Source organism: Erythrolamprus reginae, assembly GCF_031021105.1.
Source record: "Erythrolamprus reginae isolate rEryReg1 chromosome 13 unlocalized genomic scaffold, rEryReg1.hap1 SUPER_13_unloc_6, whole genome shotgun sequence".
In the NCBI taxonomy this organism is placed as follows: domain Eukaryota; kingdom Metazoa; phylum Chordata; class Lepidosauria; order Squamata; family Dipsadidae; genus Erythrolamprus; species Erythrolamprus reginae.
Genome location: NW_027248450.1, coordinates 31,772 through 320,129, shown reverse-complemented (window position 1 = coordinate 320,129; position 288,358 = coordinate 31,772). Strand labels below are relative to the sequence as shown.

Sequence of the window (288,358 nt, the reverse complement as noted above, 5' to 3'; positions counted from 1 at the left end):
CATTGTGTTATATGTTTTGTTTGTTGTGTTTGTTACTTTGAAAAAACTAATAAAAATATTATTAAAAAAAGAAAAAAAAGAACATATGTCATTGCTCACGTCATGACTTATGGGAGTGTTCAGTATACTGGGAGTCACGTATGAATTATCGATTTGGTATAAAAATGGAGGTGTGAAGATGTCAATTGCCTTCTTCAGGGCTGATTCTCTACCTGAGTTGGCCTCTCCTTGATTAAGGAGATAGTAAACCTGTGTTCCTGTTCACCTGGCTCCCGTGTCATTATTTTTCCTTTTCTCACAGTGACCTAATAACAGTGTGCAATATTTCAGGGGCCGCCCCAAAGAATAGGGGGGATGGGTTCACCTATTTTCCAAAAACTCCACAACAAGACGAGAAACAATGGATTGAAACTAATCAATGAGAGAAACAACCTAGAACTAAGGAGAACTTTCCTGACACTTAGAGCAATTAATCAGTGGAATAACTTGTCTCCAGAAGTTGTATGTGCTCCAACACTGGAGATTTTTAAAAAGAGACCACACAGCTACTTGTCTGGAAGAGTATACGGTCCCCTGATTGAGGAGGAGGTTAGACTAGAAGACCTCCAAGGTCCCTTCCAATTCTTTTATTCTGTTTTAAGGTCTGTTATAGGAACACATGTTGAGCATGCTAAATACCTATTGGAACTCACTAATTTCCACTAACAAAATGATATTAACATACTTACACATTGGATTGTATACTCTGTGAACAAGACTTGGATTCTTTTGTCATAATAATTATCTGATAATTAATCAATCCAGTTCAAAAATTACGGTCTTTGGGAAAGCACATGGTAGCCACAGTTGGTCAGTTAATAGAGGATGTAACACCTTTTCTTACCTGGGGTTGTTTTCTCTGAGACTGAATCTGGGACCCTCATCATCAAAGGAGCTCAGTCAGAGAAAGGACATGAGTGAGAGTAGTGCTTAAATGGAAACCTTGTAATTCTCCAGGTACCTCAACCCCAACTATAAAAGCATAAGAGGCCAAGGTTTCCCCCATGTTCTTACATCCATCTGATGTTTGGGGCTTCAGAGAGAAATCACTAGCAGAACCAACCCCATCATGGCCTCTGAGGAGTATCTTGGGGTGAGTAAAAGGACTTCAGCTGCTGCCCTCAGTGTATTGGGAATTGTATTGAGAATTTATACAATTTCTGCTATGTCTAAATTCAGAAAATATGGATATCGGCATAAATTTTAATCTACGAAAACTGACAGACTCCCAAAACAGACAAAAGTTCAATTAAAGAGAAATATTGCATCATAAAACTGACAAATCGTATTAGGAACTGAGGTCTGCCTGTTTCTTGTATAACTGGAGAAGAAGCTAAAAAAAGTCCTTCAGAAAAAATCTGGGATACAGAAACAGAAAAAGATGCACCAATCCTCAAAAATTATAATAAGCTCTTTATTGGAATATGATACTTCAGTCAGCATTTCAATATGTTAATCTAATTGTGGTAAATTGTAAAGGTGGTGCAGTAATATTATTCACAATTTTTATAGTTTTTAAAATTTATTCTTTTTCATTTTTATTATACAATCTTGCTAATATTCTGTCTTTAATATTTCAAACAATGTCTAACTACAAATTGTTCTAATACATTCATGAGAAGCAGGTTGGATTTATTAAAATCTAATATTTTGGATTTGATCTGACCCCAAATATGACACAGCATTTTCATTGCTTTTTCAGATCAAGCAAGGAATTGCTTCAGAGGCTCTGAGTGATAAAAGCAAATTCCCCTTTTTCCACCAGACGGAATCAAAAGAAGGGATCCTCTACCCAGCCATTGTCCAACTGCTCCTCCATTTCAGATGGACCCTGATTGGCCTCTTTGCTTCAGACACAGAGAAGGGAGAGAATTTCATGAGGATTTTCCCTCCTGTGCTTGCCAGGAATGGAATCTGTGTGGTTCTATCACAACAATTCTCACTAACAGGATATACAGCCTATCTCAGGAATGCCCTCTCTAAGTGGAGACATGTCAGTGTCTATGTTCACTTCATGGAACGTGATGTCATTTGGGTCAGAATTCTTCCTTTCCATTTAACATTTCTGCGCTTGCCAGGACTCATTGAAGAGAAAGTCTGGATCCTCACAACTTTTACAGGGTATTCAATGAAGAAGCGCAGACTTTTCAAATACATCCACAGTATTGTGAACTTGGTTTATCTGCCCAAAAGAAGGCCAAAAGATGAAGCCTTTGAACCCCTTTTCTTTGTGGAAGGAAACTTTCAAGTTCTTTATTTTCTCTGTTCTCTTTCAAAGAACGTCTTTTCTGTCAAGGGCCGCAGAAGATGCACCCAGAAAGCCCCACTGGAGACCCAGGAGAAAAGGAACAGAATACGGATCAGAAATTCCTATGACTTTTACATCCTCATGAAGACTCTGGCCCATGTCTTGAATGACGCCTATTCCCCCAGATTGAGGAAGAGAAGGAAGGAGGGAGAAAAGAGGTCGGGGTCTCCAAGGCTGCAGCCATGGCAGGTAGGGGGTCCCGATAGGGATCCATGAATCTCAGATCCTTTGGACAAGGAATCCCAAGGAGAAGGAGGGGAACCACCTCAACAGATCTGCCCCATTGAATTACTCAGGGAATAATGATTCCAAAGCTCTGTGTGTGTGTGTGTGTGTGTTTCCCAAGTATTTTACTACCACTCTGTGGGTGTGGCTTATTATGTGGCTATGGCTTGATGGTCATGTGATTGGGTGGGAGGGGCTTACTAGCCATGTGACTGGGTGTGTGTGGATTGATGGTCATGTGATTGGGTGGTAGAGGCTTACTAGCCATGTGACCAGGTGGGGGACGGCTTCATGGTCATGTGATTCAGCAGATGATGCTTGGTGGTCATGACATGGAACAATTAAAAATAATAGGATTTTTCTCTTTCTCTCTCCTTCCTCCCTCCCTCCCTCCTTTTTTTCTTTCTCTTTCTCTTTCTTTCCCTCCCTCCCACGCATCCAACTTCCTCTATCCATCCTTCCTTCCTTCCCCACTCCCTCCCTCTTGCTTCCCTCCTACCCTCCTTGCCTTCTTCCTTCCTTTCTCTCTCTCTTTCTCTTTCCTTCTTTCTCACTTTTCCTCCCTCCCACCCACCCACCCAACTTTCCCCTTCCTTCCTTCCTCCCTCCCTCAATTCATTCATTCATTCATTCCTCCTTTCTTTCTCTTTCCCTCTCTTACTTTCCCTCCCTCCCATCCAACTTCTTCCCTCCTTTCGCCCTTCCTTCCTTCGTTCGTCCAACCCTCCCTCACTTCTCTCTCTTTCATTCCTTTCTCTTTCTTTCTTTCTCCCTCTCTTTCTTTCTTTTTTCTCTTTCTCTCCCCCTTTCTTTCTTTCCCTCCCTCACACCGACCCACCCAAACTTCCTCCTCAGTCCTCTCTCCCTCCACTACCTCCCTCCTCCTCCCTCCCTCCCATTTCTTTCATTCTTTCTTTCCCTTTCTTTCTTTCTTTTCTCCCACCCACCCACCCACACAAACTTCCTCCTCAGTCCTCTCTCCCTCCACTCCCTCCCTCCTCCTCCCTCCCTCCCATTTCTTTCTTTCATTCTTTCTTTCCTTCTCTTTCTCTCCCCCTCTCTTTCTTTCTCTCCATTCCTTCCACCCACCCACTCAACTTCTCCTTCCTTCCTTCCTCCTTCCCTCCCTCCCTGCCTCCTTCCCTCTCCCTCATTCCCTCTCTCTTTATCTCTCTTTCTTTCCTTCTCTTTCTCTCCCCCTCTCTTTCTTTCTCTCCATTCCTTCCACCCATCCACTCAACTTCTCCTTCCTTCCTTCCTCCTTCCCTCCCTCCCTGCCTCCTTCCCTCTCCCTCCTTCCCTCTCTCTTTATCTCTCTTTGTTCCTTCCTTCCTTTCTCTTTCTCTCCCCCCCTTTCTTTTTTCCCTCCCTCACTGCCACCCACCCAAACTTCTTCCCCACTCCTTCCGCCCTCCACTCCCTCACTCTCCCTCCCCTTCTTTCTTTCTTTCTTTCTTTCTTTCTCTTTCTTTCTTTCTTTTCTCTCTCCTTTCTTTCTTTCCCTCCTTCTTTCCCACCCACCCACACAAACTTCCTCCTCAGTCCTCCCTTCCTTCCTTCTTATCTCTCCTCTTTCTTTCTTTCTTTCTTTCTTTCTTTCTTTCTTTTCTTCACTCCTGACTACCCATCCAACTTTCCTCTTCCTTCCTTCCTTTCTCCCTCCCTCCTTTCTTTCTTTTTTCTTTTTCTCTCCCCCTCTGTTTCTTTCTCTCCATTCCTTCCACCCACCCACTCAACTTCTCCTTCCTTTGTTCCTCCTTCCCTCCCTCCCTGCCTCCTTCCCCCTTTCTTTCTCTCCCTCCGTTCCTTCCTTCCTTTCTTTCTTTCCCCCTCTTTCTTTTTCCCCTCCCTCACTGCCACCCACCCAAACTTCCTTCTCACTCTTTCCTTCCTTGATTCCTCCCTCCCTCTTTCTTTCTTCTTTCTTTCTTTCCTTCTCTTTCTCTCCCCCTCTCTTTCTTTCTCTCCATTCCTTCTACCCACCCACTCAATATCTCCTTCCTTTGTTCCTCCTTCCCTCCCTCCCTGCCTCCTTCCCCCCTTTCTTTCTCTCTCTCCGTTCCTTCCTTTCTTTTTCTTTCCCCCTCTTTCTTTTTTCCCTCCCTCACTGCCACCCACCCAAACTTCCTTCTCAGAGCTTCTGCCCTCCACTCCCTCCCTCCCCGTCCCCTTTCTTTCTTTCTTTCTCTTTCTCTCCCCCTCTTTCTTTCTTTCCCTCCTTTTTTTAAAGCCACCAAAATCAAAGTGGTGACACATGTGCAGTGCTGAAAACCTGGCTTCTGTGCATGCACAGAAGAAGATAAAAATAAAGAAATCCCAAAATCAAAAAGACATTCAAAAACATGTGGGGGGAAATGGCAGCCCCTGGGGACCAGTACGAGGCCAGTACGAGGCTACCGTTGTGCCTGGACTGGACTGGAAGGAACCCGTCCCTGTTCCAAAGACTAGATACCATGGCATTTCAATATTAAACACTGTTAATTTGAAAATGCTGTATAGGTGTGTGATCAGCATTGTGGAATTTGACCTTTATGAATTTGGAGGAGACCCCTGAGACCATCTAGCCCAACCCCTCCTCTCTGCAGGAATCCCAGTTAAAGCTTCTCTGACTGATGGCGGCTCCGTCTTTGCATTGAGAGAATCCACGAAGGGGAGACTGAACTTCTCTGCTTTCCTGGCTCAGCTCTAAAAGAACTCATCCTTTTAGGATATTTCTCTCTCGAGTTCATTACTCCATGTGTGGCACCCTGGAGTAACAGTGAGCAGATCTTAGGCTGGTGTATGATGTGTGTCAGTGATCGGAAGAGGGCTGCATCCTCCCCTCCTCAATCGAGAGATGGTGTCTATTGGAAAAGGGGCTCCCAGACTCCTCCCGAACTTCAGCTCTCCTCCTTCTTGTCTTTCCTCAAGGCTGCGAGCGGCTCCTTTGATCTCTTCCTTGCCTTACCGTATTTTTCGGAGTATAAGGTGAACTCTCCCCCATCCGGGGCGGATTCCCATTCTGCACAGAAACAAGCAAAATCTCGCTGGGACACACACACACAGCTCAACTTATGCTACCAATGCGCCACCCTTTTCCATACTGATAACAACCCAATATTGCTCCACTCCAAAAAGAGGGTGAGTCTTACACACCCAATGTAGATCCACCAACCCACCGGCCCCCAACCTTTGGCCTCTGCCTCCCAGCAATTTGCCTCCTTGCAGCAAACGGTAAACAGCCTGTTTCAGTTTCAGCACAGGTTGATTAACACAAGTATCCACATGACCCTCAGCTGTTTCGGGCTGAGAGATTCATATTGCTGCCTCCATGTGCCCCCTTTTCCACACATTCTGATCCCCACAACCCAGAAAATGGAGCGTGCAGAGGCGGCAATAGCCTATGGCAATCCTTGCAGCCTGAAACAGCTGATGAGGCCGATCCAACCCACAATTCTCTGCTTGTGCTAATCAGGCTGTGCTGAAGCTGAAACGGGCTGCAAGGAGTCAAATTGTTGGGAGGCTGATTTTTTCCCCTTGTTTTCCTCCCCAAAAAAGGTAGGTGCATTTGATAATCCGGAGCGTCTTATACTCTGAAAATAATAATAATAATAATAATAATAATAATAATAATAATAATAATAATAATAATTATTATTATTATTATTATTATTATTATTATTATTATTATTATTATTATTATTAATTAGATTTGTATGCCGCCCCTCTACGCAGACTTGGAAATACTGTATTTGTCCTTCCTGAACTTGATGTAGATTTTTTGCAAATTCTCCACCAAGCTTGGTGCCTGCAAAAGGGGACCAGGTCCTTGAGTTGATGACTCCCCAAGCCAGAACATTCACTTCCTGGGATTCTTATGGCTGCCTTTGCCTCCTTTCCAAGAACATCTCCCTGCTGATTCATATTCAATTTCCAGTTTTTGAGGTCATTTTCACAAACATGCATATCAAGTTTGGTGTCCCTCATCTTTCTTCCAGTCCACCATTAATGTTCTTATATGAGACTCTATTGTTAGTCAAGTCCTATGTGCTAGAAAAAACCCTAGATAATTTTTCTACTGCTTTTTACTCCTACACCCTTCTCTCTGTGGAAATCATGCATATTTTTTCTGCAAACTTGATATTCCACTCATTAAATTTTCTCTTCTTTAAAAAGGTAAAAAAACAAGCCTCCAAAAATTGAACTATTACAAAGACAAAACAAAAGTAGATGAAACATATTTTAAAAACTGTATATTTAAAAACAGACAAACCCACATACATATACTGTATATTGTCCCCCAGTTGAATACTATAACAGGGGTCCTCAAACATAGGTGGGCGATTCACAGTCCTTCAGATGGCTGGGGGGCGGGACCAGGTGAGTGGTCATGTGACTGGATGGGCGTGGCCAATGTAACAGTCCAATTTTTTTCTCTTTCTCCTTCATGAGCTGTAGTTGCTCACCCCGAGGAATCTATTTACTTAATAAGTCTTCGGAGAGGGGCGGCATACAAATCTAATTAATAATAATAATAATAATAATAATAATAATAATAATAATTATTATTATTATTATTATTATTATTATTATTATTATTATTATTATTATTATTAATAAGACCCACCCCCAAAGGGAAAAAGAGCCCAAACTTTCTTGCCACTTGCCTAACTTCATTACAACAGCAGCTTCAGGCTCTTCAAAAAAGGCCATTAAAAAAGAATGAAAGAAACACAATTTCCTTCAAAATAACTTCTGATCACAGAGCACAGAAGTCACGAGAGGCTGAGAGAAGCTGTCAATCAAGCCCGTGCTTCTTCTCTCTAGGGGCCCACGTGGGTCCTTCCCCTTTGGTTCCAGCCAAAGGCTTCTGGCTTTGCAGAGTTTTGAGTGCCTGCCAGCAGGAGAGGGGGCCAGGGGAGGGAGGGGAGAACAGCCTTCTTCTTTTAGTTATTTGGGATTTTAAGGTGGAAGGAGAATTCAAACTGATTTGCTTCTTGCCACACTTGTGCATATGTATCCACACACAGGAAAGCTACAAAAATTGTCCAGCAACCAATGTACTGTACTTTATATGTGGCAAGAACCAAAGCCGTGGGTGAATTCTCCTTCAGGCCTTACACTGTGGTTGCACTTGAATGAGTGTTAGCCAACTCCAGCTGATTTTGAAAAAGCTATGAGACATGGAGATATGTCCCCCACCCACCCACCCACTTTTAAAGGGCTACTTTTCAAAGCAGCCCCTCCCCCACTCACCCATCGGCAGCAGCTGTGTCATCAGAAGGGCAGCTCAACCACTGGAGTAGATGCTCGCGGCAAAGATAAGGCCAATGGTGAGAGGTGGGGCAAGGGGTGGAACTTCATTCCACCACTCTATGTGCCAGATACCTTGCATTGGTGGGCCATATCCAGCCCACGGGCCATAGGTTGAAGATCCCTGTATTAGAAACATAGACTAGGGATGTTTAAGGTCTTCTAGTCCAACCCGCTTCTTAGGCAGGAAACCCTTCACTACTTCACACAAATGCTTATTTATTTATTTATTTATTTATTTATTTATTTATTTATTTATTTATTTATTACTTAGATTTGTATGCCGCCCCTCTCCGAAGACTCGGGGCGGCTCACAACACGTGGAACAAATCATAAATAATCTGACAATTTAAAATACTGTATTAAAGATTTAAAACGACCCCATATACTAGCTTATGCAACATCTTTAAAATTTCCAGGATTGGAGCATCGCACCTTCTGGTGGCAAGTTGTTCTACTAACCAATTGTTCTGTCAGGAATATACTCCTTAGCTCTAAGCTTAGTTTCCACACATTGCTCCTTGTCCTACCCTCAGGTGCTTTGGAGAATGTTCTGCCGGGCTCTGGTAGGAGCCTCCTGAAAATTCAAGGGTACAAATTTCAGACACACACACGTTTGAAAATTCAAGACAATGTTCTTTATCACAAAATTCAAAATAAACTAAGCACTCTTTTTGTATTGCAAAGAGCACTCGTCCCAAAACAACCTGGTAGTTTGTACAAGTCCCTTATCAGTCCTTAAGTCCTCTGCTTTGGTGTCAAAGTTGTGAAAAATCAACAAAGTCCGGAGTCAGCAAGGCAGTCCTGAAACACAACGATCAGATAATCTTCCACAATGGCCAAACCCACACACTGCTATTTATAGCAGCAGCCCTAATTACTGGAGCTCCACCCAAACACAGGTGGCCTCTCTTATCTCCTGTAATATGTTCTCAATTGGTTTCTTCTACGCATAACTCTGTGCCTGTGTGGGTCCAAGAGTTCTGCAGATAATGGAGATTGACTGCCTGGGCTGTGTGCCAAGCCCCCCTCTTCTAAATCCCACCCACCTTCTTCTTCCTCCAAGGAAACTGAACTACCTGACTCTGTCGGCAATAAAACAGCCCTATGACATGTTGAAGTTTCCCCTGCATCCACCTCCACATTCCCTGGGGCAGGAGCTGGGCCAGAGCCAACCACAACAGAGAATAGCTTGACTCCTTCACTTTTGTGGGAACTGCTGGCTCATGTTTAAATGGTTGTCCACTAGGACTCCAAGATCCTAGAGATAACAGAGATGTGCATGGTTTTTAAAAACTGTTTTAAATTGCTTGGAACTGTTTTTAGGGGATTTTACATTGTACATTGAATTTACAGGAGTTTCTTATCTGCCACAGGCCACAATCATTATCTCTGATCCATCCAATGGTCTTTGTTCAAGTCTTAATAATAATACATGCCCTTCAGATTTTAATTAGGATCTTTTCCAACAACTGTATACCATTCCCGAAAGTCATAGGACTAGGGGTGGGCTGCTGCTCAGATTGGGGGTGGGGAACGCAGTGGGGTAGCGAAAATGGAGCCCCACCCCAGAGCACCCAATTTGTAGTGAAAGTTGGAAGAAAATTCCGGGCATCCTGCATAAGCCACGCCCACAGTGTGGTAGTAAAATTTTTTGGTAGCCTTTCACTGCATAGGACCTCCTGAAAATTGAAACATGACGACTCTTAAGATTTGTTTTCCAGTTAAATATGAGAAGTCCATCCCGTCCATCTCCCTCAATCTTCTTGAAAAGGTTCATTTCATTGGTCATCAGTTCTCTCCACCTTGAGTCTTCAGGATCCATAGCTTCTCTAGATATCTCCCAGCATCCTGCCTTCAAAGCAGACTCCTTCTTCAGGGATGCCAACAGCAAATTAAGTTCCAGTCCATTCGGCTGTCCATCCATCCATCCCTCCACCCACCCACCCATCCATCCATCCATCCGCCCATCCATCCATCAATCCATCTTTCCATCCATCAATCCACCCACCCATCCTTCCATCCATCCATCCATCCATCCATCAATCCACCCACCCATCCATCCATCCATCCATCCTCCCATCCATCCATCCATCCATCCTCCCATCCATCCATCAATCCACCCACCCACCCACCCATCGATCCATCCATCCATCCACCCACCCATCCATCCATCCATCCATCCTCCCATCCATCCATCAATCAATCCATCCATCCTTCCATCCATCCATCCATCCATCAATCCACCCACCCACCCACCCACCCACCCTTCCTTCCATCCATCCATCCATCCATCCATCCACCCATCCACCCATCCACCCATCCACCCATCCACCCATCCATCCATCCATCAATCCACCCACCCACCCACCCACCCACCGACCCATCCATCCATCCTTCCATCCATCCATCCATCCATCCATCCATCCATCAATCCACCCACCCACCCACCCATCCATCCCATTCAACATTTGTTACTTGCTTCTAATTATATCTCTAAGTTGATTTTAAACCATTGAAACGAAGTTTCAAATAAGGCTTGTAAATCGAGAGACTTATATTTTTAAATCACACAAAATTAGCTTACTCTAAGATCATATTAATTACCATATTAATGACAATGGCAAATTGTTATTCATAACCTTCAGCTTTCATAGGAAAAATTAAGAAAGATTAAAAATTATTTCAGTATTATTTTGAAGGCAATATTTGTCCACTTAGTTATCATACGATCCATCCCTGAGGTTTCTAATCACATCACACAATTGTTTGTGAGCCCTTCACTGAAATCCAGTTCTATCACCAGAGTTCCCATAATCTGGTGTATTTTTCAGACTATAAGACGCACCAAGATTTCGAAGAGGTAATTAAGAAAAAAAGGTTTTGCCCTCTACTAGCCCCCAGGAGCCCTCTGCAGACCTCCAAAACTCTCTCCACACCTGTTTTCACATGGGGTGGGGCTTTGGGAGGCCAAAAGTGGCATTATTAAGTGTATAAGATGCACCAATATTTCCACCCTCTTTTGGGGGGGGAGAGGAAGTTCATCTTATACTCCAAAACATGGTATTTAGGAAGTCTAATCATAGCTGAGAATGACTTTAGGGTTGAGGAGAAGAGAGGCTGCCTAGGGAAGGATCAGATCAGAGGGGAGAATCCTGCAGCTGCATAATGGGAGAGAAAGAAACTCAGAAAGGATCTTCCCTAACTATTCAGTCTGAGAAAAGAGTTGGTGGGAGATTTGTTCTTTCAGATTTGAAACATTTGATTAATGTCGCATTACCATCAAGTAGAATTAGCACATCTGGAGGTGTTTTCCATCAGGATGACCAGGGAGAAGATTCGCCTGATACCTTTCTTCTTGATAAACCCCCATGCTTTCTGGGAATCTACCTGTGGTTTCTAAAGAGTTTATGAATCATTTTTCCCCCTCTCTATTCATTTTATTTCTCATCTGCTCTAGAATGTTCCCTATAATTGACCAATTGTGTCAATTATATTTTCTCTATATTTTGTCAATATACAATTGACAAATTTTTCTCAAACCTTTTCATTCACTTTGGAAGATAATGGCAGTATTATTTAACCATATTTGGAGATTAGACAATTGTAGAAGAAAGATTCAATGTGGGATGAGAAACAATTATTTCTCTATTTCAAATTCCTGGATGTTTCCATTCTAGTTTCATCCCTTTCTGGACAAGAATCAACACTGGAACATTTCTCAGAAAAAACAGTACTTGGACCAAAATGGAGAGATAAAAGCAGATCTGTTCATTGCCAGCGACTTGGTTCTCCCCAAGGGGGATCTCAAGAGAGAGAATCTGGCGTATTTTATAAGACAGAGACTTTCTATCGCCCAAGATGCTCTTTCACGGCTAAAGTTGCTCAATAAGGTGGGAGAAATTTTGCTGTCTTTTCTCTGTTTTCCAAAGCCTGAGGTCCCATTTCAAGTGGGGAAAGCCCAGAGTCTCCAGGGTGGTTGACCTTCCATGCCAGTTGGTGTCATTTAATGGAAGTTCTTCAATAGATAGGACCTAGTTGGAAGCAGCTTTGCCATGTTTTATGGAAATCTTTCATGATCTTACTGGTCAGAGGTTTCTTTCTTCATCATAGTTTTATTCTACATTAAAAAAATACTGAATGAAATAAAAGTTTCCTAAACCTTTTACTGTAAACTTTATTCTCAGATTTAATATGAATATATCCTCATATTTAAATCTTTTTTCTGCAATTCCATCCCATCAGACTTTATTAAATAGAAAAGTACTTTATCGTAATGTTCAATTCCAAAAGCAAAAGGGAGGAATTAAATGAAGAATCTGCCACTTGTTATACCTCCTACATCTGTTTAGAAGAAGTCAGAGATTTCATGTTTACTTCAGTGAAGACCAGAGGCTAATGGTCTCCTTCCATTTTTACCTACATTTTCTATAGATGGAGAGTCCTAACGTATTTCCTAACACTTTCTCTTTTTTCTGCTCAGTCTCTGCCTGAGTCCAAATGTGTGGAAAGTTGTCATCCTGGATTTGTCAAGAGGGCTCGAGAAGGAGAGCCAGTTTGCTGCTACGACTGCATTCCTTGTCCGGAGGGGACCTTCTCCACTCAGGAAGGTGGGTGACACTGAGGAAAATGGGAGGCTGGGTGGAACTGGATCCATCCAGAACATCTTCATGAAAGTGCAAGTTAAAAGGCAGTTTGGAGCAAACCTGTTTTTTTTCTTTATTTGTAACCTACACAATTTCTTATCTAAAAGGAAGTAAATCAAAAAGACTTTGAAGGAGGGCTGGGAAGAGATGGGAGGAGGAGGTGGCAAACTGGGCAAGCGTTACTAACAGCAGAAGAAATATCTCTTCTGCTTTTTATTTGGAGAAGTGCTGCTAAGTTTCCCTTTCTAGGAACATCTGAGATCTTTGAAACTTGATGAATTCCTTCAGGTCCACCTTCTGAAAAACCTTGCAATTCACTGTATATTGGCCTCCCCTTGAGCATCACTGAGAAGGTCCATCATGTGGTGTTGTGGATAGTTTTGGGGGGAACTCCTTACACTAGCGGTCCCCAAACTAAGGCCCGAGGGCTGGATGCGGCCTGCTGAGGCAATTTATCCGGCCCGCGGCAGCACACGAGATTTTACATGGAGTCGGGCATTGGAGTTGGGGGCGGGGAGCGCCGAAAGTTTTTCTTTTTTTGAATGGCGAAGGTTTTTCTTATTCTGAATGTTGCAGCCCAGCCAGGCGGCCGTAGAAAGTGCAGAGATTATTAGAAAGTGGCAGAACCCGCCTGAGGAACTTGCGGCGACTGCTGACGGCTTGGCTGGAGGTGACGGCGGTAGACATAGGCAGTGGGAGAAGGGAGACATGGCTGCCCCCACCCCTGCCCGTTGCGGATATGCCGGTGCCATGCCTCCCCACCCTGGGCCTCCACAGAGAGGTAAGGAAGAGAGAAAGAGAGAACAAGAGAGAGAGAGAAAGAGAGTGTTTGAGAGAGAGATCAACAGACAGAGAGCGAGATAGAAAGAAAGGAGAGAGAAAGTGAGAAAAAGAGAGAGCAAGAGAGGGGGGAGAGAAATAGAGATAGCAAGAGAGAGAAGGAAAGCAAGAGAGAAAGAGATAGTGAGAGAGAGAGAAAGAAAACAAGGGAAAGAGTGAGAGAGAAAGCAAGAGAGAGAGGGACAGAGAGAGAGAGAGAAAGAAAGAAAGGGAAAGATAGAGAGGGAGAGAGGATGAGGGAGAGATAGAGTGAGTGAGAGAGTGGAAGAAATCAATAGAGAGAGAGAGAGAGAAAGCAAAAGAGAAAGAGGGACAGAGAAAGAAAGCAAGAGAGAGAGAGAAAGGAAGTGGGAGATATAGAAAGAGAATGTGTAAGAGAAAGAAAGTAAGAGAGAGAAAAGGGGACAGAGAGAGAGAAAGAAAGGAATAGAGGGAGAGAAAGGAAGAGGGAGAGATAAAAAGAAAGTGAGTGAGAGAGAGAGAAAGAGAGAGAGTGAGAGAGAAAGAAAGAGAGAGAAAAAAGGAGAGGAAGGAAGAGAGAGAGAAAGAAAAACTCAGCAAGGAGTTGGGGATTTGCTCCACTTCACCTCCTCCTCCTCCCTCAAGGCGGTGGCATTAAGAAAACCGCAGGGTTTTTTTAATAGTTCAGCCCTCCAACAGTCTGAGGGACAGTGAACTGGCCCCCTGTATAAAACGTTTGGTGACCCCTGCCTTACACAAATATTCTGCCCATCATATCGATCCGTCGATCAATGAAAATAGAGCTGGAAGGAACCTTGGAGGTCTTCTAGTCCAGCCTCCTGTTCAAACAGGAGAACTTATACCAGTGATGGTGAACCTTTTTGGCACTGAGCGCCCAAACCGGAACATGCAGATACACATGCTGCAGCATTGGAAACTCAAAGACTAGCTAGCCAGAGTGAACACACCTTTTTTGGCCATTTTTCGGGCCATTTTCTGGCTGCTTCTTGCTGTTTTTCCATGTCATTTTTGGTCCAAAAAACAGCATGAAAACTGTCTCTCTTTTGGCTGTTTTCTAGACCATTTTCCAGGCTGTTTCTAGGCTGTTTCTCAGTGCTCCACTGCCTGCACTGGAAATCAGAAGATCAGCTGGCAATGGCACAGATTCCCAGAGTGAGGGCTCTGCGTGCCACCTCTGACACCCGTGCCGTAGTTTCCCTTCATGGATCTATATCATTTCAGACAAGTGACTGTCCAATATCTTCTTTAAAACCTCCAATATTGAAGAACACAAAACCTCTGGAGGGCAGCTGTTCCACTGGTTAATTATTCTCACTGTTAGGAAGTTTCTCCTTAATTGCATATTGTTTCCAGATGTTATAGGATACTCTAGGCATCGTCCAAATTCCTTTAACTTCCATGGGGCTGGACTCAGGATGTTTGGCTAAAAGATTATATGATTCATTATTAACCTCTAATAATGTAGGTTCCTATGAAGATTCTACACACTACACAGAAAATAATTAATATCGTACGAGTCCCCTCAACTTCATATACCTAGCTACATTTTTAAAAATATCCTTCTTAGCTCTTTTGAATGAAATAGTTCAGAAATAGTTCTCAGAAAATATTCCTGAAATTAAGTGTTGTCCAAAAATGATTTTTCTTGTAATGTAAAAAATATATAAAAGAAATATTGCTTTTTATTTTTTAGATACTAAAAATTGCACCAAGTGTCCAGATGATAAATATCCTAATGAGCGCAGAGTCCAATGTATCCCCAAAGTTATAACCTTCCTGTCTTATGAAGACTTTCTGGGCATAATCCTGGTCTCTTTTGCCCTACTGTTGTTCTTAATCACAGGCCTTGTTTTAATCATCTTCATTAAATACCGAGAAACCCCCATTGTCAAAGCCAACAACCGGGACCTCTCCTACATCCTCCTGGTCTCCCTCCTGCTTTGCTTCTTGTCTTCTTCTCTCTTCATTGGTCATCCAAGGAAAGCCACCTGCCTTCTCCGACAGACAGTTTTCAGCATCATCTTCTCAGTTGCCATTTCTTCTCTCTTGGCCAAAACCATCACAGTGGTGCTGGCTTTTCTGGCCACAAAGCCAGGAAACCAAATGAAGAGATGGTTGGGGAAGAGCTTGGCCAACTCCATCATCCTTTCTTCTTCTGCTGTCCAAATTGTCATCTGCTCTATCTGGCTAGGAGTTTCTCCCCCCTTCCCTGAATCTGATCTCCACTCCCAGCATGGAGAGATCATCCTGCAATGCAACGAAGGGGCTGTTGTCATGTTCTACGTCACCCTCAGCTACATGGGCTTCCTGGCTGCCATCTGCTTCACGGTGGCTTTCCTGGCCAGGAATCTGCCTGGGGCCTTCAATGAAGCCAAGCTGATCACCTTCAGCATGCTGGTCTTCTGCAGTGTCTGGGTGACTTTTGTCCCCACCTACCTGAGCACCAAAGCGAAATACATGGTGGCTGTTCAGATCTTTTCCATCCTGGCCTCCAGTGCTGGTCTTCTGGGCTGCATCTTCATCCCTAAGTGCTACATTATCCTTCTAAGGCCAGACCTGAACACAAAGGAGCATCTCACAGCCAGAACAAATGTAAAAACATGATATATAACACCATTGTGATATTGGAAAAATTATTAATGTGATGTTCATTTGATTTCCATTTAGATAGTATGCAGGAGTCAAAGAAAAACATATCTATATGTTTCAAAGTGGGAAATTGTTGAACAATTCGAATTCTTGCAGCTCCGTCCCCTTTCAATAAATCTTGCTCTGTAAAATTCAGAGGAATTCAGCTGTTCAGCAACAGCTACTGAATGTGAAAGCTTATAGAAAAAAATGTGGGCACTTGTTACTATTGACAACAGCTAAAAGTGTTTGTGAGAGAGAATGAGCAGGAAAAGAGATCAGGATGAAGCTGTTGGCACCAAGTACCAGTCTGGTTGCCTGATCCTCTCCATGAAAATGTTAGAATTGTGTGAAATTCCAGGTTTGATCAGTTCTCAGCTTGGAAAGGAAATCTTGATTCCTCTTATATAATTCTTTCCTTTTAAAACGGTTTTTTATTTTATATAATTCTTCCATGATTTCCTGATAAAACCTCCATTGCAGAAAGTGTTCAGCAGAACAGCTCTTTGGGATTTCAGTTTGAGATTCTTATTTTTATGTTTCTGTACTTTGCACCAAAATAAAAAAAAATAAAGTAAATTTTAAAAAAAGTTTTGTAATTAATTTTCCACTTTTTTTCTTTCAAGCAGAGAAATAAAATAGCAGTTTTCAGATCCTTCAATTTTTCACTCTACAATATCTGCCTAAAGCATTTTCTCTGCTCCTCTTCCAAGCTTGTCTTGTTGGTGAAGGACAGGAGAAGATTTCCAGAGAAAGGAGACCTTGAGACTCTCCCCAGGAGGAGGTTGAAGGGATTCTCTCTAAAAGTAGGTCACAAAAATTAAATGCTGCATAATATTCATCCAGGTCCAAGAAGGGGTTGAATAAGGGGGGGAACCAGGGGGGGAGGATTCAAGTAATTTAACAACCTGTTCTCTGCCCTAATGATTTCTTCCAACAACCAGTTTGCCAAACTGCTCAGAAAGTTAACAACTGGTTCTCCTGAATTGGTGTGATCTGGCTGAATCTCACCACTGGTGGGAACATATAGATTTATGGAAGAGGCTCCCATGGAAACCGTTCTGCTCTCCAACCACACAGATTGCTGATCAATTGGGAATCAATGTTTAGGTCTCAAAATGGCTCTGAATAGCGAATGGAAACCATTTGCAACGTCCATTTTAAGGAGATAAGAAAAGCTGTGATGGATCAGATGAAGGTCAGTCCAAGATGCACAGTGACCACACAAATACCTCTGGCTCTCCCATGAGCAGAAGGTGGAGACCTATGGCTTTTCTCAACATGGAACAGGCATTTCCCCTCAATTTCACTTTCCTCCATCTCACCACACAGGATTGGACACCAAGACATCTTACACAATAGGAATCCCCAATTCTGGTATTCCACATAAATCTAATAAATTTTTTGCAAGTTTCATACTCCCAATCAAAAAGCACTTAGGCTGGAATGGAACTCAGGAGTCTCCTGGTGATTGGCCCAAAGTCATCCAGGATGTTGACATGCTAAGGGAGGATTAGAACTCTGAGCCACATGATTTCCATGCCTAAGTGAGGGTTAGAGTCTGTGGAGAGGGACGGCATACAAATCCAATAAATAAATAAAATCAAGGTAGACTTTGGCTGAATTGGAAAACATAGAGTGAAAACGCACAAACTTTTCAATATGTACCAAGCTTTACATCCACAATATGACATTGGCAAGTTGTACTTGCTAAGAAGAATAAGAGGCAGAGGGCTCTTGCAAATCCATCAAACTGTAGAAGAAGAAAAACGAAGTTTGAATGATTATGTGAATCAAAGTACAGAAAAAATACTGCAAGCTGTGAAAACAGAGAACATTATAAAAACAACAGAAACAAAGGCAGAATATAAGGAAAAACTGCTGGTTGTCAGATTAAATAGATGGAAAACCAAAGCTTTGCATGGACAACACTTGAAAACACATTGAAGGAAAATGTGATGACAACCTTACATGGGAATGGCTTAAGTTGGGAACCATCAAGTAAGAAACAGAAGGTTTAATATTCGCTGCTCAAGAATTTGCCATGAAGGAAAAGATACAGAAATCCACTGACAATCCAAACTGCCCAGTTTGCAATGACAAAGTTGAAATGATTTCACACTTAATATGTGACTGCAGCAATATCATCCAAACTGATTAAGTAAGAAAGATTAGAAGTAACATGAGAAAATATTATTTTACTGAAAGAGTAGTAGATGCTTGGAACAAACTTCCAGCAGACGTGATTGGTAAATCCACAGGAACTGAATTTAAACATGCCTGGGATAAACATATATCCATCCTAAGATAAAATACAGGAAATAGTATAAGGGCAGACTCAATGTCGGATGGATAGCTGGCGGAGAGGGGCAGCATACAAGTCTAATGAATTGAATTGAATTGAATTAATGAGTAAAAGGAATAATAATAATGATAATGATAATAATGATGATGATGATTAATAATAATAATGATTAATAATAATAATAATAATAATAATAATAATAATAATAATAATAATAATAATAATAATATTTCAGGACATGTGTTGAAATAAGCCCTCCCCCAAATAGGCCCCTTTCCCCAACAACCTACATGAATCCCCTGTCCCATCTGCCACCCTCAAATTGTGCCGGAACATCTCACCAGAGTCTGGCAGCTCTCTGCTTCTCTTTCTCGGCCGGTCTTTGCTGCCACTCAGGAGAAGGAGAGAGAGGGGAGGGGCTGCGAGAGAGCCCATGTCTCATGTTCTTCTCTTCCTGGGTGGTGGCAGCGCATCCAGCTCCCCGAATCTGGCCTGCCGATCTCGGCCGGTGAAAGGGAGTGACAGGTGGGGAGGGGAGGGACAGCGGAGAAAGGAGACACAAGGAATCTTTCTCTCTTCCAAACTCTGCCAGAAATGAGCCTTCATGAGACTCATGGCACCTGCGCAGCCTCTTGGGCTGAAAGGGGGGAAAGATTTCTCGCATGCAGCCAAAAGGTTCCTTGTCCTGGTGCTGTGTCTCACCTGCGCTCTCCCCACCACCACCACCCGAAAGGTTTGCTCGCTGGTTGCTTCTGCTGCTGCGCCCGGCTAGAAGTTTGGCTGTCAGCTCAGCTTTGGTCGCCGGTTGCTTCTGCTCGGTGGGGATGGCTGAGGTGCTGCAGGTGTTGCTGCTGCCTTTGCTGCCCCTGTGTAGAAACATAAAAACATAGGAGATTGACAGCAGAAAAAGACCTCATGGTCCCTCTAGTCTGCCCTTATACTATTTCCTGTGTTTTATCTTAGGATGGATATATGTTTATCCCATTCAGTTACTGTGGATTTACCAACCATGTCTGCTGGAAGTTTGTTCCAAACATCTACTAGTCTTTCAGTAAAATAATATTTTCTCACGTTGCTTTTGATCTTTCCCCCAACTAACCTCAGATTGTGCCCCCTTGTTCTTGTGTTCGCTTTCCTATTAAAAACACTTCTCTCCTGAACCTTATTTAACCCTTTAACGTATTTAAATGTTTCGATCATGTCCCCCCTTTTCCTTCTGTTCTCCAGACTATACAGATTGAGTTCATGAAGTCTTTCCTGATACATTTTATGCTTAAGACCTTCCACCATTCTTGTAGCCCGTCTTTGGACCCGTTCAATTTTGTCAATCTCTTTTTGTAGGTGACGTCTCCAGAACTGGACACAGTATTCCAAATGTGGTCTTGCCAGTGCTATATATAAAGGAATCACAATCTCCCTCTTCCTGCTTGTTATACCTCTAGCTACGCAGCCAAGCATCCTACTTGCTTTCCCTACCGCCTGACTGCACTGTTCACCCATTTTGAGACTGGCAGAAGTCACTACCCCTAAATCCTTCTCTTCTGAAGTTTTTGCTAACACAGAACTGCCAATACAATACTCAGATGGAGGATTCCTTTTCCCCAAATGGAGGCCCCACCTGGCCCCCTGCAGGGCAAGCTCAGCTGCAGGTGGGGAGCCATGGCCATGGTCGAGTCAGCTCAGCTGTGACTGTCAGGGCTGCCCGGTGTCTCCCTGCTGGGCGCCTGGGAAGAGTAAGAGGGGCCTGCGGGGTCTGGCTCCATCGCCATCCCAAGATGGAGGGGCTTCCTGGGCTGGCTGGCGGGGGCTCTGGTCAGTCAGTGCTGTTAAGGAGTTTCCAGAGTGACCTCTGCTGGTCAAAGGTAGAAGGACACAGAGGAAACATGGAGTAGTAGATATCCAGCTGACAGCCCAGAGGTAATGATTCAGTCATACAATTCAGTTCCATTCAGTGTATAAAATATTTTTTATTTTTGCAACTATCTTAAGTCAAGAACAATGCTAGTCATACACAATTACAGTACATCAGTCAACAACTCTCAATGCATATATTGTATGTTTATCCCAGGCATTGAAGTTTGTTCCAAGCATCTACGACTCTTTCAGTGAGATAATATTTTCTCATGTTAGAAACATAGAAGACTGACGGCAGAAAAAGACCTCATGGTCCATCTCGTCTGCCCTTATATTATTTCCTGTATTTTATCTTAGGATGGATATGTTTATCCCAGGCATGGAAGTTTGTTCAAAGCATCTACGACTCTCTCAGTGAAATAATATTTTCTCATGTTAGAAACATAGAAGCCTGACGGCAGAAAAAGACCTCATGGTCCATCTCGTCTTCCTTCCACTATTTCCTGTATTTTATCTTAGGATGGATATATGTTTCTCCCAGGCATGGAAGTTTGTTCCAAGCATCTACAACTCTTTCAGTGAAATAATATTTTCTCATGTTAGAAACATAGGAGGCTAGCGGCAGAAAAAGACCTCCTGGTCCATCTCGTCTGCCCTTATCCTGTTTCCTGTATTTTATATTAGGATGGATCTGTGTTTATCCCAGGCATGGAAGTTTGTTCCAAGCATCTACGACTCTTTCAGTGAGATAATATTTTCTCATGTTAGAAACATAGAAGGCTGACGGCAGAAAAAGACCTCATGGTCCATCTCGTCTGCCCTTTTACTATTTCCTGTATTTTATCTTAGGATGGATATATGTTTATCCCAGGCATGGAAGTTTGTTATAAGCATCTACGACTCTTTCAGTGAGATAATATTTTCTCATTTTAGAAACATTGAAGACTGACAGCAGAAAAAGACCTCATGGTCCATCTCGTCTGCCCTTCCACTATTTCCTGTATTTTATCTTAGGATGGGTATATGTTTATCCCAGGCATGTAAGTTTGTTCCAAGCATCTACTACTTTCAGTGAAATAATATTTTCTCATGTTAGAAACATAGAAGACTGACGGCTGAAAAAGACCTCATGGTCTATCTCGTCTGCCCTTATACTATTTTCTGTATTTTATCTTAGGATGGATATATGTTTATCCCAGGCATGGAAGTTTGTTCCAAGCATCGACTACTCTTTCAGTGAAATAATATTTTCTCATGTTAGAAACATAGAAGACTGACGGCAGAAAAAGACCTCCTGGTCCATCTTATCTGCCCTTATACTATTTTCTGTATTATATCTTAGGATGGATATATGTTTATCCCAGGCATGGAAGTTTGTGCAAAAATTTACTACACTTTCAGTGAAATAATATTTTCTTATGTTAGAAACATAGAAGGCTGACGGCAGAAAAAGACCTCTTGATCCATCTCATCTGCCCTTCCACTATTTCCTGTATTTTATCTTAGGATGGATATATGTTTATCCCAGGCATGGAAGTTTGTTCCAAGCATCTACTTCTCTTTCAGTGAAATAATATTTTCTCATGTTAGAAACATATGAGACTGACGGCAGAAAAAGACCTCATGTTCCATCTTATCTGCCCTTATACTATTTTCTGTATTTTATCTTAGGATGGATCTATGTTTATCCCAGGCATGGAAGTTTGTTCCAAGCATCTACTGCTCTTTCAGTGAGATAATATTTTCTCATGTTAGAAAAATAGAAGGCTGGCAGCAGAAAAAGACCTCATGGTCCATCTCGTCTGCCCTTATCCTGTTTCCTGTATTTTATATTAGGATGGATCTGTGTTTATCCCAGGCATGGAAGTTTGTTCCAAGCATCTACGACTCTTTCAGTGAGATAATATTTTCTCATGTTAGAAACATAGAAGGCTGACGGCAGAAAAAGACCTCATGGTCCATCTCGTCTGCCCTTTTACTATTTCCTGTATTTTATCTTAGGATGGATATATGTTTATCCCAGGCATGGAAGTTTCTTATAAGCATCTACGACTCTTTCAGTGAGATAATATTTTCTCATTTTAGAAACATTGAAGAATGACAGCAGAAAAAGACCTCATGGTCCATCTCGTCTGCCCTTCCACTATTTCCTGTATTTTATCTTAGGATGGGTATATGTTTATCCCAGGCATGTAAGTTTGTTCCAAGCATCTACTACTTTCAGTGAAATAATATTTTCTCATGTTAGAAACATAGAAGACTGACGGCAGAAAAAGACCTCCTGGTCCATCTTATCTGCCCTTATACTATTTTCTGTATTATATCTTAGGATGGATATATGTTTATCCCAGGCATGGAAGTTTGTGCAAAAATTTACTACACTTTCAGTGAAATAATATTTTCTTATGTTAGAAACATAGAAGGCTGACGGCAGAAAAAGACCTCTTGATCCATCTCATCTGCCCTTCCACTATTTCCTGTATTTTATCTTAGGATGGATATATGTTTATCCCAGGCATGGAAGTTTGTTCCAAGCATCTACTTCTCTTTCAGTGAAATAATATTTTCTCATATTAGAAACATATGAGACTGACGGCAGAAAAAGACCTCATGTTCCATCTTATCTGCCCTTATACTATTTTCTGAATTTTATCTTAGGATGGATCTATGTTTATCCCAGGCATGGAAGTTTGTTCCAAGCATCTACTGCTCTTTCAGTGAGATAATATTTTCTCATGTTAGAAAAATAGAAGGCTGGCAGCAGAAAAAGACCTCATGGTCCATCTCGTCTTCCCTTCCACTATTTCCTGTATTTTATCTTAGGATGGGTATATGTTTCTCCCAGGCATGGAAGTTTGTTCCAAGCATCTACTACTTTCAGTGAAATAATATTTTCTCATGTTAGAAACATAGAAGACTGACAGCTGAAAATGACCTCATGGTCTATCTCGTCTGCCCTTATACTATTTTCTGTATTTTAACTTAGGATGGATATATGTTTATCCCAGGCATGGAAGTTTGTTCCAAGCATCTACTACTATTTCAGTGAAATAATATTTTCTCATGTTAGAAACATAGAAGGCTGGCGGCAGAAAAAGACCTTGTGGTCCATCTCGTCTTTCCTTCCACTATTTCCTGTATTTTATCTTAGGATGGATATATGTTTATCCCAGGCATGGAAGTTTGTTCCAAGCATCTACTACTCTTTCAGTGAGATAATATTTTCTCATGTTAGAAACATATGAGACTGACGGCAGAAAAAGACCTCATGTTCCATCTTATCTGCCCTTATACTATTTTCTGTATTTTATCTTAGGATGGATCTATGTTTATCCCAGGCATGGAAGTTTGTTCCAAGCATCTACTACTCTTTCAGTGAAATAATATTTTCTCATGTTAGAAACATAGAAGACAGACAGCAGAAAAAGACCTCATGGTCCATCTCGTCTGCCCTTCCACTATTTCCTGTATTTTATCTTAGGATGGATATATGTTTATCCCAGGCATGGAAGTTTGTTCCAAGCATCTACGACTCTTTCAGTGAGATAATATTTTCTCATTTTAGAAACATAGAAGACTGACGGCAGAAAAAGACCTCATGGTCCATCTCGTCTGCCCTTCCACTATTTACTGAATTTTATCTTAGGATGGGTATATGTTTATCCCAGGCATGGAAGTTTGTTCCAAGCATCTACTACTTTCAGTGAAATAATATTTTCTCATGTTAGAAACATAGAAGACTGACGGCAGAAAAAGACCTCATGGTCCATCTCGTCTGCCCTTCCACTATTTCCTGTATTTTATCTTAGGATGGATCTATGTTTATCCCAGGCATGGAAGTTTGTTCCAAGCATCTAAGACTCTTTCAGTGAGATAATATTTTCTCATGTTAGAAACATAGAAGACTGACGGCAGAAAAAGACCTCATGGTCCATCTCGTCTGCCCTTCCACTATTTACTGAATTTTATCTTAGGATGGGTATATGTTTATCCCAGGCATGGAAGTTTGTTCCAAGCATCTACTACTTTCAGTGAAATAATATTTTCTCATGTTAGAAACATAGAAGACTGACAGCTGAAAAAGACCTCATGGTCTATCTCGTCTGCCCTTATACTATTTTCTGTATTTTAACTTAGGATGGATATATGTTTATCCCAGGCATGGAAGTTTGTTCCAACCATCTACTACTCTTTCAGTGAAATAATATTTAATCATGTTAGAAACATAGAAGGCTGGCGGCAGAAAAAGACCTTGTGGTCCATCTCGTCTTCCCTTCCACTATTTCCTGTATTTTATCTTAGGATGGATATATGTTTATCCCAGGCATGGAAGTTTGTTCCAAGCATCTACTACTCTTTCAGTGAGATAATATTTTCTCATGTTAGAAACATATGAGGCTGGCGGCAGAAAAAGACCTCCTGGTCCATCTCGTCTGCCCTTATCCTGTTTCCTGTATTTTATCTGAGGATGGATCTGTGTTTATCCTAGGCATGGAAGTTTGTTTCAAGCATCTACGACTCTTTCAGTGAGATAATATTTTCTCATGTTAGAAACATAGAAGGCTGACGGCAGAAAAAGACCTCATGGTCCATCTCGTCTTCCCTTCCACTATTTCCAGTATTTTATCTTAGGATGGATATGTGTTTATCCCAGGCATGGAAGTTTGTTCCAAGCATCTTCGGCTCTTCCAGTGAGATAATATTTTCTCATGTTAGAAACATAGAAGGCTGACGGCAGAAAAAGACCTCATGGTCCATCTAGTCTGCCCTTATACTATTTCTTGTATTTTATCTTAGGATGGATATATGTTTATCCCAGGCATGGAAGTTTCTTCCAAGCCTCTACAACTCTTTCAGTGAGATAATATTTTCTCATGTTAGAAACATAGAAGACTGACGGCAGAAAAAGACCTCATGTTACATCTTGTCTGCCCTTATACTATTTTCTGTATTTTATCTTCGGATGGATCTATGTTTATCCCAGGCATGGAAGTTTGTTCCAAGCATCTACTACTCTTTCAGTGAAATAATATTTTCTCATGTTAGAAAAATAGAAGACTGACGGCAGAAAAAGACCTCATAGTCCATCTCGTCTACCCTTATACTGTTTCCTGTATTTTATCTTAGGATGGATCTATGTTTATCCCAGGCATGGAAGTTTGTTCCAAGGATCTACTGCTCTTTCAGTGAGATAATATTTTCTCATGTTAGAAACATAGAAGGCTGACGGCAGAAAAAGTTCTCCTGGTCCATCTCGTCTGCCCTTATACTATTTTCTGTATTTTATCTTCGGATGGATCTATGTTTATCCCAGGCATGGAAGTTTGTTCCAAGCATCTACTACTCTTTCAGTGAGATAATATTTTCTCATGTTAGAAACATAGAAGGCTGACGGCAGAAAAAGACCTCATGGTCCATTTCGTCTTCCCTTCCACTATTTCCTGTATTTTATCTTAGGATGGTTAGATGTTTATCCCAGGCATGGAAGTTTGTTCCAAGCATCTACTACTCTTTCAGTGAAATATTTTCTCATGTCAGAAACATAGAAGGCTGGCGGCAGAAAAAGTTCTCCTGGTCCATCTCGTCTGCCCTTATACTGTTTCCTGTATTTTATCTTAGGATGGATCTATGTTTATCCCAGGCATGGAAGTTTGTTCCAAGCATCTAAGACTCTTTCAGTGAGATAATATTTTCTCATGTTAGAAACATAGAAGACTGACGGCAGAAAAAGACCTCATGGTCCATCTCGTCTGCCCTTCCACTATTTACTGAATTTTATCTTAGGATGGGTATATGTTTATCCCAGGCATGGAAGTTTGTTCCAAGCATCTACTACTTTCAGTGAAATAATATTTTCTCATGTTAGAAACATAGAAGACTGACAGCTGAAAAAGACCTCATGGTCTATCTCGTCTGCCTTTATACTATTTTCTGTATTTTATCTTAGGATGGATATATGTTTATCCCAGGCATGGAAGTTTGTTCCAAGCATCTACTACTCTTTCAGTGAAATAATATTTTCTCATGTTGGAAACATAGAAGGCTGGCGGCAGAAAAAGACCTCGTGGTCCATCTCGTCTTCCCTTCCACTATTTCCTGTATTTTATCTTAGGATGGATATATGTTTATCCCAGGCATGGAAGTTTGTTCCAAGCATCTACTACTTTCAGTGAAATAATATTTTCTCATGTTAGAAACATAGAAGACTGACAGCTGAAAAAGACCTCATGGTCTATCTCGTCTGCCTTTATACTGTTTCCTGTATTTTATCTTAGGATGGATCTATGTTTATCCCATGCATGGAAATTTGTTCCAAGCATCTAAGACTCTTTCAGTGAGATAATATTTTCTCATGTTAGAAACATAGAAGGCTGACGGCAGAAAAAGACCTCATGGTCCATTTCGTCTTCCCTTCCACTATTTCCTGTATTTTATCTTAGGATGGTTAAATGTTTATCCCAGGCATGGAAGTTTGTGAAAAATTTACTACACTTTCAGTGAAATAATATTTTCTCATGTTAGAAACATAGGAGGCTGGCAGCAGAAAAAGACCTCCTGGTTCATCTCGTCTTCCCTTCCACTATTTCCTGTATTTTATCTTAGGATGGATATGTGTTTATCCCAGGCATGGAAGTTTGTTCCAAGCATCTTCGGCTCTTCCAGTGAGATAATATTTTCTCATGTTAGAAACATAGAAGGCTGACGGCAGAAAAAGACCTCGTGGTCCATCTAGTCTGCCCTTATACTATTTCTTGTATTTTATCTTAGGATGGATATATGTTTATCCCAGGCATGGAAGTTTCTTCCAAGCCTCTACAACTCTTTCAGTGAGATAATATTTTCTCATGTTAGAAACATAGAAGACTGACGGCAGAAAAAGACCTCATGTTACATCTTGTCTGCCCTTATACTATTTTCTGTATTTTATCTTCGGATGGATCTATGTTTATCCCAGGCATGGAAGTTTGTTCCAAGCATCTACTACTCTTTCAGTGAAATAATATTTTCTCATGTTAGAAAAATAGAAGACTGACCGCAGAAAAAGACCTCATAGTCCATCTCGTCTACCCTTATACTGTTTCCTGTATTTTATCTTAGGATGGATCTATGTTTATCCCAGGCATGGAAGTTTGTTCCAAGGATCTACTGCTCTTTCAGTGAGATAATATTTTCTCATGTTAGAAACATAGAAGGCTGACGGCAGAAAAAGACCTCGTGGTCCATCTTTTCTGCCCTTATACTATTTCCTGTATTTTATCTTAGGATGGATATATGTTTATCCCAGGTATGGAAGTTTGTTCCAAGCATCTAAGACTCTTTCAGTGAGATAATATTTTCTCATGTTAGAAACATAGAAGACTGACGGCAGAAAAAGACCTCATGTTACATCTTGTCTGCCCTTATACTATTTTCTGTATTTTATCTTCGGATGGATCTAGGTTTATCCCAGGCATGGAAGTTTGTTCCAAGCATCTACTACTCTTTCAGTGAAATAATATTTTCTCATGTTAGAAAAATAGAAGACTGACGGCAGAAAAAGACCTCATAGTCCATCTCGTCTACCCTTATACTGTTTCCTGTATTTTATCTTAGGATGGATCTATGTTTATCCCAGGCATGGAAGTTTGTTCCAATCATCTACTGCTCTTTCAGTGAGATAATATTTTCTCATGTTAGAAATATAGAAGGCTGACGGCAGAAAAAGACCTCGTGGTCCATCTAGTCTGCCCTCATACTATTTCCTGTATTTTATCTTAGGATGTATACAGTATATGTTTATCCCAGGCATGCAAGTTTGTTCCAAGCATCTACGACTCTTTCAGTGAGATAATATTTTCTCATGTTAGAAAAATAGAAGACTGACCGCAGAAAAAGACCTCATAGTCCATCTCGTCTACCCTTATACTGTTTCCTGTATTTTATCTTAGGATGGATCTATGTTTATCCCAGGCATGGAAGTTTGTTCCAAGGATCTACTGCTCTTTCAGTGAGATAATATTTTCTCATGTTAGAAACATAGAAGGCTGACGGCAGAAAAAGACCTCGTGGTCCATCTTTTCTGCCCTTATACTATTTCCTGTATTTTATCTTAGGATGGATATATGTTTATCCCAGGTATGGAAGTTTGTTCCAAGCATCTAAGACTCTTTCAGTGAGATAATATTTTCTCATGTTAGAAACATAGAAGACTGACGGCAGAAAAAGACCTCATGTTACATCTTGTCTGCCCTTATACTATTTTCTGTATTTTATCTTCGGATGGATCTAGGTTTATCCCAGGCATGGAAGTTTGTTCCAAGCATCTACTACTCTTTCAGTGAAATAATATTTTCTCATGTTAGAAAAATAGAAGACTGACGGCAGAAAAAGACCTCATAGTCCATCTCGTCTACCCTTATACTGTTTCCTGTATTTTATCTTAGGATGGATCTATGTTTATCCCAGGCATGGAAGTTTGTTCCAATCATCTACTGCTCTTTCAGTGAGATAATATTTTCTCATGTTAGAAATATAGAAGGCTGACGGCAGAAAAAGACCTCGTGGTCCATCTAGTCTGCCCTCATACTATTTCCTGTATTTTATCTTAGGATGTATACAGTATATGTTTATCCCAGGCATGCAAGTTTGTTCCAAGCATCTACGACTCTTTCAGTGAGATAATATTTTCTCATGTTAGAAACATAGAAGGCTGACGGCAGAAAAAGACCTCATGGTCCATTTCGTCTTCCCTTCCACTATTTCCTGTATTTTATCTTAGGATGGTTAGATGTTTATCCCAGGCATGGAAGTTTGTTCCAAGCATCTACTACTCTTTCAGTGAAATATTTTCTCATGTCACAAACATAGAAGGCTGGCGGCAGAAAAAGTTCTCCTGGTCCATCTCGTCTGCCCTTATACTGTTTCCTGTATTTTATCTTAGGATGGATCTATGTTTATCCCAGGCATGGAAGTTTGTTCCAAGCATCTACTACTCTTTCAGTGAAATAATATTTTCTCATGTTAGAAAAATAGAAGACTGACGGCAGAAAAAGACCTCATAGTCCATCTCGTCTACCCTTATACTGTTTCCTGTATTTTATCTTAGGATGGATCTATGTTTATCCCAGGCATGGAAGTTTGTTCCAAGGATCTACTGCTCTTTCAGTGAGATAATATTTTCTCATGTTAGAAACATAGAAGGCTGACGGCAGAAAAAGACCTCGTGGTCCATCTTTTCTGCCCTTATACTATTTCCTGTATTTTATCTTAGGATGGATATATGTTTATCCCAGGTATGGAAGTTTGTTCCAAGCATCTAAGACTCTTTCAGTGAGATAATATTTTCTCATGTTAGAAACATAGAAGACTGACGGCAGAAAAAGACCTCATGTTACATCTTGTCTGCCCTTATACTATTTTCTGTATTTTATCTTCGGATGGATCTAGGTTTATCCCAGGCATGGAAGTTTGTTCCAAGCATCTACTACTCTTTTAGTGAAATAATATTTTCTCATGTTAGAAAAATAGAAGACTGACGGCAGAAAAAGACCTCATAGTCCATCTCGTCTACCCTTATACTGTTTCCTGTATTTTATCTTAGGATGGATCTATGTTTATCCCAGGCATTGAAGTTTGTTCCAATCATCTACTGCTCTTTCAGTGAGATAATATTTTCTCATGTTAGAAATATAGAAGGCTGACGGCAGAAAAAGACCTCGTGGTCCATCTAGTCTGCCCTCATACTATTTCCTGTATTTTATCTTAGGATGTATACAGTATATGTTTATCCCAGGCATGCAAGTTTGTTCCAAGCATCTACGACTCTTTCAGTGAGATAATATTTTCTCATGTTAGAAACATAGAAGGCTGACGGCAGAAAAAGACCTCATGGTCCATTTCGTCTTCCCTTCCACTATTTCCTGTATTTTATCTTAGGATGGTTAGATGTTTATCCCAGGCATGGAAGTTTGTTCCAAGCATCTACTACTCTTTCAGTGAAATATTTTCTCATGTCACAAACATAGAAGGCTGGCGGCAGAAAAAGTTCTCCTGGTCCATCTCGTCTGCCCTTATACTGTTTCCTGTATTTTATCTTAGGATGGATCTATGTTTATCCCAGGCATGGAAGTTTGTTCCAAGCATCTAAGACTCTTTCAGTGAGATAATATTTTCTCATGTTAGAAACATAGAAGACTGACGGCAGAAAAAGACCTCATGGTCCATCTTGTCTGCCCTTCCACTATTTACTGAATTTTATCTTAGGATGGGTATATGTTTATCCCAGGCATGGAAGTTTGTTCCAATCATCTACTACTTTCAGTGAAATAATATTTTCTCATGTTAGAAACATAGAAGACTGACAGCTGAAAAAGACCTCATGGTCCATCTCGTCTGCCTTTATACTATTTTCTGTATTTTATCTTAGGATGGATATATGTTTATCCCAGGCATGGAAGTTTGTTCCAAGCATCTACTACTCTTTCAGTGAAATAATATTTTCTCATGTTGGAAACATAGAAGGCTGGCGGCAGAAAAAGACCTCGTGGTCCATCTCGTCTTCCCTTCCACTATTTCCTGTATTTTATCTTAGGATGGATATATGTTTATCCCAGGCATGGAAGTTTGTTCCAAGCATCTACTACTTTCAGTGAAATAATATTTTCTCATGTTAGAAACATAGAAGACTGACAGCTGAAAAAGACCTCATGGTCTATCTCGTCTGCCTTTATACTGTTTCCTGTATTTTATCTTAGGATGGATCTATGTTTATCCCATGCATGGAAGTTTGTTCCAAGCATCTAAGACTCTTTCAGTGAGATAATATTTTCTCAAGTTAGAAACATAGAAGGCTGACGGCAGAAAAAGACCTCATGGTCCATTTCGTCTTCCCTTCCACTATTTCCTGTATTTTATCTTAGGATGGTTAAATGTTTATCCCAGGCATGGAAGTTTGTGAAAAACTTACTACAGTTTCAGTGAAATAATATTTTCTCATGTTAGAAACATAGGAGGCTGGCAGCAGAAAAAGACCTCCTGGTCCATCTCGTCTGCCCTTATCCTGTTTCCTGTATTTTATCTTAGGATGGATCTGTGTTTATCCTAGGCATGGAAGTTTGTTCCAAGCATCTACTACTCTTTCATTGAAATAATATTTTCTCATGTTAGAAACATAGAAGACTGACGGCAGAAAAAGACCTCATGGTCCATCTTGTCTGGCTTTATACTATTTTCTGTATTTTACCTTAGGATGGATATACTGTATGTTTATCCCAGGCATGGAAGTTTGTTCCAAGCATCTACTACTCTTTCAGTGAAATAATATTTTCTCATGTTAGAAACACAGAAGGCTGGCGGCAGAAAAAGTTCTCCTGGTCCATCTCATCTTCCCTTCCACTATTTCCTGTATTTTATCTTAGGATGGTTAGATGTTTATCCCAGGCATGGAAGTTTGTTCCAAGCATCTACTACTCTTTCAGTGAAATATTTTCTCATGTCAGAAACACAGAAGGCTGGCGGCAGAAAAAGTTCTCCTGGTCCATCTCGTCTGCCCTTATACTGTTTCCTGTATTTTATCTTAGGATGGATCTATGTTTATCCCAGGCATGGAAGTTTGTTCCAAGCATCTAAGACTCTTTCAGTGAGATAATATTTTCTCATGTTAGAAACATAGAAGACTGACGGCAGAAAAAGACCTCGTGGTCCATCTCGTCTGCCCTTATACTATTTCCTGTATTTTATATTAGGATGGATATATGTTTATCCCAGGCATGGAACTTTGTTCCAAGCATCTACTACTCTTTCAGTGAAATATTTTCTCATGTTAGAAACATAGAAGACTGACAGCAGAAAAAGACCTCATGGTCCATCTCGTCTGCCCTTATAGTATTTTCTGTATTTTATCTTAGGATGGATCTATGTTTATCCCAGGCATGGAAGTTTGTTCCAAGCATCTACTGCTCTTTCAGTGAGATAATATTTTCTCATGTTAGAAACATAGAAGGCTGACGGCAGAAAAAGACCTCGTGGTCCATCTCGTCTGCCCTTATACTATTTCCTGTATTTTATCTTAGGATGGATATATGTTTATCCCAGGCATGGAAGTTTGTTCCAAGCATCTACTGCTCTTCCAGTGAGATAATATTTCCTCATGTTAGAAACATAGAAGGCTGACGGCAGAAAAAGACCTCGTGGTCCATCTAGTCTGCCCTTATACTATTTCCTGTATTTTATCTTAGGATGGATATATGTTTATCCCAGGCATGGAACTTTGTTCCAAGCATCTACTACTCTTTCAGTGAAATATTTTCTCATATTAGAAACATAGAAGACTGACAGCAGAAAAAGACCTCATGGTCCATCTCGTCTGCCCTTATAGTATTTTCTGTATTTTATCTTAGGATGGATCTATGTTTATCCCAGGCATGGAAGTTTGTTCCAAGCATCTACTGCTCTTTCAGTGAGATAATATTTTCTCATGTTAGAAACATAGAAGGCTGACGGCAGAAAAAGACCTCGTGGTCCATCTCGTCTGCCCTTATACTATTTCCTGTATTTTATCTTAGGATGGATATATGTTTATCCCAGGCATGGAAGTTTGTTCCAAGCATCTACTGCTCTTCCAGTGAGATAATATTTCCTCATGTTAGAAACATAGAAGGCTGACGGCAGAAAAAGACCTCGTGGTCCATCTAGTCTGCCCTTATACTATTTCCTGTATTTTATCTTAGGATGGATATATGTTTATCCCAGGCATGGAAGTTTGTTCCAAGCATCTACTACTCTTTCAGTGAAATAATATTTTCTCATGTTAGAAACATAGAAGGCTGGCGGCAGAAAAAGTTCTCCTGGTCCATCTCGTCGGCCCTTATACTGTTTCCTGTATTTTATCTAAGGATGGATCTTTGTTTATCCCAGGCATGGAAGTTTGTTCCAAACATCTAAGACTCTTTCAGTGAGATAATATTTTCTCATGTTAGAAACATAGAAGACTGACGGCAGAAAAAGACCTCATGGTCCATCTAGTCTGCCCTTATAGTATTTTCTGTATTTTATCTTAGGATGGATCTACAGTATGTTTATCCCAGGCATGGAAGTTTGTTCCAAGCATCTAAGACTCTTTCAGTGAGATAATATTTTCTCATGTTAGAAACATAGAAGACTGACGGCAGAAAAAGACCTCATGGTCCATCTCGTCTGCCCTTATAGTATTTTCTGTATTTTATCTTAGGATGGATCTACAGTATGTTTATCCCAGGCATGGAAGTTTGTTCCAAGCATCTAAGACTCTTTCAGTGAGATAATATCTTCTCATGTTAGAAACATAGAAGACTGACGGCAGAAAAAGACCTCATGGTCCATCTCGTCTGCCCTTGTAGTGTTTCCTGTATTTTATCTTAGGATGGATCTACAGTATGTTTATCCCAGGCATGGAAGTTTGTTCCAAGCATCTACTGCTCTTTTAGTGAGATAATATTTTCTCATGTTAGAAACATAGAAGGCTGACGGCAGAAAAAGACCTTCTGGTCCATCTCGTCTGCCCTTATACTATTTCCTGTATTTTATCTTAAGATGGATATATGTTTATCCCAGGCATGGAAGTTTGTTCCAAGCATCTACTGCTCTTCCAGTGAGATAATATTTCCTCATGTTAGAAACATAGAAGGCTGACGGCAGAAAAAGACCTCGTGGTCCATCTAGTCTGCCCTTATACTATTTCCTGTATTTTATCTTAGGATGGATATATGTTTATCCCAGGCATGGAAGTTTGTTCCAAGCATCTACTACTCTTTCAGTGAAATAATATTTTCTCATGTTAGAAACATAGAAGGCTGGCGGCAGAAAAAGTTCTCCTGGTCCATCTCGTCGGCCCTTATACTGTTTCCTGTATTTTCTCTAAGGATGGATCTTTGTTTATCCCAGGCATGGAAGTTTGTTCCAAACATCTAAGACTCTTTCAGTGAGATAATATTTTCTCATGTTAGAAACATAGAAGACTGACGGCAGAAAAAGACCTCATGGTCCATCTCGTCTGCCCTTATAGTATTTTCTGTATTTTATCTTAGGATGGATCTACAGTATGTTTATCCCAGGCATGGAAGTTTGTTCCAAGCATCTAAGACTCTTTCAGTGAGATAATATTTTCTCATGTTAGAAACATAGAAGACTGACGGCAGAAAAAGACCTCATGGTCCATCTCGTCTGCCCTTATAGTATTTTCTGTATTTTATCTTAGGATGGATCTACAGTATGTTTATCCCAGGCATGGAAGTTTGTTCCAAGCATCTAAGACTCTTTCAGTGAGATAATATTTTCTCATGTTAGAAACATAGAAGACTGACGGCAGAAAAAGACCTCATGGTCCATCTCGTCTGCCCTTATAGTGTTTCCTGTATTTTATCTTAGGATGGATCTACAGTATGTTTATCCCAGGCATGGAAGTTTGTTCCAAGCATCTACTGCTCTTTTAGTGAGATAATATTTTCTCATGTTAGAAACATAGAAGGCTGACGGCAGAAAAAGACCTTCTGGTCCATCTCGTCTGCCCTTATACTATTTCCTGTATTTTATCTTAAGATGGATATATGTTTATCCCAGGCATGGAAGTTTGTTCCAAGCATCTACTGCTCTTCCAGTGAGATAATATTTTCTCATGTTAGAAACATAGAAGGCTGACGGCAGAAAAAGACCTTGTGGTCCATCTAGTCTGCCCTTATACTATTTCCTGTATTTTATCTTAGGATGGATATATGTTTATCCCAGGCATGGAAGTTTGTTCCAAGCCTCTACAACTCTTTCAGTGAGATAATATTTTCTCATGTTAGAAACATAGAAGACTGACGGCAGAAAAAGACCTCATGTTACATCTTGTCTGCCCTTATACTATTTTCTGTATTTTATCTTCGGATGGATATATGTTTATCCCAGGTATGGAAGTTTGTTCCAAGCACCTACGACTCTTTCAGTGAGATAATATTTTCTCATGTTAGAAACATAGAAGGCTGACGGCAGAAAAAGACCTCATGGTCCATCTCGTCTTCCCTTCCACTATTTCCTGTATTTTATCTTAGGATGGTTAGATGTTTATCCCAGGCATGGAAGTTTGTTCCAAGCATCTACTACTCTTTCAGTGAAATATTTTCTCATGTCAGAAACAAAGAAGGCTGGCGGCAGAAAAAGTTCTCCTGGTCCATCTCGTCTGTCCTTATACTGTTTCCTGTATTTTATCTTAGGATGGATCTATGTTTATCCCAGGCATGGAAGTTTGTTCCAAGCATCTAAGACTCTTTCAGTGAGATAATATTTTCTCATGGTAGAAACATAGAAGACTGACGGCAGAAAAAGACCTCATGGTCCATCTCGTCTGCCCTTATAGTATTTTCTGTATTTTATCTTAGGATGGATCTACAGTATGTTTATCCCAGGCATGGAAGTTTGTTCCAAGCATCTAAGACTCTTTCAGTGAGATAATATTTTCTCATGTTAGAAACATAGAAGACTGACGGCAGAAAAAGACCTCATGGTCCATCTCGTCTGCCCTTATAGTGTTTCCTGTATTTTATCTTAGGATGGATCTACAGTATGTTTATCCCAGGCATGGAAGTTTGTTCCAAGCATCTACTGCTCTTTTAGTGAGATAATATTTTCTCATGTTAGAAACATAGAAGGCTGACGGCAGAAAAAGACCTTCTGGTCCATCTCGTCTGCCCTTATACTATTTCCTGTATTTTATCTTAAGATGGATATATGTTTATCCCAGGCATGGAAGTTTGTTCCAAGCATCTACTGCTCTTCCAGTGAGATAATATTTTCTCATGTTAGAAACATAGAAGGCTGACGGCAGAAAAAGACCTTGTGGTCCATCTAGTCTGCCCTTATACTATTTCCTGTATTTTATCTTAGGATGGATATATGTTTATCCCAGGCATGGAAGTTTGTTCCAAGCCTCTACAACTCTTTCAGTGAGATAATATTTTCTCATGTTAGAAACATAGAAGACTGACGGCAGAAAAAGACCTCATGTTACATCTTGTCTGCCCTTATACTATTTTCTGTATTTTATCTTCGGATGGATATATGTTTATCCCAGGCATGGAAGTTTGTTCCAAGCACCTACGACTCTTTCAGTGAGATAATATTTTCTCATGTTAGAAACATAGAAGGCTGACGGCAGAAAAAGACCTCATGGTCCATCTCGTCTTCCCTTCCACTATTTCCTGTATTTTATCTTAGGATGGTTAGATGTTTATCCCAGGCATGGAAGTTTGTTCCAAGCATCTACTACTCTTTCAGTGAAATATTTTCTCATGTCAGAAACAAAGAAGGCTGGCGGCAGAAAAAGTTCTCCTGGTCCATCTCGTCTGCCCTTATACTGTTTCCTGTATTTTATCTTAGGATGGATCTATGTTTATCCCAGGCATGGAAGTTTGTTCCAAGCATCTAAGACTCTTTCAGTGAGATAATATTTTCTCATGTTAGAAACATAGAAGACTGACGGCAGAAAAAGACCTCATGGTCCATCTCGTCTGCCCTTATACTATTTCCTGTATTTTATATTAGGATGGATATATGTTTATCCCAGGCATGGAAGTTTGTTCCAAGCATCTACTACTCTTTCAGTGAGATAATATTTTCTCATGTTAGAAACATAGAAGACTGAAGGCAGAAAAAGACCTCATGGTCCATCTCGTCTGCCCTTATACTATTTCCTGTATTTTATATTAGGATGGATATATGTTTATCCCAGGCATGGAAGTTTGTTCCAAGCATCTACTACTCTTTCAGTGAAATATTTTCTCATGTTAGAAACATAGAAGACTGACAGCAGAAAAAGACCTCATGGTCCATCTCGTCTGCCCTTATAGTATTTTCTGTATTTTATCTTAGGATGGATCTATGTTTATCCCAGGCATGGAAGTTTGTTCCAAGCATCTACTACTTTCAGTGAAATAATATTTTCTCATGTTAGAAACATAGAAGACTGACAGCTGAAAAAGACCTCATGGTCTATCTCGTCTGCCTTTATACTGTTTCCTGTATTTTATCTTAGGATGGATCTATGTTTATCCCATGCATGGAAATTTGTTCCAAGCATCTAAGACTCTTTCAGTGAGATAATATTTTCTCATGTTAGAAACATAGAAGGCTGACGGCAGAAAAAGACCTCATGGTCCATTTCGTCTTCCCTTCCACTATTTCCTGTATTTTATCTTAGGATGGTTAAATGTTTATCCCAGGCATGGAAGTTTGTGAAAAATTTACTACACTTTCAGTGAAATAATATTTTCTCATGTTAGAAACATAGGAGGCTGGCAGCAGAAAAAGACCTCCTGGTTCATCTCGTCTTCCCTTCCACTATTTCCTGTATTTTATCTTAGGATGGATATGTGTTTATCCCAGGCATGGAAGTTTGTTCCAAGCATCTTCGGCTCTTCCAGTGAGATAATATTTTCTCATGTTAGAAACATAGAAGGCTGACGGCAGAAAAAGACCTCGTGGTCCATCTAGTCTGCCCTTATACTATTTCTTGTATTTTATCTTAGGATGGATATATGTTTATCCCAGGCATGGAAGTTTCTTCCAAGCCTCTACAACTCTTTCAGTGAGATAATATTTTCTCATGTTAGAAACATAGAAGACTGACGGCAGAAAAAGACCTCATGTTACATCTTGTCTGCCCTTATACTATTTTCTGTATTTTATCTTCGGATGGATCTATGTTTATCCCAGGCATGGAAGTTTGTTCCAAGCATCTACTACTCTTTCAGTGAAATAATATTTTCTCATGTTAGAAAAATAGAAGACTGACCGCAGAAAAAGACCTCATAGTCCATCTCGTCTACCCTTATACTGTTTCCTGTATTTTATCTTAGGATGGATCTATGTTTATCCCAGGCATGGAAGTTTGTTCCAAGGATCTACTGCTCTTTCAGTGAGATAATATTTTCTCATGTTAGAAACATAGAAGGCTGACGGCAGAAAAAGACCTCGTGGTCCATCTTTTCTGCCCTTATACTATTTCCTGTATTTTATCTTAGGATGGATATATGTTTATCCCAGGTATGGAAGTTTGTTCCAAGCATCTAAGACTCTTTCAGTGAGATAATATTTTCTCATGTTAGAAACATAGAAGACTGACGGCAGAAAAAGACCTCATGTTACATCTTGTCTGCCCTTATACTATTTTCTGTATTTTATCTTCGGATGGATCTAGGTTTATCCCAGGCATGGAAGTTTGTTCCAAGCATCTACTACTCTTTCAGTGAAATAATATTTTCTCATGTTAGAAAAATAGAAGACTGACGGCAGAAAAAGACCTCATAGTCCATCTCGTCTACCCTTATACTGTTTCCTGTATTTTATCTTAGGATGGATCTATGTTTATCCCAGGCATGGAAGTTTGTTCCAATCATCTACTGCTCTTTCAGTGAGATAATATTTTCTCATGTTAGAAATATAGAAGGCTGACGGCAGAAAAAGACCTCGTGGTCCATCTAGTCTGCCCTCATACTATTTCCTGTATTTTATCTTAGGATGTATACAGTATATGTTTATCCCAGGCATGCAAGTTTGTTCCAAGCATCTACGACTCTTTCAGTGAGATAATATTTTCTCATGTTAGAAAAATAGAAGACTGACCGCAGAAAAAGACCTCATAGTCCATCTCGTCTACCCTTATACTGTTTCCTGTATTTTATCTTAGGATGGATCTATGTTTATCCCAGGCATGGAAGTTTGTTCCAAGGATCTACTGCTCTTTCAGTGAGATAATATTTTCTCATGTTAGAAACATAGAAGGCTGACGGCAGAAAAAGACCTCGTGGTCCATCTTTTCTGCCCTTATACTATTTCCTGTATTTTATCTTAGGATGGATATATGTTTATCCCAGGTATGGAAGTTTGTTCCAAGCATCTAAGACTCTTTCAGTGAGATAATATTTTCTCATGTTAGAAACATAGAAGACTGACGGCAGAAAAAGACCTCATGTTACATCTTGTCTGCCCTTATACTATTTTCTGTATTTTATCTTCGGATGGATCTAGGTTTATCCCAGGCATGGAAGTTTGTTCCAAGCATCTACTACTCTTTCAGTGAAATAATATTTTCTCATGTTAGAAAAATAGAAGACTGACGGCAGAAAAAGACCTCATAGTCCATCTCGTCTACCCTTATACTGTTTCCTGTATTTTATCTTAGGATGGATCTATGTTTATCCCAGGCATGGAAGTTTGTTCCAATCATCTACTGCTCTTTCAGTGAGATAATATTTTCTCATGTTAGAAATATAGAAGGCTGACGGCAGAAAAAGACCTCGTGGTCCATCTAGTCTGCCCTCATACTATTTCCTGTATTTTATCTTAGGATGTATACAGTATATGTTTATCCCAGGCATGCAAGTTTGTTCCAAGCATCTACGACTCTTTCAGTGAGATAATATTTTCTCATGTTAGAAACATAGAAGGCTGACGGCAGAAAAAGACCTCATGGTCCATTTCGTCTTCCCTTCCACTATTTCCTGTATTTTATCTTAGGATGGTTAGATGTTTATCCCAGGCATGGAAGTTTGTTCCAAGCATCTACTACTCTTTCAGTGAAATATTTTCTCATGTCACAAACATAGAAGGCTGGCGGCAGAAAAAGTTCTCCTGGTCCATCTCGTCTGCCCTTATACTGTTTCCTGTATTTTATCTTAGGATGGATCTATGTTTATCCCAGGCATGGAAGTTTGTTCCAAGCATCTACTACTCTTTCAGTGAAATAATATTTTCTCATGTTAGAAAAATAGAAGACTGACGGCAGAAAAAGACCTCATAGTCCATCTCGTCTACCCTTATACTGTTTCCTGTATTTTATCTTAGGATGGATCTATGTTTATCCCAGGTATGGAAGTTTGTTCCAAGCATCTAAGACTCTTTCAGTGAGATAATATTTTCTCATGTTAGAAACATAGAAGACTGACGGCAGAAAAAGACCTCATGTTACATCTTGTCTGCCCTTATACTATTTTCTGTATTTTATCTTCGGATGGATCTAGGTTTATCCCAGGCATGGAAGTTTGTTCCAAGCATCTACTACTCTTTCAGTGAAATAATATTTTCTCATGTTAGAAAAATAGAAGACTGACCGCAGAAAAAGACCTCATAGTCCATCTCGTCTACCCTTATACTGTTTCCTGTATTTTATCTTAGGATGGATCTATGTTTATCCCAGGCATGGAAGTTTGTTCCAAGGATCTACTGCTCTTTCAGTGAGATAATATTTTCTCATGTTAGAAACATAGAAGGCTGACGGCAGAAAAAGACCTCGTGGTCCATCTTTTCTGCCCTTATACTATTTCCTGTATTTTATCTTAGGATGGATATATGTTTATCCCAGGTATGGAAGTTTGTTCCAAGCATCTAAGACTCTTTCAGTGAGATAATATTTTCTCATGTTAGAAACATAGAAGACTGACGGCAGAAAAAGACCTCATGTTACATCTTGTCTGCCCTTATACTATTTTCTGTATTTTATCTTCGGATGGATCTAGGTTTATCCCAGGCATGGAAGTTTGTTCCAAGCATCTACTACTCTTTCAGTGAAATAATATTTTCTCATGTTAGAAAAATAGAAGACTGACGGCAGAAAAAGACCTCATAGTCCATCTCGTCTACCCTTATACTGTTTCCTGTATTTTATCTTAGGATGGATCTATGTTTATCCCAGGCATGGAAGTTTGTTCCAATCATCTACTGCTCTTTCAGTGAGATAATATTTTCTCATGTTAGAAATATAGAAGGCTGACGGCAGAAAAAGACCTCGTGGTCCATCTAGTCTGCCCTCATACTATTTCCTGTATTTTATCTTAGGATGTATACAGTATATGTTTATCCCAGGCATGCAAGTTTGTTCCAAGCATCTACGACTCTTTCAGTGAGATAATATTTTCTCATGTTAGAAAAATAGAAGACTGACCGCAGAAAAAGACCTCATAGTCCATCTCGTCTACCCTTATACTGTTTCCTGTATTTTATCTTAGGATGGATCTATGTTTATCCCAGGCATGGAAGTTTGTTCCAAGGATCTACTGCTCTTTCAGTGAGATAATATTTTCTCATGTTAGAAACATAGAAGGCTGACGGCAGAAAAAGACCTCGTGGTCCATCTTTTCTGCCCTTATACTATTTCCTGTATTTTATCTTAGGATGGATATATGTTTATCCCAGGTATGGAAGTTTGTTCCAAGCATCTAAGACTCTTTCAGTGAGATAATATTTTCTCATGTTAGAAACATAGAAGACTGACGGCAGAAAAAGACCTCATGTTACATCTTGTCTGCCCTTATACTATTTTCTGTATTTTATCTTCGGATGGATCTAGGTTTATCCCAGGCATGGAAGTTTGTTCCAAGCATCTACTACTCTTTCAGTGAAATAATATTTTCTCATGTTAGAAAAATAGAAGACTGACGGCAGAAAAAGACCTCATAGTCCATCTCGTCTACCCTTATACTGTTTCCTGTATTTTATCTTAGGATGGATCTATGTTTATCCCAGGCATGGAAGTTTGTTCCAATCATCTACTGCTCTTTCAGTGAGATAATATTTTCTCATGTTAGAAATATAGAAGGCTGACGGCAGAAAAAGACCTCGTGGTCCATCTAGTCTGCCCTCATACTATTTCCTGTATTTTATCTTAGGATGTATACAGTATATGTTTATCCCAGGCATGCAAGTTTGTTCCAAGCATCTACGACTCTTTCAGTGAGATAATATTTTCTCATGTTAGAAACATAGAAGGCTGACGGCAGAAAAAGACCTCATGGTCCATTTCGTCTTCCCTTCCACTATTTCCTGTATTTTATCTTAGGATGGTTAGATGTTTATCCCAGGCATGGAAGTTTGTTCCAAGCATCTACTACTCTTTCAGTGAAATATTTTCTCATGTCACAAACATAGAAGGCTGGCGGCAGAAAAAGTTCTCCTGGTCCATCTCGTCTGCCCTTATACTGTTTCCTGTATTTTATCTTAGGATGGATCTATGTTTATCCCAGGCATGGAAGTTTGTTCCAAGCATCTACTACTCTTTCAGTGAAATAATATTTTCTCATGTTAGAAAAATAGAAGACTGACGGCAGAAAAAGACCTCATAGTCCATCTCGTCTACCCTTATACTGTTTCCTGTATTTTATCTTAGGATGGATCTATGTTTATCCCAGGTATGGAAGTTTGTTCCAAGCATCTAAGACTCTTTCAGTGAGATAATATTTTCTCATGTTAGAAACATAGAAGACTGACGGCAGAAAAAGACCTCATGTTACATCTTGTCTGCCCTTATACTATTTTCTGTATTTTATCTTCGGATGGATCTAGGTTTATCCCAGGCATGGAAGTTTGTTCCAAGCATCTACTACTCTTTCAGTGAAATAATATTTTCTCATGTTAGAAAAATAGAAGACTGACGGCAGAAAAAGACCTCATAGTCCATCTCGTCTACCCTTATACTGTTTCCTGTATTTTATCTTAGGATGGATCTATGTTTATCCCAGGCATGGAAGTTTGTTCCAATCATCTACTGCTCTTTCAGTGAGATAATATTTTCTCATGTTAGAAATATAGAAGGCTGACGGCAGAAAAAGACCTCGTGGTCCATCTAGTCTGCCCTCATACTATTTCCTGTATTTTATCTTAGGATGTATACAGTATATGTTTATCCCAGGCATGCAAGTTTGTTCCAAGCATCTACGACTCTTTCAGTGAGATAATATTTTCTCATGTTAGAAACATAGAAGGCTGACGGCAGAAAAAGACCTCATGGTCCATTTCGTCTTCCCTTCCACTATTTCCTGTATTTTATCTTAGGATGGTTAGATGTTTATCCCAGGCATGGAAGTTTGTTCCAAGCATCTACTACTCTTTCAGTGAAATATTTTCTCATGTCACAAACATAGAAGGCTGGCGGCAGAAAAAGTTCTCCTGGTCCATCTCGTCTGCCCTTATACTGTTTCCTGTATTTTATCTTAGGATGGATCTATGTTTATCCCAGGCATGGAAGTTTGTTCCAAGCATCTACTACTCTTTCAGTGAAATAATATTTTCTCATGTTAGAAAAATAGAAGACTGACGGCAGAAAAAGACCTCATAGTCCATCTCGTCTACCCTTATACTGTTTCCTGTATTTTATCTTAGGATGGATCTATGTTTATCCCAGGCATGGAAGTTTGTTCCAAGGATCTACTGCTCTTTCAGTGAGATAATATTTTCTCATGTTAGAAACATAGAAGGCTGACGGCAGAAAAAGACCTCGTGGTCCATCTTTTCTGCCCTTATACTATTTCCTGTATTTTATCTTAGGATGGATATATGTTTATCCCAGGTATGGAAGTTTGTTCCAAGCATCTAAGACTCTTTCAGTGAGATAATATTTTCTCATGTTAGAAACATAGAAGACTGACGGCAGAAAAAGACCTCATGTTACATCTTGTCTGCCCTTATACTATTTTCTGTATTTTATCTTCGGATGGATCTAGGTTTATCCCAGGCATGGAAGTTTGTTCCAAGCATCTACTACTCTTTTAGTGAAATAATATTTTCTCATGTTAGAAACATAGAAGGCTGACGGCAGAAAAAGACCTCGTGGTCCATCTAGTCTGCCCTTATACTATTTCTTGTATTTTATCTTAGGATGGATATATGTTTATCCCAGGCATGGAAGTTTCTTCCAAGCCTCTACAACTCTTTCAGTGAGATAATATTTTCTCATGTTAGAAACATAGAAGACTGACGGCAGAAAAAGACCTCATGTTACATCTTGTCTGCCCTTATACTATTTTCTGTATTTTATCTTCGGATGGATCTATGTTTATCCCAGGCATGGAAGTTTGTTCCAAGCATCTACTACTCTTTCAGTGAAATAATATTTTCTCATGTTAGAAAAATAGAAGACTGACCGCAGAAAAAGACCTCATAGTCCATCTCGTCTACCCTTATACTGTTTCCTGTATTTTATCTTAGGATGGATCTATGTTTATCCCAGGCATGGAAGTTTGTTCCAAGGATCTACTGCTCTTTCAGTGAGATAATATTTTCTCATGTTAGAAACATAGAAGGCTGACGGCAGAAAAAGACCTCGTGGTCCATCTTTTCTGCCCTTATACTATTTCCTGTATTTTATCTTAGGATGGATATATGTTTATCCCAGGTATGGAAGTTTGTTCCAAGCATCTAAGACTCTTTCAGTGAGATAATATTTTCTCATGTTAGAAACATAGAAGACTGACGGCAGAAAAAGACCTCATGTTACATCTTGTCTGCCCTTATACTATTTTCTGTATTTTATCTTCGGATGGATCTAGGTTTATCCCAGGCATGGAAGTTTGTTCCAAGCATCTACTACTCTTTCAGTGAAATAATATTTTCTCATGTTAGAAAAATAGAAGACTGACGGCAGAAAAAGACCTCATAGTCCATCTCGTCTACCCTTATACTGTTTCCTGTATTTTATCTTAGGATGGATCTATGTTTATCCCAGGCATGGAAGTTTGTTCCAATCATCTACTGCTCTTTCAGTGAGATAATATTTTCTCATGTTAGAAATATAGAAGGCTGACGGCAGAAAAAGACCTCGTGGTCCATCTAGTCTGCCCTCATACTATTTCCTGTATTTTATCTTAGGATGTATACAGTATATGTTTATCCCAGGCATGCAAGTTTGTTCCAAGCATCTACGACTCTTTCAGTGAGATAATATTTTCTCATGTTAGAAAAATAGAAGACTGACCGCAGAAAAAGACCTCATAGTCCATCTCGTCTACCCTTATACTGTTTCCTGTATTTTATCTTAGGATGGATCTATGTTTATCCCAGGCATGGAAGTTTGTTCCAAGGATCTACTGCTCTTTCAGTGAGATAATATTTTCTCATGTTAGAAACATAGAAGGCTGACGGCAGAAAAAGACCTCGTGGTCCATCTTTTCTGCCCTTATACTATTTCCTGTATTTTATCTTAGGATGGATATATGTTTATCCCAGGTATGGAAGTTTGTTCCAAGCATCTAAGACTCTTTCAGTGAGATAATATTTTCTCATGTTAGAAACATAGAAGACAGACGGCAGAAAAAGACCTCATGTTACATCTTGTCTGCCCTTATACTATTTTCTGTATTTTATCTTCGGATGGATCTAGGTTTATCCCAGGCATGGAAGTTTGTTCCAAGCATCTACTACTCTTTCAGTGAAATAATATTTTCTCATGTTAGAAAAATAGAAGACTGACGGCAGAAAAAGACCTCATAGTCCATCTCGTCTACCCTTATACTGTTTCCTGTATTTTATCTTAGGATGGATCTATGTTTATCCCAGGCATGGAAGTTTGTTCCAATCATCTACTGCTCTTTCAGTGAGATAATATTTTCTCATGTTAGAAATATAGAAGGCTGACGGCAGAAAAAGACCTCGTGGTCCATCTAGTCTGCCCTCATACTATTTCCTGTATTTTATCTTAGGATGTATACAGTATATGTTTATCCCAGGCATGCAAGTTTGTTCCAAGCATCTACGACTCTTTCAGTGAGATAATATTTTCTCATGTTAGAAACATAGAAGGCTGACGGCAGAAAAAGACCTCATGGTCCATTTCGTCTTCCCTTCCACTATTTCCTGTATTTTATCTTAGGATGGTTAGATGTTTATCCCAGGCATGGAAGTTTGTTCCAAGCATCTACTACTCTTTCAGTGAAATATTTTCTCATGTCACAAACATAGAAGGCTGGCGGCAGAAAAAGTTCTCCTGGTCCATCTCGTCTGCCCTTATACTGTTTCCTGTATTTTATCTTAGGATGGATCTATGTTTATCCCAGGCATGGAAGTTTGTTCCAAGCATCTACTACTCTTTCAGTGAAATAATATTTTCTCATGTTAGAAAAATAGAAGACTGACGGCAGAAAAAGACCTCATAGTCCATCTCGTCTACCCTTATACTGTTTCCTGTATTTTATCTTAGGATGGATCTATGTTTATCCCAGGCATGGAAGTTTGTTCCAAGGATCTACTGCTCTTTCAGTGAGATAATATTTTCTCATGTTAGAAACATAGAAGGCTGACGGCAGAAAAAGACCTCGTGGTCCATCTTTTCTGCCCTTATACTATTTCCTGTATTTTATCTTAGGATGGATATATGTTTATCCCAGGTATGGAAGTTTGTTCCAAGCATCTAAGACTCTTTCAGTGAGATAATATTTTCTCATGTTAGAAACATAGAAGACTGACGGCAGAAAAAGACCTCATGTTACATCTTGTCTGCCCTTATACTATTTTCTGTATTTTATCTTCGGATGGATCTAGGTTTATCCCAGGCATGGAAGTTTGTTCCAAGCATCTACTACTCTTTTAGTGAAATAATATTTTCTCATGTTAGAAAAATAGAAGACTGACGGCAGAAAAAGACCTCATAGTCCATCTCGTCTACCCTTATACTGTTTCCTGTATTTTATCTTAGGATGGATCTATGTTTATCCCAGGCATTGAAGTTTGTTCCAATCATCTACTGCTCTTTCAGTGAGATAATATTTTCTCATGTTAGAAATATAGAAGGCTGACGGCAGAAAAAGACCTCGTGGTCCATCTAGTCTGCCCTCATACTATTTCCTGTATTTTATCTTAGGATGTATACAGTATATGTTTATCCCAGGCATGCAAGTTTGTTCCAAGCATCTACGACTCTTTCAGTGAGATAATATTTTCTCATGTTAGAAACATAGAAGGCTGACGGCAGAAAAAGACCTCATGGTCCATTTCGTCTTCCCTTCCACTATTTCCTGTATTTTATCTTAGGATGGTTAGATGTTTATCCCAGGCATGGAAGTTTGTTCCAAGCATCTACTACTCTTTCAGTGAAATATTTTCTCATGTCACAAACATAGAAGGCTGGCGGCAGAAAAAGTTCTCCTGGTCCATCTCGTCTGCCCTTATACTGTTTCCTGTATTTTATCTTAGGATGGATCTATGTTTATCCCAGGCATGGAAGTTTGTTCCAAGCATCTAAGACTCTTTCAGTGAGATAATATTTTCTCATGTTAGAAACATAGAAGACTGACGGCAGAAAAAGACCTCATGGTCCATCTTGTCTGCCCTTCCACTATTTACTGAATTTTATCTTAGGATGGGTATATGTTTATCCCAGGCATGGAAGTTTGTTCCAATCATCTACTACTTTCAGTGAAATAATATTTTCTCATGTTAGAAACATAGAAGACTGACAGCTGAAAAAGACCTCATGGTCCATCTCGTCTGCCTTTATACTATTTTCTGTATTTTATCTTAGGATGGATATATGTTTATCCCAGGCATGGAAGTTTGTTCCAAGCATCTACTACTCTTTCAGTGAAATAATATTTTCTCATGTTGGAAACATAGAAGGCTGGCGGCAGAAAAAGACCTCGTGGTCCATCTCGTCTTCCCTTCCACTATTTCCTGTATTTTATCTTAGGATGGATATATGTTTATCCCAGGCATGGAAGTTTGTTCCAAGCATCTACTACTTTCAGTGAAATAATATTTTCTCATGTTAGAAACATAGAAGACTGACAGCTGAAAAAGACCTCATGGTCTATCTCGTCTGCCTTTATACTGTTTCCTGTATTTTATCTTAGGATGGATCTATGTTTATCCCATGCATGGAAGTTTGTTCCAAGCATCTAAGACTCTTTCAGTGAGATAATATTTTCTCAAGTTAGAAACATAGAAGGCTGACGGCAGAAAAAGACCTCATGGTCCATTTCGTCTTCCCTTCCACTATTTCCTGTATTTTATCTTAGGATGGTTAAATGTTTATCCCAGGCATGGAAGTTTGTGAAAAACTTACTACAGTTTCAGTGAAATAATATTTTCTCATGTTAGAAACATAGGAGGCTGGCAGCAGAAAAAGACCTCCTGGTCCATCTCGTCTGCCCTTATCCTGTTTCCTGTATTTTATCTTAGGATGGATCTGTGTTTATCCTAGGCATGGAAGTTTGTTCCAAGCATCTACTACTCTTTCATTGAAATAATATTTTCTCATGTTAGAAACATAGAAGACTGACGGCAGAAAAAGACCTCATGGTCCATCTTGTCTGGCTTTATACTATTTTCTGTATTTTACCTTAGGATGGATATACTGTATGTTTATCCCAGGCATGGAAGTTTGTTCCAAGCATCTACTACTCTTTCAGTGAAATAATATTTTCTCATGTTAGAAACACAGAAGGCTGGCGGCAGAAAAAGTTCTCCTGGTCCATCTCATCTTCCCTTCCACTATTTCCTGTATTTTATCTTAGGATGGTTAGATGTTTATCCCAGGCATGGAAGTTTGTTCCAAGCATCTACTACTCTTTCAGTGAAATATTTTCTCATGTCAGAAACACAGAAGGCTGGCGGCAGAAAAAGTTCTCCTGGTCCATCTCGTCTGCCCTTATACTGTTTCCTGTATTTTATCTTAGGATGGATCTATGTTTATCCCAGGCATGGAAGTTTGTTCCAAGCATCTAAGACTCTTTCAGTGAGATAATATTTTCTCATGTTAGAAACATAGAAGACTGACGGCAGAAAAAGACCTCGTGGTCCATCTCGTCTGCCCTTATACTATTTCCTGTATTTTATATTAGGATGGATATATGTTTATCCCAGGCATGGAACTTTGTTCCAAGCATCTACTACTCTTTCAGTGAAATATTTTCTCATGTTAGAAACATAGAAGACTGACAGCAGAAAAAGACCTCATGGTCCATCTCGTCTGCCCTTATAGTATTTTCTGTATTTTATCTTAGGATGGATCTATGTTTATCCCAGGCATGGAAGTTTGTTCCAAGCATCTACTGCTCTTTCAGTGAGATAATATTTTCTCATGTTAGAAACATAGAAGGCTGACGGCAGAAAAAGACCTCGTGGTCCATCTCGTCTGCCCTTATACTATTTCCTGTATTTTATCTTAGGATGGATATATGTTTATCCCAGGCATGGAAGTTTGTTCCAAGCATCTACTGCTCTTCCAGTGAGATAATATTTCCTCATGTTAGAAACATAGAAGGCTGACGGCAGAAAAAGACCTCGTGGTCCATCTAGTCTGCCCTTATACTATTTCCTGTATTTTATCTTAGGATGGATATATGTTTATCCCAGGCATGGAACTTTGTTCCAAGCATCTACTACTCTTTCAGTGAAATATTTTCTCATATTAGAAACATAGAAGACTGACAGCAGAAAAAGACCTCATGGTCCATCTCGTCTGCCCTTATAGTATTTTCTGTATTTTATCTTAGGATGGATCTATGTTTATCCCAGGCATGGAAGTTTGTTCCAAGCATCTACTGCTCTTTCAGTGAGATAATATTTTCTCATGTTAGAAACATAGAAGGCTGACGGCAGAAAAAGACCTCGTGGTCCATCTCGTCTGCCCTTATACTATTTCCTGTATTTTATCTTAGGATGGATATATGTTTATCCCAGGCATGGAAGTTTGTTCCAAGCATCTACTGCTCTTCCAGTGAGATAATATTTCCTCATGTTAGAAACATAGAAGGCTGACGGCAGAAAAAGACCTCGTGGTCCATCTAGTCTGCCCTTATACTATTTCCTGTATTTTATCTTAGGATGGATATATGTTTATCCCAGGCATGGAAGTTTGTTCCAAGCATCTACTACTCTTTCAGTGAAATAATATTTTCTCATGTTAGAAACATAGAAGGCTGGCGGCAGAAAAAGTTCTCCTGGTCCATCTCGTCGGCCCTTATACTGTTTCCTGTATTTTATCTAAGGATGGATCTTTGTTTATCCCAGGCATGGAAGTTTGTTCCAAACATCTAAGACTCTTTCAGTGAGATAATATTTTCTCATGTTAGAAACATAGAAGACTGACGGCAGAAAAAGACCTCATGGTCCATCTAGTCTGCCCTTATAGTATTTTCTGTATTTTATCTTAGGATGGATCTACAGTATGTTTATCCCAGGCATGGAAGTTTGTTCCAAGCATCTAAGACTCTTTCAGTGAGATAATATTTTCTCATGTTAGAAACATAGAAGACTGACGGCAGAAAAAGACCTCATGGTCCATCTCGTCTGCCCTTATAGTATTTTCTGTATTTTATCTTAGGATGGATCTACAGTATGTTTATCCCAGGCATGGAAGTTTGTTCCAAGCATCTAAGACTCTTTCAGTGAGATAATATCTTCTCATGTTAGAAACATAGAAGACTGACGGCAGAAAAAGACCTCATGGTCCATCTCGTCTGCCCTTGTAGTGTTTCCTGTATTTTATCTTAGGATGGATCTACAGTATGTTTATCCCAGGCATGGAAGTTTGTTCCAAGCATCTACTGCTCTTTTAGTGAGATAATATTTTCTCATGTTAGAAACATAGAAGGCTGACGGCAGAAAAAGACCTTCTGGTCCATCTCGTCTGCCCTTATACTATTTCCTGTATTTTATCTTAAGATGGATATATGTTTATCCCAGGCATGGAAGTTTGTTCCAAGCATCTACTGCTCTTCCAGTGAGATAATATTTCCTCATGTTAGAAACATAGAAGGCTGACGGCAGAAAAAGACCTCGTGGTCCATCTAGTCTGCCCTTATACTATTTCCTGTATTTTATCTTAGGATGGATATATGTTTATCCCAGGCATGGAAGTTTGTTCCAAGCATCTACTACTCTTTCAGTGAAATAATATTTTCTCATGTTAGAAACATAGAAGGCTGGCGGCAGAAAAAGTTCTCCTGGTCCATCTCGTCGGCCCTTATACTGTTTCCTGTATTTTCTCTAAGGATGGATCTTTGTTTATCCCAGGCATGGAAGTTTGTTCCAAACATCTAAGACTCTTTCAGTGAGATAATATTTTCTCATGTTAGAAACATAGAAGACTGACGGCAGAAAAAGACCTCATGGTCCATCTCGTCTGCCCTTATAGTATTTTCTGTATTTTATCTTAGGATGGATCTACAGTATGTTTATCCCAGGCATGGAAGTTTGTTCCAAGCATCTAAGACTCTTTCAGTGAGATAATATTTTCTCATGTTAGAAACATAGAAGACTGACGGCAGAAAAAGACCTCATGGTCCATCTCGTCTGCCCTTATAGTATTTTCTGTATTTTATCTTAGGATGGATCTACAGTATGTTTATCCCAGGCATGGAAGTTTGTTCCAAGCATCTAAGACTCTTTCAGTGAGATAATATTTTCTCATGTTAGAAACATAGAAGACTGACGGCAGAAAAAGACCTCATGGTCCATCTCGTCTGCCCTTATAGTGTTTCCTGTATTTTATCTTAGGATGGATCTACAGTATGTTTATCCCAGGCATGGAAGTTTGTTCCAAGCATCTACTGCTCTTTTAGTGAGATAATATTTTCTCATGTTAGAAACATAGAAGGCTGACGGCAGAAAAAGACCTTCTGGTCCATCTCGTCTGCCCTTATACTATTTCCTGTATTTTATCTTAAGATGGATATATGTTTATCCCAGGCATGGAAGTTTGTTCCAAGCATCTACTGCTCTTCCAGTGAGATAATATTTTCTCATGTTAGAAACATAGAAGGCTGACGGCAGAAAAAGACCTTGTGGTCCATCTAGTCTGCCCTTATACTATTTCCTGTATTTTATCTTAGGATGGATATATGTTTATCCCAGGCATGGAAGTTTGTTCCAAGCCTCTACAACTCTTTCAGTGAGATAATATTTTCTCATGTTAGAAACATAGAAGACTGACGGCAGAAAAAGACCTCATGTTACATCTTGTCTGCCCTTATACTATTTTCTGTATTTTATCTTCGGATGGATATATGTTTATCCCAGGTATGGAAGTTTGTTCCAAGCACCTACGACTCTTTCAGTGAGATAATATTTTCTCATGGTAGAAACATAGAAGGCTGACGGCAGAAAAAGACCTCATGGTCCATCTCGTCTTCCCTTCCACTATTTCCTGTATTTTATCTTAGGATGGTTAGATGTTTATCCCAGGCATGGAAGTTTGTTCCAAGCATCTACTACTCTTTCAGTGAAATATTTTCTCATGTCAGAAACAAAGAAGGCTGGCGGCAGAAAAAGTTCTCCTGGTCCATCTCGTCTGTCCTTATACTGTTTCCTGTATTTTATCTTAGGATGGATCTATGTTTATCCCAGGCATGGAAGTTTGTTCCAAGCATCTAAGACTCTTTCAGTGAGATAATATTTTCTCATGGTAGAAACATAGAAGACTGACGGCAGAAAAAGACCTCATGGTCCATCTCGTCTGCCCTTATAGTATTTTCTGTATTTTATCTTAGGATGGATCTACAGTATGTTTATCCCAGGCATGGAAGTTTGTTCCAAGCATCTAAGACTCTTTCAGTGAGATAATATTTTCTCATGTTAGAAACATAGAAGACTGACGGCAGAAAAAGACCTCATGGTCCATCTCGTCTGCCCTTATAGTGTTTCCTGTATTTTATCTTAGGATGGATCTACAGTATGTTTATCCCAGGCATGGAAGTTTGTTCCAAGCATCTACTGCTCTTTTAGTGAGATAATATTTTCTCATGTTAGAAACATAGAAGGCTGACGGCAGAAAAAGACCTTCTGGTCCATCTCGTCTGCCCTTATACTATTTCCTGTATTTTATCTTAAGATGGATATATGTTTATCCCAGGCATGGAAGTTTGTTCCAAGCATCTACTGCTCTTCCAGTGAGATAATATTTTCTCATGTTAGAAACATAGAAGGCTGACGGCAGAAAAAGACCTTGTGGTCCATCTAGTCTGCCCTTATACTATTTCCTGTATTTTATCTTAGGATGGATATATGTTTATCCCAGGCATGGAAGTTTGTTCCAAGCCTCTACAACTCTTTCAGTGAGATAATATTTTCTCATGTTAGAAACATAGAAGACTGACGGCAGAAAAAGACCTCATGTTACATCTTGTCTGCCCTTATACTATTTTCTGTATTTTATCTTCGGATGGATATATGTTTATCCCAGGCATGGAAGTTTGTTCCAAGCACCTACGACTCTTTCAGTGAGATAATATTTTCTCATGTTAGAAACATAGAAGGCTGACGGCAGAAAAAGACCTCATGGTCCATCTCGTCTTCCCTTCCACTATTTCCTGTATTTTATCTTAGGATGGTTAGATGTTTATCCCAGGCATGGAAGTTTGTTCCAAGCATCTACTACTCTTTCAGTGAAATATTTTCTCATGTCAGAAACAAAGAAGGCTGGCGGCAGAAAAAGTTCTCCTGGTCCATCTCGTCTGCCCTTATACTGTTTCCTGTATTTTATCTTAGGATGGATCTATGTTTATCCCAGGCATGGAAGTTTGTTCCAAGCATCTAAGACTCTTTCAGTGAGATAATATTTTCTCATGTTAGAAACATAGAAGACTGACGGCAGAAAAAGACCTCATGGTCCATCTCGTCTGCCCTTATACTATTTCCTGTATTTTATATTAGGATGGATATATGTTTATCCCAGGCATGGAAGTTTGTTCCAAGCATCTACTACTCTTTCAGTGAGATAATATTTTCTCATGTTAGAAACATAGAAGACTGAAGGCAGAAAAAGACCTCATGGTCCATCTCGTCTGCCCTTATACTATTTCCTGTATTTTATATTAGGATGGATATATGTTTATCCCAGGCATGGAAGTTTGTTCCAAGCATCTACTACTCTTTCAGTGAAATATTTTCTCATGTTAGAAACATAGAAGACTGACAGCAGAAAAAGACCTCATGGTCCATCTCGTCTGCCCTTATAGTATTTTCTGTATTTTATCTTAGGATGGATCTATGTTTATCCCAGGCATGGAAGTTTGTTCCAAGCATCTACTACTCTTTCAGTGAAATATTTTCTCATGTCAGAAACATAGAAGGCTGGCGGCAGAAAAAGTTCTCCTGGTCCATCTCGTCTGCCCTTATACTGTTTCCTATATTTTATCTTAGGATGGATCTATGTTTATCCCAGGCATGGAAGTTTGTTCCAAGCATCTAAGACTCTTTCAGTCAGATAATATTTTCTCATGTTTGAAAAATAGAAGACTGACGGCAGAAAAAGACCTCATGGTCCATCTCGTCTGCCCTTATACTATTTCCTGTATTTTATATTAGGATGGATATATGTTTATCCCAGGCATGGAAGTTTGTTCCAAGCATCTACTACTCTTTCAGTGAAATATTTTCTCATGTTAGAAACATAGAAGACTGACAGAAGAAAAAGACCTCATGGTCCATCTCGTCTGCCCTTATAGTATTTTCTGTATTTTATCTTAGGATGGATCTATGTTTATCCCAGGCATGGAAGTTTGTTCCAAGCATCTACTGCTCTTTCAGTGAGATAATATTTTCTCATGTTAGAAACATAGAAGGCTGACGGCAGAAAAAGACCTTGTGGTCCATCTCGTCTGCCCTTATACTATTTGCTGTATTTTATCTTAGGATGGATATATGTTTATCCCAGGCATGGAAGTTTGTTCCAAGCATCTACTGCTCTTTCAGTGAGATAATATTTTCTCATGTTAGAAACATAGAAGACTGACGGCAGAAAAAGACCTCATGGTCCATCTCGTCTGCCCTTATACTATTTCCTGTATTTTATATTAGGATGGATATATGTTTATCCCAGGCATGGAAGTTTGTTCCAAGCATCTACTGCTCTTCCAGTGAGATAATATTTTCTCATGTTAGAAACATAGAAGGCTGACGGCAGGAAAAGACCTCGTGGTCCATCTAGTCTGCCCTTATACTATTTTCTGTATTTTATCTTCGGATGGATCTAGGTTTATCCCAGGCATGGAAGTTTGTTCCAAGCATCTAAGACTCTTTCAATGAGATAATATTTTCTCATGTTAGAAACATAGAAGGCTGGCGGCAGAAAAAGTTCTCCTGGTCCATCTCGTCTGCCCTTATACTGTTTCCTGTATTTTATCTTAGGATGGATATATGTTTATCCCAGGCATGGAAGTGTGTTCCAAATATCTACTACTCTTTCAGTGAAATAATATTTTCTCATGTTAGAAAAATAGAAGACTGACGGCAGAAAAAGACCTCATTGTCCATCTCGTCTGGCTTTATACTATTTTCTGTATTTTACCTTAGGATGGATATATGTTTATCCCAGGCATGGAAGTTTGTTCCAAGCATCTAAGACTCTTTCAATGAGATAATATTTTCTCATGTTAGAAACATAGAAGGCTGGCGGCAGAAAAAGACCTCATGGTCCATCTTGTCTGCCCTTATACTATTTTCTGTATTTTACCTTAGGATGGATTTACTGTATATAACTTCCCCCCCCCTTGAATACAACAAGTAAGCTATTCAATTCAACTGAAAATCTATTTGAAATCTTTTAGGTGGAAAAATAACAATCAAAAAGTAGACAAATATGGCCGTTTAAACATTTCCTGATCAATTGGTTTCCCTGAGCATTTCTAATATACCTGATAAATGGTTGCACCTTTTTTTCTGTAAGGAGAAGCTTCTGATTGTCATAGCAGAAATAGCAAAATTGGATTTTTATATGCACAACTACACACAAATACATGAAATTATGTTTAATATTATTTAATCTAAGAGTTTCAAGTAAAAAAGGCCAATGAGTCTAATTTATCTCTGTCCTTCATAATTGACAGGAACACAACATAATAATCTCCAGCTAATTGTACAAAAGGAAGAGCTCTGCAAAAATTTGGAACAAAGACTGAGAATTTTAGATAGCAACCCCGCCTTTTCTTCCAGAATATGATATTAAATTCTCGACAGTTCTCCCCCCCCCCCCGAACAAATATTTTATATTGGTCATAGTTAAGGTGACCAGACACGCTTTCCAATCATTTGTCCCGCAGGGTTTCCAAAATGTCCCGATTTTGGAATGGAAGAGGGGGAGAGCCAGCGTCGGGAGGGGGGAAAGAAGCAGGAGGGAAGGAGCGTGTTTCAATTCCGCCCCTCTCCCTCCTCCTCCTCGGTAGCGAGGTCTTTTTCCTGCCCCCACCAAGCCCTACTGACCGTGACTTTGTTGGTTAAAGCAGTGTTTCCCAACCTTGGCAACTTGAAGATATTTGGACTTCAACTCCCAGAATTCCCCAGCCAGCGTTCTTCAAGTTACCAAGGTTGGGAAACACTGGGTCAAAGGCAGCACTTGGAGGTGGGGTATTCTGCAGAGCGCGAGCCCGCATGGTGCTCAGGGGCCACCGTAGCAGCCAGAGTCGCGGCGCTGAGCTCTGGAGAGGCCCTCGTGTTCAGACCCTTTACGTATGTTTTCCTGAGGTAACCAGGAAAGGGCAATTGTTTTTCTCCTTTGGCTTTTGGTCTGCCTGCGTTTCCTCCCATTCTCTCAAGGCGCGGGAGGGGAGGGGATGGACGGCCAGTGTGAGGAAACCTGGCTCCTCTTTGGCCTTTGCTCAACCTCGCCCCCCTCCCACCTCAGCCTCGGCTGTCCTGGAGAGTCTTGAAGCCCTCCCCCTTCATGGCCTCGAGCCTCTCTCCCCCCCGCCCCCGCCCCCGCCTGACGTGTTCTGCGCTTGCGCTCTGTTGCTCCGTTTGAGTGGCTCGAGTGAACTTTCCACAACGGTCGGTCTCTTGTAGCTTGTTTCTCCCCCCCTCCGCAGACTTCATTTTCAGTGAGGGAAGGAAACGTGGGGGGGAGGGGCAGTGGGAGGACGAGGGTGACGGCCACCAATTTTGTTGAGGCTGAAGGGGGTGGGGTGGGGGTGGGCGGCGCGGGACGTTTCTTTTGCAAGGAGGCGGAAGCCGAAAGGGAGCAGTTTCAGGGCCGCCAACCTCGTAGTAGCTAGAAGGGGAAGTTGTGGAAAAGTTGCAGAGAGAGAAAAAAAGAGAGGAAGGAAGATAGGAAAGGCGAGAGAGGGAGGGAGAGAGAAAGGGAGGAGGGAGAAGGAGAGAGAAATAGAAAGGGAGCGAGAAAGAGAGAGAAGTATAAAGGGAATGAGAGAGGGAAGGAGGGAGAGAGAGAGACAGAAAGGAAGAGAAGGAGAGAAAAGGAAAAGAAAGAAGGGAAAATGAGAGGGAGGGAAGGATGGGAGAGAGAGAAAGAAAGAAAAATAGGGAGAAAGACAAAAAAGGAAGGGAGAGAAAGAAAGAAAGAGGAAAGGTGGGAGGGAGAGAAAGAGAAAATAGAGAAAGGAGGGAGGAAGAGAGAAAGAAAAGAAGGGGAAGAGAGAGAAAGGGGGAGAGGGAGAGAAAGAAAAATAGGGAGGGAGAGAGAGAGAAAGAGAGCGAGAGGGAGGGAAGGAGGGAGAGAGAAAGAGATGGAGGAAGGGAAAGAGAAAAAGAGGAAGGAAAAGAGAAAGGGGGAGGGGGAGGGGGAGAGAGAGAAAAGGAGGGAGGAAGAGAGATAGAAAGAAAAAGAAAAAACATTTTTTTGCTCTGTTTACACCAAAATTTTAATCAAGATCCACCCCCACCCCGGCCAATGGTGTCCCTCGTTGCCAATGTTTAAAACTGGTCACTTTAGTCATAGTTTGACATAACATGAGTTTTTATGGATCAGCTCTTGGGTCATATCAAAATGCAAAGTTCCAGAAACAAATTATTATTAAAATTTGATAGAACAGTTGAAAATTGAATTTAATATAATACAATTTAAAATGAATTTGGAATACAAGATGATTTAAAATGAAATTGAAATACAATACGATTTAAAATGAAGTTGGAATAAAATACATTCTAAAATTAAATTTTAAAAAATACAATAATTTAGATACAGATAAAACATACAATTGTACTTTGATGTTTACATAAATAAATAGAGAACTGGTGCGACCATCCAGTGAGAGCCCATCCAAGTTCCTTGGAGACCCTGGAAAGTGACATTGTTCGTCTTTGGGGTCTGTGTCACCAGAAACACCATCTGAAGATGAGGAGGCCTCCATCACTGCGGAACCCCCATACAGCAATCCATCAATTCTCACATCACCTTAATTGATGAAAGACGATGTCAGACCTTCAGGCCTGGTCGACAATGTGATGGTTGCTGCAATTTGTCCTTGGGCAAAAGAAGCACAGATTGAAGATTTTAATAATAATGAAATAGTAAGCAAGAAACAAAACAATGGATAAAACCGAGCAACCAAATTAACATTAAAGGATTCTAGTTTTCTTTCCTGTTAGCTTCCATAGTCCAAGTGTAATATTACAGGCATGTCACAAATTGTCCAACATTTATTTTAATGTTGAGGAGTTTTTTCTGTGTGTGTTTTATTTTTTGTATTTTGTGTGTTATAGTTTATTTTTAATTAAAAAAACCAATAACAGAATATATTTTAAAAAGAAAAATAAAGAAAAATAGACAACCAAAATAGTTCAAACACTTACCAAACATTACATTGTCGTGCAAGGCAGAAGGTCTGCCATCCATCGTTCATCAGTTATGGTGATGTTGGGGTTGATGGATTCCGGGATGTAGGGTTCCACAGTGATTATCGCAGCCTCCACATCTTCAGTTCGTGACTCTGGTGACAATTGCAGACACCAATTTCTGTGGATTGAAGAAAAAAATGAATTAACTATAACTGACTTGTTTTCTTAAAAAGGCTAGTAAAGCTTATTCCTAATAGGGGCTCCATTGCTGGAGCTTTTAAAGAAAAGATTGGGGGTTGGGCTAGAAGACCTTCAAGGTCCCTTCTGTTACATTCTGTTGAATTCTGCCTACCTGAAACCGCCAGCAACCAGCCGTGGCAGGCAAAGCACAGATCCCACCCTTGCTCAGGGATGGAAGGCTAAGAATAAGCCACCTTTGGTGTTCTTGCCTGGGTCACGAAGCAGAGCCCTGAATGTGGACCCTAGGATGGCCAGGTTCTAAGGGGCTTTCCCAGAAGGGACCATCCAAACCTTGGTTCAACCCCACCTGTGTCCATGGACTCAGCCATCAAATAATATCCATCACCCACGGCACTGTTCCCTGTAAGCTGTGCACATGTGCATGCCCCAAAATACCCCACGTGCGCCCTTTTCCATGGGCGTGCGCTCCCCATCCCCCTGCCAGCTTGCGGGGGGAGGGGCGGGGAGGGGCGGCAGTAGGAGGAAAGGGAGCCGCGGCCGCCCCTGTCTCCCCATGGTGCCTCCAGCCAAATGCACCCCTGGCTTCTCGGCCCTGCCCCCCACCTGCCCAATCCGCCCCCTCTCCTCCACCACCGCCTCCTGCCTTGGGGCGCGAGAGAAAGGGGGGGAGAGAGTTAGCAAGAGAGAGAAGAGAAAGAAAGCAAGAGAGATAGAAAGAGTGAGAGAGAAAGAAAAAAGAAAACGAGAGAGAGGGAGAGAGAAAGTGAGAGAGAAAGAGAGGGAGAGAGAAAGTGAGAAAAAGAGAGAGAGAGCAAGAGGGGGAGAGAGAAAGAGAGAAAAATGACTCTTGATTTAAAGCATATAGTAAAAGGCACCCAAATAATAACAGGGAAAAAAACCCAGCGGTTATGTGTGTGTGTGTGTGAACTCTTGAACCATTTCCAATAGCTCACCTCTTATTGGAAATGGTTCAGGAGTTCACACACACACACACACACACACACACACACACACACACACACACAAGGGGGGAGTTGACAGGGATGGAAAAAGAGAAGATAATAATAGTAATAGATTTTTGTTTTGTTTTATTATTAATTTCTTTTAATAAAAAAGAAGGGATTTATTTATTTATTTATTCATTCATTCATTCTTCCATGCCGCCCAGTCCCAAAGGGACTGTCGCTCAGCCACTATACTTTTCCGCCCACACCGAAAAACAATTAGAGGGAACATTGACCCACGGCAAACCTAATACCTCCAAAACAGGCCTGGCAGGTTCACCTCCTATTTGCCAAGGGAACCTCAGGCACAAGACCCGAGGCTCTTCCACTTCATCCCGTTTCCTTGTTCAGGGACAGAAGAGACTCCGAAAGCCCCCTCCCTCTTTGCAGCATCATCAACGCAGATCCCAAAGGGGCTTTTCAAAAGACAGCCATGATTTCTTGGGGTTTTTTCCCTTGAAAACATTTCCCTTCCCATGCCAGAAGCTTCTTCAGTTCTGACTGAATGGTGGGGAATGGAAGGATTTATCCCCTTTGCAGTCGTTTGGTGGTGAGCATTGTGAAGGTCAGCCATGAGGTCTCTGAGAGGCCTTTGAGGCCCCCTGGGGGTTTATCTGCACCCTCAGGGCGAATATGGGGCAAGGGGACCTCCGGGGAACTGGGGAGACTCTCTTGGGAGACAGCAAAGTCCACCCTCTGGACAGAGGAGACCCCTGGTTGGAAAGAGGGCTCAAAGGGGCCATCTGCGTTACAAGGAACAGCCTTCTCTCAACACGGGGGGAATATGGACCCCCCCCCTCTCCTGTCTGTCACACAGACCTGAGGACAAGGGGTTTTGGGGGTCGTCCAGTCTGTGTGCAAGGAGTCGGCCGGGTCTCTGCAGGTTTCCAGAACTGAGAGGATTGATCCCAGCCTGGCCTGCTTTCTGCCTCCATCCTCCAATGCAGAACACAGGAAGACTCCTTGGTGGGAGGAGGAGGGGACCCCAGAGACCCCCTGGGCCCCTCTTTCCAGGACGAGCTTCCCATTGGGACCTTTTCACCCAATTTCTGCCATGCACAAGTGGCAGAACTCCTGGCTGACCCACAAGTACGGCCATCTGCGATGGGGAAAGGGAGGTTTTATAGGTGTTATTGCAGGAAGTCCAGATTATTCTTCCTGCAACTCTGAAAAAAATGCACTGCTTGAAAAAGAGAAACTTACTGACATCCATTAAGGACATTGATAGCCTTTGTCATGCCCCCCTCGGAGTCTGAATCTGCAGGGGAGGATGAGCTGGAAGAAGAGCCGACAAAGATGGAGAGGGGGGCTCCGTTGGCCTTGGAGGGAACTGGGGAAGGGCAGAGTCAGTCCAGGCAAGGCTGTTCAGGATTAGAAAGGCTTGCAGACAGGGAGGAGGGGGAGGAGGAGGGGGAGGAGGAAGAGAGGCAGAGCTCAGGCGAAGAGCAAGGACCACCCCCTCCTGATCCCAGAGCACGGAGAGAAGAGAGAAGGGGAGATCAACACAGACTGAGCCCTAAGTGGGAGGAGAGCCCCACCCCCCTTCACAAGGCACACCTGGGGACTGAGATGGAAGGAGGGGGCAGTGGTAGGGGCATTTTTCAGGAACAAGCCTTGAATCTGTGGAATCTCATGGACCCTAACCAGTGATAGGCTTCTACAGGAACGGTCAGGAATGCAGTTCCAGTAGCAAAATTTGGAGCTCCACCCCAAAGCACCCAATTTGCACTGAAAGTTTAATGAATTATGTGAATGTAGATAAATTAATGAACAAGTGTTACAGATACAGAGAAAATATACCAATATACAACATTGATAAATGAATATTGTTTAGTGTTTAGGTCTTGTTATGTAATGTCATGTGGTGTCTTTTGAAAGATGGTTTTGTACATATGCATATTTGTATATATATGTTTTAAAACTGTTCAATAAAATATATTTTCCTTTAAAAAAAGTATATGGAATAAAAAGCAAAAACGGGGAGTGAAAGGCCTTGGGAAGATCTGGGGCTAAATGACTTGGGGAGGGAGAGAGAAGGAGAGAGAGAGGAGGGAGGAGGGAAGGATGGAGGGAAGAGAAAAATACAGGGAACGGAGGAGTGGTGGGATTTAGCTAGTTCTCCCTGGTTCAGGAGGTTGGTATTTCGATCCTATGTAGAGACAGATGTAGGTTCCGTTGTGTGGGTGGAGGGTTGGACTAGATGACCTGCAAGGTCCCTTCCAACTCTGTTCATGTGTTCACCTGAACCAGCTGAATTGCCTGGCCCTGGCCCCTCCTTCTGGCCTCCCCTGCCTGGCCCCGCCCTGCCTCACCCCTTTCCTTCTGAGCGCCCTCCCTCCCCCCAGAAAACGACCTGTCTCAAGATCCCGTGGATCCCTTGGGCTCAGGCAGTGGGATTCCCCGCCGGTTCCCTCTCTGCGCCAAGCGAAGGAATCGAAAAAAGGCTGCTGAGCCCACGATGGAGTTTCCTCGAAATTGGGAAGTATGAGCTTCCAGAAAGGAGTAGGACCAATGGTAATTCTCCCTTCTCCAGCGTCATCGGTCTCCGGGCAAACTCTCCCTTGACTTCAGCCCCTGGAGGAGAGAGTTCCGCCCAGGGAAGCCAAAATCCCCCCTCCCCCCCACCGCTTCTCTCTCTCCTCCTTCAGGTGAAGCCACAAAGGACTCTGCCCAGAAGCCGATGACGCTCAAGCAGGGAGAATTCCCATTGGTGCTGTTCCTCGTTCTGGCCCCGCCCACCTCCAACGGCCGAGATAAACGCTTCCTCGCGACACCCGCGGCCCCCCCCATGCGGATTCTTTCTCTGGGGCTGGAAACATCTGGCTGCACACACAGAGAGAGACACACAGAGACACACACAGAGAGAGAGAGAGAGAGAGAGACGTTTTCCCTCATGGAAATTTGCATAATCCATCGTAAAACAAATTATTTTTATTATCATGGCATAAAATAGAAAATAAAAGTAGTAAAGAAACGAGGAAGGGGGAAAGAGGGGGGAGAAAAAGTGGAATAAAGAGGGGGGGAAAGAAAGGGAGAGGAAAGGAAAGAAGATAGAGTAAGGACAGAAGGAGAAAGGAAAGGAAAAGAATGTGAAGGAAAAGAAAGGAAAGAAGATAGAAGATAGAAGAAGGAGAGAATGTGCAAAAAAGAAAGGGAAAGGAAAGGAAGACAGAAGAAGAACAGAAAGGGAAAGGAAAGAGAAAGAAAGCAAAAGGAAAGGGAAAGAGAAATGAAGGGGGAGGGGGAAAGGAAAAGGAGCTAGAAGAAGGACAGAAAGGGAAAGGAAAGGAAAAGAAAGGGAAAGAATAAGGGAAAGGGAAAGGAAGGGGGAGAGGAGGGAAAGAGAAAGGAAAGAAGACAGAGGAAGGACAGAAAGGGAAAGGGGTGGAGTGGGGCGGAAGGGCTGAAGAGCCAAGTCTCAGGATCTCTGGGATCCCTTTGGATCAGGCAGTGGGTCCCGCCGGTTCCCCCTCTGCCCAAAGGGAAGGGGTCGCCGTGGGAAGAATGCATAGATTCGGGGGTTGAGAGGGGAAAGGGGGGTTTCATTTCAAAGCCTGATCTTAGCTGGCATGCCTTAGCTGGTGATGGGGGGGAGTTTAAAAAAAAAAAGAGAGAGAGAAACGGAGGAGTGGGGGTGGGCTGATGAAGAGAGAGGAGGCAACTCATATCCCCCCATGCAGGGCTGCTCCCAGTCCAGGGAAAGAGCACAATCGAGAGACGCCCTGGATCCTAAGCTCTGCGTTGCCTCCAAAGTAAAAAAACCTCCTTAGCTGCTGGCTGCAGTTTTGCTTTATGCACCTCGGGAATGCGGTGCTGATTGGCCACCGCAGCCTGCCTCATTCTCTCTCCTCGCCCTCCCTTTGCCCCATCCCGGCTAGCCTGCTGGCTAGCACAACAACGCATGCGCAAATGATTAAAAAAAATAAATTTAAAACTTTATTTTTTTTATGATGTGATCCTGCCGGTCTGCTAAAAATTTCATTACTCCCATAGCGTTCCCTCCCCCCTTGTGGGCAGCAGCCCATGACGGGGTCTCGGGTGTTGCGGGCGGGGACGGAGACGGAGGGTCACGGAAGGGGGAAGGAGGGGAAGGGGGTGGATGGGCGGCTTGCTCCGGCTGCATGCAAAGCCCCGTATGCTGCCGTGAACTCTCGGGGCGAAAGAAGCAGGGGCCCCTCCCTTCTCTTAAAGGTGCAGCCGCCGCCACCACGCGCTTGACGGGGGCAAAAAAGGGGGTGGGGAAAGAGTGAAAAAAAACCCTGTCAGGTTGTTTGAACGGGAGGGGGGGGCAGATGGTCACAGCCGGGAAGCAGCCCTTGCAAAGAAGGGAGCCCTAAAAGGAGGGAGACCCCCACCCACAAATGAGGCAGGAATGATCCCTGTACGTCCCCCTCGCAGGGCCCCCTCGCCTCAGAGACGCATTTCCTCAGGCCGCCCCATTAGCCTGCGCGCCGGGAAGAGAGTTTGGAAAGGGCGACCCTGAGGCAAACATGGCGTCACCGGCTTCCGGTTTACCATCAGCCGCCATCTTCCCAGGTCAGTTGGCCCCACAGACGGTTGGGAGCGGGTGGGTGGGTGGGGGTGGAACGGCGCACGCTTTGCCCGTGCTCAGAGGCAGCGTCGCTTGCTTCAGGAGACGGGGGGGAGGCCCGGCGTGGAAGCTTTGCATTCCCCTCTCCTGGGGGGGGGGGTATCTCCGCTCAAACCTGAGAGAGGGGTCCCGCTTAACTCTGAGGAGGGGGGGACTCCCTTCAGCGGGGTGGGGTGGGGTCTCTCGCAGGAGCGCCGGGGAGGGAGGGGGGATTTGTGGGAAGGCGCCCTCTCTTCTCCCTCACTCCTTTGTGAGGTAAATTTTTGTGACGTGTTCAAAAGTAATCAAAAATAATCAAGGCTATAATTTGAGTCTCATGTTTAGTTTATTTGATAGCTATTTTGGTAGCACCCCCAAAACTCTTCCAGATGTAAATACAACTGTGCCAGCAGTAAACCTGTGGGCGGTTTTGCTTGGTTTTTTATTTTCATTTTAAATTTTAGAACGTAAACAACTGCTTTTCAGTAATTATGGCTTATTAATGCACAGTCTTTTCAATGTGCCCTCAAATGCTTGGAGGCAGGATAATTAAGTCATAAAAATACACCTTTAAAACAAGCCCCAATTTTTACAGCTCATAGGTTTTAATCTGTTTTTTAAGTGGATGTTAGTTAACCAAAGTGAGATTTGTGTGGATGGCTACACAAATCAAACTGAATAAATAAGATACTATAACCATTATACAATGGTTCAAGTTCTACTATTAGAAGAAAGTGCAATATTTATGGACTTTTCTCAGAATGTTTTCCCCAAAATAAGACATATCCTGATAATAAGGCCAATTGGGCTTTTGAGTGCATGGCAATAAGGCCAAGTGCATATTTTAGGGTTAAAAAAAAATATAAGACAAGGTTTTATTTTCAGGGAAATACAATATGTATGTATGTATGTATGTATGTATGTATGTATGTATGTATGTATGTATGCATGCAAGCATGTTGATCTATTGGAGAACCCCATCTGATTCGGGAAAAATAAGCATTCACTTTAAAAAATGAAGGGAAAGAAAAGAAATCCATATTTAAGAAAAGAAGAATAAAATCTTTTCACCTGCCATCTTTTAATTTTTCCAAAACCTATACTTTTTATTACTACCTATAAAAACTGTGAATGAACCGGGTCATATTTCCATAATGTTATTTATATTCCTTAATATAAAATAGCCTATTGTAGAATAGGAATTTTTGGTTTTTAGCTTACACAACTATTTGCAGTAGATCAGGCTAGGGATTAGTCTGAAAGCTAATGTTATTTGGATAATTCCTGTTTATGCAAACGAAGTGTTAATACACTATATTTTGCATGCTGTGTGCAAATATGATCTTTTTGATAATGAGCTGAGAGAATGGAGGAAAACTTGAAAACTAAAATTAAGGACATAAAAGATTATAAATATTTTAAAATTTGTTTATTAAAGCAAACCTATGATGAATGAAAAGTCAGAAAACTTGGATCATACATATAAAAGTCAAGCATTTAAAAAGCAGAATTCCAGAGGAATTGAAACCTATTTAATAAGGATCTTAATAAAACAAATTATTCAAGGGACAGGGGAGAAATAGTGGACAAGGGATGAAATATAGAAAGATAAAGGAAAATCACAAAAGGAAATAGGGATATCTTTAAAAATATTAAAAGGAAGAAAGAAGAGGGAAAAATCTTAGGGTTAGGGTTTTGTCCAAATAGGGCATAAAAATGACTGGGCAGAATAAAAGTGGCTAATATTTTTCGTCTTATTTCTACTTAAGAGAAGGGAAATTCAGCTAGTCAGAAGAACAAAGTTCCACAAACCTTCAAGACTCCATATTTGAATTCTTCCTCAGATGCGTTTGTCTTTGCCAGATTAGGGCTCTTTTCTTCTAAATGTAGCTGAATTTAGAGATACCTTATAAGGAGCAATAACCAACAGGGCAGCAGCAGCAGGGGTTCACTTATTTCTCTCTTCACTGGTTCCTTGGAAAAGAGTCTTTTGATTGGCCTCAAGTTCCTGTCTCAAAAAGAACCTCAGACAAACAGGTAGGGTGTTCCTTTAAGATTGGTTACAAACCCCACAGTGACAGAGCAGCAAATCCTGAACTATGTCTGGTGGTCATTTCTGCAGCCAGTATTTTCCTCCTATTTCTTGCCTTTGTTAAGCATTTGCCTGAAAGGGGGCTGGCAGGATATAGGGAGGAAAAGCACCCCAGGGTCCAGATAGGGAAGACATTTCGGTAGGAGCTGTAGCTGATAGCACAAGTCTTGTTGAATACACACTTTGTATTCTCCTGTAAGCAAAAGAAGAAATACAATGTAAAGCTTCCTTCTCTTCTTTCCTGTGCATTTCATAGCACAAAAGATCCCGCAGGAAAGGAAAATAAAACACATCTGAGTCACCTGCCATCTAACATATGTGACCACATGTTTTAGAAAACTTCTAACAAGTTTATTTATTTTATTTATTTATTTATTTTATTTGTCATATAAATATAGTATTGTATTGTAGTATGTTTAACATAATATAAGTATAAAGTAGAGATAGAAAAGATAAAAAGACATTAGGACAGGAAAGGTAGGCACAAAGGTACACTTACGCACACTCCTTACAAACCTCTTAGGAAAGGGGAGAGGTCTATTGTAGATAATGTAAGGTTGAAGATTTTGGGATTGGGGGAAGAAACAGAGTCTGGTAGTGAATTCCAGGCGTTGACCACTCTATTGCTGAAATTGTATTTTCTGCAGTCTAGTTTGGAGTGATTTACATTTACGGTAGTTTGTATCTATTGTGTGCTCTTGTGTTGTTGTTAAAGGTGAAGTAGTTGCTAACAGGGAGTACATTGTCATGTATGATTTTATGAACAACAGTTAAATCAGTTCGGAGGTGGCGTAGCTGTAAATTTTCTAAACATAGTAATTGAAATCTGGAGGAGTAAGGTAATTTGTTGTGTGAGGAGGAGTGGAGGACTCTTCTTGTGAAGTATTTCTGGACTCCTTCAATTGTATTAATGTCTATTATGCAGTGTGGATTCCATACAGGTGAGCTGTATTCAAGAATTGGTCTGACAAATGTTTTGTATGCTCTGGTCAGTAGATTGGTGTTTCTAGAGAAGAAGCTGCATAGAATTAAGTTTGTGACTCTTAGTGCTTTTTTGGCAATGCTGTTGCAGTGGGCTCTGGCACTTAGGTCATTGGGAATGAGTACTCCAAGGTCTTTGACTGAGTGAAGATCTTCTGCAAGTTCAGTTTGTCCAAGTTGAGTTGTCTTTTATATCAAAAGACTAAAAAGTCTGCACACTTTAAGGATAATGTAGGAGTTCAAAAGGGAGGGACTTGCTGTTGTTGAAATGGATTTAACGAAGAAGGGTATCAGAATAAATCAAAACTGAACCCCTGATACTCTTGCAAAGTAAAAGGCAGTAATGGCAGGTGCTTTTTGTTCTCCAAAAATAGTTAAGCATGATGCCAGCAACTTCATGAGAGTTTAGGGATAACCCACTGTATTTTAATTCATATATTAATTATTATTTAGCATATAGCAATAGCTTTGGGGATGGCGTGGTTATCCACTGACTGAGCTGCTTTGTTAGGCAGGTATAATAGCAATTTATGGAAGCCCCACCATCTGCCTTCCTGCTATTAAGGTGATGGACAAGATCCAGGTACCAAGTTCTCAGGAAAGCTTTGAGTGTAGAAATATTATTGATAAGATAAAAGTCTTAGCAAACCGTGTAAGTTTTGGTTGAACTATGTTACTACTAAATGTATGCATTACCAGTATTAATTTTTACTGTTTAGGTCTTCTTGTGTTATGTAACGTCATGTGGTGTCTTTTGAAAGTTGCTTTTGTACATATGTATATTTGTATTTACAGTATATGTTTTTAAAACTGTTCAATAAAAATGTTTTTTTCTATTTTTTTTTTTAAATATGTGGAATCAGTTAAAAAAACGGGGAGTAAAAGGCCTTGGAAGCTCTTGGGCTAAATGAAATGGGGAGGGAGAGAGAAGAAGAAAGAGAGAGAGAGGAGGAGGAAGAAGGAAAGGAGGGAGGGAAGAGAAAATACAGGGAAGGGAGGAGTGGTGGGATTTAGTCGGTTCTCCCTTTGTCAGGAGGTTGGGAATTTGATTCTAGGTAAAGGCAGATGTAAGTTCCGTTGCATGGGCGGAGGGTTGGACTAGATGACCTGCAAGGTCCCTTCCAACTCTGTTAATGTGTTCATCTGAACCGGCTGAATTGCCTGGCCCTGCTATGCCTCCCCCCTCCCCTTCTGATGGTCCCTCCCTCCCCCCCCCCCCCCGAGAATATGACCTGTTTCAAAATGCCGTGGATCCGTTAGGCTCAGGCAGTGGGATTCCCCGCCGGTTCCCTCTCTGCGTCAAGCGAAGGGGTCGTTGAAAGGCTGCTGAGCCCAGACAGGGGCTTCCTCGAAATTAGGAATTGAGAGCGGTCTGCAAGGAGGACCAATGGGAATTCTCTCTTCTTTAGCGTCATCGGTCTCCGGGCAGACACTTCCTTGACTTTACACCCTGGAGGAGAGAGTGCCGCCCAGAGAAGAAGCCGAGATCCCCGCTCCTTCCCCCCCACCGCTTTCTCCGCTTCTCTCTCTCCTCCTTCAGGTGAAGCCACAAATGACTCTGCCCAGAAGCCGTTGACGCTCAAGCAGGCAGAATTCCCATTGGTGCTGGCCCTCGTTCTGGCCCCTCCCACCTCCAACGGCAGAAATAAATGCTTCCTCGCAACCCCCCCCGCCCCCCGCCCCATGCATAACCGCGGAATCTTCCTCTGGGGCTGGAAGCCTCTGGCTGCACACACGCGCGCGCACGGGCGCACGCGCGCACACACACAGACATTCCCCTCCAGTGAAATTTGCATAATCCATCCTAAAACAAAATGTTATTTTTATTATATTTATTATCAGTCTTCGGAGAGGGGCGGCATACAAATCGAATAAATAATAATAATAATAATAATAATAATAATAATAATAATAATAAAATGGGAAAAAAATAGTAAAGAAACGAGAAAAGGGTGAAAAAGGGGGAGAAAAGTGTGGAATAAAGATGAAAAGAAAAGAAAGAGAAAGGAAAGGAAAAAGAAAGGGAAAGAAAGGGGGAGGGAAAGGGAAAGGAAAGAAGATAGAGTAAGGACAGAAAGGGAAAGGAAAGGGAAAGGAAAAGAAGGGCAAGGAAAGGAAAGGAAAAATGAGGGCAAAGGAAAGCAAAGGAAAGAAGATAGAAGAAAGAGAGGATATGCAAAAAAAGAAAGGGAAAGAAAGAAGAAGGACAGAAAGGGAAAGGAAATAAAAAAGAAAGAGAAAGAGAAAGAAAGCGTAAGGAAAGGAGAAATTAAGGGGGAGGGGGAAAGGCAAAAGAAAAGAAGCTAGAAAAAGGATAGAAATGGAAAGGAAACAAAAAGAAAGGGAAAGGAAAAAAGGGGGAGGGGAGGAAAAGGGAAAGGGAGATAGAGGAAGGACAGAAAGAGATAAACGAAAAGTCAGAAAACTTGGATCATACATATAAAAGTCAAGCATTTGAAAAGAAGGAATTGAAAACTATTTAATAAGGATCTTAATAAAACAAATTCTTCAAGGGGTAGAGGAGAACTAGTGGACGGGGGTGAAATATAGAGATAAAGGAAAATTGCAAAAGAAAGTAGTGATATCTTTAAAAATATTAAAAGGAAGAAAGAAGGGGGGGAATCTTAGGGTTAGGGTTTTGTCCAAATAGGGCATAAAATTAACTGGACAGAATAAAAGTGGCTAATATTTTTCCTCTTATTTCTACTTAAGAGAAGGGAACTTCAAGTAGTCAGAAGAGCAAAGTTCCACAAGCCTTCAAGACTCCATATTGACATTCTTCCTCAGATGTGTTTGTCTTTGCCAGTTTAGGGCTCTTTTCTTCTAAATGTAGCTGAATTTAGAAGTACATTACAAGGAGCAATAAGCAACAGGGCAGCAGCAGCAGGGTTTCACTGATTTCTCTCTTCACTGGTTCCTTGGAAAAGAGTCTTTTGATTGGCCTCAAGTTCCTATCTCAAAAATAACCTCAGACAAGCAGGTGGGGTGTTCCTTTAAGACTGGTTACAAACCCCACAGTGACAGAGCAGCAAATCCTGAACTATGTCCGTTGGTCATTTCTGCAGCCAGTATTTTCCTCCTATTTCTTGCCTTTGTTGAGCATTTGCCTGAAAGGGGGCTGGCAGGATATAGGGAGGAAAAGCACCCCAGGGTCCAGATGGGGAAGACATTTCGGTAGGAGCTGTAGCTGATAGCACAAGTCTTGTTGAATATACCCTCAGTATTCTCCTGTAAGCAAAAGAAGGAATACAATGTAAAGCTTCCTTCTCTTCTTTCCTGTGCATTTCATAGCACAAAAGATCCCACAGGAAAGGAAAATAAAACACATCTGAGTCACCTGCCATCTAACATACATGACCACATATTTTAGGAAGCTTCTAACAAGTTTATTTATTTATTTATTTTATTTGTCATACAAATATAGTATTGTATTGTAGTATGTTTAACATAATTTAAGTATAAAGTAGAGATAGAAAAGATAAAAAGACATTAGGACAGGAAAGATAGGCACAAATGTACACTTATGCACGCCCCTTACAGACCTCTTAGAAAAGGGGAGAGGTCTAGTGTAGATAATGTAAGATTGGGATTGGGGGAGGAAACAGAGTCCGGTAGTGAATTCCAGGCCTTGACCATTGTATTGCTGAAATCGTATTTTCTGCAGTCTAGTCTGGAGTGATTTACATTTAGTTTGTATCCATTGCGTGTCCTTGTGTTGTTGTTGTTAAAGGTGAAGTAGTAGCTAAAGGAGTACGTTGTGATGTATGATTTTATGAACAACTGTTCATCAGTTCGGATAAGAGGTAGCTGTAAATTTTCTAAACATAGTAATTGAATTCTGGAGGAGTAAGGTAATTTGTTGTATGAGGAGGAGTGGAGGACTCTTCTTGTGAAGTATTTCTGGACTCCTTCAATTGTATTAATGTCAATTATGCAGTGTGGATTCCATATAGGTGAGTTGTATTCAAGAATTGGTCTGACAAATGTTTTGTATGTTCTGGTTAGTAGATTGGTGTTTCTAGAGAAGAAGCTGCATAGAATTAAGTTTGTGACTCTTAGTGCTTTTTTGGCAATGCTGTTGCAGTGGGCTCTGGCACTTAGGTCATTGGAAATGAGTACTCCAAGGTCTTTGACTGAGTGAGGGTCTTCTGCAAGTTCAGTTTGTCCAAGTTGAGTTGTCTTGTATATCAAAAGACTAAAAAGTCTACACACTTTAAGGATAATGTGGAGTTCAAAAGGGAGGGACTTGCTGCTGTTGAAATGGATTTCACCAAGAAGGGCATCAGAATAAATCAAAACTGAACCCCTGATACTCTTGCAAAGTAAAAGGCAGTAATGGCAGGTGCTTTTTGTTCTCCATACATATTTAAGCATGATGCCAGCAACTTCACAAGAGCTTAGGGATAACCCACTGTATTTTAATTCATATATTAATTGTTATTTAGCATATAGCAATAGCTTTGGGGATGGTATGTTTATCCACTGACCGAGCTGCTTTGTTACGCAGGGATAATAGCAATTGATGGAAGCCCCACCATCTGCCTTCCTGCTGAAGAATAGCTGTCTATTAAGGTGATGGACAAGATCCAGGTACCAAGTTCTCAGGAAAGCTTTGAGTGTTGAAATATTATTGATGAGATAAAAGTCTTAGCAAACCTTGTAAGCTTTGTTTGAAGTATGTTACTATTAAAATGTATGCATTGCCGGTATTATTTTTTACTGTTTAGGTCTTCTTGTGTTATGTAATGTCATATGGTGTCTTTTGAAAATTGGTTTTGTACATATGTATATTTGTATTTATATGTTTTTAAAACTGTTCAATAAAAATGTTTTTTTTAAAGTATGTGGAATCAATAGAAAAAACGGGGAGTAAAAGGCCTTGGAAAGCTCTTGGGCTAAATGAATTGGGGAGGGAGAGAGAAGAAGAAAGAGAGAGAGGAGGAGTTAGGAAGGAAAGGAGGGAGGGAAGAGAAAATGCAGAGAAGGGAGGAGTGGTGGGATTTAGTCGGTTTTCCCTTTGTCAGGAGTTTGGGAATTTGATCCTAGGCAGAGGCAGATGTAAGTTCGATTGCTTGGGCAGAGGGTTGGACTAGATGACCTGAAAGGTCCCTTCCAACTCTGTTGATGTGTTCATCTAACTGGCTGAATTGCCTGGCCCCTCCCCTTCTGATGGTCCCCCCTCCCCCGAGAAATCGACCTGTCTCAAGATTCCGTGGATCCCTTGGGCTCAGGCAGTGGGATTCCCCGCCGGTTCCCTCTCTGCGTCAAGCGAAGGGGTCGTGGAAAGGCTGCTGAGCCCAGAATGGGGCTTCCTCGAAAGTAGGAATTGGCAGCAGTCAGCAAGGAGGAGGACCAATGGGAATTCTCTCTTCTTTAGCGTCATCTGTCTCCGGGCAGACTCTCCCTTTTCTTCACCCCCTGGAGGAGAGCGTTCCGCCCAGAGAAGAAGCTAAGATCCCGCTCCCCTCACAGGGGAGGTGGGTGCGAGCGACGGCAGTCCCAGACAGAGCCGAAGATGCCGGGCGGGGAGAAACTCCGCCGTCCTTAGGATTCGTCCTTGGGAATTCTCCCTTCTGCAGCATCATCGGTCTCCGGGCAGACTCTCCCTTGATTTCACTGAAGGAGAGAGTTCCGCCCAGAGAAGAAGCACCAGTCTGTTCTTCAGGCCAAGATCCCCCCTCCGCCCCCCTCTCCGCTTCTCTCTCCTCCTTCAAGTCACAAAGGACTCTGCCCAGAAACCGGTGACGCTCAAGCAGGAAGAATTCCCATTGCTGCTGACTGCTGTCCTTCGTTCTGTCCCCTCCCACCTCCAACGGCTGAGATAAACGCTTCCTCGCGACACCACCTCCCCCCCCCGCCCCATGCAGAACCGCGGATTCTTCCTCTGGGGCTGGAAGCATCTGGCTGCACACGCGCGCGCACACACACACACACACGTTCCCCCCAGGGAAATTGACATAATCCATCCTGAAACAAAAGGCTCCTTTTTATTATTTTTATTATCATGGCATAAAGTAGAAAATAAAAATTGCAAAGAAACGAGAAAGGAGGTAAATAGAGGAGAGAATAAGGGTGGAATAAAGAGGAAAAGAAAAGAAAGGGAAATTGAAAGGGAAGAAAATAGAGTAAGGACAGAAAGGGAAAGGAAAGGGAAAAGAAAGGGAAAGGAAAGAAAATTTTGACAAGAGGGGGCGGTTAAATGGGGGGGGTGGAAGGGAAGAAAAGACTTCCTTGCTTTTCCAAAGCCTTCATTCTGGTCGCCCATCCAGGTGGGACCCTCAGCCTCCCTGCTTAGCACCTGAGACGCTCCAGGCAAAGCTGCCGGCCGAGCCCTTGAAGCCGCGCCGGGAGAATCTCCGCGGATCTTTGGCCGCTTGAACTGGTTTCTCTTGCGGCTCCTCCGCCGCCTTTCTCGGGCGCTTTGCCCGCCCCTCCCTGCTGCTCTCACGTTCCCTTTGGTTCCCTCCTGGGCTCTAGGCCCCCAGCCCTCCTCCTCCTGTTCCTCTTCCTCCACCTCCTCCTCCTCCTTCTATTCTTATTCTTCCTCCTTCTCCTCCTCTTCCTCTTCCTTCTCTTCTTCCTCCTCCTGTTCTTCCTCCCCCTCCCCTGCTCTCCTTCACCCACATAAAACGCGCAACCACAACACCGCAGCAACAATATCCCACCCACGCCTTCCTCCAACAGGGGAATCCAAGATAGACAAACACACGCACGCACGCACAAAGCCAGGAGGGGGGGTTGTATCTCTCTCCCTCCCAGGAGGGGTCCCCAAATGCCCCCCCTACCAGCCCCCTGCAGGGAACCCCCAGCAATGCCGCCAGCAGCTTCTTTCCTGAAGGGAAATCCTGGATTGGGGGGAGGGGAGACAGGGGCCACCCACCCTTTGCTTGGCGACGCTGGGGAGACCCCTTATAGAGGCGGGGTTCCTTCCTGGGGCTCCTGAAGAGCCTCCAAACGTTCCTGGCACCAAGTGGGAAAGAAGCCCCAAAGGAAAGAAATTCCCGCGCTGGCTGCAATTGTAGCTCGGGGGAGATAGGAAGCCCCCCTCCCTCCCAAGGCTGCCTACAATCTGATGGGACCCTCTTCCCGGAGATGCTCCTCAAGGCCCCCCTCCCTTCCAGACCCCCCTCAGCCTCTTGGCTAAGGGGGCGCTGTCTAGGCTGAAAGAGTGGGGGAGGGGCGGACGCCGGGGAAGCCTTTCCTCTCCTCCCCCCTCCGTGCCTTTTCATCAGGCTGGGGAGCAAGAGAAGCAGAGACGGGCAAAAGGAGTACGCGCATGCTCACCTCTGCTTTGAGGCTAACAAGCTGCCAGGGCAGCGCCGCCTGCAGAGGGAGCCCCCTGGTGGTCGGTAACGGCCATGGCAGACCCCATTGCGAGCCGAAGACAAGAGAGACGCGCCTTTGCCTCTTTGGCGCCGCAATTCCAAGCGGGGCTGAGGTCTGACGGGTGAAGGGCGTGGATGATGGGTCACCAAGAGGCTCATTTCGGCTCACGAGAAAGGCCCGACGGCCATTGACACCGGGCAGTTCATGGACAGAGTCCGCATCATCCTCGCCATATGGAAGCGTAGCGCAAGGATTAAGGCCAGAGAGGTGTGGATTCCTAGAGCGGAAAGGAGTTTTTCTCCCCCCCCATCCAGGAGCTACTGTAGGGAACGTTTTCTCATGCCTGTTCGGTTGGGCCTCTGAAGCTGCCGTTGTGCGCGTGAGGCTCGGAGGCTTCTGTCAGTCTTGGAGGGCTGGGAGTGAATACACGGAGTGGTGGGGGCGGGGCACAGGCAATCATTTTCCTTGTGCTGAAGTGCTGGACACACTTGCCATGCAGGTACTGCTGGGGGCTCTTTGCCGGGAGCTGGGGGCTGCAGGGGAATCACCAAGGGGGCTTTCTGGGTCGTCCCCCCCTTTGGCAGAGACTCTTGGCTGTGGAGTCCCGAAGGTGCTGCTAAAAGTGCCTGACTGCCCCTCCTCGCCCCTGTGGGAAAGGAGCCGTGGATTATTCCATGGAGGGGGGAGGCTGGTCTGAAGAGGGAGGGATGGGTTTTGTGGTCCAGGAGATTTCTGGGAGGCTGGAGTTGGAGCCAGCTTTTCTCTCCCCTCCACCACCCTGAAGGCCATTGGATGGCAGCCCTGATCTTCAGTGGGGAGGAGGAGAACCTTGGCCCCTCCTCCTCCCTCTCAGGTGGGATCCCTGGCTGGTTCCACGAGATTCTTTTACTCTGAGATTTTGCAGGGACAGCCTGGATTGTTTGGGGTAAAGGATTTTGCTTGTCCTATCTATCTATCTATCTATCTATCTATCTATCTATCTATCTATCTATCTATCTATTATTTGGATTTGTATGCCGCCCCTCTCCGCAAACTCAGGGCGGCTAACAACAGCAGTAAACAGTAAATAACAAAATCCAATATTAAAAAACAGTTAAAAACCCATTATATAAAAAACCAATCATACGTACAAACATACCATGCATAAAATTGTAAAGGCCTAGGGGGAGAGTGTATCTCAGTTCCCCCATGCCTGGTGGCAGAGGTGGGTTTTAAGCAGTTTACGAAAGGCAGGGAGGGTGGGGGCAATTCTAATCTCTTGGGGGAGTTGGTTCTAGAGGGTCGGGGCCGCTACAGAGAAGGCTCTTCCTCTGGGTCCCGCCAAGCGACATTGTTTGGTTGACGGGACCCGGAGAAGACCCACTCTGTGGGACCTAACTGGTCGCTGGGATTCGTGCAGCAAAAGGCGGTCCCTGAGGTAATCTGGTCCGGTGCCATGAAGGGCTTTATAGGTCATAACCAACACTTTGAATTGTGACCGGAAACTGATCGGCAACCAATGCAGACTGCGGAGTGTTGGAGTAACATGGGCATATTTAGGAAAGCCCACGATTGCTCTCGCAGCTGCATTCTGCACGATCTGAAGTTTCCGAACACTTTTCAAAGGTAGCCCCATGTAGAGAGCATTACAGTAGTCAAGCCTCGAGGTGATAAGGGCATGTGAGTAGTGACTCCCGGTCCAAATAGGGTCGCAACTGGTGCACTAGGCAAACCTGGGCAAACGCCCCCCTCGCCACAGCTGAAAGATGTTTCTCTAAAGGGAGCTGTGGATCGAGGAGGACGCCCAAGTTGCGAACCCTCTCTGAGGGGGTCAGTGATTCTCCCCCCAGGGTAATGGACGGACATATGGAATTGTCTTTGGGAGGCAGGACCCACAGCCACTCCGTCTTGTCTGTGTAGAGTTTGAGTTTGTTGACACCCATCCAGGCCCCAACAGCCTCCAGGCACCGGCACATCACTTCCACTGCTTCGTTGAGTGGACATGGGGAAAGACCCTGTAAAGGCCTTTCCTGGGGCTCACAGGGACCCTGCTCCCCACCCCATAGCCTCCCATCTGCAGGGACCCCCTTCCTTGGGATGCTGTATAGCGGTTCCTCCCAGCCAGTGAAGGGCTACCAAAAGTTTTACTACCACACTGTGGGTGTGGCTTGTGCAGGATGCCCTGCATTTTATTTCAACTTTCAGTGCAAATTAGGTGCTCTGGGGTGGAGCTCTATTTTTGCTACCCTACTGCATTCCCCACATCTGGGCAGCAGCCCAACCCAGCCATCCCTGCTGCAAGGACAGGGGTCAATGAAGCTGGGAAGCCATTGCCCCTCCCCCCTCGGAGCCTTTCCATCAGGCTGGAGAGCCAGAAAAGCAGAACAGGCAAAAGGCAGACAGGCATGCTCAGTTTCCTTTGGAGGCTAATCAGTCTGAGGCCAGGAAGGAGGAAAGAGGAAAAAAGTGAGGTGCACGCAGCAGCAGCAGCAGCAGGGGGAAAAAGGAGAGCCGTGCCAAAGAGGTCTGGGCTGCCATACCCTACAAAAATAGACTAACAATCCTGGGTCTAGAAAGCTTAGAACTACAGCGCCTAAAACACAATCTAAGTATTGCCCACAAGATCATATGCTGCAACATCCTACCGGTCAATGACTACTTCAGCTTCAACCGCAACAACACAAGAGCACGCAAGAGATTCAAACATAATATTAACCGCTCCAAACTTGACTGTAAAAAATATGACTTTAATAACCGAGTTATCAAAGCGTGGAAATCATTACTGGACTCAATAGTGTCAACCCCTAACCCCCAACATTTCTCCCTTAGACTATCCACGATTGACCTCTTCAGATTCCTAAGAGGTCAGTAAGGGGTGTACATAAGTGCACTAGTGTGCCTTTCGTCCCCTGTCCAATTGTCTTTCCTTTCTCTCATATATCATATATATTTTCTTCCTTTCATATATCTTCTCTATTTTTACATATTATCTTTATATATATTACTTCATGTCTATCCTCTTCCATATGTATTGTGTATTGGACAAATGAATGAATGAATGAATGAATGAATAAATAAATAAATAAAAAAATCTTTTCCCCCTTGCGAAGTCCTTACTCCACCCGCAGCTGAGATGAAAAGGCATCGTGCGGCAATAATAACCTTGTGACTCTCCCTTGGCTTTCCGATATTTTTAAATCTCCCCCTCCAGTTCTCTTCCTCAGAAAGCGGCAGGGAGACCAGCACTGGCAGGAGTTGCAGGGGGCCTTTTCCTCCCCCCACTTTTCTCAACTGTTGATTGGCACCTGTTCACCTAGCTACCCAGTCTGAGGTTGGGGGCAACCCAGGAAGGAGAGTGTGGGAAACGCAAAGCAAATTGTCACCCCAGCCTCCTATTTTTCTTGGCAGGTACAACTTGTCGATGTTACTTTGTGGATGTAAAGTGTGGTACATATTTAAAGGTTTGTGTGTTTTCCAGTTTAGCCAAAGTCCACTTGATGTCTAATCCTCTTCCTCCTGCCTTTAGACAGGATCCCTTCAACTCCTCCTGCGAAGAGTCTCCAGGTCCTTTTCTCTGGACATCTTCTCCAGCCCTTCACAGACAAGAAGAGCTTGGAAGAGGAGCAGAGAAAATGCTTTAGGCAGAAATCGTAGAGTGGAAAATTAAAAGGCCTGAAAACTATGGTTTTATTTTTCTGCTTGGAAAAAAAAAACACAGTGGAAATTTCATTACAATTTTTTTAAATTTACTTTATTTTTTTTTATTTTGGTGCAAAGTACAGAAACAAAAAATAATAATCTCAAACTGAAATCCCAAAGAAAGACAGAATTATATAGGATGAAGATTTCCCTTCCAAGCTGAGAACCTATCAAACCTGGCATTTCACATCATTCTGGCATTCGCACGGAGAGGATCAGGCAACCAGGCTGGTACTTGGTTCCAACAGTTTCATCCTGACATCTTTTCCTACTCATTCTCTCTCACAAACACTTTTAGCTGCTGTCAAGAAGAAGAAGTGCCCACATTATTTTCTATAAACTTTCACATTCAGTAGGTGTTGCTGAACAGATTAATTCCTCTGAATTTTACAAAGACCTCTTTAGCAAGATTTATTGAAAGAGGATGGGGCTGCAAGAATAGTCATCATTCAATAATTTCCCATTTTGAAACATATAGATTGGGTTTTCTTTGACTTCTGCATACTATCTAAATGGAAATCAAATGAACGTCACATTAACAATTTTTCCACAGTCACAATGGTGTTATATGTCATGTTTTTACATTTGTTCTGGCTGTGAGATGCTCCTTTGTGTTCAGGTCTGGCCTCAGAAGGATAATGTAGCACTTGGGGATGAAGATGCAACCTAGCAGACCAGCACTGGAGGCGAGGATGGAGAAGACCTGAACTGCCACCATGTATTTCCCTTTGGTGCTCAGGTAGGTGGGCACAAAAGTCACCCAGACACTGCAGAAGACCAGCATGCTGAAGGTGATCAGCTTGGCTTCGTTGAAGGCCCCAGGCAGATTCCTGGCCAGGAAAGCCACCGTAAAGCAGATGGCAGCCAGGAAGCCCATGTAGCTGAGGGTGATGTAGAACATGACAACAGCCCCTTCATTGCATTGCAGGATGATCTCTCCATGCTGGGAGTGGAGGTCAGATTCAGGGAAGGGGGGAGAAACTGCCAACCAGATGGAGCAGATGACAATTTGGACAGCAGCAGAAGAAAGGATGATGGAGTTGGCCAAGCTCTTCCCCAACCATCTCTTCATTTGGTTTCCTGGCTTTGTGGCCAGAAAAGCCAGCACCACCATAATGGTTTTGGCCAAGAGAGAAGAAACAGCAACTGAGAAAATGATGCTGAAAACTGTCTGTCGGAGAAGGCAGGTGGCTTTCCTTGGTTGACCAATGAAGAGAGAAGACGACAAGAAGCAAAGCAGGAGGGAGACCAGGAGGATATAGGAGAGGTCCCGGTTGTTGGCTTTGACAATGGGGGTTTCTCGATGTTTAATGAAGATGATTAAAACAAGGTCTGTGATTAAGAACAACAGTAGGGCAAAAGAGACCAGGATGATGCCCAGAAAGTCTTCATAAGACAGGAAGGTTATAACTTTGGGGATACATTGGACTCTGTGCTCATTAGGATATTTATCATCTGGACACTTGGTGCATATTTTAGTATCTAAAAAATAAAAAGCAATATTTCTTTTATAGATTTTTTACATTACAATAAATATTTTTTTGCACAACATCTAATTCTAGGAACATTTTCCAAGAACTATTTCTGAACTATTTCATTAAAAAGAGCTAAGATGGGTATTTTTAAAAATGTAGCTAGGTACATGAAGTTGAGGAGACTCATACGATATTAATTATTTTCTGTGTAGTGTGTAGAATCTTCATAGGAACCTACATTATTAGAGGTTAATAATGAATCATATAATCTTTTAGCCAAACATCCTGAATCCTGCCCCATGGAAGTTAAAGGGACTTGGTGAATGCCTAGAGTATCCTATAACATCTGGAAGCAATATGCAATAAAGGAGAAACTTCCTAACAGTGAGAACAATTAACCAGTGGAACAGCTGCCCTCCAGAGGTTTTGTGTCCTTCAATATTGGAGGTTTTAAAGAAGATATTGGACAGTCACTTGTCTGAAATGATATAGATCCATGATGGCAAACTACGGCACGGGTGGCCGAGGTGGCACGCAGAGCCCTCACTCTGGGAATCTGTGCCATTGCCATCTGATCTTCTGATTTCCAGTGCAGGCAGTGGAGCACTGAGAAACAGCTGGAAAACAGCCTGTAAAATGGTCCATAAAACAGCCAGAAGAAAGACAGTTTTCACACCGTTTTTTGGACCAAAAATGACCTGAAAAACAGCCAGAAACAGCCAGAAAATGGCCCCAAAAATGGCCAAAAAAGGCATGTTCACTCTGGTCAGCTAGTCTTTGAGTTTACAATGCTCCAACATGTGTATCTGCATGTTCTGGTTTGAGCACTCGGTGTCAAAACGGTTCACCATCACTGGTATAGGTTCTCCTATTTGAGCAGGGGGCTGGACTAGAAGACCTCCAAGGTCCCTTCCAGCTCTATTTTCATTGATCGATGGATCGATATGATGGGCGGAATATTTGTGTAAGGATTTCTCCCCAAAACTATCCACAACACCACATGATGGACCTTCTCAGTGATCCTCAAGGGGAGGCCAATATATAGTGAATTGCCAGGTCTTTCAGAAGGTGGACCTGAAAGAATTCATCAAGTTTCAAAGATCTCAGATGGTCCTAGAATGGTAAACTTAGCAGCACTTCTCCAAACTAAAAAGCAGAAGAGATATTTCCTCTGCTGTTAGTAAAGATTGACCAGTCTTCCACCGCCTCCTCCTGTCTCTTCCCAGCCCTCCTTCAAAGTCTTTTTGATTTACTTCCTTTTAGATAAGAAATTGTGCAGGTTAAAAATAAAGAAAAAAAAAACAGGTTTGCTCCAATCTGCCTTTTAACTTGCACTTTCATGAAAATGTTCTGGATGGACCCAGTTCCACCAAGCCTCCCATTTTTCTCAGTGTCACCCACCTTCCTGAGTGGAGAAGGTCCCCTCCGGACAAGGAACGCAGTTGTAGCAGCAAACTGGCTCTCCTTCTCGAGCCCTCTTGACAAATCCAGGATGACAACTTTCCACACATTTGGACTCAGGGAAAGACTGAGCAGAAAAAAGAGAATGTGTTAGGAAATATGTTAGGACTCTCCATCTATAGAAAATGTAAGTAAAAATGGCAGGAGACAATTAGCCTCTGGTCTTCATTGAGGTTAATATGAAATCTCTGACTTCTTCTAAACAGATGCAGGAGGTATAACAATGGGCAGATTCTTCATTTAATTCCTCCCTTTTGCTTTCGGAATTTAACATTACAATAAAGTACTTTTCTATTTAATAAAAGCTGGAGGGATGTAATTGCAGAAAAAAGATTTAAGTAGGAGGATATATTCATATTAAAACTGAGAATAAAGTTTACTGTAAAAGATTTAGGAAACTTTTATTTCATTCAGGTTATTTAATGTAGAATAAAACTAATGAAGAAAGAAACCTCTGACCAGTAAGATCTTGAAAGATTTCCATAAAACATGGCAGAGCTGCTCCACTTAGGTCCTGTCTACTGAAGAACGTCCATTAGATGACACCAACTGGCATGGAAGGCCAACCACCCTGGAGACTCTAGGCTTTCCCCACATGAAATGGGACCTCAGGCTTTGGGAAACAGAGAAAAGACAGCAAAATTTCTCCCACCTTATTGAGCAACTTTAGCCGTGGAAGAGCATATTGGTTGATAGAAAGTCTCTGCCTTTCAAAAGATGCAAATCCCCCTTCCACGACACCCCCCTGGGGGTGAACCAAGATGATGTTAATGCTCACATCTGCTTTTATCTCTCCGTTTTGGTCCAAGTACAGTTTCAAGTGTGTAATATTCCAATATTCATTCTTCTCCAGAAAGGGATGAAACTAGAATGGGAACATCCAGGAATTTGAAGTACAGAAAACATTATTTCTTATCCCACATTCTCTTTCTTCTATAATTGTCTAATCTCCAAATATGGTTATATAATAATACTACTCCAATTATCTTCAAAAGTGAATGAAAAGGTTTAGGAAAATTTGTCAATCATATACTGACAAAACATAGAGAAAATATAATTGACAGAATTGGTCAATTATAGGGAACATTCTAGAGCAGATGAGAAATAAAATGAACAGAGAGAGAGAAAAAGATGATTCATAAACTCTTTAGAAACCACACGTAGATTCCCAGAGAACATGGGTTTATCAAGAAGAAAGGTGTCAGGCTAATCTTCTCCCTGGTCATCCATATGGAAAACATCTCCAGATGTGCTAATTCTACTTGACTGTAATGCAACATTAACCAAATGTTGCAAATCTGAAAGAACAAATCTCCCGCCAACTCTTTTCTCAGCCTGAAGAGTTAGCCAGGATCCTTTCTGAGTTTATTTCTCTCCCATTATGCAGCTGCAGGATTCTCCCCTCTGATCTGATCCTTCCCTAGGCAGCCTCTCTTCTCCTCATCCCTAAACTCATTCTCAGATATCATTACACTTCCAAAATAATGTATTTTTGGAGTATAAGATGCCTTTCCTTCCCGAAAAGGAAGGTGGAAACGTTAGAGCATCTTATACACTAAAATACAGGGATTTCTGGCCTTCCTAAGACCAGCTCCATGTCAAAACACGTGTGTTGAGGGTTTGGAAGGGCTGTAAAGTGATCCTGGAGGCTGAGGGTGGGCAAAACCTTTTTTTTTTCTCATTTACCTCTTTGAAATCTTGGTGTCTTATGCACAGGGACCACACTGGAAGTTCTAAAGATGTTGGATAACCACTTATCTGAAGTGGTGTAGGGTTTCTTGCCTAGGCAGAGGGTTGGACTAGAAGACCTCTGAGGTCCCTTCCAACTCTGTTATTCTATATTCTAGTACAGGGATCCTCAAACTAAATCCAGTGGGGTGGATACGGCCCACCAATGCAAAGTATCAGGTTGGAATGAAGCCCCGCCCCTTGCCCCGCCCCTCACCATTGGCCTTATCTTCCCAGGAGCATCTACTCCAGCGGTGTTTCTGTCATTGGCTGAGCTCTGCCCTTCTGATGACACAGCTGCTGCCAGTGGATGGGTTGGGAAGGGGCTGCTTTGAAAAGTAGCCCTTTCAAAGTGGGTGAGTGGGTGAGGGACGTATCTCCATCTCTCCTAGCTTTTTCAAAACCAGCTGAAGTTGGCTAACACTAATTCAAGTGCAACCGCAGCATAATGCCTAAAGGAGACTTCACCCACTGCTTTGGTTCTTGCCATATATAAAGTACATTCACCCAATTGGTTGCTGGACAAATTCGTAGTTTTCATGTGTGTGAATACATATGCACAAGGGTGGCAAGAAGCAAATCAGTGTGAATTCTCCTTCTGGCTTAAAATCTCAAATAACTAAGTTAGGCAAGTGGCAAGAAAGTTTGTGCTCTTTTTCCCTTTGGGGGGGGTGTCTTATTAAGTAAATAGATTCCTCGTGGTGAACAAGTACAGCTCAGGAAGGAGAAAGAGAAAAAAATTGGACTGTTACATTGGCCACGCCCACCCAGTCACATGACCACCCACCTGGTCCCACCTGGTCCCACCCCCTGGTCCCACCCCCCAGCCATCTGAAGGACTGTGAATCACCCACCTATGTATGAATCACCCCCGTTATAGTATTCAACTGGGGGACAATATACAATATATGTATGTGGGTTTGTCTATTTTTAAATATACAATTTTTGAAATAAGTTTCATCTACTTTCCTTTTGCCTTTGTAATAGTTCAATTTTTTGAAGCTTGTTTTTTACCTTTTTAAATAAGAGAAAATCTAATGAGTGGAATATCAAGTTTGCAGAAAAAATATGCATGATTTTCACAGAGAGAAGAGTGCAGGAATAAAAGCAGTAGAAAAATCATCAAGGGTTTTTTTTTTAGCACATAGGACTTGAGTAACAATAGAGTCTCATATAAGAACATTAATGATGGACTGGAAGAAATATGAGGGACACCAAACTTGATATGCATGTTTGTGAAAATGACCTCAAAATCGTAGTTAACTGGAAACAGAATATGAATCAGCAGGGAGATGTTCTTGGAAAGGAGGCAAAGGCAGCCATAAGAATCCCAGGAAGTGGACGTTCTGGCTTGGGGAGACATCAACTCAAGGACCAGGTCCCCTTGCAGGCACCAAGCTTGGAGGAGAATTTGCAAAGAATCTACATCAAGTTCAGGGAATGACAAATACAGTATTTCCGAGTCTGCGGAGACGGTCGGCATACAAATCTAATAAATTATTATTATTATTATTATTATTATTATTATTATTATTATTATTATTATTATCATCATCGTTGTTGTTGTCACCATCATTGTTGTTTGTTGTTGTTGTTGTTGTTGTTATTATTATTATTATTCAGAGTATAAGACGCTCCGGATTATCAAATGCACCTACCTTTTTTGGGGAGGAAAACAAGGGAAAAAAATCAGCCTCCCAACAATTTGCCTCCTTGCAGCCCGGTTCAGCTTCAGCACAAACTGATTAGCACAAGCAGATAATAGTTGCTTGGATCGGCCTCATCAGCTGTTTCAGGCTGCAAGGAGTGCCATAGGCTATTGCCGCCTCTGCACGCTCCATTTTCTGGGTGGTGGGGATCAGAAGGGGTGGAAAATGGGGCACACGGAGGCAGCAATGTGAATCTCTAAGCCTGAAACAGCTGATGGTTGTGTGGATGCTGGTGTTAATCAACCTGTGCTGAAATTGAAACAGGCTGTTTACCGTTTGCTGCAAAGAGGCAAATTGCTGGGAGGCAGAGGCCAAAGGTTGGGGACCGATGGGTGGGTGGGTCCACATTTGGTGAGATGGACCCAAATTTTCACCCTCTTTTTGGAGTGGAGCAATATTGGGTTGCTACCAGTATGGAAAAGGGTGGCGCATTGGTAGCATAAGTTGAGCTGTGCGTGTGTGTCCCAGCGAGATTTTGCTTGTGTGTGTGCAGAATGGGAATCCGCCCCGGGTGGGGGAGAGTGCACCTTATACTCCGAAAAATATGGTAAGGCAAGGAAGAGATCAAAGGAGCCAATCGTATCCTTGAGGAAAGAGAAGATTGAGGAGGGGAGGATGCAGCCCTCTTCCGATCACTGACACACGTCACACACCAGCCTAAGATCTGCTCACTGTTACTCCAGGGTGTCACACAGGGAAAAATGAACTCAGTTACAGGAGAGGAGACTTTAGATGAACGCGAGAGAAAAATATCACAAAAGGATGAGCTCTTTTAGAGCTGAGCCAGGAAAGCAGAGACGTTCAGTCTCCTCTTCCTGGATTCTCTGGATTCAAAGATGGAGCCGCCATCAGTCAGAGAAGCTTTAACTGGGATTGCTGCAGAGAGGAGGGGTTGGGCTAGATCAGAGGTCCCCAACCGCCGGTCCGTGGACCGGGACCGGGCCGTTGGGGTTTTCCAGCCGGTCCGCGGCGCCGCTGCCCTCCAGGCAGAGGACATTATGCAGGACAGGGTGGGGCGTCGGGCAGGGCGGGGAGAATCAGGAGGCTCCTTTGGCGGCTGGGGTCTGCCTGACTTTGTGATTTTTGCTGGGGGGGAGTTAGGAAGGTCCTACTTCTCCCCCCCCAGCCAAAAACTCAAAGCCTATCTGCTGGATACGGGCGATGAGCGGGACAAGCGGTGCGGAAGCCTCTTGCAGCAGCTGCCACAGCCACTGGCTTCGACGCCGCTTGTCCCGCTCATTCCCCGTGTCTGGCAGAAGCTGCTGCCCGAGTGCTCTTGGCCGGCGGGATTCAAAGGGGAGAATCAGGAGGCTCCTTTGGCGGCTGGGGGCTGCCTGGCTTTGTGATTTTGGCTGGGGGGAGTTAGGAAGGTCCTACTTGTCCCCCCCCAGCCAAAAACTCAAAGCCTATCTGCTGGATACGGGCGATGAGCGGGACGAGGGAGGGAAGGAGTGGAGGGCGGAAGCTCTGAGAAGGAAGTTTGGATGGGTGGCAGTGAGGGAGAGAAAAAAGAAAGAGGGGGAAAGAAAGAAAGGAAGGAAGGAACGGAGGGAGAGAAAGAGAGGGGGGAAGGAGGGGGAAGGAGGCAGGGAGGGAGGGAAGGAGGAAGGAAGGAAGGAGAAGTTGAATGGGTGGATGGAAGGAATGGAGAGAAAGAAGAAAGAAAGAAAGAATGAGGGAGGGAGGGAGGAAGCAAGGAAGAAAAGAGTGAGCAGGAAGATTGAGTGGGAGGGAGGAAAAGAAAGAAAAAAGAGTTGAGCGAGAGGGAGGAAGAACTGAGGAGGTTTTTTTCTTTTTATGAGCATGTGCGGGAGGGAAAGAAAGAGGGGGAGAGAAAAGAAAGAATGAATAAAAGAAAGAAAGAAAGAAAGAAAGGGGGAGGGGGAGGGAGGGAGTGGAGGGCGGAAGGACAGAGGAGGAAGTTTTGGTGGGTGGCAGGGAGGGAAAAAAGAAAGGGGGGGAGAGGAAGAGAAAGGAAGGAAGGAACAAAGAGAGAGGGAATGAGGGAGGGGGAAGGAGGCAGGGAGGGAGGGAAAGAGGAAGGAAAGAAGGAGAAGTTGAGTAGGTGGGTGGAAGGAATGGAGAGAAAGAGAGGGGGAGAGAAAGAGAAGAAAGAAAGAAAGAGGGAGGGAGGGAGGAAAAGAAAGAAAAAAGAGAGGAGAGCGAGTGGGAGGAAGAACTGAAGAGGTTTTTTTCTTTTTATGAGCATGTGCAGGAGGGAAAGAAAGAGGGGGAGAGAAAAGAAAGAAAGAAAGAAAGAAAGGGGGAGGGGGAGGGAGGGAGTGGACGGCGGAAGGACAGAGGAGGAAGTTTTGGTGGGTGACAGGGAGGGAAAAAAGAAAGATGGGGAGAGGAAGAGAAAGGAAGAACAGAGGGTGAGAAAGAGAGGTGGAGGGAGGGAGGGGGAAGGAAGGAGACGTTGAGTGGGTGGGTGGAAGGAATGGGGAGAAAGAAACAGAAGGGGAGAGAAAGAGAAAAGAAAGAAAGAAAGAAAGAAAGAAAGAGGGTGAGAGGAAGAGAAAGAAAGGAACAGAGGGTGAGAAAGAGAGGGGCAGGGAGGAGGAGGGAAGGAAGGAGACGTTGAGTGGGTGGGTGGAAGGAATGGAGAGAAAGAAACAGAGGGGGAGAGAAAGAGAAAAGAAAGAAAGAAAGAAAGAAAGAAAGGGGAGGGAGGGAGGGAGGGGAGGAAGGGACGGGAGGGAGGAAGGACCGAGGAGGAAGTTTGGATGGGTGGGAGGAAAAGAAAGAAAGGGGGAGGGAAAGAGAAAAAAGAAAGAAAGGAGGGAAGGAGGGAGAAAGAGAGAAAGAATGAATGAATGAAAGAAAGAAAGGGAATAAATGAAAGAAAGAGAAGTGAGGGAGGGTTGGATGAATGAAGGAAGGAAGGGAGAAAGGAGGGAAGAAGTTGGATGGGAGGGAGGGAAAGTAAGAGAGAGAAATAGAAAGAGAAAGAAAGAAAGGAGGGAGGAATGAATGAATGAAGGAAGGAGGGAGGGAGGGAAGGAAGAAGGGAAGGAAGGAGGGAAGAGGAAAGTTGGGTGGGTAGTCAGGAGTGAAGAAAAGAAAGAAAGAAAGAAAGAGGAGAAAGAAGAAGGAAGGAAGGAAGGACTGAGGAGGAAGTTTGTGTGGGTGGGTGGGTGGGAAAGAAGGAGGGAAAGAAAGAAAAGGGAGAGAAAAGAAAGAAAGGGAAAGAAAGAATGAAAGAAAGAAAGAAAGAAAAGGGGAGGGAGAGTAAGGGAGTTGAGGGCAGAAGGAGTGAGGAGGAAGTTTGGGTGGGTGGCAGTGAGGAAGGGAAAAAAAGAAAGGGGGGGAGAGAAAGAAAAAGGAAGGAAGGAACAAAGAGAGAGGGAATGAGGGAGGGGGAAGTAGGCAGGGAGGAAGGGAAGGAGGAAGGAAAGAAGGAGAAGTTGAGTGGGTGGGTGGAAGGAATGGAGAGAAAGAAAGAGAGAGGGGAAGAGAAAGAAAGAAACAAAAAAGAAAAGAGAGAAAGAGAAAGAAGGAAGGAAAGAAAGAAAGATAGGGGAGGGAGGAGGAGGGAGGTAGTGGAGGGAGGGAGTACTGAGGAGGAAGTTTGGGTGGGTGGGAGTGAGGTAGGGAAAGAAAGAAAGGGAGAGAAAGAGAAAAAAGGAAGGGAGGGAGGGAGAAAAAAAAGAAAGAAAGAAAGAAAAGGAATGAATGAGAGAGAAGTGATGGAGAGTTGGACGAACGAAGGAAAGATGGGAGAAAGGAGGGAAGAAGTTGGATGGGAGTGAGGGAAAGTAAGAGAGAGAAAGAGAAAGAAAGGTGGGAGGAATGAATGGAGGGAGGGAGGGAGGGAGGAAGGAAGGAAGGAAGGAAGAGGAAAGTTGGATGGGTAGTCGGGAGTGAGGGAAAGAAAGAAAGGAAGGAAGAAGAGAGGAAGGAAGGAGGAAGTTGGATGGGTGGTTGGGAGGGAGGAAAAGTGAGAAAGAAGGAAAGAGAAAGAGAGAAAGAAAGGAAGGAAGGAGGCAAGGAGGGAAGGAGGGAAGCAAGAGGGAGGGAGGGGGGAAGGAAGGATGGATGGAGGAAGTTGGATGGGTGGGAGGGAGGGAAAGAAAGAGAAAGAGAGAGAAAGGAAGGAGAAAGAAAGAAAAAGAGAAACAGAATGAGAAAAATCCTATTATTTTTAATTGTTCCATGACATGACCACCAAGCATCACCTGCTAAATCACATGACCATGAAACTGTCCCCCACCTGGTCACATGGCTAATAAGCCCCTCCCACCCAATCACATGACCATCAAGCCATAGTCACATAATAAGCCACACCCACAGAGTGGTAGTAAAATACTTGTGAAACACACACAGACACACACACACACAAACACACACGCACACACACTGCTTTGGAACCATTATCCCCTGAGTAATTCAATGGGGCAGATCTGTTGAGGTGGTTCCCCTCCTTCTCCTCAGGATTCCTCCTCCAAAGGATCTGAGATTCATTGATCCCTATCGGGACCCCCTACCTGCCACGGCTGCAGCCTTGGAGACCCCGACCTCTTTTCTCCCTCCTTCCTTCTCCTCGATCTGGGGGAATAGGCGGCATTCAAGACATGGGCCAGAGTCTTCATGAGGCTGTAAACGTAATAGGGATTTCCGATCCCTCTTCTGTTCCATTTCCCCTGGGTCTCCAGTGGGGCTTTCTGGGTGCATCTTCTGCGGCCTTTGGCAGAAAAGATGTTCTTTGAAAGAGAACAGAGAAAATAAAGATCTTGAAAGTTTTCTTCCACAAAGAAATGGGGTTCAAAGGCTTCATCCATTGGCCTTCCTTTGGGAAGATAACCAAAGAGCAAAATACTGTGGATGTTTTTGAGAAGTCTGGGCTTGTTCATTTCATACTCTATAAAAGATGTGAGGATCCAGACTTTCCCTTCAATGAGTCCCGGCAAGCGCAGAAATGTGAAATGGAAAGGAAGAATTCTGTCCCAAAGGGAATCAAATTCCATGAAGTGAACAAAGACATTGACTTGTCTCCACTTAGAGAGGGCATCCCTGAGATAGGCTGTATATCCTGTTGTTGAGAATTGTTGTGATAGAACCACACAAATTCCATTCCTGACAAGCACAGGAGGGAGAGTCCTCATGAAATTCTCTCCCTTCTCTGTGTCTGAAGCAAAGAGGCCAATCAGGGTCCATCTGAAATGGAGGAGCAGTTGCACAATGGCTGGGTAGTGGAACCCTTCTTTTTGAAACATCTGGTGGAAAAATGGGAATTTGCTTTTATCACTCAGAGCCTCTGAAGCAATTCCATGTCTGATCTGAAAAAGCAATGAAAATGCTGTGTCATATTTGGGGTCAGATCAAATCCAAAATATTACATTTTAATAAACCCAACCTGCTCCTCATGAATGTATTGGAACAATTTGTAGTTAGACATTGTTTGAAATATTAAAGACAGAATATTAGCAAGATTGAATAATAAAAATGAAAAAGAATAAATTTCAAAAACTATAAACGTTGTGAATAATATTACTGTACCACCTTTACAATTTACCACAATTAGATTGACATATTGAAATGCCAACTGAAGTATTATATTCCAATAAAGGGACTATTATAATTTTTGAGGATTGGTGCATCTTTTTCTGTTTCTGTATCCCAGATTTTTTTCTGGAGGACTTTTTTTAGCTTCTTCTCCAGTTATACAAGAAACAGGGAGACCTCAGTTCCTAATACGATTTGTCAGTTGTATAATCCAAGATTTCTCTTTAATTGAACTTTTTTCTCTTTTCGGAAACTGTCAGTTTTCGTAGATTAAAATTTATGCCGATATCCATATTTTCTGAATTTAGACATAGCAGAAATTGTATAAATTCCCAATACAACTGTGAGGGCAGCAGCTGGAGTCCTTTTACTCACCCCAAGACCTCAGAGGCCATGATGGGGTTGGTTCTGCTAGATATTTCTCTCTGAGGGTTTAGGACCTTTAGCCTCCGTCAGTTGGACGAAGCTCTTTCTTCCGCCGCAGCTGATCGGCCGCTGCCTTCTCTCCCTCGCCCAAAGGCCCCTAACAATTGGCCCCAGCCCTTTGGTCACACAAATCCACATTCAGCCACAGCCTTTTGGCCACATGGGACACTTCACCACCATCCAATCAGAACGGTTCTTGCAAAATGCTACTTTTGGAAGGAAAGAATGGGACAGTTTGTTCTTTCATACAAACACACACCAGTTGAATGATAGAGAGGGAAGGGACCTCAGTGACCGTCTAGTCTGACCCCCTTCTCATTCAGGAGACTTACAGAATGATAGAGAGGGAAGGGACCTCAATGGCCATCTAGTCTGACCCCCAGCTCAAGCAGGAGAATGGGGGGGACCACAGAGGCCATCTAGTCTGACCCCCAACTCAAGCAGGAGAATGAAATAGAATGACAGAGATGGAGGGGAACTCAGAAGCCATCTAGTCTAACCCCCAGCTCAAGTAGGAGAATGGAGGGGACCTCAGTGGGTATCTAGTCTGACCCCACTTCTCATTCAGGAGATTTACAGAATGATAGAGAGGGAAGGGACCTCAGTGGCCATCTAGTCTGACCCCCAGCTCAAGCAGGAGAATGAAACAGAATGATAGAGAGGGAGGAGACCTCAGAGACCATCTAGTCCAACCCTCTTCGCAAGCAGAAGAATTGGTCTTCTGGTCAAATTCTTGGGCTGCTAAATTGGCTGGTGGAACTCCTTGCCTCACAACAAGCTAATCCTTTAAAAGCTAATTTGGGAACCCAATCTGAGCAGTCCTCTCAAAAGAGGGGTGGGAGAGAGCGCTAGGTAGCATTCTCTTAGCAAAGGACAGATGCGAAGTTACTGGTTACTGTCTGGGGCCCCTTTATGACCTGCTCCTCATGGTAATCTTTGGAATTTTTACAATGGGTGGAACACTGATGACAAAAGAAAGTGTCAAGAGAGGCAAAAACTCGGAGGCCCCATAGGTGGGGTAGGGGGCCACCCCCACCCTCCACCCATACACATTTAACAAGAGTTGGAAGGGACCTTGGTGGTCATCCAGTCCCACCCTCTCCTTCCACCCATACACATTTGTCATATTCTTTCCTGCTAAATTGGCCGGGGGAACACACTGCTACATGGTCCTCTCTCAAACTCCCTTTGCATAAGTCATGACGTGAGCAATAACATATGTTCTTGATGAGGTTTTTCCTCTTACTTAGGGACTAGCCCCAGTTTCATATCCTGTTTTTCACACAATGAGCAAAAAATACTATATGTGTACATAATACTGCTTCACATGGTATCACAATATGGCTGCACTTTGGTTCCCTTCTTTACACAAAAGAAACCATCTTTACATTTTCCTTTCAGTCACTCAAAGTCCTTTTCATTCAACTAGACATATTCAATTCCTCCAACCGTTCTTCATATGTTTAGTCTCTAGATTTTTAATCATCTGAGTCTCTACATTTTTAAAATAATATTGTGATCAAAATTGGATGCAGAATTCCAAGTATGGTCTTGCCAAGGCATTATAAAGCGATACTAATACTTCACATGATTTTATCCATGTGTTGATGCAAATGTTTTGGGCTTTTTTGGCTGGTGCCAAACATTGTTGGTCCATTTTTAAGTGATTGTCCACTAACACTCCAAGATCCCTCTCACAGTTGCTACAATTGAGGCAAATTTCACCTAATCTGTAATTGTACATTTGGTTTCTCTAGCCTAAGTGTAAAACCTTACATTTGTCTACATTGAATTTCATCTTGTTGGGGGCCCTGAGACAGGGGTTTATCCTCTGTCCTGGTGCTCCTTGACCTCTCAGCGGCTTTCGATTCCATCGACCATGGTATCCTTCTGCGCCCGCTGGAGGGGTTGGGAGTGGGAGGCACTGTTCTTCAGTGGTTCTCCTCCTACCTCTCCGGTTGGTCGCAGTCGGTGTTAGTGGGGGGTCAGAGGTCAACCTCTAGGTTGCTCCCTTGTGAGGTACCTCAGGGGTCGGTCCTCTTCCCCCTGCTATTTAATATCTACATGAAACTGCTGGGTGAGATCATCCAAGGGCATGGGGTGAGGTATCATCAGTACGCAGATGATACCCAGGTTTACATCTCCACCCCTTGTCCAGTCAGCGAAGCAGTGGAAGTGATGAGCCGCTGCCAGGAGGCTGTTGGGGTCTGGATGGGTGTCAACAGACTCAAACTCAACCCTGATAAGATGGAGTGGCTGTGGGTTTTGCCTCCCAAGGACAATTCTATCTGTCCGTCCATCATCCTGGGGGTGTCATTGCCCCTCTCAGAGAGGTTCAGCAACTTGGGCGTCCTCCTCGATCCACAGCTCCCATTAGAGAAACACCTTTCAGCTGTGGCGAGGGAGGCATTTGCCCAGGTTCGCCTGGTGCACCAGTTGCAACCCTATTTGGACTGCGAGTCACTGCTTACGGTCACTCATGCCCTCATCACCTCGAGGCTTGACTACTGTAACGCTCTCTACATGGGGCTACCTTTGAAAAGTGTTCGGAAACTTCAGATCGTGCAGAATGCAGCTGCGAGAGCAATCATGGCCTTTCCTAAATATGCCCATGTCACACCAACACTCCGCAGTCTGCATTGGTTGCCGATCAGTTTCTGGTCACAATTCAAAGTGTTGGTTATGACCTATAAAGCCCTTCATGGCACCGAACCAGATTATCTCAGGGACCGCCTTCTGCTGCACAAATCCCAGCGACCAGTTAGGTCCCATAGAGTTGGCCTTCTCTGGGTCCCGTCAACTAAACAATGTCGTTTGGCGGGACCCAGGGGAAGAGCCTTTTCTGTGGCGGCCCCGGCCCTCTGGAACCAACTCCCCCCGGAGATTATAATTGCCCCCACCCTCCTTGCCTTTCGTAAGCTCCTTAAAACCCACCTCTGCCATCAGGCATGGGGGAACTGAGATATTCTTTCCCCTTAGGCCTTTACAATTTATGCATCTTATGTTTGTTTGTATGTGTGTTTAGTTTTACAATAAGGGTTTTTTAGTTGTTTTAGTATTGGATTTACATGTTGTTTTTTATTATTGTTGTTAGTCTACGGATAGGGGCGGCATACAAATCCAATAAATGAATGAATGAATGAAAGAATGAATGAATGAATGAATGAATGAATCTATTTTTTTTTTATATTTTTATTTTATTTTATATGACTTACAAACATTTAGACATCAAACAATACAACATTAAACATTTACACTTGATATATTTACAAGATTTATTTTATAACAATTCTATTTACTATACCTTTTTCTTAATTTCCACCCAGTTGTAAATTTTTCCCCACACTTTGTAATAGTCCTTATTTTGTTGGTTTTGAATTTTGTATGTTAATTTGCTAAATTTGGCGCAGTCTAATATTTTTTTAATTACCGTTTCTTTGTTTGGAATCTTATCTTGTTTCCATACTTGTGCATATGCTAATCTTGCAGCAGTAAGTAAGTGATTTATTAAGTAGTAATTTTCTTTGCTATGTTTGCCTCTAATTATGCCTAATAAATACATTTCCGGTTTTATTTCAATTTTATAGCCCAATATTTCTTCCATCCATGCCCTAATTTGAATCCAAAATTTTTTTGCTTCGTTACATTGCCACCATATGTGGTAGTATGTTCCCACTTCTTTTTTACACTTCCAACATTTGTTACTAATGTTTACATTCATTTTGGCTAGGCGTGCTGGCGCATAATGCCATCGGAAGAACATTTTATAAAGATTTTCTTTATATGGTGTTGACAAAGTCATCTTATAATTAACTGACCATAGTGTCTATTTCATTTTGTTTATTACATATTCCAAATTTTACCAAGTCCCTTTTATATCTGCTTTGAATTTGGTAATATGGAAGCCAATCTATTGCTATGCCTTCCTCTTTAAGTCTTTCTCTAGTTTTAAGACTTCCTTTAGTATTTAATAGGACTTCGTAGGTTATTTTTTGTTCTTGGCTTATTATATTTGGATGAATTTGAGCTTCTAGAGTGGATAGCCATCTGGGTATTTCATTATAGTGTTTTTTCCTGACTTTCCGCCAGTGTGTCAATAGTGTATTCCGAATTTGGTGTTGTTTAAAGTGAGAATGTTTTGAATGTTCTTTTTCCCACAAATGTGCGTGCCATCCTTCATTTATATCGTGGCCTTCTATTGTTAGAATTCTAGGATTTTCAAGGTTGACCCATTCTTTAATCCATAGTAATTTAGTGGCTTGGTGGTATATTTCTAAGTTGGGTAAACCGAATCCTCCTCTTGTTCTTAAATCTTGTAGGGCTTTCATGTTTATTCTTGGTTTTTTATTGCACCAGATAAATTTAGAAATTATTTTATTTATTTTAGCAAAGAACGATTTGTTTAATTGTATTGGTGCTGTTTGGAAGAGATAGAGCCACCTTGGAAGTATATTAGACTTTATTGTATTGATCCTTCCCATTAAGGATAAATTTAACTTTGACCATTTTTCTAAATCTTCTTTTGTTTTTGTTAATAATTTCATATAATTTAGTTCTTTCAGTGAAGAATACCTTGTCGTAAACCAAATCCCTAGATATTTAATTTTTTTTTCTATTTGAAAACCTGTTTCTTTTATTAATAATTTGTTTAAATCTTGATTACAATTCTTGGTTAATATTTTAGTTTTATTCCTATTTATTTTTAAGCCAGCCACTTTCCCATAGTTCTCTAATTCTTTTACTAAGTATATCATTGAGCTAACTGGGTTCTCTAAGAAGAAGACCAGATCATCAGCGAAGGCCTGTGTTTTATAAATTTGTTGTTTAATTTGGGTGCCTTGTATTGATGATTCCCCTCTAATTCGGTTTAATAGTATTTCTATAGACATTATATATATTAAGGGAGATAGTGGACAGCCTTGTCTCACTCCTTTTTTAATATCGAATGTATTGGTTAAATCTCCATTTATAATTATCCTTGCCTTTTGTTTGGAGTATATTTTATTTATTGTATTTTCAAAGTTCTCTCCTAAATCCATAGTATTTATTAATTTTTTGAAAAAGTTCCAATTGAGGTTATTGAAGGCTTTCTCAGCATCTAGAAATAGCATTGCAAACTCCTTATCATTATGGCTTTCATAATATTCTAGCATATTTAATGTAATTCTTATATTATTTCTAATTTGTCTGTTAGGTAGGAAACCATTCTGATCAGAGTGTATTATTTTGTTTAATATTTTTTTTAATCTGTCTGCTATAATTGACATATAAATTTTGTAGTCTACATTTAACAGAGATATTGGTCTATAATTCTTAATATACTTTGGATCTGTGTCTTCTTTATGTATCAGCGTTATGTTAGCTTCTTGCCATGATACCGGGCATTCTCCATTCGTTAACATTTTATTATAAATTTCTAATAATAATTCTCCCGTTACATGGAATGTTGCCTTATAGAATTCAATTGGGAAGCCATCTGGGCCTGGTGTTTTATTATTATTCTGTTTCATAATTGTTCTTTCCAATTCTTCTTTTGTTATTTCTTTGTTTAATATTTCTTTATCTTCTTTACTTATTAAATTGATTTTACATGTCTCTAAATATTTTAATATGTCTTCTTCCTTAATATTTTCTTCACTATACAATTCTTTATAGTATTCTAATGCAATTTCTTTCTTTTTTTTTAACTGGTAATGTGTTGTTTCTTTTTTATCTGTTAATTGTTGGATTAATTTCTTCTCTCTTTCTTTCCTCAATTTATACGATAGCCATCTGCCAGGTTTGTTTGCGTGCTCAAATTGATTTTGTTTTACTTCTCTTAGTTTCTTAGTTACTTCTTCTATCTCTATTAATTCTAGTTTGTGTTTTATCAGCATAATTTGTTGCCTTATATTTAGGTTTCCTGGGTCTTTTTGGGATTCTTTTTCTAATTTTCCTAATTTAAATATCCACTCTTTTTGATTTTGTCTTTTTTCCTTGTTTTTTCTTGATTTATAGGCTATTGTTAAGCCTCTTTGATAGGCTTTTGCTGTATCCCATAAATTCTGGAGGGAGGTATCTGGGTTGTTATTTTCTTTTAAAAATAATTTCATTTCTCTTTCAATCCAATCTATATATTCTTGTTCTTTTAATAGTTGTAGATCTAATCTCCAACTCCTATTTTTCTTCTCCTCCTCATTCCATATAATTTTTATTGGGTTATGATCAGCCCAATCGTTTTTATCAATTTGAATTTGTTTTATTAAGTTTCCTATCTTATTATTAACCCATGCCATATCAATCCTAGACCAACTTTGGTGCGCATTGGAGTAGAATGTATATTCTTTTTTATTTTGGTTCCTTGTTCTCCAACAATCCCTCAAGTTTAATTCTTCACACATCTGATCAAACGTTTTTGGCAGTACTTTTCTTTTTTTATATCGATTTTTATTAGCACTTTTATAATCCTTAATGGGATCAATAATACCATTAAAGTCACCTATCATGCAAATGTCTTCTACTTCTAATTCAATCAGTTTCTGGTGCAAGTTATAGAAGAATTTTTTTAAATTTTTATTTGGTGCATAAATTACTACTAATGATACAAATACATTAACAATTTTAACTGTCATGATTAAAGTTCTTCCCTTTTTATCTGCATATATTTTCCTTGGATCTAATTCTTTTTTAACGTAAACTGCAATCCCTCTTTTTTTGTTATGTGATAAGGACGTAAATACTTTCCCAATTTTCTCATTTTTTAATTGCTTTTCATTTTTTTGTGGAATGTGTACTTCCTGTAGACAAACAATGTCTAAATTTTGTTTTTGTAATTTATTGAATATACTATTTCTTTTCATAAATGAGTTTAAGCCATTTACATTAATTGAGATTAATTTAATTTCTGTTCCCATCCCCCTTTAATTCCTTATTTGTCTTCTGTTTGTCCTGTTTTCTTTCTGTGCTCTTGTCAATATTCTTTCTTCCTCCTGTACTATATCTTTAGAGGTTCCTTCTTTCCCGCTATCTGAATCTACTTGGGGTTCTTCTATCTCTTTTTGACTTCCTGTTTCCACCCTCTCTTCCGCTATTAATTCATCATAAAATTCCTGAGCCATAACTTCATTATTTACTTTTATTTTTTTCCCCTTCCATGTGATAAGCATCCCCTCCGGAATTAACCATCTGAAGGTAATTTTACTTTGATTTAACAAATCTGCCAACGGTCGGTATCCCCTTCGATTGTCCCTTAATTTTTTGGGGATTTGCTTAAGAACTCTGATTTCCTTCCCATTATGAATTATTGCTTCGTCTTGCACTCTGGGTAATGTAGTTCTACATGTGACCACATCTGTGCCTTCCTGTATTTATTTATTTATCTTCAAACAAACGTGTTCAAAAGGCCTTGTGAGAATGGGCCTAAAAAAAACACAGATGGGTCTTTGCCAGCTTTAGTTATCCTACTCACTGCCTGAGGAGGCCAGTTAGGATTTAAAGGCCAGAGCACAGACTGCCCCCTACAGGCACCGAGAAAAAGCAGCTAAAGCACAAGGCCCAGTGGAGGAAGGTCCCTAAATGCTGACTGTGGAATTCTGGGAGTTGAAGACCATTCACCTTCAGGTTGCTAAGCTAGCAAGTTTTTCTTAACTTCTCTCTGTTTGTTTGGGGTGGGTGGGTTGGTGTGTTTGTGTATATCTCTCTGTGTGTATATGTGTGGGAGAGAAATACTTTTTTACCTCTGCAAAGTTCGGGCAAGTAGTTTTTCACTAAAGTTGCATCAGCCCTTTTGTGTGGAGCCTTTGAGCTTTAGCTTTCAAAATAAAGTTAAATACATGTTGGCTTTAACTCAGTAGGCAGCTATTTAAGATCTGTGAGATGCTCTGGTATTAACTGGCCCCTGGGATTTTGTCTTTATGGCAACAAATCTCAGATTTATTTGTTTCTTCAGCCACAGTTGCTGTGCATTCCCTCCGGGGTCAGTTTCAAGCATGGAGCTCCAAAACTTCTCAATTCTAGATGAGCAATTTAATTCCATCTCTGGCCCTGCCATTATGAGCCATATGGGGATTATTTCCCTTTCATTTAATTTCCCCAAAGTTGAATTATCTAGGGATTTCTCCTGAGAGGGAGAATTATGATAAAAGTTTCAGCTCTGCTCTTTGGCTGAATCCTCCAGGGGAGACTTTGGGCAGAGAAATAGGGAGTTTCGGGACAGGCAGAGTCTGTGCTCTTGCATCTACATCTCTCTCCTTTCCAGGTGAAGCTGTGTTTCAATCAGGGAAGCAACTGCATCATATTCCACTCTGTGAGAATCCTCTGAATTCTTCTAATTCTTCTTGAGGAACAGGAAGGAGATTGATTGAGCCACCCCATGAATTATGGACCTCCTGCTTCTGCTTCTGGTACTGCTTTTGTTCCATCCAGTCTCTGGGAAGCTGAGAAGGAAATGCCTGCTGAGTTTGGAGCACCGGGATGGAAATAAACCACAGAGCTTTTACAGCCCAGGAGACCATCTCATTGGTATAGTCCTCACTGCAGATGAAACATTGCATACAAAGTTGCTTTTCAACGTGGCTCCTTCTCTTCAGTTTGTTTTCCGTGATCCGTAAGTCATTCAGGGTGATGGAGTTGCACTCCCTCCTTTGCTAACACTCTCCTTATTTTCCGTTTCCCTCCCATTTATTCCTGTATTGGGGAATATGTCTAATTTCCTGAATAATTTTGATTTCCATGGCTTCTCACTTTTGTCTGTTTTTTTTAAAGAGACTCAAAAAGGGGTCTGAGAAAAAGCTGAAAGAGCTGGAGATTCTTTTCCTCTCTCTGTTCAATCCTTAATTTATCCCTTCAATAATGAATTTCATTTAAAACCCTGCTGTTCTGTTCGGGTCTGTGAGACCCGAAATCAAGGTTTGAGACCCTGTAAAAAATTTTCCCTGCATATCTGAAACTTGAAATTTCATCACTTTTCATCATTTCAGGGGTTCTCTCTATGAGAATTTTTTTTGGGGGGGTGGGAGGTTTCTTTCTTGCTGAAAAAAAAAACTCCCTAATCTTATGTTCCCGGGTCACCCTGACCCGGACCGAAAACTCTTCATTTGCAGTGCTTATGTTTGGTCTTTTTGAAAGCTTTTTTCACTTGGAAAGTAGTCTGAACATTTCTTCACACAATGGAATGAAAATTGAACTGAAAAAATTAATCCTTATTGGTTTATTTTGCCCATAAATGTGCCTCCCCCCCGTTTTTGTGAAAGTTTTTTCAATTTATGGATAGTTTTGCTTGCAAAATGCAGTCTATTTTACTGGAGTTGGTGTGGGAATGGTACCTTGAACATTTCTGAATATAAGAAAAATATAAAGGAACTGAAAAAAATGATTCTTACTGGTTTTTTAACATCAGAAATAAGGCCTCCCTCCCCCCCTCGGCTGCTTGAAACCATTTTCACTTTATATTTACGCAGGCTTCAAATCCAAAATATTTTTAATATCTTAGGCATTCATTTACTCAATTTAACAATGCTGATCATCAAAAAAATATTTGTGGGGGTGGGGAAAATTTTTTTTTTCTGGGCAAAAAAAAAGTCACGTTTAGTCTGTTCGGGTCATATAGACCCGGACCAAAATGATTTTTTTTTAGGTACTTGAATTTGGTATTTTTGAAAACTTTTTCAACTGGAAAACTAGTTTGAACATTTATGAACATAATGATATGAAAATTGAACTGGAAAAATTGAGACTTATATTTTTATTTTGATCAAAAAGCCCCTCCCCCCATCCTTTCTGAATTTCGTGTCAATTTCTATTTTTTAAGTCTACAAATCCCTAAGGAATTTCCCCCCAAAAGGTTTGATATACTAAATTGAACATTTCTGAATATAAGAAAAATATAAATGAACTGAAAAAAATGGTTCTTATTGGTTTATTTTTGCCACAAAAGGGACACCCCCCCCCCCGGCCTTGCTGTGTGCCATTATTGTCACTGTTCATACATATTTGTCTAGAAATATTTGGAATATCCTTTTGAAAATCAACCACATTGTAGCCAGATAACTAATTTTATGAAAGAAATCCATTTTACTAAAAAAAAGTATGTAAATTTGAAATTAACAGCATAAATTTTATATAAATTGAAATAACTTTATATGCAAAATAAACCAATATGCATCAATTTTTCCACTTCAATTTTCATATCATTATGTTCAGAAATGTTCAAGCTACAAATCCCACACCAACTTTAGCAAAATTGAATGTATTCTGCTAGCAAAACTATCCATAAAGTGAAGACTATGTCACAGAAACGGGGGGGGGAGGCACATTTATGTGCAAAATAAACCAATAAGGATTAATTTTCTCAGTTCAATTTTCATATCATTGTGTGCAGAAATGTTCAAGCTACCAATCCCACACCAACTTTAGTAAAATAGAATGGATTTTGCAAGCAAAACTATCCATAAATTGAAAAAACCTTCACAAAAACGGGGGGGGGGAGGCACATTTATGTGCAAAATAAACCAATAAGGATTAATTTTTTCAGTTCAATTTTCATTCCATTGTGTGCAGAAATGTTCAAACATGTTTCCAGGTGAAAAAAGATTTCAAAAAGACCAAACATAAGCACTGCAAATGAAGAGTTTTCGGTCCGGGTCAGGGTGACCCGGGAACATAACATTAGGAACTTTTTTCGAACAGAACACAAGGTTAAAGTTGTAGTGGAATCAGTTGTAGTTGCCGTACTTCAGTCGATTTCCATATTTGTGTAACTGATCATTGCTTTTGGTTCAATCCTCACTTAAGGGTCAGCAGGCTTGTGGAAGATTATATATTAAAAGAAGTATTGTTGTTGCTTTTGATCATAATAACAGTTTTGTTTTACAATAGGGATGTTTATGGTTTTTTCTTTCGCTTTTTATTCCTTTTCAACATTCAACTGATCAACAAGAATTCCCAGTTCATGCACAACCTCACACTTGGCTACAATATCCATGACAACTACATGAGCACTTTCCACACTTCAGATGCCTTGCTGGACATTCTCTCCACAGGAGAAGCCAATGTCCCCAATTACGGCTGTGGAAGGAAGGAGAACCTTCTGGCTCTTCTTGATGTAGCTTCAAGGGAAATCTCCATCCAGATGTCAACGTTAGTAGGCACCTACAAAGTCCCACAGGTTTGTGTGTGGTTTTTTCCATCTAGTAAAAAATAGATGATGGGTGATGGTGGGTGAGCAATAGATACAATCATGTCTTCTTCATGGAATTCAAGAGCTGCTTTTCTCCATATTAGCAAAAATGTCAATGTTTTACCCCATTATGTTCATGTTGAGATTAATGATAAAAGGCCTGAAATGAAAGCAATACATTCTCTGGAGAAGACATTCTACCAATATTTAACTGATCAAAAATATCCCTAGTTGTTGGGGCCTCTATTAGCATCTTTATTTTAGAAGACAAAACCTGCAATTACAGACCAAATGGACTAGCAGACATTGTGGCTAAAATTTATGCCACGATCCTCTTAGTTCAACTACAGTATTTTTTTTAATTTTTTCTCCACCTTAAGATAAAAATCATAGGGTCAATCCTCTTAGTTAAACTTGAGAAACATGCCTTCCTTGCAGAAGAACTAGAAGGCTTTAGGTAAAGTTAAAAGCTATATAGATTTCATAAGAAATAATGCAGAAATTAATAATCATATATTGGCTCAAATTGGTCTTGATATATCTAATCTATATCAGTGAGGTAAAACAAGATTTGCTGGCTTTCTAGATGTTAGTGCAGCTTTTGACACAATGAACAGAGAAATATGATGGAGAAGCTGCTTTTCTCCATATTAGCAAAAATGTCAGTGTTTTACCCCATTATGTTCATGTTGAGTTTAATCATAAAAGGCCTGAAATTAAAAAAAAATACATTCAATGAAGAAGATATTCTACCAACTATTTAACTGTTCAAAAATATCCCTAGTTGTTGGAGCCTCTATTGGCATCTTCATTTTAGAAGACAAGACCTGCCCTAGCCACTCAGGTTGAAGTTGGCAATAATAGCATCTTAGCTATCTAAAATGTGGAATAAAAAGGACTCTAGCAATTATAGACCAAATGGACTAGCAGATATTGTGGCTAAAATCTATGCCATCATCCTCTTAGTTAAATTTGAGAAAAAATGCATTCCTGGCAGAAGAACCGGAATGTTTTAGGTAGAGTTAAAAGCTATGTAGATTTTATAAGAAATAATGCATTAGTTAATAATCATATATTGCCTCAAATTGGTCTTGAAATATCTAATCTATATCAGTGATGTAAAACAAGATTTGCTGGATTCTAGATATTAGTGCAGCTTTTGACACAATGAACAGAGAAATATGGTGGAGAAAATGGATTGTCTTCAAAATGGAGCTCAGGCTGTTGGCCCTGATCCAGGCCCTTGTTTGAGAGGGAGGTTTGGGCTCAATGGGGCCACAAGAAGAAGGATCTATGCTTACCAAGGGGAGGAAGGAAAGATACATATTTGAACCGTTGCTATTCAGTATAGATATGAATGACTTACCAGGACTAACACAGGATAAAAAAACAGATCATAAATAAATGTTATTTCATTTTTTGAGAAAAAATACTGTTAGTGGACCAGTAAAATGCAGTGCGTGTAATATATAGCACTTGGATTTCAGAAAGGCTTTGACAAAGTAAACCACAACCCATTTCATGGTAAGCTAAAAATATGTGGGATAGAGAGCATCATGCCCAGGTCGAGTCAGCCTGTGGTCCTCAATGGAACTATGTCTGCGTGCAGGGACACCAGCAGTTGGGGACCCCCAAGGACTCTTCAATATCTTTATGAATGATTTGGATGTGGGGAGAAATGGGGAAATCATCAAATTTGAAAACAACACTAAAGTGGCAGCAATAGCCAACACCCCAGAAGATAGGCTGAAGACCCAGATGGATCCAGATAGACTTGAACCCTGGACCTATCTAACAAAATGAAATTCAATGTAGAGAAATGTAAGGTTTTACACTTAGGCTAGAAAAACTAAATGTACACTTACAGATTAGGTGAAACCTGCCTCAGTTGTAGTAACTGTGAGAGGGATCTTGGTGTCTTAGTGCAGTGATTTTCAACCTCTTTTGAGCCGTGGCACATTTTTTACATTTACGAAACCCTGGGGCACATTGAGTGGGGGGGGGGGGGGAGTGGTGACTAAAAAAAGTTTGGACAAAAAAATTCTCTCTCTCCCTCCCCTTCACTCTATTTATTTCTCCCTCCCTCTTTCTCTCCCTTCCTTCCTCTTTCTTTCTCTCTCCATCCCTCTTTCTTTCTCTTCCTTCCTTCCTCTTTTTTGCTCTCTTTCTTCCTCCCTCCCTCCCTCTATGTCTTTCTCTCTCCCTCCTTCCCTCCCTCTTTCTCTCTCTCTTGCTTTCTTGCTCTCTCTTGCTCTCTCTTGCTCTCTCTCTTTCTCTTGCTTGCTTTCTCTCTCTCTTGTTCTTTCTCTCTCTCTCTTGCTTTCTTTCTCTCTGAGCTTCGCGGCACACCTGACCATGTCTCGCGGCACACTGGTTGAAAAACACTGTCTTAGTGGACAATCACTTAAAAATGGACCAGCAATGTGTGGCACCAACAAAAAAAGCCAAAAAATGCTTGCATTAACAGATAAAATAACCAAGATCATGTGAAGTATTAATGCTACTTTATAATGCCTTGGCAAGACCACACTTGGAATACTGCATCCAAGTTTGATGACCATATTATAAAAAAGATGTAGAGATGTAGATGATTAAGGGTCTGGAGACTAAAACATATGAAGAACAGTTGCAGGAATTGTGTGTGTCTAGTCTAGTGAAAAGGACTGGGGGTGACTGAGAGGAAAATGTAAAGATGGTTTATTTTGTGTAAAGAAGGGAACCAAAGGGCAGCCATATTGTGATATCAAGTTGTCTTTTATACTCAAATGACATTTCCTTTCTACATATGCACAGAAGCGAAAAAACCCGGAAATGAGCAAACAAGTAAGTGCCCGTTCGCCACTGTCTGCCACCGTTTGCCCCAGCGACCCTCTTGCCACGCTCTCCTCTCGCTCTTGGGGCGAACGGCGGCAGCGCAGGCAGTGGGGCAGGGCAGGCGTTGGTACGGGAAAGCACCGGTGCTAGCCTACGCACTACATGGGCACCACTTGGGCATCCTCCTCGATCCACAGCTGACATTGGACCATCATCTTTCGGCTGTGGCGAGTGGGTATTTGCCCAGGTTTGCCTGGTCCACCAGTTGTGGCCCTATTTGGACAGGGAGTCTCTGCTCACAGTCCCTCATGCCCTCATCACCTCGAGGTTCAAGTACTGCAATGCTCTCTACATGGGGCTCCCTCTGAAGAGTGTTCAGAAACTTCAAATCGTGCAGAATGCAGCTGCGAGAGCGGTCAAGGGCCTCCCTAGGCATGCCCGTATTTCTCCAACACTCCGCGGACTGCATTGGTTGCCAATTGTTTTTCGGACACAATTCAAAGTGTTGGTAAAAGCCCTACATGGCATCAGACCAGATTACTTGTGGGACCTCCTTCTGCCGTATGAGTCCCAGCGACTGATTAGGTCCCATCAGCCAGACAATGTCGCTTGGCAGGGCCTAGGGGAAGAGCCTTCTCTGTGGGGGGCCCGGCCCTCTGGAATCAGCTCCCCCTGGAGATCTGCACTGTTCCCACCCTCCTCACCTTCTGTAAAAGTCTTAAGGCCCACGTATGTCACCAGGCTTGGGGAAATTGGGTCTCAACCCCCTGGCCAACGAAATGAGATATATGTTGTATGATTGAACTGGTATATTATTTTAAAATATTTGATTTTTAGATTGTAATTTAAAATTTAATTAGATATGCCGTTGTACTGTATTGTTATATTATATGCTTTGAGCTGCCCTGAGTCCTCAGAGAAGGGTGGCATACAAATCTAATAATTAAATACATATTCTATTTTTGGATCATTGTGTGAATAACAGGATATACAACCGGGGCTAGTCCCTAAGAGGAAAAAACACATTAAGAACATATTTAGTTTATTTTATTTATTTATTATTTTATTATTTAGATTTGTATGCTGCCCCTCTCCGCAGACTCGGGGCGGCTCACAGCAAAGTGAAAACAATTTACAACAAATCTAAATTACTATTTAAAAATATTTAAATAACCCCATTTTCTAAGCAAACATACATACAGACATACCATTCATAAATTGTAAATGCCCGGGGGAGATGTCTCAGTTCCCCCATGACTGACGACAAAGGTGGGTCTTAAAGAGCTTATGTCATTGCTCACGTCACTACTTATGGGAATGTTCAGTATACTGAGAGTCACATATGTATTGTTGATTTGGTACAAAAATGGATGTGTGAAGATGTCAATTGCCTTCATCAGGTGTGATTCTCTACCTGAGTTGGCCTCCACTTGATTAGCGAGATAGTAAACGTCTGTTCCTGTTCACCTGGATCCTGTGTCATTATTTTTCCTTTTCTCACAGTGACATGACAGTGTGCAATATTTCAGGGGCTGCCACAAAGTATAGGGGGGCTAGGTAAACCTATTTTCCAAAAACCGGAAAACAAGACAAGAAACAACGAATTGAAACTGAAGGAGAGAAACAACCTAGAACTAAGGAGAACTTTCCTGGCACTCAGAACAATTAATCAGTGGAATAACTTGTCTTCAGAAGTTGTGGATGCTCCAACACTGCAGGTTTTTTAAAAGAGACCAGACAGCTACTTGCCTGGAATAGTATACGGTCCCCTGATTGAGGAGGAGGTTAGACTAGAAGACCTCCAAGGTCCCTTCCAATTCCTGTATTCTGTTTTAAGTTCTGTTATAGGTGCACATGTTTAACATGCTAAATACCTATTGAAACACACTAGTTTACACTAACAAAATGATATTACCATACTTACACATTGGATTGTATACCCTATGAACAAAACTTGGGGTCTTTTGTCATAATACTTATCTGATAATTAATAAATCAAATGGAAAAGTTACAGTCGTTGGAAAATGACATAGTAGCCACAGTTGGTCAGCCAATAGAGCAAGTAACACCTTTCTTTACCTGGGGTTGTTTTCTCTGAGACTGAATCTGGGACCCTCATCATCAAAGGAGCTCAGTGAGAGAAAGGGGATGAGTGAAAGCGGTGCTTAAATGAAAACCTCTTAGCTCTCCAGCTTCCTCAGCCCCAATTATCAAAGTATCAGAGGCCAAGGATTCCCCCATGTTCTTACATCCGTCTGATATATGGGGCTTCAGAGAGAAATCACTAGCAGAACCAATGCAATCACAGCCTTTGAGGAGTATCTTGGGGTGGGTAAAAGGACTCCAGCTGCTGCCCTCAAAGTTGTATTAGGAATTTACACAATTTCTTTGTCTAAATCCAGTAAATATGAATATCGGCATAAAATTTAATCTCTGGAAACTGACAGACTCCAAAAACAGACACCCTACGAAACTAGATTTACGATCCTGGGTCTAGAAAGCTTAGAACTAAGACGCCTCAAACATGATCTAAGTATTGCCCACATGATCATATGCTGCAACGTCCTGCCTGCAAAGACTACTTCAGTTTAACCCACAACAACACAAGGGATCACAACAGATACAAGCTTAATATTATCTGCTCCAAACTTGACTGTAAAAAGTACGACTTTAGTAATCAAGTTGTCAAAGCGTGGAATTCACTACCGGACTCTGTGGTATCATCCCCTAACCCCCAACACTTTACCCTTAGACTATCCACGGTTGACCTCACCAAGTTCCTAAGAGGTCAGTAAGGGGCATACATAAGTGCACCAGAGTGCCTACTGTCCCCTGTCCTATTGTCTCTCCTATATCTCATATATCTTCTTTTCTATACCTATATCTTTTTCTGCTATTCTCTCATAGTTATCTTTCACTCCTTTATTTTCTCCTCTATTTCCCCTTTAATACATTCTACCTGATTATATCCTCTATAACCCTCATTGTGTATTATTGTGTATTAGACAAACAAACAAATAAATAAAAAATAAAAATCCAATTAAAGAGAAATCTTGGATTATACAACTGACAAATTGTATATGGAAGTGAGGTCATCCTGTTTATTGTATAACTAGAGAAGAAGCTAAAAAGAGTTCTCCAGAAAGAATCTGGGATACAGAAACAGAAAAAGATGCACCAATCTTCAAAAATTACAATAGGCCTTTATTGGAATATAATACTTCAGTCAGTATTTCAATGTGTTAATCTAATTGTGGTAAATTGTAGAGGTGGTACAGTAATATTATTTATTTTGTTTATAGTTTTATTTTAAATCTTTTTTCATTTTTATTATACAATCTTGTTAATATTCTGTCTTTAATATTTCAAACAATGTCTAACTAAAAATTGTTCTAGTACATTAAAGAGAACCAGGTTGGATTTATTAAAATCTAATATTTTGGATTTGATCTGACCCCAAATATAACAAAGCATACTTCCTTCCTTTTTCAGACCAGTTATTTACCAGCTTCAGAGGTTCTGAGTGATAAAAGCAAATTCCCCTTTTTCCACCAGATGCTCCAGAAAGAAGGGTCCCACTACCCAGCCATTGTCCAACTGCTCCTCCATTTCAGATGGACCCTGATTGGCCTCTTTGCTTCAGACACAGAGAAGGGAGAGAATTTCATGAGGACTTTCCCTCCTGTGCTTGTCAGGAATGGAATTTGCGTGGTTATAACACAACAATTCTCACCAACAGGATATACAGCCTCCCTCAGTGATGCCCTATCTAAGTGGAGACAAGTCAATGTCTTCGTTCACTTCATAGAAATGGATTCCCTTTTGGACAGAATTCTTCCTTTCCATGAAACATTTCTGCGCTTGCCGGGACTCATTGAAGGGAAAGTCTGGATCCCCACAACTTTTGCATGGGATAGAAGGAACATGCACAGAGTTCACAAATACATCCACAGTATTGTGAACTTTGTTTATCTGCCCAAAAGAAGGCCAAAAGATGAAGCCTTTGTACCCCATTTCTTTGTGGAAGAGAAGTTTCAAGATCTTTATTTTCTCTGTTCTCTTTCAAAGAATGTCTTTTCTGTCAAAGGCCGCAGAAGATGCACCCAGAAAGCCCCACTGGAGACCCAGAGGAAGAGGAACAGAAGATGGATTGAAAATCTCTATTATACTTACACTATCATGAAGACTCTGGCCCAGGTCTTGAATGCCGCCTATTCCTCCAGATTGAGGGGGAGAAGGAAGGAGGGAGAAAAGAGGTTGGGGTCTTTTAGGCTGCAGCCATGGCAGGTAGGGGGTCCTGTTATAGATCCATGAATCTTAGATCCTTTGGAGAAGGAATCCAGAGGAAAAGGAAGAGAATCATCTCAACAGACCTGCCCAATTTAATTACCCAGGGAATAATGGTTCCAAAGTGGTGGTGGTGGGAGGTGCCTAACTTTTTTACTACCACTCTGTGGGCGTGGCTTATTTTGTGGCTGTGGCTTGATGGCATATGATTGTCTGGGAGTGTTGTGATTCAACAGGTGATGCTGGGTGGTCATGTGATGAACAATTAAAAATAATAGTGTTTTTCTCTTCCTCTTTCTTTCTCATCTTCCTTCCTTCCTTCCTCTCAACTTTCTTTCTTCCTCACTCCTTCATTCTTTCCTTCATTCCTTTGTTCCTTCCTTCCTCCCTCTCTCCCTCCCTCCTTCCTTTCTTTCCCTCCCTCCCTCCCAACCACCCATCCAACTTCTTTCTTCCTTCTTTCCTTCCTTCCTCCCCCTCCCTTCTCTCTTTTCTTTCTCTCTCTCTCTTTCTCTCCCCCTCTTTTTCTTTCCCTTCCTTCCTTCCTTCCTGCTTTCCTCCTTCCATCCCTACTTTCTCTTTTTCTCTCTTTCCTTTTTTCTTTCTCTTTCTCTCTTTATTTTTCTTTTATTTATTTATTTTTTTCTCTTTCTCTTTCTTTCCCTTTCTCTCCCTTCTCTCTTTCTTTCTTTCAAATGTGCACTCCCCCTCTGCTACTTTCTCTCCATCCCTTTCTCTCTCTGCAAAAGTGGCTCATTACCTGAAAGATAATGACAAACTGGAAGCATAGGGGGACATTGGTGGTGGTGGAGAGAGCTACAAAACTGACGGCAGAGGATGGTAGGAATGTGTTACGAAAGGAGATACAGGTCACGCGTTCGGAGCTTCTCCTGCTCAGAATGGTGGGGGGTGAACAGGGGGCAGCAACTCTCTCTGGCTCCCTCCCACCCTGGCAGAACCATGTGCCAGCTGGAGAAGCCCTGAAAGAGCTTCAGGAGTTGCTGAACAGCAGGAAGAGGGCCTGGAAACGTTTGTAGCCATGTGGCTGCAAAGCTTGCCAAACTGCTCCCCATCTTCTCCGCCATGCCTGCAACTTTTATCCAGAGGTGCTGGCTGGCAGGGACAGGGAAACTGTTCTGGAAAACTTTGCAGGTACATACAAAGATTCCCTGACCGTCTCCCTCTCTCCCTGCCAGCCAGCACCTCCTGAAGTGCCTCCTAGGTCAGCACAGGCACCGCAAGACCCCTGTGTCTCATTTTGGGCCTAGCAAGCCTTCCTTTTTTTTTTTTAAATATTTTTTTTATTGATTTTATAGATTGACATAAAACTAACATTAAACAGTGCACAGTGCATGTGCCCATCACCTAACAACACACACACACCCATCACCCCCACCACCCCTACAGAAGGATTCAATTTTTTTTTTTGCATATTTATCTATCTATTAATCATTGGCTCTGTCTTGAACAAATATTACTAAAAGAGTGATTGTAATTTATTTTTCATATTAACATCACAGATTCTACTTAACATATAGTCTTTTACCTTGTTCCATCGCACCATCAGCCTCTCCAATTTATTCTCATCAAAATTATTTAGTTTTATTTCCATAATTTCAAAATGTTCCATAATTTCTCTGGCTCCCTCCCACCCTGGCAGAACCATGTGCCAGCTGGAGAAGCCCTGAAAGAGCTTCAGGAGTTGCTGGCCAGCAGGAAGAGGGCCCGGAAATGTTTGTAGCCATGCGGGTGCAAAGCTTCCCAAACTGCTCCCCACCTTCCCTGCAATGTCTGCAACTTTTATCCAGAGGTGCTGGCTGGCAGGGACAGGGAAACTATTCTGGAAAACTTTGCAGGTACATAGAAAGATTGCCGGACCAGCTCCCTCTCTCCCTGCCAACCAGCACCTCCTGAAGTGTCTCCTAGGTCAGCAGAGGCACCCCAAGCCCCCCTGTGTCTCATTTTGGGCCTAGGAAGCCTTCCTACATCCCCCAGGGGCCAAAAGGGGCAGGGGGGACTCTGGAAGCAGCGGTGGGTTGTGACTGACCTTGCAACCAGTTTGCTTCCTCCAGCAGAGTGTGGCAAAAAAGAAGAGATCAAAGCAAAAAACCAGATAGTAGCCACATGTACAATGCTGGAACTCGGCTTCTGCACATGCACAGAAGGAAAGACATTTTATTTTATTTTTAAAAAACCTACCCAAAACAAAATGTTGATGCATGTGCAGTGCTGAAAACCTGACCTGTGCATGCTCAGAAGAAGAAAAAATAAAGAATATTCAAAACAAATTTGGGGAAAAAAATGTTGGCCCCTGGGAATTGGTACCAGGGCAGTGATGTTACTGGTGGCCCTGACTGGATGGGACAGGTAGGAATCCGCCCCTGTTCCAAAGACTAGATACTACGGCATTTCGATACTAAACACTGTTAATTTCAAAATACTGTAGTCTTTTTAAAAATAAAGTCCTGTATGTAGAGGTTTGTGACTAGCATTGTAGAATTTGACCTTTATAAATTTGGAGGAGAGCCTGAGACCATCTAGCCCAACCCCTCCTCTCTGCAGGAATCCCAGTGAAAACTTCTCTGACTGATGGCTGCTCCGTCTTTGCATCCAGAGAATCCACGAAGGGGAGACTGAACTTCTCTGCTTTACTACCCTTTGACCTCTGCCTCCCAGCAATTTGCCTCCCTGCAGCAAAGAGTAAACAGCCAGTTTTAGTTCAGACTGATTAACACAAGCAGCTGCCCCACCATCAGCTGTTTCAGGCCTAGAGATTCGCATTGCTCCCTCCGTGTGCCCCATTTTCCACCCTTTCCGATCCCCACTGCCCAGAAAATGGAGCATGCAGAGGCGTCAATAGGCTATGGCAATCCTTGCAGCCTGAAACAGCTGATGAGGCTGATCCAACCAACAATTATCTGCTTGTGCTAATCAGGCTGTGCTGAAGCTGAAACGGCTGCTTGCTGCAAGGAGGCAAATTTCTGGAAGGCAGAGGCAGATTCCCCTCCCCCTTTTTTTCCTCCCCCAAAAAGGTAAGTGTATTTGATAGTCTTGAGCATCTTATACTATGTTTATCCTTCCCTGAAGTTGATGTAGATTTTTTGCAAATTCTCCTCCAAGCTTGTTGCTTTTCCTTAAGTTGGAGTCTCCCCAAGCCAGAACGTCCACTTTCTGGGATTCTTATGGCTGCCTTGGCCTTCTTTCCAAGAACATCTCCCTGCTGATTCATATTCTGTTTCCAGTTAACTACGATTTTGAGGCCATTTTCACAAACATGCATGTCAAGTTTGGTGTCCCTCATCTTTCTTCCAGTCCATCATTAATGTTCTTATATGAGACTCTATTGTTACTCAAGTCCTATGTGTTAAAAAAAAACCTAGATGATTTTTCTTCTGCTTTTTACTCCTGCACCCTTCTCTCTGTGGAAATCATGTATATTTTTTCTACAAACTTGATATTCCACTCATTAAATTTTCTCTTATTTAAAAAGATAAAAAACAAGCTTCAAAAAATTGAACTATTACAAAGACAAAACAAAAGTAGATGAAACATATTTTAAAAATTGTATACTTGAAAACAGACAAACCCACATACATATACTGTATATTGTCCCCCAGTTGAATACTATAACGGGGGTCTTCAAACATAGGTGGGCGATTCACAGTCCTTCAGATGGCTGGGGGGCGGGACCAGGTGGGTGGTCATGTGACTGGGTGGGCGTGGCCAATGTAACAGTCCAATTTTTTTCTCTTTCTCCTTCCTGAGCTGCTACTTGCTCACCCCGAGGAATCTATTTACTTAATAAGTCTTCGGAAAGAGGCGGCATACAAATGTAATAAATTATTAGTATTATTATTATTATTATTATTATTAATAATAATAATAATAAGACCCACCCCCAAAGGGAAAAAGAGCACAAACTTTCTCGCCACTTGCCTAACTTCATTACAACAGCAGCTTCAGGCTTTACAAAAAAGGCCATTAAAAAAAGAATGAAAGAAACAGGATTTCCTTCAAAATAACTCCTGATCACAGAGCACAGAAGTCATGAGAGGCTGAGAGAAGCTGTCAATCAAGCCCCCCCTTCTCCTCTCTAGGGGCCCACGTGGGTCCTTCCCCTTTGGTTCCAGCCAAAGGCTTCTGGCTTTGCAGAGCTGTGAGTGCCTGCCAGCAGGGGAGGGGGCCAGGGGAGGGAGGGGAGAACAGCCTCCTTCTTTTAGTTATTTGGGATTTTAAGCCGGAAGGAGAATTCAAACTGATTTGCTTCTTGCCACACTTGTGCATTTGTATCCACACACAGGAAAGCTACAAAAATTGTCCAGCAACCCATTGGGTGGATGTACTTTATATATGGCAAGAACAAAGCAGTGGGTGAGTTCTCCTCCAGGCCTTACACTGTGGTTGCACTTGAATGAGTGTTAGCCAACTTCAGCTGATTTTGAAAAAGCTACGAGACATGGAGACATGTCCCCCACCCACCCACCCACTTTGAAAGGGCTACTTTTCAAAGCAGCCCCTCCCCTACTCACCCACCGGCAGCAGCTGTGTCATCAGAAGGACAGCTCAACCAGTGACAGGAGTAGATGCTGGCGGGAAGATAAGGCCAATGACGAGGGGAGGGGCAAGGGGCGGGGCTTCATCCCACCACTCCGTGCATGGGATACTTTGTATTGGTGGGCCATATCCAGTCCACGAACCTTCGTTTGAGGATCCCTGTATTAGAACATAGGATAATAGAGTCGGAAGGGACGTTGGAGGTCTTCTAGTCCAACCCCCTGCCTAGGCAAGAAACCCTGCACCACTTCAGTCAAATGGTTATCCAACATCTTTAGAACTTCCAGTGTAGACTATAAGATGCACCTGTGCATAAGACACACCAAGATTGCAAAGAGGTAAATAAGAAAAAAAGGTTTTGCCTTCCCTCAGCCCCCAGGATCATTTTCAGACCTCCCAAACCATCTACTCACCTGTTTTCACATGGAGCTGGCCTTAGGGAGGCCAAAAATGGCTGCATTCAGTGTATAAGATGCACCAACGTTTCCATCCTCTTTTTTGGGGGAGAAGAAATAAGTCTTATACTCCAAAAATATGGTACTTAAGAAATGTAATGGTATCTGAGAATGACTTTAGAGATGAGGAGAAGAGAGGTTGCCTAGGGAAGGATCGGATCAGAAGGCAGAATCCTGCAGCTGCATAATGGGAGAGAAAGAAACTCAGAAAGGATCTTCACTAACTTTTCAGGCTGAGAAAAGAGTTGGTGGGAGATTTGTTATTTCAGACTTGCAACATTGGGTTAATGTCGCATTAACTTCAAGTAGAATTAGCACATTTGGAGGGGTTTTCCATCAGGATGACTAGGAAGAAGATTAGCCTGACACCTTTCTTGCTTTCTGGGAATCTACCTGTGGTTTCTAAAGAGTTTATGAATATTTTTTTCCTCTCTGTTCATTTTATTTCTCATCTGCTCTAGAATGTTCACTATAATCAGTGAAGGGCTACCAAACCTTTTACTACCACACTGTGGGCGTGGCTTGTGCAGGACCCCCTGAATTTTCTTTCAACATCTTTCAGTGAATATTGGGTGCTCTGGGGTGGAGCTCCATCTTCGCTACCCCACTGCCTTCCCCCCCCCTGGTCCGGGCAGTAGCCCACCCCTGCCTATAATTGACCAATTGTGTCAATTATATTTTCTCTATATTTTGTCAGTATATGATTGACAATTTTTCTCAAACTTTTTCATTCACTTTTGAAGATAATGGCAGTATTATTGAACCACATTTGGAGATTAGACAATTCTAGAAGAAAGATTCAATGTGGGATAAGAAACAATTATTTTTCTATTTCAAATTCATGGATATTCCCATTCTAGTTTCATCCCTTTCTGGAGGAGAATGAATTTTGGAATATTTCTGAGAAAAACCTGTACTTGGACCAAAATGGAGAGATAAAAGCAGATCTGGGCATTGTCTGCACCTTGGTTCTCCCCAATGGGGATCTCAAGAGAGAGGATCTGGCGTTTTTTATAAGACAGAGACTATATATCAACCAACATGCTCTTTCACAACTAAAGTTGCTCAATAAGGTGGGAGAAATTTTGCTGTCTTTTCTCTCTTTTCCAAAGCCTGAGGTCCCATTTCAAGTGGGGAAAGCCTAGAGTCTCCATGGTGGTTGGCCTTCCATGCCAGTTGGTGTCATTTAATAGAAGTTCTTCAATAGACAGCAAGTAAATGGAGATTTTTTGCCATGTTTTATGGAAAGTTTTTGAGATCTTACTGGTCAGAGGTTTCTTTCTTCATCACAGTTTTATTCTACATTAAACCTGAATGAAATAAAAGTTTCCTAAACCTTTTAAAGTAAACTTTATTCTCAGATTTAATATGAATATATCCTCATAATTAAATCATTCTTCTGCAATTCCATCCCATCAGACTTTATTAAATAGAAAAGTACTTTATTGAAATGTTAAATTCCAAAAGCAAAAGGGAGGAATTAAATGAAGAATCTGCCACTTGTTATACCTCCTGCATCTGTTTAGAAGAAGTCAGAGATTTCATGTTTACTTCAGTGAAGACCAGAGGCTAATTGTCTCCTGCCATTTTTACCTACATTTTCTATAGATGGAGAGTCCTAACGTATTTCCTAATACATTCTCTTTTTTCTGCTCAGTCCCTGCCTGAGTCCAAATGTGTGGAAAGTTGTCATCCTGGATTTGTCAAGAGGGCTCGAGAAGGAGAGCCAGTTTGCTGCTACGACTGCGTTCCTTGTCCGGAGGGGACCTTCTCCACTCAGGAAGGTGGGTGACCCTGAGGAAAATGGGAGGCTTGGTGGAACTGGATCCATCCAGAACATTTTCAAGAAAGTGCAAGTTAAAAGGCAGATTGGAGCAAACCTATTCTTTTCCCATTACTTGTAACCTGCACAATTTCTTATCTAAAAGGACTTAAGTCAAAAAGACTTTGAAGGAGGGCTGGGAAGAGACGGGAGGAGGGGTTGGCAGACTGGTCAATCTTTACTAACAGCAGAGGAAACATCTCTTCTGCTTTTTAGTTTGGAGAAGTGCTGCTAAGTTTACCTTTCTAGGAGCATCTGAGATCTTTGAAACTTGATGAATTCTTTCAGGTCCACCTTCTGAAAGACCTGGCAATTCACTGTATATTGGCCTCCCCTTGAGGATCACTGAGAAGGTCCATCATGCGGTGTTATGAATAGTTTTGGGGGAACTCCTTACACAAATATTCTGCCCGTTATATCGATCCATCAATCAATGAAAATAGAGCTGGGAGGGACCTTGGAGGTCTTCTAGTCCAGCCCCCTGCTCAAATAGGAGAACCTATATCAATGATGGTGAATGTTTTTGGCACCGAGTGCCCAAACCAGAACATGCAGATACACATGCTGGAGCATTGGAAACTCAAAGAATAGCTGGTCAGCGTGCACATGCCTGTTTTGGCCTGTTTCCCAGGTCCTTTTTGGTCTGAAAAATGGTGTGAAAACTGTCTTTCTTTTGGCTGTTTTCTGGACCATTTTCCAGGCTGTTTCCTGGCTGTTTCTCAGTGCTCCACTGCCTGCACTGGAAATCAGAAGATCAACTGGCAGTGGCACAGATTCCCAGAGTGAGGGCTCTGCGTGCCACCTGACACCCGTGCCGTAGTTTCCCTTTATGGATCTATATCATTTCAGACAGGTGACTATTCAATATCTTCCTTAAAACCTCCAATATTGAAGAAAAGAAAACCTCTGGAGTCCAGCTGTTCCACTGGTTAATTGTTCTCACAGTTAGGAAGTTTCTCCTTAATTGCATATTGCTTCCAGATGTTATAGGATACTCTAGTCATCCTCCAAGTCCCTTTAACTGCCATGGGGCAGGACTCAGGATGTTTGGCTAAAATATTTTATCATTCATTTTTAACCTCTAATAATGTAGGTTCCTATGAAGATTCTACACACTACACAGAAAATAATTAATATCATATGACTCCCCTCAACTTCATATACCTAGCTACATTTTTAAAAATACCCTTCATAGCTCTTTTTAATGAAATAGTTCAGAAATATTTATTGGAAAATGTTCCTGGAATTAGGTGTTGTCCAAAAAAATATTTATTGTAATGTAAAAAATCTATTAAAAAATATTGCTTTTTATTTTTTAGATACTAAAAATTGCACCAAGTGTCCAGATGATAAATATCCTAATGAGCGCAGAGTCCAATGTATCCCCAAAGTTATAACCTTCCTGTCTTATGAAGACTTTCTGGGCATCATCCTGGTCTCTTTTGCCCTACTGTTGTTCTTAATCACAGACCTTGTTTTAATCATCTTCATTAAATATCGAGAAACCCCCATTGTCAAAGCCAACAACCGGGACCTCTCCTACATCCTCCTGGTCTCCCTCCTGCTTTGCTTCTTGTCTTCTTCTCTCTTCATTGGTCAACCAAGAAAAGCCACCTGCCTTCTCCGACAGACAGTTTTCAGCATCATCTTCTCAGTTGCCGTTTCTTCTCTCTTGGCCAAAACCATCACGGTGGTGCTGGCTTTTCTGGCCACAAAGCCAGGAAACCAAATGAAGAGATGGTTGGGGAAGAGCTTGGCCAACTCCATCATCCTTTTTTCTTCTGCTGTCCAAATTGTCATCTGCTCCATCTGGTTGGCGGTTTCTCCCCCCTTTCCTGAATCTGATCTCCACTCCCAGCATGGAGAGATCATCCTGCAATGCAACGAAGGGGCTGTTGTCATGTTCTACGTCACCCTCAGCTACATGGGCTTCCTGGCTGCCATCTGCTTCACGGTGGCTTTCCTGGCCAGGAATCTGCCTGGGGCCTTCAACGAAGCCAAGCTGATCACCTTCAGCATGCTGGTCTTCTGCAGTGTCTGGGTGACTTTTGTGCCCACCTACCTGAGCACCAAAGGGAAATACATGGTGGCTGTTCAGATCTTTTCCATCCTGGCCTCCAGTGCTGGTCTGCTAGGCTGCATCTTCATCCCCAAGTGCTACATTATCCTTCTAAGGCCAGACCTGAACACAAAGGAGCATCTCACAGCCAGAACAAATGTAAAAACATGATATATAACACCATTGTGATATTGGAAAAATTATTAATGTGATGTTCATTTGATTTCCATTTAGATAGTATGCAGGAGTCAAAGAAAAACATATCTATATGTTTCAAAGTGGGAAATTGTTGAACAATTCGAATTCTTGCAGCTCCGTCCCCTTTCAATAAATCTTGCTCTGTGAAATTCAGAGGAATTCAGCTGTTCAGCAACAGCTACTGAATGTGAAAGCTTATAGAAAAAAATGTGGGCACTTGTTACTATTGACAACAGCTAAAAGTGTTTGTGGGAGAGAATGAGTAGGAAAAGAGATCAGGATGAAGCTGTTGGCACCAAGTACCAGTCTGGTTGCCTGATCCTCTCCATGAAAATGCCAGAATTGTGTGAAATTCCAGGTTTGATCAGTTCTCAGCTTGGAAAGGAAATCTTGATTCCTCTTATATAATTCTTTCCTTTTAAAAAGGTTTTTTATTTTATATAATTCTTCCATGATTTTCTGATAAAACCTCCATTGCAGAAAGTGTTCAGCAGAACAGCTCTTTGGGATTTCAGTTTGAGATTCTTATTTTTATGTTTCTGTACTTTGCACCAAAATAAAAAAAAAATAAAGTAAATTTAAAAAAAAACGTTTTGTAATTAATTTTCCACTTTTTTTCTTTCAAGCAGAGAAATAAAATAGCAGTTTTCAGATCCTTCAATTTTTCACTCTACAATATCTGCCTAAAGCATTTTCTCTGCTCCTCTTCCAAGCTTGTCTTGTTGGTGAAGGACAGGAGAAGATTTCCAGAGAAAGGAGACCTTGAGACTCTCCCCAGGAGGAGGTTGAAGGGATTCTCTCTAAAAGTAGGTCACAAAAATTAAATGCTGCATAATATTCATCCAGGTCCAAGAAGGGGTTGAATAAGGGGGGGAACCAGGGGGGGGAGGATTCAAGTAATTTAACTACCTGTTCTCTGCCCTAATGATTTCTTCCAACAACCAGTTTGTCAAACTGCTCAGAAAGTTAACAACCGGTTCTCCTGAATTGGTGTGATCTGGCTGAATCTCACCACTGATGGGAACATATAGATTTATGGAAGAGGCTCCCATGGAAACCGTTCTGCTCTCCAACCACACAGATTGCTGATCAATTGGGAATCAATGTTTAGGTCTCAGAATGGCTCTGAATAGCGAATGGAAACCATTTGCAACGTCCATTTTAAGGAGATAAGAAAAGCTGTGATGGATCAGATGAAGGTCAGTCCAAGATGCACAGTGACCACACAAATACCTCTGGTTCTCCCACGAGCAGAAGGTGGAGACCTATGGCTTTTCTCAACATGGAACAGGCATTTCCCCTCAATTTCACTTTCCTCCCTCTCACCACACAGGATTGGACACCAAGACATCTTACATAATAGGAATCCCCAATTCTGGTATTCCACATAAATCTAATAAATTTTTTGCAAGTTTCATACTCCCAATCAAAAAGCACTTAGGCGGGAATGGAACTCAGGAGTCTCCTGGTGATTGGCCCAAAGTCATCCAGGATGTTGACATGCTAAGGGAGGATTAGAACTCTGAGCCACATGATTTCCATGCCTAAGTGAGGATTAGAGTCTGCGGAGAGGGACGGCATACAAATCCAATAAATAAATAAAATCAAGGTAGACTTTGGCTGAACTGGAAAACATAGAGTGAAAACGCACAAACTTTTCAATATGTACCAAGCTTTACATCCACAATATGACATTGGCAAGTTGTACTTGCTAAGAAAAATAAGAGGCAGAGGGCTCTTGCAAATCCATCAAACTGTAGAAGAAGAAAAATGAAGTTTGAACGATTATGTCAACCAAAGTACAGAAAAAATACTGCAAGCTGTGAAAACAGAGAACATTATAAAAACAACAGAAACAAAGGCAGAATATAAGGAAAAACTGCTGGTTGTCAGATTAAATAGATGGAAAACCAAAGCTTTGCATGGACAACACTTGAAAAACATTGAAGGAAAATGTGATGACAACCTTACATGGGAATGGCTTAAGTTGGGAACCATCAAGTAAGAAACAGAAGGTTTAATATTCGCTGCTCAAGAATTTGCCATGAAGGAAAAGATACAGAAATCCACTGACAATCCAAACTGCCCAGTTTGCAAGGACAACGTTGAAATGATTTCACCCTTAATATGTGACTGCATCAATATCATCCAAACTGATTAAGTAAGAAAGATTAGAAGTAACATGAGAAAATATTATTTCACTGAAAGAGTAGTAGATGCTTGGAACAAACTTCCAGCAGACGTGATTGGTAAATCCACAGGAACTGAATTTAAACATGCCTGGGATAAACATAGATCCATCCTAAGATAAAATACAGGAAATAGTATAAGGGCAGACTCAATGTCGGATGGATAGCTGGCGGAGAGGGGCGGCATACAAGTCTAATGAATTGAATTGAATTAATGAGTAAAAGGAATAATAATAATGATAATGATGATAATGATTAATAATAATAATGATAATAATAATAATAATAATAATAATAATAATAATAATAATAATAATAATAATACCATGTTTCCCTTATAATAAGACATATTCTGATAAATGGGACAGGATATTTCAGGACATGTGTTGAAATAAGCCCTCCCCCAAATAGGCCCCTTTCCCCAACAACCTACATGAATCCCCTGTCCCATCTGCCACCCTCAAATTGTGCCGGAACATCTTACCAGAGTCTGGCAGCTCTCTGCTTCTCTTTCTCGGCCGGTCTTTGCTGCCACTCAGGAGAAGGAGAGAGAGGGGAGGGACTGCGAGGGAGCCCATGTCTCATGTTCTTCTCTTCCTGGGTGGTGGCAGTGCATCCAGCTCCCCGAATCTGGCCTGCCGATCTCGGCCGGTGAAAGGGAGTGCCAGGTGGGGAGGGGAGGGACAGCGGAGAAAGGAGACACAAGGAATCTTTCTCTCTTCCAAACTCTGCCAGAAATGAGCCTTCATGAGACTCATGGCACCTGTGCAGCCTCTTGGGCTGAAAGGGGGGAAAGATTTCTTGCATGCAGCCAAAAGGTTCCTTGTCCTGGTGCTGTGTCTCACCTGCGCTCTCCCCACCACAACCACCCAAAAGATTTGCTCACTGGTAGCTTCTGCTGCTGCGCCCGGCTAGAAGTTTGGCTGTCAGCTCAGCTTTGGTCGCCGGTTGCTTCTACTTGGTGGGGATGGCTGAGGTGCTGCAGGTGTTGCTGCTGCCTTCGCTGCCCCTATGTAGAAACATAAAAACATAGAAGATTGATGGCAGAAAAAGACCTCATGGTCCATCTAGTCTGCCCTTGTACTCTTTCCTGTATTTTTATCTTAGGATGGATCTATGTTTATCCCAGGCATGTTTAAATTCAGTTACTGTGGATTTACCAACCACGTCTGCTGGAAGTTTGTTCCAAACATCTACTACTCTTTCAGTAAAATAATATTTTCTCACGTTGCGTTTGATCTTTCCCCCAACTAACCTCAGATTGTGCCCCCTTGTTCTTGTGTTCGCTTTCCTATTAAAAACACTTCCCTCCTGAACCTTATTTAACCCTTTAACATATTTAAATGTTTCGATCGTGTCCCCCCCTTTTCCTTCTGTCCTCCAGACTATACAGATTGAGTTCATGAAGTCTTTCCTGATACGTTTTATGCTTAAGACCTTCCACCATTCTTGTAGCCCGTCTTTGGACCCGTTCAATTTTGTCCATATCTTTTTGTAGGTGAGGTCTCCAGAACTGAACACAGTATGGTCTCACCAGCGCTCTATACAGCGGGATCACAATCTCCCTCTTCCTGCTTGTTATACCTCTAGCTATGCAGCCAAGCATCCTACTTGCTTTCCCTACCGCCTGACCGCACTGTTCACCCATTTGGAGACTATCAGAAATCACTACCCCCTAAATCCTTCTCTTCTGAAGTTTTTGCTAACACAGAACTGCCAATACAATACTCAGATGGAGGATTCCTTTTCCCCAAACGGAGGCCCCACCTGGCCCCCTGCAGGGCAAGCTCAGCTGCAGGTGGGGAGCCCTGGCCATGGCCGAGTCAGCTCAGCTGTGACTGTCAGGGCTGCCCGGTGTCTCCCTGCTGGGCGCCTGGGAAGAGTAAGAGGGGCCTGTGGGAGGAAGGGAGGGCAGGCAAGGGTCCTGCAGGGCTCCCCTCCCCAGGAAGAGTCTGGCTCAACTGCCGTCCCAAGATGGAGGGGCTTCCTGGGCAGGCTGGCGGGGCTCCGGTCAGTCAGTGCTGTAAAGTATGCAGAGTGACCTCTGACTGGTCAAAGCTAGAAGCATACAGAGGGAACGTGGAGTAGTAGATACCCAGCTGATAACCCAGAGGTAACGATTCAGTCATACAATTCAGTTACATTCAGTGTATAAAATATTTATTTTTGCAACTATCTTAAGTCAAAAACAATGCTAGCCATACACAATTACATCAGTGAATAACTCTCAATACATATACAATACTACAAGCTTACTTGTTCAGCTTACAAATACATAAACCACCATTTAAACACGCAGTTCTACAGCATAGTCACAAAGACAAACCACAAATAGCAATGATAGCAGAGAATAGGAGAGGGAGAGAGCGGTGTGAGCGGAAAAGTATAGTGTCTGAGTGGCAGTCCCTCTGGGACTGGGCGGCATAGAAGTCAAAAATAAATAAATAAATAAGTATAAATAAATAATTAAAAATTCCCTTCTTTTTTTATTAAAAGAAATCAATAATAAAACAAAACCAAAATCTATTACTATTCAAACTAAAACAACCAGCACAACTAAAAACACAACTATTAATAAACCCATGCTTTAAAATCTTCATTTCTTAAATATTTATCATAGTATTATAGTAATCTAGTAATACTATGAAAATCTATCTGAACACCAATGCATCAATTAATGTATTTCCATATTTACTTTTCTATTTCATTCAATATTTCCAAGCTCAATTAATTTTAGGCACTTACTTACTTACTTACTTATTTATTAGATTTGTATGTCGCCCCTCTCTGTAGACTTAGCATTTACTATTATTAACTTTCATCAATCTTCTGCATTTCCAAGTATATTTAAAATTCATAATGCAAACTCATAAAACCATACAGTAAATATCATAAACCCCTTATTTATCATATATATCTTCCATTAATTTTACCTATGTGATTCTATATAGTTCTAAAAGTCTAATCCAGTTTTACTAATTAATACATTCTTTTCTTTCTCTCTCTCTTGCTTTCTCTCTCTCTCTTTCTTTCTCTCTTTCTCTCTCTCCCTCCCTTCCTCCTTCTTTCTCTCTCTTCCTCCTCCCTTCCTCTCCCCTAAACCTATCAAGTTAAAATACCACCGAACAATCTGGAGTAGAAAATGTGTCAATTTTAACAGTAACCGCCAGTAAACGAACCCCATAAAAGCCCCTTTGCAGTCCAGCATCCTTTTTAAAAGTGGGGAAAGGGGCTCGGGAGAAGAAAGTTTAGCAGCCGCTCTGTGGAGCCCCGTCTTCACTACGGGGTCATTGAAATGCCAGGGCGGCTCCGGACCTGCTAGGGAGCATTAGTGAAAGCAAACGGGAGACTCTGTAGGCCCCCGCAGGGCCCGCTCCACGTAGCCCCGGAACTGCCTGGAATAAGGACCTTTCCCGTTTCGATGCAGAGGCAGCAAAGGCGGAGAGCGGCTGTGGAGGAGGCCTCGGGGCTGACGGCCCCTCCCTGGTCTGAGGAGAGGGCGGAAGGAGGGCCAGTTGGTGGGAGCCCCTTTCCAGAGCCCCCCCCCCGCCTCCAAGACCCCGCTCCTGGCCCAGCGCCAGGGTGGAGAGGAGACTCGGCTGCACTTCAGCGGGCAGGCAATTATTATTTATTACTTTTATTATTTCTGTCACCTTCATTTCTGTTTTTCTCCTGCTTTCATCTCTCGGGCTGCAGGATGGGGGGGGCTGGAGTGAGCCCCCTCGCGTCGATTAAGGCCCCCCCGCGGGCTTTCTCCAGCGTCTGGATACAGAGTGCCCAGGGACACGCCCTTCCGCTTCCCCTCAGTTGCCACCGCGCGCACCGTATCACTTGTCCAGCGGCGGGCGTTTCTCAAGGGATACCTGCCGGAAGCGCCTCCATTTTGGATGCCCGTGGTGACTATCCACCCCCATCCAAACTGAAGAGGGGTTGCCGGCAAGGACCCCGCGAGAAACGCCCAACGCCGGGCAAGTGACATGGCACGCGCGGAGGCAACTGAGGGGAAGCAGAAGGGCGTCCCTCGGTGCTCTATATCCAGACGCTAGAGCAGTGTTTCCCAACCTTGGCAACTTGATGATATTTGGACTTCAACTCCCAGAATTCCGCAGCCAGCAAATGCTGGCTGGGGAATTCTGGGAGTTGAAGTCCAAATGTTTTCAAGTTACCAAGGTTGGGAAACGCTGCGCTAGAGAAAGCCCGCAGGGTGGCCTTGATTGGCACGAGGGGGCTGGCCTCCATCAGCCTCCCCCCCCCAATCTTCTGCCTTCTTCTGAGGTCATAGGGGAGGTAGGTGCGCGAAACGGCGGTCGCAGACAGAGCCAGAGAAGCCGGGCGGGGAGAAACTCTGCGCCGTCCTTAATTCCTTAATTAATTAATTAATTCGTTCATTAATTAATTAATTCGTTCATTCATTCATTAATGAATGAATGAATGAATTATTCAATCAATTAATCAATCAATTAATTGATTGATCAATTAATTAATTTCCCCCACCGCGGGAAGAATGCATAGATTCGGGGGTTGAGAGGGGAAAGCGGTGTTTCCTTTAAAAGCCTTATCTTAGCTGGCATGCCCTAACTGGTGATGGGGGGGAAGGGTTTAAAAAAAAGAGAAAGAGAGAAACGGAGGGGTGGGGGGTGGGCTGGTGAGGAAAGAGAAGGCAACTTGTATCCTCCATGCACGGCTGCTCCCAGTCCACGAAGAGAGCACAATTGAGAGGCGCAGTGGATCCTAAGCTCTCGGTTGCCTCCAAAGTAAAAAGGCTCCTTAGCTGATGGCTGGCCGTTTGCTTTATGCAGCTCCGGAAGGCGGTGCTGCTTGGCCACAGCAGCCTGTTTGATTCTCTCTGAACTACACAGCCTTCTCCTCGCCCTCAATTTTCCCCATCCCGGTTAGATCTGCTGGCTAGCACAACGACGCATGCGCAAATGATTAAAATAAATAAATAACTTTTAAAATGTTTCTTAAAAAGATGTGGTCCTGTCAGTCAGCTAAAATTTTCATTACACCCATAGCTCCCCACCCCCGTGTGGGCAGCAGCCCATGACTGGGTCTCGGAGATGGAGACGGAGGGTCACGGAAGGGGGAAGGGGGTGGATGGGCGGCTTGCTCTGGCTGGGCCGGATGGGCCTTCACTTGCCTGCCCTGCCTGTCACAGTGGATGCAAAACCCCGTATGATGCCGTGAACTCTCTGAGCGAAAGAAGCAGGGCCCCCTCCCTTCTCTTAAAGGTGCAGCCGCCGCTATCACGCGCTTGACGGGGCAAAAATGGGGGGGCGACAGAAAAAAAATCCTGTCAGGTTGTTTGGGGGGGGAGCGGATGGTCACAGCCGGGAAACAGCCCTTGCAAAGGAGAGAGAGCCCCCACCCACCCTCGCAACGACAAAAACAAACTGGGAGGGGTGTCCGAAGCTTTTTTTTTTTATTGCAAAGCCGGCCGCTTGCTAGGTCTCTGCCGTTGGCTGCACTGCAGCGACGGGCCGGGAGGAGGCGCTGTGGCCCGCCTGGAAAGCTTCGAAGGGCGCCTGGCCGGCGGCGGAAACCAAAACAAGGATGGCTTGAGACCAGCAGAGAAACCTCCCGGGAGGAGGGGTGGGCTCTGTTGGGCTGAAGGCGGGCAGAGAAGGTCCGAGACAAAACCTGGCTTGGATTTTGGAAGACGAGGCTGTTGTGCTGGACGGAGAAATCGGCACGCATCGGCGTTTTCCAAGGCAGGATTTTAAAGCCCCCACCCATAATACACTTTATCGCTTCTTGTTCTTCTCTTCTGGGATTTGGCCGTCCGATATCAAGAGGGGAGTGGGAGCAGTGTCACTTCACACAAGCTCGGAGAAACTTTTGCGTTTCGGGGAAGTATCTATGACATGGAAAATTCGCGCCGGTTAACACTGAAGCCCCCCTCCCCCTTGGGCAAACCGGGCGGGGAGTCTTTCGGTCGCTTGAGAAACATGAGGCCTGCGCAGCTCAATCCTTTCGTTCCCCCCAACATGGCCAACAAGACCCTGGTGATGCCATTTTAATCGGAGTGCCTTCCTCCACTCCGTCCCAACACTGTTGCTGCTCCTTTTATAAGGGAGCTCAATGGAGGACTCCTGGATGAGGCGGGAGGGATCCCTGTACGTCCCCTGAGCGGCCCCCCCTCGCCTCAGGGACGTATTTCCTCAGGTTGCGCCATTGGCCTGCGCGCTAGCTTGGCATGTCTTTTAAGACACTCTCCGCCACCGGCCAGGCCTCCCACAGCGCTGCCGGAAAGAGAGTTTGGAGAGGGCGACCCTGAGGCAGACATGGCGTTGCCGGCTTCCGGTTTACCATCAGCCGCCATCTTCCCAGGTCAGTTGGCCCAACAGATGGTTGGTGGGGGTAGAACGGCGCGCGCTGTGCCCGTGCTCAGAGGCAGCACCACATTCTTCAGGAGACGGGGGGGGAGGGCCGGCGTGGATGCTTTGCCTTCCCCAGTCTCCGCTCAGACCTGAGAGAGGGCCCCCGTTTAACTGAGGAGGGGGTGATTCCCTTCGACAGGGTGGGGTGGGGTCTCTCCCAGGAGCGCCGGGGAGGGAGGGGGGATTCGTGGGAAGGTGCCCTCTCTTCTCCGTCCTTCCTTTGTGAAATGAATTTTTGTGACGTGTTCAAAAGTAATCAAAAACAATCAAGGCTATAATTTGAGTCTCGTGTTTAGTTTACTTGACAGCTGCTTTGGTAGCACCCTCAAAACTCTTCCAGATGTAGATACAACCGTGCCAGCAGTAAACCTGTGGGCAGTTTTGCTTGGTTTTTTATTTTTATTTTAAATTTTAGAACGTAAACAACTGCTTTTCAGTAATTATGGGTTTTTAATGCACAGTCTTTTCAATGTGCCCTCAAATGCTTGGAGGCAGGATAATTAAGTCATAAAAATACACCTTTAAAACAAGCCCCAATTTTTACAGGTCATAGGTTTTAATCTGTTTTTTAACTGGATGTTAGTTAACCAAAGTTGTATAACTAGTGGATGGCCACATAAATCAAACGGAATAAATAAGATACTATAATAATTATACAATGCTTCAAGTTCTAGTATTAGAAGAAAGTGCAATATTTATGGACTTTTCTCAGAATTCTCTGAGCCTTCAATTTGCCCTCCTTTTCTACACGCTTCCCCCAAAATAAGACATCTCCTGATCATATGGCCAATGTTGGCCTTTTGAGTGCATGGCAATAAGGCCAAGTGCATATTTTAGGATTCAAAAAATATAAGACAAGGTCTTATTTTCAGGGAAATACAATATGTATGTATGCATGCATGTTGATCTATTGGAGAACCCCATCTGATTTGGGAAAAATAAGCATTCCCTTTAAAAAATGAAGGGAAAGGGGGAAAATCCATATTTAAGAAAAGAAGAAAAAAATCTTTTCACCCGTCATCTTTTAATTTTTCTAAAACCTACCTATAAAAACTATGGATGAACCAGGTCATATTTCCCTAAGGTTATTTATATTCCTTAATATAAAATAGCCTATACTAGTACAGTATGGGGATTTTTGGTTTTTAGCTTACACAACTCTTTGCAGTAGATCAGGCTAGGGATTAGTCTGAAAGCTAATGTTATTTGGATAATTCCTGTTTATGCAAACAAAGTGTTAATACACTAAATTTTGCATGCTGTATGCAAATATGATCTTTTTGATAATGAGCTGAGAGAATGGAGAAAAACCTGAAAACTAAAACTAAGGACATAAAAGATTACAAATATTTTAAAAATTGTTTATTAAAGCAAACCTATGATGAATGAAAAGTCGGAAAACTTGGATCATACATATAAAAGTCAAGCATTTAAAAAGCAGAGATCCAGTGGAATTGAAAACTATTTAATAAGCATCTTAATAAAACAAATTCTTCAAGGCACAGGGGAGAAATAGTGGACAAGGGATGAAATATAGAAAGATAAAGAAAAATCGCAAAAGGAAGTAGGGATATCTTTTAAATTTTAAAAGAAAGAAAGAAGAGGAAAAAATCTTAGGGTTGGGGTTTTGTCCAAATAGGGCATAAAAATGACTGGACAGAATAAAAGTGGCTAATATTTTTCCTCTTATTTCTACTTAAGAGAAGGGAGCTTCAACTAGTCAGAAGAGCAACGTTCCATAAGTCTTCAAGACTCCATATTTGCATTCTTTCTCAGATGTGTTTGTCTTTGCCAGATTAGGGTTCTTTTCTTCTAAATGTAGCTGAATTTAGAGATACCTTATAAGGAGCAATAACCAACAGGGCAGCAGCAGCAGCAGTGTTTCACTGATTTCTCTCTTCACTGGTTCCTTGGAAAAGAGTCTTTTGATTGGCCTCAAGTTCCTATTTCAAAAAGAACCTCAGACAAACAGGTGGGATGTTCCTTTAAGACTCATTACAAAACCCACATTTACAGAGCAGCAAATCCTGAACTATGTCCATTGGTCATTTCTGCAACCAATATTTTCCTCCTATTTTTTGCCTTTGTTGAGAATTTGCCTGAAAGGGAGCTGGCAGGATATAGGGACGAAAAGCACCAGAGTCCAGATGGGGAAGATATTTTGATAGGAGCTGTAGCTGATAGCACAAGTTTTGTTGAATACACCCTCAGTATTCTCCTGTAAGCAAAAGAAGGAATACAATGTAAAGCTTCCTTCTCTTCTTTCCTGTGCATTTCATAGCACAAAAGATCCCACAGAAAAGGAAAATAAAACATCTGAGTCACCTGCCATCTAACATACATGAGCACATATTGTAGGACGCTTCTAACAAGTTTATTCATTTTATTTATTTATTTATTTATTTATTTAATTTATTTGTCATATAAATATATTAGTATTGTAGTATGTTTAACATAATATAAGTATAAAGTAGAGGTAGAAAATATAAAAAAACATTAGCATAGGAAAGGTAGGCACAAAGGTGCACTTATGCACGCCCCTTACAGACCTCTTAGTATAGGGGAGAGGTCTATTGTAGATAATGTAAGGTTGGAGATTTTTGAATTGGGGGAGGAAACAACAGAGTCTGGCAGTGAATTCCAGCCGTTGACCACTCTATTGCTGAAATCGTACTTTCTGCAGTCTAGTTTGGAGTGATTTACATTTAGTTTGTATCTATTGCGTGCTCTTGTGTTGTTGTTTTTAAAGGTGAAGTAGTCACTAACAGGGAGTACATTGTGATGTATGATTTTATGAACAACAGTTAAATCAGTTTGGAGGCGGTGTAGCTGTAAATTTTCTAAACATAGTAATTGAAGTCTGGAGGAGTAAGGTAATTTGTTGTGTGAGGAGGAGTGGAGGACTCTTCTTGTGAAGTATTTCTGGACTCCTTCAATTGTATTAATGTCAGTTATGCAGTGTGGATTCCATACAGGTGAGCTGTATTCAAGAATTGGTCTGACAAATGTTTTGTATGCTCTGGTTAGTAGATTGCTGTTTCTAGAGAAGAAGCTGCATAGAATTAAGTTTGTGACTTTTAGTGCTTTTTTGGCAATGCTGTTGCAGTGGGCTCTGGTACGTAGGTCATTGGAAATGAGTACTCCAAGGTCTTTGACTCAGTGAGGGTCTTCTGCTAGTTCATTTTGTCCAAGTTGAGTTGTCTTTTATATCAAAAGACTAAAAAGTCTGCACACTTTAAGGATAATGTAGGTGTTCAAAAGGGAGGGACTTGCTGCTGTTGAAATGGATTTCACCAAGAAGGGTATCAGAATAAATCAAAACTGAACTCCTGATACTCTTACAAAGTAAAAGGCAGTAATGCTCTCCATACATATTTAAGCAACTTCATGAGAGTTTAGGGATAACCCGCTGCATTTTAATTAATATATTAATTATTATTTAGCATATAACAATAGCTTTGGGGACAGTATAGGTAGGTATAATAGCAATTGATGGAAGCCCCACCATCTGCCTTCCTGCTGAAGAATGGTTGTCTATTAAGGTGATGGACAAGATCCAGGTACCAAGTTCTCCGGAAAGCTTTGAGTGTAGAAATATTATTGATAAGATAAAAGTATTAGCAAACCTTGTAAGCTTTGGTTGAACTATGTTACTACTAAAATGTATGCATTACTGGTATTAATTTTTACTGTTTGGGTCTTCTTGTGTTATGTAATGTCATGTGGTGTCTTTTGAAAGTTGGTTTTGTACATATGTATATTTGTATTTATATGTTTTTAGAATTATTAAATAAAAATGTTTTTTATTTTTATTTTTAAAAAAGTATGTGGAATCAATAGAAAAAACGGGGAGTAAAAGGCCTTGGAAAGCTCTTGGGCTAAATGAAATGAGGATGGAGATAGAAGAAGAAAGAGAGAGAGAGGAGGAGGAGGAAGAAGGAAAGGAAGGAAGGAAGAGAAAATACAGGGAAGGGAGGAGTGGTGGGATTTATTCGGTTTTAATTTTGCTGAATTGCCTGGCCCTGGCCCCTCCTTCTGGCCTCCCCTGCCTGGCCCCGCCCTGCCTCCCCCTCCCCTTCTGACGGTCGCCCCGCCCTCCGAGAAAACGACCTGTCTCAAGATGCTGTGGATCCCTTGGGATTCCCCGCCGGTTCCCTCTCTTCGCCAACCGAATGGGTCGTCGAAAGGCTGCTGAGCCCAGAATGGGCTTCCTCGAAAGTAGGAATTGGGAGCAGTCAGCAAGGACGAGGACCAATGTGAATTCTTCCTTTTGCAGCGTCACCGGTCTCCGGGCAGACTCTCCCTCGACTTCATCCCCTGGAGGAGAGAGTTCCGCCCAGAGAAGAAGCCAAGATCCCCCCTCCCTCCCCCTTCCCCCTCTCTCCGCATCTCTCTCTCCTCATTCAGGTGAAGCCACAGAGGACTCTGCCCAGAAGCCGGTGACGCTCAAGCAGGGAGAATTCCCATTGGTGCTGTCCCTCATTCTGTCCCCTCCCACCTCCAACGGCCGAGATAAACGTTTCCTCGCGAAACCCGCCCCCCCCCCTCCATGCAGAACCGCGGATTCTTCCTCTGGGGCTGGAGAGCATCTGGCTGCACACACACACACACACACACACACAGAGGTTCCTTTTTATTATTTTTATTATCGTGGCATAAAATAGAAAATAAAAGTTGTAAAGAAACGAGAAAGGGGGAAAGAGGGGGGAGGAAAAGTGTGGAATAAAGAGGAAAAGAAAAGAAAGGGAAAAGAGAAAGAATCGAAAGGAAGATAGAAGGGAAAGGAGTGGAAGGGAAGGGCTGAAAAACTCATTCTCAGGGTCTCCGGGATCCCTATAGTTCAGGCAGTGGGATTCCCCACCGGTTCCCCCTCTGGGCAAAGCGAAGGGGGCTTCAGGCGACGCCCGGCCGCAGAAACGCCGGAGGGGCCGAGAAAGGCCGCCTACAACCCAGCCCCGTTGTGCGAGGAACCCCCGAAGCCCCCCGCGGCTCTTTCGGAAGGGAGGGAGAGGATGCGGCCGCTCAGCCCCAGAGACGGAGGGGCTGCATGTGGGTGGGAGCGTTTGCCTCGAACCTCGGAATAGGGAGGGCCCAGAAAAGCGGAAGGACCAATGGGAATCCCCCTTTCTTCAGCGTCATCGGTCTCCGGGCAGAGTCTCCCTGGACTTCACCCGAGGGAGACGAGTTCTGGGGCAGAGAGAGAAGCGGGGGGAAGGGGAGGGAGGGTGGATATTCTCAGTCTTGGGGGGCCGCAGCTCAAGGGGGGTCATGGCAGCCCTGGAGGGGAGGGTGGACTTCCTCCTGCCCTCCCCCATCCATCCATCATGCAGGAGGGGCTGCAGTGGGTTCCATTTCCCAGAGAAGATTTCTACCGCAGGAAGAGGCGCTGCGCTGGAGGAGAAGAGGGGAGAGGCGCCCCACAGCCAGGGAAGATTGTGGGTCACAGAAAACCCCCCAATCCGAAGGGAAGCTATGGAAAACCCTCAGCTGAACCAGAAAGAGGAGAGGATCTGCAGGGATCTAATCCTGCCAGATCCTCTCCCTAGATCCTCTAATCTTCCCGGGGGAATCCTCCACTGGGCTCTCTCGGGAAAGGCGATTTCCTTCCTCCAAACACGCATCTCTCTCTCTCTCGGACGTCTGGACGAAGCAGCCTCTTCAGATTTCCTGCCCCTCCACCCCAATTGTGTTGGAATCTCCCTCTTTCTTTCTGTGGGTCAGGATCCCCTGTTGGGTTCAGTTGTGGTCGTAAGTCGAGGACTCCCACTAACTGCTTGTTTCATGCCATGTCCTGGTGTCTGATCTTTGTCTCATCCCAGCTCTAAAGTATCCTCTGATTTCCCTCTTCTCCTGATGGGTCTCCTTCCTTCCTTCCTTCCTTCCTTCCTTCCTTCCTTCCTTCCTTCCTTCCTTCCTCCTCCCTTGTGGTTGACAGAGTCAATGGGGGTGGTGGGGATCTGGCAGCCCCTGTTAGTTTCTCAAACTGATGCCCCCCCCCCCCCCCCATTCCTTCCTTCCAAGGTCCTTCTGGCTGGAGGGAAAGAGAGGAGCCAACACCTGGCTTTTCCAGAGGTGTCCGTGGATGGAAGCCTCCCTGGGGCTTTCTCTCCCCCTTGACAAGCCCCTCTTCAATCTTGGCCTGAAGAACCAACTGGGGCTTCTTCTCTGCCTGGAACTCTGTTCTATTCTGCCTTTGTTTCTGTTGTTTTATATAATGTTCATGTTTTCACAGTTTGCAGCCATTTTTCTGTACCTTGGTTCACATAATCATTCAAACTTCGTTTTTCTTCTTCTACAGTTTGATGGATTTGCAAGAGCCCTCTGCCTCCTATTTTTCTTGGCAGGTACATCTTGTCTATGTCACTTCGTGGATGTATAGCGTGGTACATATTCAAAAGTTTGCATGTTTTCCAGTCTGTTTTCCAGTTTGGCCAAAGTCCACCTTGATGTCTAATCCTCAGTAAGGCATCAAAATCATTGAACGGAATCAGCTTCTTCTTCTGTTTACACCCAGATGTGAGATAATTGATTAATTAATTCCTCTCTCTCTAACTCTAATATCTCCTCCCTCTTTCTTCTAAGCGTCTCTGATAACGTCTAAAATGGGGATCCATCCACCTATCATCTCCCCCATTTGATTCATCTGAACTCATGTCTATGTCATTAGCTCCACGGTCACCATTAATATTGCCATCTGTCGCTAAATCAGGTAAATTTACAATCTCTAAATCACCCTCCTCCACCGAGTCTGAGCATTCCTCAGGCTGAAAGGGAGTACACAACACAATGACCAGTGGACTAATTTAGCAACTCGAATATGTCTAGCTTTATAATCAGTTTGCATGATATTGCTGCACTCACATATTAAGTATGAAATAGTTTCAACTTTGTCGTTGCAAACTTGTCAGTTTGGATTGTCAGTGGATTTCTGTATCTTTTCCTTCACTAAACAATGTCGCTTGGTGGGACAAAGGGGAAGAGCCTTTTCTGTGGCGGCCCCGGCCCTCTGGAACCAATTTCCCCCAGAAATTAGAATTGCCCCCACCCTCCTTGCCTTTCGTAAGCTTCTTAAAACCCACCTCTGCTGCCAGGCATGGGGGAATTGATATACTCTTTCCCCCTAGGCATTTACAATTTTATGCATGGTATGTCTGTATGTATGTTTGGTTTTTATAATAATGGGTTTTTAACTGTTTTAATATTGGATTGTTATATGCTGTTTTTATTACTGTTGTTAACCGCCCCGAGTCTACGGAGAGGGGTGGCATACAAATCCAATAAACAAACAAACAAACAAACAAATAAATTGCATTAATTTGTCGTTCTTGTTCTTGAGCAGCGAATATTAAACCTTCTGTTTCTTTCTTGATGGTTCCCATCTTAAGCCATGCTCATGTAAGATTGTCATCACATTTTTTTCAAGTGCTGTCCATGCAAAGCTTTGGTTTTCCATTTATTTAATCTGACAACCAGCTCTTTTTCCTTATATTCTGCCTTTCTTTCTGTTGTTTTTATAATGTTCTCTGTTTTCACAGCTTGCAGCATCTTTTATGTATTTTGGTTCACATAATCATTCACACTTCATTTTTCTCCTGCCTTTGTGCTTTTGGATTAGGACTATGAAACTTGCAAAAAAAATTCTCAGATTAATGTGGGATACCAGAATTGGGGATCCCTAGTGTTCTGTCGAGGTCTCTGGTAGAATCCTCCCGAAAATTCACAGATACAAATGTCAGACACACACAAGTTTGACAATTCAAAACAATGTTCTTTATAGCGAAAAATCCAAATGAACTAAGCCCTCGTTTTGTATAGCAAAGAGCACTCGTCTCCAAACAAACTGGTAATTTGTACAAGTCCCTTATCAGTTCTGAGATACTTAGCTTGCAGCTGTGAGGCAATTCACAGTCCTTCTTCTTTCACTTTGCTCTGGTTGAGTTTCAAAGCGGGGGAAAATCAGTACACAAAGGTCGAAGTCAGCAAGGCAGGCATGAAACACAACAATCAGATAATTCTCCACAATGGCCAAACCCACAGGCTGCTATTTATAGCAGCCTCACTAATTACCACAGCCCCACCTAACCACAGGTGGCCTCATTTTCTTTGATAATAATCTCTCAGTTGTTGCTGCCTATGCATCGCTCTCCTCATGCGTAGCTGTATCATTAACTCTTGTTCCGAATCCAAGGAGGAGCTAGATAATTGATCTCCTTCTGAGCTGTCTGCCACACTCTCCTCCTCTCTGTCACTCATGTCTTCTTGGTCAGAGGAGCCTTCATCAGCAGATTCCACCAGGAGCAAAACAGGCCTGCGGCATGTGGATGTCTCCCCCACATCCACAGTCCTTGGGGCAGGAGCTGGGCCAGAGCTAACCACAACACCTAGAATGTAACATGGCTGAGTGTCCAATCCTATGTGGTGAAATTAGTGAAGGGCTACCACAATTTTTACTACCACACTGTGGGCGTGGTTTATGCAGGACACTCTGCATTTTATTTCAACATCTTTCACTGCAAATTGGGTGGAGCTCCATTTTTACCACCCCACTGTATTTTCCCCCTGTCCAGGCAGTAGCCCAACCCTGGGTGAGATGGAGGGAAGTGAAAGAGGGAAAATGCCTGTTCCATGTTGGGCAAAGCCATAAATCTGCACCTTCTGCTTGTGGGAGAACCAGAGGTATTTGTGTGGTCACTGCACATCTTGGAGTAACCTTCATTTCATCCATCAGAGCTTTTTTAAATCTCCTTAAAATGGACGTGGCAAAGGGATTCCATTTGCTATTAGGAGCCATTTTGAGACCTAAACATTGATTCCCAATTGATCAGCAATCCGTGTGATTGGAAAACAGAACAGTTTCCATGGGTGCCTCTTCCATAAATCTATATGTTCCCACGAGTGGTGAGATTCAGCCAGTTTGCACCACTGGTTATTAATTTTCTGAGCAGTTTGACCAACTGGTTATTAGAATAAATTATTAGTGCAGGTTGTTAAATTACTTGAATCTCACCACTGATTCCCACCCTTATTCACCCCCTTCTTGGACCTGGAGGAATATTATGCAGCACTGAACTTTTGTAACCTGTCTTTAGACAGGATCCCTTCAATCTCCTGGGGAGAGTCTCAAGGTCCTTTTTCTCTGCACATCTTCTCCAGCCCTTCACAGACAAGACAAGCTTGGAAGATGAGCAGAAAAAATGCTTCAGGCAGAAATTGTAGAGTGGAAAATTAAAAGATCTGAAAACTGCTATTTTATTTCTCTGCTTGAAAGAAAAAAACCACAGTGGAAATTTCAATTGAAACTTTATTTTTTAAATTTACTTCATTTTTTTATTTTGGTGCAAAGTACAGAAACAAAAAATAATAATCCTAAACTGAAATCCCAAAGAAGGAAGAATTATATAAGCGGGATGAAGATTTTCCTTCCAAGCTGAGAACCAATAAACACATCATTTCACATCATTCTGGCATTCTCACATAGAGGATCAGGGAACCAGGCTGGTACTTGGTCCCAACAGCTTCATCCTGACCTCTTTTCCTACTTATTCTCTCTCACAAACACTTTTAGCTGCTGTCAATAGTAACAAGTGCCAACATTATTTTCTATAAGCTTTCACATTCAGTAGCTGTTGCTAAACAGCTGAATTCCTCTGAATTTTACGAAGATCTCTTTAGCAAGATTTATTGAAAGAGGATGGGGCTGCAAGAATACTCATCATTCAATAACTTCCCATTTTGAAACATATAGATTGGGTTTTCTTTGACTTCTGCATACTATCTAAATGGAAATCAAATGAACGTCACATTAACAATTTTCCACTGTCACAATGGTATTATATGTCATGTTTTTACATTTGTTCTGGCTGTGAGATGCTCCTTTGTGTTCAGGTCTGGCCTCAGAAGGATAATGTAGCACTTGGGGATGAAGATGCAGCCCAGTAGACCAGCACTGGAGGCCAGGATGGAGAAGACCTGAACTGCCACCATGTATTTCCCTTTGGTGCTCAGGTAGGTGGGCACAAAAGTCACCCAGACACTGCAGAAGACCAGCATGCTGAAGGTGATCAGCTTGGCTTCGTTGAAGGCCCCAGGCAAATTCCTGGCCAGGAAAGCCACCGTGAAGCAGATGGCAGCCAGGAAGCCCATGTAGCTGAGGGTGACGTAGAACATGGCAACAGCCCCTTCGTTGCATTGCAGGATGATCTCTCCATGCTGGGAGTAGAGGTCAGACTCAGGGAAGGGGGGAGAAACTCCCAGCCAGATGGAGCAGATGACAATTTGGACAGCAGAACAAGACAGGATGATGGAGTTGGCCAAGCTCTTCCCCAACCATCTGTTCATTTGGTTTCCTGGTTTTGTGGCCAGGAAAGCCAGCACCACCGTGATGGTTTTGGCCAAGAGTGAAGAAACAGCAACTGAGAAGATGATGCTGAAAACTGTCTGTCGGAGAAGGCAGGTGGCTTTCCTTGGTTGACCAATGAAGAGAGAAGAAGACAAGAAGCAAAGCAGGAGGGAGACCAGGAGGATGTAGGAGAGGTCCCGGTTGTTGGCTTTGACAATGGGGGTTTCTCGGTATTTGATGAAGATGATTAAAACAAGGTCTGTGATTAAGAACAACAGTAGGGCAAAAGAGACCAGAATGATGCCCAGAAAGTCTTCATAAGACAGGAAGGTTATAACTTTGGGGATACATTGGACTCTGTGCTCATTAGGATATTTATCATCTGGACACCTTGTGCAATTTTTAGTATCTAAAAAAGAAAAAGCAATATTACTTTTATAGATTTTTTACATTACAGTAGATATTTTTTTGGACAACACCTAATTCCAGGAACATTTTCCAATAAGTATATTTGAACTATTTCATTAAAAAGAGCTAAGAAGGGTATTTTTAAAAATGTAGCTAGGTATATAAAGTTGAGGGGACTCATATGATATTAATTATTTTCTGTGTAGTGTGTAGAATCTTCATAGGAACCTACATTATTAGAGGTTAATAATGAATCATATAATCTTTTAGCCAAACATCCTGAGTCCTGCCCCATGGAAGTTAAAGGGACTTGGAGAATGCCTAGAGTATCCTATAACATCTGGAAGCAATATGCAATTAAGGAAAAACTTCCTAACAGTGAGAACAATTAACCAGTGGAACAACTGGGCTCCAGAGGTTTTGTGTTCTTCAATATTGGAGGTTTTTAAGAAGATATTGGACAGTCACTTGTCTGAAATGATATAGATCCATGATGGCAAACTACGGCACGGGTGTCAGAGGTGGCACGCAGAGCCCTCACTCTGGGAATCTGTGCCATTGCCAGCTGATCTTCTGATTTCCAGTGCAGGCAGTGGAGCCCTGAGAAACAGCCTGAAAACAGCCTGGAAAATGGTCCAGAAAACAGCCAAAAGAAAGACAATTTTCATGCTGTTTTTCGGACCATAAATGACCTGAAAAACAGCCAGAAACAGCCAGAAAATGGCCCCAAAAATGGCCAAAACAGGCATGTTCACGCTGGCCAGCTAGTCTTTGAGTTTCCAATGTTCTGCTTTGGTCACTCGGTTGGCCAAAAAGCTTCTCCTTCATGGGTATAGGTTCTCCTATTTGAGCAGGGGGCTGGACTAGAAGACCTCCAAGGTCCTTTCCACTCTATTTTCATTGATCGATGGATCGATATGATGGGCAGAATGTTTGTGTAAGGAATTCCCCCCAACACTATCTACAACACCACATGATGGATCTTCTCAGTGATCCTCAAGGGGAGGCCAACATACAGTGAATTGCCAGGTCTTTCAGAAGGTGGAGATGAAGGAATTCATCGTTTCAAAGATCTCAGATGGTCCCCGAAAGGTAAACTTAGCAGGACTTCTCCAAACTAAAAAGCAGAAGAGATATTTCCTCTGCTGTTAGTAAAGATTGACCAGTCTTCCATCCCCTCCTCCCATCTCTTCCCAGCTGTCCTTCAAAGTCTTTTTGATTTAAGTCTTTTAGATAAGAAATTGTGTAGGTTAAAAATAAAGAAAAAAATGGTTTGCTCCTGCCTTTTAACTTGCACTTCCATGAAAATGTTCTGGATGGATCCAGTTCCACCAAGCCTCCCATTTTCCTCAGGGTGACCCACCTTCCTGAGTGGAGAAGGTCCCCTCCGGACAAGGAATGCAGTCATAGCAGCAAACTGGCTCTCCTTCTCGAGCCCTCTTGACAAATCCAGGGTGACAACTTTCCACACATTTGGACTCAGGCAGAGACTAAGTAGAAAAATAGAATGTGTTAGGAAATACGTTAGGACTCTCCATCTATAGAAAATGTAGGTAAAAATGGCAGGAGACAATTAGCCTCTGGTCTTCACTAAGGTTTATATGAAATCTCTGACTTCTTCTAAACAGATGCAGGAGGTATAATAACTGGCAGATACTTCATTTAATTCCTCCCTTTTGGTTTTGGAATTGAACATTACAATAAAGTACTTTTCTATTTAATAAGGTCTGGAGTGATGGAATTGCAGAAAAAAGATTTAAGTATGAGAATATATTCATATTAAAACTGAGAATAAAGTTTACTGTAAAAGGTTTAGGAAAATTTTATTTCACTCAGTTTTTTTTAATGTAGAATAAAACTATGATGAAAAAGAAACCTCTGACCATTAAGATCTTGAAAGATTTCCATAAAACATGGCAAAGCTGCTCCACTTAGGTCCTGTCTCTTGAAGAACTTCCATTAGATGACACCAACTGGCATGGAAGGCCAACCACCCTGGAGACTCTAGGCTTTCCCCACTTGAAATGGGACCTCAGACTTTGGAAAACAGAGAAAAGACAAAATTTCTCCCACCTTATTCAGCAACTTTAGCCGTGAAAGAGCATCTTGGTTGATAGAAAGTGTCTGTCTTATCAAATATGCCAGAGTCTCTCTCCTGGGATCCTCCTTGGGGAGAATCAAGTAATAGACAATGCCCAGATCTGCTTTTATCTCTCCATTTTGGTCCAAGTATAGTTTTTTTAGTGAAATATTCCAATATTCATTCTTCTCCAGAAAGGGATGAAACTAGAACGGGAACATCCAGGAATTTGAAATACAGAAAACATTGTTTCTTATCCCACATTGAATCTTTCTTCTACAGTTGTGTAATCTCCAAATATGGTTAAATAATACTAACATTATCTTCAAAAGTGAATGAAAAGTTTGTCACTCACATACTGACAAAATATAGAAAAAATATAATTGACACAATTGGTCAATGATAGAGAAGATTCTAGAACAGATGAGAAATAAAATGAACAGAGAGGGGAAAAAATATTCATAAACTCTTTAGAAATCACAGGTAGATTACCAGAAAGCATGGGGGTTTATCAAGAAGAAAGGTGTCAGGCTAATCTTCTCCCTGGTCATCCTGATGGAAAACCCCACAAGATGTGGTAATTCTACTTGATGGTATTGTGACAATAACCAAATGTTGCAAATCTGAAACAACAAATCTCCCACCATTTGTTTTTCAGCTTGAAAAGTTAGCCAGGATCCTTTCTTTCTCAGTAGAGAAGAAACTGGTAACTACAGGCCAGTTAGCTTGACATCAGTTGAAGTTAAAATGATGGAGACTCTACTCAAAAAGAGGATAAATCAGCACCTAAAAAACAATAACTTATTGGACCCAATCAGCACGGCTTTACTGAAGGCAAATTATGTCAGACTAATCTCATTGATTTCTTTGACTATGTCACAAAGGTGTTGGATCAAGGTGGTATGGTGGATATTGCCTACCTGGACTTCAGCAAAGCCTTTGATACCATTCCACATAAAGAACTGATAGATAAATTAGTGAAGATTGGACTTAATCCCTGGATAGTTCAATGGATTTGCAGCTGGCTGAAGTGTAGACATCAGAGAGTTATTGTTAATGGCGAGTATTCTGAGCAGAGCAGGTTACAAGCAGTGTGCCACAAGGGTCTGTTCTGGGTCCTATTCTTTTTAATATGTTTGTGAGTGACATAGGGGAAGGTTTGGTAGGGAAGATTTTGCCTATTTGCCGATGACTCTAAAGTGTGCAATAGGGTTGATATTCCTGGAGGGGTCTGTAATATGGTAAATGATGTAGCTTTACTAGATAAATGGTCAAAGCAATGGAAACTGCAGTTTAATGTTTCCTAATGTAAAATAATGCACTTGGTGAAAAGGAATCCTCAATCTGAGTATTGTATTGGCAGTTCTGTGTTAGCAAAAACTTCAGAAGAAAAGGATTTAGGGTAGAACAGGTGAACAGTGCAGTCAGGTGGTGGGGAAAGCAAGTAGGATGCTTGGCTGCATAGCTAGAGGTATAACAAGCAGGAAGAGGGAGATTATGATCCCGCTATATAGAGTGCTGGTGAGACCACATTTGGAATACTGTGTTCAGTTCTGGAGACCTCACCTACAGAAAGATATTGACAAAATTGAACGGGTCCAAAGATGGGCTACAAGAATGGTGGAAGGTCTAAAGCATAAAACCTATCAGGAAAGTCATAATGAACTCAATTTGTATAGTCTGGAGGACAGAAGGAAAAGGGGGGACATGATCGAAACATTTAAATATGTTAAAGGGTTAAATAAGGTCCAGGAGGGAAGTGTTTTTAATAGGAAAGTGAACACAAGAACAAGGGGACACAATCTGAAATTAGTTGGGGGAAAGATCAAAAGCAACATGAGAAAATATTATTTTACTGAAAGGGTAGTAGATCCTTGGAACAAACCTCCAGCAGACGTGGTAGATAAATCCACAGTAACCGAATTTAAACATTCCTGGGATAAACATATATCCATCCTAAGATAAAATACAGAAAATAGTATAAGGGCAGACTAGATGGACCATGAGGTATTTTTCTGCCGTCAGACTTCTATGTTTCTACGTTTCTTCCTCTCCCATTATGCAGCTGCAGGATTCTCCCCTCTGACCTGACCCTTCCCTAGGCAGCCTCTCTTCTCCTCATCCCTGCAGTTATTCTCAGCTATGATTAGACTTCCTAAATACCATATTTTTGGAGTATAAGATGAACTCCCCCCCCCCCCCCAAAAAAAGAGGGTGAAAATATCGGTGCATCGTATACACTGAATACAGCCACTTTTGGCCTCCCAAAGCCCCACCCCATGTGAAAACAGGTGTGCCAGAGGGTTTTGGAGGTCTGCAGAGGGCTCCTGTGGGCTAGTAGAGGGCAAAAACTTTTTTTCTTACTTATTTCTTCAAAATCTTGGTGGATCTTATAGTCTGAAAAATACACTTGATTATGGGAACTCTGGTGATAGAACTGGATTTCAGTGAAGGGCTCACAAACAATTGTCTGATGTGATTAGAAACCTCAGGGGTGGATGGCATGATAACTAAGTGGACAAAAATTGCCTTCAAAATAATAGTGAAATAATTTTTAATCTTTCTTAATTTTTCCTATGAAAGCTGAAGGTTATGAATAAGAATTTGCCATTAGTCATCAATTTTCTATGTTGTCATTAATATGGTAATTAATATGATGGATGGATGGATGGGTGGATGCATGGATGGAGGGATAAATGGATGGAGGGATAAATGGGTGGGTGGATGGGTTGGGTGGATGGATTATTATTATTATTATTATTATTATTATTATTATTATTATTATTATTTATTAGATTTATATGCCACCCCTCTCCACAGACCCGGGGCAGCTCACAGCAGTGATAAAACAGTATACAATGGCAAATCTAATATTAAGTCTAAAATAACAATTTTACATTAAAAACCTTGAAAACCCATATAAAAACATACACACAAACATTCCATACATAAAACTACATAGGCAAGGGGAGATGTCTCAGTTCCCACATGCCTGCGGGCAGAGGTGTTTACAAAAGGCAAGGAGTGTGGGGGCAGTCCAGATCTCCGGGGGGAGCTAGTCCCAGAGGGTCGGGGCTGCCACAGAGAAGGCTCTTCCCCTGGGTCCCGCCAGCAGACATTGTTTGGTCGATGGGATCCGGAGAAGGCCAACTTTGTGGGACCTAACCAGCCACTGGGATTCATGCGGCAGAAGGCGGTCTCGCAGATATTCTGGTCCGGTGCCATGAAGGGCTTTATAGGTCATAACCAATACTTTGAATTGTGACTGGAAACTGATCGGCAACCAATGCAGACTGTGGAGTGTTGGTGTAACATGGGCATACCTAGGGAAGCTCATGATTGCTCTCGCAGCTGCATTCTGCACGATCTGAAGTTTCCGTTCAGAGCCCCATGTAGAGAGCATTACAGTAGTCGAGCCTCAAGGTGATGAGGGCATGAGTGACTGTAAGCAGTGACTCCCGGTCCAAATATGGCCGCAACTGGTGCACCAGGCGAACCTGGGCAAATGCCCCTCTCGCCACAGCTGAAAGATGTTTCTCTAATGTGAGCTGTGGATCGAGGAGGGCGCCCAAGTTGCGGACCCTCTCTGAGGGGGTCAATAATCCCCCCCCCAGGGTAATGGATGGACAGAGAGAATTGTCCTTGGGAGGCAAAACCCACAGCCACTCCGTCTTATCAGGGTTGGTTTTGAGTCTGTTGACACCCATCCAGACCCCACATCACTTCCACTGCATCGTTGACTGGATATGGGGTAGAGATGTACAACTGGGTATCATCCGCATACTGATGATACCTCACCCCATGCACTTGGATGATCTCATCCAGCGGTTTCATATACATGTTAAATAGTAGGGCGGAGAGGACTGACCAACAAGGGAGAGACCTAGAGGTCGACCTCTGACCCCCACTAACACCGACTGCGACCGACCGGAGAGGTAGGAGGAGAACCACTGAAGAACAGTGCCTCCCACTCCCAACCCCTCCAGCCGGCGCAGAAGGATACCATGGTCAAGAAGCACCAGGACAGAGGATAAACCCCTGTCCCGGGTCTGCCAGAGATCATCCATCAACGTGACCAAAGCAGTTTCCGTGCTGTAACCAGGTCTGAAACCCAACTGTTGGGGGCCTAGATAATCGGCTTCTTCCAAGGACCACTGCAGCTGGAGCACCACCACATTCTCAACATCCTTCCCCATAAAGGGAAGGTTGGAGACTGGACAATACGTATGAAGTACGGCTGGGTCCATGGAAGGCTTCTTGAGGAGTGGGCACACAAGTGCCTCCTTGTATGGAGCCGGAAAGGACCCCCTCGCCAAAGAAGCATTGATAATCTCCTGGACCCAGCTCTGTGTCACCTCCCTGCTGGCCGAAACCAGCCAGCAGGGACACGGATCCAGTAAGCTGGTGGCGGACCTCACAGCTACAATGGCCTTGTCCACTTCATCAGGTGTCACCAGATCAAACTGGACATGTACAGGCCCCAGTCACCACGACTGACTCATTGTCAGTCAACTCTGATATCCAATCGGAGTCGAGATCTACCCGGATCCGAGCAACTGTATCAGTGAAAAATGTGTTAAAATCCTCAGCACTACTCTGCAAGGGCTCCCCAACTCCCCCCTGGTTGAGAAGGGAGCAGGTCACACTAAACAGAGCGGCTGGGCGAGATTCCACTGATGCAATCAAGGCGGCATGATACGTGCATCTTGCTGCCTTGAACACCACTTTGTAAGTCTTAATATGAGCTCTTACAAGTGTTTGATCGGATTTGGACTTACTCTTCCTCCATCACTTCCCTAGACCAGTGTTTTTCAACCAGTGTGCCGTGGCACACTAGTGTGCCACGAGACATGGTCAGGTGTGCCACGAAGCTCAGAGAAAGAAAACAAGAGAGAAAGAAAGCAAGAGAAAGAAAACGAGAGAAAGCAAGCAAGAAAAAGAAAGAAAGAGAAAGAGAACAAAAGAGAAAGAAAGCAAGAGAGAAAGCAAGAGAGAGAAAGAAAGAAAGCAAGAGAGAGGGAGAAAGAGAGGGAGGGAAGGTGGGAGAGAGAAAGAAATGGAGGGAGGCAGAGAGAAAGAGCAAAAAAGAGGAAAGAAGGAAGAGAAAGAAAGAGGGATGGAGAGAGAGAAAAAAAGAGGAAGGGAGAGAAAGAGGGAGAGAGAAATAGAGCAAAAGGGAGGAAGAGAGAATTTTTTCGTCCAATATATTTTCGCCGGCCCCCCCCCCCACTCAATGTTCCCCATGGTTTTGTAAATGTAAAAAATGTGCCGCGGCTCAAAAAAGGTTAAAAATCACTGCTATAGACGTCTCTTCTGGCGTTTCAACTCCCAGAGCTCCTTGTTGAACCATTGAGCTCTACGGGGTCTAGTGCCGCGGAGAGGTCGCAACGGCGCTGAACTATGGATGAGTGTATCTGGAATAACCCCAAGCACCCTTTGAAAGTCCTCTGGGTCCATCAGGCACCTGGGGCAGAACCTCCTAGTCGGTTCCGCCTCCCTCGAGGAAGGGTTCGAGCCAGGAAATCGAGCTGCAGCAGAAAGTGGTCTGACCGTGACAAAGGCAACACTTCTAAGCCCCTTAGTCTCACACTAAGTAGCTCAGAGAGGAATACCATGAGGGGTGCGTGTTCCCCCTTCATGAGTCGGACCCTGTACTACTTGAGTCAAGTCCATGACTGTCACGGTAGCCATGAACTCCTGTGCTAGCCCAGAGGTTTCACCGAGCGACGGTAGGTTAAAGTCCCCCAAGACAATAAGTTTGGGGAAACCCACCGCCAGCCCGGCTACCTCCTCGAGCAGCATAGACAAGGCTGTTGACACGCAGCTTGGAGGCAAGTACGTGAGTAACCAGCCCACCTGAACCCCTAAGTCCAACTTCACCAGGAGGGACTCGCAATCCGCAATATCTGGAGCAATGAGTCTACGCAGGTAAAGGCTCCCCCTTCCCTGGGGTCAGGGCTGATGCCATATCCGAAACCCGTCTGGACAAATTTCAGAGAGAGGAACTCCTCCCTCTGGGCACAGCCAGGTTTCGGTCACACATGCCAGGTCAGCCTCCTCATCCAGGATCAAATCCCGGATGAGGAGAGCTTTATTTACCACTGACCTGGCATCGAGTAGCAGCAGCCTGAGCCCAGGGCCAGAGTTACACTCGTCACCAGTGCCTTGAGTTGAGCTCATGGAGCCAGAAGAAGGAATTGCTATTAAGCAGCGATCCCTCTTTCCCCTGTAATGGCTAGCTCCATGGCTCCCGCCATATCTGCCTCTCCCCAGCAAGACCGGAATATTCTGACCCTCTGTCACCCCAGAGAATGGTGCCCCCTCCCCTCCTGCCTCTCCAGCGTCAGCTGTGCCAAAAGTTTTATCCATACCATATCCATTCACTTCATACATACTATAATCCCACCCACCCACTCCATCCCATCCACCACCACCCTTCCATCCACCCCCATTCACTCCACTCCATTCATTCCAGTGGTTATAAACATCCATCACTAAAAAACCCAATAATTAATTTAAAAATAATACACCCGCCCCAAATATCCATCGATTAAGCCCCCCCACAATAATTTAATTAAGATATAGAATTAAAATATGGCATTAAAATACTAATTAATACTAATTAATTATCAATTACTCTAAAACTAGTACTAGATGCCAAATTATTAAATATTTTTTAAAAAGATGGCGATGGTTAGATGGATGGATGGATGGATGGTTGGGTGGGTGGGTGCAGGGCCACCATCAGGAATTTTGGGGCCCCATACAGCCTAAGTGTCTGGGCCCCCCGCCATTTTAAAACTATTTTAAGTCGCCAAGCCACTCCATCCCTCGGGGATCATTTCCCGCTTCACGCCAAGTGAGGCGGTCCCATAGGCCAGTGCTTCCCAACCTTGGCAACTTGAAGATATTTGGACTTTAACTTCCAGAATTCCCCAGCCAGCAAATGCTGGCTGGGGAATTCTGGGAGTTGAAGTCCAGATATCTTCAAGTTGTCAAGGTTGGGAAGCACTGCCATAGGCTATTTCAGGAACTGGGTTAAGCCGATTGTGTGGACTCGTCCAGGAGAAAGAAAGAAGCGGGAGTGACAAGGGAAAGAAAGATCCTCCTGGCATCGGTCAGGCAGAGCGAGGCTTATTTACGGCTCCTTGGCACTTCTCCCTTCTTGTTGACAAAAAACCATGTGCTTTCTAGCGAGGGGAGGGGAGAGGGGGATCCCACACCTGGCAGCCACCGGCAAGGAGCTGGAAAGGACGAGGGGAGAGAAAAAGGAGGGTACCAGCAGTCGGGCGGGTGTCTTGAGGGGGCACTCCCATCTGGAAGGAAGGGAAGAAAGGTGAGGGCGAGCTATGAAGGAAGGAGGGAGGGAGGGAGGGTGGAAGGAAGGAAGGAAGGAAGGAATGGTAAAAGGGGCGATCAAGAGAGGAATGGGTGAATGAATGGACGGAGGGTGGGAAGGAAGGAAGGAAAGAGGGAAGGGACAGGAACAGAGGAAGGGTGCAAAGGAAGCAAGGAAAGGTGTGAAAGGGGAGAGTAAGAGAGGAAGGAGTGAAAGAAGGGAGTGAGGGAGGAAAGAAGGGAGGAAGGAGAAGGAAAGCAAGAAATGGAGGGAGGGAAAGAAAGAAAGAAAGAAAGAAAGAAAGAAAGGGGGGAGGGACAGGAACAGAGGAAGGAAGGAAGGAAACTTATGAAAGGGGAGAGTAAGAGAGGAAGGACTGAAGGAAGGGAGGGAGGGAAGAAGGTAGGAAGCAGAAAGAAAAGAAGAAATAGAGGAAGGGAAGTTAAAAGAGAGAAAGAAAAAGAGCAAGAAAGAGAGAAAGAAAGAAAGAAAGAGAATGAAAGAGAAATAAAAAGAGAGAGTGGGAATGAAAGAAATGGAAGGAGGGAAGGAAGGAGAGAAAGAAAGAGGAAGAAAGAAAGCAAGAGAAAGAAAGAGAAAGAAAGAGAGAAAGAAAGAGAGAAAGAAAGAAAAAGAAATGAAAGAAAGAAGGAAAGAAAGCAAAGAAAGAGAATGAAAGAGAAATAAAAAGAGAGGGGGAATGAAAGAAATGGAAAGAGGGAAGGAAGGAGAGAAAGCAAGAGAAAGAAAGAAAGCAAGAGAAAGAAAAAAGAATGAAAGAGCAAGAGAGAAATAGAGAAAGAAAGAAAAAGCAACGAAAGAAATTGTGATTTTTACTATGCCGGCTCCTTCCCTCCCCCGCTCCCGACAAACCACTTACCCCTCTACCGCAGGAGGGAAGCGCCCAAGGCACCGGGTTCTTCCCTTTCTCCCTCGCCCGCATCCTTGCCGCGGTGACTCACCAGGAGAAGGCTGGAGACCCACGCGGCTCCTCGGGGGGCGTTGCGGAAGGCGGCGGCGGAAGCCGCCATGCCCGGCAGGGGATGATGAGCAAGGGACGCCTCAGGGAAGGAGGGCAGGGTGGGAAGGAAATGAGGGGGCTGGCGGGGGTTTAGGAAAGGGGAGCCCGCCAGGCACGAGGGAACGCTGGCCGGGCGGGGCTCTGGGGCCAGCCTTGCAGCTCCTCGGCGGGAGGAGCCGAAAGCCACCGGGCGAGGACTGGGGTCAGCAGAAGAAGCGGCCGGCTTCCCATAGCAATGGGGAGCTTGGCTTCCGGAGGGCCAAGCTCCTTCTGCGGCTGCCATCGACCCTGCCTTTCTGCCGGCCTCCCTGCCTTCTTTCCTCGCGGGGGTGGGAAGAAGGTGGGGCCCGCGGTCGGAGAAGCTCCGCAGAGGCAGAGTTCATTGCAATCGGGGTTGGAGAGGTTTTGGCGGGCGCCACCCCCCCCCCCCCCCGCATTATTCAATTTGGTCGGGCCCGTGACGCTACTCCCAGTAGTACCGATCTATCGGCGGCCCTGGGTGGGTGGATGGAGGAATGGGTGGAGGGATGGGTGGGTGGATAGGTGGATGGATGGATAGGTGGATAGGTGGATGGATGGATGGATGGATGGATGGCCGAATGGACTGAAACTTAATTTGCTGCTGGCATCCCTGAAAAAGGAGTCTGCTTTGAAGGCAGGATGCTGGGAGATGTCTAGAGAGGATATGGATCCTGAAGTCTCAAGGTGGAGAAAACTGATGACCGATGAAATGAATCTTTTCAAGAAGATTGAGGGAGATGGAAGGGATGGACTTCTCATATTTAACTGGAAAACAAATCTTAAAAGTCATCATGTTTCAATTTACAGGAGGTCCTATGCAGTGAAGTGTTACCAAAAGTTTTTACTACCACACTGTGGGCGTGGTTCATTAAGGATGCCATGCATTTTCTTTCAACTTTCAGTGGAAATTAGGTGCTCTGGTGTGGAGCTCCATTTTCGCTACCGCACTGCGTCCCCCCATCATCTGAGCAGCAGCCCACCCCGGTCCTATGACTTTCGGGAATGGTCTGCAGTTGTTGGAAAAGATCCTCATTAAAATATGAAGGGCATGTATTATTATTATTAAGACTTGAACAAAGACCATTGGATGGATCAGAGATAATGATTGTGGCCTGTGGCAGATACGAAACTCCTGTAAATTCAATGTACAATGTAAAATCCCCTAAAAACAGTTGCAAGCAATTTAAAACAGTTTTAAAAAACCATGCACATCTCTATTATCTCTGGGATCTTGGAGTCCTAGTGGACAACCATTTAAATATGAGCCAGCAGTTCCCACAAAAGTGAGGGAATCAAGCTATTCTCCAAAGCACCTGAGGGTAGGACAAGAAGCAATGGGTAGAAACCAAGCTTAGAACTAAGGAGTATATTCCTGACAGTTAGAACAATTGATCAGTGGAACAACTTGCCACCAGAAGGTGCGATGCTCCAATCCTGGAAATTTTAAAGATGTTGCATAACCATTTGTCTGAAGTGGCGAAGGGTTTCCTGCCTAAGAAGGGGGTTGGACTAGAAGACCTATAATATCCCTAGTCTATATTTCTAATACAGGGATCTTTAACCTATGGCCCGTGGGCTGGATATGGCCCACCAATGCAAGGTATCCAGCACATAGACTGGTGGAATGAAGCTCCACCCCTTGCCCCACCTCTCACCATTGGCCTTATCTTTGCCACGAGCATCTACTCCAGTGGTTGAGCTGCCCTTCTGATGACACAGTTGCTGCCAATGGGTGAGTAGGGGAGGGGCTGCTTTGAAAAGTAGCCCTTTCAAAGTGGGTGGGTGGGTGGGGGACATCTCTCCATGTCTCCTAGCTTTTTCAAAATCAGCTGAAGTTGGCTAACACTCATTCAAGTGCAACCACAGTGTAAGGCCTGGAGGAGAATTCACCCACTGCTTTGGCTTTTGCCATATACAAAGTACATCCACCAAATTGGTTGCTGGACAATTTTTGTAGCTTTCATGTGTGTGGATACATATGCACAAATGTGGCAAGAAGCAAATCAGTTTGAATTCTCCTTCCAGTTTAAAATCCCAAATAACTAAAAGAAGGAGGCTGGTCTCCCCTCCCTCCCCTGCCCCCCTCACCTGCTGGCAGGCACTCGCAGCTCTGCAAAGCCAGAAGCCTCTAGTTCCCCTAGAGAGGAGAAGGGAGGGCTTGATTGACAGCTTCTCTCAGCTTCTTATGACTTCTGTGCTCTGTGATCAGGAGTTATTTTGAAGGAAATCCTGTTTCTTTCATTCTTTTTTAATGGCCTTTTTAAAAGAGCGTGACGCTGCTGTTGTAATGAGGTTAGGCAGGTGGAAAGAAAGTTTGTGCTCTTTTTCCCTTTTTTGGGGGGGTGGTCTTATTAAGTAAATAGATTTCTCGTGGTGAGCAAGTACAGCTCAGGAAGGAGAAAGAGAAAAAAATAGGTGTGTTACATTGGCCACGCCCACCCAGTCACATGACCACCCACCTGGTCCCGCCCCCCTAGCCATGTAAAGGATTGTGAATCGCCTACCTATGTTTGAGGACCCCCGTTATAGTATTCAACTGGAGGACAATATACAGTATATGTATGTGGGTTTGTCTGTTTTTAAATATACAATTTTTAAAATATGTTTCATCTACTTTTGTTTTGTCTTTGTAATAGTTTGGGTTTTTTTAAGCTTGTTTTTTTACCTTTTTAAATAAGAAAATTTAATGAGTGGAATATCAAGTTTGCAGCAAAAAAAATGCGTGATTTCCACAGAGAGAAGGGTGCAGGAGTAAAAAGCAGTAGAAAAATCATCTAGGGTTTTTTTTTTAGCACATAGGACTTGATTAACAATAGAGTCTCATATAAGAACATTAATGGTGGACTGGAAGAAAGATGAGGGAGACCAAACTTGATATGCATGTTTGTGAAAATGACCTCAAAATCGTAGTTAACTGGAAACAGAATATGAGTCAGCAGGGAGATGTTCTTGTCAAGAAGGCAAAGGCAGCCATAAGAATCTCAGGAAGTGAATGTTCTGCATTGGGGAGACAACTCAAGTGACATCAACCAAATCCACTTGCAGGCACCAAGCTTGGAGGAGAATTTGCAAAAAATCTAAATCAAGTTCAGGAAAGGACAAATACAGTATTTCCGAGTCTGCGGAGAGGGACGGCATACAAATTTAATAAATTATTATTATTATTATTATTATTATTATTATTATTTTTGTTGTTGTTGTTGTCATCGTCATCATCATCATCATCATCATCATTATTATTATTATTATTATTCAAAGTATAAGACGTCCTAATTATCAGATACGCCTACTTTTTCGGGAAGGAACACAAGGGAAAAAAATCTGCCTCCCAGAAATTTGCCTCCTTGCAGCAAGCAGCCCGTCTCAGCTTCAGCACATCCTGATTAGAAAAAAGCAGATAATTGTGGGTTGGATCGGCCTCATCAGCTGTTTCAGGCTGCAAGGATTGCCATAGGCTATGGCCGCCTCTGCATGCTCCATTTTCTGGGTGGTGGGGATCAGAATGGGTGGAAAATGGGGCACACAGAGGCAGCAATGTGAATCTCTAAGCCTGAAACAGCTGAGGGTCGTGTGGATGCTTGTGTTCATCAGGCTGTGCTGAAGCTGAATCAGGCTGTTTACTGTTTGCTGCAAGGAGGCAAATTGCTGGGAGGCAGAGGCCAAAGGTTGGGGGGCGGTGGGTTGGTCTACATTGGGTGTGTAAGATGGACCCAAATTTTCACCCTCTTTTTGGGGGGGAGCAATATTGGGTTGCTACCAGTAGGGGAAAGGGTGGCGCATTGGTAGCATAAGTTGAGCTGCGTGTGTGAGTTGCAGCAAGATTTTGCTTGTGTGCGTGCAGAATGGGAATCCGCCCCTTATACTCTGAAAAATACGGTAAGGCAAGGAAGAGATCAAAGGAGCCGCTCGTAGCCTTGAGGAAAGACAAGAAGGAGGAGAGCTGAAGATCGGGAGGAGTCTGGGAGCCCCTTTTCCAACGGACACCATCTCTCGATTGAGGAGGGGAGGATGCAGCCCTCTTCCAATCACTGACACACGTCACACACCAGCCTAAGATCTGCTCACTGTTACTGCAGGGTGTCAGACATGGAAAAATGAACTCAGTTACAGGAGAGGAGACTTTAGGTGAACGAGAGAGAAAAATATCCCTAAAGGATGAGCTCTTTTAGAGCTGAGCCAGGAAAGCAGAGAAGTTCAGTCTCCCCTTCGTGGATTCTCTGAATGCAAAGACGGAGCAGCCATCAGTCAGAGAGGTTTTAACTGGGATTGCTGCAGAGAGGAGGGGTTGGGCTAGATGGTCTCAGGGGTCTCCTCCAAATTCATAAAGATCAAATTCCACAATGCTAATCACAAACCTATACAGCATTTTCAAATGAACAGTGTTTAATATCGAAATGCCCTGGTATCTAGTCTTTGGAACAGGGGCGGGTTCCTACTGGTCCAGTCCAGTCCAGGCACAACAGGAGCCTCATACTGGCCTCATACTTGTCCCCAGGGGCTGCCATTTCCCCCCAAATTGTTTTGAAAGTCTTTTTGATTTTGGGATGTCTTTATTTTTTTTCTTCTTCTTCTGTGCATGCACAGAAGCCAGGTTTTCAGCACTGCACACGTGTCACCATTTTGGTTTTGGTGGTTTTAAAAAAAATGAATTTAAATGTTTTTCCTTCTGTTTTTTGGCCCACTCATGATGGTCACTGGCCTTGTACCGGTCCCTGGGGACTGGCATTTCCCCCCCAAATTCTATTTTTGAATATTTTTTGATTTTAGGGGGATTTCTTTAATTTTTTTTATTTGTCTGAGCATGTGCAGAAGGAGGGAAAGAAAGAAAGAGGGGGGAGAGAAAGAGAAAGAGAAAGGTAAAGGTTCACCTGGTGAAGAAAGAAAGAAAGAAAAGGAATTGAAGAAAAAAAGAAAGAGAAGTGATGGAGGGTTCGACAAAAGAAGGAAGGAAGGAAGGAAGACGTTGAATGGAAGGGAACGAAAGTAAGAGAAGGAAAGAGAAAGAAAGGAAGGAGGGAGGAATGAAGGAAGGAAGGAAGGAAGAACGTGGAATGTTGTATGGATAGTCGGGAGTGAGGGAAAGAAAGAGAGAGAGAAAGAAAGAAAGAGAAAAAAGAGAAAAAAGAAAAAGAAAAAAAGAAAGAACAGAGAGAGGAAGGATGGATGGATAGATGGAGGAAGTTGGATGGGTGGGTGGGAGGGAGGAAAAGTAAGAAAGAGTGAAAGAGAAAGAGAGAAAGAAAGGAAGGAGGGAAGCAAGAGGGAGGGAGGAAGAATGGATGGATGGAGGAAGTTGGATGGGTGGGAAGGAGCAAGGGAAAGTAAGAAAGAGGAAAAGAGAGAGAGAGAAATGAAGGAGGGAGGGAGGAAGGAAGGGGGAAGGAGGGAAGCAAGAGGAAAGGAGGGAGGGAGGGAGGAAGGAAGGTAAGAAGGAAGGAAGGAAGGAAGGAAGGAGTGAAGACGGCGGTTGGTTGGGTGGATAGGTGGGAGGTAGGGAGGCAAAGAAAGAAAGGAGGGAGGAAGAAAGGAAGGAAGGAAACAAGGAAGAAATAGATGAGAAAGAAAGAAATAGAAAAATCCTATTCTTTTTAATTGTTCCATGACATGACCACCAAGCATCGCCTGCTGAATCCCATGACCATGAAGCCACCCCCCACCTGGTCACATGGCTAGTAAGCCCCGCCCACCCAATCACATGACCATCAAGCCACAGCCACAAAATAAGCCACACCCACAGAGTGGTAGTAAAATACTTGGGAAACACACACACACACACACACACACACACACACACACACACTGCTTTGGAACCATTATTCCCTGAGTAATTTAATTGGGCAGATCTGTTGAGGTGGTTCCCCTCCTTCTCCTCTAGATTCCTCCTCCAAAGGATCCTTAGATTCATGGCTCCCTATCCAGACCCCCTACCTGCCATGGCTGCACCCTTGGAGACCCCAACCTCTTTTCTCCCTCCGTCCTTCTCCTCCTCGATCTGGGGGAATAGGCGGCATTCAAGACATGGGCCAGAGTCTTCAGGAGGATGTAATAGTCATAGACATTATCGATCCATTCTCTGTTCCTTTTCCCCTTGTTCTCCAGTGGGGCTTTCTGGGTGCATCTTCTGCGGCCTTTGACAGAAAAGACGTTCTTTGAAAGAGAACAGAGAAAATAATGATCTTGAAAGTTTTCTTCTACAAAGAAATCAGGTTCAAAGGCTTCATCTTTTGGCCTTCTTTTGGTCAGATAACCAAACTGCAAAATACTGTGGATGTATTTGAGAAGTCTGCGCTTCTTCATTGAATACCCTTCAAAAGTTGTGAGGATCCAGACTTTCCCTTCAATGAGTCCCGGCAAGCGCAGAAATGTTAAATGGAAAGGAAGAATTCTGTCCCAAAGGAAATCACGTTCCATGAAGTGAACAAAGACATTGACTTGTCTCCACTTAGTGAGGGCATCCCTGAGGGAGGCTGTGTATCCTGTTGTTGAGAATTGTTGTGATAGAACCACACAAATTCCATTCCTGACAAGCACAGGAGGGAAAGTCTTCATGAAATTCTCTCCCTTCTCTGTGTCTAAAGCAAAGAGACCAATCAGGGTCCATCTGAAATGGAGGAGCAGTTGGACAATGGCTGGGTACTGGAACCCTTCTTTCTCTTGCGTCTGGTGGAAAAAGGGGGATTTGCTTTTATCGCTCAGAGCCTCTGAAGCAAATCCATGTCTGATCTGAAAAAGCAATGAAAATGCTGTGTCATATTTGGGGTCAGATCAAATCCAAAATATTAGATTTTAATAAATCCAACCCGCTTCTCATGAATGTATTGGAACAATTTTTAGTAAGACATTGTTGGAAATATTAAAGACAGAATATTAGCAAGATCGTATAATAAAAATGAAAAAGAATAAATTTTAAAAACTATAAACATTGTGAATAATATTACTGTACCACCTCTACAATTTACCACAATTAGATTAACATATTGAAATGCCGACTGAAGTATTATATTCCAATAAAGGGCCTATTACAATTTTTGAGGATTGGTGCACCTTTTTCTGTTTCTGCATCTCAGATTTTTTCTGGAGGACTTTTTTTAGCTTCTTCTCCAGTTATACAAGAAACAGGGAGACCTCAGTTCCTAATACGATTTGTCAGTTGTATAATCCAAGATTTCTCTTTAATTGAAATTTTGTATCTTTTCGGAGCCTGTCATTTTTTGTAGAATAGAATTTATGCCGATATCCATATTTTCTGAATTTAGACATAGCAAAAATTGTATAAATTCCCAATACAACTGTGAGGGCAGCAGCTGGAGTCCTTTTACTCACCCCAAGACCTCAGAGGCCGTGATGGGGTTGGTTCTGCTAGAGATTTCTCTCTGAGGGTTTAGGACTTTTTGCCTCCGCCAGTTGGGCGAAGCTCTTTCTTCTGCAGCAGCTGATCGGCCGCTGCCTTCTCTCCCTCGCCCAAAGGCCCCTAGATCTTGGCCCCAGCCCTTTGGTCACACAAATCCACCTTCAGCCACAGCCTTTTGGCCACATGGGACACTTCGCCACCATCCAATCAGAACGGTTCTTGCAAAATGCTACTTTTGGAAGAAAATAATGGGACAGTTTGCTCTTTCATACACACACACACACACCAGTTGAATGATAGAGATGGAAGGGACCTCAGTGGCCATCTAGTCTGACCCCCCTTCTCATTCAGGAGACTTACAGAATGATAGAGAGAGAAGGCACCTCAGTGGCCATCTAGTCTGACCCTCCTTCTCATTCAGGAGACTTACAGAATGATAGAGAGGGAAGGGAACTCAGTGGCCATCTAATCTGATTCCCCTTCTCATTCAGGAGACTTACAGAATGATAGAGAGGGAAGGGACCTCAGTGGCCATCTAGGCTGACCCTCCTTCTCATTCAGGAGACTTACAGAATGATAGAGAGGGAAGGGAACTCAGTGGCCATCTAATCTGATTCCCCTTCTCATTCACGAGACTTACAGAATGATAGAGAATGGAAGTAACCTCAGTGGCCATCTAGTCTGACCCCCTTCTCATTTAGGAGACTTACAGAATGATAGAGAGGGAAGGGACCTCAGTGGCCATATAGTCTGACCCCCCTTCTCATTCAGGAGATTTACAGAATGATAGAGAGGGAAGGGACCTCAGTGGCCATCTAGCCTGACCCCCCTTCTCATTCAGGAGACTTACAGAATGATAGAGAGGGAAGGGACCTCAGTGGCCATCTAGTCTGACCACCATTCTCATTCAGGAGACTTATAGAATGATAGAGAGGGAAGGGATCTCAGTGGCCATCTAGGCTGACCCCCCTTCTCATTCAGGAGAATGGAGGGGACCTCAGAGGCCATCTAGGCTGATCCCCAGCTCAAGCAGGAGAATGAAACAGAATGATATAGGGGGAAGAGACTATCTAGTCCAACCCTCTTCGCAAGCATGAGAATTGGTCTTCCAGTCAAATTCATGGGCTGCTAAATTGGCTGGTGGAACTCCCTGCCTCACAATAAGAAATCCTTTAAAAGCTAATTTGGGAACCCATTCAGAGCAGTCCTCTCAAAAGAGGGGTGGGAGAGAGAGCTAGTAGCATTCTCTTAGCAAAAGACAGATGTGAAGTTACTGGTTACTGTCTGGGGCCCCTTCATGACCTGCTCCTCATGGTAATTTTGGAATTTTTACGACTTGTGGAGCACTTATGACAAAAGAAAGTGTCGAGAGAGGCAAAAACCCAGAGGCCCCAGAAGTGGGGATAGGGGGCCATCCCCACCTTCCACCCATACATATTTAACAAGAGTTGTAAGGGACCTTGGTGGTCATCCAATCCCATCCCGTTCTTCCACCCATACACATTGGACAAAGTCTGACCTGCTAAATTGGCCGGGGGAACACACTGCTACATGGTCCTCTCTCAATCTCCCTTTGCATATATCTCTCTCTCTCTCTCTCCAGGGTCCCTTCCAACACTTGTTAATTTGTTTGAGAATCTGTAGATGTCACCGACTTGAGAAGGGGGTTGGACTAGAAGACCTCTGTGGTCCCTTCCATCTCTCTGATTCTGTAGAAATCTGCTTGAGAAGGGGGTTGGACTAGATGATCTCTATGATTCTAGATGATCTCCTTAAGGTCCCATCCAATTCTGTAAGGGTCACCTGCTTGAGAAAGGGGTTGGACTAGATGCCCTCTAGTTTGTTTTGTCATAACCGCTTGTTCCTTTTGCATCTGCCTTGAGGCATCGCAAAAATTCCACAGATAATCATGACAAGCTGGTCATAAAGGGGCCCCAGACAGCAACCAGCCTTCACTTCTGTCCTTTGCTAAGAGAATTCTACCTAGTTCTCTCTCCCACCCCTCTTTTGTGAGGACCAATCTGATTGGAATATGGAATCTCACCGATATGGAATTAAAATCACCAAGTATAGAATTTAATATCTAAAAAAAGAGCATGTGGTAAGCTAATTGTTTTAGGAAACTCCTGTTTCTTTCATGTGATATATGGTAAAGGAGTCATGAGGTCCATTGCCCCAACTACATGTGACCAGGTATGCCAATTTGTGGAATGATAACTCCTATATTTTTCTCATTCTTTTGTTAATTCCTGTTTCTTTGAAGATGAGGAGCTTTTTGGTGATTTTATTTCCATATCTATTGATCGGATAACTATCGGAGTTTAGCTTTGCTGAAAACAAAAGTTCATTGCTGCCGATAATCTGTGTGTGTGTGTATGTGTGAAAGAACTTCCAAACCCCCAAACACTTTGGGGACTTTCCACATGAACGCAGAAGAAGGCATGGGATCGTCTAGATGCCCAGAGTATGAACTGTCACGCTGAGTATTGACAGCCCCAGAGACATTCAGAGGCATTCAGAGTCATTCAGTAATTAAATAGTTAACTGTGTGTGTTTTTATTAAGTCCTCCTACTATGATGTATCCTGCCACGTCATTAAACATCATATCCCTCTTTATCCTATTCTCCATTTTAATATAGTCAGTTCTTTGTTAGCTGCCATCATGTGAAGACGTGTTTTATTTGCCCCTCGTGGCAAACTTTTAAAATAAAAAGAAACTTTATTTTATAAACAAATGCTCTCTTTCTCAATCCGCCGCCTCCAGGATGATTTATGGTCCACACGGACAATAATTACGCTAATCCTGACATGAACAGACCTCTCTCTCTCTGCAAATAGGAAAGGATCATTAGCCTCTCCAAGTTTTTTCCCACAACGCCCCCTGCCCCCACCACTTTGGGGACCCATACCTCTCTTCACCCCTCCTTCATTTGTCTTGAGGGTTCCCAGAAGTGGGAGGGGGAGGGGGCTTTGGGAGCTCTTTCACACACACAAACAAACACCCACACCCACACATCCCAATTCTACTCAGAAACCCTCCTCAAGCAGGAAACTGATACAGAGTCATAGAGATGGATAGCACCTCAGAGGCCATCTAGTCCAGCCCTCTTCACAAGCAGGAGAATTGGTCTCTAAATTGGCTGGTGGAACTCCCTGCCTCACAACAAGCTAATCCTTAAAAAGCTAATTTGGGAAGCCAATCTGATTGGTCCTCAAAAAAGAGGGGTGGGAGAGAGAACTAGGTAGAATTCTCTTAGCAAAGGACAGAAGTGAAGGCTGGTTGCTGTCTGGGGCCCTTTTATGACCGGCTCGTCATGATTATCTGTGGAATTTTTGCGATGCCTCGAGGCAGATGCAAAAGGAACAAGCGGTTATGACAAAACAAACTAGGGGGCATCTAGTCCAACCCCCTTCTCAAGCAGGTGACCCTTACAGAATTGGATGGGACCTTAAGGAGGTCATCTAGAATCATAGAGATCATCTAGTCCAACCCCCTTCTCAAGCAGATTTCTACAGAATCAGAGAGATGGAAGGGACCACAGAGGTCTTCTAGTCCAACCCCCTTCTCAAGTCGGTGACATCTACAGATTCCCAAAGAAATTAACAAGTGTTGGAAGGGACCCTGGAGAGAGAGAGAGAGAGAGAAATGCAAAGGGAGATTGAGAGAGGACCATGTAGCAGTGTGTTCCCCCGGCCAATTTAGCAGGTCAGACTTTGTCCAATGTGTAAGGGTGGAAGAACCGGGTGGGATTGGATGACCACCAAGGTCCTTTCCAACTCTTGTTAAATGTGCATGGGTAGAAAGCGGGGATGGTCCCCTAACCCCACTTCTGGGGCCTCTGAGTTTTTGCCTCTCTCGACACTTCCTTTTGTCATAAGTGCTCCACACATCGTAAAAATTCCAAAATTACCATGAGGAGCAGGTCATAAAGGGGCCCCAGACAGTAACCAGTAACTTCACATCTGTCCTTTGCTAAGAGAATGCTACCTAGCTCTCTCCCACCCCTCTTTTGAGAGGACTGTTCTGATTGGGTTACCAAATTAGCTTTTAAAGGATTAGCTTATTGTGAGTCAGGGAGTTCCACCAGCCAATTAATCAGCCCATGAATTTGACGGGAAGACAAATTCTCCTGCTTGAGAAGGGGGTTGGTCTAGATAGTCTCTGAGGTCTCTTCCCTCTCTATCATTCTGTTTCATTCTTCTGCTTGAGCTGGGGATCAGACTAGATGGACTCTGAGGGCCCCTCCATTTTCCTGCTTGAGCTGCGCGTCAGCCTGGATGGCCACTGAGGTCCCTTCCCTCTCTATCAATCTGTAAGTTTCCTGAATGAGAAGGGGGGTCAGACTAGATGGCCACTGAGGTCCCCTCCATTCTCCTGCTTGATCTGGGGGTCAGACTAGATGGCCACTGAGATCCCTTCCCTCTCTATCATTCTATAAGTCTACTGAATGTGAAGAGGGGGGTCAGAGTAGATGGCCACTGAGGTCCCTTCCCTCTCTATCATTCTGTAAGTCTCATGAATGAGAAGGGAGGTCAAATAGATGGCCACTGAGTTCCCTTCCCTTTCTATCATTTTGTAAGTCTCCTGAATGTGAAGGGGGGTCAGACTAGATGGCCACTGAGTTCCCTTCCCTTTCTATCATTTTGTAAGTCTCCTGAATGTGAAGGGGGGGCAGACTAGATGGCCACTGAGTTCCCTTCCCTTTCTATAATTCTGTAAGTCTCCTGAATGAGAAGGGGGGTCAGATAGATGGCCACTGAGGTCCCTTCCCTTTCTATCATTCTGTAAGTCTCCTGAATGAGAAGGGGGGGTCAGATAGATGGCCACTGAGGTCCCTTCCCTTTCTATCATTCTGTAAGTCTCATGAATGAGAAGGGAGGTCAAATAGATGGCCACTGAGTTCCCTTCCCTTTCTATCATTCTGTAAGTCTCCTGAATGAGAAGGGGGGTCAGATAGATGGCCACTGAGGTCCCTTCCCTTTCTATCATTCTGTAAGTCTCCTGAATGAGAAGGGAGGGTCAGATAGATGGCCACTGAGGTCCCTTCCCTCTCTATCATTCTGTAAATATCATGAATGAGAAGGGAGGGTCAGATAGATGGCCACTGAGGTCCCTTCCCTCTCTATCATTCTGTAAGTCTCCTGAATGAGAAGGGGGGTCAGATAGATGGCCACTGAGGTCCCTTCCCTTTCTATCATTCTGTAAGTCTCCTGAATGAGAAGGGGGGGTCAGATAGATGGCCACTGAGGTCCCTTCCCTCTCTATCATTCTGTAAGTCTCATGAATGAGAAGGGAGGTCAAATAGATGGCCACTGAGTTCCCTTCCCTTTCTATCATTCTGTAAGTCTCCTGAATGAGAAGGGGGGTCAGATAAATGGCCACTGAGGTCCCTTCCCTTTCTATCATTCTGTAAGTCTTCTGAATGAGAAGGGGGGGTCAGATAGATGGCCACTGAGGTCCCTTCCCTCTCTATCATTCTGTAAGTCTCCTGAATGAGAAGGGAGGTCAAATAGATGGCCACTGAGTTCCCTTCCCTTTCTATCATTCTGTAAGTCTCCTGAATGAGAAGGGGGGTCAGATAGATGGCCACTGAGGTCCCTTCCCTTTCTATCATTCTGTAAGTCTCCTGAATGAGAAGGGGGGGGTCAGATAGATGGCCATTGAGGTCCCTTCCCTTTCTATCATTCTGTAAGTCTCCTGAATTAGAAGGGGGTCAGACTAGATGGCCACTGAGATCCCTTCCACCTCTATCATTCAACTGGTGTGTGTGTGTATGAAAGAGCAAACTGTCCCATTCTTTCCTTCCAAAAGTAGCATTTTGTAAGAACTGTTCTGATTGGATGGTGGCAAAGTGTCCCATGTGGCCAAAAGGCTGTGGCTGAATGTGGATTATTGTGATGAAAGAGCTGGGGCCAATAGCTAGGGGACTTTGAGCGAGGGAGATAATGCAGCGGCCGATCAGCTGCTGTGGAAGAAAGAGCTTCGTCCAACTGGCGGAGGCAAAAAGTCCCATCCCCTTTTCTGAAGCCCCAAACATCAGAGGGGTGAAGAACTTGGGGAAAACCTTGGCCTCTTATACATTGATAGTTGGGGTTGAGGTACCTGGAAAGCTATGATGTTTTCATTTAAGCACCACTCTCACACAGGCCCTTTCTCTGACTGAGCTCCTTTGATGATGAGGGTCCCAGATTCAGTCTTAGAGAAAACAACCCCAGGTAAGGAAAGGTGTTACACGCTCCATTGGCTGACCAACTTGTCTACCATGTCATTTCCCAAACACGTAACATTTGAACTTGATTGATTTATTATCAGATAATTATTATGACAAAAGAATCCAAGTCTTGTTCACAGAGTATACAATCCAATGTGTAAGTATGGTAATATCATTTTGTTAGTGTAAATTAGTTCCAATAGGTATTTAGCATGCTCAACATGTGTACCTACAACAGAACTTAAAACAAAATAAAAGAATTGGAAGGGACCTTGGAGGTCTTCTAGTCTAACCTCCTCCTCAATCAGGGGACCATATACTCTTCCAGACAAGTAGCTGTCTGGTCTCTTTTTAAAAATCTCCATTGTTGGAGCACCCACAACTTCTGGGGACAAGTTATTCCACTGATTAATTGCTCTAAGTGTCAGGAAAGTTCTCCTTAGTTCTAGATTGTTTCTCTCCGTGATTAGTTTCAATCCACTGTTTCTTGTCTTGTTTTCCAGTTTTTGGAAAATAGATCAACCCATCCCCCTATTCTTTGGGGCATCCCCTGAAATATTGCACATTGTTATTAGGTCACTGTGAGAAAAGGAAAAATAATGACACAGGAGCCAGGTGAACAGGAACAGACGTTTACTATCTCCTTAATCAAGGAGAGTCCAACTCAGGTTGAGAATCACACCTGAAGAAGGCAATTGACATCTTCACACCTCCATTTTTATACCAAATCGACAATTCATACGTGACTCCCAGTATACTGAACACTCCCATAAGTCGTGATGTGAGCAATGACATATGGTCTCTATGTGGTTTTTCCTCTTACTTAGGGACTAGCCCCAGTTTCATATCCTGTTTTTCACACAATGATCTAAAAATACAATATGTGTTCATAATACTGCTTCACACACATGGTTATATAATGGTACAGAGGAAAGGTCATTTGAGTGTAAAAGACAACTGGATGTCACAATATGGCTGCACTTTGGTTCCCTTATTTACACAAAAGAAACCATCTTTACATTTTCCTCTCAGTCACTCAAAGTCCTTTTCATTCAACTAGACATATTCAATTCCTGCAACCATTCTTCATATGTTTTAGTCTCTAGACCCTTAATAATCTTAGTCTCTACATTTTTAAAATAATATTGTAATCAAAATCGGATGCAGTATTCCAAGTGTGGTCTTGCCCAGGCATTATAAAGCGATACTAATACTTCACATGATTTTATCCATCTGTTGATGCAAATGTTTTTGGCTTTTTTGGCTGGTACCAAACATAGTTGGTCCATTTTTAAGTGATTGTCCACTAAGACTCCAAGACCCCTCTTACAGTTACTACAATTGAGGCAGATTTCACTTAATGTGTAAGTGTACATTTGGTTTCTCTAGCCTAAGTGTAAAACCTTACATTTGTCTACATTGAATTTCATCCTGTGAGGGTTCAAATCTATCTAGATCCATCTGGATCTTCACCCTAACTTCTGGGGTTTGAGTATTTCTGCCACTTTAGTGTTGTCTTCAGATTTGATAATTTCCCCATTTCTCCCCTCATCTAAATCATTCATGAATTTGTTGAAGAGTCCTGGGCCTAAAATGGAACCTGGGAGTCCCCCACTGCTGGTTTCCCTCCATTGAGGACCACCGGCTGACTCCATCTGGGCATCAGGCTGCCTATCTCACATAGTTTTAGCTTACTGAGAAATAGGTTGTGGTTTACCTTGTCAAAGCCTTTCTGAAATCCAAATGCTGTATACTATGTGCACTGCCTTTCACTGGTGTACTAATTTAGTAATTTTTGACAAAAAATGAAATAACATGTATTTATGATCTGTTTTAGTCCTAGTAAGTCATTCATATCTATACTGAATAGCAGGGGTTCAAATATGTATCTTTCCTTTCCCTGCTTGGTAAGCATAAGTCCTTCTTCTCGTGGCTCCATTGAGCCCAAACCTCCCTCTCCAACAAGGGCTTGGATCAGGGCCAACAGGCTGAGCTCCATTTGGAGGGCAATCCATTTTATTTTTTATTTTTTATTTATTTATTTATTATTCAGATTTGTATGCCGCCTCTCTCCGCAGACTCGGGGCGGCTAACAGCAGCAATAATACAATGTAAACAAATCTAATATTTAAGTTAATTTAAAATCCCAATTTAGAAACCAATCATACATACTAACATACTATGCATAAATTTTATAAGCCCAGAGGGAGGGAAAGTCTCAATTCCCCCATGCCTGACGACAGAGGTGGGTTTTAAGGAGCTTACGAAAGGCAAGGAGGGTGGGGGCAACTCTGATATCTGGGGGGAGTTGGTTCCAAATGGTCCCACCAAATGACATTGTTTAGTTGACGGGACCCAGAGAAGTCCAACTCAGTGGGATCTAACTGGTCGCTGGTATTCGTGCGGCAGAAGGCGGTCCCTGAGATAATCTGGTCCGGTGCCATGAAGAGCTTTATAGATCATAACCAACACTTTGAATTGTGACCAGAAACTGATCGGCAACCAATGCAGACTGTGGAGTGTTGGTGTAACATGGGCGTATTTAGGAAATCCCATGATAGCTCTCGCAGCTGCATTCTGCATGTTCTGAAGTTTCCGAACACTTTTCAAAGGTAGCCCCATGTAGAGAGCATTACAGTAGTCGAGCCTCAAGGTGATGAGGGCATGAGTGACTGTGAGCAGTGACTCCCAGTCCAAATATGGCCGCAACTGGCGCACCAGGCGAACCTGGGCAAATGCCCCCCTTGCCACAGCTGAAAGATGTTTCTCTAATGTGAGCTGTGGATCGAGGAGGACACCCAAGTTGCGGACCCTCCATGAGGGGGTTAGTGATTCCCCCCCCCCAGGGTAATGGACGGACAGATGGCATTGTCCTTGGGAGGCAAAACCCACAGCCACTCCGTCTTATCAGGGTTGAATTTGAGTCTGTTGACACCCATCCAGATCCCAACATCCTCCAGGCACCAGCACATCACTTCCACTATTTCTCTGACTGGACATGGGGTGGAGATGTAGAGCTGGGTATCATCTGCATATTGATGATACCTCACCCCATGCCCTTGGATGATCTCACCCAGTGGTTTCATTTAGATATTGAATAGCAGGGGGTAGTGGACCGACCCCGAGGCACCCCACAAGGGAGTAACTTAGAGGTCGACTTCTGACCCCCCACTAACACTGACTGCGACTGACCAGAGAGGTAGGAGGAGAACCACTGTAGAACAGTGCCTCCCACTCCCAACCCCTCCAGCTGGCGCAGAAGGATACCATGGTCGATGGCATCGAAAGCCGCTGAGAGGGCAAGAAGTACCAGGACAGAGATTAAACCCCTGGCCCGCCAGAGATCATCCATCAGCGTGACCAAACCAGTTTCCATGCTGTAGCCGGGCCTGAATCCTGACTGCTGAGGGCCTAGATAATCGGCTTCTTCCAAGGACTGCTGGAGCTGGAGCGCCACCACCTTCTCAACAAACTTCCCCAGAAAGGGAAGGTTGGAGACTGGACGATAGTTGTTGAGAATGGTTGGGTCCAGGGAAGCCTTCTTGAGGAGGGGGGCATACAAGTGCCTCCTTGTAGGGATCTGGGAAGGACCCCCTCCCCAAAGAAGCATTAACAATCTCCTGGACCCAGCTCCGCATCACCTCCCTGCTGGCCGAAACCAGCCAGGAGGGACACGGATCCAGTAAACAGGTGGCAGAACTCACAGCTCCAATGGCCTTGTCCACTTCATCAGGTGTCACCAGATCAAACTCTTCCCAGACAGGTGGACAAGTACGTGCCCCAGTCACCTCGACTGACTCGTTGTAAGTCGACTCTGTATTCCAATTGGAGTCAAGGTCCGCTCGGATCAGAGCGATTTTAGCAATGAAAAACGTGTTAAAATCCTCGGCACGACTCTGCAAGGGGTCCCCAACTCCCCCCTGGTTAAGAAGGGAGCGGGTCACCCTAAACAGAGTGGCCGGGCGGGATTCCACTGATGCAATCAAGGCACCATGATACGCGCATCTTGCCGCCTTGAGCGCCACTTGAGCGCCACTTTGTAACTCTTAAGGTGAGCTCTTACAAGTCTTCGATCGGACTCGGACTTACTCTTCCTCCATCGCTTCTCTGGACGTCTTTTCTGGCGTTTCAACTCCCGGAGCTCCTCGTTGAACCATGGAGCTCTACAGGGTCTCCATTCTATTTCTCTGTTCATTCAGTCAAATGTTGCACTAACATCTAGAAAGCCTGCAAACCTTGTTTTACCTCACTCATATAGATTAGATATTTCACGACCAATTTGAGCCAATAGATCATCATTAACTTATGCATTGTTTCTTATAAAATCTACATAGCTTTTAACTCTACTTAAAACCTTCTGGTTCTTCTTCAAGAAATGCGTTTTTCTCAAGTTTAACTAAGAGGATCGTGGCATAAATTTTAGACACAATATCTGCTAGTCCATTTGGTCCATAATTGCTAGAGTCCTTTTTATTCCATATTTTAGTTACATAAAATGCAACTATTGCCAACTTCAATCCGAGTGGATAGGGCAGGTATTGTCTTCTAAAATGAAGATGCCAATAGGGGCCCCAACAACTATAGATATTTTTGGATCAATTAACTAGTTGGTAGAATGTCTCCTCCAGGGAAGGTATTGCTTGCATCTCAGACCTTTTATGATTAATCTCAACATGGACATAATGGGGTAGAACATTGACATTTTTGCTAATATGGAGGAAATCAGTTCCTGAATTCCATGCAGAAAACATGATTGCATCTATTGCTCATCGACCATCACCCACCACTTACTTTTACCAGATGGAGAAAAGCACAAACAAACCTGTGGGACTTTGTAGGTGCCTCCTAACGTTGACATCTGGATGGAGATTTCATTGCGAGCTGCATCAAGAAGAGCCAGAATGTTGTCCTTCCTTCCACAGCCGTAGTTGGGGACATTGGCTTCTCCAGTGGAGAGAATGTCCAGCAAGGCATCTGAAGTGTGAAAAGTGCTCACATAGTTGTCGTGGATATTGCAGCCAAGTGTGAGGTTGTGCATGAACTGGGAATTCTTGTTGATCAGTTGAATGTTGAAAATTAATATTAACCCAGCGAAAAAAGTATAAATATCCCTATTGTAAAAAACATGTTATTATAATCAGCAGCAACAACAAATACTTCTTTTAATATATACTACTCAAATAAATAAAGGGAACACTCAAAGAACCCATCCTAGATCTGAATGAATGAAATATCCTCATTGAACACTTTGTTCTGTACAAAGTTGAATGTGCTGACAACAGCATGTGAAAAGCAACACAATCACTGTTGCTTCCTAAGTGGACAGTTTGATTTCACAGAAGTTTGATTGATTTGGAGTTATATTCTGTTGTTTAAGTGTCCGCTTTATTTTTTTGAGCAGTGTATAATCTTCCACATGCCCAGTGAACCAAAATCAACGATCAGTTACACAAATATGGAAATCGACTGAGGTATGGCAACTACAACTGATTCTCCAATTCAAATAAAATTCATTATTCAAATGATAAATTAAGGATTGAACAGAGAGAGGAAAATAATCTGCAGCCCTTTCAGCTTTTTCTCAGACCCCTTTTTGAGTCTCTTCCACAAAATCAGACAAAAATGAGAAGCCGTGGAAATCAAAATCGTTTAGGAAATTAGACATATTCACAAAATAGGAATAAATGAGGAAAAAACATAAAATAAGGAGAGTGTTAGAACAGAGGGAGTGAATCTCCATCACCCTGAATGACTTACGGATCAGGAAGAGAAGGAGCAACATTGAAAAACAACTTTGTTTGCAGTTTTTCAAATCCACTGTTGACTATACCAATGAGATGGTCTCCTGGGCTGTAAAATCTCCATGGTTGTTTTCCATCCTGGTGCTCCAAACTCAGTGGGCATTTCCTTCTCAGCTTCCCAGAGACTGGATGGGACAAAAGCAGCACCACAACCAGAAGCAGGAGATCCATCATCCATGGGGTGACTCAATCAATCTCCTTCCTGTTCCTACAAAAGAATTCAGAGGATTTTCACAAGGTGGGATATGATGCAGTTGCTTTCCTGATTGAAACACAGCTTCACCTGGAAAGGAGAGAGACGTACATGCAAGAGACTGCCTGTCTCCAAACTCCCTATTTCTCTGCCCAAAGTCTCCCCTGGAGGATTCAGCCCAAGAGCAGAGCTGAAACGTTGATCGTACTAATTCTCCCTCTCAGGAGAGATCCCTGGATGATTCAACTTTGGGGCATTCTCTGGAGAGGAATGAAGGGGAAATAATCCCCCTATGGCACCTAATGGCAGGGGCAGAGATGGAATTAAATTGGTCATCTTGAATTGAGAGGTTTGGGACCTCCATGCTGGAAACTGAGCACGGAGGGAATACACGGCAACTGTGGATGAAGAAACATATAAATCTGACATTTGTGGGCACAGAGACAAAATCCCAGGGGCCAGTTAATGCCAGAGCATCTCACAGGTCTGAAATAGCTGCCTGCTGAGTTAAAGCCAACATGTATTTAACTTTATTTTGAAAGCTAAAGCTCAAAGGATCCACACAAAAGGGCTGATGCAACTTTAGTGAAAAACTAGTTACCAGAACTTTACAGAGTTAAACATAACTTTCTCTCTCTCACAAAAGGGCAACTTTAATGAACTTTAAACCTTTTAAAAACGTAGCAGAATTTTTTTTAAAAAAAACTTTATCTTTTTGTGTGTCACATACACACATACACACAGACACACACAAACAGAGACATGCACAAAACACAGAGAGAAGTTAGAAAAAAACTGGCTAGCTTAGCAACCTGAAGATGAATTTGACAGTTAGCATACAGGGACCTTCCTCCCTTGGGCCTTTCCATTCTTTAGCTGTCTTTCTCGTTGCCTGTAGGGGGCAGTCTGGGTTCTGGCCTTTAAATCCTAACTAGCCTTTTCAGGCAGTGAGTAGGAGAACTAAAGCTGGCAAAGACCCAACTGATTTTTTTTAAGCCCATTCTCACAAGGTTTTTGAACATTTTTATTTGAAGATATATAAATATAGGAATGTGCAGATGTGGTCACATGCAAAACTACATTACCCAGAGTGCAATTTCACTACATTCCCCCTAATGAAAATGTCTTTAAGAAACATGTCTCAATACAATCTCACTATTTCTGCCTGTGGTGACTTTTTGGGGTTTGAGGATGGCCACAGATTGGGGAGAAGGGAGGCCTTCCCCCCCCCTCCTGCCTCCATCTCCCCTCCCTCCGGGAAGCGTCTTGAAGGGCTTTGGGCCTTGTGTGGCCCCTGTGAGGAAAAGGCTTTTCCGTCTAGAGGAGCCTTGGGGGCATCAATACAGGCAGCCCTCAACTGATGACGGTTCCCTCAGAGACCGTTTGTAGAAAGAAGGGACTCAGGACCATTTCCCACCCTTATGACCCTTGCAGCATCCCCAGGGTCACGTGACTGACATTCTGAGGCTTTGGGGCTGACTCACATGTGTGACAGTCACAGTGTCTGGGAGTCATGTGATCCCCTTTTGGGACCTCCTGACAAGCAAAGGGGAAGCCAAGTTCACTTCACATCCTGTGTGTTTCACTCAACAACTGCAGTGATTCACTCAACAACTGTGGCAGGATAGATTGTGCAATGGGGCCAAATTTGCTTAACAATGGTCTCGCTTAGCAACAAATAATTTGGGCTCCACTGAGGTTGCAAGTCAAGGACCCCCTTCATGGTGGACATAGAAAGTCTGCAGAGATGTTTCTGAGATGGAAATTAAAACAAAATCAAACCAAAATAAATCACTTTCCCCCACACCTTTAATATAACAAGTAAGCTATTCGATTCAACTGAAAATCTATTTGAAATCTTTTAGGGGAAAAATAACAATCCAGAAAGTAGACAAATGTGGCCATGTAAACATTTCCTGATCTGTCAGTTTCCCTGAGCATTTCTAATATATCTTATAAATGGATGCACCTTTTTCTCTTGTAAGGCGAAGCTTCTGATCGTCATAGCAGAAATAGCAAAATTGGATTTTTATATGGGCAACTACACTATGGTGACCTACCATGTTTTCCTGAAAATAAGACACTGTCCTATATTAACTTTTGCTCCAAAAGTTGTGCTATGTCTTATTTTCGGAGGGTGCCTTATATTTCTCAAATAAGACAAATTCACAGGCAGAAAAGCTGACACCCCCAAAGAAAGTGTACTGTATGGTACACTGATTACGGTACGGTACCTGTCAGTATGGCACCCACCCACACAAACAATGGCACTTATATGGTACAACAGTATACTCCCGCTATTGCAGCTTCCGGCCACCAGAGGAACTACAGTCTACGCACTGTAGTGGAGACTGTAATGGCAGTGGGACAGCAGCAGACTGTGTCTGCTGTACTGGATGGTACAAAGCGATGGAAGGGGCCAGCAGGGGATGCCACATTATTACGGTACCGCTATGAACAGCTTTGAATGGTACCGTATGGAAACCGCTTTGGTCGCGTTGATGGATGATCTCTGGCGGGCCCGGGACAGGGGTTTTTCCTCTGTCCTGGTGCTCCTTGACCTCTCAGCGGCTTTCGATACCATCGACCATGGTATCCTTCTGCACCGGCTGGGGGGTTGGGAGTGGGAGGCACTGTTCTTCAGTGGTTCTCCTCCTACCTCTCTGGCCGGTCGCAGTCGGTGTTAGTGGGGGGACAGAGGTCGACTCCTAGGTCTCTCCCTTGTGGGGTGCCTCAGGGGTCGGTCCTCTCCCCCCTGCTATTTAACATCTACATGAAACCGCTGGGTGAGATCATCCAAGGACATGGGGTGAGGTATCATCAATATGCCGATGATACCCAGTTTTACATCTCCACCCCATGCCCAGTCAACGAAGCGGTGGAAGTGATGTGCCGGTGCCTGGAGGCTGTTGGGGCCTGGATGGGTGTCAACAGACTCAAGCTCAACCCGGATAAGACGGAGTGGCTGTGGGTTTTGCCTCCCAAGGACAACTCCATCTGTCCGTCCATTACCCTGGGGGGGGAATTATTGACCCCCTCAGAGAGGGTCCGCAACTTGGGCGTCCTCCTCGATCCACAGCTCACATTAGAACAACATCTCTCAGCTGTGGCGAGGGGGGCGTTTGCCCAGGTTCGCCTGGTGCACCAGTTGCGGCCCTATCTGGACCGGGACTCATTGCTCACAGTCACTCATGCCCTCATCACCTCGAGGTTCGACTACTGTAATGCTCTCTACATGGGGCTACCTTTGAAAAGTGTTCGGAAACTCCAGATCGTGCAGAATGCAGCTGCGAGAGCAGTCATGGGCTTACCCAGGTATGCCCATGTTTCACCAACACTCCGCAGTCTGCATTGGTTGCCGATCAGTTTCCGGTCACAATTCAAAGTGTTGGTTATGACCTTTAAAGCCCTTCATGGCACTGGACCAGAATATCTCCGAGACCGCCTCCTGCCGCACGAATCCCAGCGACCAATTAGGTCCCACAGAGTGGGCCTTCTCCGGGTCCCGTCAACTAAGCAATGTCGGTTGGCGGGCCCCAGGGGAAGAGCCTTCTCTGTGGCGGCACCGTCCCTCTGGAACCAACTCCCCCCGGAGATTAGAACTGCCCCTACTCTTCCTGCCTTCCGTAAACTTCTTAAAACCCACCTTTGCCGTCAGGCATGGGGGAATTGAAACATCCCCCCCCTGGGCACGTTTAATTTATATATGGTATGCTTGTGTGTGTGTCTGTTAGTTTGTGGGGTTTTTAAATCTTTAAAATTTAAAATTGTTGATTACTTATGATTTGTTTTTTACATGTTGTGAGCCGCCCCGAGTCTTCGGAGAGGGGCGGCATACAAATCCAAGTAATAAATAAATAAATAAATAAATAAATAAATAAATAAATAAGTATGTTTTTCCACTGTACCGTATGTAAACTTGACTATGCCTTATTTTGGGGGGGTGCCTTATATTAGCAAATTCTGCAAAACTTCTGACATGCCTTACTTTCGGGGTACGTCTTATTTTCAGGGGGGAAGGGTATGTTGTTTAGCTGATGGGACCTGGAGGAAGCCAACTCTGTGTGCTCTTATAGGTCTCTGGCAGGTATGTGGCAGAAGGCTGTCCCATAGATAGCCTGGCCCTGAGCCAGAGAGGGCTTTATAGGGAAGACCCAATGCCTTGAATTGTGCCCAGAGACGAATAGGGAGCCAGGGCAGCTCAGGGAGTTTAGGTATTATATGGGTGTACCGAGGTGCACCCATGACAACTCGTGCAGCTGCATTCTGGACCATTTGGAGTCTGCAAACCTTTTCAAGGGTAGCCCCATGTAGAGCACATTGCAATAATCAAGACAGGAGAGGATGAGGGCCTGACTGACTGCATAGAGCCTCTTGGTCCAAATATTTAAAATAATCTTTATTGATTTTCTACACATAAAAGAAACATTCAAAACAGGCAAACATACATGGGGAAAGGGGGGATAGGGGGTGAAAGGGGAACAAAGCAGTATGTTAACGTATATAGTATTAAATTTCAATAGTGAATAAAAACAAAACCCAACATAAGTCGTCAACCATATTGTTGACTATCGTTGTTGAGCGACCTTAGGTTAGGTGTCAATGTCTAAGGCATGGAATTGTATACAGTGGAACCTCAACATACGAGCAGCTCACCTTACGAGCAACTCGAGATAAGAGCTTGGAGGCGAGCAACATTTTTGCTCGCCTCCCGAGCTCAAACCCGGGATACGAGTGGAGAAGAGCTAGGCTGGCTTGCTTGGCTTCCTTCCCCGCTGATGCAGAGCCGAATACTGTAAAGCGTCCCGCCCCTCTGACGCTTTCGGCGGCTTCCCAAGCGACGCTGGGCTCTTTTGCCGCCAAAAGCGTCAGGGGGGCGTGACGCTTTATTCGGCTCTGCAGGGGAAGGAAGCAAAGCAAACCAGCCTGGCTCTTCTCCTCGCTTGGTGAGTCCTTGGCTTCTGCTGGGGGTGGGGGGATCTGAACGCTTTCTGCTGGGGGTGGGGGGATCTGAACGCTCTCCCTGGCTGGGAGCACTTTCGCTGCGAGAGAGGGCTTTCCCGAAAGGGACGGAGCCCTCTCTCGCAGCGAAAGTGCTCCCAGCCAGGAGGCTGCGAGAGAGGGCTTTCTCCGCCCTTTCGAGAAAGCGCGCCTGTCTGAAAATATCGCCGCCGGTCTGGTGGGGTTTTGCAGCAACCTCCGAGCAACCTGGGCTCGGAGGTTGCTGCAAAACCCCACCGGACCGGCAGCGATCTTTTCAGACAGGCGCGCCGATTCTCCGCTCACTGCTAAAAGCGGAGAATCGGCGCGTCTGTTTAAAAAGATCGTAGCCGGCATGGAACATCCCCCTATGCCGGCTACGATCTTTTTAAACAGACGCGCCGATTCGCAGCTCACCCGGAGTGAGCAGAGAATCGGCGCGTCTGTTTAAAAAGATCGGAGCCGGCATGGAAAGCCCCCCCATGCCGGCTCCGAAGCACCGGGCACCCCTCAGCCGACGTCTTTTCCCCTCAGCCCTCGCGCTTGCACGCATTAATCACTTTTGCATTGTTTCCTATGGGAAACAATGCTTCGACCTACAAGCTCTTCGCCATACGAGGTTCCTTCCGGAACCAATTAATGTCGTATGTTGAGGTTCCACTGTACTTGGTTTCTTAAATTGTAAATTATTTGTTGATATTTCTCTTAGGGATTTTTGGTGGGGTGCAATTTCAAGTCCAATTAGACGCTGGATGTTTTGCCCTCCCACGTTTCTAGTTCTGGGTGAGGACAGGTCCCCCCCCTCACCCACCATTTCCGATTTTCAAATACAATTAGATGCTGGATGTTTTGCCCTCTCAGGTTTCTAGTACTGGGTGAGGACAGTTCCCTCCATCCCCGCCCACCACTTCTGATTTTCAAGTTCAATTAGACGCTGGATGCTTTGCCCTCTCAAGTCTCTAGTTCTGGGTGAGGACAGTTTCCACCCCCCCTTGCCCACCACTTCTGTTTTTCAAGTCCAATTATATGCTGAATGTTTTGCCCTCTCACGTTTCTAGTTCTGGGTGAGGACAGATCCCCCACCCACCCACCATTTCCGATTTTCAAATACAATTAGATGCTGGATGTTTTGCCCTCTCAAGTTTCTAGTTCTGAGTGAGGACAGTCCACCCCCCTTGCCCACCGCTTCTGATTTTCCAGACCAATTAGATGCTGAATGTTTTGCCCTCTCAGGTTTCTAGTTCTGAGTGAGGACAGTCCACCACCTTTGCCCACCACTTCTGATTTTCCAGACCAATTAGATGCTGAATGTTTTGCCCTGTCACGTTTCTATTTCTGGGTGAGGACAGTCCCCTCCCCCTTGCCCACCACTTCTGATTTTCAAGTCCAATTAGTTTGTACTGCTTGTTCTTGAACAGTGAATATTAAACCTTCTGTTTCTTTCTTGATGGTTCCCATCTTAAACCATGGCCATGTAAGGTTGTCATCACATTTTCCTTCAATGTTTTTCAAGCGTTTTCCATGCAAAGCTTTGGTTTTCAAACTATTTAATCTGACAATAATCAGCTGTTTTTCCTTATATTCTTCCTTTGTTTCTGTTGTTTTTATAATTTTCTCTGTTTTCACTTCTTGCAGCATTTTTTCTGTTCTTTGGTTCACATAATCATTCAAACTTTGTTTTTCTCCTTCTATAGTTTGATGGATTTACACTAGGCCTCTGCCTCCTATTTTTCTTGGCAGGAACAACTTGTTGATGTCACTTTGTGGATGTAAAGGGTGATAGATATTCAAAAGTTTGTGCATTTTCCAGTCTATTTTCCAGTTCGGCCAAAGTCCACCTTGATGTCTAAATCCTCACTTAGACATGAAAATTATCTGACTCAGAGTTCTAATCCTCCCGTAGCACATAAGAGACGAGGTAGTGCAGCGGGTAGAATACAGTACTGGAGGCTACTAAAGCTGACTGCTAGATCTGCAGATCAGCGGTTCAAATCTCATCACCGGCTCAAGGTTGACTCAGCCTTCCATTCTTCCGAGGTGGGTAAAATTAGGAACCAGATTGTGGGGGCAATATGCTGGCTCTGTTAAAAAGTGCTATTGCTAACATGTTGTAAGCTGCCCTGAATCTAAGGAAAAGGCCGGCATATAAGTAAGTAAGTAAGTAAGTAAGTAAGTAAGTAAGTAAGTAAGTAAATAAACAAATAAATAAACAAATAAACAAATGTATAAACAAACAAACAAACATCCTGGATGACTTTTGGCCAATCCCCAGGAGACTCCAGAGTTCCAGTCCCACCTAAGGGCTTTTTGATTAGGAGTATGAAACTTGCAAAAAATATCTCAGATAAATGTGGGATACTAGAATTGGGGGTTCCTAGAATCAGTGATGGGCTCCCACAGGTACTGTCAGATATGCAGAACAGGTAGAAAAATGTTGGTCAGATACACAGAACCAGTACAAAAATTTTGAATTTTTGTCTTTTGTTCCCTTCTGAGCTCTGGATATGTTTTTTTCTATTGCAGTGAATGAGGTTGAATCTGCATAATTTCAGAAGAGCTGTTTGTGCGTGTGAGTGTGTGTACATACACATAGTTTATATAGTAGATAATGTATACTTTTGTGTGTGTGCGTGTAAAATGTATGTGCACATGTGGGATATATACATAGAATTAAATAGTATATGTTGGATGTTCAGTAATAGTAAATAGATAGGGAAATTGTATCTCTTTGACACAAGGAGAGGCCAGGCACCCTAACCCAAACTCTTGATGTGAGTGACATCAAGTTGAACCACTTTTAAGTCAGTCACATGACCTTTAAGCTACCCCCTGGTCACATGGCTGGCAAGCCACACTCACAAAATAAAGGTGTGTTAGTAAAAAAAATCTGCAGCCCTTCACAGCCTAGAATGTAAGATGGCTGAGTGTCCACTCCTGTGTGGTGAGATGGAGGAAAGTGAATTCAAGGGGAAATGCCTGTTTCACGTTAGGCAAAGCCATAAGTTTCCATCTTCTGCTTGTGGGAGAACCAGAGGTATTTGTGTGGTTATTGCACATCTTGGACTGATCTTTATCAGTTCCATCAGAGCTTTTCTTATCTCCTTAAAATGGAAGTTGAAAAGGGATTCCTTTCACTATTAGGAGCCATTTTGAGACCTAAACATTGATTCCCAATTGATCAGAAATCTGTGTGGTTGGAAAGCAGAACAGTTTCTATGTGTGCCTCTTCCAGAAATCTACATATTCCCACCAGAGATGAGATTCAGTCAGTTTGCATCACTTCAGGAGAACCGGTTGTTAACTTTCTGAGCAGTTTGCCCTACTGATTGTTGGAAGAAATCATTAGGGCAGAGAACCGGTTTTTAAAATAATTGAATCCCACCACTGGTTATTCACCCCATTCTTAGACCTGGATGAATATTATGCAGCATTGAACTTGTATGATCTGCCTTTAGAGAGGATCCCTTCAACCTCCTCCTAGGGAAAGTCTCCAGGTCCTTTTTCTCTGGACATCTTCTCCAGCCTTTCACGCACAAGACAAGCTTGGAAGAGGAACAAGAAAATGCTTTAGGCATAAATTGTAGAGTGGAAAATTAAAGGGCCTGAAAACTGCTATTTATTTTATTTTATTTTATTTTATTTATTATTTTTATTTTATTTTATTTTATTTATTTTATTTTATTTTATTTATTTCATTTCATTTCATTTCATTATTTTATTTTATTATTTATTTAAGTTGAAAGGGACCTTACAGATCATCAAGTTCAACCCCCTGCTTGAGCAGGAAATCCTACAGCTCCCCAGCCAAATGACAGTCCAATCTCCTCTTGAAAATGTCCAAAGTTGGGGAGTTCACAACCTCCGCTGGCAGGCCGTTCCACTGGTTGATCGCTCTGACCATCAGGAAGTTCTTCCTTATCTCCAGGTTGAATCTTTCCTTGGTCAGCTTCCAACCGTTGTTCCTTGTCCGGCCCTCTTGTGCCCTGGAAAATAGTGTGTGTCCCTCCTCTCTGTGGCAACCCCTTAAGAACTTGTATGCAGCTATCATGTCCCCCCCTAGCCCTTCTTTTTACTAGACTATCCATGCCCAGTTCCAGCAATCTTTCCTCATATGGCCTAGTCTCTAGTCCCCTTATCATTTTAATTGCTCTTTTATGCACCCTCTTCAGAGTCTCTATATCTCTTTTGAAGTGTGGTGACCAGAACTGGATGCAATACTCCAGGTGCGGTCTGACCAGGGCCTTATAGAGTGGTATTATTACCTCTCTGATCTTGGAGTGTGTCCCCCTGTTCATGCAGCTTAGGATTGTGTTGGCTTTTTTAGCCGCTGCTGCACATTGCTGGCCCATGTTTAGCTGGTTATCCACGAAGACTCCAAGATCCCTTTCACAGTCACTTATGGTGAGTGTGGTAAGTTTTCTAGAGGGTTTTCTTCTCTTGTAACTTGAATTTCTGTGGCATTGTAGTGGTCCTTTATGTACAGTGCAACTCCACCACCTTTTTTGTGTGATCTATTTTTTTTGAAGAGTTTGTATCCTTTAATCTGTATATTCCAGTTGTGTGTATCGTCCCACCAGGTTTCAGTGATTCCAACTGTTGTGGTAGGCTCTGGCCCAGCTCCTACCCCAGGGAATGGGGAGGTGGATGCAGGGGAAACTTCAACATGTCATAGGCCTGTGTTATTGCCGACAGAATCAGTTCAGAGTTTAGTTTCCTCGGACGAAGAAGAAGGTGGGAGTGACTCGGCAGAGGAGGGCTTGGCACAAAGCCAACGCAGTCATTCTCCCTTATCTTCTATTGATTCAGAGGATGACATTTTGGACCCACGCAAGCTCAGAATTATGCTTAGAAGAGACCAAGTAAGAACATATTACAGGAAATAAGGGAGGCCACCTGTGTTTGGGTGGGGCTCCAGTAATTAGGGCTGCTGCTATAAATAGCAGCATGTGGGTTTGGCCATTGTGGAAGAATATCTGATCGCAGTTCATCAGGAATCTTGTGTGCTGGACTTTGTTGCTTTTTCACACCTTTGAAACCAAAGCAGAGCAACATGTGTGTGTGTGTGTGTCTCCTTTCATTGGAAGAAGAAGGGGTGTGAGGTTTCTTCACAGCTGCTAGCTAAGTACTTAATGACTGCTTAAAGGAACTTGTACAGACTACCCGGTTGTTTTGGGACGGCTGCTCTTTGCAATAGAAAAAGAGTGCTTTAGTTTATTTTGAATTTTGTGATAAAGAACATTGTTTTGAATTTTCAAACGTGTGTGTGTCTGAAATTTGTACCCTTGAATTTTCGGGAGGCTCCTATCAGAGAGCCCGGCAGAACACCAACTATGTCGTATTTGTCTTTGTGGATTAGAATTTCTAGTTCGCCCTGTTTGTTCCCTAGGCTTTGTGCATTGGTATAGAGGCATTTGAGTTCTTTGTGCCTGTTTTGGGGTGAGACCTTGATGTCTTCTGGTTGGTGTTGGTGTGTGTCTCCCTTCTTTTCCCTTTTTAGTTCGTTGCTGACCTTGCTTGCTGAGGGACCCTGATTGATGTTAGGTTCTGCAATATGGTTGGCCACCCCACGTGGTGTTAGTTTAAAGCCCTTCTGATGAGTTGGGCTAGATGGTTTTTCAGCTTGAAAGAAAAAAACACAGTGGAAATTTCATTACAAAATTTATTTTTTAAAATTTACTTTATTTTTTAAAAATTTTGGTGTGAAGTATAGAAACCAAAAATAATAATCTCAAACTAAAATCTCAAACAGCTATTCTGCAGGACACTTTTTATAAAGGTGGTTTTATCAGGAAATCAAGAAAGAATTGCATAAAAATAAAAAGGAAAGAAATATATAAGAGGAATTAAGATTTGCTTTCCATGTTGACAACCGATCAAACATGTCAGTTCACATCATTCCAACACTCTCAAAGAGAGAATCAGACAACCAGGCTGGTACTTGGTCCCAACAGCTTCGTCCTGACCTCTTTTCCTACTCAGTCTCTCTCACAAACACTTTTAGCTGCTGTCAATAGTAACAAGTGCCCACATTATTTTGTGTAAGCTTTCATATTCAGTAGTGTTGTTGAACAGTTAAATTCCTGTATTTTACAAAGATCACTTTAGCAAGTCTTATTGAAAGGGGACTGAGGTGCAAGAATTCCCATCATTCAACAATTTTCCACTTTGAACCATAGATATGATTTTCTTGGACTCTTGCATACTATCTAAATGGAAATCAAATGAAAGTCATGTTAACAATTTTCCCAATATCACAATGGTGTTATATATCATGTTTTTACATTTGTTCTGGCTGTGAGATGCTCCTTTGTGTTCAGATCTGGCCTCAGAAGGATAATGTAGCACTTGGGGATGAAGATGCAGAGCAGCAGACCAGCACTGGAGGCCAGGATGGAGAAGACCTGAACAGCCACCATGTATTTCCCTTTGGTGCTCAGGTAGGTGGGCACAAAAGTCACCCAGACACTGCAGAAGACCAGCATGCTGAAGGTGATCAGCTTGGCTTCATTGAAGGCCCCAGGTAGATTCCTGGCCAGGAAAGCCACCGTGAAGCAGATGGCAGCCAGGAAGCCCATGTAGCTGAGGGTGACGTAGAACATGACAACAGCCCCTTCGTTGCATTGCAGGATGATCTCTCCATGCTGGGAGTGGGTGTCAGATTCAGGGAAGGGGGGAGAAACTGCCAACCAGATGGAACAGATGACAATTTGGACAGCAGAACAAGAAAGGATGATGGAGTTGGCCAAACTCTTCCCCAACCATCTCTTCATTTGGTTTCCTGGCTTTGTGGCCAGAAAAGCCAGCACAACTGTGATGGTTTTGGCCAAGAGAGAAGAAACGGCAACTGAGAAGATGATGCTGAAAACTGTCTGTCGGAGAAGGCAGGTGGCTTTCCTTGGTTGACCAAGGAAGAGCAAAGAAGACAAGAAGCAAAGCAGGAGGGAGACCAGGAGGATGTAGGAGAGGTCCCGGTTGTTGGCTTTGACAATGGGAGTTTCTCTACATTTAATGAAAATGATTAAAACAAAGTCTGTGATTAAGAACAACAATAGGGCAAAAGAGACCAAGATGATGCCCAGAAATTCCTTATAAGACAGGAAGGTTATAACTTTGGGGATACATTGGACTCTGTGCTCATTAGGATATTTATCATCCGGACACTTGGTGCATTTTTCAGTATCTAAAAAATAAAAAGCAATATCTCTTTTATATTTTTTTACATTACAAGAAATATCTTTTTTGGACAACAATATTCCGGGAATATTTTCCAATAACTATTTCTGAACTATTTCATTCAAAAGAGCTAAGAAGGATATTTTTTAAAATGTAGCTAGGTATATGAAGTTGAGGGGACTCATACGATATTATTTTTTGTGTAGTGTGTAGAATCTTCATAGGAACCTACATTATTAGAGGTTAATAATGAATCATATAATTTTTAACCAAACATCCTAAGTCCTGCCCCATGGAAATTAAAAGGACTTGGAGGATGACAAGAGTATCCTATAACATCTGGAAGCAATATGCAATTAAGGAAAAACTTCCTAACAGTGAGAACAATTAACCAATGGAACAGCTGGCCTCCAGAGGTTTTGGGTTCTTCAATATTGCAGGTTTTTAAGAAGATATTGGACAGTCACTTGTCTGAAATGATATAGATCCATGATGGCAAACTACAGCACGGGTGCCAGAGATGGCATGCAGAGACCTCACTCTGGGAATGTGTGCCATCTTCTGATTTCCAGTGCAGGCAGTGGAGCACTGAGAAACAGCCTGAAAAAAGCCTGGAGAATGGTCCAGAAAACAGCCAAAAGAAAGACAGTTTTAATGCCGTTTTTCGGACCAAAAATGACCTCAGAAACAGCCAGAAACAGCCAGAAAATGGCCCCAAAAATGGCCAAAAAAGGCATGTTCACTCTGGTCAGCTAGTCTTTGAGTTTCCAATGCTCCAGCATGTGAATCTGCATGTTCTGGTTTGGATGCTCAGTGCCACATAGGTTCACCATCACAGGTATAGCTTCTCCTATTTGAGCAGGGGGCTGGACTAGAAGACCTCCAAGGTCCCTTCGAGCTCTATTTTCATTGATCAATGGATCAATATGACAGGCAGAATATTTCCCAAAAAAACTATCCAAAACACCACATGATGGACATTCTCAGTGATCCTCAAGGGGAGGCCAATTTACAGTGAATTGCAAGGTCTTTCAGAAGGTGGAGATGAAGGAATTCATCAAGTTTCAAAGATCTCAGATGTTCCTAGAAAGGGAAACTTAGCAGCACTTCTCCAAACAAAAAAGCAGAAGAGATATTTCCTCTGCTGTTAGTAAAGCTTGGCCAGTCTTCCACCCCCTCATCCCGTCTCTTCCCAGCCCTCCTTTAAAGTCTTTTTGATTTACTTCCTTTTAGGTAAGAAATTGTGTAGGTTACAAATAAAGAAAAAACAGGTTTACAAGAATTTGCCTTTTAAATTGTACTTTCATGAAAATGTTCTGGATGGATCCAGTTCCACAAAGCCTCTCACCTTCCTGAGTGGAGAAGGTCCCCTCCGGACAAGGAACGCAGTCATAGCAGCAAACTGGCTCTCCTTCTTGAGCCCTCTTGACAAATCCAGGGTGACAACTTTCCACACATTTGGACTCAGGCAGAGACTGAGCAGAACAAAGAGAATGTGTTAGGAAATATGTTAGGACTCTTCATTCATGGAAAATGTAGGTAAAAATGGATGGAGACAATTAGCTTCTGGTCTTCACTGAGGTTAATATGAAATCTCTGACTTCTAAAGAGATGCAGGAGATATAACAACTGGCAAATTCTTCATTTAATTCCTCCCGTTTGCTTTTGGAATTTAACATTACAATAAAGTACTTTTCTATTTAATAAAATTTGGAGAGTGGAATTACAGAAAAAAGATTTACCGGTAAGTATTATGGTATCTTCATTTTAAATATGAGAATAAAGTTTACTGTAAAAAGTTTAGGAAACTTTTATTTCATTCAGTTTTTTTAATGTAGAATAAAACTGTGATGAAGAAAGAAACCGCTGACCAGTAAGATCTTGAAAGATTTCCATAAAACATGGCAAAGCTGTTCAACCTAGGTCCTGTCTGTTGAAGAACATCCATTAGATGACACCAACTGGCATGGAAGGCCAACCACCCTGGAGACTCTAGGCTTTCCCCACCTGAAATGGAAACTCAGGCTTTGGAAAACAGAGAAAAGGCAGCAAAATTTCTCCCACCTTCCTGAGCAACTTTAGCTGTGAAAGCGCATCTTGGTCGATAGAAAGTCTCTGCCTTTCAAAATACGCCAGAGTCTCTATCTTAACACCATTCTTGGGGAGAACCAAGTTGTAGTCAATGGTCAGATCTGCTTTTATCTCTCCATTTTGGTCCAAGTACAGTTTATATTCTGACATATTCCAATATTCATTCTTCTCCAGAAAGGGATGAAACTAGAATGGGAACATCCAGGAATTTGAAAAACAGAAAACATCGTTTCTTATCCCACATTCAGTCTTTCTTCTATAATTGTCTAATCTCCAAATATGGTTAAATAATACTGCCATTGCCTTCAAAAGTGAGTGAAAAAGATTGAGACAAATTTGTCAATCATATACTGACAAAATATAGAGAAAATATAATTGACACAATTGGTGAATTATAGGGAACATTCTAGAGCAGATGAGAAATAAAATGAACAGGGAGGAAAAAAAGATGATTCATAAACTCTCTAGAAACCACAGGTAGATTCCCAGAAAGCCTGGGGGTTTATCAAGAAGAAAGGTGTCAGGCTAATCATCTCCCTTATCATCCTGATGGAAAACACCTCCAGATGTGCTAATTCTACTTGATTGTAATGCAACATTAACCAAATTTTGCAAATCTGAAAGAACAAATCTCTCACCAACTCTTTTCTCAGCCTGAAAAGTTAGCAAAGATCTTTTCTGAGTTTCCTTCTCTCCCATTATGCAGCTGCAGGATTCTCCCCTCTGATCTGATCCTTCCCTAGGCAGCCTCTCACCTCCTCATCCCTAAAGTCATTCACAGATACCATTACACTTCCTAAATACCATATTTTTGGAGTATAAGACACACTTCCTCTCCCCCCAAAAAGAGGGTGGAAATGTTGGTGCATCTTATACACTGAATACAGCCATTTTTGGCCTCCCTAAGGCCACCTCCATGTGAAAACATGTGTGTAGAGAGTTTGGAAGGTCTGCAAAATGATGCTGGGGCCTGGGGAGGGCAAAACCTTTTTTTCTTATTTACCTTTTTGAAATCTTCATGTGTCTTATGCACAGGTGCATCTTATAGTCCCAGACTGGAAGTTCTGAAGATGTTGGTTAACCATTTGTCTGAAGTGGTGTAGGGTAGGGGTGAGAAAATAAGAAAGAAAGAAAGAAAAAAGAAAGAAAGAAAGAAAGAGAGGGGGAAAGAAGAAACAATGAAAAAGAAACAAAAGAGAGAATGGGATGAAGGAAGGAAGGAGGGAGGGTGGTTGGGAAAGAAGAAAGGGAGGGAGGAAAAGGAAGGAAGGAATGATGGAAGGAAGGAAGAGGAAGGTTGGGCGGGTGTGTGGATGGGATGTGAAGAAAGAAAGGGGGAACAGAGAAAAAGAAAAGAAAAAGAGGGAGGAGGGAATGAAGAGAGGGAGGAAGGAAGGTGGGAGGGAGTGTAGGTAGGAGGGATGGAAGGAGGGAGGGAAATAAGGGAGGGAGGGATGAAGGGGGGAAATGAAAGGGAGGGAGAGCATGGTATAAAAGAGAAAGAAAGAAAGAAGAAAGAAAGAAAGAAATTGACGCAGGGAGGGAGGAACAGGAAGGAAGGAGGGAGGGAGGGAGGGAAGGAAGGAAGGAAGGCAGAAATTTGGGTGGGTGGGATGTGAAAGAAAAAGAAAAGGGGAGAAAGAAAAAAGAAAGAAGGAAAGAATGAAAGAAAAAAAACAGGAGAGGATGGGAGGAAGGAAGGGGGGAGGGAGGAAAAGGAATGAAGGAATGATGGAAGGAAGAGGAAGGTTGTGTGGTTGTATGGGTGGGATGTGAAGAACGAAAGAAAGGGGGGACAGACAAACCTCTGAAACTCAAATCCTACGACATCTCTGGACTACTACACAATTGGTTAACAGCATTCCTATCTAACAGACAACAAGTGGTCAAAATAGGAAGTGCCACTTCTCTTTCTGCTCCTGTTAACAGTGGTGTCCCTCAAGGCAGTGTATTAGGACTCACACTATTCGTATTATACATAAATGATCTTTGCAATTGCATCACTAGCAATTGTGTTCTCTTTGCAGATGATGTCAAACTATTTAATACCACCGACAATGCTGCTACCCTTCGAAAACACCTTGACCACGTAGCAGAATGGTCTAAAACCTGGCAACTTCAAATCTCCACCACTAAATGCTCTGTCTTATACATTGGTAAAAAGAATCAGAATACTAAATATAAACTTGGAGGAATTGAACTTATTGATAACCCTCAATCTGTCAAAGACCTTGGAGTACTCATGTCCAATGACCTAAGTCCTAGAGCCCAGTGCAACAAGATTGCCAAAAAGACAAAAAGAGTTGCTAACCTAATCCTTCGCAGCTTCATCTCTGGTAATTTTGAACTGCTAACAAGAGCTTACAAAACATTTGTCAGACCAATCCTAGAATACAGCTCACCTGTATGGAACCCACATTAGATATCTGACATCAACACAATTGAGAGAGGCCAGAAATTTTTAACAAGAAGAGTCCTTCGCTCCTCTTCTCACAACAAAATACCTTACTCCGCCAGACTTGAAATTCTTGCTATAGACAACTTACAACTCCGTCTTCGTTCCGACTTAATTATAGTTCATAAAATCATATACCAAAATGTCCTACCTGTTAACGACTACTTCACCTTCAACCGCAACAACACACGAGCACGAAATCGATTTAAACTAAATGTCAACCGCTCCAAACCTGACTGCAAAAATATGACTTCAGCAACAGAGTAATCAGCGCCTGGAATGCGCTGCCTGATTCTGTGGTTTCTATTCCTAACCCCAAAACCTTTAGCCTTAGACTATCTACAATTGAAGAGGGAGGGAGGAAAAGGAAGGAAGGATGGAAGGATATTTGTGTGTGTGGAATATGAAGAATAAAGAGAGGGGGAGAAAGAAAGAAAGAAAACAAAAGAGGAAGCAAGGAAGGGATAGAGGGAGATGGAGGGAGGGAGAGGGAGGGAGGAAGATTGGGTGGCAGGGAGGGAGGGAGGGAGAAAGAAAGAAAGAAAGAAAGAAAGAAAGGGGGGAGGGAGGGAGGCAGTGATGGAGGGAAAGGAATTAAGGAAGGAAGGAAGGAAGGAAGGCAGGAAGGAAGGAAGGAAGGAAGGAAGGAAGGGAGAAAGGGAGGAAGGAAAGTTTAATGGGGGAGGGAGGGAGGGGGAAATGAAGAAAGAAAGAAAGAAAGAAGGAAGGAAGGAAGGAAGGAAGGAAAGAGAACAAAAGAAAAAGAGAAACAAATAAACAAAGCAAATGAAGGAAGGAAGGAAGGGAGACAGGCAGGAAGGGTGGGTGGGTGGGAGGGAGAAAGAAAAGAAAGAAAGAGAGAGGGGGAAGGGAGGGGGAGGAAAAGGAAGGAAGGAAGGAAGGAAGGAAGGAAGGGAGAGATGAAAAAGAGAAAGAAAGAAAAAAAGTAGAAGAGAGAGTGATTTTACTGCCTTTCTTTTTCCCAGGGCTACCATATATTTTCCAGGGATTTACGTGCATTCAGTATTTATAGTCCAGAGCATAAATATGGATGTCTTTATTCAGTACTTCAGGTTGCATAAGTCCAGGTTAATGCGCTATTCCATTCCATGTTCAGCCACATCAGCCATAACACTAACACCTGTTTTGAACAATATGCAGGTTGGATTCTACAAATGGCAATTTTATATGTGAAATGATGACTGTAAGATTTCTGCACCTCTATTGGTTCTCACTGTCTGGAAACGTTTCCTTAGTTTTAGGTGGCTTCTCTCTTTCGTCAGTTTCCATCCACTGCTTCTGGTTTTGATTTCTGGAGCTTTGGAAAATACATTGCCCCCCCTTCTTTCTGGCAGCCCCTTAAGAGCCTGTTGCCTCTCACACTCTTGGGCAAAGCATGGGGGCCACTTCCTCCTTTCGGGGGTCCATGAAAGGACATCTCCAGTATGGAAAGTTGGAAAAAAGGTGAATGACATTTTTGCAGAACTGCAGATTCATTGAGGCCGAGTGTGACATGGAATGGCTGGGAGGGGAGGGGCCAGGCGAGGCACTCCTTGACGTGAGTGACATTGAATTGGCCACATGCACCCAGTCACATGATCACCAAGCTTCACCTGCTGAATCACATGACCATGAAGCCATTCCCCCCCAGTCATCATTGCTAAGCCACCCCCAACCAATCATACGCCTGGTAAGCCACTCACACCCAGTCACATGATCATCAAGCCACATCCACAAAATAAGCCACGCCCACAGAGTGGTAGTAAAAAAATTAGGAACCCCTCCCTGGCTTTGGAATCATTACTCCCTGAGTAATTAAATTGGGCAGATCTGTTGAGGTGGTTCCCCTCCTCTGGATTCCTTCTCCAAAGGATCTAAGATTCATGGATCCATATCGGGACCCCCTACCTGCCATGGCTGCAGCCCTGGAGACCCCAACCTCTTTTCTCCCTCCGTCCTTCTCCTCCTCAATCTGGGGGAATAGGCGGCATTCAAGACATGGGCCAGAGTCTTCGTGAGACTGTAATAGTCATAGTCATTTCCCATCCCTGTTCTGTTCCTTTTCTCCTGGGTCTCCAGTGGGGCTTTCTGGGTGCATCTTCTGCGGCTTTTGACAGAAAAGACGTTCTTTGAAAGAGAACAGAAAAAATAATCATCTTGAAACTTTTCTTCCACAAAGAAATGGGGTTCAAAGGCTTCTTTTGGCCTTTTTTTGAGCAAATAATCAAACATCAAAATGCTGTGGACGTATTTGAGAAGACTGTGCTTGTTGTCTATCATATACACTGAAAAACTTGTGAGGATCCAGACTTTCTCTTCAATGAGTCTCGGCAATCGTCTGAATGTTAAATGGAAAGGAAGAATTCTGTCCAAAAGGAAATCAAATTCCATGAAGTGAACAAAGACATTGACTTGTCTCCACTTAGAGAGGGCATCCCTGAGATAGGCTGTATGTTCAGTTGTTGAGAATTGTTGTGATATAACCACACAAATTCCATTCCTGACAAGCACAGGAGGGAAAGTCCTCATGAAATTCTCTCCCTTCTCTGTGTCTGAAGCAAAGAGGCCAATCAAGGTCCATCTGAAATGGAGGAGAAGTTGGACAATGGCTGGGTACTGGATCCCTTCTTTGGGCTTCATCTGGTGGAAAAAGGGGAATTTGCTTTTATCACTCAGAGCCTCTGAAGCAGATTCATAAATGATCTGAAAAAACAATGAAGAATGCTGTTTTATATTTGGGATCAGATCAAATCCCTTCTTTTTTATTAAAAGAAATTACCGTATATACTCAAGTATAAGTCGAGTTTTTCAGCCCAAAAAATGGGCTGAAAAATCCAACCTCAGGTTATACTCGGGTCACAGACAAGTGACCACAAGAGGGCACCCGCGGGAGCCTGGCAGGCATTTCTGGCTTGGGCGGGTGAGGGAGTTATGGCAGGTGCCGCTTCTTTCCGGCTGAGGTAGCTTGCGTGCGAGAGGGGAAAAAAGCCGGTGAGGTGGGGGGGGGGGGGACGGTGATGAGAAAAAACCAGCAGGAGCAGCGGGGCAAGTATCAATGTTCCCTCTAAGGTGTGCACGCACAGAAAAATACCCCCCCCCCCGGCACTCTTTTCCAAGGCTGCCCAGCCGAGCTGGCCATCAGAGTTGGGGGCGGGGAGTGACAAGGTTTTTCTTCGTTTGAAAAACTGTGCGCTCCCCATTCCACTTTGGCCCCGCCCATTCAGAAAAAGGTGGCAGCGCCCATCAGGCACTTCTGCACTTTCCCTGAGCACGGTAATAGAGGCTCACCCTGTGCTGGGACAGAAGGGGGGAGGCGGCAGCGGCAGGTCTGCGGGGCTTTGAGCTGACATCTCTCCCCCCTCTTGCCCTCTCTTTCTCTCTCCCCCTTTCCCTCTCCCCCCTCTTACCTCCTTTCTCTTTCCCCCCTTTCCCTCTCCCCCATCTTTCCCCCTCTTTCTCCCCCCTCTTCCTACCTGTTTAACGGTGGCCGGCTCCATCTTGATGCGGGCCGCCGCCATCTTGTACCAGGATTGGGTGGTGGAGGGTTAGTGTACATTTGGTTTTTCTAGCCTATGTGTAAAACCTTACATTTTTCTACATTAAATTTCATTTTGTTAGATAGGCCCAGGGTTCAAGTCTATCTAGATCCATATGGATCTTCATCCTATCTTCTTGGGTTTGGGTATTCCTGTCATTTTAGTGTTGTCTTCTCTCCCCTCATCCAAAACATTCATGAAGATGTTGAAGAGTCCTGGGCCTAAAAAGGAACTTTGGGGTCTCCCACTGCTGGTTTCCCTCCATGCAGATGTAGTTCCTTGAGGACCACAGGCTGAGTCCATCTGGGCATAATGCTCTCTATCTCACATATTTTTAGCTTACCAAGAAGTAGGTTCTGGTTTACTTTGGAAAGATTTTGTGAAATCCAAGTACTGTATACTATGTGCACTATATTTCACTGTTACACTAATTCAGTCATTTATTTTCAAAAAATGGTCTGCTTTTTAATCCTGCATTACTCCTAGTAAGTCATTCACATTTATACTGAATAACAAGGTTACATATATACATCTTATTTTTTCCTTCTTGGTAATAGATCCTTCTTCTCATAGCTCTATTGGGCCGAAACCTCCCTCTCAAACAAGGGCTTGAATCAGGGCCAACAGGCTGAGCTCCATTTTGAGGAGAATCCATTTTCTCCATCATATTTCTCTGTTTGTTGTATCAAATTCTGCAGTAACATCTAGAAAGCCAGCAGATCTTGTTTTATCTCACTGATATAGATTAGATATTTCAAACCAACTTGAGCCAATATATGATTATTAACTTTTAAATTAATTATTATTTGAATTGTCATACTTTTCACCCTTAACTATCCCCCTCCCCTCCCACAGTTCTTTCTTATTCATAGCCCCAGTCAGGTCAGAGTTCTAGACAATTTCTTCTTTATATCTTCATTGGCCTTATCCCTTTCCACCCATGCAAAATAAAGTTTCCATAATATGAGTTATTTCCATTTGTACTTGTTCAAATATAAGTTCCATCATTTTACTGTCCATTTACTTTATCCTTCCATCCATATACTATAGTTGCATGAGCAGCTTTTGTCATAGTCCTTAATATCTTGTTCTTCTGTCTTCATTCCTTGAGTTTCTTTAATACCTCCTTCTATTATGTCCAATCCTACCCGCAATTCATTTTAACTATTCCATTTAGATTTTAATTATTAGATTTGTTACCATGTATTGTTTTTATCACTGTTGTGAGCGGCCCCGAGTCTATGGAGAGGCGCGGCATACAAATCTAATTAATAATAATAATAATAATAATAATAATAATAATAATAATAATCTGAAGTTGGAAGTCCCACAGTAGTTTTGCTTGCTTATTTTCGACCACTTTTTCCGGTGGGATCATAAGCCCGAAAAAGTGGTCAAAAAGGAGCAAGCAAAACTACTGTGGGACTTCCGACTTCAGACTGACTGAATTCTGAAGCATAACACACCAGACATTGTGATCGTGGAGAAAAAGAAAGTATGGATCATCGACATTGCAATCCCAGGAGACAGCAGAATTGAGGGGAAGCAGCTAGAGAAATTAGTGAAATACGAAGATCTAAAAATCGAGCTACAACGACTCTGGCATAAGCCCGTGAAAGTGGTCCCAGTGGTACTTGGCACACTGGGTGCAGTGCCAAAGGATCTCAGTGGACATTTGAAAACCATCGGAATTGACAAAATCTCCATTTGTCAATTGCAAAAGGCCGCTTTACTGGGATCGGCAAACATAATTCGCCGCTATATCACGCAGTCCTAGGTGCTTGGGAAGCCCCCAACTGGTGATGAAATACGAAATCCAGCATAGTGATTTCGTTTGCTGTGTTGTACTGAAATAATAATAATAATAATAATAATAATAATAATAATAATAATAATAATAATAATAATAATTTATATTTTTCAGTATTAAAGTCCAGAACTTTTGAATCTCCCCACATTCCCACCAAAGATGTGTGTACCATCCCACTGCACAACCACAATGCCAGCATTTGGGGGTTAGTCCTCCAGTCATATATGCCAGCTGGGTAGGAGTTCTATACCATTTTAGATATATTTTCCTTTCCATTTCCTGAAACTTCTCTATTTTAATTTTTTGTACCCCTCATTATTCCTTCTATTCTTTATTATGCATTATTTCTTATAAAATCTATATAGCTTTTAACTTTACCTAAAACCTTCTGGTTCTTCTACAAGGAATTCATTTTTCTCAAGTTTAACTAAGGAACATGGCATAGATTTAGCCACAATATCTGCTAGTCCATTTGGTTCTATAATTACTATAATTTTATTCCACATTTTAGATATATAAAATACTACTATTGCCAACTTCAATCCAAGTGGACAGGGGCTTCTAAAATGAAGATGCCAAGAGAGGCCCAACCAACTAGGGGTCTTTTTTGATCAGTTAAATAGTTGGTAGAATGTCTTCTCCAGGGAAGGTATTGCTTTCATCTCAGGCCTATTATGATTAATCTCAACATGAACATAATGGGGTAGAACATTGACATTTTTGCTAATATGGAGGAAATCAGTTGCTGAATTCCATGCAGAAAACATGATTGCATCTATTGCTCATCGACCATCACCCACCACTTACTTTTACCAGATGGAGAAGAACACATACAAACCTGTGGGACTTTGTAGATGCCTCCTAACGTTGACATCTGGATGGAGATTTCATTGCGAGCTAAATCAAGAAGAGACAGAAGGTTGTCCTTCCTTCCACAGCCATAGTTGGGGACATTGACTTCCCCAGTGGAGAGAGTGTCCAGCAAGATATCTGAAGTGCGGAAAGTGCTCCTATAGTTGTCATGGATATTGCAGCCAAGTGTGAGGTTGTGCATGAACTGGGAATTCTTGTTGATCAGTTGAATGTTGAAAATGAATATTAAGACATTTACAAAATCATAAAAACCCCTATTGTAAGAAAATATGTTATTATAATCAACAGCAACGACAAATACTTCTTTTAATATATACTACTCAAAAAAAATAAAGGGAACACTCAAAGAACACATTCTAGACCTGAATGAATGAAATATCCTCATTGAATAATTTGTTCTCTACAGAGTTGAATGTGCTGACAACAACATGTGAAGAGCAACATAATCAGCGTTGCTTCCTAAGTGGATAGTTTGATTTCACAGAGGTTTGATTGACTTGGAGTTATATTCTGTTGTTTAAGTGTTCTTTTTTTAAAAATAAATTTTATTGATTTTTTAAAATTTTAACAAAAAGATTGTTGTTTAAGTGTTCCATTTTTTTTGACCAGTGTATAATCTTCCACATGCCTACTGAACCAAAACCAATGATCAATTACACAACTATGGAAATCGACTGAGGCACGGCAACTACAACTGATTCCAGTACTACTTTAAATAAAATTCATTACTCAAGGAATAAATTAAGGGTTGAACAGAGAGAGGAAAATAATCTGCAGCCCTTTCAGCTTTTTCTCAGATGCCTTTTTGGATTTGAGTCTCTTTCACAAAATCAGACAAGAATGAGAAGCCGCGGAAATCAAAATCAATCAGGAAATTAGACATATTCACAATATAAGAATAAATGAGGAAAAAACAGAAAAGAAGAGTGTTAGAATGGAGGGAGTGCAACTCCATCACCCTGAATGATTTACCGATCATGGAAAACAAACTGAAGAGAAGGAGCCACGTTGAAAAGCAACTTTGTATGCAATGTCTCAACTCCTGAGCGGACTGTACCAATGAGATGGTCTCCTTGGCTGTAAAAGCTCCATGGTTGTTTTCCGTCCTGATTCTCCAAACTCAGCAGGCATTTCCTTCTCAGCTTCCCAGAGACTGGATGGGACAAAAGCAGCACCGCAACCAGAAGCAGGAGCTCCATAATCCATGAGGTGATTCAATCAATCTCCTTCCTGTTCCTAAAGAAGAATTAGAAGAATTCAGAGGATTCTCAGAAGGTAGAATATGACCCAGTTGCTTTCCTGATTGAAACACAGCTTCAAATGGAAAGGAGAGAGAGACACATGCAAGAGCACAGACTCTGCCTGTCCCCAAACTCCATATTTCTCTGCCCAAAGTCTCCCCTGGAGGATTCAGCCAAAGAGCGGAGCTGAAACTTTTATCATAATTCTCCCTCTCAGGAGAGATCCCTGGATGATTCAACTTTGGGGAATTCTCTGGAGGGAAATGAAAGGGAAATAATCCCCATATGGCATATAATGGCAGGGACAGAGATGGAATTAAATCGGTCACCTAGAATTGAGAGGTTTGGGAGCTCCATGCTTGAAACTGACTCCGGAGGGAATACACGGCATCTGTGGCTGAAGAAACAAATAAATCTGAGATTTGTTGGCATGAAGACAAAATCCCAGGGGCCAGTTAATGCCAGAGCATCTCACAGACCTGAAATAGCTGCCTGCTGAGTTAAAGCCAACCTGTATTTAACTTTAATTTGAAAGTTAAAGCTCAAAGGCTCCACACAAAAGGGCTGAGGCAACTTTAGGGTAGAACTAGTTGCCAGAACTTTGCAGAGTTAAAAAAAACTTTCTCTCTCTCATATATACACACACAAAAGGGCTGATGCAACTTTAATGAACTTTAAACTTTTAAAAAACTTTGTAAAGTTTTTTTTAAAACAAACATTTCTCTCTCACATACACACAGACACACACAAACAGACCTGCACAAAAAACTGAGAGGTTAGGGGAAAAACTGGCTAGATTAGCAACCTGAAGATGAGTGGACTTCAACTCCCAGTATTCCACAGTCAGCACTCAGGGACCTTCCTCCCCTGGGCCTTTCCATGCTTCAGCTGTCCCTTTCATTGCCTGTAGGGGGCAGTCTGTGTTCTGGCCTTTAAATCGTAACTGGCCTCCTCAGGCAGTGAGTTGGACAACTAGAGCTGGAAAAGACACATTTGGGTTTTTTTTAGGGCCATTTTAACAAGGCCCTTTGAACATGTTTGTTTGAAGATAAATAAATAAATATAGGAATGTGCAGATGTGGTCCCATATAAAACTACATTACCCAGAGTGCAATTTCACTATATTTCCCCTAAGAAAAATGTCTTAGAGAAACCTGTCTTAATAGAATCTCACTATTTCTGCCTGTGGTGACTTTTTGGGGTCTGAGGATGGCCACAGATTGGGGAGAAGGGAGCCCTTTCCCCCCTCCTGCCTCTGTCCCTCCCCCTCCCTCTGGGAAGCGTCTTGAAGGGCTTTGGGCCTTTTGTGGCCCCTGTGAGGAAAATGCCTTTCCGTCTAGAGGCACCTTGGGGGCATAAATACAGGCAGCCCTCAAGTGATCACGGTTCCTTTAGAGATTGTTTGTAGAAAGAAGAGACTCAGGACCATTTTCCACCCTTATAACCCTTGCAGCATCCCCAGGGTCACATGATTGACATTCTGATGGTGACTCACATTTCTGATGGTGACAGTATCTGGGAGTCACCTAATCCCCTTTTGGGACCTCCTGACAAGCAAAGTCAATGAGGAAGCCAGGTTCATGTCACATCCCATGTGATTCACTCAACAACTGTGACAGGAAATGGGGCAAAATTCACTCAACACCAGTCTTGCTTAGCAGATAATTTGGGCTCCACTGTGGTTGCAAGTCAAGGACCACCTTCATGGCGGACATAGAACGTCTGCAGAGATGTTTCTCAAAGGCAAATTTTTAAAAAATCAAACCAAAATAAATCACTTTTCCCTCCACCTTTAGTACAATAAGTAAGCTATTCAATTTAACTGAAAATCTATTTGAAATATTTTAGGTGGAAAAATAACAATCAAAAAGTAGACGAATATTTCCTGATCTGTTGGTTTCCCCGAGCATTTCTAATATACCTGATAAATGGTTGCACCTTTTTTCCTGTAAGGAAAAGCTTCTGATTGTCATAACATAAATAGCAAAATTGAATTTTTATATACACAACTACATTAAATTATGTTTAATATTATTTAATCTAAGAGTTTCAAGTAAAAAAGGCCAATGAGTCTAATTTCTCTCTGTTCTTCATAATTGACAGGAACACAACTGAAAAATTTCCAGCTGATTGTATAAAAGGAAGAGCTCTGCAAAAATTTGGAACAAAGACTGAGAATTTTAGATAGCAACCCCGCCTTTTCTTCCAGAATTTGATATTAAATTCTCGACAGTTCCCCCCCCCCCCCTGAACAAATATCCCGCGGGGTTTCCAAAATGTCCTGATTTTGGAATGGAAGAGGGGGACGGCCAGCGGCGGGGGGGGGGGGAGAGCAGGAGGGAAGGGGCATGTTTCAATTCTGCCCCTCTCCCTCCTTCTCCTTGGTAACGAGGTCTTTTTCCTGCCTCCACCCCTGCCCCAACCAAGCCATGCTGACCGTGACTTGGTTCGTGAAAGGCAGCGCTTGGGGGTGGGGTATTCTGCAGAGCGCGAGCCCGCATGGTGCTCAGGGGCCACCGTAGCAGCCGTCACCGCGGCGCTGAGCTCTGGAGAGGCCCTCGGGTTCAGACCCTTTACGTATGTTTTTCTGAGGTAACCAGGAAAGGGCAATTGTTTTTCTCCTTTGGCTTTTGGTCTGCCTGCGTTTCCTCTCACTCTCTCAAGGCGGGGGAGGGGAGGGGAGGGGATGGACGGCCAGTGTGAGGAAACCTGGCTCCTTTTTGGCCTTTGCTCAATCTCGCCCCCCTCCCACCTCAGCCTCAGCTGTTCTCGAAAGTCTTGAAACCGTCCCCCTTCATGGCCTCGAGCCTCTCTTCCCCCGCCCCCGCCTGCCCTGCGCTTGCGCTCTGTTGCCCCGTTTGGGTGGCTGGAGGGAACTTTCTACAACGGTCGATCTCTCGTCGCTTGCCCCTCCCCCCTGCAGACTTCATTTTCAGTGAGGGAGGAAACGTTGGGGGGGAGGGGCAGTGGGAGGACGAGGGTGCGGCCACCAATTTTGTGGAGGCTGAAGACATGCGAGGGGGTGGGGGTAGCGCGGGACGTTTCTTTTGCAAGGAGGCCGAAGCCGAAAAGGAGCAGTTTCAGGGCCGCCAACGTCGCAGTAGGTAGAAGGGGAAAGAGTGGAAAAGTTGCAGAGAGAGGAAAAAAGAGAGGAAGGAGGGAAGGGAGGGAGGGAGAAAGGGAGGAGAGAGAAATAGAAAGAGAGAGAAATAGAAGGAGGGAGAGAGACAGAAAGAAAGGAAGAGAGAGAGAAGGAGAGAAAAGGAAAAGAAGAAAGGGAAAGTGAGAGGGAGGGGAGAGAGCAAGAAAGAGAAATAGTGAGAAAGAGAAAAAAGGAAGGGAGAGAAAGAAAGAGGAAAGGTGGGAGGGAGAGAAAGAGAAACAGAGAAAGGAGGGAGAAAGAGGGGGAAGAGAGAAAGAGAAAAATAGGGAGGGGGAAGAGAGATAGAAAGAGAGCAAGAAGGAAGAAAGGAGGGAGAGAAAGAGAGGGAGGAAGGGAAAGAGAGAAAAAGAGAGGAAGAAAAAGAGGAAGGGGAGAAAGAGAAAGAGAGGGAGGAAGAGAGATAGAAAAAGAAAAAGAATTTTTTTTGCTCCATATAGACCAAATTTTTAATCAAGTTCCCCCCACCCCCACCTCGGTCAATGGTGTCCCTCTTTGCCAATGTTAAAATCTGGTCACTTTAGTCATAGTTTGACGTAACATGAGCTTTTCTTGATTAGCTCTTGGGCCACATCAAAATGCAAAGTTCCAGAAACAAATTATTATTAAAATTTGATAAAACAGTTGAAAATTGAATTTAATATAATACAATTTAAAATGAAATTGGAATACGATACGGTTTAAAATGAAATTGAAATACAATACGATTTAAAATGAAGTTGGAATAAAATACTGTACATTCTAAAATTAAATTTTTAAAAATACAATAATTTAGATAAAATTGTACTTTGGTGTTTACATAAATAAATAGAGAACTGGTGTGGCCATCTAGTGAGAGCCCACCAAAGTTCCTTGGAGACCTTGGAAAGTGACATTGTTCATCTTTGAGGTCTGTGTATTGTTTGGCCTCTAAGTTCAGGGTGTTGTGTCACCAGAACCACCAGCTGAAGATGAGGAGGCGGCCTCCATCACTGTGGAATCCACATACAGCAATCCATCAATTCCCACATCACCATAATTGATGAAAGACGATGTCAGACCTTCAGGCCTGGTCAACAATATGATGGTTGCTGTAATTTGTCCTTGGGCAAAAGAAGCACAGATTGAACATTTTAATAATAATGAAATAGTAAGCAAGAAACAAAACAATGGATAAAACCGAACAACCAAATTAACATTAAAGGATTCTAGTTTTCTTTCCTGTTAGCTTCCATAGTCCAAGCATTCCAACCCAAAACGCCAAAGCAAGAAATGCAAAACCATAAAACGTATTAAGAATTAAATAAGAGCAAAAACAATAACTTGGGTTAGATTTTATGATTGGGTAGAATTTTTTTTAAAAAAGTAAAATTAAAGAATGAATAAATGTCAGATAATTTGGAGAGTAAATGTCACAAAAGAAAATCTTTGCTAAAACTTGATGTATATTATGTAAATATACTGCTCAAAAAAATAAAGGGAACACTTAAACAACACAATACAACTCCAAGTAAATAAAACTTTTGTGAAATCAAACTGCCTACTTAGGAAGCAACACTGATTAACAATAAATTTCACATGTCAGCACATTCAACTTTGTACAGAACAAAGTATTGAATGAGAATATTTCATTCATTCAGATCTGGGATGTGTTCTTTGAGTATTCCCTTTATTTTTTTGCGCAGTGTATAATCCGTGTAATAGTAAATAAGCACTGTTAGAATTGTATTACAGGCATGTCACAAATTGTCCAACATTTATTTTAATGTTGAGGGGTTTTTTCTGAGTGTGTTTTATTTTTTATACTTTGTGTGTTATAAATAGTTTATTTTTAATTAAAAAAACCAATAGCAGAATATATTTAAAAAAGAAAAATAAAGAAAAATAGACAACCAAATTAGTTCAAACATCAACCAGTACATTGTCCTTCAAGGCAGAAGGTCTGGCATTCATCATTCATCAGTTATGGTGATGTTGGGGTTGATGGATTCGGGATGTAGGGTTCCACAGTGATTATGGCAGCCTCCACATCTTCAGTTCGTGACTCTGGTGACACTTGCAGACACCAACTGACTTGTTTTCTTAACAATGCTAATAAAGCCTATTCTGGAGATTTTAAAGAAAAGATTGGGGGTTGGGCTAGAAGACCTTCAAGGTCCCTTCTGTTATATTCTGTTAAATTCTGCCTACCTGAAACCGCCAACAACCAGCCGTGACAGGCAAAGCACAGATCCCACCCTTGCTCAAGGATGGAAGGCTAAGAATACGCCACCTTTGGTGTTCTTGCCTGGGTCACGAAGCAGAGCCCTGAATGTTGACCCTAGGATGGCCAGGTTGAGCGGGGCTTCCCAAGAAGTGACAATTGAAACCTTGGTTCAACCCCACCTGTGTCCATGGACTTAGTCATCAAATAATATCCATCACCCACGGCAGAAACTTAATTCCTCCAAAACGGGCCTGGCAGGTTCACCTTCTATTTGCCAAGGGAACCTCAGACACAAGACCCGAGGTGCAGCCTGAAAGAAAGGCTCTTCCACTTCATCCCTTTTCCTTGTTCAAGGATGGAAAAGACTCCGAAAGCCCCATCACTCTTTGGGACATCTTCAGCGCAGATCCCAAAGGGGCTTTTCAAAAGACAGGTGGGATTTCTTGGGTTTTTCTCCTTGAAAACATTTCGCTTCCCATGCTAGAGCTTCTCCAGTTTTTTATTATTATTGTTTTATTGGCTTTTGAAAGACAAAAACAAAACACAATGACAACAAAACCCAAAACAGAATAAGAAGCAAGAACATATTTACAATTACATTTCTGTTTCTTCAGTTTCACCATTTTTTGCATCAATTTACATTTAACTTATTTCTCACTTTCCTCAATCCAATTATAAAATTTATCCCACACAGTGTAATATTCTTCTTCCTGTTTATTCTGTAACTCTAGAGTAAGTCTACTCCATTTTGCGCATTCTAGTATTTTTTTAAAATTACCATATCCTTGGTTGGTACGTTTCCCCCCCCCCCCCCAAATAATAGTTAGCTTTTTCATGTTGTCCTCTGATTATTCCTAGTAAATATATCTCGGGTTTAAATTCTAATTTAAACTTTAATATCTCTTTTACCATATTTTGAACCATAATCCAGAATTTCCTTGTTTCTGGGCATAACCACCACATGTGGTAGTAAGTACATTGCATTGACTTACATTTCCAGCAATCACTTTTACTTTTGGGTAAATTTTGGCTAACTTTGCTGGGGCATGGGCCATTGGTAAAACATTTTACATTGATTCTCTCTGTATGGAACCGAGATTGTTAATTTGAAATTAACTTTCCAGATCTTTTCCCAATCTTCTAGTTTAACAGTGTAGCCAAAGTTGGTCATCCAGGCAATCATGTTTTCCTTTACCACTTCTTCTACGTTTTCATAATTTAACAAAAAATTATACATCTTGATAATAAAATGGTTATAAACACAAGTAAAAACAGTAAAAATATCACTAAAATCACATATATAATTAAAAAAACATAAAAAAACATAAATACTAACAATCGATATTAATTCCAGGCCTTCTTCTATCTTCTTTCCTTTCCTTTCCCTTTCCAGCCCCAGAGGAAGAATCCGCGGTTCTGCAAGGGGAGGGGGGTCGCGAAGAAGCGTTTATCTCTGCCGTTGGAGGTGGGAGGGGCCAGAACAAGGGACAGCACCAATGGGAATTCTCCCTGATTGAGCGTCATCGGTTTCTAAGCAGAGTCCTTTGTGGCTTCACCTGAAGGAGGAAAGAGAGAAGCGGGGAGAGTGGGAGGGGGGGAGGGAGGGGGGATCTTAGCCTGAAGAACCAACTGGGGCTTCTTCTCTGGACAGAACTCTCTCCTCCAGGGGGTGAAGTCAAGATAGAGTCTACATAGGATGGAACTCCCGACCTCCTGAACCAGGAAGAGCCAGCTAAATCCCACCACTCCTCCCTTCCCTGTATTTTCTCTTTCCTCCTCCCTCCTCCTCTCTCTCTCTCCTTCTCTTGCCCTCCCCAAGTCATTTAGCCCAAGGTCTTTCCAAGGCCTTTCACTCCCCATTTTTTCTATTCATTCCACAGACTTTTTAAAAAATTAAAAAAAAATCTAAAATAAAATTTTAACCTATGAAGATCTATTATATAGAAAAGGATACCTCAAGACCAGAGAAAAATTTAAAAATGAAGGGAAATAAATTGATTGGTTAGTATACTATCAAATACAGAGTAGATATAAAAAAAACTTGGTAGAATTTGGAATTAGTAAAAAAATAATATAATAGACAAAATTTTATTAGGTGCAGAAAGGAAATTTACTACCAGGATGTATAATTTTTTGTTAAATTATGAAAACTTAGAAGAAATGGCAAAGGAAAACATGATTGCCTGGATGACCAACTAGAAGATTGGAAAAAGATCTGGAAAGTTAATTTTAACCCAGAAAGAGATGATGTAATTTTTTAAAAAAAATATTCAGGCTAAAATGTTATTCTAAAAATTATCCTTAAAAAAATTACTTATTCCAAGATTCCTTTGATTCCTATTTTATTTCATTATCAAATTTTAATGTCTATCATGAAATTATTTATGTCATGTTATCTGTCATGTTACCTTTTAGAATTCTAAATCCTAGAGTCAGCCACGGAAGCTAACAAGCAAACAAATAAAACTGAAGATCTCTTACCTCAAATACAGCTTTTCCTACATAATAGAGGAAAATATTCATGATGGAAATAAAGTAAACCCTAACTAAGCTAAACTACTGTTTAATATATTAAACAAATATAATATACGAAATACATGTATACAAAAACAAATATAAATTTAAATAAATAGATATAATATGCAGTAAATAGATGAATAAGTAAACAAATAAATTTTGTAAAATAGAACAAACCTAAACTACATCAATAAAATTAAATAACAATTGAAGCAACTCAACCAACCAACCCTCAGTAACTAAGTAAAGCACCCACACAGAGATAAAAGCTCGGGTGAATAATACCTTTCATTCAGCCCACCCAAAGGTTTCATTTACTTCTCCTTTGTGAGCTCATGCACCTGTCAGAAGGATTATGAGGCGTGACCTCATGAGGGAAAAGCCAAGCAAACTGAATAGCTGAATTAATGCTACTCAGTGTTTTATCTATTTTTCCATTTTGGTAGAAAAGTAAATACCAAATCCTGCTGATGCGTTTGGTGGAACAAGAGGATGAAGTAACAAGAAAAATGCAACAGAAAAATTAATGTCCCTGAAGAAAGCAGGGAGATGTCTGGAGAAATACGCACCGTTGAGAGTGTAAAAGTGGTAAAAGAGCAGGAGTTATTTATGTCTGTGGGAGAGTAAATTACACTGTGGATGTTGCTCCTACAAACTTCAACAAATACACAGTATTTTAACTTAACCATTCAGAGCGTCCCTTTATTTTCGGGCCTGAGCTGATGAATTACATAGAGATAGTCCCCAATTTACGAGCAGAATTAAGCCCAAAATTTATGTTGCTTAGTGAAAAGTTAAATGGATTTTGCTCCATTTTAGGAGTTTTCTTTCTACACTTGTTAAGTGAATCACTAAAGTTATTAAATTAGTAACATGGTTTGTTAAGTGAATCTGGAAGGGAAAAGGAAAATGGAAAGAGAAAGGAGTGAAGTGGAAGGGCTGAAAAGCCAAGTTTCAGGATCTCATGGATCCCTTTGGCTCAGGCAGTGGGATTCCTCGCAGGTTCCCCCTCTGCGCAAAGCGAAGGGGTCGTGGAAAGGCTGCCCAGCCCAGAATGGGGCTTCAGGCGACGCCCGGCCGGAGAAACGCCGGAGGGGCCGAAAAACGCCGCCTATAACCAGCCAAGCCCGTTGTGCGAGGAACCCCCAAAGTCCCCGCGGCTCTTTCGGGAGGGATGGAGAGGATGCGGCCGCTCAGCCCCAAATAGGGAGGGGTTGCATTGGGGGGGGAGCATTTGCCTGAAACTTGGAAGAGGGAGGGCCCAGAAAAGTGGAAGGGCCAATGGGAATCCCCCTTTCGTCAGCGTCATCGGTCTCCGGGCAGAGTCTCCCTGGATTTCACCTGAGGGAGTTGAGGTCTCTGGGGCTGAGCGGCCGCATCCTCTCCCTCCCTCCCGAAAGAGCCGCCGGGGCTTCGGGGGTTCCTCGCACAACGGACCTCGCTGGTTGTAGGCGGCCTTTCTCAGCCCCTCCGGCGTTTCTCCGGCCGGGCGTCGCCATCCCTTCGCTTGGCACAGAGGGGGAACCGGCGGGGAATCCCACTGCCTGAGCCAAAGCGATCCCGGAGATCCTGAGACTTGGCTTTTCAGTCCTTCCCTTTCTCTCCCTTTCTGTCTTTCTCCCTTTCTTCCCTTCCTCTCCCTTTCTACAGTAAAAATATCACTAAAATCACATTTTTTAAAAAAATCATAAATACTAACAATCGATCTTAATTCCAAGCCTTCTTCTGTCTTCTTTCCTTTCCCTTTCTTTTCCCTTTCCAGCCCCAGAGGAAGAATCCGTGGTTCTGCAAGGGGAGGGGGGCCGCGAAGAAGCGTTTATCTCGGCCGTTGGAGGTGGGAGGGGCCAGCACGAGGCACAGCACCAATGGGAATTCTCCCTGCTTGAGCGTCATCGGCTTCTGCGCAGAGTCCTTTGTGGCTTCACCTGAAGGAGGAGAGAGAGAAGGGGGGAAAGTGGGAGGGGGAAGGGAGGAGGGATCCTGGCTTCTTCTCTGGGCGGAACTCTCCTCCAGTGGGTGAAGGCAAGGGAGAGTCTGCCGGAGACCGATGATGTGGCAGAAGTGAGAATTCTCATTGGTCCTCCTTTCTGGATACTTCCAATTCCTAATTTTTAGGAAGCCCCATTCTGGGCTCAGCAGCGTTTCCACGATTCTTTGGCGCAGAGAGGGAGTCGGCGGGGAATTCCACTGCCTAATCCAAAGGGATCCACGGGATTTTGAGACAGGTCTTTTTCTGGTGGTGGGCGACCATCGGGAGGGGAGGGATGAGGCAGGACGGGGTCATGCAAGGGAGCCCAGGAGGAGGGGCCAGGGCCAGGCAATTCAGCCGGTTAAGATGAACACAACAACAGAGTTTGAAGGGATCTTGCAGGTCATCTAGTCCAAACCTCTGTCTAAGCAGGGGACCCTACATCTACCTCTACCTAGGATCGAACTCCCAACCTCCTGAACCAGGGAGGACCATCTAAATCCCACCACTCTTCCCTTCCCATCCCTGTATTTTCTCTTCCCTCCCTCCTTTCCTCCTCCCTCCTCTCTCTCTCCTTCTCTCTCCCTCCCCAAGTCATTTAGCCCAAGATCTTTCCAAGGTCTTTCACTCTTCGCTTTTTCTTTTCATTCCACAGACTTTTAAAAAAATAAAAACTAATTTTAATTGAACAGTTTTAAAAACATATAAATATATTTACATAATTCATTAAAATCCAACCCATTACAATTATCTCTATCCCATAACGTCTTGTCTACATCTATTCATCTTCCACCTTATTTCCTTTATTATTACTATTTAACTTTGTGTCTTTGTTCCAACCAATTATACCAATTATTCCACATTTTATAAATTTCTGTTTCCTCTGTATCATGAATTTCTATGGCTAATTTGCAGATTTCCAAGCATTTTAATATTCTAATATCTGAATGTCTGACATCATTCATCAATTATGGTGATGTGGGAATTGATGGATTGCTGTTTGGGGGTTCGGCAGTGATGGAGGCCGCCTCCTCAGACTCAGATGGTGGTTCTGGTAATGAAACACCCTGAACGCAGAGGCCAAACCATACACAGACCCTAAAGATGAACAATGTCACTTTGCAGGGTCTCCAATGAACTTTGGTGGGCTCTCAGTGGATGGCCGCACCAGTTCTCTATTTATTTATGTAAACATCAAATTATAATTTTATCACATCTTATCTATATCGTAAATTATTGTATTTTGTTCAATTTAATTTTAGAATTGCATTTTATTCTAACTTCATTTTAAATCATATTGTATTCCAATTTCATTTTAAATTGTATATTAAATTCAATTTTAAATTGCTTTCTCAAATTTTAATAATTATTTGTTTCTGAAACTTTGCACTTTGATATGGCTCAAGAGCTAATCAATAAAAACTCATGTTATGTCGAACTATGACAGTATAGAATATTTGTTTGGGGGTGAGTGGGGAAACTGTTGAGAATTTAATATCAAATTCTGGAAGAAAAGGCAGGGTTGCTATCTAAAATTCTCAGTCTTTGTTCCAAAATTTTGCAGAGCTCTTTCTTTTGTGCAATTAGTTGGAGATTTTTCCGTTGTGTTCCTGTCAATTATGAAGAACAGAGAGAAATTGGACTCATTGGGCTTTTTTTACTTGAAACTCTTAAATAATATTACATGGAATTTCATGTATTTGTGTGTGGTTGTGCATATAAAAATCAAATTTTGCTATTTCTTCTATGACAGTGGTTCTCAACCTGTGGGTCGGGACCCCTTTGGGGGTCAAATGACCATTTCACAGGGGTCGCATGAAACCCTGAGAAAATGGACAAATTTATCCTGGTACTAGGAACTAAAGCTTCTATTCTGGCATCTTGGAACATATTTTTACAATCTGACCAATCAGGCGTTTACATTGGGGGCATCTCTCTGACCTTTCTGCCAATCAGCTCAAAGCTCTCTTGGGAGAATTGGTGCTAGACGTATGGTTGGGGGTCACCACAACATGAGGAACTGTATTAAGGGGTTGCGGCCTTAGAAAGCTGGAGAACCACTGTTCTATGACAATCAGAAGCTGGCCGGCCATCCATCTATCTATTTAACTATCTATCTATCTATCTATCTATCTTTCTTTCTTTCTTTCTTTCTTTCTTTCTTTCTTTCTTTCTTTCTTTCTTTCTTTGTATTTATATGCTGCTCACTCCAAATAGGACTCAGAGAGGCTAACAATAATCATAAATACAACAACAATAAAAATAGAGCAATAAAATCAGCAATGAAATAAAAACAATAATATCCTACAAAACCATTCCTACTTCTAGTCAATCCTAATTCCAGGCCTGCTGGAAAAGCCAGGATTTAAGGGCTTTCTGGAAGACATTCTACTTCCCCACATCCACCTTAAAACCAACCACACACAAGGATGAGGAACAAACTGACTCCATGGTGATTTGCAGATTGTGCTGTGTGTACACACTTCTGCCCTCAAACCTCCTAAACTTTACATGCAACCAATGTAAATTAATCCAACTAATTGAGGAAACAATAGAAAACCTAGAGAAAAACCTAAAAAATCTGAAACACAAACATTAAAATGAGAAAGTCAAACAAACTCCTGGTAGAGCCAACACCTCAGAGGAGCAAAACAGAATCAACCCCACAGAGCAGTGATGGCGAAACGTTTTTTTCCTTGGGTACCAAAAAAGCATTGCTTGCTTGCGCGAGTGCCCACACCCATAATTCAATGCCTGGGGAGGGCAAAAACAACTTTCCTCGTCCGTCCCCCCCCCCCCCCCCAAGATCCTCTGGAGGCTGGAAACGGCCTGTTTCCCAACTTCTGAAAGCAAAAAAACCCCTCCCAGAGCTTCTATGTGAGCCAAAAATCAGCTGGCCGGCACACACATGCATGTTGGAGCTGAGTGAGGGCAACAGCTCATGTGCCAGTAGATATGGCTCCACCTGCCACCTGTGGCCCCCGTGCGATAGGTTCCCCATCTCTGCCCCAGAGGATGAAAACGAATGGACACATGTCACACAAAGAAGGAAAAACAAACCAAATCCAAACCACTACCAAGTCCAACCCATCCCCTCCCAAACCCACTGCCTACAAGCAACAAAATACCTGGGACTCCTCACACAAGAGAACCCACAGATAATTGACAAAGAATCACCAGAAAGAAAGCAGAATAAAACAGTGCCACCAGACGCCACCGCAACAAAGAAAAAGACCCCACACACCAGTGGTTCTCAAGCTTTCTAATGCCGTGACCCCTTAATACAGTTCCTCATGTGGTGGAGACCCCCAACCATAAGTCTAGTACCAATTCTCCCAAGAGCTTGAAGCTGATTGGCAGGAAGGTTAGAAGGACACCTCTACTGTAAATGCCTGATTGGTCAGACTGTAAAAATATGTTCCAAGGCACCAGAATATAATAATAATAATAATAATAATAATAATAATAATAATAATAATAATAATAATAATAATAATATAAAAAATTAGATTTATATGCTGCCCCTCTCTGAAGACTCAGAAGAAGCTTTAGTTCCTAACACCAGGGGAAATTTGTCTTTTTCCATTGTCTTAGGTGACCCCTGTGAAATGGTTGTTTGACCCCCAAAAGGGTCCCGACCCCTAGGTTGAGAACTACTGCCCCACATCAACCCAATCAAAAGGAAAAGGAGAAAGCTGCTGATGGGTGACTCAATTCTCAGGGGAACTGAACCTGCCATCTGCAGACCGGACAATCAAATCAGGAGCCGGAGTGGCGCAGTAGGTAGAGTGCTGTATTGCAGGCCACTGAAGCTGACTAGATTTGTAGGTCAGTGGTTCAAATATCACCACCGTCTCAAGGTTCACTCAGCCTTCCATCCTTCCGAGGTGGGTAAAATGAGGACCCAGATTGTTGGGGGCAATTGGCTGGCTCTGTTAAAAAGTGCTATTGCTAACATGTTGTAAACCGCCCTGAGTCTAAAGAGAAGGGCGGCATAAAAATTGAATAAATAAAATAAAATAAATAAAATAAACCAGAGAGGTGTGCTGCCTCTTTGGAGCTAAAATCTCTGATGTAATGCAAAACCTTACCAAAATAATAAAGCCCACTGACTACTGCCCCCTACTGGTGATCCATGGAAGAACAAAGGACACAGGGAAAGACCTGAATCAAATAATGAAAGACTATGACCACTTGGGCAACAAAGTCCAAAAGATAGGTGCATTCTTCCATTCTACCCACAAGAGGATGACACCTGGCAAGAGAACACACAATCCCACAAATAAATCATTGGCTAAAAGACTGGTGTTTCTTCAACTAAAGATTGACAGTTCTGTGTTAGCAAATACTTCAAAAGAAAAGGATTTAGGGGTAGTGATTTCTGACAGTCTCAAAATGGGTGAACAGTGCAGTCAGGCGGTTGGGAAAGCAAGTAGGATGCTTGGCTGCATAGCTAGAGGTATAACAAGCAGGAAGAGGGAGATTATGATCCCGCTATATAGAATGCTGGTGAGACCACATTTGGAATACTGTGTTCAGTTCTGGAGACCTCACCTACAAAAAGATATTGACAAAATTGAACGGGTCCAAAGACGGGCTACAAGAATGGTGGAAGGTCTTAAGCATAAAACGTATCAGGAAAGACTTAATGAACTCAATCTGTATAGTCTGGAGGACAGAAGGAAAAGGGGGGACATGATCGAAACATTTAAATATATTAAAGGGTTAAACAAGGTCCAGGAGGGAAGTGTTTTTAAAAGGAAAGTGAACACAAGAACAAGGGGACACAATCTGAAGTTAGTTGGGGGAAAGATCAAAAGCAACATGAGAAAATATTATTTTACTGAAAGAGTAGTAGATCCTTGGAACAAACTTCCAGCAGACGTGGTAGATAAATCCACAGTAACTGATTTTAAACATGCCTGGGATAAACATATATCCATCCTAAGATAAAATACAGAAAATAGTATAAGGGCAGAGTAGATGGACCATGAGGTCTTTTTCTGCCGTCAGACTTCTATGTTTCTATGTTTCTAAGTTATTTTGGCGACACCATCTCTTTAGCCAGAGGTTTATTTGTGGGATTTTGCGTTCTCTGACAGGATTTGTCCTCTTGTGGGTAGAATAGAGGAGAAGACAACCTGTGACTGTATTGCCCAAGTGGTCATGATCTTTCATAATTTGATTCATGTCTTTCCTTGTGTCATTTGTTCCTGCATGGATCACCAGTAGGGGGTAGTAGTCAGTGGGCTTTAGGATTTTTTAGAGGTTTAGCGCTATGTCAGAGATTTTGGCTCCAGGGAGGCAGCTCACCTCTCTGGATTGATTGTCCGGTCTGCAGATGGCAGGTTCAGTTCCCCTGAGAATTTAGTCACCAATTACCACCACTCTTCTTTTCTTTTTGGTTGGGTTGGGGAGAGGGGGGTTAGCCTTCGTGATGAGTTATTTTGATGGTGTTGTATTGTTGTGCTTGGTTCTTGGTGGCTCCTTGTCAGGTGTTTGTTGATCTTCTTGTGCCAGGAGTACTGCATATTTGTTACTTGTAGGCACTGGGGTTGGAAGGAGGTGGGTTGGAGTTGGTGGGAGTTTGGTGATGGTTTGTTTTTTTTTTTTCTTTGGATGATGTGTGTCCAGTCATTTTCAACCTTGGTGGGGTGGGGTGGTTGGTTCTGATGTGCTCTTCTGTGGTGTTGGAAGTATATTGGTCTTTCTTGTTTTGATGTTGGTGCTGCAGGGTTTTGAGGTTTCTCTCTAGGTTTTCTATTTTTTCCTCAAGTAATTGGATTACTTTACATTTATTGCAAGTGAAGTTTGGGAAGTTTGAGGGTAGGAGTGTATACATGGAGCACAGTGTGCAACTCACTAGGAAGTCAACTCTTTCATCTTCTTTATGTATAGTGGGTTTGTCTTCCATGTAGGTTGTAGGAGTGTCTTCTCTCTGGGTGCGTGATTCATTCTTCATGGTAGGAGGCTGGTAGTGGAGTAGTTGATGAGTGCTGCTGACGAGTGCTGTTTTTGTATTTAGTTGTGTTTTGGTTGGTCTTGTTTTTGCTGATTTATTAGTTGATTTTGCTTTGATTAAGCGTAAGGCTCTGGGGAAGCTCCTGCGTCAGCTGGGTGCCAGGTGTGATCCCGGGACTCAAGGAGATCTCCGTGCGTCTTCCGCTGTTGTCGGGGGTTTCATGGAAGCTCCCGTGTCAGCTTGGCACCGGGTTTGATGCCAGGGGCTCGAGCAGTGCTCCGGGCTGAGTTAGAGTCCTCCGCTATCGTCGGGTGCTCTGGGGAGGCTCCCATGTCGGTAGAGTGCCGGGTGTGATGCCGGGGGCTCAAGGAGAGCTCCAAAAATCTTGCCCCAAATCTCTCCAAAAATCACTCCCCCAAAAGCTTCCTATCTAGCACCAAATCTCTCCAAAAACCACTGCCCCAAAAGCTTCCTATTTAGCCCCAAATCTTTCCAAAAATTGCTGCCCCCAAAGCTTCCTATCTAGCCCCAAATCTCTTATGTATGTATGTATGTGTGTGTGTGTGTGTGTGCGTGTATACAGTAATACCTCATCTTACGAACTTAATTGGTCCCAGGACGTTCGAAAGGTGAAAGGTTCGTAAGATGAAACAATGTTTCCCATAGGAATCAATGGAAAAGCCAATAATGCGTGCAAGCCCATTAGGAGAATCCAAAATATTAAGGCTTAAAAAAAAAGCGGTGGCCAGACAAAGCTGAGTCGATTTCCAAAACAGAACACTACAGCAAAAGAATAATCATGGAAGCCATCGAGATAGAAAAACATCCCCAAAATATGAACAAGCGGGATGATACCTCCCGCCTACCAGACATCTGGAAACCAGCCCTCATTAACAAACGTATCCCAGCCATAGAAACTGAAACCAGACTCAGAACTCATATTGCAAAACAACCAAGTAGCCTGCAAGCTCCAACTACTCAGGATATCATGCCTAATCCACAATCATTAACTAATCAGCATACCTCAGTTACATCAACGACCCCAGGTGTTACTCCACTGACTCACCAGGAAGTTTCTACACAGCAGGCAATTGCTGAGCCATCAAACCACACCCAGTCACCAGTATTTATAGAAGGAAGGCAGCTCAGGTCTTGCTGGGTTCGCCCTAGAACAAGGACAGAAGCACCAGCCTGAAGATGACGAGTGGGACCTCGTCGAAACATCGCCAGAAATTTCCAAATCCTACACAGGAAGAAACCCGAATATGCCAAGACCGTCATATATGTATGTATGTATGTATGTATGTATGTATGTATGTATGTATGTATATACAGGGGTACCTCGGTTTTCGAACGCTTCTCAGTTCGAACAAATCGGTATTTGACCAGGAAATTCAAGAAACTTTTGCCCTGAAATCCGAACAAATATTTGGAACTCAAACACTCGAGAGAGCTGAAGATAGAAGCTGGCAAGCAACACACAGAGAGAGAGAGAGACGGGGACAGAAGCAGGCGAGCGAGAGAACTGAATACGGAAGCCAGCAAGCTAGAGAGAGAGAGACACACACACAGGGACAGAAGCAGGCAAGCTAGAGGGAGAGACAACTGAGGAGGGGAATTTATCTTAAATTGTTTCGGTTCTTAACCAAATCGGTTCTTGACCACACTTCCAGAACGAATTGTGGTCGACAACCAAGGTACCACTGTATATATATGGGTTGGGCCAAGAGGCAAAAAAGGAGCTGTGATGTTCCTTCAATATACCAGGGTGATTCGACACAAAAATATGTAACCTTTCCCTGGTGCAGAGCTGAAGGGATTGGATACTGTAGCCTAGCGGATAATTCTCTGCCTTACAAGGCAAAGGTTGCAGGTTTAAGTCCCAGTGGGTATGGCTAGCTGATGAGGCCAAAATAAGGCCGAAATAGATCTATCCTAGTCTCCCTTAATTTTCAAATTCAGCAAAAAAAAACATGTGACATATATATATATATATATATATATATATATATATATATATATATGTATATATGTCACATGTTTAAGCTGAATTATATATAATCATTTTTTAAAATACTGCCCTTCTCCTTAGACTCGGGGCAGCTTACAACATGTTAGCAATAGTATCCTATAGTATCGTATAGTATAGTATAGTGTCCCCTGATTGAGGAGGAGGTTAGACTGGAAGACCTCCAAGGTCCCTTCCAATTCTTTTATTCTGTTTTAAGTTCTTTTATAGGCACATATTTCAACAAGCTAAATATCTATTGGAACACACTAAATTTACACTAACAAAATGATATTATCATACTTACACATTGGATTGTATATTGTGAATAATACTTGAATTTTTTTCTCATAATAATTATCTGATAATTAGAAAATCAAGTGGAAAAGTTACAGTCTTTGGAAAATGACATAGTAGCCACAGTTGGTCAGCCAATAGAGCGTATAACACCTTTCTTTACCTGGGGTTGTTTTCTCTGAGACTGAATCTGGGACCCTCATCATCAAAGGAGCTCAATGAGAGAAAGGGGATGAATGAAAGTGGTGCTTAAATGAAAATCTCATAGTTCTTCCAGCTTCCTCAGCCCCAATTATCAAAGTATAAGAGGCCAAGGTTTCCCCCATGTTCTTACATCCATCTGATGTTTGGGGCTTCAGAGAGAAATCACTAGCAGAACCAACCCAATCACGGCCTCTGAGGAGCATCTTGGGGTGGGTAAAAGGACTCCAGCTGCTGCCCTCACAGTTGTATTGGGAACTTACACAATTTCTCCTTTCTCTAAATTCAGGAAATATGGATATTGGCATAAAATTTAATCTATGAAAACTGACAGTCTCTTTTTTTAATTAATATTTTTATTGATTTTTATAATATAAAAAACACACAAAACATATTACATATAACATGTGCTCAGTGATCCCACCACCAGACAATCAATCATACCACACCACCAGTTGGGGGTATTTCTTGTATAAATCATTTAAACCCAAGAGTGAAATATTTCTTTACATATTATAGAGTGATTCCAACTTGTTTCTTATAGCTTGGTCTCGGATCCTCCTCGCCATATATCGTCTTACCTTGTCCCATCGCCCCATCAGCTGTGGCAAATCAGTTTCATTAATCAAATTCATCCTTTTATCCATAATCTCGAATTGAATGTGGTCCCCCATATACCTATCCCAATTTTGCATTGTCCATTTTGTCGCATCTTTCCACCCCAAGACTATTACTGCCTGAGTGCTTTCTATCACTGCTTGTTTTATTTCTCTGTATTCTCCCATCTCACTACTTTTTACTAGTACTGCCATTTTCTTAGTAATCATCCCTCTTATATTTAATATCCTATTAATATCCTCTTGCACTTTTTGCCAAAAGTTCTGCACCACTGGGCATTGCCAGAGCATATGCATAAACACTCCTTTATCTTGGCACCCATGCCAACAGATACCTTTAAAGTGTGCAAGTTGAACGGGTGTGTAATACCACTTATGTAATATTTTCCTTCTCATTTCCCTAACTCTTGTATTCTTGATTTTCCTTATATTCTCTACTGTATTTTCCATCTCTTGCACCTCTACTTGTATCTCATTTTGCCACCATTTAGTCAATCCTTGGATCCTTCCAGCCGTTGTTCCTCGTCGGGCACCAGAGGGCCGGACGAGGAACAACGGCTGGAAGCTGACCAAGGAGAGATTCAACATGGAGATAAGGAGGAACTTCCCGACGGTCAGAGCGATCAACCAATGGAACAACCTACCAGCAGTCGTTGTGAACTCCAACACTCTGGACATTTTTAAGAGAAGATTGAACTGCCACTTGACTGGTGTACTATAGGGTTCCTGCTTGGGCAGGGGGTTGAACTTGATGGCCTTCATGGTCCCGTTCAACTCTAACAATAAATAAATAAATAAATAAATGAATGAATGAATGAATGAACGAACGAACAAACAAAAAAACAAACAAATAAACAAATATCCCCTTATGACTTCACTAACATCTTATATATATTGCTTGCCTGCGCTTTAGTACCCTCAGTTTTTTCTCTTATTATTTTCTCTTACTCTATCTTCTCCCTAAATAGAGCTTCGTTATTCTCCCTTTCATTCAGATATTTACATATTGCATTTATTTGTAGCCATCTTCCCTTACCCAACCACCATTCCATACGATTTCTAGAAAGGAAACTGATAATCTCCGAAAAGAGACAAAAGTTCAGTTAAAGAGAAATCTTAGATTATATAACTGACAAATTGTATTAGGAACTGAGGTCTGCCTGTTTTTTGTATACCTGGAGAAGAAACTAAAAAGAATCCTGCAGAAATAATCTGGGATACAGAAACTTTTTCTATTTCTGTATCCCAGATTTTTTTTCTAGAGGACTCTTTTTAGTTTCTTCTCCAGTTATACAAGAACAGGCAGACCTCAGTTCCTAATACAATTTGTCAGTTGTATAATCTAAGATTTCTCTTTAATGCTCCAATCCTCAAAAATTATAATAGGCCCTTTATTGGAATATAATGCTTCAGTCAGTATTTCAATGTGATAATCTAATTGTAGTAAGTTGTAAAGGTAGTACAGTAATATTATTCACAATGTTTATCGTTTTAAAATTTTATTATTTTTCATTTTTATTATACACTCTTGCTAATATTCTGTTTTTAATATTTCAAACAATGTCTAATTACAAATTATTCTAATACATTCATGAGAAGCATGCTGGGTTTACTAAAATCTAATATTTTGGTTTTGATCTGACCCCAAATATAACACAGAATTCTTCATTGCTTTTTCAGATCAACTATGGAGTTGTTTCAGAGGCTCTGAGTGATAAAAGCAAATTCCCCTTTTTCCACCAGATGGACATCAAAGAAGGGATCCAGTACCCAGCCATTGTCCAACTGCTCCTCCATTTCCGATGGACCCTGATTGGCCTCTTTCCTTCAGACACAGAGAAGGGAGAGAATTTCATGAGGACTTTCCCTCCTGTGCTTGTCAGGAATGGAATTTGTGTGGTTCTATCACAACAATTCTCAACAACAGGATATACAACCTATCTCAAGGATGCCCTCTCTAAGTGGAGACAAGTCAATGTCTTTGTTCAGTTCATGGAATATGATTCCCTTTGGGACAGAATTCTTCCTTTCCATTTAACACTTCTGCGCTTGCCGGGACTCATTAAAGAGAAAGTCTGGATCCTCACAAATTTTAAGCAATATATAATAAACCAGCACAGACTTCTCAAATACGTCCACAGTATTTTGCTGTTTGGTTATCTGCTCAAAAGAAGGCCAAAAGATGAAGCCTTTAAACCCCGTTTCTTTGTGGAAGAAGAATTTCAAGATCTTTATTTTCTCTGTTCTCTTTCAAAGAACGTCTTTTCTGCCAAAGGCCGCAGAAGATGCACCCAGAAAGCCCCACTGGAGACCCAGTGGAAAAGGAACAGAAGAGGGTTAACAAATGACTATGGCTATTACAGCATCATGAAGACTCTGGCTCAGGCCTTGAATGCCGCCTATTCCCCCAGATTGAGGAGGAGAACGAAGGAGGGAGAAAAGAGGTTGGGGTCTTCAAGGCTGCAGCCGTGGCAGGTAGGGGGTCCCGATATGGATCGATGAATCTTAGATCCTTTGGAGGAGGAATCCAGAGGAAAAGGAGGGGAACCACCTCAACAGATCTTCCCAATTTAATTTCTCAGGGAATAATGGTTCCAAAGCAGCGGGGGGGTGGGGGGGGGTGTTTCCTATTTTTTTTATTACCACTCTGTGGGCGTGGCTTATTTTGTAGATGTGGCTTGATGGTCATGTGACCAGGTGAGAGTGATTTATCAGCCATGTGACCGGGTGGGGGTGGCTTTGTAGTCGTGACTGGGTGGGAGTGGCTTCATGGTCATGTGATTCAGCAGGTGAGGCTCGATAGTCATGTTAAGTGGATGGGCGTGGCCTACTCAATGCCACTAATGTCAAGGGGTGCCTCACCTGGCCCCTCCCCTCCCAGGCCTTCCTTGCCACCCCCCCGCCTCAATGAATCTGCATATTGTTCAAAACAGTCATTCGTGTGATGGCTGATGTGGTTGAACATGGAATGGAATAGCGCATTAAGCTGGGCTTATGCAACCTGAAGTACTGAATAAAGACATGCATATTTAAATCCCTGAAAAATATGTGGTAGCCCTGAGCAAAAGAAAGGCAGTAAAATCACTCTATCTGTAAAATAGTGTGTATTAGTACATGATAAATTATGGAACAATTAAAAATAATAGCACAGTTTTTTTCTCTTTCTATCTTCTTTTTGTCTTTCCTTCCTTTTCCTCCCTCCCTCCCTTTCTTCATTCCACCTCCCTTCCTTCATCCTACCCATCCACCCATCCATCCAACCTTCTTCCTCCTTCCTTCCCTCCCTCCATCCCTCTCTCTCTCTCTTTCTTTCCTTCTTTCTTTTTCCTCTCCATCTTTCTTTCTCTTTCTTTCTTTCCTTCCTTCCTTCCTCCTTATTTTCCTACCTTCTTCCTTTTTCTTTTTTCTCTCCACCTCTTTCTTTCTTTTCTTTTCTTTCTTTCTTTCTTACTTTCCTTCCTCCCTTCCTTCCCTCCTCCTTCCCTCCCTCCCCTTCCTTCCATCCTCCCTTTTGTTTCTTTTTCTTTCTTTCTTGCAGCTCTATTTTTTCACATCCCACCCACCCACCCAACCTTCCTCCTCCTTCCTTCCTTCCTTCTCCTCCCTCCCTCCATCTCTTCCTTTCTTCTATTATCTTTCTTTCTCCCCCTATTTCTCTTTCTTTCTTTCTTTCTTTCATTTTTTATTTTCCTCCCTCCCAACCTTCCTTCCTTTCTTCTCCTCCCAGCCTCCCTCAATCTCTCTCTTTCTTTCTTCCTTTTTTCTTTCTTCCTTTTTTCTTTCTTTCTCCTCCTCCCTCCTTCCCTTTTTCTATTTCTTTTTTTCACATCCCATCCATCCAACCTTCTTTCTCCCTCCCTCCATCCCTCCTTCCTTCCCTTCCTCTTCTTCCCTTCCTCACTTTCTTCTTCTTTCCTTCCTCCCTTCCCTCTCTCTCTCCTTACTTCCTTCCTTCCCTCTTCCTCCTTTTCTTCCTTCCTTCTTTCCTTCTTCCCTTCCCTTCTATCCTTCCCTCCCTCCTCTCTTTTGTTTCTTTTTCTTTGTTTCTTTCTCCCAGCTCTCTCTTTTTCATATCCCACCCACCCAACCTTCTTCCTCCCTCCCTCCCTCTTCCTCTCTTCCTTGCTTCCTTCCTGTTCCTCCCTCCCTTCTTTCCTTCCTCCCTTCGCTCCCTCCCTCCTCCCCTTTGTTTCTTTTTCTTTCTTTATCCCTGCTCCTGTTTTTCACATCTCACCCATCCAACCTTCTTCCTCCTGCCCTCCCTCCCTCTTCCTCCCTCCCTTGCTTCCTTCCATCTTTCCTTCCTCCCTTCCCTTCCCTCCCTCCTTCTTTTCTCTTTTGTTTCTTTTTCTTTCTTTCTCCCTGCTCTCTCTTTTTTTCACATCCCACCCAACCTTCTTCCCCCCTCCCTCCTTCCTTCCTACCCTCCTTTTCCTCCTTTCCTTGCTTCCTTCCTTCTTTCCTTCCTCCCTTGCTTTTCCTCCCTCCTTCCTTCCTCTCCTTTGTTTCTTTTTCTTTCTTTCTCCCCACTCTCTCTTTTTTTCACGGCCCACTCACCCATCCAACCGCCCTCATCCTTCCTCCCTCCCCTCCCTCCCTTCCTTCTCTCCCTTTCCTTTCCTCCCATTCCTTTCTTTTTCCTGTTATAACAGGGTGTGTAAGGAGTTGAGAAATTGAGGGGACTGCCATACCAACACAATAAATTTACCCATTTTTGATAATTAATATGTTATTCTTTTAAGACTTTAAGAGTAACTTAGTTTAATTTGGTATTTTAGTTTTAGGCTAATTTGATGTTTATATAAATTATTAATAAGATTTTATATAGTGTTTTTAGTTATTAACATTTTAACTAATTTATTGGAGTGGGGATTTAAATTAGATGGATTATTGGAGTGATTGTGAGAATATGTATGAAATGAGTGACTGTTATGGGTGGGCTGGGTGGGATTTTGGTATGGATGAAACAAATGAGAATGGTATGAATGATTTAATTAGCCTACCTGACACTGGAGAGGCGGGAGGGGAGGGGGCACCAATGTCTGGGGTGGTGGAGGGTTGGAATATCCCGATCTTTCTGGGGAGAGGCAGATATGGTGGGGGCCACATAGCTAGCCATTCCAGGGGAACAAGGGATCGCTGCTTAATAACGATCCCTTGTTCCGGCTCTGTGAACCCAATCCTGGGTACTGGTGGTGAGTGTAATTCTGGCCCTGGGCTCAGGCTGCTGCTACTCAATGCCAGGTTGGTGGTAAATAAAGCTCTCCTCATCCGGGATTTGGTGCTGGAGGAGGAGGCCGACCTGGTATGTGTGACTGAAACCTGGCTGGGCCCAGAGGGAGGAGTTCCTCTCTCTGAAATCTGCACAGCCGGGTTTCAGATATGGCATCAGCCTCGACCCCAGGGAAGGGGGGGAGGAGTGGCTATTATAGCCAGGGAGAGCCTTTGCCTGCGTAGACTCGTTGCTCCAGAGATTGCGGGTTGCGAGTCCCTTCTGGTGAAGTTGGACTTAGGGGTTCAGGTGGGCTTGTTTCTCACGTACCTGCCTCCCAGCTGCATGTCACAAACCCTGCCTTTGCTACTCGAGGAGGGAGCCGGGTTGGCCGTGGGGTTCCACAGACTTATTAAAAAACCAGATGTTTTTCTACTGCCTTTTACTCCTGCACCCTTCTCTCAGTGGAAATCATAAATATTTTTTTTGCACACTTGATATTCTGCTCACTAAATTTTATCTCATTCAAAAAAGGTAAAAAGCAAGCTTAAAAAATTGAACTATTACAAAGACAAAAATTAGATGAAACATTTTTTTTAAATTGTGCATTAAAAACAGACAAAACCACATACACATATATTGTCCCCCAGTTGAATACTAGAACGGGGGTCCTCAAATGTTTTAATGAACTGTCCTTGCTCACCCCGAGGAATCCATTTACTTAATAAGACACACACACATACTCAGGGAAAAAGAGCACAAACTTTCTTGCCACTTGCCTAACTTCATTACAACAGCAGCTTCAGGCTCATCAAAATAGGCCATTAAAAAAAAGAAAGAAAGAAACAGGATTTCCTTCAAAAAAAACTCCTGATCATAGAGCACAGAAGTCGTGAGAGAAGCTGTCAATCAAGGCCCCTCCCTTCTCCTCTCTAGGGGCCCATGTGGGTCCTTCCCCTTTGGTTCCAGCCAAAGGCTTCTGGCTTTGCAGAGCTGTGAGTGCCTGACAGCAGGGGAGGGGGCCAGGGGAGGGAGGGGAGACCAGCCCCCTCCTTTTAGTTATTTGGGATTTTAAGCCGGAAAGAGAATTCAAACTGATTTGCTTCTTGCCAGACCTGTGCATATGTATCCACACACAGGAAAGCTACCAAAATTGTCCAGCAACCAATTTGGTGGATGTACTTTATATAAGGCAAGAACCAAAGCAGTGGGTGAATTCTCCTCCAGGCCTTACACTGCGGTTGCACTTGAATGAGTGTTAGCCAACTTCAGCTGATTTTGAAAAAGCTAGGAGACATGGAGACATGTCCCCCACCCACCCACCCATTTTTAAAGGGCTACTTTTTAAAGCAGCCCCTCCCCAACTCACCTATCAGCAGCAGCTGTGTCATCAGAAGGGCAGCTCAATGCTGGTGGGAAGATAAGGCCAATGGTGAGGGGGGGGCAAGGGTGGAGGTTTAATTCCACTACTCCGTGCATGGGATACTTTGCATTGGTGGGCCATATCCAGACCACGGGCCATAGTTTGAGGATCCCTGTATTAGAACATAGAATAACAGAGTTGGAAAGGACCTTAGAGGTCTTCTAGTCCAACCCCCTGCCTAGGCAGGAAACCGTACACCACTTCAGACAAATGGTTATCCAACATCTTTAGAACTTCCAGTGTGGGACTATAAGTTGCACCTGTGCATAAGACACACCAAGATTTCAAAGAGGTAAATAAGAAAAAAAAAGTTTTGCCCTCCCTCAGCCCCCAGGATCACTTTGCAGACCTCCCAAACCCTCTGCCCACCTGTTTTCAAATGGAGGCCAAAAATGGCTGTATTCAGTGTATAAGATGCACCAACATTTCCACCCTGTTTTTTGGGGGGGAGGAAGTGTGTCTCATACTCCAAAAATATGGTATTTAGGAAGTGTAATGGTATCTGTGAATGACTTTAGGGATGAATAAATGCTTTAAAATCTTCATTTCTTAAATATTTATCATATTATTATAGTAATCTAGTAATACTATGAAAATCTACCTGAACACCAATGCATCAATTAATATATTTCCATAAATTACACTTTTCTATAATTCCATTCAATATTTCCAAGCTCAATTAATTTTCAGGAACTTAGTATTTACTATTATTAATTTTCATCAATCTTCTACATTTCCAAGTACTGTATATTTTAAATTCATAATGCAAACTCATGAAATCATACAGTACATATCAGAAACCCCTGATTTATCATATGTATCTTCCATTAATTTTACCTATGTAATTCTATTTAGTTCTAAAATTCTAATCCAATTTTTAAATTAATTCATCTTAATATTAAACAACAGCTAAATATATCTTTTACCAATATTGCATAGTCAATCTATATTTAATAATCAATCATCCCTCCTCAAATTTCTACCACTGTTCTCATTTCTGGGTCTCTCTCCTGTCTCTCCTCCTTTTCTGTCTCATTTGTTTCTCATTTCTCCCTCTTTCTCCCTTGTATATGTGTGTGAACTCTTGAACCATTTCCAAAAACAGGTGAGGGCTGGGTTTTTTTCTCTGTTATTATTTGGTGCTTTTTACCATATGCTTTAAACCAACAGTCATTTCTCTCTCTGTTTCTCTTTCCTGTCATTCTCTGCCTCAATCATTTTCTCATTTCTCTTTTTTTCTCCCCTTTTTTCTATCATTTCTCTTTCTCTCTTTTCCTTCCACTGTTCTCTCTCTTGCTTTCTTCCTCTCTCTCATTCACTCTCTCTCTTCCTTCCTCTCTCCTCTCTCTTTCTTTCTCTCTCTCTCTTACTTTCTTTCTCTCTCTCTTCTCTCTCTCTCACTCTCTCCCCTCTCTTGCTCTCTCTCTCTTTTTCTCACTTTCTCTCTCCCTCTCCTTTCTATCTTGCTCTGTTTGTTGCTTTCTCTCTCTTGTTTTCTCTCTCTCTCTTCCTTTCTCTCCCACTCTTTCTCTCTTGTTTCTTTCTCTCTCTCATGCTTTCTCTCTCTTGTTCTCTCTCATTATTATTATTATTTATTAGATTTGTATGCTGCTCCTCTCCGCAGACTCTTTCTCTTGCTATCTCTCTTTCTCTCCCCCCTTTCTCTCTCTCTTTCTCACTATCTTGCTCTGTCTGTTGCTCTCTCTCTCTTGTTCTCTCTTTCTCTCTCTTCCTTTCTTCTCGGCTGAGGCTGGCAAAGGTTTTTCTTATTTTGAATGTTCCAGGCGGGCTGGTAGGGGGATGGGGAGCGTGCACATTCCAAAGAACCTTCGCCGGCCTCTGCTGTGGGAAGGTTTTCTCTGAGCGCGCACCACCATCGCCGCCATCACTGCAGCCACTGCTGCAGGAAGAGCCGTGCCCCAAGGCAGGAGGCAGAGGAGGAGAAAGCCGGAGAGAGGGCCGGATTGGGCAGGCGGGCGGCAGCATCGAGAAGCCAGGGGCGCGAGTGGGCAGGAGGCGTTGGGGGTGGGGGCGGCCACAGCGCCGACCTCCGCACTTTCGTCACTCCCCGCCCCCAACCCCCAGCTCCTTGTGCGGCCCTGAAAAGGGTGCATGCTGGGTTGTTTTTGGCCGTGTGGCCACGCACCTTAGAGGTAACAGTGATCTGGAGGTGTTTTCCATCAGGATAACCAGGGAGATTAGCCTAACACCATTCTTCTTGATAAACCCCCATGTTTTCTGGGAATCTACCTGTGGTTTCTAAAGAGTTATGAATCATCTTTTTTCCCTCTCTATTCATTTTATTTCTCATCTGCTCTAGAATGTTCCCTATAATTGACCAATTGTGTCAATTATATTTTCTCTATATTTTGTCAGTATATGACAAAAGATAATGGCAGTAGTACTTAACCATATTTGGAGATTAGACAGTTGTAGAAGAAAGACTGAATGTGGCATAATAAACAATGTTTTCTGTATTTCAAATTCCTGGATGTTCCCATTCTAGTTTCATTCCTTTCTGGAGAAGAATGAACATTGGAATATTTCAGACTGTGAACTGTACTTGGACCAAAATGGAGAGATAAAAGCAGATCTGGGCATTGGCTACTACTTGGTTCTCCCCAAGGAGGATCCCAGGAGAAGGAATCTGGCGACTTTTATAAGGCAGAGACTTTCTTTCAACCAAGATGCTCTTTCACGGCTAAAGTTGCTCAATAAGGTGGGAGACATTTTGCTGTCTTTCCTCTCTTTTCCAAAGCCTGAGGTCCCATTTCAGGTGGGAAATGCCTAGAGTCTCCATGGTGGTTGGCCTTCCATGCCAGTTAGTGTCATCTAATGGAAGTTCTTCAACAAACAGGACCTAAGTGGAGTAGCTTTGCCATGTTTTATGGAAATCTTTCAAGATCTTACAGATCAGAGGTTTCTTTCTTCATCAGTTTTATTCTACATTAAAAAAAACTAAATGAAATAAAAGTTTCCTAAATCTTTTATAGTAAACTTTATTCACAATTATAATATGAATATATTATCATACTTAAATCTCTTATCTGCAATTCCATCCCATCAGACTTTTTAAAATAGAAAAGTACTTTATTGTAATGTTAAATTTCAAAAGCAAAAGGGAGGAATTAAATGAAGAATCTGCCTGTTGATATACCTCCTGCATCTGTTTAGAAGTAGTCAGAGATTTCATGTTTACCTCAGTGAAGACCAGAGGCTAATTGTCTCCATCCATTTCTACTTCTGTTTTACATGGATGGAGAGTCCTAACATATTTCCTAACACATTCTCTTTTTTCTGCTCAGTCTCTGCCTGAGTCCAAATGTGTGGAAAGTTGTCATCCGGGATTTGTCAAGAGGGCTCGAGAAGGAGAGCCAGTTTGCTGCTACGACTGCGTTCCTTGTCCGAAGGGGACCTTCTCCACTCAGGAAGGTGGGTGACACTGAGGGAAATGGGAGGCTTTGTGGAACTGGATCCATCCAGAACCTTTTCATGAAAGTGCAAGTTAAAAGGCAGATTGGAGCAAACCTGTTTTTATATTTTTAAGTTGCAAGTTTCTTATCTAAAAGGAAGTAAATCAAAAATACTTTGAAGGAGGGCTGGGAAGAGACAGGAGGAGCGGGTGGCAAACTGGGCAAGCTTTACTAACAGCAGAGGAAATATCTTTTCTGCTTTTTAGTTTTCTGCTGCTAAGTTTACCTTTCTAGGAACATCTGAGATCTCTGAAACTTGATGAAATCTTTCAGGTCCACCTTCTGAAAGACCTGGCAATTCACTCCCCTTGAGGATCACTGAGAAGGTCCATAATGTGGTGTTATGAATAGTAATGGGGGAACTCATTACACATATACTCTACCAGTCATATTAATCAATCAAAATAGAGCTGGAAGGGACCTTGGAGGTCTTCTAGTCCAGCCCCCTGCTCAAAAAGCAGGACCTATACCAGCGAACCTTTTCAGCATTGAGTGCCCAAACCAGAACATACATACATGTGCATGCAGGTGAAAGTGATGGAGCACCAGAAATCCAGCCAGAAATTTCTGGCTGGTTTTCAGGTCATTTTTGGTCCAGAAAAATCATCTGAAAACTCTCTTTTTTTGGCTCTTTTCTGGATCATTTTCCACGCATTTTCAGGCTGTTTCCTAGTGCTCCAGTGCCTGCAAAGACTGACATGTGCACTGGAAATCAGAAGATCAGCTGGCAGTGATCTGCCTGCCATCTCTGCCACCTGTGCCATAGTTTGCCATCAAGGACCGATACCATTTCAGACAAGTGACCCTCCAGTCTCTTCTTTAAAACCTCCAACATTGAAGAACCCAAAACCTCTGGAGGCCAGCTGTTCCACTGGTTAATTGTTCCCAGTGTTAGGAAGTTTCTCTTTAATTCCATATTGCTTCCAGATGTTGTTGTTGTTGTTGTTGTTATTATTATTATTATTATTATTATTATTATTATTATTATTATTAATTCAATTTTTAATGCTGCCCTTCTCCTTAGACTCAGGGCGGCTTGCAACATGTTAGCAATAGCACTTTTTAACAGAGCCAGCATATTGCCCCCACAATCTGGGTCCTCATTTTACCCACCTCGGAAGGATGGAAGGCTGAGTCAACCTTGAGCCGGTGATGAGATTTGAACCGCTGACCTTCAGATCTACAAGTCAGCTTCAGTGGCCTTCAGTACAGCACTCTACCTGCTGCGCCACCACGGCTCTATAGGATACTGAAGGCATCCTCAAAGTCCCATATATTAACTGCCATGGTTTTGCCTGAAAACATGATATGATTCTTTATTAACCTCTAATAAAATAGGTTCCCATGAAGATTCTACATATTACACAGGAAATAATTAACATCCTATGACTCCCCTCAACTTCACATATCTAGCTACATTTTAAAAAATATCCTTCTTAGCTCCTTTGAATGGAATCGTTTAGAAATACTTCTTGGAAAATGTTCCTGGAATTAGGTGTTGTCCAAAAAAGATATTTCTTGTAATGTAAATATATATATAGAAGAAATATTGCTTTTTATTTTTTAGATACTAAAGAATGCACCAAGTGTCCAGATGATAAATATCCAAATGAGCACAGAGTCCAATGTATCCCCAAAGTTATAACCTTCCTGTCTTATGAAGAATTTCTGGGCATCATTCTCGTCTCTTTTGCCCTACTGTTGTTCTTAATCACAGACCTTGTTTTAATCATCTTCATTAAATATCGAGAAACCCCCATTGTCAAAGCCAATAACCGGGACCTCTCCTACATTCTCCTGGTCTCCCTCCTGCTTTGCTTCTTGTCTTCTTCACTCTTCATTGGTCAACCAAGGAAAGCCACCTGCCTTCTCCGACAGACAGTTTTCAGCATCATCTTCTCAGTTGCTGTTTCTTCTCTCTTGGCCAAAACCATCACAGTGGTGCTGGCTTTTCTGGCCACAAAACCAGGAAACCAAATGAACAGATGGTTGGGAAAGAGCTTGGCCAACTCCATCATCCTCTCTTCTTCTGCTGTCCAAATTATCATCTGCTCCATCTGGCTGGGAGTTTCTGCCCCCTTCCCTGACTCTGACCTCCACTCCCAGCATGGAGAGATCATCCTGCAATGCAATGAAGGGGTTGTTGTCATGTTCTACGTCACCCTCAGCTACATGGGCTTCCTGGCTGCCATCTGCTTCACAGTGGCTTTCCTGGCCAGGAATCTGCCTGGGGCCTTCAACGAAGCCAAGCTGATCACCTTCAGCATGCTGGTCTTCTGCAGTGTCTGGGTGACTTTTGTGCCCACCTACCTGAGCACCAAAGGGAAATATATGGTGGCTGTTCAGGTGTTTTCCATCCTGACCTCCAGTGCTGGTCTGCTGGGCTGCATCTTCATCCCCAAGTGCTACATTATCCTTCTGAGGCCAGACCTGAACACAAAGGAACATCTCACAGCCAGAACAAATGTAAAAACATGATATAAAACACCATTGTGATATTGGAAAAATTGTTAACATGACTTTTATTTGATTTCCTTTTCGATAATATGCAAGAGTCAAAGAAAACCATATCTATGTGTTTCAAAGTTGGAAATTGTTGACCAATGGGTATTCTTGCAGCTCCATCCTCTTTCAATAAATGTTGCTAAAGAAATATTTGTAAACTTCAGAGGAATTTAGCTGTTCAGCAACAGCTACTGAAAGTGAACGCTTATAGATAATAATGTGGGCACTTATTAGCAGCTAAAAGTGTTTGTGAGAGAGAATGAGTAGAAAAAGAGGTCAGGATGAAGCTGTTGGAACCAAGTACCAACCTGGTTCTCTGATCCTTTCCATGAGAATTCCAGAATTATGAGAAATGCCAGGTTTGGTCGGTTCTCAGCTTGGAAGGGAAATTTTCATCCCTCTTATAATTTTTTTTTAAGTTTTTCATTTTTATATAATTCCTGATAAAACCTCCTTTGCAGAAAGTGTTCAGCAGAACAGCTGTTTGGGATTTCAATTGGGGATTATTATTATTTCTTTCTGTACATCGCATCAAAATAAAAATAAAGTAAATTTAAAAAATAAAGTTTGTAATGAAATTTCCACTGTGTTTTTTTTCTTTCAAGCAGAGAAATAATACAGTATAGCAGTTTTCAGGCCGTTTAATTTTCCACTACAATTTATGCCTAAAGCATTTTCTCTGTTCCTCTTCCAAGCTTGTCTTGTTTGTGAATGGCAGGAGAAGATTGCTTGGGTGGAGGGTTGGTCTAGGTGACCTTCAAGGTCCCTTCCAACTCTGTTGATGTGTTCATCTGAACCAGCTGAATTGCCTGGCCCTGGCCCCTCCTTCTGGCCTCCCTTCCCTGACCCGGCCCTGCCTCGCCCCTCCCCTCCTGAGGGTCCCCCCCCCCGGAAAATAATCTGTCTCAAGATCCCGTGGATCACTTTGGCTACCTTCATTTACTATTTTGTACCCGGTTAACCTTCATAAAAATAATAAAAGAAGAGCCTTTGTTTTAGGGGTGCTTCCTGTTTCATAGCCCAAATATGCAAATTCCTTGGGAGAAAACTCATCAGAGTCCACAATATGTCTGCACTCTTATATGTCATCCCCCCCCCTCCAAAATGTCTCTTTCTCTATTTTTCTCTGCTGAAAGAGAGGCTGCTTGGCGAGGAAAACGGGATCCTGACCCACAGAAAGAAAGAGGGAGATTCCGACACAATCGGGGTCGAGGGGTGGGTAATCTAAAGGGGCTGCTTCGTCCAGACGTTCCGAGCGAGAGACACGCGTGTTTGGGGGAAGAAAATTGACTTTCCCGAGAGAGCCCAGCGGAGGATTCCCCCGGGAAGTGGGGGGGGGATGATCTGGGGAGAGGATCCGGCAGGATTAGATCCCTGCAGATCCTCTCCACCTCTTCCTGATTCAGCCGAGGGCTTTCCGTAGTTTCCCTTTGGGTCGGAGGGGTTTCTGTGACCCCCACAAGTCTGCCCTGGCTGTGAGGCGTCTCTCCCCTCTTCTCCAGCGCAGCACCTCTGCCTGCGGCAGAAATCTTTTCTGGGAAACGGACCCCGCTGCAGCCAGCCCCCCTGCATGATGGATGGATGGATGGGGGGGGGGAGAAGGAAGTCCACCCTCCCCTCCAGGGCTGCCATGACTGCCCCTTGAGCTGCGGCCCCCCAAGACTGAAATTGTCCCCCCTCCCTCCCCCCTCCCTGAAGATCCTGTCTTCTTCAGCTTCTCTCTCTGCCCCTGAACTCGCCTCCCTCGGGTGAAGACGAGGGAGACCGATGACGTTAGAGAAAGGAGGGTTCCCATTGGTCCTTCCGCTTTTCTGGGCCCTCCGTCTTCCAAAATTGCAGGCAAATGCTTCCCCCCCCCCAAACGCAGCGCCTCCGTCTCTGAGGCTGAGCGGCCGCCTCCTCTCCACCCCTTCCGAAAGAGCCATGGGGGGTTCCGGGCTTCCTCGCACAACGGGCCTGGCTGGTGGTAGGCGGCCTTTCTCGGCCCCTCCGGCGTTTCTCTGGCCAGGCGTCGCCTGGAGCCTCATTCTGGGCTGGGCAGCCTCTCCGCGACCCCTTCGCTTTGCGCAGAGGGGAAACTGGCGGGGAATCCCACTGCCTGAGCTAAAGGGATCCGGGAGATCCTGAGATTTGGTTTTTCAGCCCTTCCCTTCCATCCCACTCCTTTCCCTTTCTGTCCTTCCTCCATCTTCTTTCCTTTCCCTTTCTTTTTTGCATATTCTCTCCTCCTTCTATCTTTCCTTTCCTTTCCCTTTTCCTTTCTTTTCCTTTCCTCCCCCTTCTATTTCCTTCCCTTTCTCTTTCTTTTCATCTTTATTCCACACTTTTTCTCCCCCTTCTTCCCCCTTTTTCTCGTTTCTTTATTTTTATTTTCTATTTTATGCCATGATAATAAAAATAATAAAAAGGAACCTTTTGTTTTAGGTTGGATTATGCAAATTTCAACGGGGGGGGCGTCTCTCTCTCTCTCTCTGTGTGTGTGTGTGTGTGTGTGTGTGTGTGCAGCCAGATGCTTCCAGCCCCAGAGAAAGAATCCGCATTGGGTGGGAGGGGTGTCGCGAGGAAGCGTCTGGAGGTGGGAGGGGCAAGAACGAGAGGCCTGCTTGAGCGTCATCGGCTTCTGAGCAGAGTCCTCTGTGGCTTCACCTGAAGGAGGAGAGAGAGAAGCAAGGAAAGTGGGAGGGGGGATCTTGGCCCGAAGAACCAACTGGGGCTTCTTCTCAGGGCGGAACTCTCTCCTCCAGTGGGTGAAGTTAAGGGAGATTCTGCCCGGAGACCGAGGACGCTGGGGAAGGAAGAATTCCCATTGGTGCTGTCCCTCATTCTTGCCCCTCCCGCCTCCAACGGCAGAGATAAACACTTCCTTGCGACACCCGACACCCGCCCGCCCCATGCAGAACCGCAGATGCTTCCTCTGGGGCTGGAAACATCTGGCTGCACACACACGCACAGAGACGTTTCCCCTCCAGTGAACAGTTTTAAAAAGGGGCGTACATAAGTGCACTGGAGTGCCTTTCGTCCCCTGTCCAATTGTCTTTCCTTTCTTTCACCTATCTTACATATTCTCTTCCTTTCATATATCCTCTCCTCTAAGTTCACTTTCACCCTCTTTTATATTATCACATGTCTATTTTTCTTCCTATGTATTTGTGTATTAGACAAATGAATAAATAAAATAAATTAAAAAAACATATAAATACAAATTTGCATATGTACAAAACCAACTTTCAAAAGACAGCACATGACATTACATAACACAAGAAGACCTAAAAAGTAAAAATTAATACCAGTAATTCATACGTTTTGGTAGTAACATAGTTCAACCAAAGCTTACAAGGTTTGCTAAGACTTTTATCTTATCAATAATATTTCTACACTCAAAGCTTTCCTGAGAACTTGGTACCTGGATCTTGTCCATCACCTTAATGGACAGCCATTCTTCAGCAGGAAGGCAGATGGTGGGGCTTCCATCAATTGCTATTATCCCTGCCTAACAAAGCAGGTCAGTCAGTGGATAACCATGCCATCCCCAGAGCTATTGCTATATGCTAAACAATAATTAATATATGGATTAAAATACAGTGAGTTATCCCTAAACTCTCATGAAGTTGCTGGCATCAAGCTTAATTATGTATGGAGAACAAAAAGCACCTGCCATTACTGCCTTTTACTTTGCAAGAGTATTAGGGGTTCAGTTTTGATTTATTCTGATACCGTTCTTGGTGAAATCCATTTCAACAGCAGCAAGTCCCTCCCTTTTGAACTCTTACATCATTCTTAAAGCCTGTAGACTTTTTAGTCTTTTGGTGTACAAGACAACTCAACTTGGACAAACTGAACTCGCAGAAGACCTTCATTCAGTCAAAGACCTTGGAGTACTCATTTCCAATGACCTAAGTGCCAGAGCCCACTGCAACAGCATTGCCAAAAAAGGACTAAGAGTCACAAACTTAATTCTTTGCAGCTTCTTCTCTAGAAACACCAAACTACTAACCAGAGCATACAAAAAAATTGTCAGACCAATTCTTGAATACAGCTCATCTGTATGGAATCCACACTGCATAACTGACATTAATACAATTGAAAGAGTCCAGAAATACTGTACTTCACAAGAAGAGTCCTCAACTTCTCTTCACACAACAAATTACCTTACTCCTCCGGACTTCAATTACTATGTTTAGAAAATGTACAGCTACGTCTTATCCGAACTTATGAACAGTTGTTCATAAAATCATACATGACAATGTACTCCCTGGTAGCGACTACTTCACCTTTAAAAACAACAACACAAGAGCACGCAATAGATACAAACTAAATGTAAATCACTCCAAACTAGACTGCAGAAAATACGATTTCAGCAATAGAATGGTCAATGCCTGGAATTCACTACTGGACTAATTTCTTCCCCCAATCCCAAAATCTTCAACCTTACATTATCTACAATAGACCTCTCCCCTTTTCTAAGAGGCCTGTAAGGGGCGTGCTTAAGTGCACCATTGTGCCTACTTTTCCTGTCCTAATGTCTTTTTATCTTTTCTATCTCTACTTTATACTTATATTATGTTAAACATACTACAATATAATAGTATATTTGGATGACAAATAAATAAAATAAATAAATAAATAAAATAAACTTGTTAGAAGCTTCCTAAAATATGTGCTCATGTATGTTAGATGGCAGGTGACTCAGATGTGTTTTATTTTCCTTTCCTGCGGGATCTTTGGTGCTATGAAATGCAAGGAAAGAAGAGAAGGAAGCTTTACATTGTATTCCTTCTTTTGCTTACAGGAGGATACTGAGGGTGTATTCAACAAGACTTGTGCTATCAGCTACAGCTCCTATCGAAATGTCTTCCCCATCTGGACCCTGGGGTGCTTTTCGTCCCTATATCCTGCCAGCCCCCTTTCAGGCAAATGCTCAACAAAGGCAAGAAATAGGAGGAAAATACTGGCTACAGAAATGACCAACGGACACAGTTCAGGATTTGCTGCTCTGTAAATGTGGGGTTTGTAACCGATATTAAAGGAACACCCCACCTGTTTGTCTGAGATTCTTTTTGAGGCAGGAACTTGAGGCCAATCAAAAGACTCTCTTCCAAGGAACCAGTGAAGAGAGAAATCACTGAAACCCTGTTGCTGCTGCTGCCCTGTTGGTTATTGCTCCTTATAAGGTATCTCTAAATTCAGCTACATTTAGAAGAAAAGAGCCCTAATCTGGCAAAGACAAACACATCTGAGGAAGAATGCAAATAGGGAGTCTTGAAGGCTTGTGGAACTTTGCTCTTCTGACTAGTTGAAGCTCCCTTCTCTTAAGTAGAAATAAGAGGAAAAATATTAGCCACTATTATTCTGTCCAGTCATTTTTATGCCCTATTTGGACAAAACCTTAACCCTAAGATTCCCCCCCCCACTTCTTTCTTCCTTTTAATATTTTTAAAGATATCCCTACTTCCTTTTGTGATTTTTCTTTATCTCTCTATATTTCATCCCTGTCCACTATTTCTCCCCTGCCCCTTGAAGAATTTGTTTTATTAGGATCCTTATTAAATAGTTTTCAATTCCTCTGGATCTCTGCTTTTTAAGTGCTTGACTTTTATATGTATGATCCAAGTTTTCTGACTTTTCATTCATCATAGGTTTGCTTTAATAAACAATTTTTAAAATATTTGTAATCTTTTACGTCCTTAGTTTTAGTTTTCAAGTTTTCCTTGGTTCTCTCAGCTCATTATCAAAAAGATCATATTTGCATACAGCATGCAAAATATAGTGTATTAACACTTTGCATAAACAGGAATTATCCAAATAACATTAGCTTGCAGACTAATCTCTCGCCTGATCTACTGCAAATAGACTTGTGTAAGATAAAAACCAAAAATTCCTATACCAGTATAGGCTATTTTATATTAAGGAATATAAATAACATTAGGGAAATATGACTTGGTTCATCCAGTTTTTATAGGTACAGTAGTCCCTCACCTATCGCTGGTGTTACGTTCCAGACCTGGCCGCGATAGGTGAAATCTGCGATGGGGAATTTATCGACTGATAGTACTTATTTAAGTATTTATATAGTAATTGTTTGGTAAGTTTTCATTGTTTTAAGTGTTTATAAACCCTTCCCACGCAGTATTTATTTTAGATACAGTATTTAAATACAGTATTTACAATTTTAGATATATATATTTTTTTGAAAAACCTGCCAATCAAGTTCGGCGGGCTGTTTAAATCTGCCGATCGACTCGCCATGAAGTGAAGCCGCAGTAGGTGAAGCGCGGTATAACGAGGGACTACTGTAGTAATAAAAAGTATAGGTTTTAGAAAAATTAAAAGATGACGGATGAAAATATATTTTCCTTCTTTTCTTAAATATGATTTTTTTTCTTTTCCCTTCATTTTTTAAAGGGAATGCTTATTTTTCCTGAATCAGATGGGGTTCTCCAATAGATCAACATGCATGCATACATACATACATATTGTATTTCCCTGAAAATAAGACCTTGTCTTATATTTTTTGAACCCTAAAATATGCACTTGGCCTTATTGCCATGTACTCAAAAGCCCAATTGGCCTTAGTATCAGGAGCTGTCTTATTTTGGGGAAAACATATATAAAGGGAGGGCAAATCGAAGGCTTAGAGAATTCTGAGAAAAGTCCATTAATATTGCACTTTCTTCTAATACTAGAACTTGAAGCATTGTATAATGGTTATAGTATCTTATTTATTCAGTTTGATTCGTGTGGCCATCCACTGGTTATACAACTTTGGTTAACTAACATCTAGTTAAAAAACCTGAAACGGATATGATGACAAGGCGGCTAAATAACCAAGAAGAATCAGATTTTTACAATATTTGGAATAAAGTTTATGCATGGTTAAACAAAAAAAAAAGACCTGAAAGTATGTTAATGTATTATAATAGTTTATTTTTCTATAATTATAGGTATTAATGGTTAAATTACATAAAAACAAAAATTCTTCTTTTCATTTAAATTACTATATTGATTTTACAAAATATTAGTATATTTCTATTTTGTATTAAAAAGACTTCTACAATAAGTGGGGTAATTGTAGCCCCAAATATATGTTAAATGTATGTATGTCCTGTTTGTCTTTTATGAAAATTAATAAAAATATTTTTAAAAAAACAGATTAAAACCTATGAGCTCTAAAAATTGGGGCTTGTTTTAAAGGTATATTTTTATGACTTAATTATCCTGCCTCCAAGCATTTGAGGGCACATTGAAAAGACTGTGCATTAAAAACCCATAATTACTGAAAAGCAGTTGTTTACGTTCTAAAATTTAAAAAAAATAAAAAACCAAGCAAAACCGCCCACAGGTTTACTGCTGGCACAGTTGTATCTACCTCTGGAAGAGTTTTGAGGGTGCTACCAAATTAGCTGTCAAGTAAACTAAACATGAGACTCAAATTGTAGCCTTGATTGCTTTTGATTACTTTTGAACACGTCACAAAAATTCACCTCACAAACCCCTCCCTCCCCGTGCTCCTGCGAGAGACCCCACCACACTCCGCCAAAGGGAGCCCCCCTCCTCGGAGTTAAGCGAGGCCCCTCTCTCAGGTTTGAGCAGAGATATCCCCCCCCCCAAGGCATGGGGTTACCTTTCACGCTGGCCCTTCCCCCCATCTCCCAAAGAAAGTGCCTCTGAGCACAGGCAGAGCGCGCGCTGTTCCACCCCCACCCACCCGCCCCCAACCATCTGTTGGGCCAACTGACCTGGGAAGATGGCAGCTGATGGTAAACGGGAAGCCGGCAACGCCATGTCTGCCTCAGGGTCGCCCTCTCCAAACTCTCTTCCCGGCAGCGCTGTGGGAGGCCTAGCCAGCATCGGAGAGCGTCTTAAAAGACGCGCCAAGCTAGCGCGCAGGCCAATGGCGCAACCTGAGGAAATACGTCTCTGAGGCGAAGGGGCCCCGCAAGGGGGGCGTACAGGAATCCCTCCTGCCTCATTTGTTTTTGTGGGTGGGGGTCTCCCTCCTTTTGGGGCTCTCTCTTTTGCAAGGGCTGATTCCCAGCTGTGACCATTCTCTCCCCCCCTCCCGTCCAAACAACATGACAGGATTTTCTCTCCCCCCCCCCCATTTTTTGCCCCCGTCAAGCGCGTGGTAGCGGCGACTGCACCTTTAAGAGAAGGGAGGGGGCCCTGCTTCTTTCGCCCAGAGTTCACGGCAGCATACGGGGCTTTGCATCCAGCCAGAGCAAGCCGCCCATCCACCCCCTTTCCCCTCCTTTCCCCTTCCGTGACCCTCCGTCTCCGTCCCCGCCCGCAACACCGAGACCCCGTCATGGGCTGCTGCCCACAAGGGGGGAGGGAACGCTATGGGAGTAATGAAATTTTTAGCACACCGGCAGGATCACATCTTTAAAAAATAAAGTTTTAAATTTATTTTTTTAAATCATTTGCGCATGCGTTGTTATGCTAGCCAGCAGGCTAACCGCGATGGGGCAAAGGGAGGGCGAGGAGAGAGAATGAAGCAGGCTGCGCTGGCCAATCAGCGCCGCTTTCCCGAGGTGCATAAAGCAAAAGGTCAGCCAGCAGCTAAAGAGTTTTTTTTACTTTGGAGGCAACCCAGAGCTTAGGATCCAGGGCGTCTCTCGGTTGTGCCCTCTCCCTGGACTGGAAGCAGCTGCGCATAAGGGGGTACGAGTTGCCTTCTCTCTCCTCACCAGCCCACCCCCACCCCTCCGTTTCTCTCTTTTTTCTTTTTAAACTCCCCCCCCCCATCACCAGTTAGGACACACCAGCTAAGATCAGGCTTTGAAATGAAACCCCCCTTTCCCCTCTCAACCCCCGAATCTATGCATTCTTCCCGCGGCGACCACTTCCCTTTGGGCAGAGGGGAAACCGGCGGGACCCACTGCCTGATCCAAAGGGATCCCGGAGATCCTGAGACTTGGCTCTTCAGCCCTTCCGCCCCACTCCACCCCTTTCCCTTTCTATCCTTCCTCTGTCTTCTTTCCTTTCTCTTTCCCTCCTCTCCCCCTTCCTTTCCCTTTCCCTTATTCTTCCCCTTACTTTTTCTTTCCTTTCCCTTTCTGTCCTTCTTCTAGCTCCTTTTCCTTTCCCCCTCCCCCTTCATTTCTCTTTCCTTTCCCTTTCTTTTTTACATATTCTCTCCTTCTTCTATCTTCTTTCCTTTCCTTTCTTTTCCTTCACCTTCTTTTCCTTTCCTTTCTCCTTCTGTCCTTACTCTATCTTCTTTCCTTTCCTTTTTCCTTTCCTCTCCCTTTCTCCCCCCCTCTTTATTCCACCTTTTCTCCCCCCTCTTTCGCTCTTCCTCGTTTCTTTACTACTTTTATTTTCTATTTTATGCCATGATAATAAAAATAATTAAAAGGAACCTTTTGTTTTACGATGGATTATGCAAATTTCCCTGAGGGGAAACGTCTCTCTCTCTCTCTCTCTCTTTCTCTGTGTATCTCTATGTGTGCAGCCAGATGCTTCCAGCCCCAGAGAAAGAATCCGCATGGGGGGGGGGCGCGGATGTCGCGAGGAAGCGTTTATCTCGGCCGTTGGAGGTGGGCGGGGCCAGAACGAGGAACAGCACCAATGGGAAACCCCCCTGCTTGTGCATCATCGGCTTCTGGGCAGAGTTCTTTGTGGCTTCACCTGAAGGAGGAGAGAAGCCGGGAAAAGTGGGAGGGGGGATTGTGGCTTCTCTGGGCGGAACTCTCTCCTCCAGGGGCTGAAGTCAAGGGAGAGTTTGCCCGGAGACCGATGACGCTGAAGAAGGGAGAATTACCATTGGTCCTACTCCTTTTTGGAAGCTCATAATTCCTAATTTCGAGGAAACTCCATTCTGGGCTCAGCAGCCTTTTTCGATTCCTTCGCTTGGCGCAGAGAGGGAACCGGCGGGGAATCCCACTGCCTGAGCCCAAGGGATCCACGGGATCTTGAGACAGGTCGTTTTCTGGGGGGGAGGGAGGGCGCTCAGAAGGAAAGGGGTGAGGCAGGGCGGGGCCAGGCAGGGGAGGCCAGAAGGAGGGGCTAGGGCCAGGCAATTCAGCTAGTTCAGGTGAACACATGAACAGAGTTGGAAGGGACTTTGCAGGTCATCTAGTCCAGCCCTCCGCCCACGCAACGGAACCTACATCTGTCTCTCCATAGGATCGAAATCCCAACCTCCTGAACCAGGAAGAACTAGTTAAATCCCACCACTCCTCCCTTCCCTGTATTTTTCTCTTCCCTCCATCCTTTCCTCCTCCTTCCACTCTCTCTCCTCCTCTCTCCCTCCCCAAGTCATTTAGCCCCAGATCTTCCCAAGGCCTTTCACTCCCCGTTTTTTCTTTTTATTCCATATACTTTTTTTAAAAGGAAAATATATTTTATGGAACAGTTTTAAAACATATAAATACAAATATACATATGTACAAAACCATCTTTCAAAAGACACCACATGACATTACATAACAAGACCTAAACACTAAACAATATTCATTTATCAATGTTGTATATTGGTATATTTTCTGTGTATCTATAACACTTGTTCATTAATTTATCTATATTCACATAATTCATTAAACTTTCAGTGCAAATTGGGTGCTTTGGGGTGGAGCTCCAAATTTTGGTACTGGAACTGCATTCCTGACCGTTCCTGTAGAAGCCTATCACTGGCAAGGGTCCATGAGACTCCACAGATTCAAGGCTTGTTCCTGAAAAATGTCCCTACCACTGCCCCCTTCTTCTATCTCAGTCCCCAGGTGTGCCTTGTAAAGGGGGGCGGGGTTCTCCTCCCACTTAGGGCTCAGTCTGTGTTGATCTCCCCTTCTCTCTTCTCTCCGTGCTCTGGGATCAGGAGGGGGTGATCCTTGCTCTTCGCCTGAGCTCTGCCTCTCCTCCTCCTCTTCCCCCCCCCCTCCTCCCTGTCTGCAAGCCTTTCTAATCCTGAACAGCCTTGCCTGGACTGACTCTGCCCTTCCCCAGTTCCCTCCAAGGCCAACGGAGCCCCCTTCTCCATCTCTGTCGGCTCTTCTTCCAGCTCATCCTCCCCTGCAGATTCAGACTCTGAGGGGGGAATGACAAAGGCTATTAATGTCCTTAATGGATGTCAATAAGTTTCTCTTTTTCAAGCAGTGCATTTTTTTTCAGTTTTGCAAGGAAGAATAATCTGGACTTCCTGCAATAACACCTATAAAACCTCCCTTTCCCCATCGCAGATGGCCGTACTTGTGGGTCAGCCAGGAGTTCTGCCACTCGTGCATTGCAGGAATTGGGTGGAAGGGCCCAATATGAAGCTCCTCCTGGAAAGAGGGGCCCAAGGGGTCCCTGGGGTCCCCTCCTCCTCCCACCAAGGAGTCTTCCTGCATTCTGCATTGGAGGATGGAGGTAGAAAGCAGGCCAGACTGGGATCGATCCTCTCCTCTCAGTTCTGGAAACCTGCAGAGACCCAGCCGACTCCTTTCACATAGACTGGGCCACCCCCCAAAACCCCTTGTCCTCAGGACTGTGTGGCAGACAGGAGAGAGGGGTGGTCCGTATCCCCCCCTCTGTTGAGAGAGGGCTGTTCCTTGTAACATAGATGGCCTCTTTGAGCCCTCTTTCCAACCAGGGGCCTCCTCTGCCCAGAGGGTGGACTTTGCTCTCTCCCAAGAGAGTCTCCCCAGTTCCAAGGAGGACCCCCTGCCCCATATTTGCCCTCTGATTCAGGAGACCCTGTGGGTGCAGATAAACCCCCAGGGGGCCTCAAGGCCTCTCAGAGAGCTCATGGCTGACCTTCACGATGCTCACCACCAAACGACTGCAAAGGGGACAAATCCTTCCATTCCCCACCATTCAGTCAGAACTGAAGAAGCTTCTGGCATGGGAAGGGAAACATTTTCAAGGGAAAAAACCCACAAGAAATCCCGGCTGTCTTTTGAAAAGCCCCTTTGGGATCTGCTCTGAAGATGCCCCAAGGAGGGATGGGGCTTTCAGAGTCTCTTCCGTCCCTGAACAAGGAAAAGGGATGAAGCGAAAGAGCCTTTTTTTTCCGGCTGTACCTTGGGTCTTATGCCTGAGGTTCCCTTTGGAAATAAGAGGTGAACCTGCCAGGCCTGTTTTGGACTAATTAGGTTTCTGCCGTGGGTGATGGGTATTATTTGATGGCTGAGTCCATGAAGTCTGAGAAATTAGACTCATTGCGCTTTTTTACTTGAAACTCTTAGATTAAATAATATTAAACATAATCTCATGTATTTGTGTGCAGTTGTGCATATAAAAATCCAATTTTGCTATTTCTGGTATGACAATCAGAAGCTTCTCCTTACAGGAAAAAAGGTGCAACCATTTATCAGGTATATTTGAAATGCTCAGGGAAACCGACAGATCAGGAACTGTTTACACGGCCACATTCGTCTACTTTCTGATTGTTATTTTTCCACCTAAATATTTCAAATAGATTTTCAATTGAATTGAATAGCTGACTTGTTGTGTTAAAAGTGGGGGGAAAGTGATTTATTTTGGTTTGATTTTTTTAAAATTTGCATCTTAGAAACATCTCTGCAGACTTTCTATGTCCACCATGAAGGTGGTCCTTGACTTGCAACCTCAGTGGAGCCCAAATTATCTGGTCCTAAGCGAGACCGTTGTTAAGCAAATTTTGCCCCATTGTACGACCTATCCTGCCACAGTTGTTGAGTGAATCACTGTGGTTGTGGAGTGACTCACAGGGGATGTGAAGTGAACCTGGCTTCCCCATTGACGTTGCTTGTCAGGAGGTCCCAAAAGGGGATCACGTGACTCCCAGACACTGTGACCGTCAAAAATGTGAGTCAGCCGCAAAGCATCTGAATGTCAATCACGTGACCCTGGGGATGCTGCAAGGGTTATAAGGGTGGAAAATGGTCCTGAGTTCCTTCTTTCTACAAACGGTCTCTGAGGGAACCGTTGTCAGTTGAGGGCTGCCTGTATTGATGCCCCCAAGGCTCCTCTAGATGGAAAGGCCTTGTTCTCACAGGGGCCACAAAAGGCCCAAAGCCCTTGAAGACGCTTCCCAGAGGGAGGGGGAGGGAGGGAGGCAGGAGGGGGGAAAGGCCTCCCTTCTCCCCAATCTGTGGCCATCCTGGGACCCCAAAAAGTCACCACAGGCAGAAATAGTCAGATTATATTGAGATGGGTTTCTTTAGGACATTTTCATTAGGGGAAATGTAGTGAAATTGCACTCTGGGTAATGTAGTTTTACATGTGACCACATCTGCCCCATTCCTATATTTATTTATCTTCAAACAAACATGTTCAAAAGGCCTGGTGAGAATGGGCCTAAAAAAAACCCCAGATGGGTCTTTGCCAGCTTTAGTTGTCCAACTCACTGCCTGATAAGGCTAGTTATGATTTAAAGGCCAGAGGCCAGACTTCCCCCTACAGGCAGCAAGAATAACAGCTAAAGCATGGAAAGGCCCAGGTGAGGAAAAGCTCTGTGTGCTGACTGTGGAATTCTGGGAGTTGAAGTCCACTCATCTTCAGGTTGCTAAGCTAGCCAGGTTTTTTTCTAACTTCTCTTATTTTTGTGCATGTTTTTGTTTGTGTATGTCTATGTGTTTGTGTGTATGTGAGAGATACAGAGAGAAATGTTTATTTTAAAACTCAGTGCAAAGTTTTTAAAAAGCTTAAAGTTCACTAAAGTTGCATCAGCACTTTGTGTGTGTGTATGTGAGAGACAGAGTTTTTTTTAACTCTGCAAAGTTCTGGCAACTAATTTTTCACTAAAGTTGCATCAGCCCTTTTGTGTGGAGCCTTTGAGCTTTGACATTCAAAATAAAGTTAAATACATGTTGGCTTTAACTCAGCAGGCAGCTATTTCAGTCCTGTGAGATGCTCTGGTATTAACTGGCCCCTGGGATTTTATCTTCATGCCAACAAATCTCAGATTTATTTTTTCTTCAACCACAGTTGCCGTGTATTCCCTCCGGGGTCAGTTTCCAGCATGGAGCTCCCAAATATCTCAATTCGAGATGACTGATTTAATTCCATCTCTGCCCCAGCCATTAGGTGCCATATGGGGATTATTTCCCTTTCATTCCTCTCCAGAGAATCCCCCAAAGTTGAATTATCCAGGGATCTCTCCTGAGAGGGAGAATTACGATCAAAGTTTCAGCTCTGCTCTTTGGCTGAATCCTCCAGGGGAGACTTTGGGCAGAGAAATAGGGAGTTTGGAGACAGGCAGAGTCTCTGTACTTGCATGTTCCTCTCTCTCCTTTCCAGATGAAGCTGTGTTTCAATCAGGAAAGCAACTGGATCATATTCCACTGTCTGAGAATCCTCTGAATTCTTCTAATTCTTCTTTAGGAACAGGAAGGAGATTGATTGAGTCACCCCATGAATTATGGACCTCCTGCTTCTGCTTCTGATGCTGTTTTTGTCCCATCCAGTCTCTGGGAAGATGAGAAGGAAATGCCCACTGAGTTTGGAGCACCAGGATGGAAAACAACCACAGAGCTTTTACAGCCCAGGAGACCATCTCATTGGTATAGTCACCACTGGAGTTGAAACATTGCATACAAAGTTGCTTTTCAATGTGGCTCCTTCTCTTCAGTTTGTTTTCCATGATCCGTAAGTCATTCAGGGTGATGGGGTTGCAATCCATTCTAACATTTTTCTTCTTTTCTGTTTTTTATTTTTCATTTTTTCCTATATTGGGAAATATGTCTAATTTCCTGAGATTAGGGATTTTTATTTCCATGGCTTCTCTCTTGTAGAAATGTAGAAATTACAGACACTGAGTCATGATTTCTTTAAGCAAGATTTTGCCTGGGCCAGTGCTGCCTCTATGTTGATTGAGGCAGGCAGGATTCCCTTGAGTACCACTTGTTGGGGGTCAAGGCAAAGGGAGGGTCTTGCCTTCTCTTTCTGCTCAAGATCCCCATGGAGAATTGGTGGGCCACTGTGTGACACAGAATGCTGGACTCGATGGACTTTGGCCTGATTCAGCATGACTCCTCTTATGTTCTTATGTTCTGGTATGTGTGTCTCTTTCTCACTTGGATGAAGCTCTCTCCATAGGCTTTCCAGTTTATTATTTATAATAATTTTCTTGAGTGTACAAATATAAACACTAACTCCTAGTTACAATGGGAATATTTGTCACATATAGCAAACAACCATAATCCTGTCAGCAGGATGGCTAAACAAATATAAGAATATCTTAATTAGTTTTTGCCCTAGACAAGTTGAAGGATTTCCCTAAACTAATCAAATGGGTGGGTTGTCTCAAGCACATAGCTTCTTAATTCAATCATGGTTGGTTTGACCTTTGCTCAAAAGCTGAATAAGCAAGCACCTGTATTCTAGATACATAGAGAATATAATTATTAAACTTAAATAATACAGAATAATGAAATGCTTTATTGAAAGATAGGTTTTCCTATCATTGCAATAATTGATCATAACCTACACTCTGTTTTGTCTGATTTTGTGAAAGAGACTCAGAAAGGCGTCTGAGAAAAAGCTGAAAGTGATGCAGATTATTTTCTTCTCTCTGTTCAATCCTTAATTTATTCATTGAGTAATGAATTTTATTCAAAGTAGTTGTGGAATCAGTTGTAGTTGCCATATCTCAACGAATTTCCATATTTGTGTAACTGACCATTGCTTTTGGTTCAATGCTGGCTTAAGGCTCAGTAGGTTTGTGGGCAATTATATATTAAAATAAATATTGTTGTTGCTATCGATTATAATAACACTTTTTTTACAATAGGAATGTTTATAATTTTGGGAATGGCTTACGATTAATTTTTAACATTCAAATGGTCAGCAAGAATTCCCAGCTCCTGCACAATCTCACCCTTGGCTACAATATGCATAACAACTATATGAGCACTTTCCATACTTCAAATGTCTTGCTGGACATGCTCTCCACTGGAGAAGCCAATGTCCCCAACTATGGCTGTGGAAGGAAGGACAACCTTCTGGCTTTTTTTGATGCAGCTGGAAGGGAAATCTCCATCCAGATGTCAACATTAGTAGGCACCTACAAAGTCCCACAGGTTTGTGTGTGTTTTTCTTCATCTGGTAGAGTGAGGGGTGGATGGTGGTGGGTAAACAATAGATGTAATTATGTCTTCTCCATGGAATTCGAGAGCCGCTTTTCTCCATATTAGCAAAAATGTCAATATTTTACCCCATTATGTCAATGTTGAGATTAATCATAAAAAGCCTGAAATGCAAGCGTTATATTCCCTGGAGAAGACATTCTACCAACTATTTAAGTGATCAAAAAATTGTTGAGGCTTATTGGCATCTTCATTTTCACTTATAAATAAGATCTACCCTATCCAACCAGAAAAGAAGAACATGATAGGAGAGACATGATAGCAGTGTTCCAATATCTCAGGGGTTGCCACAAAGAAGGAGGCAATCTATTCTCCAAAGCACTTGAGGGCAGAACAAGAAGCAATGGGTGGAAACTAAACAAGGAGAGAAGTAACTTAGAACTAAGGAGAAATTTCCTGACAGTCAGAACAATTAACCAGTGGAACAGCTTGCCTTCAGAAGTTATGAATGCTCCAACATTGAAAGTTTTAAAGAAGATGTCTGAAGTAGTGTAGGGTTTCCTGCCTAAGCAGGGAGTTGGACTAGAAGACCTCCAAGGTCCCTTCCAACTCTGTTTTTATTATTATTATATATTATTATATAGATTGAAGTTGGCAATTGTAGCGTTTTATGTATCTAAAATGTGGAATAAAAAGGACTCTAGCAATTATAGACCAAATGGACTAGCAGATATTGTGGCTAAAATTTATGCCATGATCCTCTTAGTTAAACTTAAGAAAAATGCATTCCTTGCAGAAGAACCAGAAGGTTTTAGGTGAAAGTTAAAAGCTATATAGATTTTATAAGAAATAATGCATAAGTTAATAATCATATTGTCAACCTTCGCTTATGTTGCTGCATTTCTACACTGCTGCATCTCTACGCTTGGTTGCCAGTAGTAACGGGGAGGGTGAGTAGATAGGTTGAGGAGGAGGGAAGAGAGCAGGAGGCCCTGTGAAGAGCGGCTTCCAACAACAATGCAATTTACAAATCCAATATTAAAAACCAGAACATATTAAGAAACCCTTATTAAAAACAATCACACAATTCAGCAATCCAGCAATCCATACAAGGCAAGGAGGGTGGGGGCAGTCCTAATCTCTGGGGGGAGCTGATTCCAAAGGGACGGGCCACCACAGAGAAGGCTCTTCTCCTGGGTCCCGCCAAGCGACATTGTTTTGTTGACAGAACCTGGAGAAGGCCGACCCTGTGGGACCTAATCAGTCGCTGGGATTTGTGCAGCAGAAGGCGGTCCTGGAGATATTCTGGTCCGATGCCATGTAGGGCTTTATAGGTCATAACCAACACTTTGAATTGTGACCGGAAACTGATCGGCAACCAATGCAGACTGCGGAGTGTTGGAGTAACATGGGCAGATCGAGGGAAGCCCATGATTGCTCTCGCAGCCGCGTTATACTTGATCTGGAGTTTCCGAACACTTTTCAAAGGTAGCCCCATGCAGAGAGCATTAAAGTAGTCGAGCCTTGAGGTGATGAGAGCCTGAGTGACTGTGAGCAGTGACTCCCGGTCCAGATAGGGCCGCAGCTGGTGCACCAGGCGAACCTGGGAAAACGCTCCCCTCGCCATAGCCATAAGATAGTGTTCTAACGTCAGCTATGTATCGAGGAGGATGCCCAAGTTGCAGACCCTCTCTGAGGGGGTCAATAGTTCCCCCCCGGGTAATGGATGGACAGATGGAATTGTCCTTGGGAGGCAAAACCCACAGCCACTCCGTCTTGTCAGGGTTGAGTTTGAGCCTGTTGACACCCATCCAGACCCTAACAGCCTCCAGGCACCAACACATCACTTCCACTGCTTCACTGAGTGGACATAGGGTGGAGATGTAAAGCTGGGTATCATCAGCGTACTGATGATACCTCTCGCCCAGCGGTTTCATGTAGATATTGAATAGCAGGGGGGAGAGGACTGACCCCTGAGGTACCCCACAAGGGAGAGACCTAGAGGTCGACCTCTGATCCCCCACTAAAACCGACTGCGACCAAACAGTGCCTCCCACTCCCAATCCTTCTGGCCAGCACAGAAGGATACCATGGTCAATGGTATTGAAAGCCGCTGAGAGGTCAAGAAGCACCAGGACAGAGCATAAACCCCGGTCCCAGGCCCGCCAGAGATCATCCATCAGCGCAACCAAAGTAGTTTCCATGCTGTAGCTGGGCTTGAACCCTGACTGTTGAGGGCCTAGATAATCGGATTCTTCCAATGACCGCTGGAGCACCATCACCTTCTTGACAACCTTCCCATAAAGGGAAGTTTGGAGACTGGATGATAGTTATTAAGTACGGCTGGGTCCAGGGAAGGCTTCTTGAGGAGGGGGCGCACAAGTGTCTCCTTGTATGGGAAGGATGCCCTCCCCAAAGAAGCATTGATAATCTCCTGGACCCAGCTCCGTGTCACCTCTCTGCTGGCCGAAACCAGCCAAGAGGGACACGGATCCAGTAAGCAGGTGGTAGAATTCACGGCTCCAATGGCCTTGTCCACTTCATCAGGTGTCACCAGGTCAAACTCCTCCCAGACAGGTGGACAAGGACAGGCCCCAGTCACCTCGACTGACTCATTGTCAGTCGACTCTGTTATCCAGTTGGAGTCAAGGTCCATCCGGATCTGAGTGACTTTATCAGCGAAAAATGAGTTAAAATCCTTGGCACTGCCCTGCAAGGGCTCCTCTACTCCCTCCTGATTAAGGAAGGAGCAAGTCACCCTAAACAGGATAGCCAGGCGAAATTCCGCTGATGCAATCAAGGCGGCATGATACGCGCATCATGCCGCCTTGAGCGCCACTTTGTAAGTCTTTTTTTATTTTTTTTAAAAAAATTACATAGATAATAAACCACAACAACAAATAAAACAGAAAACAAAAGAAAAACACAGTATAATAAGTATGACATAATAGTACATACCATATATACTTGAGTATAAGCCGACCCGAGTATAAGCCGAGGCACCAGTTTTTGCCACAAAAACATTTGGGAAAACCTATTGACCCAAGTATAAGTGGAGGTTAGAAAATGCAGTGGCTACTGGTAACTAATAAAAATGGAAACAAATGAAATTACATTAATTGAGACATCACTAGATTAAATGTTTTAGAATATTTTTTTCAAAGAAAACCAGTAAACTAGCTCTGTAAATTTAAAAGAGGGTAAACAAAAGCAATCTGGTATTTGAAGTAGAAGTCCACAAGCCATAATCCTACCAGGTTTGAAGACCCTTGCACTTCTAACCCCAACCCAGGGGTCTTTAAACTTGACAGTTTTAAGGCTAGTGGACTTCAACTCCCAGAATTCCTGCACTTTTTGCAACAGACTGGCTACCGGTAATGGGAACTGCCTGATCGATAGGATTTATACGGTACTCTAAAAGGTGGTCAGGCGGGGAGAAACACATAAAACACATTCGCAGCACAAAAGCCTCAAATCTCCCTCACCTGAGTGCAGGAAACGTGGTCTTCAGGAGCTGAGCATGGGAACTGAGGGGAACTGCGCGTGCATGGGCGTGCAACTTTTCCTGCCCAATCCCTCTCAAGCAATAGCAACAGATTGCCTTGCTCTGGGAGTTTGCAACAGATTGCATTACTCCATGCATTCAGAGCAGAGGACGCCAAACAGAAGTGGCCAAACAGAAGGGCCATGACTCCCATTTCTGAGAGTCGGACGTGGGGATCGGGCTGCAGAACTTGCACTTTTCTACCCTCCGCGGTTTCAACTTCCAATTAGGAAAAAAAGGTCGCCACCCTTCTTTCCGAATTGGAAGTTGGAGCCGTGGAGGGTAGAAAAGTGCGACCTCCACAGCCCGATCCCCACGTCCAACTTTCAGAAATGGGAGGGACGATGTCAGCACTGAGGAGGCGCCTTTAAGACAAAGGTTTTTAAATTTAATTTTTTAAAAAAAAAATTGCTTTCCTACCTGCAAAGACTGGCGCTCTCGGGACTATGGTTGGCTGGCACCTTTGCTTGAGCCAGGGAGAGGAGGCACCAGCCTCACCCCTCCCATAGCTCTGACAGCATGAGAGAGGGGGAAAAAGTCGGTGAGGTCGGGGTGGTGGTGGCAAGAAGACAGAAGCAGGAATCCAACACACACACACACCTCACCAGCTTCCCATTGCTTTTTTCCCCCTCTCAAAGCAGTTGGAGCACTTGGCTGGCTCCTTTGCTTGAGCCAGGGAGAGGAGGCACCAGCCCCACCCCTCCCACAGCTCTGACGTCGCGCGAGAGGGGGAAAAGGTGATGGGAAGCCAGTGAGGTCGGGTGTGTGTGTGTGTTGGATTCCTGCTTCTGTCTTCTCGCCACCCTCTCCCCCCACCTCACCGGCTTTTTCCCCTCTTGCATGCCATCAGAGCTGTGGGAGGGGTGGGGCTGGTGCCTCCTCTCCCTGGCTCAAGCAAAGGCGCCAGCCAACTGTAGTCCTGAGAGCTCTGGCCTTTGCAGGTAGGAAAGCAGTTTTTTTAAAAAAAAAACCTTGAGTTTGCCTTAAAGGTGGCTCCTCCATTTTCTACTGCGGCTTAACTTCCTGGCTCCAATCCTCCCCGGCAGGGAGGCGGAACCGATTAGGAGGTTCCACCCCAGACGCCTGATGGACCCTGAGGGCTTTCAGAAGGCGCTTGGGGTTTTACCAGATTCGCTCGTCCACAGCTCGGCAGAGTCTCTTGCTGAGGCCTGGAACAAGGCTGCAGCGGAGGCTCTTGACCGAATTGCGCCACTGCGACCTCTCTGTGGCACTAGACCCCGTAGAGCCCCATGGTTCAACGAGGAGCTCCGGGAGTTGAAACGCCAGAAGAGACGTCTAGAGAAGCGATGGAGGAAGAGTAAGTCCAAATACGATCGAACACTTGTAAGAGCTTTTATTAAGACTTACAAAGTGGCGCTCAAGGCAGCAAGATGCGCCTACCATGCCGCCTTGATTGCATCAGCGGAATCCTGCCTGGCTGCTCTGTTTAGGGTGACCTGCTCCCTTCTAAATCAGGGGAGAGTTGGGGAACCCTTGCAGGGCAGTGCCGAGGAATTTAACTCGTTTTTCGCTGATAAGGTCGCTCAGATCCGAGCGGAACTCGACTCCAATTGCATAGCAGTATCGGCTGACAAAGAGTCAGTCGAGGCGACTGGGGCTAAACGTCTTTGTCCATCTGTCTGGGAGGAGTTTGACTTGGTGACACCTCATGAAGTGGACAAGGCCATTGGAGCTGTGAGTTCTGCCACCTGTTTACTGGATCCGTGTCCCTCTTGGTTGGTTTCGGCCAGTCGAGAGGTGACACGGAACTGGGTCCAGGAGATTGTCACCGCCTCCTTGGGGAGGGGGTCCTTCCCGGCTCCTTATAAGGAGGCACTTGTGTGCCCCCTCCTCAAGAAGCCTTCCCTGGACCCAGCCGTGCTTAATAACTACCGTCCAGTCTCCAACCTTCCCTTTATGGGGAAGGTTGTTCAGAAGGTGGTGGTGCTCCAACTCCAGCGGTCCTCGGAAGAAGCCGATTATCTAGGGCCTCAACAGTCGGGTTTCAGGCCCGGTTACAGCATGGAAACTGCTTTGGTCGCATTGATGGATGATCTCTGGCGGGCCCGGGACAGGGGCTTGTCCTCTGTCCTGGTGCTTCTTGACCTTTCAGCGGCTTTCGATACCATCGACCATGGTATCCTTCTGCGCCGACTGGAGGGGCTGGGAGTGGGAGGCACTGTTCTCCAGTGGTTCTCTCCTACCTCTCCGGTCGGTCACAGTCGGTGTTAGTGGGGGGGTCAGAGGTCAACCTCTAGGTTTCTCCCTTGTGGGGTGCCTCAGGGGTCGGTCCTCTCCCCCCTGTTATTTAATATCTACATGAAACTGCTGGGTGAGATCATCCAAGGGCATGGGGTGAGGTATCATCAATATGCGGATGATACCCATTTGTACATCTCCACCCCATGTCCAGTCAATGAAGCAGTGGAAGTGATGTCCCGGTGCCTGGAGGCGGTTGGGGACTGGATGGGTGTCAACAAACTCAAACTCAACCCAGACAAGATGGAGTGGCTGTGGGTATTGCCTCCCAAGGACAATTCCATCTGTCCGTCCATTACTCTGGGGGGGGGAACTATTGACCCCCTCAGAGAGGGTGCACAACTTGGGCATCCTCCTCGACCCACAGCTGACATTGGAACATCATCTTTCGGCTGTGGCGAGGAGGGCGTTTGCCCAGGTTCGTGTGGCGCGCCAGTTGCGGTGCTATTTGGACAGGGAGTCATTGCTCACAGTCACTCATGCCCTTATCACTTCGAGGTTCGATTACTGCAACGCTCTCTACATGGGGCTACCTTTGAAAAGTGTTCAGAAACTCCAGATCGTGCAGAACGCAGCCGCGAGAGCCATCGTGGGGCTTCCCAGATTCGCCCACGTATCTACAACACTCCGTGGCCTGCATTGGCTGCCGATCAGTTTCTGGTCACAATTCAAAGTGTTGGTCATGACCTTTAAAGCCCTACATGGCATTGGACCAGAGTACCTCCAGAACCGCCTGCTACTGCACAAATCCCAGCGGCCGATAAGGTCCCACAGAGTTGGCCTTCTCCGGGTCCCGTCGACTAAACAATGTCGTCTGGCGGGCCCCAGGGGAAGAGCCTTCTCTGTGGCGGCCCCGGCCCTCTGGAATCAACTCCCCCCGGAGATTAGAACTGCTCCCACCCTCCTTATCTTCCGTAAACTACTTAAGACCCACCTATACCGCCAGGCATGGGGGATTTGAGACACCTTTCCCCCAGGCTTATTATAATTTATGTTTGGTATGTATGTGTTGTTTGGTTTTTAATTATGATAGGGTTTTTAGGGGTTTTTTAATATTAGATTTGTGCCGATATAATATTGTTTTTATCGTTGTTGTGAGCCGCCCCGAGTCTTCGGAGAGGGGCGGCATACAAATCTAATAAATTATTATTATTATTATTATTATTATTATTATTATTATTATTATTATTATTTATAGTTTTTTAATTTGTTTATTATTTTTCATTTTTATTATACAATCTTGGTAATATTCTATCTTTAATATGCAAATTGTTATAATACATTTGCAAATTGTTATAATACATTCGTGAGAATAGATTGGATTTATTAAAATCTAACATTTTGGAATTGATTTGACCCCAAATATAACACAGCATTCTTCATTGCTTTTTCAGATCAGTTATCTATCTGCTTCAGAGGCCCTGAGTGATAAAAGCAATTTCCCCTTTTTCCACCTGATGCTCCACAAAGAAGGGATCCACTACCCAGCCATTGTCCAACTGCTCCTCCATTTCAGGTGGACCTTGATTGGCCTCTTTGCTTCAGACACAGAGAAGGGAGAGAATTTCATGAGGACTTTCCATCCTGTGCTTGTCAGGAATGGAATTTGTGTTGTTATATCACAACATTTCTCAAAAACTGAACACACAGCCACCCTCAGGGATGCCCTCTCTAAGTGGAGACAAGTCAATGTCTTTGTTCACTTCATAGAATATGATTCCCTTTGGGACAGAATTCTTCTTTTCCATGAAACACTTCTGCACTTGCCAGGACTCATTGAAGGGAAAGTCTGGATCCTCACAAATTTTCTAGAATATACAATAACAAAGAACGGGGTTCTCAAATATGTCCACAGTATTTTGAACTTTCGTATTCTGCTCAAAAAAAGACCACTAGACGATGCCTTTGAACCCCATTTCTTTGTGGAAAAGAAGTTTCAAGATCTTTATTTTCACTGTTCTGTTTCAAAGAACATCTTTTCTGTCAGAGGCCGCAGAAGATGCACCCAGAAAGCCCCACTGGAAACCCAGGAGAAAAGGGACAGGATATGGATGAAAAATTTCTATCACTGTTACAATATCATAAAGACTCTGGCCCATGCCTTGAATGCTGCATATTCCCCCAGATTGAAGAGGAGGAGAAGAAAGGAGGGAGAAAATATGTTGGGGTCTCCAAGGCTTCAGACATGGCAGGTAGGGGTCCCCGATATGGATCCATTAATCTCAGATCCTTTGGAGAAGGAAACTAGAGGAGAAGGAGGGGAACTATCTCAACAGATGTGGCCAATTTAATTACTCAGGGAATAATGGTCCCAAAGACTAGATAACATGGCATTTCAATATTAAATACTGCTAATTTGAAAATGCTGTATTTTTTAAAAAAATAGAACCCTGCATGTATAGGTTTGTGATTAGCATTGTGGAATTATATCTTTATAGATTAGAAGGAGAAGCTGGGACCATCTAGCCCAACCCCTCTTCTCTATAGAAATCCCAGTTAAAGCTTCTCTGACTGATGGCTGCTCTGTCTTTGCATTCAGATAATACATGAAAAGGAGACTGAACCTCTGTTTTACTGGCTCAGCTTTAAACAGCTCATTCTTTTATGATAATTTTCTCTCTCATTCAACTAAAATCTCCTCTCTTAACTGAATTCATTTTTTCCATGTTTGACACTCTGGAAAAATAGTGAGCAGATCCTAGGCTCACTTGTAACATGTGTCAGTTATTGGAAGAGGACTGCATCCTCCCCTTCTCAATGAAGATACTGTGTCAGTTGGAAAAGGGGCTCCCAGACTCCTCCTTATCTTCAGCTCTTCTCCTTCTTGTCTTTCCTCAAAGCTAAGAGCAGCTCCTTTCATCTCTTCTTGGCTTATTGTATTTTTCAAAGTATATAATACAGCCCCCCCCCCCCCCCTCGAGAAGAGGATGAAAATTTGGGTCCATATTATACATCGAATGTAGCCCCACCCACCCACCAACCCCCATCGTTTGGCCTCTGCTTCCCAGCAATTTGCCTTCTTGCAGCAAACAGTAAACACCCTTTTCAGTTTCAGCTTCAGCATGGCCTGACTTAACAGAAGCAGCTGACCACCAGCTGTTTCAGGCTTAGAGATTGCCATTGCCTCCTCTATATGCCCCATTTTCCATCCATTCAGATACCCACTGCCTGGAAAATGGAGCATGCACAGACAACAATAGACTATGGCAATCCTTGCAGCCTCAAACAACTGATGTGGCCGATCAAATTGACAATTATCTACTTGTGCTCTTCAGGCTGTGCTGAAGCTGAAATGGGTTGCAAGGAGGCATATTTCTGGGAGGCAGAGGCATATTTTTTTTCTTGTTTTCCTCTCCCCAAAAGCTAAGTGTGTCTGATAGTCTGGAGCATCTAATACTCCAAAATATACTTTATTTGTCCTTCCCTGAAGTCAATGTAGTTTTTTTGCAAATTCTCCTCTAAGCTTGGTGCCTGCAAGGGGACCTGGTCCTTGAGTTGAGGTCTCACCAAGCCAGAACGTCCACTTCCTGAGATTCTTATGGCTGCATTTGCCCTCTTTGCAAGAACATCTCCCTGCTGACTCAAATTCTGTTTCTAGTTAACTACAATTTTGAGTTCATTTTAAGAAACATGCATATCAAGTTTGGTACCTCTCATCTTTCTTTCAGTCTACCATTAATATTCTTATCTGAGACTCTATTGTTACTCAGGTCCTAGTTGCTAAAAAAACCCACATTTTTCTGCTGCTTTTTATTCGTGCACCATTCTCTGTATGGAAATCATAAATATTTTTTCTGCAAACTTGATATTCCACTCATTAAATTTTATTTTATTAAGAAAGGTAAAAAACAAGCTTCAAAAAATGGAACTATTACAAAGACAAAACAAAATTAGATGAATTTTTTTTTAAAAAATTGTGCATTAAAAACAAACAAAACCACATACACGTATATTGTCCCCCAGTTGTATACTAGAACAGGGGTCCTCAAGCATTTAAACAGGGGGCCAATTCACAGTCCCTCAGACTGTTGGATGGCTGGATCAGCTAGGTGGTCATGTGAGTGGATGAGCATGTCTAGGTGGTCATGAGTAAAATGTGGTGAATCCCACTCTTGCCAATAAGCCGCTACAAAAGCATATGCCAACAAACAAAACCCCCAACATTTCCCCCTTAGACTATCCATGGTTGACCTCTCCAGATTCCTAAGAAGTCAGTAAGGGGCATGCATAAGTGCACTAGTGTGCCTTCTGTCCCCTGTCCAATTCTCTCTCCTATATATTTTATATTCTTTTCTTCCATTCATATATCTTTTCTTCCATTCATATATCTTTTCCTCTTTTCTTCATTGACGTATTTTATTTTCATATCTTCTCTTCTATCCTATCCTTGATATATATTACTACATGTATCCTTGCCTTTCACAAACACCTTAAAACCCACCTCAGGCATGGGGAAATTGATTCCCCTGGTCCGTTTCTGTTTCATGTGTGGTTTATATGATTGCTTTTTATATTAAGGGTTTTTTGAGTGCCTGTGTGTAATATGTATGTACACATATGGCACATATACATATAGGATTAAATAGTATATTTTGGATGTTCACTAATGTTCTGTGCCGAGTGTAATCAAACTGGAAATGCTCTTCACTATTTTAAACAAACTTTATTTACATCATTTTTCTCCAAAGTAACCAAGAATAGGAAAGCGCGCCCCTTACTTCTTCAGTTCAATCCATCCTCAATCCATTCCAATCTAAATTCAACTCAACTCAGCCCAACTTCAATCCAGAACTCAAACTCAATCTCAAATGTAAACTAATCAATGCATGATTAACTTCAATCTCAATCTACACCAGGATAACCTTCACCTGTATAACATGTCACCTAAGTACAATTTTAGGAAAGCCAACCATGAACCCATAGATGCCAATCTCTCAATTCTTGACTGGCAAACTTTATTTTCTAATTGCAACACTATTGATGATTTCTACAACACATTCTTACTCCAAGTTAAAAGACTTATCAGACTATATGTACCACTAAATTCAACCAGAAGTAAAACAAAAAATAACTTACCTGTCTCAATAAGGAAACTTCAAACCAAAAAAAGATCTCTCTGGCATAAAAATAAAAAAGGCCAAGTAACTAACTTCAAAAGCCGCTATAAAAGCACATGCCAGCAAATAAAAGCAGAATGTCTCAACTATCACAGCAAACAAGTGGAAAATCTCCTTCGCACCAAATCTAACTGAGCCTTCTACAACTTTGTCAACAACAAACTCAAAGACTCTACATCTTGTTGTGGTTCAGCCTGAGCCAGATCAAAGATCAGCTGCGTCTCTGCTGGCTCCATGCCTGGGTGTGTGTGTGTCTGAGAGTGGAGGGGAGAGTTCTTTGCAGCCAGACAGTGAAGACAGCAGTCAAGAAAGTGAAGATGAAGCAAGGCCTGGGAGCCCTGGGGAAGGGCTATCTCAAGCAAGTAGCTTTGATTCTCTGTATTCCCTGGAGTCCCTGGATGACGAAGCACAAGCTATCATTAGTATGCGGCAGAGACGCATAGCTCAAAGGAGAACTCAACTGCGTAGATATTATCAGTGCTGAATGAGGAGCACCATGGGGCTGGGTGTGGTCCTCATTAGCTGGGAAGGGTTTATAAGGCATGAGAACCATTTCGGCAGCGTGGAGTGTTATCAAAGAGGAGTTGGTGTTATCTGCATTTTCTCTCAGCGTTTTTGTTCCTGGCTCGTGGCCCAGCAGTCTTGAAGACCGGTGGGAGGTTTGTGTCTGTTAGCTCAACAGCCTCGTCTAGCATTCAGGATCCTGTTTTTCTGTATGAACAATTGCTTTTGTGTATCTTTTTGGAGTTCCAGTGTTTTCCTGACCTGTAAGAACATTTTCTGTTGGCTTCTTTTCTCTTTACCATTATAAAACTGTGTTTGGATTCAACCGGTGTGTCTGGCTTATCTTTTTGGGTTGGTCATAGCTTTCGGAGTGATCCAGACAGAACACACCTATTCCACCTCTCATTGGACCCAACAAAAAAGAATACCATGATGATCCATCCAAAGCTAACCTCTTCAACTCTTTCTTTGGCTCTGTCTTGGTTAACAGTAATGGCTCATCCCCCATCTTCACAAATCACACCTCAAACTCTCTCAACAATCTAACCCAAGTAGACTTCACTGTAGACTGCGTTGAAAAAGTAATCCGAGACCTCAAACCTTCTCTATCAGTTGGACCAGATGGTCTTTGTGCATACTTCCTAAAAAAAGCTTTCTTCTGCTATAGCCGAACCACTAAGCATTATCTTTCAAAATTCCTTCAGGACCATCACACCCCCCAAGCTATGGTCAAAAGCAGTAGTCATCCCCATCTTCAAAAAAGGAGACCCTTCTCTCGTTGACAACTACAGACCAATTTTGCTATGCTGTGTCTCATGTAAAGTCATGGAATCAATTATAAATCAATCAATCACCCTTTACTTAGAATCTAATAACCTACTCTCTAACAAACAATTTGGATTCAGAAAGAAATTATTCTGCAACCTACAACTACTTCACTGCAAAAACATATGGACTACCCACCTAGATCAAGGAAAATCCATTGATGCAATTTATATTGACTTTTGCAAAGCCTTCGATTCAGTGGTCCACGACAAACTACTCCTAAAACTCAAATCCTATGGCATCTCAGGATTCCTCCACAGCTGTATTACTGCATTCCTGTCAAACAGGCAATAAGTTGTCAAAATTGGAAGCACCATTTCCACCCCCTTCCCTGTTAAAAGTGGTGTTCCCCAAGGCAGCGTACTAGGACCTACTCCATTCATTCTCTACATCAACGACCTCTGCGATCATATCACAAGCAACTGTGTTCTTTTCACCGATGATGTAAAACTTTTCAACACCATGGACAACACATCTACTCTCCAAAAAGACCTCGACTTTGTCTCAGATTGGTCTAACACCTGGCAACTTCAAATATCAACCAGCAAATGCTCTACCCTCCACATCGGCAAAAAGAATCCGAACCTCTTATATAAACTGAATAAACAAAATCTCACAGCCAACTCCCACTCAGTAAAAGACCTTGGAATACTAATATCAAATGACCTAAGTGCCAAAGCCCACTGCAACAATATCGCCAAAAAGGCTTCTAGAGTTGTTAACCTGATCCTACACAGCTTCTGCTCCGGCAATCTCACACTACTCACCAGAGCCTACAAAACTTTTGCCAGACCCATCCTTGAATACAGTTCATCTGTCTAGAACCCATACCACCTCTTGGACATCAACACCCTCAAAAATGTCCAAAGATACTTCACCAGAAGAGCCCTTCATTCTTCCACTCGAAACAGAATACCCTACGAAACTAGATTCATTATCCTGGGTCTAGAAAGCTTAGAACTACGTCACCTAAAACATGATCTAAGTATTGCCCACAAGATCATATGCTGCAATGTTCTACCTGTCACACACACACAAACAGACAAACACAGGGGGAAAAACCCAGAGAAAACAACAACACAAGAGCACGCAACAGATTCAAACTTAATATTAACCGCTCCAAACTTGACTGTAAAAAATATGACTTCAGCAATCAAGTTGTCGAAGCGTGTAACTGATTACCTGACTCAGTAGTGTTAACCCCTAACCTTCAACATTTTTCCATTAGACTATCCACGATTGACCTCTCCAGATTCCTAAGAGGTCAGTAAGGGGCGAGCATACGTGCACTAGTGTGCCTTCTGTCCCCTGTCCAATTCTCTCTCCTTTATCTTTTCTTCGTTTCATATATCTTCTCCTCTATTTTATATCTTTTCTTCTATCCTTTTCTTTATACATATTACTACTTGTCTATTCGCTAATCAAAAAAAAGACATCCCCCAAAAATCAAGACCAAGAACAGGATAATGGCACCACCCTCCTCCCTTACATCAAAGGTACCACAGACAAAATTAGTAAAATTCTACACAAACATAATATCAAAACTTCATTTGTCACTAACCAAAAAATAGCAAACATCCTAAGAAACCCAAAAGATAAAATCCAACTCAAAAACCAAGGAATCTATGAAATCCCTTGCAAAACATGTGCAGCCACATACATTGGACAAACTAATCGAAGAATAAACGCACGCATTGCAGAACATAAGAATGCAGTCAAAAAAGAAGAAAAGACTTCCTCCCTTGTCCAGCACATTAAAAAAACAGGGCATGAAATTGACTTTGAAAAAACTAAATTACTTTCCAAAACAGAAAACGTATACAAAAGAATAATCATGGAGGCCATAGAGATAGAAAAACACCCCCTCAGCATGAACAAACGAAATGACACGTCCCGCCTACCAGAGATTTGGAAACCAACCTTAAACAAAAAAACATATCATAATCATCACCATGTCAATCCTTCAACTAAATGTGATTCCACCAACCAATCAAATCATTAAAACATAGCCACCCAATCTATTTGCTACATTCAAACCAAATCTCCATCCCCACCACTATATATAAGGAACAAATGGCAGTTGCAAACATTCTATATTTACAGCAGCACAAAGCTTATAACTTCAGCCTGATGATGGTGAATGTGATTTCACCGAAACGTCGCATAGACACTCAAAATATTACATGGGGCAAAACCCGAACTCAGAACAATCTACATACATATACCCGTGAAAACCTACGAAAATATATATATTTTCAACCATATACAGAAACTATTACCTCATATGTTCAAAATTCATTCCACTTTATACAAATAATTAAAAAACAAAACCTACAACCCGATGACCTACTTGTGAGTTTTGATGTCATGTCCCTTTTCACACAAATACCTATTAAAGAAGCCTTGACAGCTATCCAGGACAAACACAAGCCCCCCAAATATATCCTAGACCTTACCAACCACTGCCTGACTAATACATACTTCATCTATAATGAACAAAGATATAAACAGATAGAGGGAGCCCCCATGGGATCACCCCTCTCACCTGTCATCGCCAACCTCTACATGGAATATTTCGAAAATAATGCATTAGAGCAATCCAAATACAAACCTAAACTTTGGCTGAGATATGTTGATGATACCTTTGTAATCTGGCCACATGGTAAGGAAAAACTAGACAATTTCCTCACACATCTCAATAACCTACACCCCAAAATACAATTTACTATGGAAACAGAAATCAATGATCAACTTCCCTTTCTAGATGTACTGGTATATAAAAAACCCAATGGCAGCCTATGACACACTATCTACCAAAAGAAAACCCATACCAACCGTTATCTAAATGCACACTCACACCACCACCCCGCACAAATCACCTCAGTGGCCAAAACTCTCATCACCAGAACCAAACGCCTAGCTGACCATGAGCACTTAAAAACTGAGTTGAACAAACTCAAAGATGTATTAATTTCTAATGGATTCGAAGGGAAAACAATCACAAACCTAATCAAAAAAGAGACACTCCCCAAAAAACAAGATCAAGAACAGGACAATGGGACCACCATCCTCCCTTACATCAAGGGCACCACAGACAAAATTAGTAAAATTCTGCACAAACATAACATCAAAACTTCATTTTGCACTAACCAAAAAATATCTAATATCCTAAGGAGCCCAAAAGATAAAATCCAATTGGAATACCAAGGAATCTATGAAATTCCTTGCAAAACATGTGCAGCCACATACATTGGACAAACCAATCGAAGAGTAAGTGCACGCCTTGCAGAACATAAAAATGCAATTAAAAAAGAAGAAAAGACTTCCTCCCTTGTCCAGCACATTAAAAAAACAGGGCACGAAATTGACTTTGAAAAAACTAAATTACTTCACAAAACAGAAAATTTATATAGAAGAATTACTTTAGAAGCAATAGAGATTGAGAAAAAACCCCTTTGCATAAATAAAAGAGATGACACGTCCCGCCTACCAGAGATTTGGAAACCAGCCTTAAACAAAAAAACACCTCATAAAAATCACCATGTCAATCCTCCTAATAATGATGATTCCACCAACCAATCAGATCACTAAAACATAATCACCCAATCTATTTGCTACATTCAAACCAAATCTCCACCCCCACACTATATACTAGGAAGAAATGACAGTTGCAAACATTCCATTTTTACAACAGCACGAAGCTTGAAACTTCAGCCTGATAATGGTGAATGTGATTTCACCGAAACATCGCATAGACATGCAAAATATTACACAGGGCAAAACCCGAACTCAGAACAATCTACATATATATATATATATATATATATATATATATATATATATATATATATATATATATATGCCGCTCATTCCAAAGCGGATTCAGAGCGGCTAACAAATGCGATAAATACAATAATATTAAAATACAGTCACAAATACATAATAAAATCGATAACGATAAATAATAATTTTAAAAGAATCATGCAAATAAACATATATTTGCAAGCACTTGATTTTTCTTCTATCTATTATATATAAAAAATGTAATTAACAGGCAATCCAACAATAAAGTTAAATTTCAAAAGCTTCAGAACTGTCTGTTATCTGCTATTGTATCTAATTAACAGAGAATTTACAGGAGCTTCTTATCTACCAGAGGCCACAATCATTATCTCTCATCCATCCAGAATCTGATCCATCCAATGAATAAATTTCTTTGTTCTATTCTTAATAATAATAATACATGCCCTTAAAATTTTAATTAGGATCTTTTCCAACAACTGCATCCACTCCCCAAAGTCATAGGACCTCCTGTAAATTGAAACATGACAACTCTTATTTCCAGTTAAATATGACAAGTCCATTCCCCAATCTCCCTCAATCTTCTTGAAAGAATTCATTTCATCAGTCATAATGTATCTCCGCTTTGAGTCTTCAGGATCCATTATTCTCCAAGCAGCCTGCCTTAAAAGCAGACTCTTTCTTCAGGGATGCCAGCAGCAAATTAAGTGCCAGTCCATTTCATCCATCCATCCATCCATCCATCCATTATGATTCAACAATTGTTGCTTGCTTCTAATTATCATCTTTAAGTTGATTTAAAACCATATTATTATATCAAGTTTTTAAAATGAATTATCAAAAAAGGCTTGTAAATTGAGATGCTTGTATTTTAAAATCACATCAAATTAGCTTATTCTAAGATCATATTAGTTACTCTAGGAATGACAACATAGAAAAATTGATAACCAGGGCAAATTGTTATTCATAACTTTCATTTCATAGGAAAAATTAAGAAACATTAAAAATCATTTGAAGACAATTTTTGTCCACTTAGTTATTATATCATCCACTCCTCAGGTTTTTAATCACATCACACAATTGTTTGTGAGTCCTTTATTTAAATCATAGAAACATAGAAACATAGAAGACTGACGGCAGAAAAAGACCTCTTGGTCCATCTAGTCTGCCCTTTTACTATTTCCTGTATTTTATCTTAGGATGGATATATGTTTATCCCAGGCATGTTTAAATTCAGTTACTGTGGATTTCCCAACCACGTCTGCTGGAAGTTTGTTCCAAGGATCTACTACTCTTTCAGTAAAATAATATTTTCTCATGTTGCCTTTGATCTTTCCCCCAACTAACTTCAGATTGTGTCCCCTTGTTCTTGTGTTCACTTTCCTGTTAAAAACACTTCCCTCCTGAACCCTATTTAACCCTTTAACATATTTAAATGTTTCGATCATGTCCCCCCTTTTCCTTCTGTCTTCCAGACTATACAGATTGAGTTCATTCAGTCTTTCCTGATACGTTTTATACTTAAGACCTTCCACCATTCTTGTAGCCCGTCTTTGGACCCGTTCAATTTTGTCAATATCTTTTTGTAGGTGAGGTCTCCAGAACTGAACACAGTACTCCAAATGTGGTCTCACCAGCGCTCTATATAAGGGGATCACAATCTCCCTCTTCCTGCTTGTTATACCCCTAGCTATGCAGCCAAGCATCCTACTTGCCTTTCCTACCGCCCGACCACACTGTTCACCCATTTTGAGACTGTCAGAAATCACTACCCCTAAATCCTTCTCTTCTGAAGTTTTTGCTAACACAGAACTGCCAATGCAATACTCAGATTTAGGATTCCTTTTCCCCAAGTGCATTATTTTACATTTGGAAACATTAAACTGCAGTTTCCATTGCTTTGACCATTTATCTAGTAACGCTAAATCATTTTCCATATTACAGACCCCTCCAGGAATATCAACCCTATTGCACACTTTAGAGTCATCGGCAAATAGGCAAACCTTTCCTACCAAACCTTCCCCTATGTCACTCACAAACATATTAAAAAGAATAGGACCCAGAACAGACCCTTGTGGCACACCGCTTGTAACCTGACTCTGCTCAGAATACTCGCCATTAACAATAACTCTCTGATGTCTATGCTTCAGCCAGCTTGAAATCCACTGAACTATCCAGGGATTAAGTCCAATCTTCACTAATTTATCTATCAGCTCTTTATGTGGAACCGTATCAAAGGCTTTGCTGAAGTCCAGATAGGCAATATCCACGGCACCACCTTGATCCAACACCTTTGTGACATAGTCAAAGAACTCAATGAGATTAGTCTGACACGATTTGCCTTCAGTAAAGCCATGCTGATTTGGGTCCAATAAGTTATTGTTTTTTAGATGCTGATTTATCCTCTTTTTGAGTAGAGTCTCCATCATTTTAACTACAACTGATGTCAAGCTAACTGGCCTGTAGTTACCAGCTTCTTCTCTACTGCCCTTCTTGTGGATAGGCACAACACTGGCCATTCTCCAATCCTCAGGAACATCTCCTGTTAACAGGGATTTGTTAAACAAATCAGTCAGGGGGGTAGCAATGACAGATCTGAGTTCTTTAAGAACTCTGGGGTGGATGCCATCTGGACCCATTGCCTTATTTATCTTTAATCTTTCAAGTTCTTCTAAGACATCGGCTTCTAAGATCACTGGAGCTGAATCCGTACAGCTGGAAGCAATGCTATATCCCTCTATAGTATTATTATTATTTTGTAAGGTGTCTTTTGAGAAAACTGAACAGAAGTAGCTATTGAAATGGTCAGCGATCTCCTTATTCCCATCAATGTATGTATTATTCCTGGTACTAAGCTTTGTGATGCTGCAGTTTTTCTTCTTCCTATCACTAATATATCTGAAGAAGGTTTTATCCCCCTTCTTTACAGATTTTGCTATTTCTTCCTCTTTTGAGGCTTTAGCAGCATATATTATCTGTTTCGCCTCCTTCTGTCTCATTTTATACACCTCTCTATCAGCTATACTTCCAGATTCTTTATACCTCCTATAGGCAGCCTTTTTTTCATTGACTATAGCCCTTACATCATTGCTAAACCATAGCGGTTTCTTCTTCCTTTTACCTTTAGTTACTTGCTTTACATAAAGTCTTGTGGTTCTATCACCAGAGTCCCCATAATCTAATGTATTTTTCAGACTATAAAACGCACCTGTATATAAGATATACCAAGATTTCAAAGAGGTAAGTAAGAAAAAAAAAATTTTGCCCTCCCCCAGCCTCCAGGAGCACTCTGCAAACCTCCCAAATTCTCTGCACACCTGTTTTCACATGGTGTGTGTTCTATGCTTGATCTCCGGTAATTTTCCAACGCTCAAAAATCCACTTCTTTGAAATAAAACTCTCTTTATTGTTTCACACAAGCATAATATGTGAATATTTTGCAAAGCAAAGTCCAGGAGCAAGAAATTAACACAGTCTTGGCTTGGACTCAAGCTCTGTGAAGTGTGCCAACATTCCAATTCTCTGCAAATTCTTAGATTACAAAGCTAATAAATCAAGGCTTAAATTAAAGGCTCACTGCAAGTTTCATTACAAACACACCGATGTAGTTTTCGGAACATCTTGGAAAGGCAAAACTCAGGATTTTAGCATATTTGTTCAGGAACACCGCATGTTCTCAGCCATTCTTCATCACAACATTGTCAGACCACACCTGCCCTTTCTTAGCCACCCTTCTATATGTATCCTGGAAGTGACATCACACACCCAAGAGCTACTACTGTGGATTAATACCTGTTACTCTGGATTTCCTCTCGTCTTCTTGCCATCATTCTATAGCATGGATTAATTATTATTATTATTATTATTTATTAGACTTGTAATCCAAGAATCATATTTATTTATTTATTTGTTTGTTTGTTTGTTCAATTTTTAAATGCCGCCCTTCTCTTTAGACTCAGGGCAGCTTATAACCTATTAGCAATAGCACTTTTTAAGAGAGCCAGCATATTGCCCTACAATCCGGGTCCTCATTTTACCCACCTTGGAAGGATGGAAGGCTGAGTCAACCTGGAGCCGGTGATGAAATTTGAACCACTGACCTACAGATCTAGCAATCAGGTTTAATGGCCTGCTATACTGCACTCTACCCACTGCGCCACCTCGGCTCATTGCTAAATCTCCTGATAAATCTTCCTTGCTATCTGACAGAGACCAATTTCCCATTGTGATATCAGCCCCCTTTGTCTCTCCTAAATCACTTCTGTATTTCATATTCATGGATGTTCCCATTCTAGTTTCATCCCTTTCTAGAGAAGAATGAATTCTGGAATATTTCAAACTTTAAACTGTACTTGGACCAAAATGGAGAGATAAAAGTAGATCTGCTCATTCACTGTCTTCTCCCCAAGGAGGATGCCAAGGAAGAGACTTTGGCATATTTTGAAAGACAGAGACTTTCTATCAATCAAGATGCTCTTTCACGGCTAAAGTTGCTCAATAAGGTGGGAGGCATTTTGCAGTCTTTTCTCTGTTTTCCAAAGCCTGAGGTCCCATTTCAAGTGGGGAAAGCCTAGAGTCTCCTGGGTGGTTGGCCTTCCATGCCAGTTGGTGTCATCTAATTGTAATTCTTTAATAGACAGTAGCTTTGTCATGTTTTATGGAAATCTTTCAAGATCTTACTAGTCAGAGGCTTCTTTCCTCATCATTATTTTATTCTACATTTAAAAAATGAATGAAATAAAAGTTTCCTAAACCTTTTACAGGAAACTTTATTCTCAGTTTTAATATGAATATACTGTATCATCATACTTAAATATTTCTTATTGATTGATTGATTGATTTGATTTGTATGCCGCCCCTCTTCGAGGACTTGGAGCGGCTTCCAACAACAGTACAATCTACAAATCCAATATTAAAAAACAGAACACATTAAGAAACCCTTATTAAAAAACAATCACACAGCTCAACAGACTATACATAAAGCGGGACACGGGGGAGTCAATTTCCCCATGCCTGGCAACATAGGTGGGTTTTCAGGAGTTTACGGAAGGCAAGAAGGGTGGGGGCAGTCCTAATCTCTGGGAGGAGCTGATTCCAGAGGGCCGGGGCCGCCACAGAGAAGGCTGTTCCCCTGGGTCCCACCAAACAACATTGTTTTGTCGATGGAACCCGGAGAAGGCCGACTCTGTGGGACCTAGTCGGTCGCTGGGATTCATGCAGCAGAAGGCGGTCTTGAAGGTATTCTGGTCCGATGCCATATAGGACTTTATAGGTCATAACTAGTGTTGGGCGAACCGAACTTGCCTATTTCGGGTTTGTACTGAACTTTGCAGTGTTCGGTATGCCGAACACAAAGACGAAATTTTTAAAAAGTCCGTGTTCAGGTTCGGCGTTCAAATGAACTCCATGATGCCCCAATCAACAGCCTTGTTGTAAGCAGGAAACGCAAGGACCAGCTGTGATTGGCCATGTGTCCTGCTGACCAGTGATTGGCCAGCCGGACGCATGGCTGAGATTGCTCCGGAGGGACACCTGACCTGCCTGTATAAAAGGCAGGATCATGCAGTCCATCGCCATTAAAAGAGCTATTAGTTAGTTAGGGACAGTGTTGTTGCTGTTGCTGACAGGGAGAGATAGATTGGGGAGATTTCGAAGATCACTTAGGCTGCATCTGGTGGCTGCTGCCACTGAAAGTGAGATTTCTCAACTGTGCAATTGTCTTCAAAAGGTCAGATCAGCTAGGCATCCAAGGTAAAGAAAGAACAAGACTTGTGTGGGCTGGGGGCAGTTCTTCTGTGCCCAAGTTGCAGTTCTCGTGTGCCATTTTTTTCCTGTGGGCACAAACATCTGACCATCCAGCCAATGCAAAGAAAGCTAGACTTTTGTAGGCAGGGGGCAGTTCTTCTGTGCCCAAGTTGCAGTTCTCAAGTGTGTCAATTTTTCCTCTGTGCATAGCCACCTAGCCATCCAGCCAAGGCAAAGAAAGCTAAAGACTTGTGTGGGCAGGGGACAGTTCTTCTGTACCCAAGTTGCAGTTCTCAAGTGTGCCATTTTGTTCTGCATGCCCATCCAAGACAGAACAAGTGGGAGGCTTTTTGGGGTGCCACTTTCCCTGCATCTTTGGCTGCCACTGAAAGGGGAATCCAACTTGCATAGTTTGGATACATGCCTAATTTTGTTTGAAAAAAAAAATTGGTGGGAAAAGTTCACATAGCAGTGATAGATATAAGCATTCCAGGAATTAAAACGGAGGGGGGGGACAGTCATACATATGTGCTTCCAGTATGCCACTGATATGGTCAGCGCTCATAATGCCATTGTCAGTGCTACCATCCCCATCCTTTACCTACTGGAAAAAACCCTTCAGGCCATGACAGAGGATGTGGCACAGGAGGAAGCAGAAGAGGAGGAGGAGGAAGGCCCATTTTCCCAGGCATCAGGGAGGCACATCTGTGGCTCGCAGGGTGGATGGCTGGGCCGACAGCAGCCAGGTACTCCATTGTCCAGCCAGCATAGAGTTTTGGGGGAGAAGGAGGAGGAGGACTTTCAGCAGGACGGCCCCAGTGCAGCTCACAGGCATCAATGGAGCATGGCTGGAGGGAGAAACAGGCCTGTTACTGACAACCTCTCCTTGACTCAGTGCAGCCTGGCTCACATGAGCCACTACATGCTCCAGTGCCTGCGCAATGACCCCAACGTAGCCCGCATCATCACCTCTGCCAGTTACTGGGTGGCCACCCTGCTGGATCCCCGTTATAAGGACAACATCACCTCCTTGATCCCAGCTCTCGAGTGGGAGCACAAAATGAGAGAGTACAAGCGCACGCTGGTGGATGCACTAGTGGCAGAGTTCCCACAGGAATTGGAGGGCTCAGTGGTGGCACGAGGAATAGGAGGAGGATGCAGTCACCAACACAGCAGCAGGGGCACTGGCAGCACCTCACAGGGGAGGGTGAACATGGCCACAATGTGGGAAAACCTATTCCATCATCCCCCACTCCACCCACCATCGGATGTTATGGCCCATAATACCAGAAGGCAGAATGTGATATGCATGGTGGACGACCACCTGTCCACGCATGTCATGGTATTTAGTACCCCTTCAATTTTGGGGTAGGTAAGTTGGACACGTGGCCAGAGCTTGCCCTCTATGCCCTGGAGGTGCTGGCCTGCCCTGCGGCAAGTATCCTGTCCGAGCATGTATTCAGTACCACAGGAGGGGTCATCACTAACAAAAGGATCCACCTATCCACAGACAATGTGGACATACTTACATTCCTTAAAATGAACCAGGCGTGGATCCCACGGGACTTGGCTGTGCCACCACCTGAATGAGTGGCTAGAGTGTTTGCTACCATCACCACCACCATCTCCTCCACTTCTACCTACATCTCCTAACCTGCCCCCCAACAGCTGTAAAATTCATGTATGTATGTATGTATATATCCAGGTTTATTTTCATGTAAAAATTTGTGTATAGTTTGTGTTCGAATCCTGTCAATGGTATAACTGCAGCTGTCCATCCATAAAATTATTTTTTGGCACAGATGGTTTCTGAGAGCCTGAGTGGATGTTCATTCCCAGGCAGTTCACCTTTGGAAAAGCTGAAATGTTTATTTTTATGGAAATTTGTGTGTGTCTTCTGGGTTCAAATCCTGTCAACGGTATAACTGTCACCTTGGGAAAAGCTGAAATACTTGGCACCATGCAAATCGGGTTCGGGTTTGGCGAACTTACCCAACTCCATTGTCAAGTTAGGTTGAACCCGCTGAACCCGAACTTTGTTGGGTATGCCCAACACTAGTCATAACCAACACTTTGAATTGTGACCAGAAACTGATCAGCAGCCAATGCATGGTGCAGAGTGTATCATGGGCAGATCAAGGAAAGCCCATAATTGTTCTTGCAGCCGCATTCTGCACGATCTGAAGTTTCCGAACACTTTTCAAAGGTAGCCCCGCATAGAGAGCATTACAGTAGTCGAGCCTCGAGATGATGAGGGCATGAGTGATTGTAAGCAGTGACTCCCGGTCCAAATAGGGCTGCAACTGGTGCACCACGTGAAACTGGGCAAATGCCCTCCTCACTACAATTGAAGGTGATGTTCTAATTTCAGCTGTGGATCGAGGATGCCCAAGTTGCGGACCCTCTCTGAGGGGGTCAATAGTTCCTCCCCCAGGGTAATGGACAGACAGATGGAATTGTCCTTGGGAGGCAAAACCCACAGCCACTCCGTCTTGTCGGGGTTGAGTCCGAGCCTGTTGACACCCATCCAGACTCTAACAGCCTCCAGGCACTGGCACATCACTTCCACTGCTTCACTGACTGGACAATTCCATCCCTTCAGACTTTATTAAATAGAAAAGTACTTTATTGTAATGTTGAATTCCAAAAGGGAGGAATGAAATGAAGAATCTGACAGTTGTTATACCTCCTGCATCTTTTTAGAAGGAGCCAAAGATTTCATATTTACCTCAGTGAAGAACAGAGGCTACTTGTCTCCATCCATTTTTACTCCATTTTCTAGGGATGGAGAGGCCTAATATCTTTCCTTTGGTATTCCTTGTTTTTCTGCCCAGTCTCTGCCTGAGTCCAAATGTGTGGAAAGTTGTCATCCTGGATTTGTCAAGAGGGGTCGAGAAGGAGAGCCAGTTTGCTGTTATGACTGCATTCCTTGTCCAGAAGGGACCTTCTCCACTCAGGAAGGTGGGTGACACTGAGGAAAATGGGATTTTTTGTGGAACTGGATCCATTCAGAACATTTTGACTCAGGTTGACTCAGCCTTCCATCCTTCCGAGGTGGGTAAAATGAGGACCCGCATTGTGGGGGTAATAGGCTGGCTCTGTTTAAAAAGTGCTACTGCTAACATGTTGTAAACCGCCCTGAGTCTAAGGAGAAGGGCGGCATAAAAATCAAATAAATAAATACATTTTCATGAAAGTGCAAATTAAAAGGCAGATTGAAGCAAACCTGGTTTTTTATTTTTATCCTGCAAAATTTCTTATCTAAAAGGAAATAAATCAAAAACACTTTGAATGAGGGCTGGGAAGAGATGGGAAGAGGGGGTGGCAGACTGAGCAAACTTTACTAACAACAGAGGAATTACCTCTTACACTTTTTAGTTTGGATAAGTGCTGCTTAGTTTACACATTACACAGGAAATAAATAGCATCTTAGGACTCCCCTCAACTGCATATACCTAGCTATATTTTTAAAAATATCCTTCGTAGCTCTTTTTAATGGAATTGTTTAGAAATACTTCTTGGAAAATGTTCCTGGAATTAGGTGTTGTCCAAAAAGGCATTTCTTGTAATGTAAAAAACAAAATATTGCTTTTTATTTTTCAGATACTGAAAAATGCACCAAGTGTCCAGATGATAAATATCCTAATGAGCAAAGAGTCCAATGTATCCCCAAAGTTATAACCTTTCTGTCTTATGAAGGATTTCTGGGCATCATCCTGGTCTCTTTTGCCCTACTTTTCTTCCTAACCACAGGTCTTGTTTTCATCATATTGATTCAATACCGAGAAACTTCCATTGTCAAAGCCAACAACCGGGACCTCTCCTACATCCTCCTAGTCTCCCTCCTGCTTTGCTTCTTGTCTCCTTTTCTCTTCATTGGTCAACCAAGGAAAGTCACCTGCCTTCTCCGACAGACAGTCTTCAGCCTCATCTTTTCAGTTGCCATTTCTTCTCTCTTGGCCAAAACCATCACGGTGGTTCTGGTCTTTCTGACCACAAAACCAGAAAATCGAGTAAAGAGATGGTTCGGAAAGAGCTTGGCCAACTCCATCATCTTTTCTTCTTCTACTGTCCAAGTTGTTATCTGCTGCATCTGGCTGGGAGTTTCTCCCCCCTTCCCTGACTCTGACCTCCACTCCCAGCATGGAGAGATCATCCTGCAATGCAACGAAGGGGCTGTTGTCATGTTCTACGTCACCCTCAGCTACATGGGCTTCCTGGCTGCCCTCTGCTTCACGGTGGCTTTCCTGGCCAGGAATCTGCCTGGGGCCTTCAACGAAGCCAAGCTGATCACCTTCAGCATGCTGGTCTTCTGCAGTGTCTGGGTGACTTTTGTGCCCACCTACCTGAGCACCAAAGGGAAATACATGGTGGCTGTGCAGGTCTTCTACATCCTGACCTCCAGTGCTGGTCTGCTAGGTTGCATCTTCATCCCCAAGTGCTACATTATCCTTCTGAGGCCAGACCTGAACACAAAGGAGCATCTCACAGCCAGAACAAATGTAAAAACATGACATATAACACCATTGTGACAGTGGAAAAATTGTTATCGTGATGTTCATTTAATTTCCATTTAGATAGTATGCAGAAGTCAAAGAAAACCATATCTATATGTTTCAAAATGGGAAGTTATTGAATGATGAGTATTCTTGCAGCCCCATCCTCTTTCAATAAATCTTGCTAAAGAGATCTATGTAAAATTCAGAGGAATTCAGCTGTTCGGCAACAGCTACTGAATGTGAAAGCTTATAGAAAATAATGTGGGCACTTTTTCTTCTTGACAGCAGCTAAAAGTGTTTCTGAAAGAGAATGAATAGGAAAAGAGGTCAGGACAAAACTGTTGGAACCAAGTATCAGCCTGGTTGCCTGATCCTCTCTGTGAGAATGCCAGAATGATGTGAAATGCCATGTTTGATCGGTTCTCAGCTTGGAAGGGAAATCTTCATCCTATATAATTCTGACTTTCTTTGGGATTTCAGTTTGGGATTATTATTTTTTGTTTCTGTACTTTGCACCAAAATAAAAAAAATAAAGTAAATTAAAAAAAATAAAATTTGTAATGAAATTTCCATTGTGTTTTTCTCTTTCAAGCAGAAAAATAAAACCACAGTTTTCAGGCCTTTTAATTTTCCACTCTACAATTTCTGCCTAAAGCATTTTCTCTGCTCCTCTTCCAAGCTCTTCTTGTCTGTGAAGGACTGGAGAAGATGTCCAGAGAAAAGGACCTCGAGACCCTTCCCAGGAGGAGTTGAAGGGATCCTGTCTAAAGGCAGGAGTAAGAGGATTAGACATCAAGTGGCTAAACTGGAAAACAGACTGGAAAACACACAAACCTTTAAATATGTACCACACTTTACATCCACAAAGTAACATCGACAAGTTGTACCTGCCAAGAAAAATAGGAGGCTGGGGTGACAATTTGTTTTGCGGTTCCCACACTCTCCTTCCTGGGTTGCCCCTCCCTCAGGCTGGGTAGCTAGGTGAACAGGTGCCAATCAACAGTTGAGAAAAGAGGGGGGAGGAAAAGGCCCCCTGCAACTCCTGCCAGTGCTGGTCTCCCTGCTGCTTTCCGAGGAGGAGAACTGGAGCGGGAGATTTAAAAATATCAGAAAGCCAAGGGAGAGTCACAAGGTTATTATTGCCACACGATGCCTTTTCATCTCAGCTGTGGGTGGAGTGAGGACTTCGCAAGAGGAAAAAGATGGCAGCCCAGACCTCTTTGCGCGGCTCTCCTTTTTCCCCTGCTGCTGTTGCTGCTGCGTGCTCCTCACTTTTTACCTCCTTCCTCCTTCTTGGCCTCAGACTGATTAGCCTCCAAAGGAAACTGAGCATGCCTGTCTGCCTTTTGCCTGTTCTGCTTTTCTGGCTCTCCAGCCTGATGGAAAGGCTCCGAGGGGGGAGGGGCAAGGGCTTCCCGGCTTCATTAACCCCTGACCTAGCAAGCAGGGAAGGCTGGGAGCAGAGGTGGGCTGCTGCCCGGATATGGGGAATGCAGTAGGGTAGCGAAAATAGAGTTCCACCCCAGAGCACCTAATGTGCACTGAAAGTTGAAAGAAAATGCAGGGCATCCTGCACAAGCCACGCTCACAGTTTGGTAGTAAAAATTTTGGTAGCCCTTCACTGGCCGGGAGGAACCGCTGTGCAGCATCCCAAGGAACGGGGTCCCTGCAGATGGGAGGCTATGGGGTGTGGGAGGGTCCCCATGTGCCCCAGGAAGGAATCCAGACTTTATGGGGTCTTTCCAGCATCAGCCAAGCAAAGTCCCAAACAATCCAGGCTGTCCCTGCAAAATCTCAGAGTAAAAGAATCTCGTGGAATCAGCCAGGGATCCCTCCTGAGAGGGAGGAGGAGGGGCCAAGATTCTCCTCCTCCTCCTCACTGAAGATCAGGACTGCCTGGAGCCTTCCCATCCAATGAGCTTAAGGGTGAGGGGGGAGAGAAAGGCTGGCTCCACCTCCAGCCTCCCACAAATCTCCTGGACCACAAAACCCATCACTCCCTCTTCAAACCAGCCTCCCCCCTCCATGGAATAATCCACGGCTCCTTTGCCACGGGGGTGGGGAGGGGCAATCAGGCCCTTTTAGCAGCACCTTCGAGATTCAACAGCCAAGAGTCTCTGCCAAAGGGGGGGACCCAGAAAGTCCCCTTGGTGATTCCCCTGCAACCCCCAGCTCCAGGCAAAAAGCCCCCAGCAGTACCTGCATGGCAAGTGTGCCCAGCACTTCAGCACAGGGAAAAGGATTACCTGTGCCCCCCCCCCACTCCTCGTATTCACTCCCAGCCTTCCAAGACTGACAGAAGCCTCCGAGTCTCGCGCGCACAACGGCAGCTTCAGAGGACCAACGGAACAGGCACGAGAAAACGTTGCCTTCAGTAGCTCCTGGATGGGGGAGGAGAAAACTCATTTCCGCTCTAGGAATCCACACCTCTCTGGCCTTAATCCTTGCGCTGCCCTTCCATCAGGCGAGGATGATACGGACTCTGTCCATGAACTGCCCGGTGTCAATGGGCGTCGGGCCTTTCTCGTGACTGAAATGAGCCCCTTGGTAACCCATCATGCACGCAGGGCCACCATCAGGAATTTTGGGGCCCCATACAGCCTAAGTGTCTGCCCCCCCCCGGCCATTTTAAAACTACTGCCCCCCAAATCCGGCACCATGCCCACCATGGCCACACACCCTGGGCAAGCCCTCCCCCGGCCCTCTGAGGTCAAACACAGCCCTGATGTGGCCCTCAATGAAATTGAGTTTGACACCCCTGGCCTAGAGGCTAAATCCTATGAACAAGGGCTAAGAGAATGAGTATGTTTAGCTCAATAAATAGAAAATTGAGGGGGAATATAATAGTAGTTTCCCAATCCTTAAAGGGCTGCCACAGAGCAGATGGCATCTATTTATTCTCCATGCCACCTGATGGTAGTACAAGAAGCAATGGGCGGAACCTCACCAAGAAGAAATGCAATCTGGAAATAAGGGAAAACTTGGGACTGGGCGGCATAGAAATAAAAAATAAATAAATAAATAAATAAATCCCTTCTTTTTTATTAAAAGAAATTAATAGAAACATAGAAGACTGATGGCAGAAAAAGACCTCATGGTCCATCTAGTCTGCCCTTATACTATTTCCTGTATTTTATCTTACAATGGATATAAGTTTATCCCAGGCATGTTTAAATTCAGATACTGTGGATTTACCAACCACGTCTGCTGGAAGTTTGTTCCAAGCATCTACTACTCTTTCAGTGAAATAATGTTTTCTCAGGTTGCTTTTGATCTTTCCCCCAACTAACTTCAGATTGTGTCCCCTTGTCCTTGTGTTCACTTTCCTATTAAAAACACTTCTCTCCTGGACCTTATTTAACCCTTTAACATATTTAAATGTTTCGATCATGTCCCCCCTTTTCCTTCTGTCCTCCAGACTATACAGATTGAGTTCATGAAGTCTTTCCTGATACGTTTTATGCTTAAGACCTTCCACCATTCTTGTAGCCCGTCTTTGGACCCGTTCAATTTTGTCAATAATAATTTTAAAAAACCAAAATCCATTACTATTAAAACTAAAACAACCAGCAAAACTATTAATAAAAACAGGTGAGGGCTGGGTTTTTTTCTCTGTTATTATTTAAGTGCTTTTACCATATGCTTTAAATCAAGAATCACTTCTCCCTCTGTTTCTCTCTCTTTTCTGTCATTCTCTGCCTCAATCATTTTCTCATTTCTCTTTTTTTCTCCCCTTTTTTCTATCATTTCTTTCTCTCTTCCTTCCACTCTTCTCTCTATCTTTCTTCCTCTCTTTCACTCTCTTCCTTCCTCTCTTATCTTTCTTTCTTTCTCTTTCTCTCTCTTGCTTTCTTTCTCTATCTTGCTTTCTTCCTCTCTCTTACTCTCTTCCTTCCTCTCTCATCTCTTTCTTTCTTTCTCTCTCTTTTTCTATCTTGCTTTCTTCCTCTCTCACTCTTCTTTCCTCTCTCATTTCTCTCTCTCTTTCTATCTCTCTCTCTCTCTTTCGCTTTCTCCCCCCCTCTCTCTCTCTCTTTCTCTCTCTTGCTTTCTTCCTCTCTCTCACTCTCTTCCTTCCTCTCTCATCTCTCTCTCTCTTTCTTTCTCTCTCTCTCTCTTTCTCTATCTTGCTTTCTTCCTCTCTCTCTCTCTTCCTTCCTCTCTCATCTCTTACTTTCTTTCTCTCTCTCTTTCTCTATCTTGCTTTCTTCCTCTCTCTCACTCTTCCTTCCTCTCTCATTTCTCTCTCTCTCTTTCTATCTCTCTCTCTTTCTCTCTCTTGCTTTCTTCCCCCCCTCTCTTTCTCTCTCTCTTTCTCTATCTTGCTTTCTTCCTCTCTCTCACACTCTTCCTTCCTCTCTCATCTCTCTCTCTCTCTTTCTTTCTCTCTCTCTTTCTCTATCTTGCTTTCTTCCTCTCTCTCTCTCTTCCTTCCTCTCTCATCTCTTACTTTCTTTCTCTCTCTCTTTCTCTATCTTGCTTTCTTCCTCTCTCTCACTCTTCCTTCCTCTCTCATTTCTCTCTCTCTCTTTCTATCTCTCTCTCTTTCTCTCTCTTGCTTTCTTCCCCCCTCTCTTTCTCTCTCTCTTTCTCTATCTTGCTTTCTTCCTCTCTCTCACTCTCTTCCTTCCTCTCTCATCTCTCTCTCTCTCTTTCTTTCTCTCTCTATCTTGCTTTCTTCCTCTCTCACTCTTCCTTCCTCTCTCATCTCTCTCTCTTTTCTTTCTCTCTCTTTCTCTATCTCTCCCCCTCTTTCTCTCTTTTTCTCACTTTCCCTCTCTCTCTTGCTTTCTCTCTCACACTCTTTCTCTCTCTCGTTCTCTTTCTCTTGCTATCTCTTTCTCTCCCCCTATTTCTCTCTCTCTCTCTCTCACTCACTTTCTCTCTATCTTGTTCTGTCGTCGCTCTCACTTTCTCTCGTTCTCTGGAGGCTGGCGAAAGTAATTTTCAATTACAATCAACCTATCTCCCTTCCTTTCCCCCCTCCTTCCTTTCCTTCCTTCCCTTCCCCTTTCTCCTTCTTTCCATTCTTCCTTCATCCCAACCAACCTATCTCTTCTTCCTGTTTCCTTCTCCTCCCTCTTCCCCTTCCTTCCCCTCCGTCTTTCCCTTCCTTCCCTCCCTATTTTTTCTTCCTCTTCTGTGTCCTCCCGGCCCTCTCTTCCCCTCCCCTCCCCTCCCTTTCCCCAACGAGGGCAGCCCATAGAGTCACACCCATCCCGGGCCGAGTTACAAGAGCCGCAGCCGGGCGGGGAGCGCCCCACTCGCTTTGTTCCCGCGGCAGGGCTCGGTCGGGAGCCCGCTGGTCAGGGCTCGGTCGCCGCCACCAGGAATCCAGGAAACCGGGGTCAGGGGTCTCTGGGGCGTCGCACCGGGACGGCGCCTGGAATGTCGGGTGCGCGGGCTGACGCGCGCTCTCCCCATCCCCCTGCTGCCAGCCCAACCCGGAAAATTCAAAGTAAGAAAAACCTTCGCTCTTACTTTGAATGTTCCGGGCCCGGGCAGGCTGGCAGGGAGATGGATAGAGCGCGCGTCAGCCCGCACGCCCGACATTGATTGAAAATCGCCTTCGCCGGCCGGCGGCCCCCACTGTGAGAATGCCTGCAGAGAAGAGAGGCGGAGTGGGCGGGCGGGCGAGGGCAGCGGCGAGTAGCCAGGGGGTCGCGAGGGGGCTAGAGGCGCCGGGGGAGGCAGGGCAGCCACGGCTTTGTGCGCGCCCTTGGAAAAGGGTGCGCGGGGCGGGGGGCCTTTTGTGGGACGCTGGCACACGCGTGCGAAGCCTACAACTTGCGCTTGTGTTACATTTTGTTTCTTTCCTAAGCAGCCTTCTGTGTAAAAAAATCCATTTGGGAACGACTCGTTCCCAAATGGATTTTTTTACACAGAAGGCTGCTTAGGAAAGAAACAAAATTTAACACAAGCGCAAATAATACAAGCGCAACCGCCACCCCGAAGGGGCTCCTACCTTCGCCGCACACTTTATTCTGGGACTGGAGGACCGCGCTGCCAAAGGCTCCGTCGGGGCTTCGAGTCCTGCCTCGCGAGGGCCAGAGGGCCCGCCTTTTTCGTTGGTGAGGCAGGCGGCCGGCAAGAGAGGGCCGGTACTGCGCATGTACGCCAGGAGGACGGTGGGCAAAACCGGATCCCCCTCATTGGTCAATTTCGCCGGGCCCGTGACGCCACTCCCAGTAGTACCGCCCTATCGGCGGCCCTGGTTTCAGACATGATCATCAAAATTGGAATTTTTGGCATTGCTATGCTTCTTTTTTCAGTAGCGGTAAAAAGTGTTTGAGCTGCCAACTAAATCATTTAAATTATAATAACAAATGTTACTGTGCATTGCTTCTGTCCGAAATGTTTGTGTCATGTATCTCCACTAACATACTGGTAATTCCATAATCTTTTGAGTGACTTTTTAATAGTGAAATTTACTATTCCAAATAATTTTTTACATTTTTGGCTTTTTAGCATGGAAACATTTTTAGCTATTTTCAGAAAAGCTTCTTACCCAATCCTAATAATCAATTGAAGGAGAGTGCTGATAAAGGTTTGTGGCTTTTCTACTTCTGTGACTCAGGGAATTTTTTTTGCAATTATCAGACATTGATCAGAACAAGGAATAAAATTCAGATGTCAACAAAAGTAAGCAAGTTCATTCATCCCATCAAAACATAGTCATAAACATATTTTAAATAAAATAAATATTTGAAAATTTAATTATACAATTCTGTAATTGTTTTATTTAACATGCATTATAACATATATCTCAGGGACCGTCTTTTGCGGCACGAATCCCAGCGACCAGTTAGGTCCCACAGAGTGGGTCTTCTCCGGGTTCCGTCAACTAAACAATGCCGCTTGGCAGGACCCAGGGGAAGAGCCTTCTCTGTGACGGCCCCGGCCCTCTGGAACCAACTCCCCCCAGAGATTAGAATTGCCCCGACCCTCCTTGCATTTCGTAAGCTACTTAAAACCTACCTCTGCTGCCAGGCATGGGGGAATTTAGATCCCTTTTCCCCCTAGGCCATTACAATTGTATGCATGGTATGTTTTTATGTATGTTTGGTTTTTTATATTAAGGGGTTTTTAATTCGCTTTTAGTATTGGATTATTATTGTACACTGTTTGTGATTGCTGTTAGCCGCCCCGAGTTTTCGGAGAGGAGCGGCATATAAATCCAATAAATAATAATAATAATAATAATAATAATAATAATAATAATAATAACAACAACAACAACAACAACATGAAATTTAAAAGTATTTCCTTGCCAAGCCCTTATGCCATTGAAAACATTAATTTATTCATAAAGTGGGTTGTATCAATTTGTTTATCTTTTGAGAAATCTGTTTTAGAATTTGAGAACCTCTTTGGTTAGTTTCATTAACTATTGACTAAATGCATAGCGCCGCTCAGGCATGAAAATTAATTAATTAAATTTGATTTCTATGCTGCCCAGTCCTGAAGGACTCACCTAATGTGCCACTCAGACACTATACCTTACTGCCCACACCGAAAAAAAATTAGAGGGAACATTGCTCATCACCTTGATATTTTAATGAGTTATGAGAAGGTGGGATGGAGATAATTCTCCACCAGAGTTAAGACTCACAAATGCACCATTATTTGTAGAAGGAGTAATTTTTATCGCTCCCAGCAGGGCCTGCACGCCAAATCCCCCCAGCAATTCAGCACAGGGAAAAGGGAGGGGCCAAGTCCCCCTGGCCGGATTGCCTGCCCCCCCACTCCGTATATTCACCAACCCCCCCCCCCCCCCCGCCCACCCGCCCACCCCCCGAAGAAAGAAGCCTTCGAGCCTCGCGGGCAAAACGGCAACTTAAGAGGATTAACAGAGCATGCGCGAGAGAAGCTTTCACCAGAGTAGCTCCTGGATGGGAGGGAGAAATTCCACATGGGAGGACCTTTCACGAGGAAGAAAGGAAACCGGAACTCCTTTCCACTCTAGGACTTCATACCCCTCTGGCCTTAACGCTTACGCTGTGCCTCCATCAGGCGTAGATAATGCGGACTCTCCGTGAACTGCTCGGTGTCAGTTGGCGTTGGGGCTTTCTCCTGAGCCGAAATGAGCCCATTGGTGACCCGTCATCCACTCCCTCCACACGTCAGATCTCAGTCCCGCGTCTCTCTTGCCTCCGGCTCGCAAGGGGGGCTGCCGTGACGGCGGCAGGCCACCAGGGGGCTCCTTCCGCATCCAGCGCTGCCCTGGCAGCAATTTAGCCTCAAAAGAGAGCTGAGCGTGCGCGTTCCCCTTTTGCCCGTCTCTGCTTCTCTCGCTCCCCAGCCTGATGAAAAGGCACGGAGAGGGGAAGGGAGGGAAGGCTTCCCCGGCGTCCGTCTCCTCTTCCCACCCTTTGCACCGAGACACCCCCTCCCCCCCCCAGCCAAAGGCTGCAGGGGGGTGTCTAGCAGGGAGGGAGGGGCCGGGAGGAGCATCCCCGGGAAGGGGGTCCCACCAGATGGCAAGCAGCCATGGGAGGGAGAGAGGGATCGGGGATCTTGCAAGGGGGGGGGGGGTGCTTCCTATCTCCTCCAAGGCACAATCACAGCCAGCGCGGGAATTTCTCTCCCTTGGGGCTTCTTTCCCACTTGGTGGCAGGAACGTTTGGATGCTCTTCAGGAGCCCCAGGAAGGAACCCCGCCTTTATAAGTGGGTCTCCCCACAGTGTGTGCGTGTGTATGTGCAGCCAGGTGCTTCCAGCCTGAGGAAGAATCCGCGGTTCTGTATGAGGGGGGGGGGGTGTTGTTGCGAGGAAGCGTTGATCTTTGCCGTTGGAGGTGGGAGGGGCCAGAACGAGGGACAGCGCCAATGGGAATTCTGCCTGCTCGAGCATCATCGGCTTCTGGGCAGAGTCCTCTGTGGCTTCACCTGAAGGAGGAAAGAGAGAAGCGGGGGAAAGTGGGGGAGGGAGGGGGGATCTCGGTCTGAAGAACCAACTGGGGCTTCTTCTCCGGGTGGAACTCTCTTCTCCGGTGGGTGAAGTCAAAGGAGAGTCTGCCCGGAGACCGATGACGCTACAGACAGGAGAATTCCCATTGGTCCTCCTTCTTGCTGTCTGCTCCCAATTCCCACTTTCGAGGAAACTCCATTCTGGGCTCAGCAGCCTTTCGACGACCCCTTCGCTTGGCGCAGAGAGGGAACCGGCGGGGAATCTTGAGACAGGTCGTTTTCTCGGGAGAGGGAGGAGGGACCATCAGAAGGGGAGGGGTGAGGCGGGGCGGGGCCAGGCAGGGGAGGCTAGAAGGAGGGGCCAGGGCCATGCAATTCAGCCAGTTCAGATGAACACATCAGAGTTGGAAGGGACCTTGCAGGTCATCTAGTCCAGTGGTCCCCAATGTTTTTTCCACCAGGGACCAGTTTCATGAAGACAATTTTTCTATGGCCCGGTGGGGGCGGAAAGGGGTGTGGTTGGGGGCGGGATTAAGCATGGGGGTGCTGGACCTCCCCGCTCCTCTTTCCCGCCATCGCCCTGTGGCTGGCAGAACCTGCCTCCCAAGCCCTCTTGCCCTGTGGGAGGCAAAGTACTGGAGGGAGGGAGTTAAGCCGGCCCTCCTGCCTCCCCCCCCAGCCAAAAGCACAAAGGCGTGCCGTGGCAGAAGAGACTTGAGCCTCCCAGTCCTTCCCGCCCCTCTGTCCCATCCATCACCCTGTGGCTGGCAGAACCTGTCTCCCGAGGCCTCTTGCCCGGTGGGAGGCGAAGTGCTGGAGGGAGGGGGCGGCGGCAGGAGGGCCGGTAGCTGCTGACTCTGCGGACCGGTGCAACATGCCCCGCGGCCCGGTACTGGTCCGCGGCCCGGTGGTTGGGGACCCCTGATCTAGTCCAACCCTCCGCCCATGCAACGGAACTTACATCTGCCTCTACCTAGGATCAAACTCCCAATTTCCTGATAAAGGGAGAACCGACTAAATCCCACCACTCCTCCCTTCCCTGTATTTTCTCTTCCCTCCCTCCTTTCCTTTTTCCTCCTCCTCCTCTCTCTCTCTCTTCATCTCTCTCCCTCCCCATTTCATTTAGCCCAAGAGCTTCCAAGGCCTTTTACTCCCAGTTTTTTCTATTGATTCCACATACAGTACTTAAAAAAAAACATTTTTATTGAACAATTTTAAAAACATATAAATACAAATACGTATGTACAAAACCAACTTTCAAAAGACACCACATGTCATTACATAATACAAGAAGACCTAAACAGTAAAAATTAATACCGGTAATGTATACATTTTAGTAGAAACATAGTTCAACCAAAGCTTACAAGGCTTGCTAAGACTTTTATCTTATTTCTACACTCAAAGCTTCCCTGAGAACTTGGTACCTGGATCTTGTCCATCACCTTAATAGACAACCATTCTTCAGCAGGAAGGCAGATGGTGGGGCTTCCATCAATTGCTATTATACCTGCCTAAAAAGCAGATCAGTCAGTGAATAACCATACCATCCCCAGAGCTATTGCTATATGCTAAATAATAATTAATATATGAATTAAAATACAGTGGGTTATCTCTAAACTCTCATGAAGTTGCTGGCATCATGCTTAAATATGTATGGAGAACAAAAAGCACCTGCCATTACTGCCTTTTACTTTGCAAGAGTATCAGGGGTTCAGTTTTGATTTATTGTGATGCCCTTCTTGGTTAAATCCATTCCAACAGCAGCAAGTCCCTCCCTTTTGAACGCCTACATTATCCTTAAGGTGTGTAGACTTTTAGTCTTTTGATATACAAGACAACTCAACTTGGACAAACTGAACTTGCAGAAGACCCTCACTCAGTCAAAGACCTTGGAGTACTCATTTCCAATAACCTAAGTGCCAGAGCCCACTGCAACAGCATTGCCAAAAAAGCACTAAGAGTCACAAACTTAATTCTACGCAGCTTCTTCTCTAGAAACACCAATCTACTAACCAGAGCATACAAAACATTTGTCAGACCAATTCTTGAATACAGCTCACCTGTATGGAATCCACACTGCACAACTGACATTAATACAATTGAAGGAGTCCGGAAATACTTCACAAGAAGAGTCTCCACTCCTCCTCACGCAACAAATTACCTTACTCCTCCAGACTTCAATTACTATGTTTAGAAAATTTACAACTATGCCACCTCAGAACTGATTTAAAGGTTGTTCATAAAATCATACATCACAATGTACTCTCTGTTAGCGACTACTTCACCTTTAACAACAACAACACAAGAGCACGCAATAGATACAAACTAAATGTAAATCACTCCAACCTAGAGTGCAGAAAATACGATTTCAGCAATAGAGTGATGAACACCTGGAATTCACTACTGGACTCTTGTTTCTTCCCCCAATCCCAAAATCTTCAACCTTACATTTTCTACACTAGACCTCTCCCCTTTTCTAAGAGGTCTGTAGGGGGCATACATAAGTGCACCTTTGTGCCTACCTTTCCTGTTCTAATGTCTTTTTATCTTTTCTATCTCTACTTTATACTTACATTATGTTAAACATACTACAATACAATACTATATTTGTATGACAAATAAATAAAATAAATAAATAAATAAAATAAATTTGTTAGAAGCTTCCTAAAATATGTGGTCATGTATGTTAGAGGGCAGGTGACTCAGATGTGTTTTATTTTCCTTTCCTGCAAGATCTTTTGTGCTATGAAATGCAAGGAAAGAAGAGAAGGAAGCTTTACATTATATTCCTTCTTTTGCTTACAGGAGAATGCTGAGGGTGTATTCAACAAGACTTGTGTTATCAGCTACAGCTCCTATCGAAATGTCTTCCCCATCTGGACCCTGGGGCACTTTTCATCCCTATATCTTGCCAGCCCCCTTTCAGGCAAATGCTCAACAAAGGCAAAAAATAGGAGGAAAATATTGATTGCAGAAATGACCAACAGACATAGTTCAGGATTTGCTGCTCAGTAAATGTGGGGTTTGTAACCAACCTTAAAGGACCCTACCTGTTTGTCTGAGGTTCTTTTTGAGACAGGAACTTGAGGCCAATCAAAAGACTCTTTTCCAAGGAACAAGTGAAGAGAGAAATCAGTGAAACCCTGTTGCTGCTGCTGCCCTGTTGGTTATTGCTCCTTATAAGATATCTCTAAATTCAGATACATTTAGAAGAAAAGAGCCCTAATCTGGCAAAGACAAACACATCTGAGAAAGAATGCAAATATGGAGTCTTGAAGGCTTGTGGAACTTTGCTCTTCTGACTAGTTGAAGCTCCCTTCTCTTAAGTAGAAATAAGAAGAAAAATATTAGCCACTTTTATTCTGTCCAGCCATTTTATGCCCTATTTGAACAAAACCCTAACCCTAAGATTTCCCTTCTTCTTTCTTCCTTTTAATATTTTTTAGGATATCCCTACTTTCTTTTGTGATTTTTCTTTATCTCTCTATATTTCATCCCTGTCCACTATTTCTCCCTTGCCCCTTGAAGAATTTATTCTATTAAGATCGTTATTAAATAGTTTTCAACTCCTCTGGATCTCTGCTTTTTAAATGCTTGACTTTTATATGTATGATCCAAGTTTTCTTACTTTTCATTCATCATAGGTTTACTTTAATAAACAATTTTTAAAATATTTGTAATCTTTTATGTCCTTAGTTTTAGTTTTCAAGTTTTCCTCAGTTCTCTCAGCTCATTATCAAAAAAATCATATTTGCATACCGCATGCAAAATATAGTGTATTAACACTTTGTTTGCATAAACAGGAATTATCCAAATAATATTAGTTTTCAGACTAATCCCTAGCCTGATCTACTGCAAATAGTTGTGTAAGCTAAAAACCAAAAATTCCTATACTAGTATAGGCTATTTTATATCAAGGAATATAATTAACATTAGGGAAATATGACCTGGTTCATCCACAGTTTTTTTAAAAATACTTTATTTATAAATATAAAGAAAGAGAAAAGGGGAAGTGGGGAAGGAGGGAGGGATGAACAGAAAAAAATGGAAAATAAAAGGGAAGGTGGAGAAGGGAAATACACAGTCAAAAGGTTTGGATAAGTGGTAACATTATACATTGTAAGTTATGAATCATAGCATATATATTTCTTAATATCATTATTGTATTTCTTAAGCCAAGTAAATAAAGAATAAATAAAGAGTTTCTTAAGTATTATCAAGATTATCTTAAATTTTCGTATTGAATCTTACATCTCATTTCAATAATCTATCAATTTTTAGAGTTCATGTGTATCTATATATATTAAGTAATAGAGAATAAATGTGGATATTTTATGAATGTAAAAAGTAAAGGCAAAAGGGTACCAGATTGGTAAGAAAAAGGGTTGGTAAGGGGAGAGAATGTGAAGGGAAAAAAGAGAGTCTGTGTATAGCGCAGACGCTTTTAGGTATTACAACATTATGTGAGAGTATTGTTGGAGGTGTATATGTATAGTATAATAAATATATATTTGTGTATGAAAAAGAAAGGTGTAATAATTAAGATTGTTATTAGTAATTATTAGTAATAGTAAAATGTATGATCTATATTCTATTAGTTTAAGAACGAATAAAAAGAGATATGATATAAGAGTTTTTTCCGAGTTTTATTACAAATTAAGTCGTTTTTGGAATTAACTTTTGAATTAGTTTAAATTTGATTTCAACATTCAAAAGTAAGGTAAGGTTAATGGTTTGAAAGTATAAGAGTTTGATATTTTTTTGCTGAAACCCATTTGTACCAATTTTCCCATATTTCGTACTATTCTGAGTCTTTTTTGTTTTGTGATTCCATTGCTATTTTTGACATTTCCACACATTCTATAATTTTCGTGATGATAACCAATAATGGGGGTGTTTGATCCCGTTTCCAAAAATGGGCAAATGAAATCCTTGCCGCTGTCAGAATTTGCAAAATGAGGTATTTTTGTGCTTTCGTAAAGTTTTGCCTAAATATGCCAAGGAGATAAAGTTCGGGTTTGAATGGTAGGTTGTTTGACGTGACTTGGTCTATTATGTTTTTAATAGTTATCCAATATTTTTTTGCATGTGTGCAGGTCTACCATGTATGGTAGTATGTTCCAGGTTTTATTTTACATTTCCAGCAGTTGGGTGAAAAATTAGGGAAAATTTGGGATATTCTTGCTGGGGGTAAGTGCCATCGGTAGAACCTTTTTATTTGATTCTCTTTATAAGACATTGCCGTAGTCATTTTGTAATTTACTGTCCACAGTTTTTATGGGTAGTAATAAAAAGTATAGGTTTTAGAAAAATTAAAAGATGGGGTGAAAAGATTTTTTTCTTCTTTTCTTAAATATGGATTTCTTTTCTTTCCCTTCATTTTTAAAAGGGAATGCTTATTATTCCCGGAATCAGATGGGGCTCTCCAATAGATCAACATGCATGCATAATACATACATACATATTGTATTTCCCTGAAAATAGGACCTTGTCTTATATTTTTTGAACCCTAAAATATGCACTTGGCCTTATTGCCATGCACTAAGCCCAATTGGCCTTATTATCAGGAGATAACTTATTTTGGGGAAAACATATATAAAAGGAGGGCAAATTGAAGGCTTAGAGTATTCTGAGAAAAATCCATAAATATTGCACTTTCTTCTAATACTAGAACTTGAAGCATTGTATAATTTATACAATGTCGTTTGGCGGGACCCAGGGGAAGAGCCTTCTCTGTGGCAGCCCCGACCCTCTGGAACCAGCTCCCCCTGGAGATTAGAATAGCCCCCACCCTCCTTGCCTTTCGTAAACTCCTTAAAACCCACTTCTGCAGTCAGGCATGGGCGAATTGAGACATTTCCAGTTTATGCATGGTATGTTTCTGTGTATGTTTTTGTTTTTAAATAAGGGTTTTTAAGTGACTTTTAAATTATTAGATTTGTTGTATATTGTTTTATTGTTGTTGTGAGCCGCCCCGAGTCTACGGAGAGGGGCGGCATACAAATTAAATCAAATCAAGTCAAATCAAACACTCAATCAATCAATCAATCAATCAATATTATAATATCTTATTTATTCAGTTTGATTTGTGTGGCCATCCACTAGTTATACAACTTTGGTTAACTAACATCCAGTTAAAAAACAGATTAAAATCTATGAGCTCTAAAAATTGGGGCTTATTTTAAAGGTGTATTTTTATGACTTAATTATCCTACCTCCAAGCATTTGAGGGCACATTGAAAAGATTGTGCATTAAAAATCCATAATTACTGAAAAGCAGTTTTTTATGTTCTAAAATTTAAAAATAAAATAAAAAACCAAGCAAAACCGCCCACAGGTTTACTGCTGGCACAGTTGTATCTACATCTGGAAGAGTTTTGAGGGTGCTACCAAAATAGCTATCAAATAAACTAAACATGAGACTCAAATTATAGCCTTGATTACTTTTGATTACTTTTGAACACGTCACAAAAATTTACCTCACAAAGGAGTGACGGAGAAGAGAGGGCGCCTTCTCACAAATCCCCCCCTCCCTTCCCGGCGCTCCTGCGAGAGACCCCCCCTTGTCGAAGGAAGTCCCCCCCTCCTCAGAGTTAAGCGGGGCCCCACTCTCAGGTTTGAGCGGAGACAACCCCCCCCCCCAAGGCGAGGGGAATGCAAAGCTTCCATGCCAGCCCTCCCCCCAATCTCCCGAACGTTCCACCTCTCCCCCACTCGTTCCCAACTGTCTATGGGGCCAACTGACCTGGGAAGGTGGGCGGCCGTCTGCCTTGCGGAAAGCGGCGAAGGGTGGTAAACCGGATGCCACAACTCCTCAGGGATCCTTGGGCCCTACTTTAAGAAGCACCAACTTAGAAGAAGCTAACATCTCACGCTCCATTTCTCAGAAAAGGGTGGACTAAATGCTCTCTATCCTCTCCCTTCCTGTTTTTTCTTTCCTCCCTCCCTCAGTTCTTTCCTTCCTTCCTTCCTTCTTTCTCTCCCTCGTTCCCTCATCACCTTCCTTCCTTTCTTTTCTTTCATTTCTTTCCCTCCTTCCTTCTGTTTCTTTTTCTTTCCCTCTCTCGCTCTGTCTCTTCTCTTTTCTTCCTTCCCTCCCTTGTTCACTCCTTCCTTATTGCCTTCCTTCCTTTTCTTTTTCTATCTTTCCTTCTTTCCCTCCCTCCCTTGTTTCCTCCTTCCTTATTTCCTGCCTTCCTTTTCTTTTTCTATCTTTCCTTCTTTCCCTCCCTCCCTTGTTCCCTCCTTCCTTATTTCCTGCCTTCCTTTTCTTTTTCTATCTTTCCTTCTTTCCCTCCCTCATTTCCTCCTTCCTTATTTCGTTACTTCTCTTTCTACCTTTTCCTTCCTTCCTTCCTTCCTTTCTTCCTCCTTCCTTCTCTTTGTTTCTTTTTCTTTCCCTCTCTTGCTCCCTCTGTCTCTTCTCTTTTCTTCCCTCCCTCTCTCCCCTATTCTTTTCTTTATTCATTTTTTACTTAGTCCTTTCCCACTCCTTCATTTGTTTATTTTTTATGACAGATTTTTTTCTTCCACGGGTGGCGCGACTTGAGCTCAATGGGCTTTGGATACTCCTCTCCAGCCAGGCAGCCCTCGAAATGTATTGTGTCCACACACCCCACTCCCCCCAAAAAATGTGAGAGAGAAAAAGAAAGAGACGATAGACTGCTCCTGAACATGGAGGCTCCACCCACAAAACTACCCTTCGCGAGAAGTGACCCCTCTCCCCCCCTCCCAACGAAAACAGCCCTAAACAGCTACAATAAAAGAAATAATCCCCCCTCGACCTCCCCCCCCGTTCCTACCGGCTAAAAACGCCCCCGCCGTCCAGAAAGCCTTGGAAAACCCGAAAGGGGCGGGGCGACAGCGGGGCGAGGGAGCTGTTTCTATGGTAACCGCGGAAACCGCGTGGCAGGATGGGGTGGTTGCTTTCGCCGGAAGTGACGCGCGAAACGCTCGCCCGGGGGAGCCCTTTGGGTGGGGCGAGGCTGGGAAGGAGGAGGAGAGGTGGGTGGAAGCGAGCGGGGAAGTTTGGGAGAGTTTTGCATTGTTATTTTTTCCTTCTCTTTCCGTGAATTTATTTTATATAAGTTGATCAAGGGAAATTTGGGATAAAAAAATAGATTCGCTGCTCTTTTGCCCCCTGCTGGCTGGCTGGGCGCTGCGGCAACCTTGCCTCACCCATCATCCCCAGCCAGCTGGCAGCCTGTCCTGTCCTTTCCTCTCCCAAAGAATCCAGAATATAGAATATATTACATTATATTAATGTAATATATTACCAAAATATTGCCTCCCCAGGGTGTGAATTGAAAGAAAGCAGTGGAATGATATCGTAGGGCTGGAAGGGACCTTGGGGGGAGACCTCATATATTCTGGATAAATAATTGTCCAGGGTTTTTTTTCCCCCTTCTTGAAAACCTTCAGCGATGGAACAGTCACAACCAGAGGAGGCAAGCTGTTCCCTTGATTCATTGTAGTTCCAGGCTGGATTTCATTTTGGTCAACAGCTTCTACTTGTTTCTCCTTGTTGCAAAAGCAGTCTGGAAACTGTGATAGTTTATCTCCTTGGTTAGGAACATAGAAGATTGATGGCAGAAAAAGACCTCGTGGTCCATCTAGTCTGCCCTTATACCATTTCCTGTATTTTATCTTGTAATGCAGTGTTTTTCAACCGGTGTGCCGCGGCACACTAGTGTGCCGCGAGGCGGTTCGGCCCCCCCGCTATTGCCCCCCCCCCCGCCGCCGCCGCTATTGGCACCCTCCCGCGGGAGGCCGGCAAAGTTTGCTTTGAAAGTCGGCCCTGTCGCGCCCATGGCTTCTCGTCGCTTCCCCGAAAGCGTGCTCCTCATCTCCCTGCCAGCCCGCGGGGGTGTGTGCGGGGAGGCGCCGGCAGCAGAAGGGAAGGGAGCCGCGGCCGCCCCTGCCTCCCCACGGTGCCTCCGGCCCCCTCGGCCTTTCGGCGCTGCCCCCCGCCCGCCCCCTCTCCTCCTCCGCTGTCTCCTGCCTTTCGGCTTGGCTCCTCCCGCACCCGGAACGCAGGAGACAAAAAATGGCCCAACTCTCATTCTCTCTCCGTTCTTCTCAGCGGAGGCCAGCGCGCGGGCGGTTGCGCGCGCTCCCTACCCCCCTGCTAGCCGCTCGGAATATTCAAAATAAGAAAAACCTTCGCCGGTCAAGGCTTTTCTTATTTTGAATATTCCGAGTGGCTAGCAGGGGGGTAGGGAGCGCGCGCAACCGCCCGCGCGCTCCCGACATTGAATATCACCTTCGCCAGCCTCCGCTGAGAAGAATGGAGAGAGAACGAGAGTGAGTGAGAGCAACAGACAGCAAGATAGAGAGAAAGTGAGAAAGAGAGAGAGGGGGGGAAGGGAAAGAGATAGCAAGAGAGAGAACAAGAGAGAAAGAGTGTGAGAAAGAAAACGAGAGAGAGAGAGAAAGCAAGAGAGAAAGTGAGAAAAAGAGAAAGAGGGAGGGAGAGAGAAAGAGAGAGAAAGAACAAGAGAGAGAGAAAGAAAATAAGAGAGAACAAGAGAGAGAGAGAAAGAAAATAAGAGAAAAAGAGATAGCAAGAGAGAGAAAAAGCAAGAGAGACAGGGAGAGGAAAGGAGAGAGAGAAATGAGAACAAAAGGGAGAAAAAAGGAGAAATGATTGAGGCAGAGAATGAGAGGAGAGAGAAACAAAAGAGAGACAGAGGGGTGATTCTTGAAGCATATGGTAAAAAGCACCCAAATAATAAGAAATGCCCCCCAGCCCACACCTCTTTTTGAAAAGAATAAAAGAGAAAAAACCCCAGCCCTCAACTGGTTTTGGAAATGGTTCCAGTGTGTATACACACACACACAATAAGGGGGGGAGAGAGACAGGGATGGAAAAAGAGGAGAAGTGAGAGGGAAAAGGAATGAGGGAAAAAGGGAAGAAGAGAGAGAAATGACAAACATGAGAGAGAAAAGGGGGAAAGACAGGAGAAGTACCCAGAAATGAGATATAAATTTGAGTAGGGATGATTGATGATTGACTGTATTTATAAGGGGATGTTACATGGGATTGTATATACGAGGGGGTTATGTATGTATGTATGTATGTATATATGTATGTATGTATTTATTTATTTATTTATTTATTTGATTTGTGTCATTTTGGTTGGTGGTGTGCCCCAGGATTTTGTAAATGTAAAAAATGTGCCGCGGCTCAAAAAAGGTTGAAAATCACTGTTGTAATGGATATTTCACTTCTTCAGCATCCTTGGAGGTAGTCTTTCTTGTAGTTGGCTGGTATCCAGCTCCTTTGATTGTGGACTTTGAGGAGAATGAATTGGGTCCATCTGGGTATCAGAGGTCAGGGTGTTTACCAGAGGAATCGGGGAGTGAGGGAGAGTTAGTGCCTGGGGAACCTCCAGGGACTGCAGAACCCGCAGCTGTGGTAATGATGGAATCAGATGAGTAGGTGGATATTGTGGACCCAATATTAGCCTCCAGGATTAGAAGAATGCGAGGGAGACAAGAATATCTGCAGTGACGTAGATCTAGGCATTAAATAATTCTATGCACAGCTTGTCATTACTGATAGTACAAAAGAGGGAGATGATGGGAAATCTTGGTGCAGAAGTTCAATCTTCCGAGAGAGAGAGAGAGAACTAGCAGCCGAAGAGTCTCTCTGCAATCCTGAAATCCTGGTTTTTGAAAGCATTTGTAAGTACCTGTCAACGCCGAGAACTAATGACTTGAATTTATTACCTTATGGCTGGATGCTTCTTATGAACTGTGCTGATAATGCTGGACTTTGGCATTGGACTGACATTCTTATGATTTCATTGCTGTTTCCAGCACATTTCTTTTGTAAATAGACAACTATACATAGTGACTTTACTTTCAAATCTTCATTGGGGATTAATTACTGATAATTAACTGGGCCGGACAGAACAGTCTTGACAAGAGAACCAGGATCTTTCTTTAATCCAGCAGGAGCCCTGAGGTGCTTTCCTGTAAGTTTGGGGGCACAGCTCCCCAGTTTGCAAGCTATTTGGCTGTGCTGACTGGCGCCAAGTGATGCTGGGTTATTTCTCTGCTATAGGACAAGGGATCTGGTGAATTTGGCAACTTGCCTCTCCTTGTTTCCTCTTCCAAAAACGATTCAGCCAATTGCCTCAGGAGCAACAGACTAAAGGAGCAGAATCCCACGAAGTCCCCCTGGAGATTAGGACTGCCTCCACCCTTCTTAGAAGTCTAATTAATAACAATAATATAATATTATATTATATTATATATATACAGTGATCCCCCGATTATCGCGAGGGTTCCGTTCCAAGACCCCTCGCGATAATCGATAACTCGCGATGTAGCGGCACGGAAGTAAAAACACCATCTGCGCATGCGCGCCCCTTTTTCCATGGCCGCACATGCGCAGATGGTGGAGTTTGCGTGTGGGCGGCGGGGAAGACCCTTCGGCCGCCCAACAGCCAAGGCAATGGGTAAACCCCATCTTCAGCGGCACGGAAGTAAAAACACCATCTGTGCATGCGCGCCCCTTTTTCCATGGCCGCACATGCGCAGATTGTGGAGTTTGCGTGTGGGCGGCGGGGAAGACCCCCAGGCCGCCCAGGCAACGGGTAAACCCCATCTTCGGCTCCTTGCTGCTGCCGCGCTGCGGAGCAGATCAGCTGTTGAGCGGCCGAAGGAACCTTCCCTGGGTCTTCCCGCCGCCCAGGCAAAGGGGAAAACCCAAGATCGCTTGCCGCTTGCCCGTCACCCGCTCGCCCGGCCGCTCGCTTGCCGCTTGCCCGTTCGCCCGCCCGGCTGCTTGCTTGCCGCTTGCCCGTTCGCCCGCCCGCCCGGCTGCTTGCTTGCCGCTTGCCCGTTCGCCCGGCTGCTCGCTTGCTGCTTGCCGCTTGCCCGTTCGCCCTCCCGCCCGGCTGCTCGCTTGCCGCTTGCCCGTTCGCCCGCCCGTCCGGCTGCTCGCTTGCCGCTTGCCCGTTCGCCCGCCCGGCTGCTCGCTTGCCGCTTGCCCGTTCACCCGCCTGCCCGGCTGCTCGCTTGCCGCTTGCCCGTTCGCCCGCCCGTCCGGCTGCTCGCTTGCCGCTTGCCGCTTGCCCATTCGCCCGCCTGGCTGTTTGCTTGCCGCTCAAGAGCAAGAGGGGGAGAGATAGAGAAAGAGAGAGAAGGAAAGAAAGAGATGAGAGAGGGAGGAAGAGAGTGTGAGAGAGGAAGAAGCAAGATAGAGAAAGAGAGAGAGAAAGAAAGATGAGAAAGGAAGGGAGTGACGTCATCGGGTGGAAAAATCGCGATATAGCGATTCGCAATGATCGGGATCGCGAAACTCGGGGGATCACTGTATATATATATATATATATATATGTAGATTGTTCTGAGTTCGGGTTTTGCCCTGTGTAATGTTTTGCATGTCTATGCGACGTTTCGGTGAAATCACATTCACCATCTTCAGGCTGGAGTTCCAATCTTTGTGTTGTTGTAAATGAAATATTAGCAACTGACATTTCTTCCTAGTATGTAGTGTGGGGGTCATATATATATATATGTATGTATGTATGTATGTATGTATGTATGTATATTGTTCTGAGTTCGGGTTTTGCCCCGTGTAATATTTTGAGTGGCAAAACACGGGGCAAAACCCGAACTCAGAACAATATACATACATATACCCGTGAAAATCTACGAAAACATTATATATATATGAGACGGTCTTGGTATATTCGGGTTTCTTCCCGTGTAGGATTTGGAAATTTCTGGGCTTGTTGGCTGGAATTATTATTATTATTATTATTATTATTATTATTAATTAGATTTGTATGCCGCCCCTCTCTGAGGACTCGGAGTGGCTCACAACAAGAAACAGTACAAATCCAATACAAATAAACAATTTAAAACCCTTAATATAAAAACAATCATACATCTCATACAGACCATACATAAAACGGAAACGGCCCAGGGGAATCAATTTCCCCATGCCTGACGACAGAGGTGGGTTTTGAGGAGTTTGCGAAAGGCAAGGAGGGTGGAGGCAGTCCTAATCTCTGGGGGGACTTGATTCCAGAGGTTGGGGCCGCCACAGAGAAGGCTCTTCCCCGGGTCCCACCAGATGACATTGTCTCGTCGACGGGACACTTAGAAGGCCAACTCTGTGGGACCAAATCGGTCACTGGGATTCATGGGGCAGAAGGCGGTCCTGGAGATATTCTGGTATGATGCCATGAAGGGCTTTATAGGTCATAACCAACACTTTGAATTGCAACCTGAAACTGAATGCCAGCAGCCCAGGTTTGAATCCCAAGCACTACATAATGGAATGAGCTCCGGTTCTTGCCTTAGCTCCTGCCAACCTAGCAGTTTGATAGCATGCAAATATGAGTAGATAAAGAAGTACCACTTTGGTGGGAATGTAAGAGTGTTCCGTGATATCATTCTGACTCAACAGCCTTGAGTAAATGCCCCCTTTTAGTGAACAACTACTAACGGAGTCAGATCCAAAAACCAGACCTTGTACCTGCCAGAGTACAGTAGGAAGAAGAAGATCTTCATCCATATCTCTGCCCTTCTCCGTTTTCATCTTCATTATGTCTGTATTTATTTAAACCCCCTCCTTCTTGTGGGAAAAATGCATACTCAGTAGGAAAGCATCTATTTTGCATAGCAAAGCTTTCAGTATCATTAACTAAACCAAGGCTTGGTAAGAGGGAGAGATAGAAAGACAGTGAGTGAGAGAAAGAAAGCAAGAGAGAGAGAGAGAGAGGGAGAGAGAGAAAGAAAGAGGGAGAAAGAAAAGGAGAGAAAGAGCGATAGCAAAAGAGAAAAAGCAAGAGAGAGGGACAGAGAAAAAGCAAAAGAGAAAAAGAGAGATAGAGAGGAAGACAGAAAGGAAGAGGGAGAGATAGAAAGAGAGAGAGAGAAAGAGAGAAAGAAAGAGAGATAGAAAGAAAGCAAGAGAAAGCAAGAGAGAAAGGGACAGAGAAAGAAAGAGGGACAGAGAGATGGAGAGAGAAAGGAAGAGGGAGATATAGAAAGAGTGAGCGAGAGAGAGGAAGAAAGGGAGAGATAGAGAGGGAGAGAGAAAGGAAGAGGGAGAGATAGAAAGAGAGTCAGTGAGAGAGAGAGAAAGAAAGAAAGCAAGAGAGAAAGAGGGACAGAGAGAAAGAAAGAGGGAGAGAGAGATGGAGAGAGAAAGGAAGAGGGAGAGATAGAAAGAGAGTGAGCGAGAGAAAGAAAGCAAGAGAGAGAAAGAAAGAGAGAGATGAAGAGAGACAGGAAGAGGGAG

The 288,358-nt window shown here is 43.0% G+C and overlaps 3 protein-coding genes and 1 long non-coding RNA gene across 5 annotated transcripts; 2 read left to right on the top strand and 2 right to left on the bottom strand.

The window, feature by feature from the left end:
- Positions 1 to 69,599: 69,599 nt before the first annotated feature.
- LOC139155194 (uncharacterized) lies at positions 69,600 to 123,876 on the bottom strand. 2 transcript variants are annotated; one of them, XR_011557044.1, is made up of 3 exons: positions 123,727 to 123,876; positions 120,558 to 121,082; positions 69,600 to 70,460 (listed from the first exon to the last, which is right to left on the bottom strand). It is a non-coding gene; the product is annotated as an uncharacterized lncRNA (long non-coding RNA). The 2 variants fall into 2 exon arrangements; XR_011557043.1 differs by lacking the exon at positions 69,600 to 70,460 and adding an exon at positions 119,540 to 119,638.
- LOC139155193 (vomeronasal type-2 receptor 26-like) lies at positions 78,273 to 89,888 on the bottom strand. The gene is made up of 2 exons (XM_070730281.1): positions 89,097 to 89,888; positions 78,273 to 79,718 (listed from the first exon to the last, which is right to left on the bottom strand). Exons 1-2 carry the CDS (start codon positions 89,281 to 89,283, stop codon positions 78,808 to 78,810), a joined length of 1,098 nt encoding a protein of 365 aa, XP_070586382.1. The 5' UTR covers positions 89,284 to 89,888; the 3' UTR covers positions 78,273 to 78,807.
- LOC139155192 (vomeronasal type-2 receptor 26-like) lies at positions 98,898 to 222,880 on the top strand. The gene is made up of 6 exons (XM_070730280.1): positions 98,898 to 99,124; positions 101,395 to 101,683; positions 211,975 to 212,769; positions 219,436 to 219,648; positions 220,235 to 220,361; positions 221,970 to 222,880. Exons 1-6 carry the CDS (start codon positions 98,898 to 98,900, stop codon positions 222,878 to 222,880), a joined length of 2,562 nt encoding a protein of 853 aa, XP_070586381.1.
- A 15,971-nt stretch (positions 222,881 to 238,851) lies between these two features.
- On the top strand, positions 238,852 to 265,451 carry LOC139155197 (vomeronasal type-2 receptor 26-like). Its single transcript, XM_070730283.1, has 5 exons — positions 238,852 to 238,887; positions 246,091 to 246,888; positions 259,239 to 259,445; positions 263,523 to 263,649; positions 264,292 to 265,451. Exons 1-5 carry the CDS (start codon positions 238,852 to 238,854, stop codon positions 265,200 to 265,202), a joined length of 2,079 nt encoding a protein of 692 aa, XP_070586384.1. The 3' UTR covers positions 265,203 to 265,451.
- The last annotated feature ends 22,907 nt before the right edge of the window (positions 265,452 to 288,358 follow it).

Excerpts from the sequence above, each read along its gene's own strand:
- LOC139155193 (XM_070730281.1), bottom strand. The coding sequence starts at position 89,283 with ATGCACCCAGAAAGCCCCACTGGAGACCCAGGGGAAATGGAACAGAAG. Across the intron at positions 79,719-89,096 it reads CAAGGCTGCAGCCGTGGCAG|ATACTAAAATATGCACCAAG; the intron begins GTAGGGGGTCCC and ends TTTATTTTTTAG.
- LOC139155192 (XM_070730280.1), top strand. The coding sequence starts at position 98,898 with ATGGACCTCCTGCTTCTGCTTCTGGTACTGCTTTTGTTCCATCCAGTC. Across the intron at positions 99,125-101,394 it reads CAGTTTGTTTTCCGTGATCC|GGATGTTTATGGTTTTTTCT; the intron begins GTAAGTCATTCA and ends GTTTTACAATAG. Across the intron at positions 101,684-211,974 it reads GCACCTACAAAGTCCCACAG|ATCAACTATGGAGTTGTTTC; the intron begins GTTTGTGTGTGG and ends TTGCTTTTTCAG.
- LOC139155197 (XM_070730283.1), top strand. The coding sequence starts at position 238,852 with ATGTCAACATTAGTAGGCACCTACAAAGTCCCACAG. Across the intron at positions 259,446-263,522 it reads GGCTAAAGTTGCTCAATAAG|TCTCTGCCTGAGTCCAAATG; the intron begins GTGGGAGGCATT and ends TTTTCTGCCCAG. Across the intron at positions 263,650-264,291 it reads GACCTTCTCCACTCAGGAAG|ATACTGAAAAATGCACCAAG; the intron begins GTGGGTGACACT and ends TTTATTTTTCAG.